General features: G+C 40.8%; 6 protein-coding genes, 1 long non-coding RNA gene and 1 other non-coding gene across 12 annotated transcripts; 3 read left to right on the top strand and 5 right to left on the bottom strand.

Annotated features, from left to right (window-relative positions):
* Positions 1-17,364: 17,364 nt before the first annotated feature.
* Positions 17,365-34,141, bottom strand: SAMD7 (sterile alpha motif domain containing 7). The gene is made up of 7 exons (XM_060149224.1): positions 34,041-34,141; positions 31,922-32,046; positions 28,085-28,163; positions 26,352-26,980; positions 25,207-25,328; positions 21,096-21,206; positions 17,365-17,902 (listed from the first exon to the last, which is right to left on the bottom strand). The coding sequence occupies exons 1-7, from the start codon at positions 34,139-34,141 to the stop codon at positions 17,708-17,710; spliced, it is 1,362 nt and encodes a 453-aa protein (XP_060005207.1). The 3' UTR covers positions 17,365-17,707.
* Positions 34,142-92,040: 57,899 nt separating this feature from the next.
* LRRC31 (leucine rich repeat containing 31) lies at positions 92,041-117,935 on the top strand. Its single transcript, XM_060149222.1, is given in 10 exon segments — positions 92,041-92,224; positions 98,194-98,298; positions 102,886-103,050; positions 103,270-103,437; positions 104,221-104,385; positions 105,009-105,014; positions 107,279-107,438; positions 112,378-112,442; positions 112,445-112,534; positions 117,527-117,935. Coding segments are annotated over 10 exon segments (1,464 nt in total). The 3' UTR covers positions 117,883-117,935.
* Positions 117,936-119,965: 2,030 nt separating this feature from the next.
* Positions 119,966-132,354, bottom strand: LRRIQ4 (leucine rich repeats and IQ motif containing 4). The gene is made up of 5 exons (XM_060149016.1): positions 131,335-132,354; positions 126,574-126,747; positions 124,985-125,123; positions 123,770-123,966; positions 119,966-120,118 (listed from the first exon to the last, which is right to left on the bottom strand). Exons 1-5 carry the CDS (start codon positions 132,352-132,354, stop codon positions 119,966-119,968), a joined length of 1,683 nt encoding a protein of 560 aa, XP_060004999.1.
* Positions 132,355-135,658: 3,304 nt separating this feature from the next.
* On the top strand, positions 135,659-154,988 carry LRRC34 (leucine rich repeat containing 34). The gene is made up of 12 exons (XM_060149968.1): positions 135,659-135,758; positions 139,521-139,583; positions 139,862-139,985; positions 140,705-140,823; positions 140,922-140,986; positions 141,994-142,077; positions 145,919-146,047; positions 148,282-148,377; positions 151,544-151,698; positions 152,082-152,237; positions 152,868-152,994; positions 154,782-154,988. The coding sequence occupies exons 1-12, from the start codon at positions 135,659-135,661 to the stop codon at positions 154,983-154,985; spliced, it is 1,422 nt and encodes a 473-aa protein (XP_060005951.1). The 3' UTR covers positions 154,986-154,988.
* Positions 154,989-158,989: 4,001 nt separating this feature from the next.
* Positions 158,990-177,605, bottom strand: MYNN (myoneurin). 5 transcript variants are annotated; one of them, XR_009540673.1, is made up of 9 exons: positions 177,252-177,604; positions 176,064-176,360; positions 170,251-171,041; positions 169,358-169,517; positions 167,352-167,530; positions 166,381-166,464; positions 165,240-165,326; positions 163,165-163,485; positions 158,990-161,532 (listed from the first exon to the last, which is right to left on the bottom strand). XR_009540673.1 is itself a non-coding variant. In XM_060149966.1 (8 exons), the coding sequence occupies exons 2-8, from the start codon at positions 176,327-176,329 to the stop codon at positions 163,223-163,225; spliced, it is 1,830 nt and encodes a 609-aa protein (XP_060005949.1). In that variant the 5' UTR covers positions 176,330-176,360; positions 177,252-177,604; the 3' UTR covers positions 163,124-163,222. The 5 variants fall into 5 exon arrangements, 1 of the variants encoding a protein (XP_060005949.1); XR_009540674.1 differs by lacking the exon at positions 166,381-166,464 and having other exon boundaries at positions 177,252-177,605; XR_009540676.1 differs by lacking the exon at positions 176,064-176,360 and having other exon boundaries at positions 177,252-177,603.
* A 2,880-nt stretch (positions 177,606-180,485) lies between these two features.
* Positions 180,486-180,558, bottom strand: TRNAV-AAC (transfer RNA valine (anticodon AAC)). The gene has a single exon. It is a non-coding gene; the product is annotated as a tRNA-Val (tRNA).
* A 1,496-nt stretch (positions 180,559-182,054) lies between these two features.
* ACTRT3 (actin related protein T3) lies at positions 182,055-183,754 on the top strand. Its single transcript, XM_060149221.1, has 2 exons — positions 182,055-182,254; positions 182,836-183,754. The coding sequence occupies exons 1-2, from the start codon at positions 182,055-182,057 to the stop codon at positions 183,752-183,754; spliced, it is 1,119 nt and encodes a 372-aa protein (XP_060005204.1).
* Positions 183,755-186,139: 2,385 nt separating this feature from the next.
* LOC132520472 (uncharacterized) lies at positions 186,140-188,401 on the bottom strand. Its single transcript, XR_009540552.1, has 2 exons — positions 188,152-188,401; positions 186,140-187,105 (listed from the first exon to the last, which is right to left on the bottom strand). It is a non-coding gene; the product is annotated as an uncharacterized LOC132520472 (long non-coding RNA).
* Positions 188,402-245,158: the final 56,757 nt, after the last annotated feature.

Raw genomic sequence — 245,158 nt, 5'->3', positions numbered from 1 at the left:
GTGAGACCACACTTCTACTCCCCCATCCTGCCAAATGCCTTTTCATACCCACGTGTTTCCATTTTTTTCTTCCCCTTCTCACTTGGCAGATCCTTCAAGGGTCAAGAAACCTAACACTTCCACAGTGAAACCTTTCCTGATTTCTTTCTTCAGCAGAATTAGCTGTTCCTTTTTCTGGGTTTCTGCAACATTTCATACAATCAGTGCTATAGTATATATAATTTAATATAGTTTTAATATATTTATATGTAAAATTATATATATATATAAAATACAATTTAAACAACAAATAGTATAATTTGTTGTTTTCATTTCTACCAGACTGTGAACCTTTTAAGGGCAGGTACTATGTCTTATTCTGCTGTTCTCAATATCTAGTCCAGTGCCTGGCTTAGTGTGAATGGGTGTCAATGGAGTAAATAACGAATGATGACAATGACATAGTCCTTATCCTCTGCAGCTTTCGTAAATGGAGAGAAATATACTTACAAGATGGACAAAATTATGTTAAGTCTTCATTATATCCATGGCCTCTATAGTCCTCTATGAAATTAGAAGAAACCGGTTTAATAAGCTTCCCTAGATTTGATGGAGGAAGCACTTCCTTGTGCAAGATGAGAGACTCTAGCTTTCAGTCATTGTGCTTGGTTTCCTGTATAATAGTAGTCTTACCTGAGAACAGAGACATGTAAGGATTCACCTTCTCAACCTACCTCCAACCCAGCAATTTGAGAGAAAATACAGGGTTTGACAAAGCAAAAAATCCCCCACATTAAAACCTTTTGGACAAGGAAAGAAAGCTAAACCTCATAGGTTATTAATATATCTAGAGCTTGTTTTCTGTCCAAACCCAACATCTATGAAGATGGGAAGAGAGGAGAGGGATGGCAAGGGTGAGAACAGAAGTTCAATTGGCACAGAATTCATGGAACCTGAAGTCAGGAGGGCCAAGAAAACCAGGGCATCTAGACCTGGACCTCACATGCAGATTGGGAGAAAAATCCTAACGTTTCTTCTTCTTGTTGATAAAATAAAATTCATGTTTTATGTCAAGACAGGAAAAATTTAAACATAAAAATTTTTCTTTGCCGGTTTGGGCCTCCTACCTTCCCTTTAGTGTGTATTGTGGATCTGCATTAACCAGCCCTCCTTAGGAAATAATATTCCTTCTTAACCTTGTAACAAGCATGGGACTTACCTGGTGGCGCAGTGGTTAAGAATCTGCCTGCCAATGCAGGGGACACGGGTTCGAGCCCTGGTCTGGGAAGATCCACATGCCGCGGAGCAACTAAGCCCATGCACCACAACTACTGAGCCCACGTGCCACAACTACTGAAGCCTGTGCGCCTAGAGCCTGTGCCCCGCAACAACAGAAGCCACCACAATGAGAAGCCCACACACCACAACGAAGAGTACCTCCCCGCTCACCACAACTAGAGAAAGCCCGTGTGCAGTAGCGAAGACCCAATGCAGCCAAAAATAAATTTAAAAAAAACAAAAAAACAAAAAACTAGTTAGCATGACCCACTACTTGCTTTGTATGTGTAGATCTGGATTATGTAAATTGTCAATAGTCATTTGACATATAACCCTTTGTCTCAAAAACTTATATAACTGTGTTTTGATCTCTAATGGGCAGAACAGTCTTCAGAGCTTTCTGAAAGACTGTCTCCTTGGTTATAATCCTCAGTTTGGCTGGAATAAAATTTTCCATTTCTTTTTTAGATCAACTATTAATTTTTTGTTCACATTATATTGGCCTCAGAAAATTTTCAGACAGCACTTGTGGTCAAGAACTGGTCCAGTAATGCTGATTTCTCCGAAATGAAAAGAACAAAAGGCCAGTAAATCTTACGGAGTAGATATGTTAACTTTTAGGTAATTATCTAAATAATCTGGTGGAGGCTGTGGTAATTATGGGTCTACCTCCCCCCCCCGTAGTTATTCAATTTTTTTGTATATCTATATAAGAAACTACTAAATATAACATTTTATATTCCTACGTGACATGTAAAATCTTCTGCTTCCCATGACTGTACTTGCCTTTTTTTTTCCCCTACAGGTTGCTTCTGAGTTATGCAGGGTCACCCCTAACCCCACTGGAAATGAACTCAGTTCATTTAAAGTGCTACATTGCAGAGCAAACAGCAAAAAAGTACTAGGCTCTTTTCCTAAGCTCTACTTCCTAAGGAGAGGGATTTGGGGGTCTTGATTTTTCATCTGCCAAATGGAAAACTTTCTTCTTCTATACACCCAGGAATTGCTGACCTGAAGATTAGAGAATTTAGTGCTCGGTTGTCATAATAAAACAGTTCCCAGCAGAGGTCTATTGATATTGTGACAAGGACAGACCAAGATTATCTAAGTACTTTTACGTACAGTTGCTATACTGAACTTCAACTTTTGGTAATAAAGTATATGCTGAGAGTTTAGAGTGATTTTAAGAAATGCCTGAATAATTCTACACATGACTAATCAAAGAAAAAGCTTGCTTGTCTAGTCTTAAATTCAAGAGTGAAGATATTTCTTTTAATTAATATGTATTTTTTACTCTGTCCACAAACCAATATTATAATAAATGAATTTTTCTCAACCATGTTTTTTAGAATTTATTTTTAATTTTTTCAACTATTCATTTTGAAATATTTTCATACTTAAGAGAAAGTTGAGAAAAAATAGAAGAATTCACATGTGCTCTTCACCCAGCTTCTACAAATGTTAACATCTTGTGTAACCACAGTACCATTTTCTTTTTTTTTTTTTCTTTTGTGGTACGCGGGCCTCTCACTGTTGTGGCCTCTCCCGTTGTGGAGCACAGGCTCCGGACGCGCAGGCTCAGCGGCCACGGCTCACGGGCCCAGCCGCTCCGCGGCATGTGGGATCTTCCCGGACCGGGGCACGAACCCGCGTCCCCTGCTCGGCAGGCGGACTCTCAACCACTGTGCCACCAGGGAAGCCCCACAGTACCATTTTCAAAACAGGAAATTAACTTGACATAGTACTACTAAGTAATCTGCAGACCTTATTCAAATTTTGTCCTGTCCTACTACTTTTTTTGCTCAGGATTCAATCCTAGATCTTAGACTGCATTTAGTTTTCATGCTTTGTTAGTCTTTAATCTGGGCCAGTCCTCAGTTTTTCTTTGTCTTTCATGACAATGAAACAGTAGTTTTTCTTTGCCTTTCTTTGACTCTTTGAAGAGTATTGGCCAGTTATTTTGTAAAATGTTGCTCATTTAGGTTTGTCTGATGTTTCCTCATGATTATATTCAGGCTATGAATTTTTGGCAAGAATGTCACAAAAGTGACATCGTGCCCTGCTCAGTACATTCTATCAGGAGGAATATAGTTGACGTGTTCCATCACTGGTGATGCTAACCTTGATCACTTAGTTAAGATGGCATTTTGCCAGGTTTCACTGCTGTCAAGTTACAGTTCTTCCCTTTGAAATTAATTAGCATCTGAGAGGATACTTTATGTAAATATTCTGCTTTTCATACTTTTGCCCACTCATTTTAGCACTCATTAATTATCTTTGCCTGAAATAATTATTTCTGTTGCTAAATGCTGATTTTCTATTGTCAACATTCCTTCTACATATATTAATTGGGATAATATTGTAAGAAATAGTTTATTCATTCAATTATTTATTTACTATTTATTTTAACATCTTTATTGGAGCATAATTGCTTTACAATGTTGTGTTAGTTTCTGCTGTATAACAAAGTGAATCAGCTATATGTATACACGTATCCCCATATCCCCTCCCTTTTGCGTCTCCCTCCCACCCTCCCTACCCCAACCCTCTAGGTGGTCACAAAGCACTGAGCTGATCTCTCTGTGCTATGCAGCTGCTTCCCACTAGCTATCTGTTTTACATTTGATAGTGTATGTATGTCCATGCCACTCTCTCACTTAATCCCAGCTTACCCTTCCCCCTCCCCGTATCCTCAAGTCCATTCTCTATGTCTGCGTCTTTATTCCTGTCCTACCCCTAGGTTCTTCAGAACCTTTTTTTTTAGATTCCATATATATGTGTTAGCAAACGGTATTTGTTTGTCTCCTTTTGACTTGCTTCACTCCGTATGACAGACTCTAGGTCCATCCACCTTACTACAAATAACTCAGTTTTGTTTCTTTTTATGGCCGAGTAATATTCCATTGTATATATGTGCCACATCTTCTTTATCCATTCATCTGTTGATGGACACTTAGGTTGCTTCCATATCCTGGCTATTGTAAACAGTGCTGCAATGAACATTGTGGTACATGTCTCTCTTTGAATTATGGTTTTCTCGGGGTATATGCCCAGGAGTGGAACTGCTGGATCATCTGGTAGTTCTGTTTTTAGTTTTTTAAGGAACCTCCATATTGTTCTGCATAGTGGCTGTATCAAAAAAAATCTACAAACAATAAATGCTGGAGAGGGTGTGGAGAAAAAGGAACCCTCTTGCACCATTGGTGGGAATGTAAATTGATACAGCCACTATTTATTTACTTTTAAAATGATCAGTTTGGCTTGACTCTCTAGAGACCATCAGTTAGGAATGGTTTGTGAATGAGAATTAATATGACAACCTTTGGGTACTGTAATCTCCATTCCCCCTCCCCACCCCCCCAAGAACTGCTTCCTTTTGTGATATCTGAGGAGCTGATTTTTTTTTTTAATTGTCGCTGATCTGGAAAAGAACTTGTATGGTTTTGTAGAGAGGATCATTGAGAAGATTCATCTCTCACTATGAATCTGTTTGCATCCATGGATCTGCACTGTGGCTGAACATCTTTCCAAGAAAAAGACCTTGAACTCTGTGAAGGCATATACAACATGTGTGATGGATGTGGTCCTCATGGGGACCAGAGTTTCAGAAGGAACAATGTGGGGCATGAGAGCAATGGGAGCTCCTGATAAGAGAAAAAGGAGCCTGATCTGGTAAGTCAGACCCAAACAGAGTGCTAGCTTCAGAGGAGGTATAGATTTTAGATCGCTGATGTAGCACTTACCTCTGATGTAGAACACAGACCTCTGGCTTTAGTGTGACTCTTGGTAAAAGTTGCTTAATGAAAAGAACTGTGTGTGTGGGAGGGATAAATTAGGACTCTGGGATTAAAATATACATGCTATTATATATTAAATGGATTACCAACAAGGACTTACTATATAGCACAAGGAACTACACTCATTATCTTATAATAACCTATAATGGAAAAGAATCTAAAAAAGAATATATATCTATAAAAGAATATATATATGAAACCGAATCACTTTGCTATACACCTGAAACTAACACAACATTGTAAATCAGTTGTATTTCAACTTAAAAAAAAAAAAAGTTGTTGAGAGCTGGAATAACAGGCACTCACTCATTGCTGGCAACAGTGTAATATTTTGTTACATGAAAAAAAACCCTCTCAAATGTAGTATGTTAATATTTACGTAAAAAGAGGGTGAAAAAATAGATGTACATTTTTGCTTGTTACAGGAGGGCAATTAGTGGCTGGAGGACAGGGATGGAACAGGTTTTTCATGGTTTACCCTCTTGAGCCATGTGACCCTATGCACTACTTTTCTTAAACTAAAAAATTTAAGTTTAAAAAGCAAAAGAAGGGCTTCCCTGGTGGCGCAGTGGTTAAGAGTCCGCCTGCCGATGCAGGGGACACGGGTTCGTGCCCCGGTCCGGGAGGATCCCACATGTCGCGGAGCGGTTGGGCCCGTGAGCCATGGCCGCTGAGCCTGTGCGTCCGGAGCCTGTGCTCCGCAACGGGAGAGGCCACAACAGTGAGAGGCCCGCGTACCGCAAAAAAAAACCCCAAAGACAAACAAACAAACAAAAAAAAGCAAAAGAAGGGGGAAGAGGAGCAGCATTTATTAGCCAAGGTGGAAGCAGCAGTGGCTCCCCACCACTGCAGGGATAGGAGGGCCCAGGTATTAAGCACACCTCCCATTTGGGGGCCACAGCAGTGATAGCTGGGTCAGCAAGGCCTGGCCTAGACCCTAGGAATCAAAGACAACATTTCCAGCCAGGCTTAGCATGGTGGTGCTACAAGCATAGGGGCAGAATGTCCCAAGTTAGAGGAAGTAAGAATTGGGTGCATTTCACCTGTATTAGGAATGAACAAACCTGTTCCGATTGATCATTTGGAAAAAGCAAACACTCTGGAGGTGGTGAGTTCCGAAAGCCTCGGTGCGCTTGCATGGACAAACTTCTAGCAGCAGGGTTTTCTAAGTATGGTTCCCTCTGGTCCCCTCCACCATGCTTAACATCCCCTCTGCTTAGGCAGGGTGAAGAGGCACATGTGGGAAGGAGCCCTCAGCATCAGCCAGAACATGTTGGAAACACATCATTTCTTCAATGCTCTCAGGAATCGGTATGGGGTTTTAAAATGGCTCAAAGCTTGACGGGAAGGAATGGGTAGGAGGTGATAGTTCATACTCCTTTTCCACCCAGACACTTGAGTTATTATTCATTTTCCTGTCTCAACCTGTTTTGATATTAGGATTTCTTCTGCTTCAGTTGTCAAGTTCTCTTACCAAACAGAGCTCATTGTTCACAGATCAGTGAAGAGCTATTCTCTGCTTGTAACCTTGGAAATGGGGGGAGGGAGTATTTTGAAAATGACACAACAGAGTGTAAAGCTATGAAACAAGAAAGGGAGCCTCAGACAGAATACAAAAATCATCTGAGAATTAATAAAAGCCACATGTAGAGAGATACTTTCATTATTTTCTATTTTTCTTTTTGGTTTTCATGCTTTTGATTTTCCCAGTTTAGCCACAGAGAGTGTTTGTGGGCATGGAAAAGCATGTTGGCTGGGTTTCCTATAAGACTTTCAGTTTTTACAAAACAGGCAAACAAAACCAGATTTTGTCATACTAGCATCTCAAGGCCTAGCACCTGGGTCCTTTCTTCACTAAAAAAATTTTAAAAATATATACACACATACATGTATGTATGTTTGGTTGGATGGATGGATAGACAGACAGACATATACAGATAACATAGAACATTAACTGCTAGGGATCCTATACATCATAGGATCATCATGCCTTCATTTCACAGATTAGAAGATGGAGTCTTAAAGAAGTAAAATGAGAAGTAAAATGACCAATTGTAATTCAAACTTATATCTTCTAGCTCCAAGTTAAGGGCTCTGTCACTTGTGAAGCATTCCTTTTAAGGAGGGGTTTTCTAGTGGAGTTAGCAAATACTGTGATTCCTTGATGGTTTCAGGTAAGTCCCAATACCTGGTACTCCTTTGGCAGGCACATGGGAACAGAGTGGTGCAGCAGTTGCTATATTAACCTCCAGCAGCATAGGAATAAAAGGAGCTGATTCGGACATTCAGCCATTCATCCTTTTATTGAATACCTCCTCATGCAGGACTGTGTTAGGTTCTGTGAGGAATAAAAGATGAATAAAATTAATGGTGTATAAAGATATTCAAAAGGATATTTATAGTAAAATCCCAGAGAGAGAGGGAGACAAGGAGTGAGCGAGCTTTGCGTATACACCAAAATGTTAGCCATGGTCATTCCTAAGAGAGGTAATTAAAGGCTACTCTCTCCTACCTTCTTCTTTCTTTCTTTTTTTGTTAATCTTAAATGTTTACATTCTGCATAATAAACATGCACTGCTTTTGGAATAGGGAAAAAAGTTATTTTTAATTTAAAAAATTGACTAAGACATGCTGTGTGGGTTCTCCAGAGAGCCAAGTGGGCTATGGTTGAAGTGTCCTTGGTGGTCTCTCACCTCCCCCAAAGGTCTGGCTTCTGGGAAGCCCTGGCTGGGTGGGAGCATGGACGAGGAGGGCATTGTTCTTGTATTCCCATGGCCCTATCTTACCCCAGCTACTGCCTCTTGGGCAGCAAGTGCTTTGCATTAATTCTCATGGTCACATTACTCTCTTGATTGTTATACTTGTCCATGCTAAATAAGGGACAAACTGCTGTCACTGGCATAGCATGGAACAACAGAGACACACTCACTGGTTACCCAAAAAAGAAATAAATGAAAGAATCAAAAACATTTAAATAATCTTTTCCTAACTTAGAAAGTAAAAGATGAATTTTTTTTTTTTGAGAGAATGTCAGCTGTGTTAAATCTCATACAAGTATTTCAGTTTAAAGGCACAATTGTCCATTGTTCACAGGGAAAAACAAAGTGCTTGAAACAACGAGAAACTTTTAAGCATACTTTATGTTATCTTGTTCTTTAACTTTGACATTATAGTGTTATTGGAAATACTGTGTACAGAGTGAAAGTCTTTTTATTTGAAAAAATTAAAACTAGTGCATGTTTCACTGTCCTTGGTTACTATAAATCATTTACTAGTAGTGCCCTTGGTCTTCCGCAGTCTCTCCACTATATGAAATCGGCAGGAATGGCCAGCAAGCGTTTGGGAACAGAGAGGTACATCAGTTGCTATACCATCTCCAGCATCACGTGAGAGAAAAGAGCTAGTCACTACTTTCCATCATCCATCAGTTTACTGAACCTACCCTGTAAGGACTGTGTCAGGTACTGTGAATAAAAGAGTTAATGATGTGCAAAAATAAAAATGATGAAACAATTATTTTTCCTTTAGGTTCCATATAGTTCTGTGGAGTTAGTTTTGCTTTTGGCCTCTGAAAGTTCTCATTTATTTATCTCAAATGTTTACAGAGTGCTAACATAGGATTCAGAAATAACTGGGCCAGTAAACTATTTTCCTTATTCTTTAGTGCAAAACGCAGCAAAAAACCCCAAAAAACAAAACAAAAAAACCCTTTCATCCCTCCTGCACACAAATTTAATTATATTATAATCAAGATAACAATCTGATTAATAAAGTTTCTTCCAGTTCTAATTGCCTTGATGCCGTCATTTGAGCCACTGCACCGACTTGAAGCAAGACATCTTTTTTGTGTAGCTGCATGATTCAATAAATTCCATTGATGATTTAAGGCAGTTTGAGTTTGATTTTCTAATAGTGTATGTGTGTGTAAGTCAGGATGCTGGCAGGACACAAATGGCACACTTAAACCAGATAATTGAGGAGAGTTTAATGAAGGACCAATTACACAGGTGTGAGTGGGGTTAAGGGAAACCAACAAGAACTAGCAATAGCAGGAAACCTTTTCATCCCCCAGCCTGAAATGACAAGAGGAGGGGCTGGTTTCCCACAATCCGGAATTTAGGAAGGGCCATAGCTGTTGTTTCTAGAGAGGGCTGCCTGACAGGAGCTGTGGGCTTTATGAGGAAAGCAGACTTGCAGGAAAGTAACCCAAGGAATAAATAAACACTCTAACTTATCTTTCCTCCCACTCCCAACGGAGAACATTCGTCATCCTGTGACTCTAACGTATTTTTTACAAAGTACTTTGGGATGTTAGAGACAGTGCATAAATAAAAGAATGATCATTATGATCATTGCTACATATAATTCACTTCCATTTGTTGAGCATTCATTGTTGTGGGTACTTTGAAATGGTGCAAGAAATTTAGATTCCATAGTTGCTTTCAAGGGGCTAATACCCAAAAGAGTGAGATGAGATATTATAAATGAAAAACAAAATTAAGGAGCTAAAATATATGTACAAATTCAGGCTTTAGGGATGAACCAATCTGTATCCAGCTCATAGGTATTGGGCACAGGAGCCAAAGGAATCAATGAAACTGAGTGACTCCCAGGAGTTTGAATCTATTAGAAGAGACATGCTCTTCCTTTCTATCCTGTGATTTGAGAATATTAGGTCTTGACTGCTAGAGGCATTTCACTATCAGGAGAAGAGGCCCTGGAACTGCTCAGAAGCCACTTCTACAGAACTTAACATTGGAGTCAAAGGAAGGCAGCACAAAGAGAAACTGGATCCTCGCTGACATCATTTGAACCGCTGGATAAGCCTCGCCTGAAGCCGAACATTTAGACTTTTTAGTTACAAGATCCAACAAGCTCCTTTTTATAGTTTAAGCCAGTATGAATTGGGTTTTCTGTCATTTGCATCATAGAATATCCTAATTGATACACCACCCTAAAATAATTGAAAAATTATTTCAAATTAAAGATTTCAAACATGAAAAGTGAGTCTTCACAAGAATACTTGCATTTTATTGTTATTCTTCATCCTAAATTTTAAAAGAAAGCCCTGATTTATGAATTAACAAGTGTTTTAGGGATAGTAATTATAAGAAGTAACCTAAACAGACCATTCACTTTGGAAAGTTCTCTATGAGGGAAGCAATGCTTAGAATCTATTCCGTACACAATTTACCTAAAGAGTTGGTGAGTGTAGACAAAGGCTGGTGAGTAATGATTTTTTTATGCCTCTAGCATGGCAGCAGTCATCAGTCCTGGAATAAAGACTTTTTTTCATATTCTCCCAGGACTAAAAATGTTGCCTCTTATAGATTTATTCTTTGGAATTGTTGATATCTTTCTTATATACAGCCTATACAACCAGATTTGGGATGGTTCATTCTGATTCCTGGGCTGTGAATATTTATTTGCTTACTCAATTAAATGAGTGGTTTTAGTGGTAGCCACTGGTGTTAAAGCACGAAGAGCCAAGATGATAATTTAGGAAAAGCTGAGTGTTAAAGGATTCTAAACCAACTATTAGACTACAATAATAACTCCAATCTCATTAACACAATGAACCACCTGATCATCATCTAATTCATAAAAAAAAACCTAACATGGACCAAATTTCTTTCTGCAGCTTGGAATGAAGCTGTTTCTATTTATTCAGTGTCTGGGGACCTAGATGTATGAAAAAGGTGTTGCCCTAGTAGAGGTCTGCAACTGAAGTTTTGAAAATATCAGGGAACTGTTTCCCACTATTTATTAAATTATACAAATGCTTTTCATAAACACTTATCATACCTGTTTTGAAAGTAAAAAAAAAATAACTGCAGCAGAGTTCTGTTATCAAGGCAAAACACAGCACTGCATTTGACATAACTCCAACAAATATTGTGCTTCCTTCACAAAACTGGTTGGGTTAGTCTCACAAATGTCAAGAAACAAGTTGAGCGTTCAACAAATTATCTACCTGTCCCATATAGAAAGCACTGAAATTTCTAGCTTCCACAGGACATTATGCAGTGTTCAAAGAGCAGTTGAAAGGCATTTCTAGTCTGTGATTCAAGGCAGTTCGTGGCCCAGCCTATTAGGAGAGAAACATCCTTTTTGAAGTGAAATTAGCTCTTCTCTATATAGGAGTGGAACTGTGAAAAAAAAGTTTGGAAATTTGGCTATTTCCCCTACCCCAAAAAGACACAGAGGGGCATCTGAGATTGCTGACTAATGTTTTAGACATCAAAGAACCCAAGAATGTTGAGAGAAGACTAACAGAAAATGGGCCTATGAAGGTGGTATAGACTGTGTTCCTCCAAAATTACGTTGAAATCCTAACCCCCAATGTGATGGTATGAGGAGGTGGGGCCTTTGAGAGGTCATGAGGTCATGAAGGTAGAGCCCTCAAGAATGGGATTAATGCCCTTCTAAGAAGGGTCATAAGAGTTTGCTCCAGCTTTCTGAGTTCTACCATGTGAGGATACAATGAGAAGTCAGCAGTCTGCAACCTGGAAGAGGACTCTCTCCAGAACCTGACCGTGCTGGCACCCTGATCTTGGATTTCCAGCTTCCAGAACTGTGAGCAATACACTTCTGTTGCTTATAAGCCACCCAGTCTATAGTATTTTATTATAGCAGCCTGAACTAGGAAAAAAGGTGATAAATTTGTTTACAGTAACAAGGTATTTGAGATCCTTGCTTTTGGTTTTGTTTCTCGTTTTTTTTAAACTTATGTATGTATTTATTTACTTTGGCTGCATTGGGTCTTTGCTGCTGCATGCGGGCTTTCTCTAGTTGCAGCGAGCGGAGGCTACTCTTGGTTGTGGTGCACGGTCTTCTCATTGCGGTGGCTTTTTTTTTTTTAACATCTTTATTGGAGCATAATTGCTTTACAATGTTGTGTTTCTGCTGTATAACAAACTGAATCAGCTTTATGTATACATATACCCCCATATCCCCTCTCTCTTGCGTCTCCCTCCCACCCTCCTTATCCCAGCCCTCTAGGTGGTCACAAAGCACCCAGCTGATCTCCCTGTGCTATGCGGCTGCTTCCCACTAGCTATCTATTTTACATTTGGTAGTGTATGTATGTCAGTGCTACTCTCTCAATTTGTCCCAGCTTACCCTTCCCCATGTTCTCAAGTCCATTCTCTACGTCTGCGTCTTTATTCCTGTCCTGCCCCTAGGTTCATGAGAACCATTTTTTCTTTTTCTTTTTTTTTTTAGATTCCATATATATGTGTTAGCATACGGTATTTTTCTCTTTCTGACTTCACTCTATATGACAGACTTTAGGTCCATGCAGTGGACCTTCGCTTGTTGCAGAGCATGGGCTCTAGGCGTGCGGGCTTCAGCTGTGGTACACAGGCTCAGTAGTTGTGGCTCACGGGCTCTAGAGCACAGGCTCAGTAGTTGTGGTGCTCAGGCTTAGTTGTTCTGCAACATGTGGGATCTTCCCGGACCAGGGCTCGAACCCGTGTCCCCTGCATTGGCAGGCAGATTCTTAACCACTGTGCCACCAGGGAAGTCCCTGCTTTTGTTTTATTTGATGAGAATAACTTCTTAGCAAAATGAAAGAGATAATAATCTAATTCAATTAAACAATCAGTAAACTTTTTGTCACTCTAACTAGCAAAATAAAATCCACCCCTTAGGGAATGAGCCATTCCTTAGGGAATGAGGGTGGTAGTGGTGAAATACATTAGAAGTTTAGTTTAAAAAATATATATGCACAACCTAAAAGCATTCTGATTTTTTTCAAAATGGCACCCAATGGTGTTCAAGTGAACTCTTACCTTTCCTGGGGAGATTAACTTTTCACAGCTGTACAATGACATCTCAGGATTCTTAGCAGATACATCGAAGACCTTGGACCTCATGTTGTTGGCTTATGTGAAGACACATTCACTTGGCAGAGGACAGGCTGGAAAAGTACAGTAAATTGACTACAACTCTCTATAAAACAGACCTTTCATATATTTGTAATGAGATGACAATGTATATATTTACCATAATGAGGAATAGCATTTGCTTGAAGTATATTCTTAGTATTGGGCAGAACAAAATATTCCATAAATTAAAAATAACAAATATGTATTTTTGCATATTCTATTTTATTAAAAAATATTGGAATCCATACATATTGTATAAGATAACTCTTTAGTAAACAGATTTTTAAAAAATTTTATTGTGGAAAAGTTCAAACATATACAAAAAAAACGGTGAAGAGTACTGTGGACCTTATATACTCATATATACTCACAACGCAGCTTCAACAAGTATCGACTCATGGCCAAACTTGTTTCACTATACTCCCACTGACTTACCAAACCCTCATTTCTCAATGGATTTTTTGAAGCAAATTCATGTCATGATATTGTTGGGAGAGAGACTCTTCTTTGGGCCTCTGAAGTTCCTACAGATCTTGCTGGATGGACCAAGATGCCAAGGCCCTGACTGCTTTCACCAGGCCCATTGCTCAAGGTTGATTGTGTACTCAGTAACTTTAAGAAATGAGGTAACATCTCCTCCCCACCCCTCCACCCTCCACTCCCACCCCTGGACAAACAGTAGGTCTTTCTTGCTCTTACTGTTTGCTGTAAGACTAGTGAGTTCCCCAAACTCAGTGTTCCACAGCTGTGAAGCAACCCACTGCACATGCAGCCATCCATCTGTGTTACCCCGGTGGCTCCGAGAGCAAGGGGACCCAAAACAAATATGCTAATGTTTGTGCTGCTTATTGTGTCATGTGTAATAAAGTTCTTTGTCTCTGACCCAAGGGTCTTGAGTATTCTGCCAGGCTCCATAAAATAGTAAGTGGATAATTTATTAGATTGTAGGTCAAGTAAAATCGAATCCCAGATCCAATATATATCATTTTATCTGTACATATTTCAGCATACATCTCTAAGAGATAAGAACTCAAAAAAAAAAAAAACAACTTAGGTAAGATGACTAAGTTCTAGAGATCTGCTACACGACATTGTGCCTTAACAATATTGTATTGTGCACATAAATATTTGTTAAGAGGAAAGATTTTGTGTTAAATGTTCTTACCACAATAAAAATGTCACTATTATTGCATCTAAAAAACAGACAATAATTCTTTAATAGAAGTGAATATCATCAATCATGTTCAAATTTCCCCAATTATTTCTCTCTTTTTTAAACAATATATTCAATAGGCATCCAAATAATTGTATTGGTGATATGAACCTTTAAAAAATTTATTGTGGTAAAATATATATAACATAAAAGTTGTGATTTTAACCAATTTAAAGTGTACGGTTCACTGGCAATAGTAACATTCACAATGTAGCACCACCATCATCACTACCTGTTCCTAAAACTTTTAAATCTGGGTGATTTAAATCTTTAGTATCTTTTAATCTATTGGTTTCCCTTTTCCCTTTCTGTTTCTCCTTGCAATTTATTTGTTGAAGAAAATCAAGTCATTTCTGCTATACAGTTTCCCCCAGTTTGGATTTTGCTATACTCATAACAGTTTCATAAGCTTCCATGAGGAGGCATATAATGTCTGGTTGTTTCTCTTTTTGTGGTGTTAATAGTCATTTATGATCACTGTTTAGGTCCATTAGTTTTTAGGGGTGCAAAGTGGTGATATCTGAATTCTATTATTGCTTTTTAATAGCTGTTTAATACTTCCATAGAGGAACAGTTACATAGTACTCCATCATATGGATGTTTATTTCCCTTGTCTAAACAGAATGTTTCATAAGTCAGAAGAGCCTATTTAGCAAACACATTTTTATTGTGATTGTTTTTCAAACATGAGAATTTTGTTGTTGTTTTTGCTGTTCTTTATTTTATTCTCCCAAAGGGTACACAGTACAATCAAGACTAAAGCTGAATTTGCAGAAGAGTTAAAAACTATTTCTATATGATAATATGAGTAAAGTTTTCACCCTTCAAAATAATTTTGATTACTAAAGTGGGTCTTTTGTTAAAAGGTACACTAGAGTCATGAATCTGGAAAGAATAATCTTAGTGTGGACAAGCAACTTCAGTCTCCTTTTCTTCCAAAGAAGAGTGCTGAGAGCTGGGGAGAGCCTCCTTTACGTGGTTCTCTTTTTATGCATGGTTCTAAAATTAAGCACAGTGCTTTTTTTGGTGATGGTACATGCCAGGATGACATAAGGACATTTTCCTTAGAGTAACATTGAGACACATCTGTTCAAGTGAATCAGTTACCAACTCAATTGACTCATTTAGCAGGGAAAAGAAATTCAAAAGCCATCATATGGATGGAATCCCATGATCCCTTTGCCACTAAAAGTATTAATTAAGCTTTCTTTTTATCCCACACCATAACACCTGTTAATTCACGTTTGGCACCTTGTGAAACTTTTATATGCTGGGAATAACAGCAGGTGAAAGGTTATGTGACAAAATAGTTTTTAAAATTTTGAAATTTGAAAGCCTTTCTCTCTCTCTCTCTCTCTCTCTCTCCCCTCAAAGTTACCAATACTCCCTCTTTGGTCCACAAGCATGTTTGATAGTATAATATAATTTTATGTCAGGAAAAAACCCTGTTGTTTTCACATTAAAAATGAAAGACAGCAAAGATCAACTAAATTAACATGGCTTGTGGGGAAATGACTTCAAAAGCCCATCTTCCAAATCAAAAAGTGAACACGGGAAGCAAGCTATCTATGTTTATCAATGCAATTTGTTTGTTTGTTTTAGGAATCTATTGCTACAAAACAAATTATTCCATTAGTGGCTGGAAACAACACATACTTATTATCACAGTTTCTGTGGGTCAGGAACCCAGGAGCGGCTTAGCTAGGGGCCTCTGGCTCAGGGTCAGCCATAAGGCTGCCGTCAAGCTGTGGGCAGGAGCTGGATAGTCATCTCAAGGCTTGACCTGGGGAAGAGTCACGTAGCTATTGGCAGGCCTCAGAAGATCTATTGCCGAGTTCAGTCACACCGTCCTCTCCACAGGTCCGCCTGGAGACAGAAAAGCTGGCTTCCTCCAGAGCGAGCAATCCAAAGAGAATGAGAGAGAGGACCTGTGGCAGAAGCCACAGAAATGACACGCCGTCATGTCTTCCATCTTCTATCCCTTAGAAAGAGTCATAACTGCAGCTCACCCCAAAGGGGAGGGGAATCACACAAGGTATGAACATCAGGAAGCAGGGGTAACTGGCATCCATCTTAGAAGCTGCCTACCACAGTTTATATTTTTATTTTTTCTATTTTTTGGCCGCGCCCCCATGGCGTGGGGGATCTTAGTTCCCTGACCAGGGATTGAACCCGTGCCCCCTGCAGTGGAAGCTCAGAGTCTTAACCACTGAACCACCAGGGAAGTCCCAGTTTGTTTATTTTAAATATAAATTTTAAAAACAGAAAATACGTTCTCATAGTTAAAAATTTAAAATGTACCAGAGGATATATAGTAAGAAGTCTCCCTCACACCACTGTCACCCAATACCCTCCTTGAGCAAACGCTTATCAGCTCCCTGCGGATCCTTTCACAGTCCTTCTGTTCAATGTGAAGTTGAAAGAGTGGGATTCCACAGGGCATGCGCAGAAGCTGCCGTCACCGTCTCCCCTCGATCTTGCCAGTTCAGTACTGCTTTGAGGAGGTAACTCTTCCCCACCTCTTGGGTGAAATAGGAGGTGGTCACTATGCCCTTTCCTCTCCGTCTCAGGTCATAAGGAGTCCTCCAGTTGTTTTTAGTCATAACATGGTTTCATATCAGAAGGAAAAAGCTGAGTAACAGTCGAACTCTGAACTTTAAGGTTCGAGCTTCTGCCCGTTCCTTTCTCCAGCTTCCTTCAGGCTGAAAGCCTACCATGAGAAAAGCTGGGGCCTTGTGCTCAGCTCCTCTATTTCTCTATTTTGTACTTCACTTTCTCTTCTTCCTCCTCCTGGCTCCACTGGGTTGCCTCTGTCTCTCTCTGGGCTGGGGGATGGGAAGCCAGTGAAGACAGTTAGGAGCTCTGTTTTTCAGTGTCTGTTTTTCTGGCTTCTGCACAGATATCCTCGTGGAAACATCCAACTATAGCTTTCTTTTTTTTTTTTTTTTTTGAAAATCAGAAATAGACCTCTTTAATGAAGGTCGTCAAAGGGTACAAACTTCCAGCTGTAAGTACTAGGGATGCAATGTACCACATGATAAATAGAATGAACATGCTGTACGTTATCTATGAAAGCTGTTAAGTAAGTAAATCCTAAGAGTTCTCATCACAAGGAAAAACTTTATTTCTTTCATTTTGTATCTATAAGAGATGACGGATATTCACTAAACTTATTGTGATAGCTGTTTCATGATGTATTTAAGTCATATCATTATGTGGTACACCTGAAACTTATGCAGTGCTGTTATGTCAACAGTATCTCAATAAAACTGGAAGGAAAAAAAAAGAAATACACCTCTTTATATATACAAATTTGATGTTTGCAAATTCTATCCTTCATTTAGTATTTGCTTCCAAGGATACGCCTCCAGCCACTCTGTGATGTGGTCACCTCAGGAAGCCTGGGCAAGGCCTCCTCCCAGAGAGCTCAGGAGGGTGGGCTTTCTCTCCCTCTGATCCGCCATCTGGTCCTGGGAAACCCCCGCACACCCTTCAGAATATGCCAGACTTTTCAGAAAACCGATTAAGACTGTTCTTGCTCTGTGAGGGTTTTAATTTCTCATAGTATCTCGCTCATTTCTTTTAGGAATGATCATATCCTGGGAACAAGGAACGTCCAGTGTATCACTCCAGGAATTAAAATCCAAAAGAGGGTTTGTATCTGTTGGTTGATTGAATGCTTGTTTCGTGTGGGTAGGAAGTGAAAGACTTTTCTTGTAGAATATACTTTCCATATGCTGAGATACCTTAGAAGACAAAATATAGTAATTACATCTATGAATTCTTTCAATAACACAGCATATTCTGCTAAGCCACAGGTGGCAGGGAGGCTGAGGTAATTTCAGGCATGGGACATCTAGAAGGACACAATTCTAGGATGTGGTGGGCTTCTTCTTTCAGAATCATAGTGTTTACATTGTGAAACTGGATATCAAGGTGGTAGGAGCTTACCACTTCCTGTTCTTGGTTCTGCTGTGGCTGATCTGCACACACAATTATTTTACTCTGAGTTCACTCTAGCTCTTCCTTTCCCAATGGTCCCACAAGGGTTCCCACAGACACCCTACTTCACCTTCACCAACACCCAGCCCGTCCTCCTCCAGGTGAGGCTGGAATTCTTTAGAACCTTAGCACACAACAGGCCTTCAGTGGGCTTAGTGTTGAGACATAAATAAGGCTGCGCTGGGACCTGGTGCCCTAGTACTAACCAGCGGGCTCCTACACAAACCTGATGCCGAGTGGGACCCGGGAGATTTCTATATTGTTCACATTGTTACAGCTCAAACCCCCAGCTCCCTCCATTCTAATAATATCTTTCTCAAATTCCAGTAACTTTTTCTTCTCCTACCCCTTTCCTTGTGTGCTCAGTCCCGGTCTACCTTCTACGTTTCTGTTCTGGAGGGTAGGCTTCCTTCTTCTTAGCAGTTCTTGCTGTAATGGAATTTTCCCCTTGATTCCCATTTTGGAGACTGAGATTTTGTTATCCACTGATTCCTGCCTGCTCACCTTCTGGGACGTTCAGATGTTACTCCGAACCTTCCAATTTTCCCGCTTCAATGGGACCCCTGGAAATTCCCAATCCCAAGGACTCTACAACTGTTCTGCTTGGTTGAACATCTGGCATCAGCTGGACCTTCCCCCTCCACCTCCCCCCCACCCCCAGCTTCTGTGGGAGTCCTGTCCTGTTATGCTGGTAGATGGGGCCTGGGATATAACAGCTCAGCTGGGCTGCATGGAAGCACTTATATATATCAGATAGGAGCATAAGAATGCTAGCAGCAAGTGAGGAGAAGATTAAGAATGACTTGGGGTTGGCCACATTGTAAGGACAAAGCAGAACAAAAAGTGCAATGAAAGTGATAGACCAAAGCCAAAGAAAATCAGATTTGAGGAAACACTGCAGTGGTATTGTAAGTACTCCAAGAGGTACAGTTTCCTCACGAAAGAAAAATCAGTCATTTAAAAGTGAATATTACATTGTACCAATGTTAATTTCTTAGTTTTGACAAATGTGCCCCGTCATGTATCATGTTAACATTAGGAAAAGCAGGTGAATTCTCTGTACTATCTTGGCAACTTTTCTGTATCTAAAGTTATTCCAAAATCAGAAGTTGAAAAAAAGAACATCAATGGAAACACTGAAGTATTTGCATTAGAAATAAAGAACTTCTTTACTCTGAAAAGTTTAGGAAAAATAAAAAGGTTTTTGAAGAACATTCTGGAAACTCAGCTCCTGGTCTAAGCATGTATTGTGAATAAGTAAAGTACTGTATAAATTCTGAAAGAATTAGTTGAGGCTTCTTGGTTTGACTTTTAGGAAACTCACTCTTTCAACAAATAACTATTGACCTATTATGGGTTTTTGCACGTTCTAAGGTTGTATCTGTCAACAAAACAGATAAAGATCTCTGCTCTAATGAAGCTTACATTCTAGTGCGGGCAGAGGGAAATCAAAAATAAATATAACAAATAAATAAATTATATTGTGTGACTGAACGTGATGGGTGCTACGGGGAAAAAGAGAAGACCAGAAAAAGGGATAGCAGTAGTATGTATGGGGGCTGGGCCGTGTGCAATTTTAAGTAAGGTGAACCAATCAAACCTCACTGAGATGGTTTGGTGGAGCAAAGATGAAGGAGATGAGGGAACAAAGCATGAGGATGTTGGGGGAAGAGCATCACAGGCAGAGGGGGGAACAGTGTGAAGGTGGAAGCTGTCTAGATGTTCGAACAGCATCCAGAGGTGAGTTGACAAAAGCAGTAACTGGCAGGGAGAGACTTAGAAGATGAGGTCAGGAAGGCAAGGGTGGTGATGGGTGGAGAGGACTGCAAATAATATAGGACTTTGACTTGGACTTTGAAAGAAATGGGGAGCTGTTGCAGACATTCGAGCAGAAGAGTGACATGATCTGTCTCATGTATTAGAAGAATCATTCTTTACTGCTGTGTGAATACGCTCTGGGTGGGCAAGGGCAGAGCAGGGAGAAGAGTTAGCAGGCTAACGCAGTAATCCAACGAGAGAAGACAGTGCCTTAGACCAGAATGAAGCAGTGGAGGTAGTGATGAGAAGTGGTGCTCTGGAGCTGGCTTGTTCCAGCTCTTGAGACCAATTGTTATAATTTTAGGAAATTTGCAAGCTAATTGCTAAAAATGCCATTATTTAAAAATTAAATTATATAAAGTTACAATTAGATATATTATATTGTAAACTAAAGTATTAAATACCCCAAACCTATCACTTAATTATTTTTACATACTTATTTTACTATAATTGTTTATTATTATCTCTGCTCTTGAGGTTGTTTACCCTTGTGCTATCCACATGGTGAAGATAGTCTGAAATGGGGAGCTGCTGTGCATCTCTTCCCAATTCTGTATTCAGTGACGCTGCATGTGGAGTTTGTCAGCCATGGTGGGAGGACTGACACCACAGAAATTGACAAATGCTACGAATTGGGGTTCATTTTTAAAGACAGCAGGTTGTTAAACATTGGCCAGCACACCACTGCTTTGTGCCTTCCCAACCAAAACTAGGAACGTGTACCAATACCCCGTCCAAAGTTTTCAGGTTCCCCCCTTTTTTTTTTTTTTTTTTTTTGCGGTACGCGGGCCTCTCACTGTTGTGGCCTCTCCCGTTGCGGAGCCCAGGCTCCGGACGCGCAGGCTCAGCGGCCATGGCTCACGGGCCTAGCCGCTCCGCGGCATGTGGGATCTTCCCGGACCGGGGCACGAACCCGTGTCCCCTGCATCGGCAGGCAGACTCTCAACCACTGCGCCACCAGGGAAGCCCTCAGGTTCCCTCACTTTTATCATGTCCCCAACCACAGAGAGAAAAAGCTTAATAAAGAGGTATTGTTAATGTTACAACAAGATAAAGGTAACATATTTCTCTTAAGCTTCATACCATTAACACATGTTTAGTTACGAAAAATCACACTACCTGCGATTGGATCTTTAGTGCCGGCCCCAGCTTTAAGCCCATAGTGCTTCGAAGATGCCCCTCTGTGAGTAATGGCAAAGTTTCTCCATCAATTGCATGATCTTTAAACACCTTATTAAACACAAAAGATGTCAGCTTTGTTTAAATGTCTTTTTTTTAAAACCTATTTTCATGAAAGCAACTTGAGCAACCTTTCTGAAACACAAAGCTAAGCACGCCACTCCTCCTTAAAACCTAGACTGTTTCCGGGATGAAGTCACAATCCTTCAAGTCTCTGTGGCCTGATTCCTTCTCCCTCTTCAGTCCCCTATCCTGCCATCCTCACCTTTCCCACCTTGGCCCTGGCCTCTGGCCACTAAAAATTATTCTCAAATCCCAACCATGTTAAGTTCTCTCTGGCTTCTGGTCCTCACCTGGAAATTCCTCCTTTGCCTCCCTCTCACCTTGCTGCCCCTCAGGTGGTAAACTCCTCACTGTCAGGTCTCACTTTCGATGCCTCTTCCTCTAGGAAACCGTAAGGCCCTCCTGTGTGTTCCTACCATGCCCCGTAGCTGCCCTCTCCAGCATGGTCACGCTGACGTGGAATCCCTTGCGGTGCCCCTCTTCTGGACTACAAGCTCCGTGAGAAGAGGAACCATATTTGTCCCATTTCCACTGGGTGTTCCGTGCCTCGGAGGGCATGCCTCAGGACCAGCAGAAAATTAGATTCTTCTTGGGAAACTTCTGTACCAGGGACTTTGTGTTCTAACAGATTTTAGTTATTTACAAACTATATTTATTAAGTAATTATTTCTTTTCCTATTTTAACTGATCAAATGGTAGAATGGCTAATATAAGTAACTTAATTTGGGCCAAAGCAAAAAAGTGGACAGTTTGGGTTAGTCTATGTAGCCTTATTTTGGGGAAATGTATGATATTTCTTAGGTTGTCTGTTGTTTTGAAATATTTTGAATAACTTAAGCATACCTTCTACCACCTTTGAGAATTCCTAGGGCCCCAGGTACCCTTGGCCGAAAATCGTATGGCCCAATAGCCTCAATGTAGAGTAATTATGATGGAAAGAGCTAGATTTGGAGTCACACACACGTTTTTTTAAGCAGTCCTCTAGCCACCTTGAAGTTCAGCTTTACTCAGCTGCAAAATAGAGCTAATATCTCCTTTGCAGAAGTATGGTGTCGATTACATTTAAAAGACAATCTAAATAATTTACTTAGTACTGTGCCTGGCACATAGTCTGTTGCCAATAAAGAGTAGGCGCTATTATTATGATTTTTTGTAAATGAGAGAACCAGCACAGAAAAGGTTAAGTGAGTTGCCCAAAAACCATAGCTTGCCTGTTAGAGAACTTGTAAAATAATGTATAGTTCATGATTCTGATCCAGAATTTTCCCTGCTTAACCCCACTGCCAATCAGCAAACGGAGTGCTGATAAAAACAGTTACCTATATTTATGGTAGAAAATTTACCTAATTTCTCCTTCCTTTGTAGGGATTCCATTGAGCAGTGAAGGGACCATGAGAGATCATCCAAAGAAGGAGAAATCAGAGAGATAAATTTTCACACAGAGGTAGGCTGGCACCCAGGGCCTGAAATGCATGAGAGCCTAACCTTCAGTCATGGTGGATGGACCCTGGGCCTGAGGCAAGGATGCAGAACGTGCCTCTGTCATTCAGAAGATATCCTCACTTCATTCTCATGAGAGCAGTTTGGGCCAAGTGCATGATATAAATATGCATGTATTTTTAATAATTTCATTTATTTTTAGAGAGAATACTTTCACTGCTGACTTATTTGAACTAGACATTGACTTTGAACCAAAAAAATGTGTTACAGGGTATCCTGGATGTCCCTAAATGGCTGAACCACCCATCCTCTCTTCACAGCAATTCAAAAGATTTCATTTGCAAGGGGCTTTGGATTTTCACTGCGGTTATTTTTTCCTGAATTTCCTTTTTCTACCTGCAGAAGGTGGGTGGTTGGAGGTTGCTGCACCTAAGGCAGAGGTGAGGAAGAAGAGGACAGAGAAGGGGACAGGGGGTGTGGCTCTGAGTAGTCCCAGGGGCTGTGAGTAAAAGCGGATGGCACATTGCAGACAAGGGTTCCTGTGAGAGTTGTGCACAAGCAGTGCTACTTCAGAGCCTGTTGCGCTCAGACGGCACCCAGCTGCATCCAGGGGGGTGCTCCCCATTTCTGTACAGAACACCGTCACTGAACACAGCCTGGTCATGCCCAGCAGAGTGTGGCATCCTTGCTGTTGAGGTCACCAGCAACTGCTAAGAGGGGAACTGACTTTAGTGAGGAAACAAGAGCAGGACTTGATCCTAAACACATTTGAGAAACACCTAGAAATAACTGTACCACTTCTTGGGGTGGGGAAGGAAGCACCAACATCCTGTTGGTAAGAGGTAATGAGTCAGCAAAGTTTGGGGTCTTCGTGTTTATGTGACTTCTTTATACCCATAAGGGGACACCTGGGATTATAAAGTATGAAACACATGTAACATTATTTATTACAAGAGTGGTTATTATAAACTGCATTTTTATGATTGTGAATCACTGACTGATTAAAAGTAGTGAGTTCAAACAGATTCAATCCATCAGAAGTCAGTAATCAAATGTTCGTTATACATGGGGTTGCTTCTTTCTGGTTATCAGAATTTGGTAACTTCATTGTACCACTTGAAAAGCGGCATAGATACATTTAAAAAGTGACTTACCCACGGTTAATGACTAATAATAAAATAATAAGGTTATACTCATTGAATAGGCAAAAATAGAACAAATTTTTTTTAGCAGGTATGCAAAAAGACAAAGTAGGTGACTTGAAGAATACAACCTGCCTCATAAGTAACTTGAGATTCTGCTTTCTCTAGAAGCCTCTGAGGTAATGATGAAATTAGAATCTACTGAGTGCCAGGCACTCATTTATGCTTACAACAATCCTTTGAAAATGTATTATACTATTATCCTCATTTTACAGATGAAAAAACCGAGACACCGAGGAGGGAGGCAATTTGTTTTAGGTCACATGTCCAGAAAGTGGAAAAGCCAGGATTTGAACTCGTACTTTCTGGTTTCATAGCCATACTCTTAATCACTACTCTATATGACTTTTCCATTGGTCCAATAAAAAGAAGAAAGGAAGAAAAAGAGAAAGGGAAAGGAAGGAAGGAAGGGAGGGAGGGAGGGAGGGAGGGAGGAAGGAAGGAAGGAAAATTAAAAAAAAATTAACAGCATTACACTGAAGAAAATATCACAAAATGAGATCTGAAAAAAGTTATCTCTAACATCAGTTACTTATGATGTAGTTAAATCATGTCCTTTTCTTGCTTTCTTTTACTTTAAAATATAAACCAAAGATAGTTATACCAGATTTAGTAGGCACATTGTTGCTTGGAATTGTGTTATTAAATCACTTGAAAAAGTAAATTATATGCATGAAAATGTAGCACTGACATAAACTTCAAAAACTTGGCAACCCACCATTTTTATCTCCAATTTTCCCATATAAGTGAGGCTAGTTTTACTTTTCAAGTGTCCTGATAGTTCATTATAATTTAAAAAATAGTATTTATCTACCAGATTAAATTATGTGTGTAGGCGTTTTTATATATTGCCCCAGAATAAAAATGGAATTTTAAAATAGCTAATTTCCAACTTTTCAGATGTATTTCCTTCTTGTCCTTTTTAGAATAAAGTATATATTTCTGTTATGTATGATGAGTAGCCTAAAACTTCTGATACAGAAGTACATGCCTCCAAATGTTTGCTAAATGGATGAGCAGGGAATATAGAAGATACCTCTCATTCTTCTTGGATGTTTGGCCTCTGAACCTCCTAATTCTGAGAGAATTCCACATCTCAGGAGCCTTGATGGGACAGAAACTAAAGCCAGACACTGGCTTTCCCAGCCTCCCCTGAGGCTGGGGTGGGCACATGACCCAAGCTCCACCAATCAGAGGCTTCTGTTCCAGGGGAGCCAATGACATACAAAGGGAGAGATTATTAGGAATGCTCTCTGGGGTCAAAATCAAGTTCAACAGAACTCATTATGAAGGAAGTATATTTCAAAGTGTCTAACTTTTAAGAAAATACTTAAATGTTGTGTCACCTGAGCATAGTCTGAACAACCTGGAAGGCCACTAATGAAGTTGTACACATCATTCACGGTCCATTTCTGAATATCTTCATCCAAAGACAGATTTTCCTTGATTGTAAGAAGCACATGTGTTCCTTTAAAACAGAAAGAAAATTATTTTGTGGGAAAAGGGAAAAGGGGGAAGCTAAGAGTACAGTTTCATGTATAGTTACATTCATTTCCTCATGTTCTATTACCACAGAGCAGTCCCTTTACATAGATCTACACGTAACCCCCTTAAAAGATAGAGTTACTGAGAGATGATTTCTAAAAAAGCTTAGCTACCTCCTTTCTTTTCTTCCTCTAAAGGATCTTTAATGACAACCTTATCATAAATAAAAACAAAGTTCCAGCTTCTCTCAGATTCCAACAGAAATACCCTGTGGATTTCATTCTCCAGATTAATACTACCAGGTTCTATGATGTTACATGATTTATCATGCTCTCTAAGCCATGTGAGAATATAGCTACATCTTCATCAAAATGGCAAATTAATATTTTGTCAGGGAAGCAGTCGGTATGGTGGCTAGATTACACATATCCAAATCCCTGTGTTTTAAAATATTTTTATCTAAAGAAGTTCCAGTTTTAAACTATTTTTTATCTAAAGAAGTTCTTGAAAACTATTCAGTGTGTCTTTCTGGGGCAGGGGGTAGTGTGTTAATACTCTTAGGTTAGAGAGCATCATAGCAGTAGTGAGCACTGAAAGAGCTTCTGTTTAACTGTTTATTTTTTCTACACTTAAATATTTAACAGGGGAGATTGAATTCATACTTTTAAGCAAGAAGCCCCTCTGTTTTGTGTTGAAGAGATTAGATTAAATCAAAAATTAAATTAAAATGTTAATTAAAAATTCTGGTAGGCTTTCCCATCCTTCCTCATATTTACCTTCCTAGCCTTTGCTGAAAATTCTCCATGTAGCAAATACATAAACACAGATACATTGCACTGTTATGGCTGACTGGAACTAATGTGATAAATTTTTCAAGAGGAGGTAATTCTAAGTAGGATCAAGAAAAAGGAGGATAAAAAGAAACACAGTGGTTACAGCTCACCATGTAATAACTCCAGGGACTTGATGACCTGCGGTTCCTGAGGACTAGCCCCTGGACACCTACCTGGCAGAGATGGTCGAGGAACTGGCGGGTAAACCTCATTCTTTTCACCACAGGCTGCCAAAACCTGCTCTGAAGCCTTCTCCTTCCCATCGTCCCAGGCCTTTTCTTCCAGGGGAGTGCCATGAGCTCCCCAGGGTTTTCCATGGCCGCGCTCCAGCTCTCCAAAGGTGTGGGCAAGAGCTGTAGATGGCTTTTCTTCGGTTTCACCCAACTTATGATTGTTGAGAGTGTCTGTTTCTGGGTCTTTTGCATACTCATTCTCTTCACAGGGAATTGCACGGGTTTGGCTTAGGGGCTTTTCTTCTACTCCACTTTTAGAACCCTCGGTGTCACTGTCTAGAACTTTCTGATTCCCTGTACCTCTCCTGAGACGACGACATTTCTGCCCCCAGCTCTCTAGAAAGTGCGGACCGGTTGCCACTAGCATGGGGTTTCCCTGAAAGTTTCTCAGGGCGCTTCTGTGAGCATGCAGGTCACTGGCAGGGAGCATGCTCCTGCCATGGTCGGTGGCTGGGCCAGCTGGGATACTGAAGCCATAAAGGAATGGTATCCCTAGGCCTGCCAGTCCCTTGGAATTAACTTTTTCTATTCTCCTTTGTTGGTAAATGGCATGCATTTCCATTTCCATCCTAAAAACAGAACAATATATTTTATAAACCCAACAAAACCATTAGAAATATCATTTTAATGGCCCTCTGCCTTCCCTATTGTAGCACCTCTGCTTTTCTTTTGAGTCCTTATGCTACTTATCTGAAGTCTGTTAGGTGTAAACACGAATCTCCCAGAGAGCCACTGGGAAGGAGAGTTTGGAGTAAGATCAGAGGTGAAGGGTTTGGCTGAATCTCACAATGGAAGTCTAAGGCCAGTCTTTACAGCATTGTCTCTAATGGATGTGACAATCTTAGCAGGGATGGGGACAATGCAGCACAGCATTAGTTTCTTGCCAGAGATTCATTCTCAAAGAAATTAAAGTTTTGGGAAGAAGTGTTTAAACCTTACAGTACAATTTCAGTGAGACTCAAGAAACACAGAAGTCTCAACTGTTAAAGTTAATGCCAGTGGTAAGGGTTGGGGAAGGGAGAAGGGGGGAAGACTTGCTGGTATTTTTGCTTACTTTACTTTGCTTATTGGTCATCACCTGGACCCCTTAATGTTCAGCAATGAAAAAGTTGACTGAGGCTTTCTCTTACCCACAGCAATAACCTAGTCATCACTGCTGTGTGTTTCTCCTGGCTGTTGAAGGCCACTTTTAGATTGACAGGGGGCTGTCTGGGCTCTAATGGCATAGTTTGAAGTGGGATTGGCAAGCTTGGCTCCTGTCTTTGAGCAGAACTGAAGTCATTTAAGACAGAAATGCCAGTATGAATTTCAAAGGAATCACAGCTAGGCATTTTAATTATGAGACATTGACAAGCTACTGTGATCTGCAGACTTAGCTTCACTGTGTAATTTCTAATCTTGTTTTTATCCTTAAACAACCTGTGTACATGTTTGTATATGTTTCTTTTTGTAATATTCCTGGAATACCTTTTGAAAGTAATCAGTGTGTGTGTGTGTGTGTGTGTGTGTGTGTGTATATATAATCAGTGAATACATATACACAAATATAACAATATATACAAAAACAATACACAAATACAATAAATGAATGAATATATAGAAAAGTATATATATAACAAATGAATAAACAAACAAGTGAATGAATAGAAAATAAAACAACATTGTTACATTACCTGGCAGTATGCTGCCTTTGAATCATTTCATTCCTTCTAGCCATTGCCTTTATGGATTCAGGTGGCAAAATGCCCCAACCTTAAACAAGAAAACCACCATCCCACCCCACAAACAAATTAACAACATCCACTTGAAAATAATGAAAGAAAATATAATGATTTAAAACAGTATCTGCAAAAAACCACCAACTGAGCACAGTGTTGGAAATGGTATCAGTTCATGGCTGTTCAGAATCTTGAGTCACTTTGGTGATGGCATGATAACACCAGATCATTTTTTTCTTTTTTATGGCTGTGCCTTGAGGCTTGCGGGATCTTATTTCCCTGACCAGGGATTGACCCCAGGGCCCTGGCAGTGAAAGCACCGAGTTCAAACCACTGGACTGCCAGGGAATTCCCCAGATACTTTTTTTCTTTAAGTATGGGTCTCATGACTGGCAATGTTTCCCTACCATACTTCAAAAGGAAAAAGATGAAATTAACTGTGGATCTCTTGATCGCTTGCTTTTTCAGTAAATATTGATAATTTTTTTTTGGAAGAAAAGAATTAGCTGATCTTAAAAAAAAAGTAACTAAGTGCTTCTTTATGCACTGAAATCCCTGGAAATAATACAGTGGGTTTTTTTTGTTTTTGTTTTTTTTGCGGTATGTGGGCCTCTCACTGTTGTGGCCTCTCCCGTTGCGGAGCACAGGCTCCGGACACGCAGGCTCAACGGCCATGGCTCACGGGCCCAGCCACTCCGCGGCATGTGGGATCCTCCCGGACCGGGGCACGAACCCGTGTCCCCTGCATCGGCAGGTGGACTCTCAACCACTGCGCCACCAGGGAAGCCCCAAATACAGTGTTTTAAGTGGATAAAATATGAAGCTCTCTACGTGGACTTTTGGGTGTAGCTGAGGAAAATACTTTTTACAAAACAATTTCAATGGAGTTGAACAGCAATTACATTCTGTGTCAACCTTCCAATATGTCTTAGGGTAATGACAGCATCGTCAGAATTCAAGGCTCTATTCTTGCCTGGTAACTTCATGCTTATATTGATTTTTTCTTTCTCTGGACTCCTAATGCACTTAGAGTCTATGCTGGTGCTTCTCAAACCATCCCTCGGTGGACTATTTTTTTCTTTTAAAATTTCCAACCCATCATGGACCAATACTTTCAAAAAATACATAAAATGACATTTTAGAAAATTGAAATGAAAGCAAGAACAAGTACAAGCACAATTTAAAACGATTAGATTAACAGACATAAAATTACCCTGTCAGGTTGCTGTGAAAGTTTCTAAGCCTTACTGTTTATGCATTTATTTGTACAAACACTTCTCAGACCAGCATAGGTCTACAGACCACACTGTAACAATAACAGATGCACAAATTATACTTATTACAGAGTTTTGTTCAATGATAGTTTTACTTGTGTAAATCTGTTCTCCCCAACAAGAGGGCAAGTATCATGAAGGCTAGAACTGTTTTTATACTTGCCTTGTACCAAGCTAGCAGAGCTCGTTAAACTCCTATTAATAATAACCTATCTTGAAATACACCATACTGTATCTATTTTTAAGAGATTCTCTCTCAGTTGTAAAATTCAGAGGTTAGATGACGTGGCCTCTAAAAATCCTTCTGACTCTAAACCTCTATATTTGTATAGTTCAGGGCCTTTGAGATATTCTCCTTGAGACAGGTGGCATGCATAAGACTGCCAACCCATGGGGTAATGCCCAAGGATGCAGAGAATGTCCATGTGAGAAGATCAGTGTAGAGGGTACAATTCTCATTACCTGGATTTTAGCACCCTATGAAATGTGGACTCATCAAACCTATTTCAAGTTTCTTTCCCAAATAGTTGACATCAAACTTAGTGCTAGTCCTGTTGTAATAATCCACTCCCTACCTAACATCCCAAATTTTGAAACAGATCCCCGTCTTAATCCCTATTTTGCTAACTTACTTAGTGGCTCGGTTTCTATAGGACTGAGGCCCTACCTTGCCCTTGCTTACTCTCTTACACGTCAACCTTGAGGTGGGAGACTGACCTCTGTTCCTGGGACAGGTTGTCAACCTGCCTGTTTGTATCCAACTATTGGCAATTTCTGGATTCTTCATCAGTAAGCAGCTCTTTCTGAGTCAGCAATGCAGCTATTTCACTGGCCTGCTTAATTGCTGCCTGTAACTTCGGGCTATAGATTTAACCTGGTTCTTGCTGCCAGATGGGGCTACCATCCAGGTTCAGCTGATGGGCGTGTCACACTCCAGTGGGTGTGTCTAGTTTCAGACCTGGCCCCTGCTCAGTCTCATCGAAGTGGAGCCACATGCACTGTGGCAGACAACATGCTTAAGTCCAGGCAGGCCAGTGTCTTCACTGGCCCTGGCACCAATCTTATTTCTTTCTGTCTCAGGCTTTTCACTCACATTGTTCATATCTAGTGGGTTCGTCAAAAAGTTCATTTGGGTTTTCCTGTAACATGGAAAACTCGAATGAACTTTTCGGCTAACTCAGTATTAAGAGTTGTTGGAATTGGAGAGCAGGGACGAACAGAAACTCACTGAATATAGTTTGGGGGAGATAAGATGCATCAATCTGATCTTCAATCTTATTTCCTCTTGAGCCCCTACACTCATGTTTTTACTGACACCACTCTGCTGAAATTGCTCTTATCAAGATCATCAATGACCTCCACAAAGCTATATCTAATCATGTATTCTTGGTCCTCATCTTACTTGGCCTTTGAGTGGCACACTTGACACAGTTGCTCACTCTTTCCTTAAACCACTTTCTTCCCTTGGTTTCCAGGCCTCCGTCCTCTCCTGGGTTTCCTCCCACCTCAGTGGTTGCTTTTTCTATATCTCCGTTTATCTTCTAGACCCTGCTGGTATATCCCAGGGATCATCCTTTTAACTTGTAACTCATCCTTTTAACCCACTCTATGGATGATCTCATCTAGTCTCATATATCCCGATGACTTCCAAAATTATATCTCCAGGTTGTCTCCAGAAGTCCTCCCTGGACTTCAGCTGCCTTCCAGACATCCCCCCATTGATTGTCTATTAGGCATCTCAAATGCCTATGATATCCCTCCCGCCCCAAGAACTCTTGCTTTCATGGTCTTCCTCAACTCAGTGAAGAGCAACTCCACCTTTCCCATTTCTCAGCCAAAATTTCTGATGTCATCCTTAACACCTCTCCTCTTTTTACATCTCATATCTAAACTCTGAGAAAATCTTGTTGTTTCTACCTTCGAAGTATTTACAGAATCCAGCCACTTCTTACCATTCCTACTGTCAACACGCAGGGCCAATCCATCATAATCTTTTGACTATTCTAATAGCCCATTAACTCCCATCAGTTTAACTCCAAAACTTTAATCCTATCAAGTTTGTCCCCAACACAGCAGCCAGAGTGATCCTGGTAAAATGTAAGTCAGACTATGTCATTCCTTTGCTCAAACTCCTCAAAAGCTTTCCCTCTTCCCCAGAATAAAAGGCAGGTCCTCACTATGGCCTATCAGGCCATATGTAAACTGCCCCAGGGCCTTTAACTCTCAGACCTCATCTCCTCATGACCTCATCAGTTCCTGCCTGTAAGATAAGACAGATAGTAATTGTAGATTTTCATGTTATTCATCAGTAAATTGATGGTTGGAGGAGTTAAGCGACTTACACTTGGTTACACAGTGGTGGAACCATGATTTAAACCTAGGTAGTAATTATAGAAACTACAAGTATAATCACCATACAGTTTTGCCTCTAAAATTTGGCAGTAAATTTGATGGCAAGCTTAATGCAGCAATCCAGTTCACAGTGGCTCCACAGACAAGAGCCATCTGTTGCTCATACCTGAGTAGACATGACTGGACAGCACGTTCGGCATATTTGCATTTGGTAGAGCAGAGAATCCAAATTGGGAAGGAACACAAAACTGTCTTGGGTCAGTTGGAGCTACAGTGGGAGGCAGTAAATCTCTAGGGAAAAAGATACAAATTAGGATATTACTCAGCCATAAAAAGAAACGAAATTGAGCTATTTGTAATGAGGTGGATAGACCTAGAGTCTGTCATACAAAGTGAAGTAAGTCAGAAAGAGAAAAACAAATACTGTATGCTAACACATATATATGGAATTTAAGGGAAAAAAATGTCATGAAGAACCTAGGGGTAAGACAGGAATAAAGACACAGACCTACTGGAGAACGGACTTGAGGATATGGGGAGGGGGAAGGGTGAGCTGTGACAAAGCGAGAGAGAGGCATGGACATATATACACTAGATAGATAGCTAGTGGGAAGCAGCCGCATAGCACAGGAAGATCAGCTCGGTGCTTTGTGACCACCTGGAGGGGTGGGATAGGGAGGGTGGGAGGGAGGGAGACGTAAGAGGGAAGAGATATGGGAACCTTATATATATGTATAACTGATTCACTTTGTTATAAAGCAGAAACTAACACACCATTGTAAAGCAATTATACCCCAATAAAGATGTTAAAAAAAAAAGATACAAATTAGGTAAAATGAAAATGGAATTGTACAAAATTTCCATTGCATAGACAGTGAGGTTTTTTTAATTGCCATATGGGATTCTATCATCTCTTCCCAAAATGAAGTACAAAAGTCCTGCAGTCTCTATTGGCTTAAGTAGAAATATGATGAGAAAGCTTAGGAGGAAGGGCTCTACTAAGGAAGGACTAACTCAGCTGCCAACACAACAGAGAAAGCAGGAAAGGGAAGTTTTAGGGATGTCAGTGGGAAAAAAAGATCCAATCAAATCAGTACCAATGTCTGATTTTCCATTCTTGACCACAACATTCTTTCCTCATTTGATAAACATACTGTGGCTTGAGTTTTGCCATCTGGGATCAGTGACTACCTGGGTGGACAATTTTCTCCAAACTTCAGTGGTCTCTAGAAGTCCAACTCTTTTGTTCATGCTCCATGAACAAGCATAAATACTGAATTTTTCTTTCTCCTCGGAATGTCAGACTATATCAATATATTCAAAAGAAGGGAAGTCAGGAAACTGCCAGAGTGTACAACCAAAATACTGATAACTTCACTTTTATTGCCAAGAAAGAATTGCTCTATCACAGGAAATCCAGGATACCCAATTGTTATGGACTGAATTGTGTTCCTAACCCCTGCCCCACCATGCCACTGTCTTTGATGTGGACCATTTTTTTTTTTTTTTTTTTTTTTTTTTTTTTTTTAGGTACCGGGGCCTCTCACTGCCGTGGCCTCTCCCGTCGCAGAGCACAGGCTCCAGACGCGCAGGCCCGGCGGCCACGGCCCACGGGCCCGGCCGCTCTGCGGCACGCGGGATCCTCCCGGACCGGGGCACGAACCCGCGTCCCCTGCATCGGCAGGCGGACCCCCAACCACTGCGCCACCAGGGAAGCCCCATGCCACTGTCTTTGGAGCCAGGGCCTTTAAGGGGGTAATTAAAGTTAAATGAAGTCCTAAGGGTGGCGCCCCAGTAGGACTGGTGTTCTTATAAGAAGAGGAAGAGACACCAGAAGTGCTTGCACACAGAGAAAAAAGCACGTGAAGACACAGAGAAAAAGGCAGCCAAGTCTGCAAGCCAAGGAGAGAAGCCTCAGGAGAAACAAAACCTGCCAGTACCTTGATCTAGGACTTTCAGCCTCCAGAACTGTGAGAAATAAAATTAAGCCACCCAGTCTGTGGTATTTTGCTACCACAGCCCTAGCAGACTACATCCACGTTTGCACCTATGCGATGCCTGTCACATAGAAAGTGCTCCTTAGCTATTTGCTGAGTGAGGACGTCAAGCAGGCCTCAAAGGGGAAGTGATGAGAAGTTTGTTGAAGATGTGGCCGGCAGATTTATTGCACCACAGTTCCCTGAAATAACATTAGACAATAAAACAACACTGGGATTAACAGCATTTGAAACCTTAATAATATCCATTTTCTCCTTTGACTGGAATATCGTACTGAAGAGAAATACCTGTCCACACTTGGAGGTTCAAATGGTGAGGGAACCAGTGGAATCCTCTGATGCCCTGATGCTGTCAATAAAGGGTTCACGGCCATCATTGGATTTATCATCAATATCTCTCGCCACTGATGGAGTTCTAAAAAAAACCAGATAGATATGTCAACAAATACCTCTACTTTTTGTGAACTATTTGAATTCTTCTTGAACACGATGAACACCTTTTGTATTTTCCCAACACTTGGGAAGACTAACTACAGCAAGATTTCAGTTACACAAAAACCCCTCCATTGTTAAGTACCCAGATACAACTGTAGAACTCCGTGTGCCTTTGGAATTTGTTGGAGAGTCCACAGGTAATACCATACCACACTACAAGCAACACTAATAAAATTAAACCAGTTTTGCAAGATTCCAGAAATACCATCTTCTTTTATTACAACTTATTTTGATGTTTATATTTCCAGAAGTACAAATGCACGTATGCTCCCATATGTTAAATTTTTGGAAAAATATTCCTATTTAGTTGATAAGATTAAAACAGAAAAGAGGAGGAAAATCTTCCTAATGGCCCAAAATACATCTAATTAAAGTGAATACAGGCTGACTGCATGTGTCTAACTAGAACAAGTGACCAAGTTATATCCAAACATACATAAACACAAGCATTCATAACTTTATCTAGAACCTAGTGATCAGAAAAAGGGACCATTATAAAAGGGGTAAAATTTTGTCTTATATTTTCTTATTAATTATTAACATCTTTTGAATAATTTTAAATATTAAATGAGTGTTAGTCAAACAGGTCACTTTAGCTTCTTCATCCTCAATAGTTACTTAAAAAAAAACTGAGATAACTACAACTATGTTTGAAAAAAAAAGGAAATCAGGAAGAAAATGTTCTGCTTTTCAAAGTAGTGATGTTTTTTTCTTTCTCGTGTGCATATTTGATTTAATTTTTAAAAGAGTTAATACATTCATATGGTTCCAAAACTAGAAATACAATGGTGTTTAAATAAGCAGTCACTTCTTTAGCTTCTTTTCCACGCCTAAACCTACGGATCAACTTCGAAATTCAAGTCCACAGGTCACCTAGCATTGGCTTTCACCATTCATATACATTTTTTTCAAGTTTTGAATGTGGATTTCTTTTCATTATTTCTGTGAGGTCGATATAATTTCTTCCCTGATAGTGGCCTCAGAGTAGTGACCAGTCAGAATCAGGATAAAATTATTTGCCAGATGCCTGCCAGCCAGGGTGAGATGCCAAGAAAGAACTCAGGCCAGGTGTGTCAGCTGTGGGCTTGCATCTCTGGTGAGGACACTGCTCCTTGGCTTAGAACCTCAGGTCCTCCGCATCTGAGATTTAGTGCACAGCCACCTTTTTTCACCTCGTCCATTACACAACAGAACAGTGTGGGACACAACGTGGGGTTTCCTTTTGAAATACTGTTGAACTTTGATTTGTGTCATGAATTGACAGTCTCTGGTAGAAGTTTGAACTTACCTATGAGAGAGATAGAAACTTTGAAGCTGTGACATATAGTGCTCATCTTGCATTTTATGTGATGCCTGAAACAAATCTGGAGGAAGGAGAAGGAAGAAAAGGAGTGCAGAATCTCTCCAGAGCAAGCATTGCCTAGAGGCTGACCACCCCGCTACTTCACATGTCACCATAGGGAAGTACCATGGAGATTACTCACCAAGAGTGGATGAGACTATCTTACTTTGGGATTCCTCCAAAGCAGGCCTGAGACAAGGACTTGAATGAAGGTAATTTATTTGGGAGGTAATCCCAGGAAGCCCACATGAGGGAGTGGGTGAGACCAGGAAGGGAAAAAAAGCCAATAAGGGGTGAGCTAATCTGTGAGTTACCACTATTGGACAACCTTCTGAGGACCCTCTAAGAAAACTTGTAGTACACATCTCATAACTGTCCCAGTGGAAGACACAGAGCTGGCCATGTACCCACTGATTTCTGTCAGCCACTGGTGGAGGGCAACGTTCTCCCTTGCGTCTGGGTTATGCCGGAGCTAGATCCAACAAGCTCCTACAGTGCCGGAGAAAGCCTTCAGTCGGAAGCAGAGAAATGCACGTGCTTGAGATGGGAAATGACCTCTATGGTTGCAGGTGAACTCAGAAAGGGGGTATGGGTAAGGCAGCAAGAACTGTTGAGGCCACGTGATTACTTTCTAATGTCATTCCACTGATCGACACAAATGCCTTTCTTCTGGACTACCAGGTTTGCCAGGCATAGGCATATTTCTACGAGGCTCTGTAGGGTCCACTGTCTGCAACAACACAGCTGGATTTTTTTCGCTGTTTTTCATGTGTTCAGTGAAATGAGTGGGGGACTTAAGGCTATTGAGCCAATGGAGTTGAAGAAATGAGGCATCGGAGACAAGCCTCATCTAATTGACCATTAAAGCCCTCCTTGGTACCATACCTGTCCTGGATTCCATGGTGCCTGCATCTGACTTTCTTTCTTTTTGCAATGCCAGGGAAATTGAATGTAATCTATGAAATTCTGTTACACTTCTGACATGGTAATTTATTATTTTTAATCAGTCTACCAATTTTTTTCCTAAAATGTAAATTATTCCCAAGTCTACAGAAATGTCCCTATGTCATGAAGGTCCCTGGGAAGGACAATGAGTCATTGGCACCTACCACACCTGAATGTTACAGTTCTGGGCTCCACCTGGCTTCCCTAGTTTCTTTTCATCTTTACACCTGTGAGAAAGTGCTTATTTACTTACCACGACATCTATTAGTGCCCAAATTTTCTTAAAAAAAATTATAGCCCTGTGCTATAGACTGTCTCCCCTCAAAATTCGTATGTTGAAACCTAATCCCCAAAGCGATGGTATTTGGAGGTGGGGCGTTTTGGAGGTGATTTAGGTCATGAGTGTGGAGCCCTCATGTATGGAATTAGTACTCTTAGAATAGAGACAGCAGAGAGCTCCCTCAGCCTTTCCTCCACATAGGACACAGTGAGACGAAGGCCATCTATGAACCAGGAAGCCAGTCCTCACCAGACACTGAATCTGCTAGTGCCTTGACCTTGAACTTCCCTGCCTCCAGAATTGTGAGAAATTAATTTCTGTTTATAAGCCACCCAGATTATAGTATTCTGTTAATAGCAGCCTGAATGGAGGAAGGCAATTTTTAATGTTGTGCCTGTTATCTTTTGACTGTCCCAAATTTTATATATGTATATTTTATAATTATATATATACATATATATATATTTTAACATCTTTATTGGAGTATAATTGCTTTACAATGGTGTGTTAGTTTCTGCTTTATAACAAAGTGAATCAGCTATACATATACATATGTCCCCATATCCCCTCCCTAACCCATCCCTCTAGGTGGTCGGTCACAAAGCACTGAGCTGATCTCCCTGTGCTATGCGGTTGCTTCCCACTAGCTATCTATTTTACATTTGGTAGTGTATATAAGTCCATGCCACTCTCTCACTTCATTCCCAGCTTACCCTTCCCCCCTCCCCATGTCCTCAAGTCCAGTCTCTACATCTGTGTCTTTATTCCTGTCCTGCCCCTAGGTTCTTCAGAACATTTTTTTTTTTTTTAGATTCCATATATATGTGTTAGCATACGGTATTTGTTTTTCTCTTTCTGACTTACTTCACTCTGTATGACAGACTCTAGGTCCATCCACCTCACTACAAATAACTCAATTTCATTTCTTTTTATGGCTGAGTAATATTCCATTGTATATATGTGCCACATCTTCTTTATCCAGTCATCTGTCGATGGACACTTAGGTTGCTTCCATGTCCTGGCTATTGTAAATAGTGCTGCAGTGAACACTGTGGTCCATGTCTCTTTTTGAATTATGGTTTTCTCAGGGTATATGCCCAGTAGTGGGATTGCTGGGCCATATGGTAGTTCTACTTTTAGTTTTTTAAGGAACCTCCATACTGTTCTTCTCTTTTTTTTTAATAGACTATTTTTAAGAGCAATTTTATGTTCACAGCAAAACTGAGTAGACAGTACAAAGAATTCACATATACCTCTCCCACACACACGCATAGCCTCCCCACTATCAACATCCTGCACCAGAGTCTTACATTTGTTACAATGATGAACCTACACTGACACCTCACTATTACTGAAAGGCCACGGGTTCCCTTAGGGTTGGTTCACTCTTTCTGTTGTACATTCTTTGGGTTTTGACAAATGTATAATGACATGTACCCACCATTACAGCCTCATACAGAATAGTTTCACTGCCCTAAACCAAATTATATTTTAAAGCAAATATCATCAGACACTTCCAAGGAAGTACTCTGGGGTTGACCAGACCTTTCACTTTACCAGCTAGGTAGATAAATACTTGAAGCTCCAAATGCGTGTTTCTACAAACTCACCGTTTTGGAGTTCCTCAGTCATGGATCAACCCGTGAGTCTTTAAACATTAACATTCACATTTTCAGGGTATCCTCTTCTACATGTTTAGAAACATGTAGACAATTTTTGAACCAAGGTCACTTTGCTGTGGCACATGAAATGCTCCTGAGTCAAAGCGTAGACTGCGATATCCGTTCTGAATGCAGAGCGTGTCTGGTGATCCCCAATGCAGGAATGCACTGGTGCTTAGGTTTGCATTCAGGCTGGATTTCTTTGACCTAGGGCTCTGATCCTGGATGTCCAGCACTTTAGGAGGATGAAGACTCCTTAATCTCTGTCTTCAGACTCTTACCCTCAACAAACCCTTCCAGGCAGCACATAGAAGATTTAGCTAGTGCTAATTCTGTCTCAACTGATTAGGGCAATAGTAGTAAGACATGAACTCCATGAACTTGCCGAACCATGAAACAAAGCCCTTGCCGAATCAGCAGATACTTACTGAGTACTGACTGCTACTATGGAGAACGCTTACCTGTCTTATGCATCGCAGCCAGGTGCCAATTCCATTACATTTCTTTACATGGCTTTACTATGACCATTCATTAAAGTCAATACAATTTGAGTTTGGCCAACCCTGAATTTAAGCAATTATATATAGAATACTTATTGCACGTATGCTGCATGAATTCTGGGATTATATTCATTAAGATAAATTAATTTTTAAGTAACTGCTGTATTCGGTAAGTTTTTACATTTGAAAGGTAGATCAATAGAATTAAATTATTTCTATAATTCTGAGAAAAATAAATTCTTAAAACTAGAGGGAGATATTCTTAAAGGTTTTTCAGTTATAAAACAATCCTTAGTAGCTTCACGTATTCACTGTTCTAAGTATCCTGTATTAATGTGAGTGCTGCAAAGCATGTTAATGCTAAAGTGTAATTCACTTGTCCTTAAGTATATTTTCAGTGTTTTAAAATAATAAATGGGAAATCTTTTTTTAAATTAGGAAGGCCAAGAGAGCTGCCCCAAAGCATTTCATGATCAAATACTTTTAGCAGAAAAACTAGCTGTGAGAAGAGACATCACGGCAGTTTTTCATTGCTATAGTTAGAAGTGTGAGAAAAAGTCTATTTTTATATCCTATAAGAAAAAAGTTTTTAAAAATTATATAAATGTTAATTGTATAAAATAAAAATAATTGTATTGATATTCAAAATACATTTGTTAATTGAAATAAAGTTTAAGGTAAGACTAGATGCATAACTGGCATAAAATATTTGACTGTTTCTAATTGTAGATACATGTATTTCCTGAGAAGATTACGCAGGAATTCTAAAATTATCTGAGCACTTATCTCAAGTGGAAGAAATAGTTACATTTAAAATATCTTCAACCCAAATGTGCAGCATGGTCATTTATAACAGGACAAATGACATTACTCCTTAAAATCTGAGCAGCTGATCTCACCTTCAGCCCCTATCCCACATCTTCTACAAGGCTCTGCCCAATCCTGGGGATTTCATCTTCGTGGGTGCTCGGGTTCTGAGTTTACGCCACTGTGGGCCTCCCAGTCTACTCCCTTAAGCTTTTCCCTCCTCTCTGCTCTACACTGACGCAGAATGCAGTCCACTTCCCTCGATATCCATATAAAACCACTAACCCAAGGTAACACGTGTGTGTAGCTGACTTTACCAAGGTCTTGGCCAATTGGGGAGCGTGTGTGTCAAATACATCTTAAAACTGAACATCAGACTTTTCCACTGTGAAACAGTCCTTTGGGCAATTTTGACAATGCAGGCTCTGGCTTCTTGCTCTTTTCTTTTCTTTTTTTTTTTTTAAAAAACCTTCTCTCAGCTGCTACCCCAATAACTCTAAAGCAATTCTTCCCACTTTATTTTGCAGAGACCACTCTAGCCCCTCTCCCTGAGTCCACTCTTAGCCTTTCCTCAGTGGGCCTTTGACTCTGGTCTCTTCATATCTTCCTCCCCAACTCCATCTTTGCTGAGGGTAGGGGAGTTTAGAGATTTCTACTTGTTTGAATTATACCACTAACATCTCACTTTAGAAGGTAGCTAGACTTAATTTTGGTTTTAAATAACAATAAGCACTTTCCCTATTATACAAGCACATTATAAATGAGTTAGCACTATAGTGGCAAGTAGTATTGACAACGAAGACAGTTAATACTGAAGCACTTGGTAGTGGCCCTAAAATATATTTCACTTTTACTGAAGGCACATGCTTCAGCACTCTTCTAAATGCATCTAAATGCACATTCCCTAGAAAGTGTTGTTGATGACAGATGGCTTGCATGTGCTTCCCTCACCTCCTATTTCTTTTCACTGTGGAAGCTCATTGTCGTCAGATCCACCCATGTCTTCTTGAAATGAAAAGTTCTAGGTCTATTTGCAAGTATTATAATGAAAAGGGATGTCATCAATAAGCAAGTAGAAAGTAGAAATTATGTAATTTCTTTTCTTCTTGAAATCAACATAATTTAAGTGCTACCACAGTTTGTATACATTGTGTTCGCTTTCTTCCAAAGATTGTGAAGCAGAACCCATTATATATAAATCTGTACATAGACTAAAGTGAAATTCTAGCAGTGCTCAATTGAACCGAATTTTAGATATTTCACTTAGATCTTTTTAAAGAAAGAGTGAAGAAATATTAAAATGAGATGTTTTTCATGATTATCATTGATTGTTCCTCAATTTTTTTCCCCCAAATTTTCTACTCTGTCATTTCATGGTCCATACCTCGTGACAATTTTTTTGCATACAGTTATCTGCAGTAATGGGAGGCCATTAAAGTAAGAATGGAGAGTAAATGTATAGCTGTAACACAGAGAAGCAGGTACTTAATCTATTTAAAGATAATGAAACACTTAATAAATTTATATAACAACTTTGAAATGACTATTTCAAATAAACTTCCTTTTACCTAAAAATACTAAAGCAAGGCAGTATTTACTTATTTATTTGGCAAATAAATCTTTACTTTACTGTCAAATAAATCTTTACTGTTTAGTAACTTCAGCCAAATAAGAATTTATTAGCTAACATACTGTTAGTAATGAAGCCAATAAAATTTATAGATAAATCTAAGTATTTCTTTATACATATTTATTTTTCCCAAGTGTATCATGTTTGTTTGTTTGTTTGTTTTCTTTGCGGTACGCAGGCATCTCACTGCTGTGGCCTCTCCCATTGCGGAGCACAGGCTCCGGACGCGCAGGCTCAGCGGCCATGGCTCACGGGCCCAGCCGCTCCGCGGCATGTGGGATCTTCCCGGACTGGGGCCCAGCTGCTCCGCGGCATGTGGGATCTTCCCGGACCAGGGCACGAACCCGTGTCCCCTGCATCGGCAGGCGGACTCTCAACCACTGCGCCACCAGGGAAGCCCAGTATCATGTTTTATAGTATACCCAGTAGTAGGGAGGAATGCTGTTGATGCTATTTACACAAGAATAATACAAGAATATTTCCTTACGTCTTCATTTTTCATTAGACCCATACAGAACCGTATTCCTTTTAAGATAAAATTTTCCCTTTATTTTTATGTGCAAACATGTTTTCTGAAAGTAACTAGCCTCAGTTTGGACTAATCAACGTGTAGATTTGTGTACTTACATCCACTGTGAAGACCTCTTGATTTAGACATTGCTCAAAGAAGAACCATCCAAAGACTTTCTGTCTTTCAATTGCAGAAGCTTCTCTGAATGCAGGCTGAAAAACACATCGGACAACTGTGTCAGACTGTCTTAATTAATTCACCTTGCCTTAAATATGAACTCAACTAAGTTGATTAGTCCTATTTCATGACAGAAACGCTGCCCTCTATATCCTCTACAGATAGGAGAAAAGACGTTAAGCCCCAGGAAAGTGCACCACAGTGTACATAAACCTGTCTCAGAGTTTAGCCTTTACTTTAATCCTTCCTTAGCCTTTAAGATGCTTTGTGGGCATTCAGTTAATGCCACTCTTCAATTTAACACAAAAGTAAAATACTCTGCGTATAAGTAATAAGGTTTTCTTTGATAGAAATAGAACTATTTTATATTTCCAACAGATTTTGAGTGGAAAAGTTCCTTTTGCAAGTAGGAAAAAAAAAGTTATTTTCCACAGAGCTGCAAAATTAAACAAAAGATGGCAGTATATTTAAGGAAGAAGCTTCTAGAATTGACAACTGTACTTTAATTCCTATAGACAGTGAAAGAAACTTTTCATAATCTGTGCGAGAGCTATGATCCATATAAAAGAGAAAATATGGAATTTTGAAATAGACCTGTTCTATTTACTAAAGAAACAGTTGAAACCTTGAAAAAGAATATCCATATTTTTCTATTTCTAACAATTTTACTGGTGGAAAGTACGAAATAAGAATACAGTATGAAAGGGCTTCCCTGGTGGTACAGTGGTTGAGAATCTGCCTGCTAATGCAGGGGACATGGGTTCGAGCCCTGGTCTGGGAGGATCCCACATGCCACGGAGCAACTAGGCCCGTGAGCCACAACTACTGAGCCTGCGCATCTGGAGCCTGTGCTCCGCAACAAGAGAGCCCGTGATAGTGAGAGGCCCGTGCACCGCGATGAAGAGTGGCCCCTGCTTGCTGCAACTAGAGAAAGCCCTCACACAGAAACAAAGACCCAACACAGCAAAAATAAATTAATTAATAAACTCCTACCCCCAACATCTTCTTTAAAAAAAAAATACTGTATGAAAAAATTACAGTTGAGTTACAAGTAATGCTTTCGGCTTCTAGTGTGACAATAACTTGCTGCTTTGTTGACACACATTTTTAGCATTGGATATTGAGGTCATTATAAAAAATACCACATGGGACGTATTGATTGCATTTTAGGGTGATTGTTCATGAAGCAGTCATCAACAACAGGGACTTAAAATGACTAACAGACCCAGTCAAGTCCCAGACCCACCGTGTATGAACTGTACGACCTGGCCAAGGTATTAAACTTCTCTGAGCTTCAGTTTCCTTATCTCGGAAGGGCCTCATAGCGTTTTTCTGAGATGTGAAGGTGACAAAATAGAAAAATTACCTGGATAGCTCCCGCTGAGCATTAGCCATTGTATTAGAAAACTACATGACATGAAGTCCTCTGTTGAGGATCCACGGGAGACAATTTTCTCAGCCCACAGTACTAGGAATAATTGAGTTTTTCCCTGAGAAATCCGGCCAAAACAAAATCTCAAGAATCATGTAACGTGATTTATTTTTTTGCATTAACTGCTAGGAAGCTCAGGGCCAAATTTGTGGCCTGCTTTTAAGCATGCATTTTAAAACTAGAAATTATCTACGGCTTCATCTTGTTTTTCCTAACATTATTTTCCTTTTGCCTTGATTTCTTTACTAAAGTGTTTTCTTATTGTATTATATGCATATTTTGAAGTTTCTGCCAACAATAGATTTTCATCACTCTGGTAGTCTTAAAATTAGAAGAGGGACTTCCCTGGTGGCGCAACGGTTAAGAATCTGCCTGCCAGTGCAGGGGACACGGGTTCAAGCCCTGGTCCGGGAAGATCCCTCATGCCATGTAGCAACTAAGCCCGTGCTCCACAACTACTGAGCCTGCGCTCTAGAGCCCTCAAGCCACAACTACTGAGCCCGTGTGCCACAACTACTGAAGCCCCCGAGCCTAGAGCCCGTGCTCCACAACAAGAAAAGCCACCGCAATGAGAAGCCCTCGCACCACAACGAAGAGTAGCCCCTGCTCGCCGCAACAAGAGAAAGCCCGCATGCAGCAACAAAGACCCAACGCAGCCTAAAACAAATAAATATTTTCAAAAAATTAGAAGAGCTTGTCCCTGAAAGGCTTGTTTATACTTTGTTCAGTGGGAACTTATAAATGCTTTGCTTCTATTCATGCAACTTCCTAAAGGGTAATTAGGTTCCCAGCCAAGGTATAAGCACCTGTCTAACAGTGTAATAGCAGTGCTTGTTTCAATATGGAGTTACCGGAGACTTCCGGGAAGACGGCGGAAGAGTAAGACGCGGAGATCACCTTCCTCCCCACAGATACACCAGAAATACATCTACACGTGGAACAACTCCTACGGAGCACCTACTGAACGCTGGCAGAAGACCTCAGACCTCCCAAAAGGCAAGGAACCCCCCACGTACCTGGTTAGGGCAAAAGAAAAAAATAAACAGAGACAAAAGGATAGGGACAGGTCCTGCACCAGCGGGAGGGAGCTGTGAAGGAGGAAAAGTGTCCACACACTAGGAAGCCCCTTCGCGGGCGGAGACTGCGGGTGGCGGAGTCGGGAGCTTCGGAGCCGCGGAGGAGAGCACAGCAACAGGGCTGCGGAGGGCATAGCAGAGAGATTCCAGCGCAGAGGATCGGGGCCGACCGGCACTCACCAGCCGAGAGGCTTGTCTGCTCGCCCGCCGGCTTCGGTCGGAGCGCCGCGAGAGGACTGGGGTTGGCGGCGTGAACACAGCCTGCAGAGCATTAGTGCACCGCGGCTAGCCGGGAGGGAGTGGGGGGGGGGTCTGGACCTGACGAAGAGGCAAGAGACTTTTTCTTCCCTCTTTGTTTCCTGGTGCGCGAGGAGAGGGGATTAGGAACGCTGCTTGGGGGAGCTCCAGAGATGGGCGCGGGCCGCGGCTGGAAGTGCGGACCCCAGAGACGGGCGTGAGACACTAGGGCCCGATGCTGCCGCCACTGGGAGGCCTGTGTGCGAGCACAAGTCACTGTCCACGCCCCAGCCCGCCACTGCCGGGGTCCCAGGATACAGGGACGGCTCCCCTGGGGGAGCGTGCGGCGCGCCTCAGGCTGGCGACGTCACGCCGGCCTCTGCCGCCGCAGGCCCGCCCCGCACTCCGTGACCCTCCCTCCCGCCGGCCTGAGTGAGCCAGAGCCTCCGAATCAGCGGCTCCTTTAACCCCGTCCTGTCTGAGCAAAGAACAGACGCCCTCCGGCGACCTACACGCACAGGAGGGGCCCAATCCAAAGCTGAGCCCCTGGGAGCTGTGAGAACAAAGAAGAGAAAGGGAAATCTCTCCCAGCAGCCTCAGAAGCAGCGGATTAAAGCTCCACAATCAACTTGATGTACCCTGCATCTGCGGAATACATGAATAGACACCGAATCATCCCAAATTAAGGAGCCGTGGGGATGAAAGGCTCTTGGTGCTGCAGCCAGGAGTTAGTGCTGTGCCTCTGAGGTGGGAGAGCCAACTTCAGGACACTGGTCCACAAGAGGCCTCCCAGCTGCATATAATATCAAACGGCGAAAATCTCCCAGATATCTCCATCTCAACGCCAACACCCAGCTTCACACAACGACCAGCAAGCTACAGTGCTGGACATCCTATGCCAAACAACTAGCAAGACAGGAACACAACCCCACCCATTAGCAGAGAGGCTGCCCAAAATCATAATGTCTACAGACACCCCAAAACACACCACCAGACATGGACCTGCCCACCAGAAAGACAAGATCCAGCCTCATCCACCAGAACACAGGCACTAGTCCCCTCCACCAGGAAGCCTACACAACCCACTGAACCAACCTTAGCCACTGGGGACAGACACAAAAAACAACAGGAACTACGAACCTTCAGCCTGCAAAAAGGAGACCCCAAACACAGTAAGATAAGCAAAATGAAAAGACAGAAAAACACACAGCAGATGAAGGAGCAAGATAAAAACCCACTAGACCTAACAAATGAAGAGGAAATAGGCAGTCTGCCTGAAAAAGAATTCAGAATAATGATAGTAAAGATGATCCAAAATCTTGGAAATAGAATAGACAAAATGCAAGAAACAGTTAACAAGGACCTAGAAGAACTAAAGATGAAACAAACAATGATAAACAACACAGTAAATGAAATGAAAAATACTCTAGATGGGATCAATAGCAGAATAACTGAGGCAGAAGAACGGATAAGTGACCTGGAAGATAAAATAGTGGAAATAACTAATGCAGAGCAGAATAAAGAAAAAAGAATGAAAAGAACTGGTGCAGTGAACTTGTGGATGGGGAAGATGGTGGGTTTGGGATCCGCGTGGCGGCAGCTGTGCAACCTTCCGAGAGGAAGGCGACCGCCTGCGCCGTCTTTGCACAGCTGCCGGCGTACAGGTACCTCAGTACCTCAGGGCCGTGTTGGACACTGAGGGGACCGAAGTCTCGGGCTGAGCAGGATGAACTATCATTACAGACTAGAATTTCTGATGTCTCCGTGACTCCACTGCTTGGAACTGACGCAGCCCAGGGAGACTCGTCTGGTAGTCGCCCTGGCTTCTGCTAACTCACTGGTTTCTTCCCAGGCCCCTGATTCTCGAAGGAGGGTCCGCGGCGCCTCGAAGGGGTTTAAGACGTTCACCGGTGTGTTATTTTTGAATAAAGCTTGAGAGCTTTGGAAGCCTAGCAGGGGCAGTGCCCCTTCACAGAGATTCAGGGATAGCCTGGTGGCTGAAGGCCTAAAGTTTGGAATTTTCCTCTTGGAGAAGTGCTGTTGGGATAGCTGGGATGCCCAGGTAATGGTTCCTGCCACTTCATCAACAAGCTGTGACAAGAAGTGGAGAGTAGCGTGCCTCTACCTGGGTACTGTGAATTTTGCTGACACAAAGGATATTCTTTACCTGGTGTCGGACAGATCCTTGGAACTTCACGTCTTTCGTGCATTAACCCGTGTAAGCAGCTGTCAATCTCCTGGGGTGGAGGAGACTGCCTAGAAATTTGGGGACCAAAATCAATTAGGTGGCCTTTACTTCGTCTTACCCAAAAGACTCCAATAAAATATTTTAAAGCAAATAAAAAATAGATTGGTCTTAGTGAAAACAAGACGGTACAGAAAGGTTTAGGGACATGAAAGGTTAACCACCAGTGAATGAGCATCACAGTTGACATCTAGCTGTACCTCTTTGCAGCCACATACAAAAAGTAGATTTGCCACATATAGACACCAATGTTAAGGATTTCTAGATTGATTGTGGTAGTATTCTTATATTTGAGGTTTTTATTACGCCATTGACACAGACATCCAATTTGCCTTTTGATCAATTGGTGAAAACATAGGTTGTCCAGATATATTTTAAAAGAATATACTGGTGGTTGCCAGGGGCAGGGAATGAGGAAATGAAGAGTTGCTGTTCAATGGGTATAGAGTTTCCATTTTAGAAGATGAAAAGAGTTTACGGGGATGGATGGTGGTGATGGTTGCTCAATGTGATGAATGTGTTTGTTACTACTGAACTTTATGCTTAAAAGTGGTAAAGATGGGGGAGGGGATAAATTGGAAGATTAGGATTGACACATACATGCTACTACATATAAAAAAGGTAACTAATAAAGAGCTATTGTATAGCACAGGGGACTCTACTGAATACTCTGTAATGGCCTATATGGGAAAAGAATTTAACAAAAAAGTGGATATATGTATAGCTGATTCACTTTGCTGTATACCTGAAACTAACATGACATTGTAAATCAACGATACCCCAATAAAAAATTTTTAAAAAATGAAAAAAAAAAAAAAAAAAAGAATGAAAAGAACTGAAGACAGTCTCAGAGACCTCTGGGACAACATTAAACGCACCAACATTCGAATTATAGGGGTTCCAGAAGAAGAAGAGAAAAAGGAAGGGACTGAGAAAATATTTGAAGAGATTATAGTTGAAAACTTCCCTAATATGGGAAAGGAAATAGTTAATCAAGTCCAGGAAGCACAGAGAGCCCCATACAGGATAAATCCAAGGAGAAATACGCCAAGACACATATTAATCAAACTGTCAAAAATTAAATACAAAGAAAGCATATTAAAAGCAGCAAGGGAAAAACAACAAATAACACACAAGGGAATCCCCATAAGGTTAACAGCTGATCTTTCAGCAGAAACTCTGCAAGCCAGAAGGGAGTGGCAGGACATATTGAAAGTGTTGAAGGAGAAAAACCTGCAACCAAGATTACTCTACCCAGCAAGGATCTCATTCAGATTTGATGGAGAAATTAAAACCTTTGCAGACAAGCAAAAGCTGAGAGAGTTCAGCACCACCAAACCAGCTCTACAACAACTGCTAAAGGAACTTCTCTAGGCAAGAAACACAAAAGAAGGAAAAGACCTACAATAACGAACCCAAAACAATTAAGAAAATGGGAATGGGAACATACATATCGATAATTACCTTAAATGTAAATGGACTAAATGCTCCCACCAAAAGACACAGATTGGCTGAATGCATACAAAAACAAGACGCATATATTTGCTGTCTACAAGAGACCCACTTCAGACCTAGAGACACATACAGACTGAAAGTAAGGGGATGGAAAAAGGTATTTCATGAAAATGGAAACCAAAAGAAAGCTGGAATAGCAATTCTCATATCAGACAAAATAGACTTTAAAATAAAGACTATTAGAAGAGACAGGGCTTCCCTGGTGGCGCAGTGGTTGAGAGTCCGCCTGCCGATGCAGGGGACACGGGTTCGTGCCCCGGTCCGGGAAGAGCCCACATGCCGCGGACTGGCTGGGCCCGTGAGCCATGGCCGCTGAGCCTGCGCATCCGGAGCCTGTGCTCCGCAACGGGAGAGGCCACAACAGTGAGAGGCCCGCGTACCACAGAAGAAAAAAAAAAAAAAAGAAGAGACAAAGAAGGACACTACATAATGATCAAGGGATCGATCCAAGAAGAAGATATAACAATTGTAAATATTTATGCACCCACCATAGGAGCACCTCAATACATAAGGCAAATACTAACAGCCATAAAAGGGGAAATCGACAGTAAAACATTCATAGTAGGGGACTTTAACACCCCACTTTCACCAATGGACAGATCATCCAAAATGAAAATAAATAAGGAAACACAAGCTTTAAATGATACATTAAACAAGATGGACTTAATTGATATTTATAGGACATTCCATCCAAAAACAACAGAATACACATTTTTCTCAAGTGCTCATGGAACATTCTCCAGGATAGATCATATCTTGGGTCACAAGTCAAGCCTTGGTAAATTTAAGAAAATTGAAATTGTATCAAGTATCTTTTCCGACCACAACGCTATGAGACTAGATATCAATTACAGGAAAAGATCTGTAAAAAATACAAACACATGGAGGCTAAACAATACATTACTTAATAACGAAGTGATCACTGAAGAAATCAAAGAGGAAATCAAAAAATACCTAGAAACAAATGACAATGGAGACACGACGACTCAAAATCTATGGGATGCAGCAAAAGCAGTTCTAAGAGGGAAGTTTATAGCAATACAATCCTACCTTAAGAAACAGGAAACCTCCCAAATAAACAACCTAACCTTGCACCTAAAGCAATTAGAGAAAGAAGAACAAAAAAAACCCGAAGTTAGCAGAAGGAAAGAAATCTTAAAAATCAGATCAGAAATAAATGAAAAAGAAATGAAGGAAACGATAGCAAAGATCAATAAAACTAAAAGCTGGTTCTTTGAAAGGATAAACAAAATTGATAAACCATTAGCCAGACTCATCAAGAAAAAAAGGGAGAAGACTCAAATCAATAGAATTAGAAATGAAAAAGGAGAAGTAAAAACTGACATTGCAGAAATACAAAAGATCATGAGAGATTACTACAAGCAACTCTATGCCAATAAAATGGACAACCTGGAAGAAATGGACAAATTCTTAGAAAGGCACAACCTGCCAAGACTGAATCAGGAAGAAATAGAAAATATGAACAGACCAATCACAAGCACTGAAATTGAAACGGTGATTAAAAATCTTCCAACAAGCAAAAGCCCAGGACCAGATGGCTTCACAGGCGAATTCTATCAAACATTTAGAGAAGAGCTATCACCTATCCTTCTCAAAGTCTTCCAAAATATAGCAGAGGGAGAAACACTCCCCAACTCATTCTACGAAGCCACCATCACCCTGATACCAAAACCAGACAAGGATGTCACAAAGAAAGAAAACTACAGGCCAATATCACTGATGAACATAGATGCAAAAATCCTCAACAAAATACTAGCAAACAGAATCCAACAGCACATTAAACAGATCATACACCATGATCAAGTGGGGTTTATTCCAGGAATGCAAGGAATCTTCAATATACGCAAATCAATCAACGTGATACACCATATTAACAAATTGAAGGAGAAAAACCATATGATCATCTCAATAGATGCAGAGAAAGCTTTTAACAAAATTCAATACCCATTTATGATAAAAACCCTACAGAAAGTAAGCATAGAGGAAACTTTCCTCAACATAATAAAGGCCATATATGACAAACCCACAGCCAACATCGTCCTCAATGGTGAAAAACTGAAAGCATTTCCACTAAGATCAGGAACAAGACAAGGTTGCCCACTCTCACCACTCTTATTCAACATAGTTTTGGAAGTTTTAGCCACAGCAATCAGAGAAGAAAAGGAAATAAAAGGAATCCAAATCGGAAAAGAAGAAGTAAAGCTGTCACTCTTTGCAGATGACATGATACTATACATAGAGAATCATAAAGATGCTACCAGAAAACTACTAGAGCTAATCAATGAATTTGGTAAAGTAGCAGGATACAAAATTAATGCACAGAAACCTCTGGCATTCCTATACACTAAGGATGAAAAATCTGAAAGTGAAATCAAGAAAACACTCCCATTTACCATTGCAACAAAAAGAATAAAATATCTAGGAATAAACCTACCTAAGGAGACAAAAGACCTGTATGCAGAAAATTATAAGACACTGATGAAAGAAATTAAAGATGATACAAATAGATGGAGAGATATACCATGTTCTTGGATTGGAAGAATCAACATTGTGAAAATGACTCTACTGCCCAAAGCAATCTACAGATTCAGTGCAATCCCTATCAAACTACCACTGTAATTTTTCACAGAACTAGAACAAAAAATTTCACAATTTGTATGGAAACACAAAAGACCCCGAATAGCTAAAGCAATCTTGAGAACGAAAAACGGAGCTGGAGGAATCAGGCTTCCTGACTTCAGACTATACTACAAAGCTACAGTAATCAAGACAGTATGGTACTGGCACAAAAACAGAAATATAGATCAATGGAACAGGACAGAAAGCCCAGAGATAAACCCAAGCACATATGGTCACCTTATCTTTGATAAAGGAGGCAGGAATGTACAGTGGAGAAAGGACAGCCTCTTCAATAAGTGGTGCTAGGGAAACTGGACAGCTACATGTAAAAGTACGAGATTAGATCACTCCCTAACACCATACACAAAAATAAGCTCAAAATGGATTAAAGACCTAAATGTAAGGCCAGAAACTATCAAACTCTTAGAGGAAAACATAGGCAGGACACTCTATGACATAAATCACAGCAAGGTCCTTTTTGACCCACCTCCTAGAGAAATGGAAATAAAAACAAAAATAAACAAATGGGACCTAATGAAACTTAAAAGCTTTTGTGCAGCAAAGGAAACCATAAAGAAGACCAAAAGACAACCCTCAGAATGGGAGAAAATATTTGCAAATGTAGCAACTGACAAAGGATTAATCTCCAAAATTTATAAGCAGCTCATGCAGCTTAATAACAAAAAAACAAACAACCCAATCCAAAAATGGGCAGAAGACCTACATAGACATTTCTCCAAAGAAGATATACAGACTGCCAACAAACACATGAAAGAATGCTCAACATCACTAATCATTAGAGAAATGCAAATCAAAACTACAATGAGATACCATCTCACACCAGTCAGAATGGCCATCATCAAAAAATCTAGAAGGAATAAATGCTGGAGAGGGTGTGGAGAAAAGGGAACCCTCCTACACTGTTGGTGGGAATGTAAATTGATACAGCCACTGTGGAGAACAGTATGGAGGTTCCTTAAAAAACTACAAATAGAACTACCATATGACCCAGCAATCCCACTACTGGGCATATACCCTGAGAAAACCATAATTCAAAAAGAGTCATGTACCAAAATGTTCATTGCAGCTCTATTTACAATAGCCCGGAGATGGAAACAACCTAAGTGTCCATCATCGGATGAATGGATAAAGAAGATGTGGCATATATATACAATGGAATATTACTCAGCCATAAAAAGAAACGAAATTGAGCTATTTGTAATGAGGTGGGTAGACCTAGAGTCTGTCATACAGAGTGAAGTAAGTCAGAAGAGAGAGACAAATACCGTATGCTAACACATATATATGGAATTTAAGAAAAAAAATGTTATGAAAAACCTAGGGGTGAAACAGGAATAAAGACACAGACTTACTAGAAAATGGACTTGAGGCTATGGGGAGGGGGAAGGGTGTGACAAAGCGAGAGAGAGGCATGGACATATATACACTACCAAACGTAAGGTAGATAGCTAGTGGGAAGCAGCCGCATAGCACAGGGAGATCAGCTCGGTGCTTTGTGACCGCCTGGAGGGGTGGGATAGGGAGGGTGGGAGGGAGGAAGACGCAAGCGGGAAGAGATATAGGAACATATGTATATATATAACTGATTCATTTTGTTGTGAAGCTGAAACTAACATACCATTGTAAAGCAATTATACTCCAATAAAGATGTTAAAATGAAAAAAAAAAACAATATCGAGTTACCTTTTATAATTCTTTTTTTCCGGTAGCTTAGTTTCTTCCAAGTTCAATGGTCTCCTTCTGATTTTTTCTTTTTTTCTTCTTTGAGATGGCATGGGAGTCCGGGAGTGGACAGCTTGCAGTGTCCTTGTGGTGGAGGAGTTGGGGGAGGGATCTTGGAGAGTACTGAGGGGCCACATACTGCCCTTTGGTTCTCCTGATGCCTCTTCAGGCTGGAGGCTCTGTTGGCTTCCCATGTGGACACCATCCTATGGTCTGCTCACCCAGAGTCCCCACCTGCTGACTCAACATCTGACACAGCAGAGCCCCTGAGGTTTGGCTGTCCCTTCCCTGGCTTAGGTGGCCCTCGCTATAGCCCTTGACCACAGAGTTATTTTTGCCCTGGCATTGGTGACCCACCCTAACAAGCTTCTCAGGCAGAGTCTCTGCTACTCTAATGTTGCCTAAGGGGAGGCAGGCACCTCCTTCCACACCACGCTGGGTTCCTCAGGAAAGCTAACTCAGGCTCTCTCTCTGCCTGGCCTCTTGGCACTCCGAGGTTGTTCGAGGGCACCCTGCTGGAAAGTCTTCTTCCAGGAAACCACACGAGATGTGCGGCAAGCGTGCTTCTGTGCTTAGCTTCCCCTCTACTCATCTAACACTGTTCTCCTCTCCTGGACCCTAGAGTACTCTGGGCGCTCCCAGAATCAAAAGCTAGGCCACTCTCTTCCTGCCTTGCTGGGACTTTCCTGATATACAACCGTGAGCAGGTCCTCCAGTCCTGGCTCTTGTTATGCTAACCAACAGAGATGATCTGCAATTAAGTTATCCATTCTCTCTCCACAAAGTCTAGTTTTAAGGATAAAAGTCTCAACTAAGTAGATGAAAAAAGGAAGTGTGGGACTCAAAGCCAGACCACCCTAGTCTCTTTGGTGATGGGAGTTCTCACACACGTTCCATTCCTGTGGCCATGAGCCTAATGACTCTGCTGCTGAGAGGTCATAAGTGGCTGCTGGCTTTATAGCTTCACATTTTTGTATCACCTCCATCTATTTAAAAAAATATAAAGTTAGCTTTCAGGTTTTATTTATTACTAAAGTTCTTACTGACTTACTGTCAGTGACTTATCTAATTGTGGTGAGGATACACTGAAAAATAAAGATTGCTTTAGAACTATTTCATAACCTCACTTGTTTTGATACTGACACACTTCTGATCCACCATGCACTTGAAATTATTTCCTCCTGTAGTGCTGAGAGATCTTTTTCTGTAAGATAAGCATCTAAGTATAGAAACAGAATGTAATACGATTAATTTCAAGGACACTTTTTCCATGTAAACAAAAGACTTATAAAGAAAGAATAGGAAATATTCCTTCTTCATCTGTTCTTCCCTTTCTTTGCCCAGAACTTCTATAGTGATTATTTCATGATCTAAGGAAATTGTGAAAACTTCAAATCTACTGAGTTTGTAAAAAACTGGAACCTCTAGCTTAATAAGATTGTGATTCTTTGTTAAAAATATGGAGACTTGGGACTTCCCTGGTGGTCCAGTGGGTAGACTCCACGCTCCCAATGCAGGGGGCCTGGGTTCGATCAATCCCTGGTCGGGAAACTGGATACCACACACATGCCGCAACTAAGATCCCACATGCCACAACTAAAGATCCCATGTGCCAAAACGAAGACCTGGCACAGCCAAATTTAAAAAAAGAAAAAGATAGCATTAGATATGTTCTTCTGAAATTGTTATGTGCTACTTTATAATGCTTCTAACAATTAACAGAATACTGTATTTGGTATAAGCTTTGAATAAATGAAAGTATTTGCTTCTGGAAATAACTGAGTTGGAAATAACAAACATTTTCCATCAATTTGCATATACTCATATCAATAAAGTATATTATTTTTATAATGGCAATTTCAGTCAGTCAGTGAGCTTTGGTTCACCTCTTGCTCGTGTATATCATACAAGTGGATAACAGTTTGGAAACAGTAAGATAAGAAAGACAATCAGCAGAGGTTTTTGCTTCTTTCAATACTAGTTTTAATTGTTATTTTCCTTAATTTCCCTAATTTTATTTTATTTTTTTAAAGATTTTTTTTGATGTGGACAATTTTTAAAGTCTTTATGGAATTTGTTACAATATGGCTTCTGTTTTATGTTTTGGTTTTTTGGCCGCAAGGCATGTGGGATCTTAGCCCCCCGACCAGGGATCAAACCTGTACCCCCTGCATTGGAAGGCGAAGTCTTAACCACTGGACCACCAGGGAAGTCCCAATTACCCTAATTTTAGAAAGTCTCACTTTCCTTAATATTCCCATTCAAAAATAAGATTACTTATTATCTTTTTTTTTTTTTTTTTTTTGCGGTACGTGGGCCTCTCACTGTTGTGGCCTCTCCCGTTGCGGAGCACAGGCTCCAGACGCGCAGGCTCAGCGGCCATGGCTCACGGGCCTAGCCGCTCTGCGGCATGTGAGATATTCCCGGACCGGGGCACGAACCCACGTCCCCTGCATCGGCAGGCGGACTCTCAACCACTGCGCCACCAGGGAAGCCCCTACTTATTATCTTATTACATAAAATCTTACTAAGATTTAGAAAGCCATGAACCCTGAAAATAAAAATACTAAAATATTATCTCCTGCATTGCAAAGTACCTTAAAAATATCATTTGATCTTAAATAGTGATTTTTAATGGCCATAAAATGCCAAACACGATGAGAATTGTACGCTGGAAACATGGTTCTTGCTTCTGGCTTATAATCTATGACTTTTTTTTTTTTAATCAAAAGACCCTTGTTTTTTGCTACATGAGTCCCCTGTTCCTCCCTCTTCACTACTGATATAGCATAAGAACAAGCATGAAAAATAACTGCCAAGGTATAGGAAAGAAAGTAGTCTAGGAAACAGAAAGAAATGGCATTTCATCTTCAAACAGGAAAATTAACTTAAAAGGATCATTAAAACAATTGCACTTGTTTGTTGATGGTGATACTTTCTTTGGTACCAAGAACACAGGATAAAAACTCCTCCAGGGAATTTGAATCTAGATTACTTGACCATACCACAAACACTTCTGGAATTGAACACATTTTTGTTATGTGGATATTAATTGTAATGGAATTTGATCCCCCCAAATTATTTGCATTTCTCTAAATAAAGTATTTCCAACAAAAAATGACCATGAAAAATGAGAACTACAGTTACTGTGCTCTTATAACTTCATAAAATGTTGAGCTCTTGTGCTGAGTGTCACCATGATTCACGGGTAATATATTTTTACTGCCATTAGAACACTTGCAAAATTAAGGTAGAATTACCTCAGTTGACTGCTATTAGCCAAAGCTCCAGGATCCAGTGCCAAAAATAAATCCTCGTAATGATAGACTTCAACAGTTGTACAAAGCAGGCTTTTAAAGACTGGTTTCTGGAAACTAAATATTACTTGCTGTGACAAAGGGCCTATCATTAATAGATATCTAGCACAGACCATTAAATAGACAGATTCCTTTTAACAATGTAACAATGTTTATAGAATTAGCATAATAACACTAGTGATACTTTTTTTTTCTTAAAGTCTTCTTTTTGGTAAAGAGTCTCTGTAGTTTTACAAATATTACCCCATTCATACTTAAAACATCTAGTTTTTTTTTAGAAGGCAGTAAGAGCATTTGATCAAATCCTCCAAGGGTGCAGTAACTGTACTTCACACATGGCGTATCGTTGATGAAACCAGAAGTGGTCTTGGGTTCCCTGACTCCCCTCCAGTTTACTGCTCTGACTCCTGGCTTGAGCAGTACCCTGTTTCAAAGTAATCTCAGATGTCAATATTTTATCCTGTTTCAAAGCAATATCAGATGTCAATAATGAATCAGTTTTATGAGTGCCACATGGCATGAAATATCTTTTTTTGAATTGTGGTTTAATACACATAACATAAAATCTACCATCTTAACCATCTTTAAGTATACAGTTCAGTAGCAACTTTATTCACACTGTTGTGCAACCAAGTCTCCAGAACTCCTTTCATCTTGCAAAACTGAAACTCTATACACATTAAACAACAACTCTCCATTCCCCTTCCCCCAACTCCTGGCAATCACCATTCTACTTTCTGTTTCTAGGATTTTGACTATTCTGGGTACCTCATATAAGTAGAATCATATTGTATTTGTTCTTTTGTGATTGGCTTATTTCACTTAGCATAATGTCCTCTAGGTTCATCTGTGTTGTGGCATGTATCAGAATTTCCTTCCTTTTTAAGGCTGAATAAAATTCCATTGTATGTATATATGATCTTTTGTTTATTCATTCATCCACTGAGGGACACTTGGGTTACTTCTATCTTTTGGCTATTTCGAATAATGCAACTGGGAAAATGGGTGTGCAAATATCTCCTTAAGACTCTGCTTTCAATTCTTTTGGGTATATACCCAGGAGTGGGATATCTGGATCATAAGGTAATTCTATTTTTACTTTTTTTGAGGAAATTTTATACCTCAATAAAGCTGAAAAACATTTATAAATACTGAAAGAATATTCCCTCAATTTTTTATGCTATTCGCTAAGCAATGGCTTAGAGACATGATGTGCACTTTTAAAGTTTTCGTCTGGATTATTAACATTTTCTCCATCATCTTATTAAGTCTACAATCAACAAAACATATCGAGCACTGATACAAAGCATTTTCTGATTTCCATGGCATTCATACTCTCACCACCACTGATTTCAAGCCACCTCCATCTCTGAAGGGACACACAGCAGCATTATACATTGCTTCCACCATTCTAATAAGTAGACGTAAACAACCTCAAAAGCATACAAAATAGTAAAATGTGGTAAAATAATTAGCAAGTGATAAGTTTTGAGCATGTATTACCTTATTTTTAATATAATTGATTCAATAGTGTGTGTACATAACTTGATTTTTAATAATAGCTATGTTTAACAGCAAACCTGGAAAATTCCTACAAATTCAATAATCACTATTGTGAGTTGGTACAAGCTGGCTCCAGCACATCTCTATTTAGACCACTTCTGCTCTCAGCCATGAACAGAGTCCTTCCCTCCTCCAATAATGTAAGCATTTTGTTTGGGTTTCTAAAACAGTGTATAACTTTAGCCTTTCCTTAAAATCTTTCAAGTTAAGTCTCAACTAATTGATATTCCAAGTCCTTCTAAATCTGGGCCCTGTACACCTAACCACGATGTTCCCACACCTTGTTAACGTGAACCTTGCTGCACTTCCAGTGGAGCCGGGTGCCTCCCAGCCCTGTCTTCACACAGCCCTTGCACATTCTTGACTCTGGGCCCTGCATCCTCTCAGTTTCTCTGGAAAGCCTTCCCCTATCCTCATACAAGTTCAATCCTCCATTAGGGCCCAGCTCCAATTCTACTGACTCTATGAATTCTCTGGCTACCTCAGTAACTTCTCTTACCACTTTATTATACTTATAGCTTCTACCATAAGATGCACCTCTTAGTGAAGTATTATTTTGTACTGATCTTTTATTGTTGTCACATGTTGTTCTTAATTTCCCAATCAGAATGTATTAGAAATGTATAACATCTTCGATTAGAATGTAAGGAAAAGACTCATGTTTTATACCTCCTGAGTATCCTTCCTATATGTATGCATATACTCAAAAATATTCATTGAGCATCTACCATATATCAGGGGCTATGCTAGGCATTAGGGATAAATTTGTAAAAGTCCTTGTAAAGGATCAAGACACAAGTTTATCTTTGCCTACCTCGTTGACAAGGCACACACTAGGAAATAAAAATAATTAATTAGATTAAGTCTGGGGGTAAAGTATATAAATAGAACCACTGAATTTCAGAGCTAGCAGGGATCTTAGACCAGGGATTCTCAATGGCGACAGTGGTACCTCCTCAGGGGTTCTGTGGAACCCAATGGAGGGTTTTGGGTTGTTAGGTTGTTTAGAGAATGCTATGGCATTTCTGGGTGGTTCCAGGGATAGGCAACATCCTGCAATGTGTGGACAGTCATGCTCAACAAAGAATCACATTGTTTCATACACAATTTTAAAGTGTTTTGCTGGGAATTTATGAAGATGAATTATAATTAGCAGAACTTAGAACTTAACTCCACTTTACATGAAGAACTTTCTCTTATATGGTTTTTGGCATACACTGAATTTTCCAGATATTCAACTAGGATGTAAGTTGAGGGAAAATTGCTTTCTTCCATTCCAAATTTTTTTGAGTTGTTCATCATTCCAAAAATAATCATATCATAAACAGCAACGTCCTTCATGCTATTTGAGTCACTAAATCAACACATCATATCATTCTGCATTCTTAGTCATTATATGTCTACATCTCTCTCTATAAAATCTTACAACATGCTAATCTGTACAATATACTAATTTAGTCCTGATTTCAAAAAGTCGAGTACTTTAAAAACTCAAAAATATTACATTGACTATGAATAACATTAGATATAAATATGTTGATATAATAAAGTATTAAATAATGTAAGCATACATAAAAATTAAATAAAACATTTTCAATATAACTGGGTATAAGCAGCTGACTTTTCATGTATCTTACAGTGTAGTTGTGCTGGAGTATTTGCATGTTAAAATACCTATGACTTTTTTAATGTTATTTTCCTTGCTTTTCTCCTTCCTATTACACTTAGGACATTACCTTGGTTTTCTGGAAGTGTGTAAGCAGGTTATATAATCTAGGAATTCCACGTCAGGATGTTAAGGGGTGTTCCAAAATGTTTGTTATGAGAAGGGGGCTTCGGGTCTGATGAGGGTGAGCACAGCAGCTGCAGGACCACACAGACATGAGATCGCTCCAATCACTCCAAGTGTTTTTATCTCTGCTGTGACCCTTGTTTCATTGCTGTGGGGTTTTGCTTGCCCTCTTGCCCTCCTTGAGAGCACCTGCACCCCTGGGATAGGGTCTGTGTTCTCTTGAATCTGAGGGCATTAGGCACACTGAAGTCAGGTAGCAACATGCATGATGAAATGGATGTCGAAATCATGGTAACTATAAAGCACAACAGAAATTTTGGCAAATAAAGCGAGAGCTTGCCTGACATGTCACCTACAATGTAATTTTAAAGATAGTCATAAGGACAGTATCTTGGAAGGATAAAAATGACTAAAGGAAATAATGTCATTGGTGTTGGGTGTAGTTCTAAGAACTGGGGCTCAGACCCCAGGGGAATCAAGCTAAATTTTAGTGCTTCCTGTCCTTGCTTGGCTCGTGTCAGAACCGTGTCTCCTACAACAGAAGGGAGGTTTTAAAATTCATCACCTAAGGGAAGGTTCTAAATACTTTGTAGCTTTGAGTAGGTTTGGAAAATGATTAGAGACGAAATGCTTGAAAGCATGTGTAGGAAGCGTTGAGGGAAAAACAGCCTGGCCCTTATTATTATTCAGCTGACACACACCACTGCAGCTTCCCCAGGCACCACCCCCTGCCCCCATCACCAACACACACAAACACTTAAACACCTTAGTCACCATTTTGCACAAGCGCTGTTCTGTTTTCATTTCTTTGCAGTGTCCCCCTCTCAGGTTTCCAGTCAAAAATGCAGCAGAAAAAAAAAAAAATGCAGCAGAGGTTCACCAAAAAATTAATAATCAAATGTACCCAATTTTTATCTAAACAAAATCACCCTTGACACAACAGGGACAACCCCTGACCAAAGATAGGTGCTTCGTGCTATATCCTGGGGTCATAAACCCAGGTGCTCTCAAATGAAAAAAGAAATATGCTTCAGAGGGAAAACAAGCTGCAGCTGGTCTCCGTGTGGATTAACCAGGGACCGTGATTTCGTCCAGCTTCCCCACATGGGGAGGGCCCAGAGGAGACTCTGGGGCAATCAGGGACCAGCCAGAGAGCCAAGACCAGTCAGTCAAGAAGAGGAGAAGTGAATTGCGAATACAAGCAACTGCTGGCATGTCAAGTGATTTTTTCTGGGATGACATATATAATAGAAAAATAAGTAATTTTGCCTTTTTGTCCCTAGGGTTAATGCATCAGTTTTTCTTGTTACTAGTTTTTCCTACTTTCTATTCAACTGCTGTTGCCCTTCTAAAGACACACTGTGAGAAACAAGGGTGAGATATGATCGTTTCCATCTATTAGTGCAAAATGGTATTGCTTCTCTAGGCCTGCCTCAGCAACCATGGCAACAGCCCTTCTAGCTGGGCATCTGCAGCTAGTGTTTCACCCTATCACTCAGGAGTAAAAGGCTGCCTGTGTCCCTGTTCTCAATTAGAGAAAGCTCCTTCAGATCCAAGTCTTTCCAGCCGTGCATTTTGGGACACAACTCCAATTCTGTGGACGTTCTGTCTTATGTGGTGAGACGGATGAGCTAGCCATACTCGTCAAACTGTGGGAGGTGTGAAGAGAGGGTGACTATGAAATGTAACATTGGAGAAAGCACCCCCATCTTACAAAATGCCAAAGAAATCTGGCAGTTCTGCCCTGGACTTTGGGAGAAACATGCCAGCGTGTTTTTCAATGGAAAACACTGACCTCAAGGTGCCAATCTGAGTTTAGAGAGAGGAAATTCTTTGTCCATAAATGCAGGCAGCTAGGGCCAAAAGGGTTATCAATGTTCCTTCAGCAGAACAGAGCCTTAGGACACAAGGATGCCTCGGACTTAATACAAGAATGATGGTGACAGCTAACATTTACTGAGTGCTTACTCTGTTTGAAGCCCTATGCTTTATATTTCTTACACATTATCTCATGTATTCATCACAACAGACCTGTGAGGCAGGTACTACTATTAATTTCAATTTATAGATGAGGATGCTGAGGCAAGGATACAGTTAGGCTCCCACTGCCAGTAAGAGAACGGGGATTTGAACCCAAGTCTGCCTGGCTTCACAAGCTTCTCACCTTCACACACAGCCTTAGGTGGGAGTTGAGTGGATTGGAGCAGAACTCCCTCTTCCACTCCCCATCTCCACCCCCAGGTCTGAGCCATTGGAATTTCTGGGCCTTTTCCTGGTTATCCAGCCCCTGGTCCTGTCTCCCCAGGTTACTCATCTTTTTCTTGCAATTGAGGTCTCAGTATGCAATTATTAATATTGTGTGGTGACCTGGAGCATAACCGTCTACTCTTTGAAAACACAAGGTGAGCATAAGTTCCTTGAAGTTCTCTGCTAATGATGCTTGACACTCTTTGGCCAAAGGAACATGAGTCCATAGCTGTCATCTTTCTAGCTCTAGTTTTGGAAGCACTGTGATTTAAGAATGCAGCCAATCTAGCTGGAACTCTACATATCTGAAAGGGTGAGGCTTTCCTTTGCCTGTTTGCTCTGAGCACAGATTCCAAACAGCAGGAATGATGGTTATGTGAAGATGTTGTTCACACACTGAAAGCTGAATGGACACCTGGTTTGCACATTGGCCATGGGAAATCTTGAATATCCTGGCCGGTTACTAGGACTCCCGTTTGCATGAGGCCCCCTTGGGGTCTTGGGAAGTGGGATAGTGAATTTTGGGAAGTTACAAACTCCTAGAACATCAAGATGAGTCTTAAACAAAGATGTGATGAAGGCTGCCTTTGATTTAGGGGGACTGCGGTACCCTGAAATGCAGAGGATGTATCATGTCTTGAATGAAGGAAGGAAAACTGATCCCTGGAGAAGAGTTCAAGGGCAATAGAGGAGAGGTGCATTATTACTGGCCCACATTTCTCTAGATCTGGGAGATATATCCCAAGTCCCTCAAACAAGTAGGCTACCTTTTGAAGGAGGGCTTAAAGAATGTAATAGCCAGTATAAGACCAGGCCACTGGAAGTTAGGCCAAAAAAACTGTGTTTGCTGGCAGGGGAGAAACTCTTCTATAGCTTTAAGGATTATTGCAGTGAAAGGAGAGAGATGAGAATCATATTCCAGGGACAGGGAAGTAGTAGCCACAAACCCAGGCCACCAAAAGCTGGAACAGGCAACATGAACCACAGCTTCATCTGTTGAGAAAGCTTCAGGAGCAAGACCAGGAAGCCTGCCTTATAGCTAATAGGAAAAGAAAGGAAAGCCTGGGGCCTTGGAGTCCAGTGGCTTCCTTGGAAAACTCAAGAGTTTTCATCCCCAAGGACAGGGAGCCTGGGAAAATAAGAGTCACCCCATGTTATGGGTTGAATTACATCCCTCCGAAATTTGTATGTTGAAGTCTTAACCCCCAGTACCTAAGAACGTGGCCTTCCAGGAGATAGGGCCTAGTAATCAAGTTAAAAGGAGGTCATTAGGATGGGCCCTAATCCAATGACTGGTGTCCTCATAAAAAGGGAATTTGGGACACTGACATGTACACAGGGAGAACAGCATGTGAACATGAAGGCAGAAATCAGAGTGATGCTCCTACCAGCCAAGGTACAGTAAAGATTGTCAGCGCACCACTGCAGGCTAGGGGAGAGACATGGAACCAATTCTTCCTCACAGCCCTCAGAAGGAACCAAGCCTGCCCAAACCTTGATCTTGGACTTTTAGCCTCCAGAACTGACAATAAATTTCTATTGTTTAAGCCACCCAGTTTGTGAATCTGTTACGGCAGCTGTAGGAAACTAATGCATCCAGTTAAGCCCTCAGAGCACCAGGTACTGGAACATTAATATCAAGGAATGAAAGGGACAGCAGTTCTCACTATCATGATGAGGTTATGCCCCATAAATTGTGTTCTCGGTCCAGGCCGTGTTTTGGTGAATGACTAGAATGTCTTCTCCCCTGAAGTATAAGTGTAAATCCTGTAAAATACTATATACACAAATATTCATTCAATGAACACTTACAGGCACTATTATATGCTCAGCAACCATTATCAGTTTAAAAACATGACTAATAAAATTGGGTTAAACACTCAGTTGTCTCCTTTTTAAAATATTCTGATGAATGGATCCATTGAAGCCTGTCTCCAGCATTGCTGCTCTGGCCAGGCCTCCAGAGGTCAGATAGGGATGGAGAGGGGCACTGACTCAGCACATCTGGATGAACAGCAAGGTTTCATTTATTTCAACAACACTTTATGGTTCCTGTATGGAATACTTAACTGAGAGCACTGAGTGCTACAGGATTTCCCTTTCTAGAGTGGAAATCCTGCATAGAACAATAATCAAGATAATCAAGGCCTCTTTTTCTTGGCTTTTCCTTAGAGGTGAGATTGGTCCATTTCATGTAATTTTGTTGGATTCCACTAGAGCCTTTGAAATTCTTGTTTCTGAAGAACATTTTCTTTGGTATGTGGTTTAGAAATACAAGGGGGGATGGTGGTTGGACATAAGCCCTAAACAAATATTTTTATTGTGGATAACTTCAAACATATACTAAAGGAGACAGACTAGAAGGATGATCCTGAGTATACCAATTATGTTGCTACAACAATTACAAACTCGTGCCTACTCGTTTCAGTGATGCCGTCCACTTCTCCTTCCCCACACTGTTTTATACTGAAGTAAATGCTAGCTATGATATGATTCCATCCCCAAATATTTCTCTAAAAGAGAAAGACCTTCCAAAAATTACAATGACCCCATTACCACACCTAAAATAGTAAGTCTAAGTGGCATCTATTGCCCAGTCAGTGTTAAGTTTCCCTGATGGTCTCATCACTTTTTTTTTTAAAGTGTTTTTGCTTTTATTTAATTAATTAATTTATTTTGGCTGCGTTGGGTCTTTGTTGCTGCACACGGGCTTTCTCTAGTTGTGGTGAGCGGGGGCTGCTCTTTGTTGCGGTGCGCAGGCTTCTCATTGCAGTGGCTTCTCTTGTTGTGGAGCACGGCCTCTAGGCACGTGGGCTTCAGTAGTTGTGGTGCTCGGGCTCAGTAGTTGTGGCACAGGGGCTTAGTTGCTCTGAGGCATGTGGGATCTTCCCGGACCTGGGATCAAACCTGTGTCCCCTGCATTGGCAGGCGGATTCTTAATCACTGTGCCACCAGGGAAGTCCCTCTCATCACTTTTTGAAAAGTTGATTTGTTTGAATGAGAATCCAAAAAATGTCCACTTGTTGCATTTAGTTTATGTGCCTTGAGTTTCTATTAAGCTGTAGGTTCTCCTCTCCCTTCTTTTTCTTCGAAATGTATTTGTTTAAGAAAACAGGTTATCTCTGTCGAGTCTCCCACAGTCTGGTTTTGCTTACTGCATTCCTGTGGTGTTAATATGTTTCACAGGCCTCTGTATTTCCTGAAACCTTGTTATGAGATTTAGATCCTTGATCTGATTCAGATTCGATATTTCGTCAAAGCTGGTGTTGGATCTCCTACCAGGAGGCACATCATGTTCAGTTCTCGCTCTTCTTGTGATGTTAGTGCTATTGACAGTCAGAGCCTAGATCTTATTTCATTTGAGGTTTGCCAGATGATGATACTTTAAGTCTACTATTCCTTGAGTGTAAGGATACAGCTCATACAGGAAAGGCAGGTTCAAGCTTTATTCTTTTCCAAATATTTAGTTGGTTCACTAACATTCTCCAAAGATGACCAATGAGATTATTTTTAAAATGTCATTATGACTTTTATAATAAATTTATTTAATGTTTGTCTTCATGCTCAAATTGTTCCATCTTTGGCCAGTGGGTGCTGTTTCAAGCTGGTGTTTGAGTCTTGCACATAAGATTTTTAACTACTTTTGGGAAAAGGGCATAGACACTCTTTCCAGAACTTTCACTCATAGAGCAGTGGTGTCCAAACTTTTTTATTGTTAACTCCCATTATAAAATATTTTCAAGTGTGAATCACCACTGTATGTTTATTTATAAATTATACACATGTACTATTATTTTATATATTATGTACATAATAACACCCCAAAAAGAAAATTTAAAGGATGAGATAAAGCTGAAATAAATAATGTTTTAAAAATGATGGCCACCTACGAGATCACTGGATATGGCTCTCTTAGCCAGTATCTTGGCAATGGCAGAGTGCTCCACCTTTGTCTGGTGAAAGCCAGCCATCATAAGAGAGACCAGGCTGCTGGCCTCCAATACTGGGGCCTGGAAAGCTCAGCCCAGTTTCCTGCCAAGAGTCTGGCCTTGAGCACAGCTGAGATTCCTAAAGTGTCCTGGCACCCCACCAGGCTCTTTCAATGTCCAACAATCTGGTGAGCAGGCCTGAGTTGGGTAAATGTTCAGAAGAGGAGACACACAGGCTGGCTTCACAGATATGGAAACAGAATCATATTCAACTCTCCGAGAAGGAAAAATTTTAAGTTAGAAAGTATGACTTCTTTTGAGAAAGGAATCAGCTGATTAAAAAGAATTGATAAAGCAAATTACTGAAAAGTACTTTTTCACTGCCTTCCTATGCTGATAAACAAAGCCAAAGGATAAACAAACATTTATGACTCAGGCTGCTAAACAGAGGACTTTTTTAAGTAATCTGGTTGAGACAAACTCTCAAAGACTCAAAGATTTTGCTCCATCACGAGTAACAGATTTCCTCAGTTGTGCTTTTACGATATTCAGTTTATGAGGGCTCTCTTACTGCCAAATTGTTTTGATATTCCACTAAATTGCAAACCTTCATGCTTGTCAATAACTCTGAAACATGTTTAGAAATTGTTAAACATTAATAAGTAAGGCTGGTGTTGGAAGTAATGGTGGTTTATGCAAGGAGCCTATTGTTATGTCTTCAAGGTGTCTGAATACAAAATCAACTCTGATATTTACAAAAACAATCTTTTGTTCTCCAAAACAATTTTAAAAAGTCAGAACAGCATCTGGCTTTTGAAATGGTACCCACATTCCCTGCCTCTCTTGTGTAAAAGTTTAAAAGCAAACCTGGATAAAAGAAAAATTTCTCCTTTGACAGTTTCTAAATTTGAACATGGAATTTTACTCATAATTTGCAATTGTGGCAAAGAAAGTTAAGAGCTGAAAGGACCTGAGAGAGCAAGATCATCTTTAAGAAGAAGCAGAAACTTCTAAATGGTTCATCACCTGAAATTTTACTCTAAGTTATTCATTTCTATGAGTTAAGGGTTGCTAACCCTAGAAGAATGCAAATATGTCTAGGAAGCAGAATATAGTACTGCTAACATTTTGGGTGAATCAGTCAGTTTTCCTACTGATTGAAGGGACCAGGCAGAGAGAGTTTGCAAATTTTTTGTGACAATCTCTTCAAGAGATGGGAAATTTTTTCACCTACTGACTTTTTTCTGTACAAACACTTAAGCCCTGTTTTTGTAATGCCAACCACTCTTACTGAAAAATAAAATTTGACCAATTTTAGCATCTATACTAGAGATCTATCCCAAAAGTTCAGTTCTCAAAGTTGGAAACAAAAGGCCTGAGCTTTTTATTTCGTCACAATCACCTTCACCTTCACCTTCAGGAGGGCTGGCTAGCTCTTCAATTACGTGATGATAACCCACCACCCTTACTGCCTCATTTATAAAATACCTCTAAAAATGCTCACCATCACTAATTTATCCAAAAAGGACACAAGTAAACTACATCATCATGGAAAAATCTATTCTGTGTGATTTCCCAGCTGGATTAAGTACTTAGAGGCCCTGGGCGGGCGGGCAGACAGACGTTGAAAAGACAACTGTGCTCTATTATGTAAACAAGTAAAAACAATTTCAAACTATAAAATACTTGTATGGAATCCAGCAAAGCATTTGTATTTCCCATGATGACCACTTCAATTTATTTTTCAAATATAAAATATCAAATTTTTTTTAAAAAAGGTTTTTTGTTGCTTCTCTTTTTGCTGATCAGCATGTGCCTCTTCTTCTTCCCCTCGGCTGACCCAGTCCCATGTGTTTTCGTCACAGAAGACAACTTGCTACATAAAGCTGGATTCGTGTCAGGATTTCAGTTTCTTGGGAATGGGTTTACCAGTTAATAAACAAGTTTGTATTAAGCATTTGCTAATGTCCAGTACTGTGCTGAGTACTGCAGGGAACTCCAAGACTTATAAGTATGAAGGTGGTATTTCATTCAAAGTGTTTATAACCTGGGAAAGAAAGGTGAGTACGTGAAAAATGTCAGTTGTTACACAACATGGATCTGGAATTGAGTATCTGGGAGACACTCTGGAAAAACGCTGGACTTGTGGGGTTTTTTTTTTAATTACTTAAATTTTATTTTCTGTTTTGAGTAAAAATATTCAAAATTCCAAATTCAAAGTTTCAAAGATCTTCCTCTCTCCCCTATCGTTCAACTCCAAGTTTCCTCCTCAAAGGCAATTGACATTACTGCCTTTTTGTATATTTTTTCAGCGATATCTCATGCATATATAAATAAATGTGAGTAGATATTTTCTCTCCCTTTGGAGTTACAAATTGTAGCTAGTCTGTGCCTTGAAACACAGAGGTAGTATGGTGCAGCAAGCTATCAAAAGCTGAGGCTCTGGGTAGGGGGCTGAGAGCAATAGATGAGGGAGATTAAGAGGTACAAACTTCCAGTTACAAAATAAATGTCATGGGGATGAAATGCACAGCCCGGGGAATAGAGTCAATAATCATGTAATATCTTTGCATGGTGACAGATGGTGACTAGATTTATTGTGGTGATCATTTTATAATGTACAGAAATACTGAATCACTATGTTGTGCACCAGGAACTAACATAGTGTTGTAGGTCAATTATTCTTCAAGAAACAAACAAACTCACTCACAGAAAAAGAGATTAGATTTGTGGTTACCAGAGGTGGGAGATGAGGGGAGGAGGAATTGGAGGAAGGTTGTCAAAAGGTACAAACTTCCAGGTATGAGATAAATAAGTCCTAGGGATGTAATGTACAACATGATTAACATAATTGACACCACTGCATGTTATATATGAAAGTTGTTCAGAGAGTATATCCTAAAAGTTCTCATCAAAAGGGAAAAACATTTTTTTTCTTTTTCTTTTTTTTGTATCCTTATGAGATGATGGATGTTCACGGAATATACTGTGGTGATCATTTCACGATGGACCTAAGTCAAATGATCATGCTGTACGCCTGAAACTTATACAGTGCTGCATGCCAACTGCACCTTAATAAACTGGGAGAAAAAAAAGAAGCTGAGATTCTGGAGCCTGTGTTCCAGTCTTGGCTCTGTCGTTTTTTACCAGTGTGACCTTGGGCAAAAGTCACTGAGACAGTTCACCGATCTCTAAAATGGAGGAAAGTATGAGTATCTGCCTCTTAAGGTTGTTAAGGATTAAATGAGCTAAGGTATATTAAATGCTGAGAACACTGCCTAGCATGTAGAAAGCACTGTAACATGTTAGACGTTACTATTTTCACATAATATGTCTTGGAGTTTGTTCCTTATCAGCATAAACAGAGGACTCTTATTTACGATTGCTTAATGTTTCACTGAAGGACACACTATATTGTGCTTGGCCTCGAATGATGAATAATATTTAGAAAATTAGGAAAATAGTGGTGTTACAGGGCATAAGGAGATAGAGAAAAAGTAACAGGTTATCACTGTGCACCTTCAATTGGCTAAATTTTATTTATTTATTTATTTGTCGTGCCTTGCAGCTTGCGGGATCTTAGTTCCTGGATCGGGGTCAAACCCAGGCCCCCTGCAGTGGAAGCTCGTAATCCTAACCACGAGACTGCCAGGGAATTCCCTAAAATTTAAAAGACTGACCATACAGTGTTGGCAAGGATGTAGGAACAAGCGGAACTCTCTCACACACTGCTGGTCAGTAGGTAACATGGTGTGATCATTTTGGAAAACAGTTTGGCAGTCTGGCAATTTCTTATGAAGTTAAACACACATCTGTCATATGAGTCAACCATTGCACTGCCAAGTATTCACTTGAGAGAAATAAAAATATATATGTTACTGGCAAAGCCCAGTGGGTCCCTGGAGAAAAATAAGATGGTATCTACGGGATAAGGTCTAACCTCTTCTTTTGTGCTTAGTCTAGTTTCACTTGCTTTTGGGGGCCGTGTGTAGTGGCCTTGCGCCTCACACATCGGATAAGGGTTCCCAGCACAGAACTGCTGCTCCTGACACCCCAACTTGGCAAGCTGTGTACAGAAGTGCTGCACACAGCACCTCAATCCAAGACAGTGACTGTGGACCGTGCGCAGACATGCTGCCCCTGCACTTCAGTGTGAGGTGCGGTGAGCCACAGAACCTCGCCCGACCTGCAAGCACTCCAGCCCTCCCTCTGCTCATGAGAACCCCAGAAAGCAACCCAGCCAAAGGCCTTTCAGAGAGAACATGGACTTTAGAGCTTGAGCTCACACCTCTCCATTCTTTGAGCAAAGAATAAAGCCTTCCTTTGCTTCTGAACCAAGCTCAGTCTCATTCTACTGGCATGAAGTACACCAGGCACGAGGATCCTTTTGGAGACCTAACCGAAAAGGGTTGGAAACAAATTCTGGCGATCACGAAGGATGGACTGTGGCCTTTTCAGCTGCACCTATCCACCAGGCTCCATGCTCACCCCGGCTCCAGAGGGAGGATGGCAGAGGTTTTGGGAGGTTTGCATAAGGATGACAGACTCTGATCTTTGAGTTCACCCTGATGGGGTAGAATGGCGGCAGCCTTTGGCCAAATTCAGAGCAACTCTGTCCAGCAACCCAATACCCAGGTGTGGTAAGCACACAGCTGGCCCCCAGAGTCATCTGGACTGCACCTCGTTGAGGGGATCATACTGTGGCAGTGTTGGGGATTGGAGACTGAAACTCACACGTGTCTGCCCACTGCCTCTGGCTGGCTTCCCACGTTACCAGACAAGACGGAGCCAGGCAGTCTTGCTCACTGTCTCGCCAGCAGTGCCGGTAGCAGCTGCAGCAGGGCTTCTTGCCCTCCTTGCCAACCTCCAGGGGTCAACAATGCATTCTCGATCATCACAGTTTGGTAAAGCAAAGTGGCCTGCCGCATGAGTCAAGAGGCTAGATGGGGAAAACGCCCAGGTAATAAAGACTGCCTGACAAAACGGAATGAGGGCACAGCATGTGAGTTCAAGAAAAGGCACCAGGGACGCCTGAGTATGAAAGGACCCTGGGTACAAGACCGGTGACTTGACCGTTTCTGGTTAGTGACAGTCTCCCTGAAGTGGGCTGGGAAGCCCCATGAGCTGCTCACAAGACCAGGAGCCCCCATTATCAGGAAGCCCTGTGAGCTGCTGGCAAGAACAGGAAACACCCACCGTCTGACCTCTCCCTGATCTCTTTTCCTTCTAATCTTCCAAGCTCCTTCCCCCTACTCCTTCCCCCTACATCCCTACTGGATGAGTCTTTATCAACTGAGGCTCCACGGACACTGCTCCTGGTATCAACCCTTGTGATCTGGTGAGTACCCTGATTGGGGGGGAGTCCCTCATGCGTTTAGCTCTCACTTGGCAGGAAGTCTAAAACTCCTTTCCAGCTGAAAGAAGGAAAGACACCCGCCTCAGCTAAGCTGCTCTGGCCTGGAGGCAGTCCCGTCTTCAAGCACCAACTGAAAGTCAAGGGGAACCCCCACGTAAGAGCTCACTCCTATTTGGGTCTCTTGAGGAATCCATTAACAGTTTGCTGCTGGTTCCAAATTTCCCAAATTGGAAATCTTATTTGGGTCAAATCTTGTGGCATTTGCGTGCCAATCACTCCAAGAGCCCCGATGGTAGTTGGAAAAAAGTCATAGTAAGGGGTTGAGGGAAGATCCAGAGGGGTTCCTGAATTTGATTAGTGGAATCTTTTAGACCCATGACCCACATGGGCTGACATCTAGAGCCTCCTCAATGTACTCCTAATGGGGGAAGGAAAGGCCATGGTCTTTTAAAAAGCCTGAGAGGAAGCAGACAAAGAATAGAAACAATGTAGGTCATGTTATTTTCAGACCAGGAAGTCAAGGGGTCCCAGATAACAAACACAACTGGGACCACTGAGACAATGGATAAGGGGGTAGAAGGCAAAGGCTAACCAATTATAAAAATATGATCCTAAAGGGAATCCAAGCAGCAGGAAAGACGCCTGTCAATTAGAATAAGATAAAGGAAATCAATCAAGAGCCATCGGAAAACCCTTTGACATTCCTAGACTGCCTCAGGGAATGCCTTTGAACATATACTACAACTGACCCTGGGTCATTGGAAGGGAATGCAGACCTGACTTTGTGTTTCATTTCCCAAAATACCCCGACATTAGGTGCAAACCTCAGAAACTGGAAATAGAACCAGATACCTCTACCCCTTGCCTGGTTGAGGTTGACTACCAGGTGTTTAATAACTGAGATATAGAGGAAGAAAAGTCAGAAGATAAAAAGGTGTGGAGGCAAGCCCATGTCCTGGCTGTTGCCCTTCAATGTCAACTGGTCACATGGGAATCTGGACTAACTGCCCAGACTCCACTGAGTGACCCCAAGTCCCCACCGAGGGATAACAGGCCAAGGAGACTAGGACCTAATCAGTGCCCGTGTGCCACGTGTAAACAAGAGGGACACTGGAAGAAGAATGCCCTTGCCACTCCCAAAGGGAGACAGAAATGGCAGATCCTGGCCACTACCCTTGAAGGCAGATGGTCCAAACAGACGAAGAATGATGGGGCCATGGGGCTCCTAAGCTGGTGCTCCAACTGGCCCCCGAGGAGCCCTGGCTAACACTGGACATAAGGGGAAAGCCTGTCAAATTCTTAGTCGACACCAGTGTCACTTACTTGGTTCTGAAGACCAGATCAGGCAAACTCGATTACAAGAGTTGTAAATTTCTAAGTGAAATAAGTCAAACAGAGATAGACAAATATCATATGATATCACTTATATATGGAATCTTAAAAAATGATACAAATGAACTTATTTACAAAACAGAAATAGACTCACTGACAAAGCAGACTCACTGACAGAAAACAAACTCACTGACTCACTACCAAAGGGGAAGGGGGAAGGATAAATTAGGGCTTTGGGATTAATATATACACACTACTATATATAAAACAGACAAACAACAAGGACCGACTATATGGCCTTGTATATACTATATATACTTGAATATATACTATATTCAATATCTTGTAATAACCTATAATGGAAAAGAATCTGAACGAGAATACGTATACATATGCATAACTGAATAACTTTTCCGTACACAAGGTTTACATGAAACATTGTAAATCAACTATACTTTTTAAAAAATTGCTGGGCTTCCCTGGTGGCGCAGTGGTTGAGAGTCCGCCTGCCGGTGCAGGGGACGCGGATTCGTGCCCCGGTCCGGGAAGATCCCACATGCCGCGGAGCGGCTGGGCTCGTGAGCCATGGCCGCTGAGCCTGCGCGTCCGGAGCCTGTGCTCCGCAATGGGAGAGGCCACAACAGTGAGACGCCCACGTACCGCAAAAAAAAAAAAAAAAAAAAAAAAATTGTTCACCTGGATGTAGAATTCTAGGCCAACAGTTATTTTCCCTCAAAATTAATAAAATATAATAAAATTAGTTTTAAAAAGAGTTGTAAAATTATAGGGGTAACAGGGAAGGCCCAAGAACAGGCATTCATAGAGCCATTAGACAACCCAGTGGTTACTATAAAAACCTGCCACACACTAAATCCTGCCACTTTACTACCTACAGAAACAGAGTCCTTGGAACGTGATTGTGTAGAAACAATAGATACAGTCCATGCCAGTTCCCCCAACCTACGAAGCGAGCCTCCCCAAACCCTAAAGAGGAATGGTTCATGGACAGGAGTAGTTTTATGAGGGAGGGAAAAAGGCTGGCAGGATACGCTGTAACCTCCCAGACTCCAGTAATAAAAAGGGTTACAGAAGATAGACAAGCGTCCCTCAAAAATGAGGGGCAGGACAAAAGACACAGGAGGGCTTCGTCACTGCCAAAGCCCATTAACAATTCCCAGAAAATAAAAACAGAAGCTGGGTAATAAAAAAAAGTCTCACCTTTTTCTTTTCCTTTGTGTTTAGTCTAGTTCCAAGCCGCGAGCAGAAACCTCACACCCAGCACTTCAGCAAAGTCCCCACTGCAAAACGGCAGCACCCGACACCTCAGCTCCAGCCGTGTGCAGACACGCTGCGCACGACACCTTAATCCAAGATGGCGGTGGTGGGCTGGGTGCAGAGGAGCTGCACCTGGCACTGATACGAATGAATGCCACGAGCAGCACATCTGCGCCTGCCCAGTGAGGACTCCCCCCACCCCACCCCGCCCACCCCACCCCCTCCACTGGATCCCGATAAAGCAGCCACGCCCAGGGCCTGTCGGCCTGTTGGGGAGAGTAAGTGCTGCGGGCCGAGCTCTGATCTCTGCATTCTCTAATCAAAGAATAAAGCTTCCATTTGCTTCTAAACCGAACTCAGTCTCGTTCTACTGGCACTGGTGACACTGGGCAGGAGGACCCTTGTTGGGGCTTGACTGGGGAGGGTTGGTAACATAAGGACTTGTACGCAAGTGGACATAGCAGCTTTGTTTTCAATTGCCAAAACCTGGAAACAACCCAGTGTCCATCAATGACTGAGTAGAATAAACAGGTTTTGGTGAATCTGTACAGTAGAATACTACTCAGCAATAAAAATGGACAAACTAATGATAAATACAACGTGATTAAGTCTCAAAATAATATTGCAAAAGAGTATATACTGCAGTGAGTTCATTTATATAAAATGCTAGAAAATGCCAACTAATCTATACTAAACAGAAAACAGATTAGTGTTTGATGAGTGGAGGAGTGGGGGTGAATTATAAAAGGAGACTGGAGGGGATGATGAATATGTTTATTAACTTGTGATGATAGTTTCACAGGTATGTACGTGGGTCAAAACCCATTAAATTATGTACTCTAAATATGTGCAGTTTATTGTGATAAAATGTACCTCAATAAAATTGGGGAAGGAAAAAGAAAATAAAATTGTATGTATTCAAAACAAAAGGGTTAGAGCACCCATAACAAGCTAATAGAAAAACTAAAATTTTTTGAATATCCAAATACAGTTCATTTGAGTATGCATACAAAAATAGCATAATACCAAATAACCCCCAAATCACTTGCATTTAGTTCTATTTCACACTTTCCCTTCCTTGCTCCCATACCCAAACTGAGTATGTTCGTAGGAGAGGAAAAAATCTTTCCTTCTACCCTTCCATGGTCTCAGCTGGGTCCCTACAAAGACAGATTAATAGCAGAAAAACAAACAAGTTTGTTAACATCTCACATATGCATGGGAAAAACTTGGGGAAAGAGAAGAGTAACTAGAAGAGGTGGCTTAGAACTCCTGCTTTTATAGCATTTTCAACAAAAAGCAATAAATTTGTAGAGAAATGACAAGACAAAGGAAAGCAGTTTTAGGTTTCCAAGGGTGGCAAACTGTGGGAAGGTAAACATATAGGAGGAAAATAATGGAGTAAGGTTTGTTTGCAGATTGCTTGGGTTGTCTCTGGACTCGTAGTTATGAGTCCAGAATCATCTCTAGTAAAGGAGAATTTATATCCTGCCTTTAGGCAGAAAAGGTGGACAGTACAGACAGGTTTTCCTCTGTTTGCTTCTTCTTAATTGCCTTCAGCTCAAAATAAATTTATGTCAAAGAGGGGTATTTAGGGGTGACATATTCTGTTTTCCTCTACCTTCATTACTCAGTTGGGGAATTTTTTTCTTTTAATTGCTTTGTTGAGTCACTTAATATTTACTTATTGAATTAAACTGTTTTTTTTTTTTCCTTCAGTAGGCGATGGGAAAGAGCTTGATTGGGATGTGTGTGTGTGTGTGTGTGTGTGTGTGTGTGCGCGTGCTCTTCGAGGTGGGATGTGTGGAGAGGTGGCTAGTAAGTGGCAGGGATATCTCTATTCAAAGCTTACACCAGTGATTCTCAAAGTTTTTTGGCCTCAGGATCAATTTTGCTCTTAAAATGTATTGGGTGCCTTAAAAAACTTTCGTTCAGGGCTTCCCTGGTGGCGCAGCGGTTGAGAGTCCGCCTGCCGATGCAGGGGACACGGATTCGTGCCCCGGTCCGGGAAGATCCCACATGCCGCAGAGCGGCTGGCCCATGAGCCATGGCCGCTGAGCCTGCGCGTCCGGAGCCTGTGCTCCGCAACGGGAGAGGCCGCAACAGTGAGAGGCCCGCGTACCGCAAAAAAAAAAAAAACAAAAAAAACTTTTGTTCAAATGGAATGTATGTCAATATTTACTGTGCTAGAAATTAAAGCAGAATTTCAAAAGCATTTATCAATTCATTTAAAAATAACAATGAACCCATTGCATGTTAATATAAATAAAATATTTTTATAAAAAATATATTTTCAAAAAAAGTTAGTGAGAAGAATGGCACTGTTTTGCATTTTTGCCAATCTCTGTAATGTCTGGCTTAGAAAAAGACAGGTGGATTCTCTTCCTTGATCATTCAATCTATTGTGACATCACATATCATGTAGCCTCTGGAAAACTCCACATGTCATGTACAGTCATGAGAGCACAGGAGTGAACAAGGCAAATAACATCTTAGCATTGTTAAAGTGAGAATTGTTTTCGCTCTAAGGACCTCAGTGAGAGGGTTCTTTTTTTTTTTTTTTAATTTATTTTATTTATTTACTTTTGGCTGTGTTGGGTCTTCGTTGCTGCGTGCTGTCTTTCTATAGTTGCGGCGAGTGGGCTTCTTATTGCGGTGGCTTCTCTTGTTGCAGAGCATGTGCTGTAGGCGCATGGGCTCAGTAGTTGTGGCTTGCGGGCTCTAGAGCGCAGGCTCAGTAGTTGTGGCACACAGGCTTAGCTGCTCCGCTGCATGTGGGATCTTCCCGGACCAGGGCTCAAACCCATGTCCCCTGCACTGACAGGCGGATTCTTAACCACTGTGCTACCAGGGAAGCTCAGTGAGAGGGTTTTTACCAGCCCCAAAGCTCTTCTCTGGGAGAGACCTTGAGGCCATGTCACTAGGACCACCCTTGTCACAGCATCCAGCTGACACTCTATCCTGTTTTACAAGAGTCACCATTGAAGGAGGGTCAACAATGTTCCCAGTTTTACAAAATATTTACCAGATAAAACAGCTGGAGCCTCAGTAGTGTAGGGGAAAGTGGATGTGAGGCCAAAAATTACAAGGAATGCTTATGTATCTGATTAATGTTTGTCCTCAGAGCCTTAAAGATGTATCTAAAACTGGATTTTAAAAAGTCTTTATTATGGCCAAATTCCTCTGAAAACTGGCCCACTAAATGAAACGCCTGGAGTTGCATAAGCCATCAAGGGAACAGTCCCCTGACCGTATTTTTCTTGAATGGCACAGAGTTTCACTGTTTTCGTAGACAACAATGGTTAGTCATTAAGGGCTCTTTTAGGGCAGAACATGGTCTTCCAGTCAGTCATGCCTGAACCAGTGGGTTAATTTAATGTGATGTGCAGAAACCCGGTATTGTGTGTTAATGATACTGTTCCTCACCACAGAATTTGAGAACTAGTGGTAATTGCGCCTCCAGGAAAGGTCTAACTTCATTTAATGTATAAATTACATAAAGCCTGTTTAAGGAACAAAAAAGTCAGCAGGTTTTTGTTGTGCAGTCGTTCTTGAGGTTAATTGCTTACTTTCTCAGCAAGAAAAAAAAATTAAAAACCATAGTAAAATTCCAATGGCAAAATCCCTCCTTTCCTACACTCAGATTGCTTCTTTTTGCATTCGATCATGTTTACTTTCATCTTTTCAGCATAGTGCAGAAGATATGTGATAAATAGATATAGAACGCTATTCTTGAGGGCTTTACTGGAACTCGTGGTACAGTACTTTGTAACTAAAGAATGAGGACAGGAGGGTAAAGGAGCTTGTTTTTAAAATTTAGAACAAATAAATATATGCAAAAGAACTTGCAAAAATATAAATTGTTTTATTGTCAACAAATGTTTATTGAACCCCACTACATGCTCTGTCTTCAGTATCATCAAAGGGTGCTGTGCTGGGCAATGTGCAGTGTATGCACAGGTATGAGGTGTCCTCCTACTCTGGAGTAGAGATAACACTTTGGTTGTAGAGATAATCACTCAAGGTAATATTAGATCAGAACAGAGATGCAACATTGTATTATTGTTATTATATTGCATTATCATTATCATATTAGATCAGAGCAGAGATGTGGCAAAACAGTCAAAAGGCTGCGAGATCCCTTCTGCTATAGATTGCATGTTTGTGTCCTCCCAGAATTCATGTGTTGAACCTAATCTCCAATGTCATGGTGTTTGGAGGTAGGAACTGTGGGAGGTCATTAGGTCGTGAGGGTGGAACTCTCATGAATAAGATTCGTGTCCTATGAGAGACCCCAGAGAGCTCCCTAGCCCCTTTTGCCGTGTACCAACACAGATCAAGATGGCTGTCTATGAACCAGGAAGCAGGTCCTCAACAGGCACTGAATCTGCTGGTACCTTGATCTTGGACTTCCCAGCCTCTAGAACTGTGAGAAATAAATTTGTGTTTATAAGCCCTACAGTCTGTTAAAGCAGCCCAAAGGGACTAAGAAAACTCCTGTCTGGGAGAAGGCTTTGTTGATCTGGTGTGATCTGAGCACTCAAGTTCTAGAAGAATAGAGTCATGTGGTATCACTAACACCAGCAATATTCTTCATGATTTCCTGGCCTGAAACTAAGTTTGCAGTATGTTGAATGTTTGAAATACCTGCTAGTATAAACTTCTTTGTTTCCTACAACCCCACTCCCCAAGATCTAAAGAAGGAGAGAACCAAAGAATTTCCATTGTGAAATTTTTTAATGAGTTAAGTGTAAATGATTCAGAAACATAAGGATTTTATTTCCCTTAAAATAAACAGAGATCCCAGCCCAAGGGGAAACTATGTGGCCAGTGCAGCTTGCCATGTCGGGCAGGGTGTGAGGTTGGGAGAACCATTTGACCAGGGCTTCTTTGCGACATGTTGAGCTGACTGCTGTCAAGGACACTTTTTGCTATTGAGCAAACTGATGGTCATTCCCATTTTGCTTGATTAAATAACTTTCTTGGGGAAAAAAATTAGACATTGTTAATTAGATATTTCCCTAGAAAAATCTAATGGAGTCAATTCTGTTTTGGTGTTGTGTACTATAGAGTCTATCTTTTACTGCAAAGAGAGGTCTGGCCTTTGTCCTCAGCTGCTGCTTTTTTTAAAAAAATTTTTATTTTATATTGGAGTATAGTTGATTAACAATGTTGTATTAGTTTCAGGTGTACAGCCAAGTGATTCACTTATACATACATATGTAACTATTCTTTTTGAAATTCTTTTCTCATTTAGGTTGTTACATAATATTGAGCAGAGTTCCCTGTGCTATACAGTAGATCCTTGTTGGTTATCCATTTTAAATATAGCAGTGTATACCTGTCAATCCCAAACTCCCTGACTATCCACCCCCCGTCCCCCCTGGTAATCGTAAGTTCATTCTCAAAGTCTCTGTGGCTGTTTCTGTTTTGTAAATAAGTTCATTTGTATCATTTTTTTTTAGATTCCGCATAGAAGCGTGATCATACGATATTTCTCTGTCTGACTTACTTCACTCAGTATGACAATCTCTAGGTCCATCCATGTTGCTGCAAATGGCATTATTTTATTCTTTTGAATGGTTGAGTAATATTCCATTGTGTGTGTGTGTGTGTGTGTGTGTGTGTGTGTGTGTGTGTATATATATATATATATATATACACACACACACACATACCACATCTTCTTTATCCATTCCTCTGTCGATGGAAATTTAGGTTGCTTCCATTTCTTGGCTATAGTAAACAGTGCTCCAATGAACATTGGGGTGCATGTATCCTTTTAGACCACGTTTTTCTCCAGATACTTGCCCAGGAGTGGGATTGATTGTAGGATCATATGGTAGCTCTATTTTGAGCTTCTTAAGGAAACTCCATACTGTTTTCCATAGTGGTTGCACTAATTTACATTCCCACCAACACTGTAGGAGGGTTCGAAAGAAGGCATACAGATGGCCAACAGGCACGTGAAAAGATGTTCAACATCGCTATTAGAGAAATGCAAATCAAAACTATAATGAGATATCACCTCCCACCAGTCAGAATGGCTGTCACAAAAAAATCCACAAACAATAAATGCTAGAGAGGGTGTGGAGAGAAGGGAACCCACCTACACTGTCCTCAGCTTCTTGACAGGAGAGTCTTTGATAGCCTGGGGGCCAGGCAATTAGTCACAAAGTGAGATAGGGTGGATGTTTTGAGGTGGTATCAGTGGACCTCTTGAGGGGCTGGAACTTGAGGTTACCCACTGGATAAAGACTGGACACCGAGGCTCGGGTAAACTTTCTTGCTTGGTGATATTCAATGCGTATTGTCACACATCAATGTCAAGAAAGTGACGGTGTCATGACTCCATGGGAAGAGGAAACAGAAACAGCATTTCGTACTCTCTTGGACTCTGTCCTGTGTACGTCTTCCCTTGCCTGATTCTAACCTGTAGTGTTCAGCTGTATTAAAGGATAACCATAACAGCTTTCAGTGAGTTCTGTGAATTCTTCCAGCAAATTATCAAACCTAAGAGTGGTCTTGGGAACCCCTGAACTTGCAACTTGTGTTAGTAGTGAGGTTGGTCTCTCCTGTGGACTGTTTTCTTCTCACTTCTCAGTTGGCTAAACTCTCACAAGTTTAAAGGCACATCTGTATGGCCTGCAAAAATCCCTACCAGCTCGGCTTTGCTGCCTGAAACCCATCAATCCTGACCTATCCTAATAGAGCGCAGGCCAGGATATTTCTCCCAGTATTTTGGTCGGGAGAAATGATATTAAAATAAAGATAAAGGGCAGTTTGGGAAAAGAGGACATATACACAGATAAAGCTGTCCATCAAAGTATTTATCAGAAGAGTGAATAGAGAACTGATTATATAAATTATGATATTCCATAGAGTGAATATTATTTTTAAAATCAGATAGATACTTTTGTCCTAACATGAAAAGATCTCCCAAACAGTTTATTAAAGTATAAGAGCAAGATGCAAAGAATTAGCCTTTTTTAATTTTAATTTTTTAATTAATAACTCTGAAGCAAAGGGATAAATGCTTTACTGAAGAAGTAAAGAAGTTTAAACAGTTTTCTTTGGGGGGGGTGTGTCCTAACTTGGGCATAGGATTTGCTCATTGGGGGACGTGGAATTGTGAAACAGAAGGAAGAAAAATCAGTACAGTGTGTGTTAAACAGGAGGTTACTCCTCACAGTTTACTCCCCTCTGGGGAACTCCTGAGAAAATGTGTAAAACGCCTTCACAGTTGTCAGCTCAAGGGACAGAAGAGGGGAGCATGTACCTGCTGCACGGCCCCCAAGTTCCCCTTGGCCAAGGTTTGTCCAAGGAGGGTGTGAACTTCCTGGCACTTCCCAGGCTTGCACCTGCAGTAGAACTCTGGGCAGCTCCCTTCAGCCTCCCTCAAGGTGGCGGCAGAGAAGCTCCAGGGCCAAGAAGCAGAGCTCCTGGGTTCGCCAAGGCAGCGCTGTCCTGTGAGGCCTGCACACACCCGGCTGTCCCAGCAACGCCTGCAGCAAGCCGTGGGCTCGGAGGATGTCAGTCGGGACACAAAGATCTCTGACGTGGAGTAGCATTCTCAGATTAATCCAAATGCTGGACTCCCAGAAGATGTAGAATTTCTGGAATCCCAGGTGCAGTCATGACCTGGGAAGACTCAAGGTCAGAACTGAGACGACTGGGCCAAGGGGAGGCCTTCGGGATTTCTCCCCACCACTTCAGCAACATGCCCCCCACACCCGTTGACGGCGGGGGCTCTCTCCTCTGCAACTGTGGTTGATCGTCTTCCTCCCTTTCCCCCCCTCTTTCTCCTGCCTCTGAAATTCTTTCATTGCCCGACAACCCATTCTGTATTTAAACATACACGGCCATGAATTTAGGTAGTAGTGGGGGAATTTACATCTCGTTTCCTCAAGGGTTAGCTCCTTGAGGACAAGAGTCATGAACTGCGTTTCTCTGCACCTGTCAACACCTGGTAAAGGAACTATGGGTAACAGATGGTCAATCCATACGCGGTTGATTGTGGATGCTGGCCCCATGCTGCCAAGCTCCCAGAGCAGCTAATTTCAAGGCAAATGAATGAGAACAGCAGCACAGCCAGGGGTCACGTGTAACAAAGAGACTAAATGTGCTTGTCCTCATTGAGGCAATGAATAGATGATGAGCCAGCTTGGGTAAGCACATTCTGCTATTGGCCTAAAGTTCATTTTCACAGGGACATTTCTGGTAAAGCCCTGAGCTTAGGACTGCCTAGATAAGAATGCACATTAGCCAGTAGAGAACATGACAATAAAAGTGAAATGGGGAAAATATGCCTCAGAACAAAGAATATGATGTGCTTGCTTTAGGAAGTAAGACTCAAGTCACGAGTTATAGAATAATCAATACTTTCCCCCTTCTAACCTTAATGTTTAGGTCAGCTTCTAGGGTAGGGGGCTGCAGCAGACCAGTATTCATAGCTCTCCTTCCCTTCCTGGATTGCCCTTTTGAAGCTAGGTGGCCTTGTGACTTGCTTTGGCCAACGAAGTATTCATGGAGGTGATGCATGTCATTCCCTCGCAGAAGCATTTAGGAACCGGTGGCCAAGTCTCCAATCTATCTTCCTTTGCTGCAACAGTCATGGGACAGATATTCAGATAGAGTTGCAACAAAACTGGAGCAGGAAGATGGAATGCGTACACATAACCTATACTTACTGAGCCCCAGCTGTGTGCAAATCACTTTTAGATACTGAGGATATGACAGCCTCTACTCTCATGGACTTTCCTGTCTGCAGGGCAGACATCTATTAATATTTTTGACTTATATAAATCAGTATTTAACTCTGGCTGGGACTTATGAAGGGAGGTAAAACGTGTCAAGAGAGCACATCACATGGACGTCCTGAGGTCTAATGAGAGAGTTCATTTAACAAGTAAGAGTTACCAGTTAAAGAGTATCCGCAGCTGGGGTCCTGAGGCAGAGAAGGGAGTAGTGAATCTGAAGAAGAAAAGGCCAGCATGGCTGGACAAGAGAAAGTGAGGACACAGTCCACCAGGTTCATGAAACACGTAGAAATCACATTGTACGGCCTGGTGGGCTTTGTTAAAGATTTCAATCTCTTTTTCTAAAACTTATTTGGGTATTCCTGAAACAATTAATGGTCATGTATCACCCTCCTATCATACTTTTCTCCACCCTGGAAGCCCTTGTGGAATGGCACGGAGTTCCTTCTTGCTGAGAGAGATTTAAGCAACTTGAGAGATTGAGCACGTACTCCCGTCCTATGAGGTTCCTGACTGGTGTCTCCCACTCCTCTGTAGCTCCCACCATCCCATCCACCCAGTATCGGGCAGCATTCTTCAGAAGAGACCAGGATCTGCTCTGATTAGATTGGCAAAGAGGGATTTGTTACAGGTACTATATCAGTTATGGAATCATGGGGAAATGGATTCTGAGTTGTGTTTCCAGGAAGACCCTAAAGCCACCCCATATTACTGGGCCACCAAGAAAACTGCTGCCCTGTCACAATGAGGCCACTGCCTGTTGAAACTGGAAGCAGCTGCTACGGCTGCTGACCCAAAACCACACACATCAGGAAATTGGACGTCACGTAACCCGTCCCTCTCCCCATGTACCTCAGCTGCAAATTCAAGGCTTGCACAAATGCAGCAGATCAGCAGAACCTAATCACATCCAGAGCCTAGCTCTGGGGGAGGCTGGGAAAAGGCATTTTAAGTTTGTAGTCTCTGCAGTAGGGAAAACCTGCTGGACGGGGTTGAAAGAGATTTTGAGCGTGTAATTCATGGTGTTCATCACACCACATATCGAAAGAATCGAAGTGAGATCCCCCTTTTGAAAATCTTCCAATTCTCACATTAGCTCTTTAAAATCCTATACGTATCTAGTGCCACTCTCCTTGTCTTTCTATTATCTTTTCCCCTATCAAGAATAAAGCCACTGTAAAAGTGTGTATTACTCCACTTCTTTTGTATTTGGCTAAAGCATGTGCCTTTCTCTCCATCTGTTCCTTGTTTTAGGAACATTAGAAGCTGTAAGAGGGCAGGTTCCTTATCACAGATGAGCTTTGTCAGAACCCAGCACTGCATAAGGTACACATACATGCTTATTATACAAATGTTATTTGTCTCATTAAGTTCCTCTGTAAGGAAGCTGCTCCTGTTTAGAGAACATTTAAAAGGGAGCATAAGTAATGCAGTTGGGATGAGCTGCATTGAGCCTCCAGCTTAAGGACCAGAGGAAGGTAGATCCTTCAAACCTCTCCAGGCCTATATTATTTTCTGTGACTAATTGGACAGTGCTTTTACAACTCTCTAATTTTCTTTGCATTTCCTTTATCTTGGGCTGCTTTTGTGATCAGGATATGTCTAGGTGGAACTTTGATTCTCAGAATTCTGTGAGTCTTGATGTTCTCCTGGTGCTGGGCGCAGGGAAGGTGATATCTAGGTAAGGAGAATGTTGGGAGCATCTAAACCCATCTGGTGACTTTTTGAGCTCAAATGGATACATTCCTTATGCTACAACAGTGGTCCCCAACCTTTTTGGCACCAGGGACTGGTTTCCTGGAAGACAATTTTTCCACAGACGTTGGCGGGGGATGGGGGAGGAGATAGTTGAGGCAGTGATGCGAGCGAGGGCTGGGGAGCGGCAGATGAAGCTTCACTCACTGGCAAGCCGCTCACCTCCTGCTGTGCGGCCCGGTTCCTAACAGGCCGTGGACCGGTACCGGGGGTACCAGGGACTGGGGGTTGGGGGACCTCTGTGTCACAATTTGCCAATAAGGAGACGGGTTCACTGCAGGAAACAACTAATGACCAACAGCCCTAAAACGGGAGAGAAGATCCCATGGGCAGGCTTGTCACTACATCCTTCATGAAAACTCACTGCATAATAAGGGACGCATGGGTGGATGATGATATAAGGGACTAAGTATTAGGGGCTGTGGAGAGGCCCGGAAGGTATTGGCTGCACCTAAGATCCTACACTCAAGACTGGTCTCTGTCCTGTGTTATCCTGGGACCCCAGAGGGGCCTTGGGTACAAGTGGAGGGCCTCACAGCAAAGACAAACCATCATTCCTACTTCCTGGTGGTTATTTCTAGATCTTCCCATGAGCATCCGATTAGCCCTAATGGTTGGAATAAATGCCAGCTACCTCATAGTCCTGGTGGTGATAATGATTATGATCATGATGACATCAGAATCTAACATTTATTGAGTTCTTGCGATGTCACAGGCACTACAATAAGCATCTGACATGGATCATCTCATCTAATCATCACAAAATACTCTGTATTATATGTTATTATAATTTCTATTTTACAGAAGACAGTATTGAGTCTTAGAGGGTACAGATGTCCAGGATCACACAAAAAAAGAAGTAGTTGAGAAAAACTAAATGTAATAAGATTTTATTCAGGCAACATATTCCAACTCTTTTATTCTTTTGTCTACTATTTACATCTGTATTTCTAAATAATAGACTTACACTGTCATTTCAACATTGGTACTATCTATTGTCTTCCTGGTAGGGCTGATGAGAATTTATTTCTGTAAACTTCTACAAATGTCCCCTTTCCACAGTCCTTCAATATGGTTATTCCAGTTTTGTAATATAACATTTACTGTTATATTATTACAGCTATGTAAAAACTGTTCACATCTTAACCATAAAGTATGTCAGAAATGTATATACATTTTTTCCTGTAGTTAATAATAGCTTCATTTTTTAGTAACAGCTTTATCGAGATAAAATTCACAAAATATAATTCACTCATTTAATGTGTACAATTCACTGGTTTTTAGTAGATCCACAGAGTTGTACAACCTTCACTACAAACAATTTTAGGCCATTTTAATCTCATCGAAAAGAAACCACTTACCCTTTAACTATCACCTTCTCCTACCCCACTTTCCCTTACCCCTCTCAGCTTTAAGCAATCATTAGTCTACTTTCTGTCTCTATATATTTGCTTATTCCGGATATTTAATATAAATGGAATCTTATATGTGGTCTTTTGTGTCTGACTTCTTTTACCTAACATAATGTTTTCAAGGTTCATCAATGTTCTAGCATATATCAGTACTTCGTTACTTTTTTTAGGACCAAATAATATTCCATTGCATGAAATCACATTTTATTTATCCATTCATCAGTTGATGGACACTTGGCTTGCATTTACTTTTTGGCAGTCTGACAGTTCCTCAAAACTGTTGACAAACAAATGTTGGTTTGTCTTTGCCTATCTTCTATTCACAGCTCTCGCTTTCTCTCTGGTCCTTTTGTATCTCAGAGCAGTTTTTAAATGCCTATCATTCTTTGATACTCCTTCCTTCAAAGAGTGGATCTCTTTCTTCACCTTGAGTATGGGCTGGACTTAGGAACTCACTTCTAACGAATGGAATACGGTGGGAGGGATGGTGTGTGACCAGCTCATCACAGGCATCACAGCTTCCTCCTTGCTTTTACCCACGAATCATGTGCTCTGGCATGTCAGCTGCCAGCTTGTGAGAATATATCAGGCAGCCCTATGAAGAGGCCCACATGGTGTGCCTTAGGAGAGGAGGGTACACCGGAACTGCTTTCCTAGCTCGATGGCTTTGCTGTTCTTATGCTAAAGAGTCAAACAGTATTGCCTTATACTTTTTTTTTAAGGAATTTTGCCTTTTTTATTTTAAAATTTTATTTATTTATTTATTTATGGCCGTGTTGGTTCTTCGTTTCTGTGCGAGGGCTTTCTCTAGTTGCAGCAAGCGGGGGCCACTCTTCATCGCGGTGCGCCGACCTCTCACTATCGCGGCCTCTCTTGTTGCGGAGCACAGGCTCCAGACGCGCAGGCTCAGTAGTTGTGGCTCACGGGGCTAGTTGCTCCGCGGCATGTGGGATCCTCCACAGACCAGGGCTCGAACCCGTGTCCCCTGCATTGGCAGGCAGATTCTCAACCACTGCGCCACCAGGGAAGCCCGCCTCATGCTTTTTTGGAATTACCTTTTCCTCCCCTTCTCCCACTTCATCTGGATCTTCTCTTGCCTTTGCTCATAGTATCTCTGTGCTGCTCAATTTAGATTCTACTGCCAGCAGATCCTTCTCCGTGAGGGACTCTGTCCCGGAAAGGAGAGTCAATTGGTTAGTTCTGAGATTTAATAGGGCCCAGACTGTCACGCACCATCTAATCTTTCCTTTGCCTTCACCCTTAGAACCTAGCTCTGGCACTGTTCCCCAAAAACCCAATTAGCTTTCTATGCTGAGTGAGCACATTTAGATTTTAGGGTAAGTACCTTTGGCAGTTTGATTACAAGTCTGATGCCGTTCAGTGCCACCAGAAGACCCTTTGCCTGCTTTCGACGTCCTCCTGCCCACTTGCTGATACCCTGTGGGTCTTTCTGCTGTCAGTTAATCCGCCCTTTCCTTGTATTCGAAGTTCACAGGATACCTTACTATTTTTATAGTAGATAATTGTTGTGCGTTTGTTGTGGTGGTGGTTACTGTTAGAGGAATAGGTAGATTCAAAACTACACGATTGCCACTTTAATCTTGCACAGAAATGATCACATTTTTAATCTCTAGAAGTTCCTTTATTCCCTAGATTTCCCCCTTTTTACATCTTCTGATTCTTGGTTTATGGGCCCAAGAACTAAGTATAATAGTGATTTAAAAACTTTTTTTTCTTCTCCTTACTTTGTCCTTATTTTCTCCAAGTTCCCTCTTTCTTACGGTTTCTACATCTCATTTTCATATCAGAGTCTTTCCTCAACCATCTTGAGGTCTTTGGTCCTCCGAGCACTTGTAGAATGAGGGGCTCTGTGTATATAGGTAGGACTTGTCAATCAGTGGGCTTCTCTGTAATTGCTTGGGCAGCAACAGATTCATTTAGTTGAGGGACTCTACACAGTCAATATCTGCAGGTTTTTTCTCTTGGGGTGGTCAGTTTCCCAGGTAGGTGTCCCCGCACCTGCCTCTATTGGGCGGGGAAGAGGGTGATTAAGCTTGGTTGCCAGGGTGTTCTTAGAGGAACTAAAGGGGGCTTAGGGAGAGATCTCATGCTTCCGTGCACAGACTTTACTTCACCCGCTATCCAATACGGTACTTGAACCATGACCAGTGTCTCTGAATCCAGAACCTCTGTGTTTTAACAGTTTCTGAAAATAAACTTTCTATCTTTTCCAGGGTGGGGACGAGGATGGTCTCCTGTCTGCCCCGGAGTGAGAAATGGAATTTAATAGTTTAACTTCTTATACTTTTATACTAATCATCCTGTTTTCAGCCCTGCCCATTCCTACCTCTTCCTTCAGAGTTACCTGGTATAATTACTGGTTCACTTACTGAACCTCTGGGGATTCTGAAATTTGAAAAATCTGTTACCCCAAACTTTGCAGGTAATTAACTGTAAAGTCAGGTAAACATACCCTCCTCATGCTCTCTAGATTCCAAAATTTTGTTGGAATCTGTCCAGTTCTCTTTATCCTTACAGATTCATGAAGTGATTGTGTTTTTTTTAATTCCTTAATTGTTTAAATGGGGTTCAAAAGGAGTGGAGGTAAACACATGTTTACCTTTGTCATCTTTTTAATAGATCCCTTTTCTGCTTAAATTAATTGAGAATAGTAATACTAACTAATGCTAGAAATATATCTACAATAATATGTTTTCAAGGCAAGAGGTCTGAATAGGGCTGAAGTAAGCCCATCAGACATGTAACTCAAGACACTGCATGCCGCCAGAATGCTTTAGAGCTGAGTGACTGAAGTAAGTTTTTAAAAATTACCTAGGATTTTACTTTATACTTATTAAAACTTATTTAGACATTCAGGTATGGATTTTTAAAAATCATGTCGTACTTGTACATACATAAGAAGAAAAATAAAAGCAGAAATTGATTAAGGTACTCTTAAAACTTCTTTACATTTAGAGTCCTAGCCTTCTGAATCATGTTTTTTAAATATATTTTTTAAAAAATGTTTAATTGTAGTAAAAAAGCCCCACATAATATAAAAGTTACCATCTTAACCATTTTTAAGTGTGCAGTTCAGTAGTGTTAAATATATTCATATCGCTGTGCAACAGATCACCAGAACTTTTTCATCTCACAAAAGTGAAACTCTGTACAGATTAGACAACTCCCCATTTCCTCCTCCCCCAAGCCCCTGGCAACCACCGTTCTACTATCTATTTCTATGAATTTGACTGCTTTATATACCTCATGTAAGAGGAATCATACAGTATTTGCCTTTTTTATGACTGGCTTTCTTCTCTTATGTCCTCAAGTGTCATTCATGTTGTAGCATGTGTTATGCTTTTTAATAAAGTAAGTTTTGTGGAGAAAGAAAATGCATTTCCCTTTAAGAAGCAACACTGAAAATATGATTCACTCTGAAAACACTGGATCAAAAATTTTAAGGCCTTTGAAAGCATTCCTCAAAAATGCTTTAAAATATACATTAAGCCTGAAGTGAGAGAGTGGCATGGACATATATACACTACCAAACGTAAAATAGATAGCTAGTGGGAAGCAGCCGCATAGCACAGGGAGATCAGCTCGGTGCTTTGTGACCACCTACAGGGGTGGGATAGGGAGGGTGGGAAGGAGGGAGACACAAGAGGGAAGAGATATGGGGACATATGTATATGTATAGCTGATTCACTTTGTTATAAAGCAGAAACTAACACACCATTGTAAAGCAATTATACTCCAACAAAGATGTTAAAAAAATTAAAATAAAATAAAATATACGTTAAGCCTAAACCTAAGGATGGAAAAGAAAAAAAAGTATACCTCACTTTTACAAAAACAAAAATCGCTTCAGTGTAAGAGAAATTACATGCCAAATATGTATTATCCTTGGGGTTTCATGGCAAGTAACCTTACCTACTGATAATACAGTAAATATGATACAGTAACTACTCTGTTAAATGCCAGCCATTAGTTTTCCCAGAGGGCTCTTAAGTGAATGCCTCTGATCCTGGGAGGAGAGGCAAAACCCTAGTTTTTAGCTGCTGTAGTCTGGTTATGTTGTGATCTGAAAATTTCCCCAAATTCGGTTTCCAGGATTTACCTTCACAGAGTAAAACCCAGTGCAGAGACAAGGGGGAAGCCATTCTTAAAGCTCGAGTTGGTGTGGGAAGCCTGAGTACTTGCACAAGTTTGTATATAAAGAGAAATACATTTTGAAAACAATTCTTTTCTAAGCACGAGCGTGGTAACCTACTGCTTAACCCACTGTATATTAAGAAACATGCAGGTGCTCTCCCCCTTGTTCTCACAAACCTGCCTTTCTCGCACTTGTTCCTTTTCTGGTTCCCTGTTAGCTCTCAGTTGCTTCCTTCTCTTGCCTTCCTCTCCTTTCTGCCTTCCTTGTTCCCTATGGTATTTTGTTTCCTCTCCCGATCACTCAAGTCCTGTGTACTTTCTGACCTTCCCTGGCTCCCTGGTCTTTCCCATCCTGCTCTGTGGTGTACTCATCTGCACATAGAACCCAGCGGGGCCTCACCAGCTGGGTGGGGTTTCACTTGGGGAAATTACCACATCCTGGAGCGCCATCCAGCAGTGTTTTCTTAAGACGTGGGAGATGGAGTCACAGCAACTGGGTGGGGGGGGGAAAGTAAAAGCATTTACTGTGATGGCTCTCCAAAGAATAGCAGTGTATAAACCTCCCAAAGGTGAAAATGAGTGAAACTGACCATAGAGGTAAGTCTTGGGTGGGAGCCAGGGGACCAGTGAAAGGAAAAGCGCCCCCCCCGGCGTGACGGTGGGATCAGGATGGGGCAGTCAGGGCAGCAGGTTGTGGCTGGATTCACAAGCTGAAGGTCTCTCTTTCCCACCCACCCTACTGAGGCTCGGTCAGCTACGGGGCTGTGGCTGGGACACCTGTCTGGTTCCATTGCTGTCTGTTCCTGCGTGAACCTGGTGGGCCGGATCCTGCTTCTAGGTTGGAGAAAAAAAAAAAACGATACCCAGTTGTGACTTCTAAAATAGTACTCCGCGTATATGGAACATTCCATCCCCCAAGCAGGGAGGTGTGCTCTGCAAAGTCATTTTGAGGATCCCCTTGTGCAAAATGTTTCTTGAACCATTCTGGAACATTGTAAGACCTATTTTATAGGGAGGAAGCCATGAACATTGTAACTTTAAGAATACCTATTAGGCCCTAGCCTAAGGACAGAATCTAAATTTTATTAACAGAATCTAAATTCCATTTATAGTTTCATCCCTTTAAGTCTTGAACCCTCCCTTAAAATGTAAGCAAATCCCCGGAGGGATTCATAGATTGACCCTTATGAATCTTTAGCCTCAAATCATACCAGAACTACCCCTAACCTCCATCCGCCATTCTTGCTCCAGGCAAACCAGAATTCACTCCTAGAGGCAACCCCAGGCTCCTTTAGATCTTCATACCTGGAAGTTTCTGAGCCTGATTTTTCTTCCTGGGACACTTCCCTCTCTCTCCTCTTTTTAGCTACCTCAGTTCTTCAAAACCCAGGCGATGCCACTCATTGTTCAAAGGCTGTGCTCCAAGACAGGCTTGGTCCAACTGTGGGTTCCCTGACTACGTGGGTCTCTCCTCCCTGACAGCCCTTGCTCCAGTGTAACCATCTTTCCACTAGGTTAAGACTTCAGTGACATGAGCTGTGTCTTGTTTATCATTGAATCTCTTAGCATCGAGAAAAGTGAGTTCTGTTTATGGAGTGAATTAATTCTTTACTGCCAATGTGTTTTTATGGGGTGTGGGTGAAGGGCTGCAGCAGAGAAGGTGAGAATGCCACGAGAAAAAGAAACGGTAAGCCAAGAGATGCGACTGGGGTCCCTGGAAGCAGACTCCTCTGGCCCTTTGCAAAACTGTCGCCCAGACAGCTCAGAGTCATGCCAAGTGCTCTGACACTCTCTCTCCCGGAAGGTAACTTTAACTGACTGTTGAAATTTTAAAAGTATTGACACATTTAATGCACTTGCCAAAGTGGTGTTTAAAGAATTGTATCTCACAATAAAATAGGGCAAAGTTTAAAACTCAAATTTGCTTTGGATTTCTATCTGCTATCATCTGTTAGTTCCAGGATCCTGGGTTGCAGCATTCTTATTTTTATGTAAAACACTACCAGTAAGAAAAACAGAAAGTAAGGGGGAAATAAAGACAGGTGTAGGGAAGTTAGGATTTCACACAGGCTTGACAGACTCTTGTTTTCTTCTGAAATCCTAGAAAACAGAAAGCCACAGGAAGATGGCTTATTGAGAAAGACCCCCTTCAACTTGTCCATGAGTCAAACAGGGAACAAGAGTTCCTCAGATGGAGAAACTAAACCCCAGACTTTATTTGTCAACAAATGCATCAGGGGGTCAAAATTCAGGTCCCCCAAAGCTGAAAACAGAAAAGAGAGCAATGACCTTAAAACAACTGCTTTTCGACCCAGCGACGAGACACCAAAACCTAACATGATGAGTCTGTTCTAAACATTTATTTTGTTAAATGTTTTAAATAATTTGCTCATTTTACTTTTTAGGTTTGGCCATGCCACACGGCTTGCGGGACCCCAACCAGGGATTGAACCCAGGGTCCCAGCAGCGGAAGCGTGGAGTCCTAACCACTGGACCGCCAGGGAATTCCCCTCACTTTCCTTTTAAATTATCAAAAGTAATATGTTGCAGAAAGGTTTAGAGAAAAATACCCTCTTTCCTTTCATTCTAACACAAATGGTCATTTCTTCAAGATTCTTTTCAGCCTTTTATTCCTATACATGCATTTATGGTCAACCAACAAGTCAAACACTGAGCATCTGTGCCAATCACTTTTATTAGAAGGACAGCCATGAAAACGAGAACATTTGCGTACATAAAGAACCAAAAGCAGATATAATTTCAGTGTGATAAGTCATATGAAGACAAAGTAGGCTGAGGAGACAGAGAATGATGGGCTGGGGGTGCTATTTTAGATGTGGTTGGAAGGAAGGAGTCTCTGATTTGGTGGCATTTGAGCTGAGATCTGAAAGTCAGCCACGTAGAATGAATGAAGCCAGCTACACAGGTGTTTGTGGGAGTAGTTTTCCAGGCAAAGGGATGCGTAAATGCAAAGGCCCAAGATGGGAGTGAGCCTGGAGTGCTTGAGAGCAAGCCAGGAGGTTAGGCATGCTGAAGCAGGATGAGAGATGGAGAGAGGATGAGTAGTAGACCAGTCAGAGAGGTAGCTGGGGCCAAACGGACGTACTTTGTACGGTTATAAGAGCTTATAAAGCCCGCTTGATCTGACACGGAGCTGTGATCCTACTGAGACATATTATTATACTGCTCAGTTCTCATACTGTTACGTGATGTTCATATGCTAATTTTGACAGTGGCATAATATTCCATTACATGCCTATGCCATAATTACTTAAGTTCCTTTTCTGCCCTTTAGTGAATATCTTTGGCTTCCCCTCTCCCCTATTTTCTGCTTTAGTCTGTTTCAGCTAATTAGCACACATTCCCAGAACAGAGGTGACAAATACAAGGGTTATGAAAATATTGCTAAATCTCTCTCTAAAATTATGTCATATACAATGCCGTCACTATATTATTAGATTAAATGTATTTTTAAAACACTTTAAACTTTTTATGCAAACATATACAAAAGAAGAGAGAACAGTATGAGTCCCCAAGACCACCTCCCTCTAACAATTACCAATCCATGGCCAATCTTGTTTCATTTAAACTTACCCTCATGTCCGTCAGATTATTTGCACCAAATACCAAAAATATCATTTTACCTGTAAGCAGATTGAATGCATTTTTGGAAGTAGAAAATTAAGAAGTCTACCTTTAAAAGAGGGCAGTCAGAAAGTTGTTGATATTTGTTCTAAAGTATGATTTGGAGCTTCAGGAACATGGTTCATGGATACCCACAACCATGATTAAATTAACTGCGCAAGACCAGTCAGCTGGTTACCCCAGCTGGGCAACACCATGCATGGCTTCTCCATTTCCATTTCTCCCCAAGTCCAGTGGCCCCTGGAGTCATGTGAATTCTGTCCTCCGAACAGCTCTGGGACCTCGTTCCTTCTCTCCGCTGCTGTCCTGGCTTTCATCGTCTCTTGCCTGGACCACTGCCACAGCTTTCTCCCTGGTTTCTCTGCTCCTGGTCTTGCTCTGTGGCCAGCCTGTCCTCCACACTGCTACCGGGTGCTCTTTCTAAACCACAGATACTGTGGTGTCTCTCACCGGTTTAAAATCCTTCACTGAGTCTTTCCTGCCTTGAAGAGAAAGTCTATACTCGCAAGCATGGTCTTCAAGGTGTTTGTGATCAGTTGAATATCTCTTCACAACCTTTGCCTTCCCCCCAATCTTATGTTCATCCTCTACTCCTGACATTCTGACTGACTCTCTCCTGAACTGGCCACATTCCCCTGAAATGGGTACCTGTGCCTAGAAAGACCTACCCTTGTGGCATCCTCCCTCTGCACCCCTCCCCCATTTATTCCTCTCTCATGTCCACCCACCTGGCTGACTTTCACTCACCCTTTAAGGTGCAATTTATCTACCACGTTCACCTGGAAGCTTCCCAAGACGCACCCACTGGACTTTGGACCCTCTGTGGCTTTCTTGTCTGCTCCATCAGACAGGTAGCTCCTTGGCAACAGGAACTTGTTACCTTGGTTCCCTGTACAGCATCACCCATGTTACAAACATGTAAAGATGTTTTATGAAAGCATCGGGATTCTTGGTTGTAAACAACGGAAACAAGCCCCTACAGGTTTAGCTTGGAAAGGAACCTAATGAGAAGATACTGCTTGGCTCACAGAATCACCTGGAGAAGCAAGAGCTCGGTTCAGCAGTAAAGCCGCCAGAAAAGGCCCCGAGTCACTCCATGGAGCTGCTTACGTGTGGTCACTTTGCACCCTCCATGGAGTGCCAGCCCTCCCTCCTCAGCCAACCTGTAGCAGCTCTGACTCGTCTGTTTTATATAATGAGGTATGACATAAGATATTTTTTGAAGGAAGGGGTTTATAGATTAAAAAAAAGAAATATATGGCCTGTAAGGAGATGTCCAGGGGCCTCATAAATTGGTACTCATATTTATACTTAGGTGGTTTGATAAAGATTTGTCATCTTGATTTATTTTGGTTATTGAGGAACTGTAAAACTAAAATTCATTCATTCATTCAGTTATTTGCTCGTTCAACAAATGTTTACAAAGTGCCTCTGATGTAAAAGGCATTGCAGAGTCCCATCTTCCTGGGAGGCCTCCGTAACTTTAAGTCACTATGCTCCTGAGAAATGAACCGGGCAGGAATTATAATTTCCATTTTATAGATGAGTAAACCAAGGCTCAGAGAAGTTAAGTGACTTGCTTACCTGATGGACCCACGAGTTGAACCAGGTTTTCCAGTTGTGCTGCCTTGGACTTGCCAATCATATAAATATTACAGAGCGCCCAAGTAGGCTGTGGTCTGAGAAGCGATTTCTGAATCTGTCAACTGGTTGGTTGGTGGACCGCACCCCACCAGCCTGCAAATCTTGTAGCTGCTCAGCCTTGAGACCAAAGAAAAAGCCTGGAGACAACAACAGAGACATCAAAGCTCATTGGTTAAGGGGCATCTTACACAAAGGTCCTGGAGCAACACTCCTTCCATGGATGGCCGGCAGCAGACAGGACATGGCAACAACCTCCACTACTTGGTGGAGAAGGAGGCTACCATTTATAGGGGGACTGATGTCAGGTGGGCTCATCAGTTACCACGGAAACCAGCAGCAGGGGCAGGGGGCAAGCGCGGCAGGCAGTTACTGATTAAGCCCTATAATTAAGAGGATTGGAGAGTCATGTGAGTGAAGCAGGGCCTGGTGGAACAGGGGATGGACGGAGAGCAAGAGAACAGCCATCTTGAATGGCCTGACCATACGTAGGTCATTGGTGGTGACCCCTGAGAAACAATTTATTTGGCTAGGCCAGTGTGGCAACCAGAATGTAGAGGGCTAATTGGTAACTGTGGTGAAGAAGTGGGGTCAGCAAATACAAACCATTCTTTCCAAACATTTGACAGTAAAGGAAATGATTGACAGAACAGTGGTTTGAGGAGAAAACAAAGAAAAAGAAGGTTTGGTGAGGCTGGAACTTGAGCATGATTGTAGGTTGAGCCTATGGAGACAAAAAGCTAAAAAACAAAAGAGAGAGCAATAAGATACAATGCAGAGAAAATTTTTTTAAGAACAAAAGTTTTAAAAAGCACCTGCACATAATGGGCTTTGGAGTCGATTGCTCTGGGTTCAAATTCTGCCTCTGCTGCTTACTACTTAACAGTCTCTCTGAGTCTCAGTTTCCAAATCTATGAAATAGTGTAATTGTGACTCTTTGCATTAAGTTTACACAAAATGCCCTGTACTCACATCCTCCATCCACAACTCTCCTCACCCCAAATTAGGGTTGCCAGAAAAAATACACACAATATTTGGGACATACTTTTACTAAACAATGATTCCTTGTTTACCTGAAGTTTAAGTTTAATCGGACGTGCTATTTTTATTTTTCCTAAATCTGGCAACCCTACCCAAAACAAAATACCTTGTATCCAATGTACCATAATAAAAATTGAAGGCCAAAATGAAGAGGTAAATGGTAGGTGGATGATGCTGCCTCCTACTGGTAGAATGTGACAACACCAACTATTCCCGCAAAGATGTACAGCCTGTAGGTGGTTTTCTTAAAAATAGCAAGCCACCAAGAAAACAAAACAAAACAAAGCAACAAAACAAAACAAAACAAAAATAGCAAGCCACCAGACACACTGTGGAGGAGAGGGGGAATTTTTATTATCCTGCTAATATTTTAGTCTAAATTTACTACTACTGTCATGCCATCATCTTTTCATTTCCACTGGTACTAATATATTTCTTTTTTGCTATGTGGTTGTATACATTTTGTCAGGGGTAGTAGAGTATTACTGCACATTCAGAATTTATGCTTTCCTATTGGATTCCAGTATACTCTTTGCATGTGTTTTTAACTGTACATTTTCACTTGCAAAACCTCTTTAAAGTCACTGTCAATACATGCCTATTCATTTTTCCTTACAAAAGTATGATGTGTTTCACATGTGTCTTAAATGTTGACACATTCAGTAGGTAAAGCCCTGGTACATAGTAGGCACTCTATAAAATCATAGCTTTTTATTTTTATTTATTTAACTTTTAAAAATTGTAGTGATGGGCTTCCCTGGTGGCGCAGTGGTTGAGAATCTGCCTGCTAATGCAGGGGACACGGGTTCGAGCCCTGGTCTGGGAAGATCCCACATGCCGTGGAGCAACTAGGCCCGTGAGCCACAACTACTGAGCCTGCGCGTCTGGAGCCTGTGCTCCGCAACAAGAGAGGCCGCAATAGTGAGAGGTGCGCGCACCGCGATGAAGAGTGGCCCCCGCTTGCCACAACTAGAGAAAGCCCTCGCACAGAAATGAAGACCCAACACAGCCCAAAATTAATTAATTAATTAATTAATTATTAAAAAAAAAGTAAATCCTATTTAAAAAAAGTTGTAGTTATATCATGTAGTGTGGTATTACAGTGGAACTTGGTAAGGGTGCCACTTAAAAAGTCCCTAATAACGAGGACACATGAGGCTTTCTGAGTGTATTCTCTGGCAGGAGTTGAGAAAATACAAAAGCTCTCCCAGGGACTACTCTCTCCGGATGCGTCAATTGAGGGGTCTAGGAAATGAGCAGCGAGGGTTTCACTCGCTCTCTTTAGCCATCTGAGGCTCATCAGTGGTGACTGCAGTGCTTCCCCTTCCTCACCTGTCTGGTTAGGAGGCCAGTGCCTGGGCATACCCCCAGCGTTACATTCACCAAAGATGTTTGTGCATCCTTCCAGCAGCGCTGTCTTAAACGCTGTAATAACAAGTTTACCTCTTTTTTTTTTTTGCGGTACGCGGGCCTCTCCCTGTTGTGGCCTCTCCCGTTGCGGAGCACAGGCTCCGGACGCGCAGGCTCAGCGGCCATGGCTCACGGGCCCAGCTGCTCCGCGGCATGTGGGATCCTCCCGGACCGGGGCACGAACCTGTGTCCCCTGCATCGGCAGGCGGACTCTCAACCACTGCGCCACCAGGGAAGCCCAAGTTTACCTCTGTCCAGGAGCAAAGCTCCATCTACATGCAAGAAGCCCAGGTCAGGCCAGGAAAGAAAAGCCACTGAGTTCCTCAGGCTCCTTTGTAGGAAACGGGTCACTGGAGCGGCCAGTGTTGAGCACCGACCGCAGGAACAGAGGTCAGGTTTTGTCCCCTTCTGAGGTGAGGTTTCACAAGGGACCAGTTCAGGGTTGTTGTCCGTCTTCTCACTTGTCTTATGGTGATCATTATGCATCTTTAATACACTCTGTCATTCACAGCAAATTTTTCTTTATTTTTATAATACAGCTAAGACTATCACTTCAGAAATGGAATTAAGACCCAGGATGGAGGAAAAAACCGTTCCCGCCGAAGTTGGGCAAAAACCCTGTCGACAAGTGTCTAGATTTGAACAACTGTAGACTAACAACAGCGGATGTGAGGGAGCCAGGTCTGTATGGAGTTGACCTTGCGCAGAGGCACAGAGGGCCTTCAGGCTGGGATGAGCAGGGAAAGTGCTCGGTCCTCACTTGGTAGTGCTAGGTCTGCAGGGTGGCCCAGACAACTCAGGAAGCGCAGATGCAACGCTATCTTTTTTTTTTAAACAAGTTAATTGATTCTTCCTCAAGCTTCAAAGATTTGAGCCGAGTTTAAGAGGGAGGTTTGTTTGTTTTTCCTGAGCAATTTTACTTCTTATTGATTACCTCTAGCTCCCTGAAACACACCTGTTCCTGCATCGGATGTATACTCATCCATAAAACTGAGCCCTGCTCGGAATTTAAAGGGGCATCTTGTTGTTATCTGTGGAATGAAAACTATCACTACCAGCAATTATTGCTCACACCGTTTTACACAAAAGTGCAACTACTGTTTGTGACACTGTAGCAGGAGTTTGGTTGTGAAGAACCATCTTCCCAACACCACTCTCACCACCTTTTTTAAAAACTCTCTTTTTTCAGATACCTTAAATCAAATCTTGAATCAAATTAGGTGTGTCTGCCAACAGAGGTATCAAAAGAACTGCGTTTTGAGTGAGGGGTCCTTGAGTATTTTAATTAAAATCCATGCCGTTATATTTGAGACAGATCTCTTACGAGGGAGCTCTAACCATGCCTGTGATTCTCAAATGTCTATGTACATGTCAGAATCTCTTGCAGAACTTGTGGAAATGCAGGCACTTGAGTCCAACCCAAACCCACCGAATTGAAATCTTTGAGGGTGGGCCCCGGGAATCCTGTTTTTTTCCTTCTTAATGTGTTCAATAGTCTTTCATACTTTATCAAGTTAGGATCGTGGTGAACAAGATGAAGTTGCTAAAGTGCTTTGAATGCTAGTAGAAAGAAAACATATTTTTTTGCCCCCTAAGCATGTTTTTAGAATTTCTTTGGAATGGTGGAAGGTCAGGAATTGCTATGTCTGTAACTCTAGAAGCTCACCATGCAGCATCTGACTGCTGACACTATTTTAACATTCAAGACAGATGTTTAAAAGCAAGCAAGCAAAGACACTTTCACCCCCTGAATTTGGCCTTTCCACTCTTAAGTCTTGTTGCTGCGGGAGATAAAGATGACCTTTGAGAATCTTGTTCACAGAGAGTAGCTTCAATATTCGTAAGCAATGGAGGAGACTCAGAGAAGATTCTGGTCAGGGTTTGTGTGTCTAAACCTGCACATGTTGGCCCATGTAGGTATAACAGGAACTTTATAAAGTGGTGACACCCAGGTGATCAAGATAAGAAAGAAAAGGTAACGGGCACCCTCAGTCTCAGCGGTCCTGCCAACGGAGTATTCCCCAGACCTTCAGCCTGAGGGTCCAATAGGACAACAGGGTGACGGGCGTCAGGGGGGTTTGCGAAATAAAAGGACCCGTATACACTTTACAGTGACAGTGGTAGTAACAGTCCTAGCAGTAGAATTACAATTTCCACTACAATAAAGGAGTTCTTATGAAATCTTATGGAAACACCACCGCATTTTCAGAGTGCAGTTATTTGGCAGAAATAGAAAACGTCCCAAGAAATAGGTAAAGTAAATGTCACAATGTCTCCAGTTGTGCGGCTGAGAGATCCCTGCTTTGTGGAAAGTCAGCAAGTCCACCCTCCTTCTATCCGCTTACCAGAGCAACAGGCAGTGGATCCTATTGACTACAAATCACAAATTACACGTGCAAATCTGTTTTTTCTTGTGTTCACTGCTACTTGCTTTGCTGCCTTCTCTCCCAGACTTGGAAGAACTGGATATTTCCTGGAATGATTTCATAGGCAGAACCCTGCATTTACTCATGCAGCAAATGCATCTTGTCAGCAAGTTAAAAATCCTGAGGCTGGGTAGATGCAGACTTACTGCTGATGATGTTTGAGCACTGGGTATGATGAATGCTTCCCTTAAGAGATGGCTCCCCTGGAAGGATCTTTGCAACCCAAACCCTCAGGGGCGAATTATCTGGGTCACCACCCCCTCAAGTGCCCATGGACGAGGATGAGAGTGCTGCCTGTACATGATGTGATGCTGTGTTGAGCTCTTGTATACCTTCTAAGGAGCTGTGTAACCTGCACCTAGCATCGTGCTAAGCCCTGGGACAGAGAAGGGAACAGGCTGACCAAGCCTCTGTTCTCATGGAGTTTAAGTGGAGATAGTAACTGTAAAATTTGCTCACTTTGGGTCTGTTACCTCATCTGTAAATTAGAGGAGTTGGGATAGATAATAATTAAGTTCTTTTCCAATTCCAAAATAGTATTTCTCTCTTCTATTTTCCCATTCCCATTTTTAAAAAAACGATCAAAACAAGATTTTCCAATTAAAAGCAATGATTTAAATAGGACTAGAACCTCAATTAAGTTAGTTTATAGTATATCAAACATTGGATAACATAGAACATAAGATAAAATTTGTCATGCTATTAACCCAGCTGCTTTACTGGGTTATGAATGCTGGGTTATCTAGAATGCTTGCTGGTTTTAGATGCAATGAATACTTTTTCTGTCTTCTTTTTGTCTGAAGTTTCTTATTTCGATCATGTATTTTGATCATTTAAAATCTCTGCAAAGATTTCTGTAAAAGCAACAAAATTTATGCCAATGTCTTCTCTCTAATCCTTCCCTAGAAAATAGGGGCCAGCTGATGTTTCCTGGTTCACCCTTCCTATAGCTAAGGAAAAACGTTATACATCTCAGAGCTGGCCAGATCCTTTCAAATCCTAGTCCCACTTCGAATTCTCTTTGTGACCATGGACAAAATACTTAACTTTCTGAGCCTCAGTTTTATTATCTCTGAAAAGGGGTGATATCCACCTCAAAAAAAATTATTGTGAGCATTAAATCATTTCTGTAAAGTACCTACTATGTGCTTGACACATAGTAGGCGCTCAATAATTCTTTCTTTCCCTATTCCCTCATCCAAAATTACCTTTCTGTGGTTTTTCATGATCAATTTAGCCCCACTGGTTAGCAGCTGGTTATTGTGTACCAGGGTCTCAAATTTAACATACTGTTACTCAGGCATGAAAAGAAGTATAGATTATTTTCTATGACTAATCTAATCTTTTTCATGATCCACCATCCTTAAGAAACCAGGAAGTGGAATTTCTGCCCTGGGACCCACTCTAAACTCATCTGGTCCAGGAGAGAGTCTGCACCCTTGTCACTAATGTTTTGTGTCCTTTCCCCTCTCCCCGAGATTTTATCGTCTCTGGAAGGACTTCTGCATCCTCTCCACCAGGAGGGGCTATCTTATCATCCATACTCTGCTTAGCCTTAATGGCAGATGGAGTATAAGGAGAATGAATGGTTTACTGATAAGAAAACAGAAATCAGAGGCATTTCAACATTATTGCACCTGTTACAATTGCTTAGTGCAAGATTGCAAATGCCTAGGCCCTCTAGTACCATATACACTGCAGACAATCATGTACTCTTTCTCCCTGATCCTGGGGAATGCCTCAGGGCAATACATATCCACGCCCCTTTGATTGGCCATGGCATACAAAATGACACCTTTTTATCCCTGGCTTATGATATTATAACTCCTGGAGAATTTGCATTTTAACCTGAGGCTCCTGGACTCCAAAAACCTGAAACCATGGAATAAATAACCAGTGGCAGAAGTTCCAGCCCAGTAGTGGACGGTGGAAGAGAGGCTTCTGGACACAGTGGACCTTCCAACACTCTTAACTGGTGCTAAAATTGACTCCAGACATTGAGAAAGCACATTTGTCATGTGTGTGGCTCACCATTCTGTTCTGCCCCCAAAGCAGTGGAAAGTGTGAGGATCTCCTCACACTTCCCCTGTTCTCTCCCAGCTTCCACTCTGTAGCCCTCAGATGTTTCCTGTGTGAAATGGTATCAGAAATGTCAAGTTTCACCCCCCCTCACTGTATCCTCCTCCACCCCAAGGTTGCATCACTGTTATGAGCTGCTAGTGCCTGATGCTCTCTTACTGGTTCCTCCCTGCAGTGGTTGGATCAGTTGTATGTGATATTCTTGATGTCAAAGTGAGCTTTTCCTCTGTGGTGGCCAGTGCCCTGCTTTGCTTCTACCAGTCTTCCTCTGGCCAAAATATAAACAGTGGTTATGCTGGGGGATAGTATTATGGGTGATTTAAATCTTCTTCATGTTTTATTTTCTAAGTCTTTCACACTTCTACCTCTGGCCGAACTTCTCAGCAATGCTGATCCCCGGAGAAGGTGGATGAGAGAAAGTAGATGGATTGGTAGAAATATTTACTACCATAAAAACAATTCGGTAAAACCACCCCTACTAACAGGTGGATTTTTTTTTTTTTTTTTTATACAATGTTTGCTTACGAGCATGGCTTCAGAACTCTGGAGGGACTAGACTTGCTGTGCCTGTACCTGTATGTAGAAGCTCACCGTGCTGGGAGTGGGCAAGAACTGAGTCCTTTTCTCCTCCCTGTTCCCTGGCATCTAACCAGTAGCTGGCCCGGCTTCAATACTCCGTAAACAATGGCTGTATTGATTTTGAAATGAATTCCCTGCTTTGCGGATTAGCGATCAACCTGATCTTTGGGCCATTTTGTAACAGGAAAAGCACTTAAAGCGCTGCCTGAACTTGAGTTGAATTTGTCCTGGAACAGTAAAGTGGGAGGAAACTTGCCTCTGATCCTCCGGACATTCCGAGAAGGGAGCAAGATACAAATGCCTGAGCTTGTGGACTACGCCCTCACGTCAGAAGATGGGGCGTTTGTGGGTCAGTGGAATTTGGAAGAGTCCTTCCCAGGAAAACATGTGAAGGCACCCATGATTGGATAGCTTGGAAATCAACGTTGGCTGTGTTTTCTCTCACCCTGAATTGAAAGAGTGGTTCACGATACCCCAGGTCACATGAAGATGTACCTCCCTCCTGCCTGCCCCAACTTTCACACCCTGCATCTTTACTGAGTTGTCTTTTGGATTTCCTTCCTTCCAGGTCAGTTGCTACTTAGGCTGCAAAACCTTGAAGTACTTGATCTTTCTATTAACAGAAACATCGATGGCAGTCTCAACAGTATTGCTCAGGGATTAAAAAGTACCTTAAATCTGAAAGTCTTGAAGTTACATTCATGTGGGTTATCACAAAAGAGTGTCAAACTACTGGGTGAGTTAGGAATGGCTAAAGTTTGTATATAACTTTATATTATACGGAATTTTTACGCTGTTAGGAAATACAACAAAACATAAACAGTGGTTATGTTGGGGAATAAGATTATGGGTGATTTAAATCTTCTTCATGTTTTATTGATTTTCTAAGTCTTTTACAGTGAGCATGTACTTTCATGATTACAAAAATAATCTTTTAAAACGGCTGACTCTGAAAAGGCCAGGATATTTTAGGTCTGAGACAGACACTGTGCAAAATAAGTGTGCTACTAAAGCTGTCCATTTTTCTCTTACTTTTGAAAACGCCAGCGTTATCTTATGCTTAGTAGTAGGAAGGAATTGGTATTGATAAAAAGAACAGCTTCAGTGACATCTGTAGTTAAAATTTACTCTGTTATAGAGTATCCACATTAAAGAATAGGAAATGAAATGTGTATCTATCCCTTCAACTTCTAGAGCCTGTAAAATCCTTCTCCCTGGCAGTTTGAATAAGTCTAGAATGCTATGACAGCACCAGTGCTCAAGGATAGCAGGGGAAGATTCATTAGTTGGAAGATTTTGATCAAAACCATTGATGATCAATGCAGATCACAGGGAGTGTGTATTTGAAGCCATTGTCAGGTCCGAAGGGGTAGATGGTACAAAGTGGACAGTTATCCCACTGTCTGGGCTTTTGTCAACATAGTGTACATATTGTCTCAGTCTCCCTTCTCCACACCTGCCCCCTCTCCTGCCGACCGCCTTGTAATATGTCAGAACGGGGTTCTGACCTTCTTTGTAGATGCTGCTTTTAGATACTTGTGTGAGCTGAGGACGCTAGACCTTTCCTGCAACAAGGAGATGAGTGGAGGGTTTGAAGACTCCCCGGGGCTGGCCGTGCTCGAGCATCTGGAGGGGCTGGATCTTCACCAGTGTTCGCTGATGGCCGACGACACGATGTGGCTGAGTAGGTACTGCAGAGCCGAGGGAGGACGCTTGGAGCCTTGCCATGTGTTTGCAAACCTGGCAAATTTGAGATGTGCTGTTTATGAAGTTACCAGAAGGACCACATCATAAAAGTTTTGTGAAGGCCCCAATATAGTATTTGGCAAATATTAAGTGCCCAGTAATTGTTAGTGCATCTAAACTCCTCCTAGACACATCTGTAAAGGACAGATGTGGCACTTGAGGGAGAAAATTTTTGAATTTATGTGGCTGTTTAGAAACGGATCTGTTACTGTTACAAAGTGGATTACACATAGGGATGTAGAAGGAAAGCCAAAACGAAGGGTGTTGAGTCTTTCTCGCTAACCAAGTGAAGCCGAGGCACTTAGAAACAAATGAAGTTACAGAAAGTCGGTGGGACGGTGCATAACGGGTGTACGTTACAACTTTAGGTCACTATGCTTACTTTCCTACCACAGACATAGTCCTGTGACCTGTCATGTATAAGTGCAGTTTCCCCTAACAAACAGCAAGCGTACGCTTGAGATGAAGGGTTTTATTCCACCTACAGCCAAAATAAACCTTCAGAATGCATCAAGACTCTGACCATGGCTTACCATCTAGACCTCTACTACCCTGGTCCAGCCCGCTGTCACCTCATGCCTAGATTATTACAAGAGTCCAGATGGTTTTCCTGCTCCTCTGTCACTCTGACTGCATTCTCTCTTCCTTCCCCGCATTGGCTACTCCAGCCACAGCATGTGTGCTGACGCTCGTGCACACCAGCCGTGCTCTGCTCTCCCTCCGCACTATGGGCTCCTCCCGCGTAGGGATGGTTTTTGTTTTTTTTTCAGTATCTCTCTGTTGCTCATGCACAGGGTCTGGCACATAGTTGGCAGCCAGTAAATGCTTGTTGAGAATGTGATTGATTGAATGAATCAATCAATAAAGGACGAGAAAAAGAATTTTTTGTTGTCGTTTTTAGTACAACGGGGGGAGAAAAACAGTAAAATAGGTCTTAAGGTCTCATATTGATTTTTAGCCCTGCTAAGTTATTTCTTAGACTCTTATCCCTCAATTGGGGAAAATGAGAAGAGTTCAAGGCTTTCATGAAGATTTTAAAGTGGTAAACCATCCCTTTTTGGGCTCCAGGTGGAGACTGTGAAGTGTCACCATCCTCTTTTCTTATGAATGTCCTACCCGTGGAGACACTCCTGAATTACCAATCCACCCGATTCCAAATAATGAATTTCCCACGCTACAACTGAATAACACGAACGTCCTGTCTCATCTTATTGCTCAGAGGAGGATTAAAGTGCTAGAGGATCTGAATTGTTAACGCTAGTACAACAGAGGGATTAGCCTCTCTTATCTAGATCTGCCACCAACACGGGTAAATGGACCCAGAAAGGTAATGGTTATTTAATAACTGTAGTGAATTGCATTGTTCTCCTGCTTAAGTTTGAAAAGATGGAATTGAAAATACATCCTGTTTATACCTTATGATGTTAAAGAATTGAACATTCTTTTATCTGATCATGCTCGATAGCTCCAAAGGAATGGAATTACAGGTCATTTAGCCAACAACGTTTGATTGATCATCTAATTGTTCGAGGCACTGTTCTGTGGGCTGAGGGAAATTCACAGGCAGAAGCTTCAATCTGGTGGGGGCAGCAATAAACCAAATACGTGGCGAAGTACAAGGTGCTGGGGGCGTTAGAAGAGGGAGCCACCGCAGCAAGTACCTGCCCTTTTTTCCTTCCCTTCCCCTTCCTTTCTCCTGTCCTTTCGTCTTTCCACTAACATTTGTGCCTCTGGTTTCCAGGCTCTGAGGCACACTCCGGGCACGAAGCAGCCCCTACACACAGAGCTCACCTTTCGGGAAGGAGGGCAGAAGACAAACACATACACAAACAAATCACGTAACGGGGGTGCTGGGAGGAAAAGAAAATAGGGAGATGTAGTAGTGACCAAAGGATTACTGTGGGTTTGGTGGCCCTGGAAGATTCTGAGGAGGTGAGCCAGCCCCACAGAGATCCCAGGATACTGCATTTCCCACATTGGAAATAACTATGGCAAAGGTCTAGAAGCAGGAAAAGCAGCAGAAAGATAGCGAAGCAGGGCTAACACCTGGCACAGCAAGGGCCTTCAGGGCCCCACTCCAGTGCTGCTAGCCACGGATATCTGTTCTGACTTCTTGATTTCATTGCCTTTCTAGTACTTCTGACTTATATTCTGAGAAAAGAATGATCGTATCAAACATTAATTGAGCAGTTAGTGTGTGCCAGGCACTGTACCAGGCACTTTACATATACCAAGTCGTTTTATCTTCCCATTGCCTCTGTGAAGTAGTAGTGTTATTCTTATTGAGAAAGCTGAGGTTCAGAGAAGTTAAGTAACTTGTCTGAAACCACACAGTTCTTTAGTAGCAAGTCCAGGATTAGAATCACCAGTTCTGTCTCCAAAGTCTTTGCTCTTAACTTCTAGCCTTGAGAGAGGCTTGGAGAAGAGCCCAAGCTGCATACTGGGAAGAATGGCTGGTGTGTATGTGGTGTGTAATTGTGCGTAAGGCAGGGCAGGGGTCAGAGAGGGAAGAGCTGTGCTTGCTGATCAAGAAGACTGTGGGGGCTTCCCTGGTGGCACAGTGGTTGAGAGTCCGCCTGCTGATGCAGGGGACACAGGTTCATGCCCCGGTCCGGGAAGATCCCACATGCCGCGGAGCGGCTGGGCCCGTGAGCCATGGCCGCTGAGCCTGTGCGTCCGGAGCCTGTGCTCCACAATGGGAGAGGCCACAACAATGAGGCCCGCGTACAGCAAAAAAAAAAAAAAAAAAAGACTGTGGGACCCAAACACCCAGAAGACCCTTTGTGAGATGCTGCCTAAAACATGTCACTGTTGATGTTTTAGTAGCCCAGGTATCCCTTTTCTCCTGAGTTTTCAAGAATTGGACTTATCTGCCAACAGAAAGATGGGCAGCTCTTCTGAAAACCTACTCAGCAGGCTCTGATTTTTACCAGCACTGAAGCCATTGTTAATCAACAACTGTGCTTTGGAAAGTGAGACTTTTACTGCCCTGCATAAGAGCTTTCCCCAAATCCCTGCAGGCACTGGTACCATAACATCTGCGAGGGGAGGCCTCTCTTTGCCTACAAATGAATGCTCAGCTGTAGGCAACATAAAGTATTAATTTGTCCTTCTTTCAGGAAATATGCTCTCTTGAAACTGACTTTCAAAGCCACATGAATGATTTCTAGCATTGTAAATTTAAAATTTAAAGTGTACACAGTTGGCCCTTTGTAACCATGGGTTCCAAATCCGTGGATTCAACTGACAGCAAATCAAAAATATTTGGAAAAAAATTTCCGGAAAGTTCCAAAAAGCAAAACTTGAATTTGTCTCATTCAGGCAACAATTTACGCAGATAGCATTTACATTGTAATAGGTATTATAAGTAATCTAGAGTTGATTTAAAGTATATGGGAGGATGTGCATAGGTTATACGCAAATACTGTGCCATTTTATATAAGGGACCTGAGCTTCCATGGATTTTGGTGTCTGCAGGGTGTCCTGGAAACAATGCCCCTGTGGATACGGAGGGACGGCTGTATAACCAACTCTGAAGGCTCACATTCCTGGTAACTTGTACAGTATAATTTGGAATTGCTGGAAAGGGAGGCGTTTACTAGTGTGTGAGCCTAGCTGGCTGCCTAGCACCTAGTCCCAACAGGGTTTGTTGTCCTCTGTCAGGAATCTTGGCATGCCTGAAGACCATGGATACAGCCTGGCCTACATCAGGGATTTACTAAATCTGACATTTCTGCCTATGCTGGGGCGAGGGCACTGTCAGCGAGCAGAGGGAGACATTTTGAGGCAAAGGGACTTTGCCCAATTTTCCCAAATATACCACCCAGGCATCCAACACTTTAAGCACATGGTGCCAGGGGTCCTCAACCACATCCAGCTTCAGTGGTTCACTGGAGGGACTCACAGATCTCACCGCTGAGATTTATTACAACAAAGGGATACAAAGCAAAATCAGCAAAGGGAAACATGCATGGGGCAGAGACCAGAGGAAACCAGGCCCAAGCTTGCAAGATTCCTTTCCCAGCAGAGTAACAAGGATGCGCTCCGTTCCTGCAGCACGTTGTGACGTCATGGTCTGAAATGTTTCCTGGGAAGGCTCGCCTGAACCTTCAAGTCCAGGGTTTTTAGTGGGGCTTGGTCATGCAGGCACCCTCTACGAAGCACATACCAAAATTCCAGACTCACAGAAGGAAAGCTAGTGTTAAGCATAAATCATCTTATTTGTACGCAAACACTGTAGGCACGACGAACCACCCTTATAAGTTAGGGAATGGTGACGACACTTCCAAGTTCCCAGATGTCAGCCAAGGGCCAACCTTGCCAGCAGGACTTTGTACGGATAGTGGTCTCAGGCCTGCTAGGTTAACTCTGTTTTGTACACATGCACAAGGCTAGTGTGGTTAGATTCTGGTGCTTCCTGGGTAACAGTGAAAACAGAGCCCTTCTCTCTGGCCTTCCCTCAAGGGTTATGTTTGTTGACACTCCCTTAAAAATGAATTGTCCTATGGACCCAAGAGGGCTATTATTAATGAAAAAGAGGCATTCTATTAATAAAAAATAACAAGTAGTTATTTATTAATATCTGTTAATAAAAATAAGTACATATAATTTATCCCAAATTCTAAGAACTCTCTATTTAAGGTATTCTTGCTCTCCTTTTCATCCCAAGTATTCTGTTCGACCCACAGGGTCTTGGTCCTTGCCATGTACTGCTCCCAGCCCTCCCCCAGCACTGCTCATCTCATTGGCCACGTGTCTGGATGGGGAAAAGTAGCAGGATATGTACGTCTCTTAACCTGAGGTCCACGGCTCCTCCCTTAAGAGAGTCAGTCTATAGTTATGCCTGGGCAGGGGGCTGTGAACTCCCTAAAACTGATTCCAATTCTTTTGTCAGTGGGGAATGTATGGTACATTTTTCTGGCTCCAAAGCACCTGGGATCAGACATCTGAAAGCAAATCCTGGCTCTGGCTCTCATGACCTGAGGTACTTAACAACTCTGTGCTTCAGTTTCCTTGTCTGTAAATGGAATGATAGGATCATATCTCATAGGGTTGTAAGAATTAAACAGGTTATTACATGTGAAATTCTTGGAAATGTGCCTGGCTCATAGTAAATGCTCAATATATGCCAGTTGTGAATATTATTATGGGGAGAGAGTCTATAAATTTTACTTAAAAAGTAAATTTTGGGACTTCCCTGGAGGTCCAGTGGTTAAGACTCCACACTTCCACTGCAGGGGTGCAGGTTCCATCCCTGGTCAGGGAACTGAGATCCCACATACCACACGGTGTGGAAAAAAAAAAAAAAGTAAATTTTATTGTAAAAGCCAGCGGTTGCCTGGAGAACCTCTGGTAAAATCCCGATTCCTTCATGTGATCTAACAGGCCCCCTGGCCGCTCTCCCCCTTGCTCCCTGAACCCAGCCTCAGTTGGCTTCCTTCTGTTCCTTCATATCACCGAGCTCTCTCCTGCATTTGACCTTCCTGTCCTCTAGAATTCCCTACCCCCCAGTCTTTCCTGGGGAGCTCTGATTGCAGGTCTCAGTGTAAATGTCCCCTTTTAAGACAGCCTCTCTCTGAATTAGAAGTCCCTGTATCTTCCTTATAGCCTTTATCAGTATTTATAATTATGTATTTACTTGTGTGGTTTTTTGATGTTGATACTTCTTCCAGATTGTTGCCCTCTTGAGGGCAGGGATTGTGTTTATTCTTCACTGCATCCTTCAAAGCACGTTTTCGGTATTAGTTAAGTCAGTCAGTAAGTAGATAGGCAGGTTAGTAGATAGATAGACAGACAGACAGACAAATTTCTCAAAGGGGGCTATAATCCCCAAAATGGCTAGGTAAACACACACACACACACATACCCCACATTCCACTGCTCAGACTAATGTTGTTAGGAAAATTCCACAAAAAATAAATTTGGGGACAACATGAGATTTCATAAATATACTTTCTAGATGGAAAATGTTGAATATTTTTAAATAAAATTTTGTTTTTAACTTTGTGTCTTCTGCCATCAGAAGGCACAACTCTTTTCAATTATAGCTACACAATCAATGGATCATAATCAAGTAGATATTACACAAAATTACATCATCTGACATAAATCTTTAGACAGTCCCTGACTTACAGCTGTTTGACTTCACACTTTTCGACTTCAAGGTGGTGTAAAAGCAATACACCAGTAGAAACCATACTTAGAATTTTGAATTTTGATCTTCTCCCGGCCTAGTAATATATACGTGGTGCAATACTCATGCCATCACGAGGGTAAACTTAACAATCACTCTGTACCCAGACAACCACTCTGTTTTTCACTTTCAGTATGGTATTCAATAAATTACATGAGATATTCAACATTTTAGTATAAAATAGGCTTTGTGTTAGATGACTTTGCCCAACCATGGGCTAATATAAATGTTCTGAGCATGTTTAAGTAGGCTAGGCAAAGTTATGATGATCAGAAGGTTAGGTGCATTAAATTCATTTCTTACTTAAGATATTTTCAACTTATTGGGACGTAACCCCACTATAAGTCGAGGGAGACCTGTTTAATTCAATTTGAATTAAGAAGTAAATCAACAATAAAAAAAAGAAGTAAATCAAGTAAATACATATTTCTCTGCATCACTTTGAGAAAATAAAGTTCAATTTCTTATTGATACATCTCTGTACCATAGGAGTGGGAGGGTGCTCTTGTTAGATATTATAAAAAGAATATATATCTACCCTTCAAACGGATATTATTTTTTAGAAAGAAGGAAGAATAGTTTCAAATGTAATTAGTGGCTATACCTCGTGGATAAGTTGCTCTGGTTAATTTTTATTTTTTTTTATTTTTTTTTTTGCGGTACGCGGGCCTCTCACCGTTGTGGCCTCTCCCATTGCAGAGCACAGGCTCCGGACGCACAGGCTCAACGGCCACAGCTCACGGGCCCAGCTGCTCCGCAGCACGCGGGATCTTCCCGGACCGGGGCACAAACCCGTGTCCCCTGCATTGGCAGGCGGACTCTCAACCACTGCGCCACCAGGGAAGCCCTCTGGTTAATTTTAACGTTAGGGGAAACCGAGAACTAAGCAGAAAATCTTTGAATTTCCTTTAAAAATCTTTCCAATATACACTATTTCCCTTCTTTGTCTCTGTTAACTGCAGTTAAGTAAACACAAATACATTTTGGTGTTTCAGAGTTCTAGGGAGGTTTGGCCTTGTCTCTGAATTTCAACAGCAACCAGGACATGTAAAACCAGGACACACTCTGGAAATCGTGACTAACTGTGAAAACTGTTCGTCTCTTTCTCCCTCTTAAATGTGAAGTGAAGGAAAGAAATCCCAGTCAATAGTGAATTCCATTTAATCAAGTTTTTTAAATTTTTATTTATTTATTGGCTGCGTTGGGTCTTCATTGCTGCATGTGGGCTTTCTCTAGTTGCAGTAAGCTGGGGCTACTCTTAGTTGCAGTACGCGGGCTTCTCATTGCGGTGGTTTCTCTTGTTGCAGAACATGGGCTCTAGTCGCACAGGCTTCAGTAGTTGTGGCACGGGGGCTCAGTAGTTGTGGCTCACGGGCTCTGGAGCACAGGCTCAGTAGTTGTGGCGCACGGGCTTAGTTGCTCTGCGGCATGTGGGATCTTCCTTGACCAGGGCTTGAACCCATGTCCCCTGCATTGGCAGACAGATTCTTAACCACTGCGCCACCAGGGAAGTCCCCATTTAGTCAAGTTTTACTTTTCTAAAGTTTCCAATATTTCTCTCCAATAAAAATAGACAACATAAATTGAGGCCATGAATTTCAGGCAGGAGAAACGGTCTCTACAACTGTCTTAACCTCACTGATAGAAATATGTTGCCCTAGCCTAGGTTCCTCAAATTCAAGGCTTATGGCCTCTAAGGAAACCTAAATTATTGCTATTCTTATCACTGTCAATTTCAGCTGAAGCATCCGTTCACCTCCCTGCTCTGGAAATAGTCAACCTTTCTTGGAATAAGTGTGTTGGCTGCTCCTGGAAACGCTAAAGCTTTCAACGTCCCTTCAGGTGCTGAGACTGAGCAGCTGTTCCCTGGTGACAGAGGACGTGGCTCTTCTGGGTTTTACCTACTGGTTCCATCCAAAGCAGTCCTGGCACTCAGAGCCCAGCGTGCCTGCTCTGGCGGTCCAGGACAAGGGAGGTGGAGAAGGCAGCGAGGCCTGGAGCTAAGCCCTCTGCGCATCTTCCCTGCTCCCTGACATCTGCTTAGGAGAGAGCTTGTTAAAACAGATAAGGGCAATTCTGAAACCAAAAAGACAGTGGAGAGTGTTTCATAAAAGGAGATGGAGGAATTTCCCTGGCGGTTCAGTGGTTAGGACTCCACGCTTTCACTCCCGGGGGCGAGGGTTCGACCCCTGGTTGGGGAACTAAAATCCCACAAGCCATGAGGTGCGGCCAAACATTAAAAAAAAAAGAAGAAGAAAAAAAGAAGATAGACATAGATATGGTGGTGGAAGAAGGAGGATTACCTGATGTAGAATAGAAGGTTGGAACACTGGATGTGGATGGGTGGGGCTCCTTGTCCTTGAGAGGTGTGTGCATGTGTGGATTTTGTTTACGCCTGTACCCACCTTGGCTCAGCTGGGTGCAGTTTTCTGTGTTCACCTACTGTTTCCTGTGGATAAATTATGCATAAGCAAACAAGAAATTTGTGTAATGTTCACACTGTTCTCTGATATTTCAATCTAGTTGGAACAAATATGTGTTTTCAAAGCAAGTGTTATGGCCAAACACTGTAATTAGAAGATGTGGACAAATCATTGTGATTTTATTTTGCATTTCCCTAATGACGGTGAGCATATTTTTATGTGTTTATGTGTTTATCTGTGTTTATCTGTAAACTGCATATATGCCTTGGTGAAGTGTCTGTTCTAATCTTTTACCTAATTTAAAACACTGGATAGTTTGTTTTCTTCTTAATGAGAGGTCTTTAGATTTTCTGGATACAAGTCTTTTATCAGATCTATAGCTTGCAAATATTTTCTCTCAGTCTGTAACTTGTCTTCTCAACCCCTTAACAGTATCTTTTGCACAGCACGACTTTCAGTGTTTTGTTTTTTTTTTAATATTTATTTATTTGGCTGTGCCGGGTTTTAGTTGCAGCATGGGGGACCTTTGTTGCAGCGTGAGGGAGCTTTTAGTGTGGCATGCGGGATCTAGTTCCCTGACCAGGGATCAAACCTGGCCCGCTGCATTGGGAGTGCAGAGTCTTAACCACTGGACCACCAGGGAAGTCCCAAGACTTTCAGTTTTGATAAAGATCTATTTATCTATTTGCTAATTTGATGGATAGAGCTTTCTGTGTTGCATCTTAGAACTTTTTGCAAAACCCAAGTTCTCAGGGATTTTTCCTAGATCTTCTTCTAAAAGGTTTACATTTATATTTTACATTTTGACTTATTATCCATTTTGAGTATTCTTGTACAAGGCATGAGATATGGGCTGAAAAGATTTTTGCATACGACAGCTCAATTATTCAAGCACCATTAATTGAAAAGACTCATTGAATTGCCTTCGCATTTTTGTCAGAAATCAATTGGCCAGTTTGTGAGGGTCTATTTTTGGTCTGTTCTGTTCCATTGGTCTATGCATCTATTCTTTTACTGATACCATACTGTCTTGATTACTAAAGCTTTATAGTAAGCCTTGAAATCAGGTAGCATGGGCATTCTGACTTTGTTCTTCTTTTTCAAAATCATTTTGGTTATTCTAGTTTCTTGACATTTCTATATAAATTTTAGGGTCAGCTAGTCAATATCTACAAAAAATCCCTCTGGAATTTTGATTGGGATTGCATTGAATCTATAGGTAAATTCAGGGAGAAATGACATTTAACTATATTGAGCACTCCTATCCATGAACACAGTATATCTCTCTTTTTATTTAGGTCCTCTTTGATTTACTGCATTGGTGTTTTGTAGTTTCTACCATGCAGATCCTGCATATACTTTGTTAAATTTATATCTAAGTATTTAATTTTTTGGTGCTATTATAAATGGTACTGGTTTCTAAATTTTGATTCCCAATTGGTCATTGCTAGTATGTAGAAATACAATTGATTTTCATATATTGACATTTTATACTGAGACCTTGTTAAACTCATCTATTAGTTCTATGAGATTTTTGGTAGATGCTGTAGGATTTTCTACGTAGGCAATCATGTCATCTATAATTAGAGTCAGCTTTATTTCATCCTGTCCAGTCTCTATACCTTTTATTCCTTTTTCTTGGTTATTTAACTGGTTAGGATTTCCAGTAGGTGTTGAATGAGGTGAGAGCAGACATCCCTGCCTTGTTCTTGATACTGGGGGGAAAGCACTCAGTCTTTCCCATTAAGTATAATGTTAGCTATAGGTTTTTGTTTGTGTTTTGTAGATGTGCCCTTTATCAGGTAAAGGAATCCTAACCTGGCTAGATTTCTTATAATGAATTGAAGATGTTTTGTTGAGGATGTTTGTGGCTATGTTCACGAGAGGTAATTGCCTACTAGTTTTTTTGTAATATCTTTGTCTGGCTTTGGTATCAGGGTAATAATGACCTCAGAAAATGAGTTGGCAAGTGTTCCTGCCTCTTCTATTTCCTGGAAAGATTTTGTAGACTTGGTATTATTTTTTCATTAACTTGAAACTTTATAGAATTGACCACTGAACCTGTCTAAACTTGGAGTTTTCTTTGTGAGGAGGTTTAAATTACAAATTCAGTTTAAAAAATAGATATAGCACCATTCAGGTTATCTTTTTCTTCTTGAGTTTTGGTACTTTGTGTCTTCCAAGGAATTGGCCCATTTTACTTAGGTTGAATTTATGGAAATAAAGTTGTTTTCTTATAATCCCGTTAATGTCTCCTAATCATTTTGACTACTTCTTCTGTGACCTCCTTCCTCTTCAACCACCTGCTGGAGAAAATTCTCTGCTTTTAAAGGGCTCCTGTGAGTAGGTTAACCTCGCTTGGGTCTGCGTTTCTTAAACTCAGGTATGCCATGTAATATAACCCAATCATGGGAACCCATCATATACACAGTCCTAGGAATTAGGGTGGAAATCTTGGGGTCACCTTAGAATTCTGATTACCACAAGAGGTTTATCAATATTACCAATCTTCTCAAAGAATAAGCCTTTGGTTTGTTTTGTTTTCCTGACCTGGACACCATTAAACATATTTAAATTATTTCATTTAAAGTTATTAAAATTTGCTTCTTCAATTTTTTATTTTTTTGGTCTGCATAATATTTTATTAATCATAGCTCCAGCCATTATATATTGTTTCTTAATTTTTACTACCAGGTTTTCTTCCTCAGGTCAAATTTATACTTTTACATTTTGTCAAGGGTATTTTTTGTTCTTTCAAGTTTTAGTCAATGATAAGTATTGCTGTGTGTGGCTTTAAGCATTGCCACTTAACTGTTTTGATTATTTCTAATAGAAACTTTAAGAATTTGTTAATCCCTAGTAGTTTGTGTTTTATTCTTTTGTAAATAACAGCATTGGTTTTTTTCATATAGTAAGCTACAAAAAGAGTATTTTCATGACCTATGATACTATTATCCAGATTTTAAAAAATATAACGCATATAAAATACTAAAATATAATAAATAGAGTACTCACATCATTGGAAAATTCAGATAGTATAGGAAAGGTAAAACAATGTCTAAGATTTGCTTTAAAATACTAAAAACCAAACAAACAAAAATTAGGGGAAGGGGACTGGATGAGCCAAGATCAGTGTAATGAAAATAGCGTTGAAGCTGATTGATGGGAACATGGGAGTTCTCACTCCTATTCCATCTACTTTTTATATGTTTGAAAATGTCTGTAATAGAAAATTTTCTAAAGGGAAAAAGCATGCACATTATCTTTAACACTTAGCTAGGTCTTGAGAACATGGTGAGTAATGTTCTGAGACAGAGAGAGAGGAAGGGACACGATCAACATGAATACCTAGGGACCAAATGCAGCTGTTGAGTGTCCTGACTGGGATGATGAAAATGATGGGGATGGAGCATCCCACTTGGTGTGGAAGCCATGATGTGTGAGGAATGACTGAAGGACCAGGGCGTGTTGAAGCCTATAGGGGGGACATTTGAGGGGACCTGACTGTTGTCCAACACTGCATGGTTGGCACGAGGAAGGAGCTGAGGTTCCCAGCAGGCTGAGGTGGGCAGTGGGGAAAGTCAGATAGGGCCTAGAGGCATGGCTTCCTCCTGCTGAGGGTTGCTTCCCTCTGTTGGGGCAACCTGAAGAGGGACTTCAGGCCCTCTGTTGGGCTGGTCCCCAGTAGAGAAGCTGTGAGAGAGATTTCTCTCTGATCATTGATCAGGTTGAATGAGGAGCCCTCCAAGGTCCCTTCCAACTCTGAGATTCTACACATCTCATCTCTGTAATCCATTCCTGGTTTTGGCTGAAAAGGGAAGCATGTCCTGTCTGCTTTGGCTGTCTCTCCTAGCTCCTTTTCTTAGCTTCATCATTAACTGTTATTTATTGAGAGCCATTATGGGTAGTACTGTGATATGTGCTATTCAAAGGAAAACTTGATCCATGTATTAAAGTCTTTAATTGACCCATGAATTAGAAATTATCCAAGCATATTTTGCCCATGGAAAGTGCTCAATTAAATAACTGTTGAATGAAGAATGAATAAGCAATGAATAGTTAAACAGCATTAAACAGCAAGAAAACTATTCAGAAATGGTCCTGAGTTAAAGCCAGTGAGCCATCACCCTTCCCCTTTAATTAGAGAAAGTCTGCAGTAAGAGTTGGGACTCCAGTGGAGCAGAGAGCAGGAACTCGACAAAAAAGACACTCTTTGGAATGGGATTTGGAAAGAGAAAGAAAAATCCATTTTCAAGCTGTACATGAAATGCAGAGAGGAAATTTGTTACTAGAGTAATTTCAGATGCCCTGAATAAAACTGCTAGCTAATAACATTTCATTACTAAGTATCAGTCTTGTCATTACGAATCCTGGAGCTACTGTGTTGTGTTTTTGGAAGTGGGAAATGGTCACACTAGAAAGTATCCTTGGCTTTTAGCATTTAGAGTGATTTTGTTTTTCAGCATCGGTAATCCAGACAGGTCGCCTGGCCAGGCTGCGGAAGCTGGACCTGAGCTATAATGACAGCATCTGTGATGCAGAATGGACCATCTTCTGTCAAAACCTGTGGCTCCTCAAAGAGTTAACCGAGCTGGATATTAGCCTTCAGCCATCAGCTTTTCAGGAGCGTGGACAATGGTTTAGACACTTGTTATGTGCCGTGACCAAACTTCCTGAGATCACCGAGATAGGAATGAAGAGGTGGGTCCTCCCAGCCTCACAAGAGGAAGAACTAGAAGGCTTTGACCAAGATCACAAAAGCAGCATTCACTTTGACCATGGTGGGTTTCAGGAAGCTGACTTCTCAAGGCTCAACTAAGCTACACACCATCCTAAGGGGGAGGAAAAGAACAAGAGAGAATCCCGGTGAAATCAAGGAGTACCAGCTTCTGGGCTGTTTGGTGGGATTTACAGTACAAGAGCTTTGTAAATATATATTGTCTATAATAATCTAATGTGAGCATGTCTTTATTCTCTATTTTATAAAACAAGAATGATACTTTTCAATGGATTTTCATTTGTTTTGATATATAGTTAGTTCACTTGCTGTTTAGAAGCCCTGACAAAAACGCTTAGATTCTGGTACTGCATCTCCCTTTGTCTTGCCCTGGAATTTTCTGCCTCTCTTTTCCTAAATATTTTAAACATAAGGGTGTGTGTTTATGTGTATGTGCGTGTGTGTGTGAAATTCTAATGTGAAAGGCACAAACTGTGGAACATTTTCATATTCTTTACCATTATATGTATCTTAATGTGGTCCACTCACATTTTTATCAGAAAGTATTCCTTTCAGTGGTATATTATTTTTTGTTCTCTTGACTTTTATCTCAGATATAAACCATGAACACTAATAATGGCCACTGACATACAAATCTTGATTAAAAGTGGTCAAAAATTCAAAACCCAGTATCAAAAAATACCTTGTGAAAATAACGTAAAATATTTTATTGCTAAAATAAACAAATTAACATATTACCTCTGAGCATTTCTTTGGCATGGAATTTGCCACATAAAACCTACTTAACTCATTAAAGTTTCTGTGCTGCTCTAAGTGATTTTTGGGATTTTTTATTTTTCTCTTACTAGAGCATGAAATTCATTGCATGGCAGAGGGGTCTGTTCACACATTTCTATTCTGATATGCTCCAGTCAAGTTATGTTTTGCTTTCTTCTTGCTACACTAATAATTCATACTGCAATCATTGCTTGAAAGACATGTAGAATTTGAAATCAATACCACTCTAAAAGAAAAAGTCATCATGGGAATTCCCTGGCAGTCCAGTGGTTAGGACTCACTGCTTTCACTGCTGTTGGCCTGGGTCCAATCCCTGGTCAGGAAACTAAGATCCCACAAGCCATACAGTGTGGCCAAAAAAAAAAAAAAAAAAAAAGGGTGAGGAGGTCTTGAGTGGTATAAATGGGGATGTTTTAGGTGATGATTCTTCACTTCTTTCAGCATTCCCATGAATTCCATGAACACCTGTGCTCATGCAAAACCCTATGAACAAATGTTCATAGCAGCTTTATTCATACTAGCCAACAACTGGAAACAGAGCAACACCCTTCAAAGGGTGAATGGTGAAACAAACTATGCAATACTACTCAGCAACCAGAAAGGAATGAACTATTTACACCTGCACTACTTGGATGGACTGGAAGTGAATTATACAGTATAAAAAGGCCAGTCCCCAAATGTTACATACTATGTGATTCCATTTACATGATCTTCTTGAAATAACAAAATTACAGGTTAGGGATTGGAAGAGGGGTAGGTGGTAGGTGTGACTAAAAGCAATAGCACAAGGGAGATTGGTGGTGATTGATAGAACAATTCTGTATCTTGACCGTGGTGGTGGCTTCACAAAAGCTACATGTAAGAAAATTGCATTAGACTACACACACTCACACACACAGACACACACATGCACACACACAAAAGTGCATGTATAAGTGATGGAATCTGAATAAGCTCTGTGGCTGGTAGTGAGGTCCATGTTCTGGTTTTGTTACTATACTATAGTTATGTAGGATGTCAACACTGAGGGAGGGTGAAGGGTGCATGGACCTCCCTGTACATTTCTTTGGAACCTCCTGTGAATTATTTCATAATTAAAAGTTTTAAAAGTAGACATGATAGTACAGTGAACCTCCATGTACCTATCACATGCTTCTTTTTGGCCAATCTTGTTTCAGTTGGATTCTTCACATTTACCTCTCCCTGATATTATTCTGAAGCAATTCCCAGGCATCATAGCATTTTTATCCATCAACATTTCAGTAAAAGAACCTTTATTTTTATATATAACCATAACTCTGTGAATAATTTTTGTGTGGTAGGCATCTAATTCCTAGAGATTCTTAATCCATCAGGGTTCATTACCTCAATTCATACATTTATAGAATTATTTCTTATTTTTCTTGACAGATTTTCCTTTTACATCCTGCTTTCCTTTCTTATCTTTTGGAGAATTCCTCCCCTTCTTTTGCAATTTTAGCAGGTCTTCAAATTTCCCAAATCCTTTGCGTACCATTATTCCACGCCACCATGCCTGAATCTGAAAACAAGAACAGCATCAGCTCGTACCACAGTGGACTGGGGATGGTTACAGCTCTTTGTTCTGGTATGTAGTTTTCAAGATGTGGAGAATGAATGTCACTAGAACTCTGAACCTTATTTTCTCTCTTTCTCACTTGGCCAGTCATCCAGGCAAAGCATTTTTCAAGTATTTGGTGCTTTATGTGCCAAGCACTGTTCTAGACATTTGGGAAACAGCAGTTAAATACCAATGTCACTGACTCTGTGGAACTCACATCCCAGTGAGGGGAATAGACGATAAACAATAAACACATGACTGTATAATTTGCCAGATGGCGGAGGTGACAGTCTACAGCAAGGGGAATGGGTATGCCTGTACCCTGCCTTCCTCTTGTTCCTGGACTACCTGCGCTCCTACCTACAGGCGGCCCTTACCTGTTCTTGAGATCCTATTCCTTCGCACCTGCTCAGGAAATCTCTTCTCTAGTAGACTCTTCAAACCTGCCAGTGGCTCCCTGTTTCTCTCAGAATAAAAACTCAAGTCCTGGCCTCTCACCTTCTGAGATGGCCCACACTCTGTCTGTGGAGTGTGTTTCTACCAAGGTCATTTTCACCTTTTGAGATGGATGGCATTCTGTCTATGGAATGTGTATCTCTCTAAATAAATCCACGTCTTAAACAAAAACAAACAAACAAACAACCACCACCCCCCAAAACTCAGGGCCTTGCAATGGCTTACAAAGCCCTATCCAATCTGCCCCTCCCTCCTGATCTCTTAACTGTCTCCCCCTTGCTCACTTGCTCCAGCAATGCAGACACACGCAGGCACTGCTCCAGCTCAGGGCCTTTGCCTTTACTGCTTCCTCTGCCTGGAACACTCTTCCTAATATTCAGATGGTTCACCCCTCCACTTCTTCAAGAATTTGCTCAATTGTCATTGCTATGGACTGAATTGTGTCCCCTGCTCCCGCAATTCGTATGTTGAAAAGCCTTAATGCTCAATGTGGTGGTATTTGGAGATTGGGCCTTAGAAGGTAATGAGGTTAGATAAGGTCATGAGGGTGAGGCTCTCATGATGGAATCAGTGCTCTTATAAGAAGAGACATCAGAAAGCTTGCTCTTTCTCTGTCATGTGAGGACACGGTGAGAAGGCAGCTGTCTGCAAGGCAGGAAGGGAGCTCTCACCAGAAACTGACCATGCTGACACCATGGACCATCCCGGACTTCTAGCCTCCAGAACTGTGAGAAAATAAGTTTCTGTTGTTCAAGCCACCCAAGCTATGATACATTGTAATGGCTGCCTGAGCTAAGACAGTCATTCTCCCAATGAGGCCTACCCTGACCATCTCATTAAATTGAAACCCTTATAAATCTAAAAAAAAAAAAGATGCAAATGAACTTATTTACAAAACAGAAAGAGACTCACAGACTTAGAAAACAAATTTATGGGGCTTCCCTGGTGGCGCAGTGGTTGAGAATCTGCCTGCCAATGCAGGGGACACGCGTTCGAGCCCTGGTCTGGGAGGATCCCACATGCCGCAGAGCAACTGGGCTCGTGAGCCACAACTACTGAACCTGTGCTCTAAGCCCGCGAGCCACAACAGCTGAGCCCATGTGCTGGAACTACTGAAGCCTGTGCACCTAGAGCCTGTGCTCCTCAACAGGAGAAGTCACCGCAATGAGAAGCCCACCTACCATGACGAAGAGTAGCCCCTGCTCGCTGCAACTAGAGAAAAGCCTGCACGTAGCAACGAAGACCCAACACAGCCAAAAATAAATAAATGTATTAAAATAATAATAATATTGATGTTGGCTCTAAAGACTGGGTAACCAATGCTTTTATAAGTCAGGTGGTTTCCGGCTCTTTGCCTTCCAGAAAAGTGACGTTAATTTGTCAGCTTAGAGCCTGCTATCTATTTTTGGGGATATATCTGGAAGAAGTTCAGAGATATGTGAGGCCCTGTCACTTAAAACAAAACAATATAGGCAAAAAAAACACCTTTTTCCATTCTTGTCAACTTAAGAATTTAAACGAGGTTTCTCATCTGTAAAATAAAAAATAGGAATGGAACTGATGCCAAACTTTATCTCATTCTAGCAATAATTAATAGTTATGCAAGGATGTATAAACTATGTGAAAAAGTCTTTCCAAAACTCCTGTAAGTCAAATAATTAAATATCAAAATTTATAATAGATGTTATATTGTTTTGGTCAATTTTATACTACTACTAATTTCACTAAGACTCAATCCAGAACATTACAACACTGTGATCATAGAAAAAAATTTTAATTTAAAATTTTAATTTATATAAATATTTTTGTAGCCTAGAAGTATGAGGTGATCCGTAAATGACACACACACACACACACACACACACACACACACACACACACACTAAGGTTAATTCTGAGGGGAAAGTGGAATGGAAATACACGTTCAAGAAGAAAAAGAAATGACATAAAATTTTTGCATGTAAGATAAGAACTTGTTTACTGACATACCAAATCATAATGGTACTTAGATTCCATTGGATACATTTAAAATACTGATATAACAACTCTATTTTAAGATGTCAGTATGTAAAATTCACTGGAAAGTAAATCCTTTGCAATGATTTAAACTTAGTGACGAAAAAGGTTAAATATCAATTTTAAAATGTGCAAGAGGGTGCATGACTTTTCAAAATGCTTTTAAGAAGTATCCCCCAAATATTATTTTCATTCCTGAGTATATACATATTAAAATTAATATTTTAACATAAACTTTTTTCCTTTATGTTGCAGCTCGGGCATTATTTTGATTTATTAAAATTATGTTTGTGGTAGCTTAAATTATCTATGAGTTTAATTTCAGAAGCCTAAAGGAGGTATCACACAATATTTACCAGGAAAGGGAGGATGTTAGGTCTGATATGATTGAGGGCCATTGATAAAGGGTCTTACAGACCAAAGACTAACTCTTATTTCAGGTAACATGGAGAGTTGTCCACTTCAGCAGAGGCATGGCAAGATCTGACCTAGGTTTTAACAGCGTAGGTCTGACTGCTGAGTGGAAGATGTATCACAGGGGAAGCAGGTGAGGAAGTAGGGACACTAGTTGGAGGGCTAATGCAGTCATCTGGGTTTGAGATGGTGGGGGTTTGGATCAGTTGAATGAAGAATACTGAATACTGACTGAAGTGGACACGTTCCTGGGCTGTCTGGGATATCCTTATGTTTCCATGGGCTTGGTGGGCAAGGAGGAGAGTGACAAGGCTCTTAGCCCTTTGATGCTAAGTTAGGGGCAGAGCTGAACTCTGGTCTCTAGACCTCTGATCCATAAATGCTTTCATTTCTAGTTTTTCAGTCTCATCTTACTGACGTTAACATCAGCTTTTCACTCCAGTGAATAGTCCAACAGTTTTAGATAGTTTGGGAATTTGAAGTTTTGGTTTCTTTTGCCTATTTGTCGGCTTCTCATCTGACACAGAGAAAAGGAATAGAAGAGACAAAAAATGCTAGGATGATGTTAAAAACTCTCTCGCTTAGCCCTGGGGATATAAAAGTAAATAAGAATCTCTATTCTCAAGGTATAGATGTGTAAAGAGCAGCCTCATATATCTATAGTTTAACACTAATCCCACTCCAAGCAACTGTGAATACGTTATACAAAATTTTTGCTGATTTTACCTTTGTTGCCATTGTCTTCATATTTCTTCTTTCTTTAAGGTACGCCCGTACAGCCTCAGCGCCTTCGGCACACACTGTCATTGGGGGTTCTTCCATGGGATTGCCCATCAGTGTCAGAACTTTTAGATTCACTAGACTATCCAGATTCTCTGGAAGATGGGTGATCAAGTTGTCCTCGAGCCGTAATTCTTTCAAAGCTGAAATGATTTTTTTTTAAATAATGAATTTGTCTTAAAAACAAGCAAAATTAAAGCATGCATTCTTTAGTCCAATCACTTTGAAATGTTTCCTCCTATGCCATGTAACAAAAGACGGCACATTTAATGAGGCAAACCAAGTTCTCTTTTTCATAACAACTCAAAGTTGTTGGAGCCAGTGTAAATCAGTGTTAGAGACAGGAAAATAGTAAATACTAAAAAATGTTGAGAACGTTCCATTCCTCCAGGGATCAAAGAGAGGATAAAAATGCACGGTCTGGAGCATGACTAAGGAGTACCTCATACCCACCCCTGCCGCTAATCTTTGAATTATGTCCTATGGGTATAGGTAGGCAACAGCTTCCACTCATATTCCTTCATCCTCCTTTCATTAAAGAATAAGTCATAGCTTGAAAACACATCTATAAACCTGAAGATTCAGCACATTATGGCAAAGAAAAAGTTTTTATTTGGTTCCTGTAGGATCTCAGCAAAAGCCTGTTCAGTGAATGGATGGATTTACAAATAGTGGTTTAGCCTAGTGGAAAATGTTTGCATGTTCAAATACGAATCATGTATGATTTTTCATGTCAATCATGTAGCTCCAAAAGTCCCCCCTTGCTAATTTCATTACTCTGGGTCAATCCTTTTCCTTTTATTCAAGTGACTTATGGACCTAAAGCACATTTAATACAGGACCCCCAACTCCAAATTCTGGCAAATAGCAGGTATTCAGTAAATTCTTGTTCATGGCATAATGACTATATGGATGAGTGCTTACTTTCTTAGCAGTTGCTATTTTCTTTTCAATTCTTAATAAACAATCGAATTGCCTTTGTGAGGCTCTTAGCTGTGCTAACCTGGCACCTGGCCTTCCCCACACTACTAGGAAGCTCTGCAAGGAGATGATGGGGTAGGTCTAAGCTCTCATCACCGAGATTGATCTTTAGTAGGGCAAGGAAGCCTTCAATGCTGGTCTCAAACTCCACTGGGCTGTGGATCTACAGAGATTCCTCACCTTGTGCTTGGCAAATGGCATCTGGAAGTTGCTTAATCAGATTGCAGCGGCAATCAAGAATTTCCAGGTTGGGCATTGATCCCAAGGATACAGGCAGGTACTCGAGATGATTGTTCTCTACATACAGCTCTTTAAGACTCTGAAATAACATGAGAGTATACCGTAATGACCCTTACATTGATAAAAGAATTATGGTAACCAGAATCACCTGTGAGTTCCCATGTTCTTTCTTTTTTTTTCTTTTAATATTTATTTACTTAGGCTGTTCTGGGTCTTAGTTGCTGCATGTGGACTCCTAGTTTCAGCATGCATGCAGGATCTAGTTCCCCGACCAGGGATCAAACCTGGGCTCCCTGCATTGGGAGTGCAGAGTCTTACCCGCTGGACCACCAGGGAATTCCCTCCATGTTCTTTCAATGGGGATATTATGCATTGGGGTAAAGGGAAACACACATTTAAAGAATCATCATCAAAAACTACAATTATTTTTGAGTTAAGCCATCAGTTGCGGTTCTCACGTATGCAGGGAAAAGAGAACATGGGAATCTAGTGTTTATTTGTTTCACGAGAACTTTATGGAAAAACAGTTTGGATCATTTAACTACAAATATCATTTGCTCCCTTTCTACAGCTAATTCTCTGTGGCAGTTGCTACAGAATTGCAATTGCCACAGACATCAATCCAACATTGCCCAAGTGGATGTAACCACAATGTACAGAGAATAGGTTAACTATTTTCAGATTCACTGGGCAAGATTTTAATGTTTGCATTTCACCCTAAGATTTTGGAGAGTGTGCCGTGACATGTACCAGGAGCAAGTTGATGAAAGCAGTTCTGTGAACACAGGGCAAAGGAATAGAGAATTAGGACTAGGTGAGACGTACCTGTTCTGTACATGCCATTGCTCAGTTCCAGGACTGGGAGTTATGTAGTTACACCTACTTTATCATTATTAAAGTTACACCTAGTTTATCATTATTAAAGTGTAGCACCAGGAACATGAAAAAAAATCTTTAAAGTACGCATACATAAAGACACACTGGTATGGCTACTTTGAATGATGTCATCTTGTTGCTTTGCTAGGATTTAGCATAGTGCTGTGGACCCATCTTCAGCATGAATCTGGTGCAATAGTTAAGTACACCATGATACGCCTTCCACCATGCAGGGAGGGAAATCAGACTGTCCCATCCAAAATGCAGACTCCCAGCCATGTCATCTGTATGATACCTTAACTTCAAAATAGTATCATTTTCAGGGAATAGTTTTTAAAAGTGGAAATTAATTGCAAAGTGGTATGGCTCAGTTTCTGCAAATAAAACATGCCAAAGCACACAGTAGAAACAAGCATGGCTTGACATATCCAAGAGCAATTACAATACAATGTTCTTGGAGCATGGATCCCGGGGCTGTTTAGGAAGACAGTGGAAGCCTCAAAGTGTAACAGTGACTGCTTGCTGGGAGCTAGGAATCTTGTATGGATGATTCCACATGCAACCTGTGAGAACAACACCATGTCTTCTCAGTATCAGCCAATTTAAGGAATCAGGGCGTATAATTTTTTGCCGGCTCATTTGGGGAGGCTTACCTGGAGTTTCCTAATGCATTCTGGCATATGGGTAAGCTTGGCTCCCTGATCTTGGCCAATGTATAATTTCTCTAAAGACTCTAAAGAAAGGATTTCTTCTGGAAAGGAAGGAAACTGGTTTCCGGTTAGTCCAAGAATCTTCAGTTTTGAAAGTAAACCAAAGTTTGACGGTAACTGGAAGTATTCCAAAAAGATAAGTTTCAGGTCAAGATTATTTTTAACAGTAAGAAAATAAATTGGGCTTTTAGTTTTGAGGCAGAATGTTCAAAAAATAAGTAGAGCAATTTAGCATCTCCTACTGATGAAAAGTTAGCCCATATATTTGCATATATAGTATTTATACTCATAGATATATAAAGTCTGGAGTTCTACCTTTCCCCCAGCCTCTCTGCTCTTTACTTTTATGCACTGGATAAAATTAGAGCAATTTTTAACCTACTTTATTGCAAATTTTTAAGCTGTAGTGTATCAAATGCTTGACACTACTGAAAGAAAAAGTACTAAGCTTATTAGTGTAATATTGCAACTATAATATTCATAATTAATTCTGTTATTGGAACTGATCAATTTAGTGACATGACCTCTCACCCTTAAAGGCTTTAGCTCAGCAATTCTGAAACTTTAGTTAAAATCTCAGTTGGAAGGAAACAATGAATTACAATTATATCTTCTGCCCTCCAGTGAATCCCAAGGCTATCTGTCCTGGTATTAGGCAGGCATTTCACAGACTCCCACTCCCAGACTTTCAGAGTTGGAAGGCCTTAAAAAGGTCTCTCTATTCTAACCCTCTAATATGGTGGTGGAATATGTTCCATCGCTAGCCATCCAGCCCATATTTAAACACCACCTCCTGGGATGAAAAGCTCATTGGCTGAAGACCACTACTTATCAAATTTCCTTCTCCTGTCAAGCCAAAAATCTGTGTCACTAATACATCCACCTATTGGCCTCTTTCTGGCCTTCTGGAACCACATGGAAAAATCTCACTCTTAAAATATGTGACACAGTCACCCTATTGATTATGTTACAGAAATACCTATTTTCTTGTAGGAAAAAAGGCCCAACTCTGTGTCTTAATAGCTTCTTAACTCATTTTGAAATATAGTTCCCTGGCAAATCCTTCCTCACGGGTCCCTGCTTCAGCCTTTGGGCTTTCCTCCCACCCATTCCCTAATCTGCCACTCTACTTTTCATGACAATGGTTAATAGGGTTTGGCTCAACCCAATCTCTCTCTAGATGGGTGGAATAGGTAAATAATTAGTGAATAGATTATCTCTATAGTGGGCTTTCTTTTGACTTACAGGCCATACACTTGGAATCTGCCATAAGCCATTTTTCTCTTTATTGTGTAGTGTGAGGGTTCATTTTCTTAAAAAGTTATAAACTGCTTACAGTTTTACTTATTTATTAACATTAAAAAAAGAAAACTCAGAACAAGTCAACCTCCAGGGAAACTGATGTTTAAGCTTTCCTTCTTGGCTATTTCAAAATTCTTCATCAGGCCCTTAGATCCCTTCAATGGGAAGCATCTGCATGCAATGCAGTCCAAAATAATGGGGAAAGAGTTTTCAATCTAACCACTTCATTATAACCTAGTCATTTCACTCTTATTGCTGTTTACTTCGTTCATAGGTTTAGCTTTTCTTTTTCAAAAGCCCACTGAATTTTAAAGATTTTTTCCCCAGGATATTTAAGATCTAATAATTAATCCCATCATAGTCATATCAAAGTATAGTGTAAGTAAACTTGGATGTACAGAAAACCTGCCGAGCATCAAATGAGAACAATTATTGCTGACACTATAATTGAGCTGTAGCCATTCTGAGGTTGAATTTTCCCCCTTAATAGTGTGAATGAAAAATGTTACCAGCCAAATCAGTAAAACAAAAGATGTTGCAGCCACCTGACAGTGAGCCCTGAGGGAACTCAGGATGGAGACAAATGGGCTGCCCACTCCCAAGCCCTCAGCCACTGCAGTCACCCTCCACGGTGCACCCTGAGGAGACTCAGGATGGCCCTAGATAGCTGAGGTGCATATCAAAGGAATGATTTCAGTGAGCCCAGACTCTTGCATCTTCCCACACACAGAAATGCGCTAAATTCCTTGACTTGAGAATTTGGTTTTCTTTAATTAACAGTAATCTTTTGAAGTTCCGACTACCTGGTCTTTGTTGCAAAAAGTCCTATATATCCCGGCTCCTCCCTTCCCTCTGTGGAGCAGACCCTCTGAGCTATCTGAGAGGCAGCATCCCCCGCTTAAGTCCTCAGTTTTGTCCACCAAATAAAACATAATTCTCAACTTTTAGGTTGTCTGTCTTTTTTCAGTCAACAATAGAAATGTACCATACAAATAAAATCCATCTAGATACACATTGAAAGTTAGCTATTTTTGCCTCCATCCAGGAAAGAAAAAGCAACTGGCCAGGCTTCTAGCGCCAGAAGCCCATGAGGCAAATTTTGGGGTGTGATAAGGCGTTGGCTTAAAGGCAACGTGTCATTATGGAGAGAAATGCATTGGGAGGTTGCTGGAGGCATAATAGGAAATTGAAAAAGGAAGACAAAAGCCGCAGAAATACCATCATAAGAACTGAAGAATAATAAGCACTGGTACATGGAGATTTTCATGTTCAACATAATAACATTGAACGTGTTCACATTTAGGTGCAGTTTGACTTGCAGTAAAACTTGGTGTTGGGTGAGGCTAATCTTTGTTAAGGATCCATCTGTGTGTGATTCCCTCCTCCACCCTGATTTCTTAAAATGTCTCACAGGGAAGGGTTAGGTATCACTCATGACTCAATAGGATTTAAGTGAACTTCCCAAGGGTGCTTTATATTTTGAGCCTTTCACTCCCAACTGTGGAATGACAGACTTTGTTCACTATAAAAGGAATTTCTTACATGAGCTGCAGAAGAATTGGGAGCCGGGCAGAGGGCTTCTCATAGAACCTCTAAAATCCTCCAAGGTGGGCTGCTACCTAAGTAGAGATTGAGTCCTAATTCTCTTCCTAAATCTTAAAGTCATCATCAAAATATTTACTTCCTGAAAGGCAGTTTTGAAACTCTCTAGCAATGAGGAAAACCAAAAAAAAAAAAAAAACAAAACCCAAAGTTCTAGAAATTGAAAGTCAAGTAAAAGATTAAAAAAGAACAAAAAACAACTTTAAGGCTAGGTCTTTTATAATGTATGAAGTACATGAGAGTGGTGTTCACGGCTAGGAAAAACAGACCTAATATTTGGTTACTGTTGTTGATTTCCAAACCTCCCTTTCTCTCTCTCTACAGTTGTCTTTTGCTTTTAACAGAACTCTGTTCTCTTAAATTTTCAAATATGAAAAAAAAAAGATATATTCAATATCTTGTAATAACCTATAATGGAAAAGAATCTGAAAAAGAAACATATATATACACAACTGAATCACTTTGCTGTACACCTGAAACTAACACAACATTGTAAATCAACTATATTTCAATAAAAATATAAAATTAAAAAAAGCATCTGTACCTGCCGTCCAAACCTTTCGTTAATGAACAAAATGAACTACTGCAATTAAAATTGAGTTCTTGGGGCTTCCCTGGTGGCGCAGTGGTTGAGAGTCCACCTGCCGATGCAGGGGACACGGGTTCATGCCCCGGTCCGGGAAGATCCCACATGCCGTGGAGCGGCTGGGCCCGTGAGCCATGGCCGCTGAGCGTGCGCGTCCAGAGCCTATGCTCCGCAACGGGAGAGGCCACAACAGTGAGAGGCCCGCGTACCGCAAAAAAAAAAAAAAAAAAATTGAGTTATGATCCCATCCTCATTTCCTTGACTTCCTCCCTCTTCCAAGAGGCAGCCATTATTAGGAATTTTGTGAGTTTTTTTTCCAGTACATATTTTTATACTTTTATTACATATAAAAATATCCATAAAATGTGTTGTGTGTTGTGTGTATGTAGTTTTGTGTGATTAAAGATTTATATGTGATATAATATTCTGCCATTAGGTGTTTTACTTTTTAATAAACATCACACTTTTGAGATCTACCCACATTGGCACGTATAACTCCAGTTCACTTAAATTATTGTGTAATTCCATTTTACAAATATACCGCAATTTACTTGCGAATTCCTCTACCAACTGACATTTAGATTATCTCCCGTACATCATGATTATCAACAATGTTACCATGAACGTTTTTGAACACACCTCCCTGCACACATGTGGAAGAGTTTCTCTAGGGACAAACTGATTTTGCAGTTTCCCGTGAATGGAACATTAGAGCCTAAGGCTGTATGTGTCAGAGAACTCTGCTGTTTCAGGAAACCCCGTTAGGAGGTAGTCTTGTTAAGAACATGAACCCTGCAACCCAGTGCTGTGGGTTGGCATCCTGACTCTCTCATGTACAGGTGTGTGGCCTTGACAAGTTAGTTAAGCTCCCCATGCCTCATGTTCCTCATAGATCATTGAGGACAATATCACCCACATCAAAAAGTTATTGTGAGGATTAAATGGGATAATATCAATACATGTAAAACATTTAGCCCAGTGACCGGCACGTACATATTGTAAGTAAACATCAGCTACCATTTATGATCACTATTGCTATTCAGAGCGGGAAAAGTAACATAAATGGTGACCCTATTGGATATATCTGTTAACCCCGGATTTTCACTCGTAAACTCAGTTCGAATTTCCTGATGTTTAGACACAGAACTACACCAGCTTAGGGCTGGAAGGGCCCTTGGTGGGAGCATAGCGACAGCCAGGAAGGGGATCGGTACCTTGCATATTTTATTATCATCCAGCGCCAGGATTTCCAGGTTCTGCAGCTCACAGATCTGCAATGGACAGCGTTCCAGATAGTTTTGGCTGAGATCGAGGAAGCGCAGGTTAACCAGGCGTCGGAAGGGGCGGCGCAGCACCCGCAGGCCGGTGTTGTGCAGGTAGAGCAGGTGCAGCGAGGTCCACCTGCAAAGGACGTGCGGCACCTTCTCTAGGTGGTTCCCGCTCAGCCCAATCTCCGTCACCTGCGAGAGCTCGGCCAGGGTGTGCGGGACGGAGTGGAGGCGATTGTGGGATAAATCCAGCACCGACAGCTTGGAGCACTGGCACAGCGACTCCGGGAGAGCAGGCAGGCTGTTGTAGGCCACGTAGAGCTTCTTCAGCTTCGTCAGGTTCCCAATCTCTTCTGGGATGGCACTTAGCTTGTTCTCATCCAGGTCGATGATCTCCAGGTTGAAGAGACCACACAGCTCCAGAGGGAAAACTTCAAATTGGTTTTGCTTCAGGTGGATCTCCCTCAGTTTGGTCTGGTTCACTATTTCCTTGGGCAGAGATTTCAGGTGGTTTCCCGCCAGTCCGAGCAGCTCGAGGTGGTGAAGGCGTTTACAGACGAGGGTGGGGATCTCCGCCAGGTCCGTGCGGTAGAGGCGGAGCTCACGCAACTTGCGGATGCCGCCGAGGACCCGAAGGGACGAGGCCAGGAGCGGGTTGTCGCTCAGGTCCAGGCCCTCCAGGTTGCTCAGCTTCCCCAGCTCGGGGCACAGATTCTTCAGCTTGTTCTTGTTCAGGTAGAGGATCCTGACATCCCTTAAATGCTGAATATCCTTGGGGATTTCTGCAATCTGGTTGTTTTCCAGATGCACTTCCTCTAATTCTCGTAAGCCTAAAATCTCCGCTGGAATGGTAAGCAAGCTCTGATTAGAAGCGTCAATGAAAAATGTTCTATCAGAGACCTGTTGTGGATCATTTTTCTGATGAATTCTAGATGAATGTTCTGATTTTGTGCTGTCATTTGACATTATTCTGATGGAAAGTTCAAATATTCAAAATCTGAAATATTGTGAAAAGAAACAAAAAAAAATCAGTTTACTTGCCACCAGATTTGGTATCCTTAAGAGAAATAAAGTTTAGTTGATTAAATTGAGTGCTCACTACGACACAACATAAAATGTAGGCTTTTGTGTTTCATGTTGGGAGAATACCCCTCTTTCTCCTAACAGGTTGACTTATATTTTAAAAGAAGGATTGTCTAATTTCAATTTTTAGAAATGCCTCTTTTGATTCTATTTTCAGGTTGGATGTGGAAGGTTGCAAAAGATCATTGATCTTACCATAAACACCGAGAAAACATTAGGAAAAAAATAGTACTTTAAAATACTGCATTTTGGGGAGTTCCCTGGTGGCTTAGTGGTTAGTATTCTGGGCTTTTACTGCCATGACCTGGGTTCAGTCCCTGGTCAGGGAACTGAGATCCCGCAAGCTGCGTGGCCAAAAAACGAAACAAAAATTGCATTTTTCCTTAAATCCCCCAGAGAGTTGTGGATGTAAAGAAGGCCAGTAGAGGGCTTCCCTGGTGGCGCAGTGGTTGACAGTCCACCTGCCGATGCAGGGAACACGGGTTCGTGCCCCGGTCCAGGAAGATCCCACATGCCGCGGAGCAGCTGGGTCCGTGAGCCATGGCCGCTGAGCCTGCGCGTCCGGAGCCTGTGCTCCGCAATGGGAGAGGCCACGACAGTGAGAGGCCCGCGTACCCCCCCCCCCAAAAAAATCCAGAAAGTTTCACAAAGCAAAACTTGAATTTTCCGTGCCCTGGCAACTATTTCATAGCTTTTACATGGTATTTACAGCTGTTTATATAGCATTTACATTGTATTAGGTATTATACGTGGTCTAGGGGTGATTTAAAGGATGCAAGGAGGACGTGCATTGGTTATATGCAAATACTATGTTGTTTTATATAAGGGCCTTGAGCATCCACGGATATTGGGATCCGAGTGGGTCCTGGAACTAATCCCTTAGGACACCGAGGGACGACAAGGAACAATGACATCCTCACATATTTTCTTTGGTTCTGACTTTTAGAAATCTCAGATTCGAGTTAGACCTCTACTCCGAGTTCTTGACACATAAGCACCCAGTGAATCCACTCAGCATCCCTCTCCCCTGCTCCCCTACCCTCCAATCAGGGAGGGTTTTTTTTTTTCCCAAACTACATCCCTCCTCCATACCTGGAAATCACTGGGGGTGATGAGAAAGGTACTAATGGAAATGAGCTGTACATGTGGTGTCTTTTTGACCATCCTATTTGATATGCATTTTGACATTGCAGGCTGTCGTTCTGTGTAAATACTGTTTTGTTTTGCTAAGGCAGACGGGGAGAACAGTGCTGTAGTGCCGTTTGCCTGGTTAAAGCAGCTCTTTCCTGTTTATTCTGTTCTGACCCTGTTTGTTAGTCACTCTCTAGAACAAAAGTCTAATTCTGCCCTTCTTGCTCCTTTGGAAGAGTATTCTTCCCTTCCCCTGGAGCAGCAATTAATTAATCCTCAACCTCTCTTTCCCCTATTTTCTTAACTCAAAATACTTTAAGGGAGGAATAGGGAAGGGCGGGTGCTGAATTGCACCTACACTCACACTTGAGTATTTCAGGCTACCTCTCAACTTTGTTGGTAGCACGTGGGATAAATGAAAATATAATTGTCTTTTCTATCATCATCATGTGTAATCTGAAGAAATACAAGTGAATTTTCTATCATCTTCATCATCTATCATCTTTTCTATCATCATCATGTGTAATCTGAAGAAATACAAGTGATGCTTAAAATCTGTGGGTGATGCTTAAAGATCTCTTGAGGCACAGGGTTTCAAGAGACCTCTGCCTTGCCTGGCACAATTTCTTGGCAGTGGAGCGGTGGTCTGGAATTGGCTGGTGGGGTAGTGGGAAGGAGAGAGGACTCAGACATTTTGTTTTTCACCTTTGAACTGTCTTCCTAACTGGCCAGTTTTTACCTTGAGGATCTTCCTTACACCTTTGCTCAGGCCAAGGAGTCTCTGACTGGTTCCAGAGTCCTCTACAGCAGGGGTCCCCAACCCCCGGGGCCATGGACCGGTACCGGTCCGCAGCCTGTTAGGAACCGGGCCGCACAGCAGGAGATGAGTGGCGGTGAGTGAGCGAAGCTTCATCTGCCCTCCCCATCGCTCACGTTACCGCCTGAACCATCCCCCGCCCCTTTCACCCCCCATACCTCCCCCCCCAACCCCCGTCTGTGGAAAAATTGTCTTCCACGAAACCGGTCCCTGGTGCCAAAAAGGTTGGGGACCGCTGCTCTACAGGGGCCTTCCACTTCTCTTCGATCTATGGTAACCCCAAATAGAGGGCCTTCCTTCCCTCCTTCCTTTTTTTCTCTCCCCCAGGCCCAAGTACCAAATCCTGAACATGTTACCCTGTAACTATCGCTGGGTTCTGTCTCCTTCTCATTCCCCAAAGTCCAGTCTTAGCTGATGCTTTATGATCTCTCCTGAGCTGCTTCATACTGCATCTCCCCTAGGTCGTGTCAAATCCATCCTCCATCAGCTGTTCCCCAATTGAGAGCTCCCAGCGCCCTGCCCCATAACAGCTCTGCTTCTCAGAGGATGCACAGGACTCCACGTGGATCTGGCCTCGCTTGCCACACAGCTCCCCCTTCGCCCCCAATACACAGTCTGGGCTCATCTGGGCAGCCCCAAGAACCTGCACATCTCCAGAAACGCACAAAGCAGTTTTGCCCTCTGGCAGGTTCACCCCGGCCAGTCAGAATGATACCTCTTCCAAGAAGCCCTCCCTGATGCCCCCACCCCTCCACAAGACTGATCGACAAGCCTCTTTATGCTCCCTTACCTTCGCGCCCTATCTGTGCTAGTGCCACTCTGTGCTTTTGCGCCTGGCCTCCGCAGGTATGTGCACACTTTGGGGAAAGGACTGTGTCATAATCGTCTTTGTATCCCCGGGCCCTAGCCCATCAGCTGGGCCCCCTAAACCTCGAGAACTTCTTCCTGCAAAGGAGCCAGGGTGCCCTCCCTCAGTGTGTCTTTAACCCAGGGCAGGTGACCTGGACCCAGACGGGGTGACCTAGGAGCCTACATAGCATCGGCGGTCACTGCCCGCCCAATCAGGCCTCAGGGACCAAGGGAGTAATGGCGAAGGTCGCCACAGCCGGCTGGTTCCGGCGCTCAGGGTCGCGCGGTGGATCCGCTCCCGGCGCAGATCGTTGGCTGCCTGGGGCGGCTGGCGCACGCGCGCGGTCGTCATGACAACGCCGCTGCTGCGGCCCGCGGGATGCAGAGAGCATGCAGCGTAGCCCGCAGGAGGCCAGGCCTGAGTCCCGGACCCCACCTTCCGCCCCATCTACGACCCCTACTCCGGCGTGGGCGGCGGCCGACGGTAGCGGTAAGAAATAGAGGGTCCTCTGGCGCCGGCCTGGCCCGGACAAAACGCGCGAGGGCCGTCGGGGCCAGGCCCATTCCTTCGAGCAGACTTCGGGCCAGAGGTGGTCCGGCGGGAGGGTGCCCCTGGGAACCCCAGCTGTGGCCGGAACTTCGGGGCGCCCCCAAACGCAGGCGGGAGCGGAACCCCAAGTTCCCGCAGCGGGTACGCTGTTCGCGCGGTGGGTTGTCCTGAAGTACTAAATTGTGTGTGTCGCTTTGCTCTTACGGTCTTTGAGAAGGTTGTCTGGATATACTTCTTGGGCCCCTTTTTGTGCAGTCTCCAGAGAGCAGGGCCCACGTGGGCGAGAGGGTCTGGAAACCGCTCTTTGCACCTCGACGCCAGCTCGGTTTTAAGTATTTCTGCACCCATGAATTATCCGGTAGCAAGTTGGGTATCGTGTGAACGCCCTCTCCCTCCACCATTTCCATTTTGGACACTTGTTGTAGATATGGAATTGTGCCAGAAGCCTTCGTATTCCTCAAAGCACCATGAGATGAGCATTGATATACTCTGCTTTTAGCATAAGAGGAAATTTAAGATCGAAGAATTTAAGTAACTTGTTCAGCGTCACACAGACGTTCTGGATAGGCACCCAAGTATGACACCCTCAACCCTTGGATTTCCCAGTACTTGGCTGTTCCAGTATAGGAGGGCATTGGGAACCACCTCCAAAACGAGCCCTTAACTAGAATTTTTTAAACAGGCTGTTAAGTAAAAATTATTTGGAATTCAAGACTCCGGTGTGGATTAAAAATGAAATCTAGGTTAGAGTCTTGACATTTTCTTGTGTAATTGGTTATTCCTAGGCTTTGCTTTACACTTTGCAGACTGGTTTATTATTTTCTCCTAATATGAATACACTATAGGAAATAAATTATTGGTGTCGTAGAATCCTGACATACAATACTTAGGTGAATTTTAAATAAAAGAGAGAGTAGCAGAAAGATATAGCTGAAGCTTTAAAATAATCGACATCCATGGCCAGGTAATTAAATACAAATATTCTTGTAAATTTCTTTAGCTATATTTAGCTTGTAATCTAAGATTCCTTCATGTCTTCACAAAAACATGACCTGTAAGTCTGTCTGTCTGCATGTCCTGGATACGGTCATGCCAGCTGAGGGCAGGCAGAATGAACGTCAGAGAAATTCTCAGGGCAATCCTCTCTTCCTTGATGACATACTTAAGATCGTTTAGAAATCAAAATGGAGTAACTGTGGTACAGGCATGCAACATGGAGCCAAGTGGCCATTGTGGATATGATTTCAGATGCATTCCTTCATCACTGAGAACTTGAATTTTCTCTAAACTGTATCAGACTCAAGGACACTACCGGCTGTTTTCAAAACAGAATCTGCTAGCAGCTGCTAGTTGCAACCTTGTAGTTTCAAATTACCCCCACCTTCGCAATTTTGTAATTGTTTCAGACTCCTAACCAGTCCTTGCTTACCAAGCACCCTTACTTCTTGCCAGCTCCAATCCTAATTCTTGACAAACAATTTATGTAACCTTGTGGGTTTTTTGCATTTATAAGCCCCCACCATTTTGCAGTCTGGTGGAACACAGTTCAAGTGCTTCTTGGATCTGTGTCTCCTGGGTTGCAGTCCTAACAAACCCCAAATAAACACGTCTTTATTTCAATCAGGTGTCTATTTCTGAAATTTTGTTTAACATTTTTAATACCGAGGAAAGTAGTAGCCAGAAGAGAGGAAAGAAACCCAGTGGGAGCCCAGCTCCAGGAAGTAAATCCATTTGAGATCTACTTGCTTTGTTTTCTGTTGAGGACGCTAAACTAGCATTTTTTGGATTGCATTCCATGTTAACCATGGTCACGAAAGTCCTAAGTCTGGGAGCACTTTTAACCTCCCTCCCCGCCAGGCTCAACAATCTGAGGAATCTTTGAGCACCTGAGAGTTTTAAATGTCCTGAGAAGTGTTGTAGATAGGAATCTGTTTAGCATTGTTCAATTCATCATTTCCCAAACTTATTTGACAGTAAAACCTATTCTATTTGGAGCATCTTGTAGATTAGTATTCCACAAAACACAATTTGGGAAATATTGCGCTAAAGTATTATTTAAATACATGAAAATTTCCTAAAGTAAGTGAAAGATTTCTTTAAAAAAATTTTTTAAATTGTAGGTGATTTACAATGTTGTGTTAGTTTCAGGTGTATAGCACAGTGATTCAGTTATACATATGTATATATAAGTATATTCTTCTTCACATTCTTCTCCATTATAGGCTATTACAAGATACTGAATATAGTTCCCTGTGCTATATAGTAGGTCCTTGTTGTTTATCTATTTTATATCTGGTAAGTGAAAGATTTCTTATATACATCTATCCACAAGACAGAAATTATGCTGATATTAAAAATTTTCAGAGAATATCTAATGATATGGGAAAGCTGCTCACAATGTTAACTTAAGAAAAAAAGGATATAGAAAAAGAAAAATTATAGGGAAGAAATAGCCCCAGACCTCAGTTGTGGTGGTTCTTTGGTAGTGGGATTGCTGATGAATGTTTCTTTTCTTTTCTTTTTTCTTTTTGATATTGAAATTTCCAAGTTATCTGAAATAGTGTGGGTTAAATTTATTTATTTATTTATTTGGGCTGCATTGCAGTGCAGTGAAAGCACAGAGTCCCAACTACTGGACCACCAGGGAAGTCCCCTAAATTTATTTTTTTAAAGTTTATTTTAAAAAACTATAAGAAAAGTTTATTTGCTTGCACTTGTAATATGATGTTCCTCATCTTAAATCTTGTTTTGCATATTTGTTTAGCAAACTCTTTAGTTCATATAGTGCAGAAATCCACTCAGCAAATAAGATCTTTGAGATGTAGAGACTTAGAGAAGCTGGATCCTAAAGACCTCAGGCTGATTGAGTAGTGATATCTGAGCATGGACTCTTAAAGAGACATACCGAAAAGGTAGGACAGAAAATACAGACAGTGGTGTGTGCTTCTAAGAAAAGTGTCAGCATACCTTCTACCCAAGAAGGCCTGGGCCTCAAAAAGGATGCTTTTAAAGTAATAGCGAAGGGGAGGGGGGAGGGATAAATTGGAAGACTGGGATTCATATATACACATTACTGTATATAAAATGGATAACTAATAAGGAGCTACTGTACAGCACAGGGAACTCTACTCAATACTCTGTAATGACCTATATGGGAAAAGAATCTTAAAAAGAGTGGATATATGTATATGTATAACTGATTCACTATGCTGTACACCTGAAACCAACACAACATTGTAAATCAACTATACTCCAATAAAAATTTTTTAAAAAGTAATATCGAAAATAATAAGACCATTAAGGAAAAGTGCAGGTATAACAGAGGAACAAGTTAACTCCTGTTTTGTTTCTGTCTTCCTTACTAAGGACTGGACAGGGAAAATCACCTTTAGAAAGAGGAAATGGAAGGCCTGGGTAGGTGAAGTGCTTCTGTGAGCTAGGCCTCAACTTGGTGTTGGGAAGCACAGACAGAGCTGTATTCAAATGCCATCAACGTGCATTGTATAGAGGGTCTCCAAGAAGCCTGTTGGACTTGGTGATTTTTCAGATCCCTTTTGAGTTTAGACTCTGTGATAAAATTGTCTTTGTTTGAAGCCATGATAAACAACCTTGAGTCACCCTAACCCATTATAGCAGAGTAGGAAGAGACTTTGGAGTCAGTATGATTCTGTACTCTGCCCTTATTTATCTGTATGATTTTAGGCAAAATACGTAATTTCTCTGGACATCATTTTCCTCAGCTGCCAGGCCTGTTACATAACAGAGGTTAGTTCTCCCTTTGTGTCACTTCGAAGTTAGTGTCTGCCCACCCTCAGTGGGTACTTCTATGGCCCTAGTTCTCCAAACAGCATTTTTCTTCTCTCCCATTCCTTCTTATTTTTCTTCCCTTTCTGTATTCTTAACGTCATCTCCTATTCTTCACCCTGCCCTCAACTCTATACGCACACATTTGTATCTTTGAAAGAAGTTTGATTTTCTTTTGGCGGGGGGGAAGCTCCTGGGATAATGTATATGTGATGAAGGGTAACGCATTTATTTTTCAGAAGCTGCAGAACCTATTGGCGGTCTACAGGAATATTATTATGAGCTATGTGTGGAAAAGTCCCAGGAAATTAAACCTTTTATGTTGCATATACTCCAAAAAGTGGATGAAGAAATTGAAAAGGGGTAAGGAAGACAAATACTTGATCACATCAGTAACATTCACTGATATTCATCTGTGTGAAAATACTGGAACACTGAGTGATTTGAAAGCCATTTGCAAATACTTGATAAAGTGGACATACTTTTTGATTCAGCACAGATGATTGACATAGTTAGGTCTTGGAGGTAGTGGAGTTTACTGAGTTCCAGATTTGTCCTTAACTCCTGTGAGCTGGGTTTACTTATGCAAATCATTGAAGTCTTCAATGTCATTATCTGTCAAGTGGGAATACTTTGGTTTTCTTGTGGTTGAGAAATTAAACTATGCATATATATATATATATATATATACACACATATGTGTGTGTGTGTGTGTGTGTATATATATATATATATATATATATATATATATATATATATATATATATGCAGGCTCAGCGGCCATGGCTTACGGGCCCAGCCGCTCCACGGCATGTGGGATCTTCCCGGACCAGGGCACGAACCCGCGTCCCCTCCATCGGCAGGCGGACGGTCAACCACCGTGCCACCAGGGAAGCCCTAAACTATGCATATATTAAGGTGCTTTGCAAAAGCTGTAGCATATTCAGTAGTTTTAAGTTACTTGATATAAACCTGTACTGTGGTACATACTTGGTTCCAGTAAATTCTATCCATGATGTTACTAAACATGAAGGAAAAATACTTTTATTTCTTTACTGGATTTCTTTTTTATATTTTAACAGATTGGCAGGAATCACATTAAATGTTGCTGGTAACTGTCGCTTAATGCCAGTAGAAAGAGTAACAGGTGAAGATTTTTGGATTCTTTGCAGAATTTTAAAGAATAATCCATACATTAATGGTATGTCTCCTTAAGAATCATTCCTTCCAGCTTTCATTTTCCTGATTTTAAGTGTTCACTAGAAGGAATATCAGCTTCTATTCATCTGTGTTCTTCAGGTTTGGATGTTAGATATAACCTCATAAGTGATGTTGGTGCATCCTATGCTGCAGAACTGCTTCAGGTATTATTTTACTACAAAATGTTCTTGGTTAATTTTTTTTTTCTCCCATGACCCAGTTAAGAACCAGCCCTTTCTTTGGAACGTGCAGGGTTTCAGCACCCCTAGCCTGCTAAGCTAACCCTTTATTGCAGACTTCACTTTGGAGATACCCAAGCTGAAATGCTGTTTTATGGTTGCATTTTATTTGCGAAAGACAGTGTGGCCCACCAATCAGAATAGGTGTCGTTAAAGAAAAGGCTTTGTTTCAACCTCAGAAGATTGGCACATACGTATGTATGTCTGTATTTTCAGTTAAAATAAAATGTTTAAAGCAGCATATATCATTTTTTATCCTTCCCTTAAATTGGCTTTTTAATTTCCTATTTGTTCCATTCTCATCTGCTACAAGTGCTTCTAATGAGCTTAAAATGAACTTAAAATTCTCATGTCCATGAAATGGCACACAATGTAAGGACAGAGTGAGGATTAAAAAAAAAAAAGTGAAGTAACCAAGTTATTTTCATCAACCACAAATAAAAATGCTGCAAAAGCATCGTCATCAAAATATTCTTAGTTCTGTTTACGGTGAAATCACCTAGTCTAATGACACACACACAAAACATTAGTTTTGCAAAATGTCAAGTGTCCTGACTCTGTGCCATATTTATAACACTTGAAATATACTAAAAACCCACTTGTGTATTTGGTCTCAGTAGAGCTGGTACCTAGAGCCTCCTGAGTCATCTTTTGCAAACTCATACACTATGGTTAAGTACATAAAGCACATCCATACTTTGAATCATTGATCAAAAATGAATATAGTTCTTTTCTTTATATTGCCATTATATTTGTTTAAATGATCATGTTGATTTTTTCCCTTAATGGTCCTTTCTTTTGCTGGACCTTGAAATTTCCTGGTTATAAAGATTTTTCTTGGAGGTAAACACTTTTACTTAAAAAGCAGCTCTTACATATTATTGATTTCTAATAATATATATGTAATAGCTTCTTTTCTCTCCTTATTTTAGAAACAACATAATCTCATTTACTTAAACCTTATGTTTAATGACATCGGGCCTGAAGGTGGAGAACTGATTGCTAAAGCACTACATGTAAGCATTCGTATACCTCAAACTAACATTTTATTTGGGAATTTTAACTTCTTTAGTTTTAGCTTGGAACCAACAGAAACAAATGTTAATGTCAACTTATTTTAATATTGTGCGAATGTATATTTTTTATTTCACTTCAATTTATTAAAATCTGGACATTACATGAGCACTTTTGAACTCATTTTTAAAAATAAACAGCTTTATGGATAAACCATAATGGAAAATATAAAAAAAGAATGTATATATGTGTATAACTGAGTCACTTTGCTGTACAGCAGAAATTAGCACAACATTGTAAATCAACTATACTTCAGTTAAAAAAATAGAGAATAAAAACATAAAGAGCTTTATTAAGATATAATTCACATATACAAAATTTACCCTTTGTAAGTGTTCAATTCGGTGTTTTTTTAGTATATTGAATACAGTGGACCCTTGAACAGCACAGATTTGAACTGTATGGGTCCACTCATATGTAGATTTCTTTCACTAAATACATGCTGCAGTACCACACAATCTACTGTCAGTTGAATCTGAGGATGCAGGACCTCGGATACAGAGGGCCAAATGTAAAGTTAAACTCATTTTCAACTGCACAGAGGGTCGTCGCCCCTAACCCCTGTGTTGTTCAACAGTCAGTTATATTCACAGTTATGTGACCATCAGCACCATCACTGTTTTTAGAGCATTTTCCCCCCAAAAAGAAGCCCTGTACCTGTTAGTAATCCCTCTCTGTGCTTCTCTCTCTCACTCTCCAGCACCTGGCAGTCACATCTACTTTCTACCTGTAGATTGCCGATTCTGGCCACTTATAAATGGAATCGTACAGTTTGTGGCCTTTAGTGACTGGCCTAATGCTTTCAGATTTTATCCATGTTATAACATGCTTCATTTCTTTTTATTGCCAAGTAATATTCCATTGTTTGGAAATATCACATTTGTTCACCCATTAGTTAATGGACATTTGGGTTTCCACTTTTGCACACATTTTTCTGTGCATGTATGTTTTCAGTTTTCTAGGGTACATACCTAGGAGTGAAATGGTTCATTTGGAAACTCTGTTTAACATTTTGAGTGACTGCCAAACTGTTTTCCAAAGTGGCTGTCCCTTTTTACAATTCCACCAACAATGTATGGGTGTTCTGATTTCTCCATATCCTCACCAGTACTTGTTATTGTCTTTTTTTTTTTTTGCGGTACACGGGCCTCTCACTGTTGTGGCCTCTCCCGTTGCGGAGCACAGGCTCCGGACGTGCAGGCTCAGCGGCCAAGGCTCACGGGCCCAGCGGGTCCGCGGCGTGTGGGATCCTCTCGGACCGGGGCACGAACCCGTGTCCCCTGAATCAGCAGGGGGACTCCCAACCACTGCGCCACCAGGGAAGCCGTATTGTCTCTTTGATTTGAGCTATCCTAGTGGGTATGAAGAGGTTTTGTGGTTTTGATTTGCATTTCCCTAATGAATAAAGATGTTGAGTATCTTTTTATATGCTAATTAGTCATTTGTATATCTTCTTTGGAGAACTATCTGTTCAAATCTTTTGCCCTTTCTGGAGCCCCTTATTAGATACGTGATTTGCAAATATTTTCGCACATTCTGTAGGTTGCCTTTAACTTCCTTAGTGGTGTCTTTTGAAGCACAAAATTTTTTAATTTTGATAAAATTCATTTGATCTATTTTTTCTTTTGTTGTTTGGGCTTTTGGTGATGTACCTAAGAAGGCTACAACTTCATGACTTTGCCTAATCCAAAGTCATGAAGATTTACACTTACGTTTTCTTTTAACAGCTTTTTGATTTGGCTCTTTTAGTTGTCTGATACATTTTGAGTTAATTTTTATATATGATGTGAAGTAGGAGTCTAATTTCATTCTTTTTCATGTGGATATCCATTTGACCCAACACCTTTTGTTAAGACTGTTCTTTCCCCATTAATTTTGACATCCTTGTTGAAAGTCAGTTGATTATAAATGTGAGGGTTTATTTCTGTACTCTCCATTCTATTCTTTTAATCTATATGTCTATCCTTAGGCCAGTCTCACAATATCTCGACTACTGTAGTTTTGTAGTAAGTTTTAAAGTCAAGAAGTGAGTCCTCTTTGTTTTATTCAAGATTGTGTTGGTTCTTCTGGGTCCCTTGCATTTCCACATGAATTTTAAGATCAGTTTATCAATTTCTGCAAAAAATGCAACTGGGATTTTGAGAGGCATTGCTTTAAATATTTAGATCAATTTGGGGAATATTGCCATCTTAATATTAAGTCTTCCAATCCAGGAACATGGGATGTGTTTCCATTTACTTAGGTTGTTTTTATTTTAGTTTTTTACTTTTTTAATATTTATTTATTTTTGGCCACATTGCACAACATGTGGGATCTTAGTTCCCCGACCAGGGATTGAACCCATGCATCTTGCAGTGGAAGTTCGGAGTCTTAACCACTGGACTGCCAGGGAAGTCCCTGTTTAGGTTGTTTTTAATTTCTTTCAACCATGCTTTGATGCTTTGTAGTTTTCAATGTGCAAGTCTTGCCCTTTTGTTAAATTTATTCCTAATGTTTTATTCTTTTTGATGTTATTATAAATGGAATTTTCTTAATTTCATTTTTGAATTGTTCATTGCTAGTGTATGGAAATACAGTTATTTCTGTATATTGATCTTGTGTCCTGCAGTCTTGCTGAACTCATTTATTAGTTCTTCTTTTTTTTTTTTTTGGCCGGCTTGTGGGATTTTAGTTCCCTGACCAGGGATTGAACCTGGGCCCTCAGCAGTGAGAACACAGAGCCCTAACCACTGGACTGCCAAGGAATTCCCCATTTATTAGTTCTAACAGCTTTTGTTTTGGTTTGGTTTGGTTTTTTTTGGTGGATTCCTTAGAATTTTCCACATATAAGATCATGTCATATGCAAACAAGAGTTTTACTTCTTTTCCAACCTGGATGCCTTTTTTGTTTCTTTTTCTTGCCTAATTGTCCTATCTAGACCCTCCAGTACAATGTCAAATAGAAGTGGTGAGAGTGGACATCCTTGCCTTCTTCCCACTCTTAAAGGGGTTTGACTTAATTTTAAAGTTAATTATTTACACTTGTATGTCCAGATATTTATTCACTAGGACAATGAAATGTCTGTAATTTTGTGAAAGATTTATCAAAGGAAATGAAATAAGAGAAGGAATTAAACTTTGCAAATGTCTGAGAAATTGTATCACTTTCAAAACGATACGGGGGAATGTGAAGTGATTGCTTAATGGGTACAGGGTCTCCTTTAGGGGTGATAAAAATGTTTTGGAATTAGCTAGAGGTGATGGCTACACAGCACTGCGAATGTAGTAAAATCCAGTGAATTGTACATTTTCTTGCTTATTTTTTTTTTCTGCACCGTGCTGCTTGCGGGATCTTAGCTCCCCAACCAGGGATTGATCCCAGGCCCTCAGCAGCGAGAGCATGGAGTCCTAACCACTGGACCGCCAGGGAAGTCCCAAATTGTACATTTCAAAATGGTTAATTTTGTGTTATGTGAATTTCATCTCAATTTTAAAAGGTGGTATAATTTTCTTAGAAGATAAATTTATAGATTTTCTAATGAAAGGAAAGTTATTAAAATCTGCTTCATTCACTGGTCATTATTTTTGGTATCTATTTCCTGGGCATTCTTTCTACTAAACTATTAAACTAGATTTTTATCTGTTATGGGAAATTGAATGTTACCTTTAAGGAATATATCCTGTTCTATCTCCATGAAAAACTGATGAGTCTGCAAATAGTAATATAGTCTCCTAACTCATGTAATCTAAAGAGAATTCGATGGGTTAAAATTTTAACCAAGTTTTGCCTCTTTTCCTTTTCAGAAGAATACAACTCTGAAACACCTAAGAATGACTGGAAACAAGATTGAAAATAAGGGTGGAATGTTTTTTGCTGCAATGCTACAAATTAATTCATCCTTAGAGAAATTAGATCTGGGTGACTGTGATCTGGTGAGTAAAATTGGGTATGAGATAGTCACTCAGATATTGGATCATTCTCCCTGGAAACTAGCACAGAGAAGTGTCAGAGACCAGCTAAATGACAGTCTTATGAATGATTAAGCTTGTCTCTAAGGTCTAATATCAGAGAAAATATTTTTTTAAATAAGAATCAGATTATAATAATATTATGGAAGAATATCCAGTGTAATAAAAATCTTCCTAAACTTCCATCTGTTACCCTTCTTAACTTGTATGGGATTTTCTAAAGAAGATGATTATGTTCCTTTTAATTAAACAAATACTACTTCATTTGTATAATATAAATTTTTTACTTATGGAAACATTTTGCAGTGAGTAGTTATGTTATAGCATAAAACCTAAGGTGATGCTAAGAGCTGCTCTGAGCCTTCATCTGGACTGATAATGAGAAGTTTGTCTGTTTTGCACGTCTTCAAATTCTAGGCTTCATTTTCTCAAACATGCCTTCAAACCTTCAGGCCTACTGTTAGGAACCTATTTTTAATAGGTTAATGCAAAATTACTGGGACAGGAAAACAGTAAGATGGGCCAAGGAGGCTCTTTGGGGTAATAGGCTCTAAAGCTTAAGAAGCGGGTAGATGCAGCCAGTATGGTCTTGGGAAAGCATTAATCCAATACACAGTTGACTCTTGATAACACGGGTTGAACTGCTGGGGTCCAGTTATATGCAGATTTTTTTCAATAGTAAATACTACAGTTGCTACAGGATTCAAGGTTGTTTGAATCCATGGCTACCAAGGTACACAGTTGATCCTTGACCCTTTAAGGGTCAACTGTGTATTGTCTACACATACCAGTCACAATTCTAGATTCTAAGGATACAGGAGTGCATCAGATATGATCTCTGCCCATATAAAGGTTATATTTTAGTTAGGAAAACATCAGTAAATTAGAGAAAAGTGCTACAAAGTTGGCGAAGTACTCTGATAATGGGCAGAAGGTAATATGCATGATAGGATGGTTCCCTGAAGACCTGAGGAGGTCATACTTAGGAGTCGTGAAGGATGAGAAAGAGCTCCCTTGAAGAGGGTCCATGGCAGAACATTCCAGGCAGGGGGTCCAGAAACCACAGACTCTAGGTTAGTGCTTCCCCAGGTGTGGTATGGGTAGCATACTGACTGACATAATTTGAGGTAATTTTAATACATATTTATTTTTACAAATGCTTTCTATTTATTTCAAGGGATTGTGGCTTTCCATTTATGGTAGTGAAACAGTTTTAAAATAAATATAAGTGAAAAGTGAGTTGATTTAATGGAAAAGTATTAGGTAAAGAGTAAAACTGATACTCAGATATGGCAAAAATCATGAGGGGAGTACATGAATGATGAAATACTGAGTCTGAGAACTAAAAAGCCAGAGTAGCTACACAAAGGGAGTTAAATGCAAATTATGGAAAGGCTTTAAGTTGAGGGGTGACATGATATGATTGGTGCTTGTAAAAGATCACTCTTGTCTCTCTGTGGGGAATTAGAGGGTGGTGAGAGGAAGCCCAGTGACCACTTAGGCAGTTTCTGCGGTAATTCAGGTGGGTGATGAGGACTGGCGTTGGGGTGGTAGCTACAGAGATGGACTAATTTGAAACATCTTTTGGAGGCAGAATCTGTAAGACTTGCTGATCAACTGATAGGAGAGTAAGAGGACTGACTGGTGAAGTGGAAGAAAGCCCAGGTTTTCTGGCATAACAACTAGATGTGTGTGCATCACAGAGATGGCGGAGGACTAGGCCCTTCCAATAGGTAGACGAGGCCTGTAGCAGCAGTGAAAAATGTGATTAGTAACCCTTTCCTGCCACAAACACACACTTAAAGTACTAGTATGAATGTAAAAGAAAGCCTGCATTAAGGATATACACTATAAGTAGTATAGAGCCCTAGCTGGGATCCACGTGTATGTCTGTATTTCTGTGCATCACATAGAACCTTGAGGGGTTAGGAGCAAACCTAGAGGTAAACACCGGAGGAAATGGATACGAAACCTTAAGAAACTCCCCATGTATGTTACAGATTTCAGGGCAGAGAGAAAATAACACAGTAACAATTCATTTCTGAATTTGATCAACCTACAATTGAAGGATCAGGAAATTACTTAAACTTTTTAAAAACACGATTTTGATTTGTCAGAATCCAGATTACTGATCTTGAAATATTAGGGGTTAATTTATATACTTTGTCAGTTTCCTTAATGAATTTACCTGTTTTTAGGGAATGCAGAGTGTGATAGCATTCGCTACAGTCCTAACTCAAAACCAAACAATTAAGGGATTAAACCTAAACCGACCTATACTTTATGGTGAACAGGTATGTATTCAAAGTGAGCAGTTAATAAGGCTACATGTGAATAAAATGAAGGTACTACTTACTGAAGGTTATGTCAAGATTCATGAATGCATTGTATTTTTAGAACCGTAAAGTACTGTTTACAAAGAAAAACTTGAAAATTTTAAAATCTTGGTAAAAGTTTTATAAATATGGTTTTAGATGTTGCTTATTTAAACAGAAGACATGTCGTCTATTTTTCTTATAAACTCATTCTCAGTGAGTAAACCTGTGAGGGGCAGAGGGCTTAAGATGAAAGCATAAATGATGAAAGTTTTAAAGGCTGGAGGATTATAAGAGCCCAGTGTGAACTGTTTTGTGATTTGTTTGTTCTTGTTACACTGATGTGATGAACCATTACATTTGAAATCCTGAGCTATAATGGCAAATTGCATATGAATAGCAGTCTGGGAGGTCTGGACTTGGTGCTTCAGGTAAGCTGCAGGCTAGAGACAGAAAGACGGTAAAAACACGGTTCCAACTCTCAAGGCTTCTCCTTGCCCCTTAACACTCTTAGGTGGCTCTCCTCTCTTATCAGCAAAATGCTAGGGAATAAGAACTCGTTTTACTATTGGTCTAAACAAAAACAGAATATCTACTAAAAGAAAAGTTCAAGGACTTTGGTCTTTAAATCAGCTACTTCACTGTTCCCCATTAGTATGAGTAACTGAGAATTAACCATATTTTTAAAATATTTTTCATATTTGTAAGTATATTTTGCATTCGTTGTCTACATAGATCTCTCCCTTTGAATTATCTCTGTACTTTCCTGTACAAAAAATTTTGGAATTTTACATCATGTTAATTGCTTCATGTTTACAAATTTAATCTCAAAAAGACAACCAGAATCCTCAAATAGAAGAACCTACTTTAAAGACCAGCAAAATACCTGGCTCTAAGTAAGCATTCAGTAAATTGCTTCATTTCTCATTCTTCACTCAGTAAATATTTGAATGCAACCCTAAACAAGAAACAATGCTGGTGCCAGGGATAATCTCAAAGCACATAGCCCTCATTTTCAAAGAGCTTTTTTTCAGTCCACATGGAGGGAGATCCACAAGTCTGGAGAGTGATATGCTCAGGGTGCCTTGGGAGCAGGAGAAAAGACATAGAAATCAATGCAGGGGGATGAGAGGTGGCAGGGAAGCTTCTCAGATTGAGGACATGTTAAGAGATATGAAGGCTGAGTCAAACTTTTCCGGATTAAAGCCCTGAGGAAGTATGTTAAACTATATGAAATTATATTAGAAGCACAATCCCTCTTTTAAATGTTGAGCAGTGTCATTACTCCTAAATCCATCTGAGAATAGTTATTGAAAGCCCAGGGCCCACCCCCCCACCCCACTACTAGAGAAAGCCCGTGCGCAGCAACAAAGACCCAACACAGCCCGAAATAAATTATTAAATAAAAATTTAAAAAGCCCAGGGCTCTTTCTCAGGCCCCAGACCTTGCTCTTAGCCTGGTGCTTCTGGGCAGTCAGCTAAACTAGCCTGCTTTCTATTCCTCTCCAAGGTAACCACCATCTTCTATCCCTGACAGTACTATTCTCTTAAATGGTTGTGGAGTAGAATCCTCTTGTGCTTCCTCATACCTGCTGTTCCCAAATACAAGCCAGCAAACCTATTTCATTTAAGGGTTTTACTGTTCATTATCCGGGGAGCTTAGAAAAACACTGATGCTAGGTGCCACCCTAGGCCAAACTAAGCCACAAACTGAGTGGAGCTAAAAAAAAACACACCAAAAACCAAAAACCCTTTACTATTTGTGATACTAGTTCCCTTTCTTAATAAGGATGGTCCCTCTTTCAAATTTCTTGACCTAAAAATGCAGTCAAGACATACATCATATCTGTATTGAGTATATCCTCTGCTCCAGCACTATGCAGAGCAATACTGGACCTCGTAAGTGGTCAGTTTTCATTTAAGATTTCAGACTACAGCTTCCCTCTGCATATGTATTTTCAGTGTCAAAGCAATAACTTAAATCAGATACCGTATTATAGAATATTGAACAATAATAAATGCTTTGTGGTTTTCTATGGAACACCAATTTTGTGCCAGGTACTTCTGTTAATTTATTTACTTCTGTGAGGGAAGTAAAATTTTACCTATTTTATATAGAAAAGGGAACTGGGACTCAGCTAGATGAAATAATTAGCCCAAAGTGATAAAGTTAGTACAAGGTAAAGCTAGCATTTGGACAGTTTTATTTTAAAGCTCATATACAATCTGCTATTGCTATATGATTTTATTTAACTTTTATTTTTTCTCAAAGTACTTTTAGATAATTCGAGCATATATGGCTATCCATGATCAGCATTTCCAGTGACTATAAAACTTATAAAAACAGCAATAATGCATCAGGACTTCTTATCATAAAATACTTTGGCCCATTCATTTTAAGACATGCTCTGATTCTGTTAAAAATTTAAAGTGCTTGATGTTCAGATTCTCACTGAGGTTATATACCTTTTGCCTGGAAGCAGCAGAGGAAGGGAAGAAGGAAGGAAGGGAGGAAGGGAGGGAGGGAGTCTAAAAACTACAAAGAGTGGAGATCAAGAGCAAAGTTTAGAAACATCTGTAAGGGGCAAGAACACCTTGTCTTGAGAGGACAGCAGTAAAGGAGCTTTCATGCTCAATTTTTTTTTTTTTTTTTGGCCACACCGTGCAGCTTGTGGGATCTCAGTTCCCTGACCAGGGATTGAACCTGAGTTCCAGCAGTGAAAGCTCCAAGTCCTAACCACTGGACCACCAGGGAATTCCCTCATGCTCAATCATGGGACCAATTATTTTGATTTATTTTTCCTGCTGAGATGATTGTTGCTTTTTTAGTAATGATTTTTTTTAACCAGCATCTCTTAAATCACTTAGTCACTGCACTTTACTAGTGCCTGCTGCCTGTTTCTAAGACAGTAAAGATATTTGTGGCAAAATGATTTTTTTAAAAAGCCATGCCAAACAAATTGCTTGTAGACTAATTGTAGACTAATAATAGTCTTAACTGATAAAAAAACTGATAAAACTGATAAAACTGATAAAAAAACTGATAAAATCTTTTAAAAAAGCTAATTTAAATAACTTTGCATGTTTGGAATAAACATGTACTGCTTCAAAATTATATTCTAGAAAAAAGACTATCTATTTTTAGGAAGAGTCCACAGTTCATCTAGGCCACATGTTGAAAGAAAATCAGTGCCTTGTTGAACTACACCTGTGTAAGCATGACATAAAAAACTGTGGTATGAAACAGTTATGTGATGCACTGTATCTGAACAGAAGCCTGCGCTACCTTGATGTAAGCTGGTAAGTGATAACATATATTAATTCAGGAGTTAAATCATGGGAATAATCTCTGTAAATATTCACTGTAGATAAGATTCTTTGTTAGAAACTAATTCCAAAAATTAGAAAATGCAGCCATTGTTGTCAACTTTTTATCTTGAGCCTTAGTATTTATTCGGCTTATACCGATATAATAACTCGAGAGCAATTTAAATATGTAAACCAGAATAGAAGCAACATTTTATGGCAACTTTTTATTAACTTTTTGGAAATTGAGTGATTAAAATAAATCTTAACTAAAATAGAAAGTACTTATTACTATATAAGTTTTCAAGCATGCTATCTCTATGAATAAAAGAATACTTCATATTTCCAAATATAACTACATATTTTTCCTTTCCCAGCAATAAAATAACTCAGGATGGAATGGTGTGTTTGGCCGATGTACTGAAAAAGAATACTACCCTGGAAGTAATAGATCTTTCTTTTAACAGAATAGAAAATGCAGGAGCAAACTATCTCAGTGACACTCTTGCTTCACACAACAGGACTCTTAAAGCGTTAGTATGGTTTTATACTTAACCAAAATAACAAAGAAAACCTTAAATTTTTTAGAATATTAACCTTAAACCTCTTACCTCTTAAGATTCATGGTGAAATATGAAAACTCAGTATCTAAATTGACATATTAAGTTACAGGAAACATTTCAATTTCTTCTATTTTTCAAAAGTAATCTTAAAAATTAGATTGATTCGGTTATGACTGCTTAAAATTAATGAGAAAACTCTTATTATTTTATCCTGAATTCTAACAGAAAAATTATAATCATTCAATATGATCAAGACTCTAAAATAAGAATGAATCAAAGAAAATATTACTTGGATGACCTTATCTTGAAAAATATATCTGTAATCCACCCCAAACCTTTACTGAATAATAAATAGAAAACAATAGGCTGTTTATTTCCAAAATGTAGGTAGCTCTACTTAGGTACATGAAGTATCCAATTAGAAAACTAAGTTTCTTGGATTTTAGGAATTATTAGGTCAATATTTTGATTATACATTAAATGTATTTAATGCTAAGACTTAACACAAAAAAATGTGTGTAATAAATGCTGTTGCTAGCTTACGCATTCTCTTTGTAGAACTGTTGGTTTCCAGGGTTATTACTTTTTGGTTTTCCAAAGGTTGTCAGTGGTAAGCAACAACATAAAGGGAGAAGGACTTGTTGCACTTTCACAATCAATGAAAACAAATCCCACACTCTCTAATATCTACCTTTGGGGAAACAAATTTGATGAAGCTACATGTGTGGTAAGTTTTTTTCTTCACTGAGGCTTTTTCTGGGGTTTTCCCTATAACGTCAGATGTTATATACAGATGCCTTAGACGTGATTACAAAGTATAACGAGACACTGCAGTTTTGATAAATTTTATGTTAAGTCCTAAAAATTAGCTATTGGAAAGTTTTGTGGTTGAAATAGGAAAAGATATCAAATACTACATATTAGTATAAAGGTCACTGAATTACACAGTCCCAATTTCTCCAAAGTTTTTTTAAATCACAATTGTTGATTTATTTTAAATTTGCTGTGGCACAATCTCCAATCTGCTACCCAATAATTAAACCAAGACACAGAATTTAGAGAGATATAGTAAAAGCTGTCAAAATATTTGGTGTGTTGCTTATGTAAATACAGAGAACCCTTGATACTGCTTTCAACACACACAAAAGGCATAGTAACAAATAGTTTTCATTTGGAAAGAAGAGAAAGAAAAACAAGATGTTAGGGGACTTCCCTGGTCGCACAGTGGTTAAGGGTCCACCTGCCACTGCAGAGGACATGGGTTCAAGCCCTGGTCCGGGAAGATCCCACATGTCGCGGAGTAGCTAAGCCCGTGTGTCACAGATACTGAGCCCGTGCGCTCTAGAGCCGGTGAGCCACAACTACTGAGCCCACGCGCAGCAACAAAGACCCAAGACAGCCAAAAAAAAAAAATTATATATATATGTTAGAATTCTCAAAAATTGCCAAAAGACTAACCAGAATTCTATCACTAAAAAGGCTAATAAAATGTACACTATTAAAAAAAAAAATCCTTGGGCTTCCCTGGTGGCACAGTGGTTGAGAGTCCACCTGCCAATGCAGGGGACACGGGTTCGTGCCCCGGTCCGGGAAGACCCCACAGGCCGCAGAGCAGCTGGGCCCGTGAGCCATGGCCACTGAGCCTGTGCATCCGGAGCCTGTGCTCCGCAACGGGAGAGGCCACAACAGTGAGAGGCCTGTGTACCGCAAAAAAAAAAAGAAAAAGAAAAAAAAACCCCTTGATTTCAGAAAAACATCATATCCACATTCTATACACTAGAGGCTGAGCTGAGTTGGAACTACTAATGACAAGCTACAGCAGAAAGCAACTAGACTTTTGAATCTTTTACTGTCTAATTTCTGCCTTTCTCTATAATCGCAACCTTACTGACAAACTAGTTTAACGTGTTTGTACGACACTTTTATGTAGATATCAATGATCCATAAGAGATATACAAAGAAAATTCTACAATGAAGAAATAATTAGTGGCCAGCCAGGCCAGCATCTCATACTATGGTTATGGTCTCTAGTCTAAGCCTAAATCTATAGATTATCTTCAGAGGGTCCATGAACTCCATACAGTTGTATGCCAAAATCTGTGATTGTTTATTTTGCTGAAAAATGGATCCCTGGCTGTCATCGGATCTTCAAGGGCATATACAACAGCACTCCATCCTTATTTATGAGTCAGTCACCTTAGGACTTGAAAATTTTGACCATGAGACCTTTGGTCCACAAAATTGGTAATACATAGAATTGTTATCTCTGGGAGTCATGAAACAACAAAACATGCCTAATAACGTTAAAATGTAGAAATAAGTTTTGCAATATTGTAATTACATTGTGTGGAATTAATAAAAACTACAATGCCTGGAAAATAAAATTCAGCAGTGTTATACAGAATATTTTAAACTATAAATTATCACATTTAATTTGAATGTTGATATTTGTTTAAGCACTGTAAAATGAATAAACTGTTTTCTTAATGATACAGTTTTTCTTAAAAATCCTAGGCATATTCAGATTTAATTCACATGGGCCGTCTAAAATCAGACAATACAGATGTGGAGCCATATGTGGTGGATGGACACGTGTACCTTGCAGAAGTCTCCAATGGCCTTAAAAGGCATTATTACTGGACACCAGGTTATGGAGAAGCTTGCAGCCTATCATCTAATGCAGGTCTTACTCTTGTACCAGTAGGTCAATATCTATGAAAAACAAGCTTTAATTTTCATATATTTGTCTTATTACTCTTCACGGAGATTACATTTTATTGTCTATTAAATTTTCTTTCGTAAATTAGAACAATGAAAAGAGATACTAAACTGTGAGTAACTGTCCATTGTGAAAAACTGAGTAGTGTAATTTTTTCAAAGAAATTTAGCAAAAGAGGGACTAAAATTTGAACACCTGGAGAAGGAAATCAAGGAACTAATTTCTTTTTATAAAGAAAATATACCCAAAGAGTAAAGTAGCATACAAGGAAAGGTCATTATAGGTATCCTAACTGAAAGTTGTCATGAAGTGGTAAAAAGGTTTCAGGTGGCAGATTCCAGGGACTGTCAAGGGGTTTAGAGGTTGAAAAAGTATTTTAGGTATTTTACAAATGGGTATTGATACAATTTCACAAATACAGGCAAATATATATATACATATACAAATACATATAAATGTATACTTTCCAAACAAGTCAGTGCTGCCAGTGAACTTTTAAAAAAGATAATTCTCTCTTTTGGAGGATGCCAATAACATTTTCATGATTTGATGGCAAACAATTACTGTTGTCTGTGGTCAATCCTGTTTTCAAATTAAAATTTCTATGAAGAGGCAACAGACACCACGATCCTTTGATTACACACCCATGTTCACAAATTAATTCATACATACCACTTAACTGTTTAATCTGAATGATTTATTACTGCTAAAGCTGGCAAAGTGTGAGAAAAAAAATTTTATGTGAACAATTTAAAGAGGTTACTTGAAGTTCTGCAGTCTAAATGGAAAAACCATCTGTCTCTAAATGTTGAGAGGAATAAAGGTGATAGCTTTACAGTTGTCAAAGTATTGGCCTTCACTTAAAGTACTGGGAATTCCTCAAATCACAGCTGTATTTATTCAAAAAATTTAACATTACAGAAAACCCCCACATCTGTCATTGTCCATTCCTTTAATAGATTAAAGAATTAAATATGCCCTACTCACTACTTAATGATTCTTAAAGTTTAACAGGTTTTTCCTTATATTCAGCACCTCATACCACACTTCCATACTCCCTGGGGAAACTGGGGTGGTGGTGATGAAGGGGTGGCACAGATGGTGGTGGTGGTTATGAAATGGGAAGAACATCTGAATAAATTATATGAGCCATGATTTACATTTAATGTTCTAGAGCTACTGAGCCAGAAAAGACCTAAATGCCTTACCAAATCCATTCTCATGCTTTCAGAGAGATGAATCTTATTTTACTTAGTTATTAGCTTTTATCAAACTTTAGTTTCCAGTGTTCTCTACATGTTTCAGATCTTACTTTCTTTCCACTTTAAGATCTCTCCTCTGCAGATATAAAGACTAGCTGTTTTTTACCAAGTTCTTTTACATTATTACATGCTGAATATAGCTAGAAATAATTAACTATCTAAAAAAAAGTTGTGTGTCCGAGGAAAGTCATGTCTATAGTGTTAAAAATGCAATAGGAAATTTAAAAAAATTTTGTCTTTTGATCAAATTTGAAAAACTGCAGAATTCAGTGAGTGCAAGAAAACCATGGTGTAGGAAAAAATACAAACATTTCTAACAACTGTCATTACATTTGGAAAACATTAAGCTGGTGAGGAAATGCTACTCCTAGCAATTAGATAGCCAATAAACTCAGACTTGAGAAACACTATGACAGACTTCTGTCACAGACACTTGAACATCTGTCCAAAGAGTAAAGACAGTTCAAACTGAAGATACTAAATCAGCATTTTTTAAAGTATGGAGCATCAGAATCACCTGGGGCAAATGTTAAAAATACAGATTCTTAGAGTGAGAGCTACTGAATCAGAATTTCTGAGGACAGTCTGGGGAATCCGCAGTTTTTCAATCCAGGTCATCTTTAATCTCACTGAAGTTTGAAAACCAATGCTCTGGTTTTCTTTCTTCAAATTAGTTTCTTTAATATATACTTCTTTTAAATGGAAGTATCTAAGTGAATAGCGAGATGAATTATCACAAAGTTAACCCATCTGTGTTAACCAGGACCCAGATAAAGATAGTAAATGCCATAAGCTTCCCCAGAACCACCTCCAACCATCTTCCAATAGACAACCACTATCATGATGTCTAACATCACAGAGTAGTTCTGCATGTTTTGGAATTTTATATAAATGGAATCATACAGTATATATACGCTTTGTGTCAGACTTTTTTGTACATTATATTAGTACAAGTCGTTCATGTTGTTTAATGTAGCAGTGTCTATTCAGCTTTCATTGTTTTGAAGTATTCCATAATATGCTGGGTAGTAGAGGAGTCCACAGGATTCTGGAAGAGATACTCCCAGGCTAGGACACAGCCATATCAAAGTAAACCTTCCTAATGCAGTTTGCTTTCCCAAGCTACTCTCTGTTCCTCTGTACTACAGAGGGGACCCACAAGTTCCTCTATTCTCCCAAGGGGAGACTGACAAGGTAGCTGAGTGGGAAGCAAATAGGTAAATGGGAAGTAGGCTTATCTGGAGCCTGCAGTGGAGTGGCATGTGCTAAACCTGCAACCTGACTTACATGGGACTGCTTGAGACATTTTTGCAGAAGTCTCAGAGCTCTCTTCTCCACATCCAAGAGAACTAAGGTGAAGCCAGGTCAGCCAAGAATTACTGGGCTCTGACCAGGCTAAGGAAAACCTGATGACATATTTTACAAGCTGTTGCCTATTGCATGAGAGGCCAGCAGGATGCTCAGAGAATAGGGTGAAGACAGTGTCTTCCCTGATGCCATTTTGTCATGCAAGCCTCCTCTCCTCCCCATATATGTGGACAGCATTTTAGAGAGAAGACAAAGGGTAGAAATAAGACAGCAATTTTCAAAATGTTTAAGCACTACCTTAAGATATTATAAATTCTAGCTGCTTTGTATCAGATTAGGTTTTAAAGTGCCTAGGACTAAAAGTTAATTTTTTTCTAGACTTCCCACTGGGTGCAAGAGTTCTGTAGGAAAATTCCCCTTCTTCTGCACATCTGAATTGTAACGAGCAAATCTGCAATCATATACATGTTATACATTTCCTTCCATTTTCCTCTTAGCAATCATCCTTTAAGATCCAGCTCAAATTACAGTGTTACAGACTCTATTATGCTCATCATTTAACAAAGTTTCAAGTTTGAAGCAAAAAAGCAAGAAATAAAGTGGTTTGTACCTTTTAGATATTTGATAAAATGATCTTGTTTGCTGTATGCACTCTGCTTTTCAAACTAAATGGTAGTATTCATTATGTCTTATCTACTACTCAAACCATATCAACCTGGGTTCTACTCCCACTATTATTACTGCAGCTGCCTTTCTCAGGGGATCATCATGCTCCAATTACCCAACCCAATTACTCAACCCAATGTTGTCTTTGATTTGCATCCTATCTAATTTCTCTGTACCACGTGATCAGTACAAAGCCACTTTTGTCTTCGTGAAACTTGCATCACCCTGGTTTTCTTCCTATTATCACTTTCCATCTCCTTTTCTGTCTTTTGCTCATTCTTAAAATGCATTTCCCCCAAGATTTTGTCCTCATCTTTTGTTCTTCTTTACCATCTCCCAGGGTTGCCTAAATCATTTCTATCACAATAATTATTAGCCTTATGCTGCAAGATCTGTTTCTCTAGCTTTAAACTCTGCTGGGTTTCAGTCCCCATTTCCAACTTCTGCTAGACATTTTCACATAGGTATCTCACCACTGATCAAATTCAGCACATACAAAATAAAGTCTTCTCTTCCATAAACCTCCCCCTTATCTTGCCTAGCAGTTAATGGCACCTCCATATACTCAATCGCTGAGGATCAGAACTTAGGATTCTAAATTGAAACTGCCTAACTACATGCAACAGAAACTGACTCAAGCCTGCTTAAGAAAAGGTGGATTTAGGGAATTTGCGGGTTCAGTCCCTGGCTGGGGAAGTAAGATGCTGCAGGCCGCGCGGCACGGCAAAAAAAAAAAAAAAAGAGAGAGAAGAAAAAGGAAAGGGGGCTTTACTGTAAGAATTTAATAGGCAAAAATCACTGGCATGCAGAACAAGGAAATGAAGCATAGCTGTGTGACCTCAAGAAAGGTCTGCAAAGCCAGAAACCAAGCCACTTCTCTCACAGGGCCTCAGTCGCTTGGTTCTGCAAACCTACTTCATCCCCTTGCTTCGCTCTACAGGTCAGCTTTCTCTGCTTCTTCACTATTTCTTTTAGACTTTGGCTTGCTTCAGTGACTCTGGACCAGATCTAAATGATCTTTTCCATGTACACCAATACCTAGGAAGTCTCTGAATTTCATAGCTCAAATTCTGAAGAAAGTCGCTCCGTTTGGCCTAAGGATTGTTTCTCCCTGGTAAGCTGTTCGTCAGCTGTGGTCACAAGTATAGAATCATATGTTACAAGTGTGGCTGTCTAATCCCTGCCCTTCAGCAGTCAACTGTAGTTGAGTGTGTGAGATCCTGGATTATAAACATGGCTATCTAATCCCACTCTTTCAGCACAGGCTAAAGGTAGAGGACTATTTCAAGGTGGTATAGATAGTGCTAGATGTGTCTTTGATTCCTATCTCTGCCACCACCTTTCAGACTTTCTCTCCATTCTCCCTACCTCAGTCAGCTGTGTACAAATTCCTCCCATTAGCAATCTCCTCTTGTTTGCCTATCCAGGGGAGTAACAGCCCTTTCTCTGTCCACTCAACTTCCATTGACTGCTCAGCATTTCCTTTCTTTCCTTCCTCCACTATAACACTTGGCATTCAGGCTTGTCTTTCCCACTTGACTGTAAACTTAAAAGAGGAGATCATTTTATTCATCTTTACAGCTGTATGTATTCTGATTTCAATAATTTTCCAGCATTTGAAATAATGGCCAGATATTTTAATCCAAATATCTGATTCACATCCATGGTGTTTATTTCAGTATATTCTTGAAATTAAATACCCTATTTCTGAATGATTACTGTGTTTACATGATAATTATCTAAATTCCTTAAGCAAATACACCAAATCTCTGTTCAGTGAAAGGAGGGGCAGGGGTTGTAGAGGACAGGCGAGTAGACCATATCACTGTCTCAAGAAATGCTCCAATAACTAAATATCGGTATTGTTCATACATAATGAGTAAAAATGTAGAATTTACAGAAATTGCATTAAAGTACAATTTCTTTTTATTTGGTGGTATTTCTAGCCAAGTTCTAAAGACTCAAAATCTCTGAGTAAAAAGTGAAAAGTTATATCAAGAGCTTCATTTATCAAGAGCCCACAGAGAGACTTCCCTGGCAGTGCAGTGGTTAGGACTCTGCACTTTCACTGCCGAGGGCCCGGGTTCAATCCCTGGTCGGGGAACTAAGATCCCTGCAAGCCGCGTGGTGCGGCCAAAAGAAAAAAAAATAGAGCCTACATATCACATATCAAGAGCCCAAAGGAAGAACACCAAGAAATGTTTAGGATGATAGTTCTCAGTGTTTGGTATGCATTAAGATTACCTATGGAGCTTTTCAGCATGTTCTGGAGATCTTCTGATTCAGAGAGCCTAAGGTGGGGTGGCGCTTGGACACCACTATTTTTAAGCTATGTTTCTGATATGCATCAAATGTCAGTTACTGTTCTAGGATATTTAAAAAAATGAGTACATGTAGATTGTCTTTATATAAGCACATTTCAACTACTCTCATTTGTACAATTGCTGTAGAAATGAAACATACAGAAAAGTGACACACTATTGTTGCAAGAGAAATGACAGAACCTTTTCTTTTGTAAAAAATAAAACAATTTTCTAAAATCTGTCTATCAAAATCATTCTATGAAATTAAACATAAAACAAATACCAGCAAAAAATCATTTATATATAATCTATGGTTTTTTAAAAAGCCTAAAACCTAACGATACAGAAAGAATAATCTAATACAAATACAAAACAAAATTAACTTAGAAAATAATTTCTCAATAAGATGTTCAGCATCCTAAAAAGACTTTCAAAAAACTTAGTAATACTTACATAATTAAGAATAGAACTTTCCCAAAACACTGCATTGTAGCAAATATATTTAAAGATGAACTTAACTGATAATTGTGAGTGTTACAATGATAGCAGATACAACTAAAATACATGCATGTTATGATAAAGAATAATACAGCATTATGAGAAGAATGACAAGACAAAGATACTCAGTCTTCAAGCTTTCTTTACATGTCATTCTGGAAGAGCGTCAAGCCATGTCAATTTAAAATAAAATTATTTTAGCTAAGAAGCAGATAATGTGATGAAGAGAATAGATCAACTTCAGTCACTCCAATAATCCTAAATATAATAAATTTAAAGACTAATTTATGTAAAGGCAAATGCTAATTATCATCATGTTAGAGGAAATTTGGTAACTACTACCCTTACAGAATTATGACATCACTACAGCAGCTTTTAAAAAGAAATTTTGTTCATTAGATGCTTGGATTAATGAAGATGTGAATTAAATATAGCCTCTCCATTTCAGCAGACTTCTTAAAAAGGCTGAGTCTTAATTTTCTTTAATTTCTTCACATTCCAATAAATTCCTATTGAATTTAAGCCAGAATAGATTAGTTGAACATTTTTATAACTTTATAAATTGTATTTAAACCCAGTATATTAAATTAATACATATGCATAATTAGATTTCTTAGATAAATTAAATACTAAGTTTGATGTCTGTTATACAAAGGCAGTATTTCAAACTCTATTTAATTAAGTCAATCCCACTGGTGGCAATTTATTGTAAAAATACTGCATGTGCTGTAAAATGGTGATGATCTCTACAGTTTAGAAGAATTTAGTTTTACTAAGTCTTCTACTTGGTTCCTATGACAAGGAACCCCAGAGAAAATACAACTAAAGAAAGCAATACCAATAGAAAATACATTAATTTTGTTACAGGTATAGTTTAAAAGCAGAAAACAAATGATGCACGGCAGAAATAAGAAATAATGTCACCATGGTGTTTGATCAGCAGTATAGGAACTGACTTTGAGGAACTGATAATTTACTGTCCAAAGATTAGGCAGTGAAATAAATCAATATGTGGGAAAAATGGGAGGGGGAAGAGTGGTAGTAAATATCAGAATAAATCTGAATTTTCTAAGTTCATTAGGAAGGAAAAGGACTACTGTGAAACTACGACCACCATGAACTGTTGTGGTTTAATCTATAAAAATGTAAAACTCGAAACTTACATAAAACTCAAGTATAAAATGTTTAATAAACTGGCTTTCTGATAACTCAAATGTTCACTTATAACTGAAATTAATTTCTTAACTATTTATGAATATAATTACAAATTCAGAAAACAAGTGTTTTATACTATGCATTAAGTTTCTATTTAGAAAATTCTTTTTAGGATTTTATATTTTAAAAAGTGCATAAGAATATGAGAGGCTTATCAAAAATTATCAAAACTCAGTATATTTTCCTCATCTCCAGTAATCTAGAAACCTATTAAAACAATCTGCATCAAATCTGAAACTGTCTTTAATAAGATAAAAACACCAAATATCTATTTAAAATTCACTTTGAAAATGTAGTCTCAGATAATTCAAATCAAAAGTACTGACCATTGGTTTTATCCAGAATACTGAGTTCTAAATGAACAAAATTTATACATAGTTTTCTAGTTTTTAAGAGAAGCACTTTTTGTTTCATTAGAAAAGTTACCTCCAATGGACTATATTAATAGAGAAATAGCACGATTCTTACTCAGTACCTAAATTTTCTTAGGCAGAGATACGAATTTTTTTCCCCATAGTTTATGTACTGGTCTGTGGCGCTTAGTAACAGCACCACTCTTGGGCTGATACTATTATGGATTTTGTTTAAATTTTGAGGGGAAGAAAATAAACACATCCCACAGGTCATAAGTGAATCATAAACTGATAGATTCCACTTGAGTAAATGAAAGGCAATTCTAAAATGAAAATAAATATGGAATTAAGGCAGCTCTAAAAGATAGTAAAACTTATCCACCCCAAATAGTGCTACTGTAGTATAATTCATTCCTTTAAAAGCTGTGTGTATAATGTAGACATAAAAGCCAAATATCAAAATAAGCATTGCACAGTTATGATGCAGCATCAGGTGCTTTTACTTCAGTGAATGAAAAATAATGGCCACAACTCAAATGAAGGGTTAATTTAATATGAATATATGCACCTTACCAGAGATGTTTATGTTTACTACCAGAGACGATTTAGCAATTCCATATTCCTCACAAAGTCAGTATAATTGTTGTAAAAAAATCAATTGTGGTTCTGAATACCCGTTCACAGTTGACCTCAACAATGTATCTGATGTAGGAGACTGATTATCTGTAACAGGCAGAAGCATGTGGTGGTCCTCAGTCCCAAGTGGAAGAGTTAGTGGTAAAGTCATATCAGAAGGCTTCACATCCAAAGTTTCTGATAAAGGACTTTTTTGTATGGAATCTTGTTCACTCAAGGGATGATCCTCTATACTGGAATCTAGAATTTTATCTGTACCTGAAATGGAAGATAAAAAAATTCACCATCTTTAAAAACAAAACAAAAACCATGAGGAAGACTCAATCTATTTACCACCCCCAGAACTTGCATTTCAGCCCCACACCTTTAGTCACACTGTTTCCTTTTTGCTGATTTGCCCTTAGCATTATCTATACAAATCCATTACGGGGCCTCAAGATTAGGTTTAAGCACCATTATAAAAATGGACTTAACTGTGCTAGACCAGGGTAAGCTGTTTCCTATCTACTTTATCACTCATTTGTCAGTTTTTCATATACCACCTTGTGACATCTGTCTATCTTACTGGTATGTAACATTCTACTTAGGTGTGCATTGTATGCTCAACAGACTATAAATTCCTTCAAAGTAAATGTCTAATTATACTTCTCTAATTCCTTCAAAGTACCTTATAGTGCTACACACATAGTAAGTACCCAGTTTATTCAGTGAATGTATTAATGAATAGTTCATATTATTCTGTGAGTTCAAGTTCAGAGGTATGGTACTTTCATTTATTTTCAGAAGTAAGAAATTCTGTGTTACTCAAGGGAGTAATTACCCCACTGACTAAAGACACATTTTTCCCTTCAAATTTTCCACTAGCTTTACCACGCACGCTCTTCTCACTTCCAAGTACTGACATGATTTCAATCTCACTAACCTTGTTAGACAAAATTGCATATTTGCTTTTTTAAAGTTATGATTCTGTTTTTGCCAGACTATTCTTCAGTTCAGCCAGCCAAGAATACAACCTGCGCTCTCTTGTTGCGATGACTCTCTTCACAATATTCTCTCTGCCTGGGATGAACATTCCCTTTCCCATCTCCACCCTTTGAACTCTTCTCCACCTTTCAGTTTCCCTAGAATTAAGCCTTTCCAATACTCACCTCAGAAGGACTTAATCTCTTCTTCAGTATTCTTGCATCTCTATTATATCCTGTATTTTGTGTTGTAATCAGTTATTTATGTAGATTTCTGGTCTCCCACACCAGATGGTAAGCTAGGACTATGCCTTGCTCAACTTCATGTACCCTGCATAGTTATGTGTACTTTAGAGGTATTTAATAAATGCCTGAATTAATGACTCACTGAAGTTTTCAGACATCACTACCTCAATCCTTACGATGTTTATATTTACTATCAAAGACTATCATCTCTACACAGTGAAGAAGACTAGTGTTTTGTTTCTAATCATGACAGAATGGTAAGCACAGTGAAACTTTCTCAAGGATTCATTTTAAATAACAGACTAAAAATTGTGTAGTCTGGCTTTCCATTTCATGCATCATAACAATTTGGGGATACCTGTTTCCCTATTTCCTCTTATACATTTTTGGACTAGCGTTCATGATGCTCCTTTCTTCGCATAACTACAGTAAACCCCAGTTAACCTAGATTCTAGTATGGGAAAGAGTGATATATAGTTGTTTATGTATTCTCTCATTCTTGCAATCGTTCACATATCAGGTTATTTATTTATTAACATCTTTATTGGAGTTTAATTGCTTTATATATATATATATCAGGTTTTTAAAGGAGGAAGTATTTCAAGCAATGTTTATTACAAGGTCAATATGGAAAGAAATTCAGAGTGAACTCATCTGCACATTATAAAGCTACCTTCCTCATATGTGTGCACCTAGTTTTTAAAAATATATATCTAATATAAACTGTTACAATGTGTATCTTAACATTTTAAGGAATAGTACAAATATGAGAGCACCAAATTTTTAAAAAACAGAAGCATTTACCAGAATGGACTTTTGTTTTGTGCTTCTTTAAATTTTTAATATCTGTGTAAGAATTTCCACATAATTCACAGATAAATGGTCTTTCTCCTGAAAAACAAGTTAAAAAATTAAAATCTCAGTATTTCAGAAGCTACTAAGGCAAAATTATCAATGTTCACGAACACAATGCAAACATTATATTGTTTAAATTTAGTTTCAAGTTACCATTTTAATCTCTTGGTTCTAATATAGTGAAATGAAAACTTCTATATGCATAGGCACTCCTTTCCTTTATAACAAAGTGTACCTATTTCAAGGAAAAATCGAGCATTTTCACTAACAGAACCTTCAAACTAAAAAAAACTTACTTTTTTATTTCTATCAGACATTTAGTGAGTGCCAATTATATGCCAGACTCTGGCTAAGAGATAGCTGGAGGAAAAATGCGTAATTATGGTTTCTGCTCTCAGGTAGCGTATAAATTAGAAAATCCTTTAAAAATACTCACAGACTAAAAATACTACAAAATTATAATTCTTTTGAAATGAGAACTGTTCATTGCTTTATAATGCAAAGTAAGGAACTGAGAATATAGAAGTTGCCAGTAAACTTATTAACTGTTTACTACTAGGTGCTCACACAATACTAGATAGGGATTACAAGAAATAACTTTTAGAAATAAAAAGTACAGTACATTTTCAAAGTGGTGTTCTCCTTTGTTTTAAAAATTTTTTTGTGTATTTCATATTTTCTTCATACTACTTATATACTACCTTTTACAATAACCATGTCAATATTAAAATATATTCCTAAAACGTGCATACTGAACATTGTTTAATAAGAAAATCTGATATTATCTTGGCATTATCTATTCCTTTTCATTTTTTGGTATTATCTGTGTAATTTTATCCAAATCATTTAAAAACCATTGATTATCTGGCACAGTTCTTAGAAAATCTACACAATTCTTGACCAAATTTAATCCATAATCCAAACAACTAAAAAAACAAAAATAAACAAAAAGTTGATATTCATACATTAAAATATAGCTACAGTTAGAGTATGATTAGATACCATCTAGTCCATAATGGTTTAAAGTCAAGGTTTACATAAAAAGAAATTAGAGAGAACAAAAAATAATACGTTCTCCCTAAACACAGACCTGTATGGGATCGAAAGTGTTTGTTGAGCTCTCCTGAGGAAATAAAACTTTTCCCACAAATACCACATATGTATGGTTTTTCACCTAGATGGAAAATAAAAGATAGCGAAGTGGTGTACTATACCAATATAATATTTATCAATTACAATAATCTAAAGTAAGCTGTTCTAAAATATTATTTAAATTAAAACCTCTTTGTATTGTATTTCAGAGGTATTTTCAGTGTGATCCAACTTAAATGAACATTAGTAATTACTTTACACTGTGCATGTAACCTGATGCTTTTCATATAATAAAACTTTCTCCAAATATCCTTCTAGTAGACTAGAGGTGGGCAAAAAGTCTGATTTTTATATAATTAAAAACATGAAAATTCATCAATCCATATTTCAATTTGTGCTATCTATAAGATTATTAAAGGGGAATAAAATCATTTAGGAAAGATCTATTAAAAAATTACCCTACAAAAAATGAAAATTTTTGAACAACAGGTTTTGCTTCAAAATTGATACTTTGGGTTTGAAGTATCTATTTAATTTGCAAATCTTACAATGTCTGTAGAAAAAGTCCTAAGAAGTTATTAAATCAATGTTCTACCCAAATTCACCCCAACCCCTTAACTTTACAGTTTTATCCAAGGGAAATGAAGCTTCAAGACCCTAAGGAGTTCTTCTAAGGTCATAAAAAATGTCTTACTAACTCAAGTTTATATATTGTCAAAATTATCTGATTTTAATGTATATAAGTTACATGATAAAAAATTTCACCCACTGTGTATTATTCTAGAAAATAAGTCTGCTTTTATATCTAATATTTATGTGAAAATCAGAAACACAAAAAGCTTCAAGAAGCACAGACACAACAGATATATAACTACAAAGCCTATAACCTACTTTTTGTAAAGGCTCAATTTCCCTTTTTCTTTTATTTACAACTTTCCTTGTTTTAAGCCACCTGTGTCAAATCCTTACCGGTATGTTTTCGAGAATGAGTAATAAGAGAACTAGAGACAGCAAATGCCTTCCCACAGGTGTCACACACATAAGGCTTTTCTCCCGTATGCCTTCGAACATGATAGGTCAATGTGCTGGCTTGGGCAAATCGCTGTCCGCACCTATCACATACATATGGCTTCTCTCCACTATGCTTCCTGTTAGTAAATAAATATAAAGATACATGTTGGCAAGTAAAACAATCTAAGGATCATGCCACACAGCAAACATTTTTCATACAAATTCTTCATGCGGTATCTTATTTCATTTCATCTTAACAGATCAACAATATGTATTTAAAATCAACAGTTTTCAATGTATACTGTCAAGAATAAATGTTTTGATTTTCAAAACATTAGTTCTGAGACTAGTTCAAAGTTTTGCCATCAGCCTTATGTGGTAGTCAAGTGTGCCCATAATACTGCAGGCAATTATTTTTGTCTGTCCACTCACTCTTCAAAACTCTTTCCTCAAACCTTCAGCACCTCCTCACCCATCCTCACTCTCAGCTGATGTCCTTGCTTCCTGTTTCACTGAGAAAAATTTAAGGAATCAGAAGTAAATTTCTACCACACAAATCTCCACCTATAGGCATCTGTATCTATAGGGTTTGCTTTTCTTAACTCTAATATGAGAATGACAGTTCTTCTGAATCCAAGTACTCCAGTTTATATACTTAAGCTACTATCCTCCTTGCCTACTCAGTGATCACTCTTGCAATTTCCTCCATCCTATATCATCTAGTTTCACCTCCTCTTTGGATCGTAGCGTACAGATATACTGAAATATCTCCCATCTTAAAAAAAAAAAAAGACCCCTGACCTTACCTGCTCCTCTATTTTCTGTTCCCCTTTAGTAAAATCTTGAGTCTCCAATGGTTCTACTTTCATTTCTTCTCTACTAGCCTCTGCTAACACTGCTTTTGTCAAAACCACTGCTAACCTCTCACTTTGCCAAATCCAATAGTCAATTCTCACTCTTAATCTCCCTATCAGAATTTGACACAATGATTACTCCCTCTGAAATCATTTCCTCCACCTGGATTCCAAGACAGCCCAATCTTCTGGTTTGCCCCTATATTGGTTGGTCCTTCCTAGTCACTTATAGTGACTTGCCCATCTCCCAGAACTCTTAGTTAGTGTGCCTTATGACTCCATCCTTTGATCTCTTTTTTATCCATCTTCATTCTCTTGGTGACCTCATCTAATGTTATGACTTTAAATACTATCTACTCAAACCAGTCCCCTGACTTCCAGACTTAGATAACCAAATATCTAATGCACGTTTCCATTCAGATGTCTAATAGTCATCTCAAATTTAACATGATCAGAACTCTACTCAACTCCTGTACTCCTACTTCAACTGCTTTGTCCACAAATCTTCACTTCAGTTAATGGTAATTCTATCTTTTCAGATGCTCAGGCTCAAAATCTGAGAATCATTTTTAATTCTACTCTTCCTTTTTTTCTTTCATACCCCACATCCAATGTGCAGCAAATTCTGTTTGTTGTACCTTTAAAATACATCCAGAATCTGACTACCACTTATCTCTTCCACTGCTATCTCTCGGACCTGAACCACTGTCACTCTCACTTGGGTTTTAGCTATAGCTTCCTAACTGGTAACTTTGCTTCCACTCTTGCAATCCTACAATCTTTTGCTTAACATAGCATCCATAGTGATCCTCTTACAATGCAAGCAAGATTACATCACTTACTTCTCATTCTCAAGAGTAAAAGCTTTACAATGACCTACAAAACCTTCACCTTCTGGACACCCTAACACCATTCTGATCTTATTTCCCTCCCTCACTATTCCCCTCCAGGCACCATGGCTCCCTTGCGGTTCCTTCACTGTACTAAGAATACTGTGTGGTGGTACCACAATTAGAACTCTGCTGTCCTGAATTCTCATACAATAGTCTATTTAAGGCTATAGTGAATGACAGACTCAAAGATCAAACATCTGTTTGTTTTTATTTTTACCTTGCATGAATCTTGAGATTGCTAGAAGTTGCAAATTGTAAATTGCATACATCACATTTATAGGGTTTTTCCTCACCATGATGCATGCGACTATGGAAGACTAGCTGGCATTTCTGAGCAAATCCTTTATCACACAATTCACATTTGTATGGCTTCTCACCTAAAAGAAAAGTAAATAAAATTTATATTTAGAAGGAAATATTGTTTTAGTTGCTTAAATTAAGCCATACAAGCTTTCAGAAGAGTTCATCAACCAGTACTAGTTTCACTATTCAGAAAATATTAACTCTAGAAGTAAAAAAGCAAATAGGATATTTTTCCAGATTGATTACTGAAACCACCAGTAGAGTTAAAAGAAATTAGTGTTTCTTAGTCCATAATAGTGAAAAGTTATCAATCAGAGAAATACATAATGCATCTTAAAAAGCACAAATCTAACTGTACCAATAAAGGTAAATATAGAAGCTGAGGAAGGAATGTATATATAATTTATGTTCAGAAGTTCGACAAAGAAACAGGTGGTGAGATGTGTTGGTAAAATCTGAGAATCAGCCTGAGTTGTAATTACTTTTTATCAGTTTTAATATATTGTCTGTTAAATATTTAGCAAGGTAGAACTAAATTTATGCTTATTTTAATTGTGAGGGAAAATGGTTTAAAGAGTTCACACACTGGGACTTCAGAGTATCAGTTACAACAAAACAAATAGCCATTAAACACTTGGTCACAATTACAAAGACATTTTCACGTCTAACATGCTCAATACTTTTATGAATACAAGTATATACCAAATTTTGGTCACAAATAGTCAACACTGTATGTTAATATGTTTATAAAAATATTATTTCGGTCACAATATAAAAACAATTATACTTTCCACAAACCAGTCTTACCTGTATGAGTTCTTACATGCGTTTTCAGCTGGTTACATTGGGTAAATGCCTTTCCACACAAGTGGCAGACATAAGGTTTGACTCCTTTATGTATTCTCATGTGCCTTCGCAAGCTGCTGGCTTCTGAAAACACTTTCCCACACGTGTTACACATTGGTTTGGCCTTGGAATACCTCTGATCCAGCTCTTCCCCGGAGCTCTCCAGCTCATAAGAGTTCTTGACACTGGCTATATTAGACATAGAGTGTTCTTTCAGAGCACAGTTTGGCTGTGATTTTCCACGTTTCCGTTTCACTGTGACAGTTTGCACAATATCTTGTGCTGGAAAAGTATTTTCCACAACTGATGTCAACTCAAGTTCTGAATTATTTCTTTGTGCAACTTGTTCTATTACAGGTGTGGACAATTTATTTGCATCTAGATATACTTCAACTGATGCATTCTCTAAAATGTCACTGGGATATTGCACTGTTTTATTCTGCCCTGTTTTCTGGGAGTTGAAGGCCTTCTTCTTCTTTTTAGTTTGAGATGACTTCTTTGCTAAAGCCCCTTGTTTAGGATTTGCCTGAACTAAATCTGTAGACCCTTCTGATTTCTCCCGACTGTTATAATCTCGTAGAGTAAGGAGACAAGTCTGTTGATTCAATTCAATGTTTCCGGTAATACTAGATATCTCTGTAGAAGAGGGATTAGCAATAAAAGCAAAATCTTCCATCTTTATTTTACATTTAGTGACCACCTCTTCCACTTTGAGATAGTCAGCAGCCTGATGGATTTCTTTAACATTCCAACTGTAAGGAAACAAGGCTAAATGACAATGTTCTGATCAAAGAAAAAACGTTTTTGAAACAGAGCTACACAAATATTTCTGTCTTTTAAAGACCTAATGAAGTAGAATGATACGAAAGGCCTAAGAGAACAAATTTATAAAAAATTTATTCACTCAGAATGTTTAGGCAAAAATCTCCAGTTTTACAGAACTTGAAAAGATGAAAAGTAATGGATTATTCATATGTACAACCATGGAAAAACAAAATGTTAAAATTTCTACTTGTTAAGAAAACAGCTGGAACACGAAAGTGGCTGTTAGCAACTTACTGCCTCCTCCCATTTTTCCTGAGGCCTCTTCAGATACCAACCAACTTTTCTGGACTGGCAACAAGAAGAGTCTAAAGAAATTATTATCTTCCTCTGCTCCCCTGTGAAGAACTTCAACTGCACTTCTCAAACTTCCCTGTGCATGTGAGTCACCCAGGGATTTGTTAAATGTGGATTCTGATTCAGCAGGTCTGCTTTGGGCCTGAGCATCTGCATTTCTAACATACGCCCTGGTGATGCCAGTGCTGCTGGTCCACGGATCACGTTTGGAAGAACAAGGTTTTAGAATGCACTAAGCTCTCTCTAGCAACCTTCCCAGCTTTTTTTTTTTTTTTTCCAGCTTTTTTTGTGTATGCTCCACAACCCAAATTAGTTAGAGAGTTTGTCATATTAGAGTTATATAGAAAAAATTAATGTTCAACATTCCAATCAATATTTACTGAGCATTTCACTTTATAAAATGCTTAATCTGCCAACTCAGGAGCCTGCAGTGCGGGGTGGGGTAGGGTGGGCAGCTGCCCATTAGACCAGCAGAGCAGGACTGCAGGGGTGCGGCCCTCCCTCCCCTGCCCTTCTGTTCAGATACCCAAGGGGCCCATGTGCACCCCTGGGATCACATGGCCGAACACAGGACCCCAGAAGTTTCCAGAGTCTTTGCCTACCAGAGGGGCTGGGGCGGCCCTGCTGGCCCATCTCTGAGCAGAGCATCCCTGGATGAGGCAGAGCTGCATGTGGCTGGGCTAGACAGGGAGGGGTGGGGCAGTGGGCTCTGGAAGGGGCTGATGGTAGCAGATAGGGTGTTGCTGCCTGCCTGCAGGTGGGGAGCACCCTGACTGAGTGGGTGGCAAAGGGTTGGTCACCAGGCCCAGACACCCAGCTCCTTTGGCTATAGGCTGACATCAGAGTAGTGGCTCATGGGAAGTGGTTAGCTGGAAGGTCTGAGGCCTGGCTCACAGAGTCAGGGAGGAACTGGGAGAAGGGGACAGTACTGTGAAGGCAGATAAGGGGCAGCAGCCTCAGGTTTATGCCTCCCACTCCCCTGGTATTTTCCAAGCCAAAGCCAAAGCCTGCAGCTTACTTTTTAAAAAAATTTTTTAAAAAGAAAAGCAATTTATAAAAGCAAAAAATTAAAAATCTCCTTACTGTTAAATCTTTTAATATGTATTGTTATATGTATTGAATAAAATATGAAAAAAAAGAAAAGAAAAAGCAAAAAAAAAATTTACTGAGCATTTACCATGTGTGGTACTGAGAGCGATATTAAGAAATATCAAATAGTCTCTGCCCTCCAGAAGTTTACAATGTAGTGAAAGGCTGGCTGTTCAGTTACACTAGCAATGGCTCTGGATCACTAGCTGAATTAATTAGAATAAATCAGCATCTTTGGGTGCTTCAATTTTCTTAGCTGTAAAGTCAGAGAGCTGAGTTGGTATTAACACTAAAAATATGCCCTTTTAATTATCTGACAATGGATACATACATAAACATACACATACATACATACATACATACATACACACACACACCCTCAAGTAACCTTCCTACTTGTCATTTTCCCCAGATATTATTTAATTCTTCAGAAAAATTAAGTAGATTTATAGGCTAGTTTGGAAACCTAATCACCACTTTTAGTGAACATTTTATTCTCTGGGAAAATCCATCCCAAGTTCCTAAACATACTACAAATAAACTTTTGGAAAACAATCTGTTTGTAAACTGACTCCCTTAGCTAAGAAAACATTACTTACAATAGTCTTTTCTTATGGCCTTTGGCTATAATTCTGGAGCAAACAACGAATGATCTTTGTAATCAAGTTTTTTGCAAACTCCGTTTGCAAAGATATAGCATGAATGCCCCAAACATAAATACAATCTTATTCATCTTCCATACAAAATGTTTTTTGCATGTATATAGCACTGTCACTCTCTAAAAACATTACGTTTCTTAAGCATTTTTATTGATTCTGTTACACAGTCTATTATTAAGTTACAATAAATGAGAGAAACTATTAGAATGAAAACCAAATTTACTCCATCACTTATTATACTTAGGTCTCAAATTATAATTGTGCTTAGTGCTTCATAAAATGAATCACCAACAAGGTGAGATAGCCTTTAAGACCAATACAAACTAGTATTGAGTCACACACTAACTGTTCAGTACTGAAACAGTAATTCATACAAATTATTTATCTATTTCACAGATAGCCTATAATCTCAGTTACAGTTAAGAGAATCAGCATTTGTTTATGTCAATAACTGATCTGCTTTTGTTTATAAGCATGAAGTTAAAGTGCCTGCAAACTTGCTTTCACTTTTTGAATAGTCACTGAAAGTCATTTAATTACATATTGCCAGGTATATGGCTAACTGCTTTATATGAGCAATTATAATCCCCATTTTACATACAAATGAAGGATCAGAGGTCCAAAGAAGTAACTTGTCCAAGATCACAGAGTGTTAGAACTAAGATTTGACCAAGGTAATCTAGCTCCTGAGTCCACTTAATTCTTTATTATTCTGTTTTCTTAACCACCAAATTGTACAGACTTTCTATTTTTGGTATATGTCTTCTCTTGCATTTGTGTCTGAGCTCAAACAATTGGCTCCCCAGCTCCCCAGGAAAGACATGTATCAAAAAAGACTGAGCCCGCGACTTCCCTGGCAGTCCAGTGGTTAAGACTTCACCTTCTTATGCAGGGTGTGCGGGTTTATTTCCTGGTCAGGGAGCTAAGATCCCACGTGCCTTGGGGCCAAAAAAACAAAACATAAAAAGAAGCAATGTTGTAACAAATTCAATAAAGACATTAAAAATGGTCCACATCAAAAAAAAAAAGATTGAGCCAAACATCTGGCTCTTCTTCACATTGGTTTTTTGCATGAAGGCTCAAAGTAAGGCGCTCTTCATTGTGTTCCAATTAGTTCAAGATTTTTGGGGCATCCCTGGTGGCGCAGTGGTTGAGAGTCCGCCTGCCGATGCAGGGGACACGGGTTTGTGCCCCGGTCTGGGAAGATCCCACATGCTGCAGAGCGGCTGGGCCCGTGAGCCATGGCCGCTGAGCCTGCGCGTCCGGAGCCTTGTGCTCCGCAACGGGAGAGGCCACAGCAGTGAGAGGCCCACGTACCGCGAAAAAAAAAAAAAAAAAAAAAGATTTTTGGCAAAGTTATTTGAAAAAGGGAAACCACTAAATTGAAGATCAACCAAAATTCACTGGTTTTGTGATTATTTTATATTATGTATTCTAAATTTTTAGATCAGAGGCACCTGTATAGCCAAATATTCAGTAAATTTAAATAACATCATATGACATTTATCTATGACACTGTTTTATTCCTTTAATCAACTTACACGGAACTGACTCAAAAATTTCATTACATCAAAATTTAAAAGCAATTCCAAACAGCATGAATGGTTCCTTTTCAATAGGATTAAGGAACATCCTAATTCCAGCTTTTCAATATTTCCACGATAAGCTGCAGTGTAAAGAGAGGGAAGAACTTTGCTTAATGTGTACATGCATATATCTATAGAGATCATCTGGAAAACAATGAAAGAATATTTACGGAAGTGTTAAGAGTGGTTATCAGTGGGTGGCAGAATTTCAGGTGTTTCCTTTTTTGTTTTTTCCCTAATTTTTCTCCAATAAATGCAGAATTAATGGGCTTGTAGAGTAGGATAGAGAAGAGGAAATAAAGGAAGGAAAGTAATGTTCATTGGGAGGTAGTGAATCCTAAATCTTCACAGTAACAACCAATGTAGTTATCATCTCATTTTTACAAATGGAGAAACTGAGGCCCAGAGAGGCTATAGCTTGCTCAGAGACATGGTGACTTGACAGACAAGATCTAATTCTGAAGCCCATAATCTTTCTATGTCAGATGATGATCTATTCATGTTTACACTTTCATAAAAGATGGAGAAAAGAAGACAGGAGTAAGTTGATTGGTTTCTCTTTCCTTTTATCCCCACCACCTTTCCCTCAACAACGAGTAAACATATTAGTATTAATCTAATTATACAGTTCATCACGTATGAAAGACACAAAATGCCTGCATTATCAGATTCCTCAGAACCTACTTCTTGTCAGTGCAGTGACAGCATTAAGCATCTCAGAGAAGCATCCTAGCATCTTAGACCAGACTTAAGCATTAGCACTGATAGCTCTACCAGGCAACAGGAGTCATGGCCATTAACACGCCAATGAAGTTATTTTCCTGAATCAAGATCAGGAAGAGGTCCTGCAGGTTGCTATTTACAGCTGGAAATGGGAGCACTATTAAATGAACAGAGATTCTTCCTTCTTTCTCCACCTATACCTCCCCACCCCTAACACCTTAAGAGGTAGGGGATAGAGAGTGAGAGAGAAGACCAGAGGAACATAAAGACCAAAAAGCAAGGGGAAATTGGAATTCAATTAAAATTCATCATATTTTGATCTTTAACTTTACATAACTGAAATCACAAGCTTTGTTTCAGTAGATAAATGTGTCAAAAACCATACTTTAATCGTATTAACATCTGTACTTTTTGTGCTTATGAAATGTGGTCTGTTTATCTCAAATCAGAGACACTGACTTCTTTATTAAAAACAATACTGTGCACATCAATGTTTGAAGACTCAGAGTTCAGGGACTAAATGGAAAAAAACTAATCTGCTTTAGCTCTAAAGACTATTGACCAGCTTTTATAAGTGGAAATAAAATGTGTATCTTACCTGTCAAGATTTAAAGTTCCTGTGTATATAAATTCCAACAGTTTCTGAAATCCATCAGCCTTCACCTGACTCTGATCAAGAAAGACATTGTTCTCTGAAGTGCTTCTGTAGATCGCACCAAAATACTCACTAAACGAGGCAAGCACATTCCTATGAGCTTTAAACTGGAATTCCCCAATTACTATGGTGCAGTCACAAAGAAAACCTGCTTCCCGTTGTTTGTTCAGTCTCTCTAAAAGGTGCTCACAGTGGTGCGAATACTGCATTTTGATATCAGAATCGAATTTTACCCTTGCTCTAAAAAACAAAAAGAAATAGTAAATCAGTAACCCTAAGTTTTCATCAAACTTTTCACCCAAGCAATTGGTGAGTGAAGAGACACAGAACATGAACTAGAATAAAGTCTGTTCTCATTTTATATCCCCAGAAAATTCTTATCAAACAGATATGGATAAAACTGCCGAAGGGATAAATGCCTTTCTAGCTTTTATTTCAGCTTCGTAAACTAACACAATCCTTTGGACACGTCAATAAATGGCGATGTGCGAAAACATTTTCCACAAAGTGGAAAAAAAAAAGCACCGCAAAACTTCACGCTTTTGCATCAGTTGAACCTTCAGACTTTCAAGCTCAGCAGGCACACGTATATTACGAAAAAAATTGATAAACCACTAAGAAATGATTTCTTGGGACAAAGGGGGAAAGGACACGGTATGAGTTCTTTAAAATTGCTCTCAATCGCTTCTCGGCCTTTTGGCTAAGATCAAATGTAAAACTCTCAAATCACTGAAACCTGTTAGCTTCCTCGGAGCATAGTGGCTTCAAACGCAAGGTGGGCGCCCAGGGGGCGGAGAACCAGCAGGGCCAAGAGTTGTCAAAGGTTAGGTCACTCGCCCCAGGAGGCCACACCCCTCCCTACCCCGCCTCCACTCGAGGTGGCATCGGAGAGTGACTGCGAAAGCCGGTCTCTCCTGGCTTCCGCCTCTCTGCCCTTCGCCGAGCTCCCACTCCCGCGAATTCCCACAGCAGAGGTTGTGGCCAAGGCCAACACAGGGGCTGCCTCGCCCAAGCTTTCCACACTAACACCTTCACTCCGACCTGAGCGCGAACTCCAAGGAGCCTGCCCTCCAATGCCCCTGGGTCTGGAAAGAGCGGGGACAGCAGGCTGAGGGCGAAGACAGAACTCACCTATAGTAACCCAAAGGGGAACACAGTTTCTTCACTCTCTCTCCGCCATGTTGGAAGGACGTCACCGCGCCACGCTCCACCTCTCCCTTCTTCCTCCACGGCGACGTCACATCCGGCTCCGGGCGTTCCGTGGCAACACCGTACGCAACATCGGAGGGCCGATGCCGGCCTGTGGGGAATAGTCTGGCGTACAGAGACACCGCTACCTAGCATGCCAGGAGCTAGGGAGAAACAGGGAGAGTCTTGGATACGAGATCTAAGGGCTCGCTCACAGCGCCACACCTGTCTTCCTCATTCTGAGCATTCTGGTTGGAGGACAGTCGGCATGTTGCGCTCCGCCCGCGTTCTGGGCCGAGGCTGAACCGCGCTGCACCGCGGGCCTCTTTCCAGGAGCCAAATAGCGCATTGCATGCTGGGGCTTGTAGTTAGTTGCTCGTCTTCTCCCATCATCCTCCCCTTCCTTGTGGCCCCACGAGTAGGAACAGCTGCTGCGTGTACTCGGGCTCTGGGCCATGGGAATTTTTGAGCTGAAACTGATCACCCCTTTTTAGTTTACGTACCCGAAAGCTCTTGGGAATCCACGAGTCTTGTTTGCATCAGCCAACTGGAGCCCAGTTTCCAGGATACCCTTACGTGGTGATTGAAGTCTGAGCTGCATGAAAGCGGAGCAAAGCAGTAGGGTACACTGGGCATGCGCATGGGGAAAGGTGGGCTTTGTACCGGAAAGGGTACTTTTGCGTCTGGACTAGAAAATTTTTAATACAATTATTTACAGATTTTGTACAGTGAGGGAAAGGGGTGCCAGTTATCTGCGTAATATAAAAAGACGCAGAAACGGTAAGATAAGTCGTGCTGATATGTTAGGGTGAATTCTTTCGTACTACCGGCGGACAACATAATCTAAGAAAACCAAAACGTCAACATTTTTTCTTGTTAAAAGTTGTAGCACAAAATAGATAGCTGGTGGGAGGCAGCTGCATGGCACAGGGACATCAGCTCGGTGCTTTGTGACCGCCTGGGGGGGTGGGATAGGGAGGGTGGGAGGGAGGGAGACGCAAGAGGAAGGAGATGTGGGAACGTGTGTATGTGTATAGCTGATTCACTTTGTCATGGAGCGGAAACTAACACACCATTGTAAAGCAATTATACTCCAATAAAGATGTAAAAAAAAAAAGTTGTAGCACAGGGAGCTCAGCTCGGTGCTCTGTGATGACCTAGATGGGTGGGATTGGGGGGTGGGGTGGGAGGGAGGTCCAAGGGAGGGGGGAATATATGTATATATCCTGATTCATGTAGCTGATTCACTTCGCTGTACTGCAGAAACTAACAAAGCATTGTAAAGCAACTATACTCCAACTGAAAAAAAAAGTTGTGTCAGGACCACAGGAAATTTACTCGTGATTTTATATTAAAGGACAGTCTCAACTTGAATTTATTCTTTTCTTCTCTCTTGAGATTTTTTACAACTAGATTCTGTTTGCTCTCTTTGTAAATTCTTTCTTCCCGGTAAGAATCATGTTTGTGAAAAAACCCACAACCATTAGGTTTATAAGAAAAAAAAAATGAGGCTGGTTCTTTCTTGATTTCATTTTTATGAATATAATTTTTTTCTGATTCCACTTTATTTTTGTCAGAATCCTTTTCAGTAATTTATTAATTCAGAAATATTTGTCTCTACTAGGTGTCAGATACTAAGAATATGGAAAAAGCATAAAACATGGTCTCTGGCGTTTAGAGAAATCAGCAATCTCAGGGGGAAAACTAATGGAAAACCAAATGACTTGTAATACAAAGAGTGCTGGGGGCAACAGAGCTTATTTTTTACGCGGTGTTTGATTACTCTTATTAGGATGTACATTATATTATTTTTTCAGTATCAGGTTGTGAGTTTTAAAAACTTTTTTAAAGTCTGAAACACTTCTTCCATGTGCAAGCCGTTAATAAAAAAACATTTGGTGAACAAGCAAAATAACATCCAAGTTGAAAGTTCAAATTCCCAAGGTAGTGCAAATTACTATCAGGATTATGTTTTTTAAAAAGCCAACATAACCCAATCCAAAAATGGGCAGAAGACCTAAACAGACATTTCTCCAAAGAAGATATACAGATTGCCAACAAACACATGAAAGGATGCTCATCAACATCACTAATCATTAGAGAAATGCAAATCAAAACTACAATTAGGTATCACCTCACACAAGTGAGAATGGCCATCATCAAAAAATCTACAAATGCTGTAGAGGGTATGGACAAAAGGGAACCCTCTTTCACTGTTGGTGGGAATGTAAATTGATACAGCCACTATAGAGAACAATATGGAGGTTCCTTAAAAAACTAAAAATAGAACTACCATATGACCGAGCAATCCCACTACTGGGCATATACCCTGAGAAAACCGTAATTCAAAAAGAGTCATGTACCACAATGTTCATTGCAGCACTCCTTACAATAGCCAGGACATGGAAGCAACCTAGGTGTTCATTGACAGATGAATGGATAAAGAAGATGTGGCACATATATACAATGGAATATTATTCGGCCATAAAAAGAAACAAAATTGAGTTGTTTGCAGTGAGGTGGATGGACCTAGAGTCTGTCATACAGAGTGAAGTAAGTCAGAAAGAAAAACAAATACCGTATGCTAACACATACGGTATACATAATCTAAAAAAAAAAAAAAAAGGTCTGATGAACCTAGGGGCAGCACAGAAATAAACACGCAGACATAGAGAATGGACTTGAGGACACGGGATGGGGGAAGGGTAAGCTGGGACGAATTGAGAGACATATACATATGACATATACACACTCCCAAAAGTAAAGTAGATAGCAAGTGGGAAGCAGCTGCATAGCACAGGGAGATCAGCTCAGTGCTTTGTGACCACCTAGAGGGGTGGGATAGGGAGGGTGGGAGGGAGACGCAAGAGGGAGGGGATGTGGGGATGTACGTATGCATATAGTTGATTCACTTTATTATACAGCAGAAGCTAACACAACATTGTAAAGCACTTATAGTCCAATAAAGATGTTAAAAAAAATAAAAAGCAAACATAAGGAATATCACAAGACCCTGTTTAAGTGGACGTAAACAGGGGGAAAAGGAGTAAACAAAAATAAAATAAAAAGCAAACGTAAGGATCATCACAAGACCCTGTTAAGTAAGTGGGCAAACATAAGGAGCATCATAAGACTCTGTGAGGTAAGTGGACGTAAACAGGGGAAAAATGAGAACACTGTTTCCGCCCGGTTTCGAACCGGGGACCTTTCGCGTGTTAGGCGAACGTGATAACCACTACACTACGGAAACCCGCCTGTCAGCAGTGGCTGAGAAAGTCCTTGATATCGCTGTTGTAACGTGCAATTCACGAGCGCTTAAAGGTAGGGTTAGCGTAACTTTTAATAGAAAGAACAATGAAACCAAAAAAAAAGGAAAAATAACCGTATGTCCAGTTGAACAGTATTACCATTTCAAAAGTTGGAATTTGCATACACTTTTTGCAAAGCCCCTAGTTAGAAATCGGGCACCCGTTGGTTGCACTTTTTTGCGGTTTACTTTCTTCTACGGAAAAGAAGTGTTATATTTTGCGTTACTCTGTTGAGAGTACAGGATGAGTTTCAGGGCTTTGGCGGGCTAGGAAGGGCTGGCCGCACGCGAATCCCGGAGTCCCGGCTCCCGCAGCGGGGCGCAGCTCCGCGCAGCACCAAACTCCCTAGCTGTTACTTAGCTAGCGAGAAAGCGATCCTTTCAGCCTCTGGTGGAGGGACTTTTGAATTTCCTCTGCTCTGTACTTGTTTTAGACGGCACTTGTTTTAAAATCTTCTACAGGGTGTGCAAAATTGAAGAGGTTAAAAAAGAAAATCAGACATCGAGATGCACCTTTTTGGCACGCAACATGAATAAATTTTTCTAAGCCTGAGCTTCATATGACCTAAGGAATATCGTTTTTCCTGCAAAGAGACAGACACATCCTTATGCCTAAAAATCAATAATTTTTAGGGAATGAGAATGAGCTTCCATATTACACCGGGGGCGGGGGCGTGGGGTGGGTAACCTGATGGGATTGCTTAAAAAATTTTAAAGTGAGATTATACTTTTTTGGTTTTGAGTACATTTTGCTTAGAAAACACGGGGAAAGAAACACAACATAGTACTGCCCAGAATATATAGAAATAATAATAAAAGTATTTAAAACCCACTTTAAGTCCTAGCACTTTTTCCCTTTCTCTTTTTACAAGTTGACGAAATTCTCTTTTTAGAAGTTCAGAAGCATGAACCGTACCTCCCCCGCTACGACACTTTACCCTGTCAAATCTCTCCACCTTTTTCCAGTTTCGAGGGCGCATTTCAGAGCTTCCCGCAGGCCCTTGGACAGACATCTATTAACCAGAATGTAATGACGTTGAGAAATAAAACTGTTTTTATGGCTCATCGAGGTATTAGAGAAAGCCTCTTGTGAAGGGTTAGATTTGTATCTAGCTTTCTGGGAAGAAAGTCAGGTTTTCCTGATATTGGTATTCCCGGATTCCAAGGGGGTGAGGAGTGGCCCAACCCGGGTGAGACGCAATCGTGGGTGGCACTTTAGAGTGCACCTTGCATCCATCGAGTCCCCGGCCTGGGACTCCCCCCCGCCTCCCCGCCAGCCCCCGGCTCCCTCCAGCCCGGCTCAGGCCCCGCGGGGCCGTGCCGGGGTCTCTATGACGCGGCGTTCCAGGTCGTCTGACCGGCACATCACTTTCCGCGCTCCCCGCCTAGCCCGCAGCCAGGGCAGCCCGAGCGGCCGGGCGACAGGAGGCGGCGGCGTCATGAGCTACTACCAGCTACCGGTGGTGATCGACAACGGCTCAGGAGTGATCAAGGCGGGCCTGGCTGGGTCCCGGGAGCCCCAGTTTGTCTACCCGAACTTTATAGGCCGCGCCAAAGGCCAGACCTGGGGGGCAGAGGGCGCGCAGGAAGTGTGCGTGGGAGACCAAGCACAGCAGCGGAGAAGCGCACTTTCCATCAGGTACCGCCTTCTCCCGGCGGGCAGGACCCGCGTGGAGGCAAAGTAGGGGGATCCCAGAGGAGAGGCCCAACACTGAGAGAAAGGATAAGAAGTGAGGAACAGGAAAGTCTCTGCCAGCTATCATTATTGCAAACGCTCGAGCCGCAAATCTCTGAGGGTACCACATACCTAAAGAAGTGAACATTGCTTGCTCGCTGTATCTATTCAAATGTATTCAAACGTACAAACACAGTTATCGTTCATAAAATACAAGTTCATTTAGGAATGTTAATTCAAGGTACCTTTGTCTTCCGGGCTATTTGTTTTCAACTAACTGATATTAAAACTGTGACGATTTCCCTATATATATATTTAAAGTCAAAAGGGGTATTCCAAAGAGGCAGGGAAGATGGAAAGCAACAAAAATTGCAGAGGAAGGTAGCTGGGCTATCTTTTGCTGGCAGTTACCATCTCTGAGAGGCTCTGGCGGGCACTGCCCATAAAGTGCTACTGGTAATAAATACGGGGATTAACCCATGTTTGAAGAGAGTAGACACTGGAAAAATTTAAAGCTGCCATTTATCTTATTGCTTTTCCTACAGCTACCCAGTGGAGCGTGGTCTCATTACTTGCTGGGGGGACATGGAGATCATGTGGAAGCATATCTACGACGATAACCTGAAGCTAAAGCCCTGTGATGGCCCAGTCTTGATTACAGAGTCAGCACTGAACTCACTGGCCAACCGGCAACGGGTCACTGAAGTGTTTTTTGAGCATCTGGAGGTTCCTGCCTTCTATATGTCCATCCAGGGGGTGCTAGCTCTCTTTGCTACTGGCCTCACAACTGGCTTTGTGCTGAATTCAGGTGCTGGGGTTACCCAGTGTGTACCCATCTTTGAGGGTTACTGTCTGCCTCATAGTGTCCAGCAGCTAGATCTGGCAGGTCTTGACCTTACCAACTACCTCATGATGCTGTTGAAGGAGCACGGCATCATGCTGCTTAGTGCTTCAGACAGGAAGATTGTCACAGACATTAAGGAAACCTACTGTTATGTGGCAATGAACTTTGAAGAGGAAAAGGCCAAGAAAGCTGATTGTATAGAGAAGGTTTACCAGCTACCTGATGGGAAGACAATCAAACTCCATGACCAGCTCTTTCATTGTCCAGAGGCCCTCTTCTCTCCAAGTCTCCTGCATCTTGAGACCCCTGGCATTGATAAGATGTGCTTCAGCAGCATAATGAAATGTGATACAGATCTGAGGAATTCCTTTTTCTCCAATATTATCCTTGCTGGGGGATCAACCTCTTTCCCTGGTTTAGATAAGCGGCTAGTTAAAGATATAGCAAAGGTGGTGCCTGCCAACACCCCTGTGCAGGTTATTGCTCCCCCAGAAAGGAAAATATCAGTGTGGGTGGGAGGCTCTATTCTTGCATCCCTCTCTGCCTTCCAGCACATGTGGATCACCGCTGCAGAATTTAAAGAAGTCGGACCCAACATAGTACACCAAAGATGCTTCTGAATACAGATAAAATGGTTAGAAGAAAATGTTTTGAGTACATGTGACAGAAAACTTTGGATATTATATGTTTCTGGGAGAACAAAATATTTCAGTTATTGGAAGGTCCATGTCTCTGTTGCATTTCTATAATGGGGGAAAATAATGATGAAGCAGTCAAATAACATATTTATTGAGTAGAACCAAATTAAATGCTAGAGGAGACATTACTCTTTTAATTTTATTTCTTTGGCTGTGCCGGGTCTTAGTTGTAGCAGGTGGGCTCCTTAGTTGCAGCATGCATCTGGGATCTAGCTCCCTGACCAGGGATGGAAGCCGGGCCACCTAACATGGGAGCATGGAGTCTTAACAACTGCACCACCAGAGAAGTCCTGAGAAGATGTTATTCTTTACCTTGGAGATCTTACACTTCCTTTGGAGGGAGAGAGCAATTTGTGGTACAACATGATATGTGCCAAATGAGTGATACAGATTGAAGGTTGTTGAAGTTTATGGAAGGAAGTTTGCTATAAGGGAAGATTTCATAGCAGAGGTATGCCATCATGAATAGGGTGGTATTAGGATGGGTGTGGGAGCATAATAAAAGAGGGTAGATATTCAGAAGAGCATAGTGGAAATGAGCAAGAAGCTAGATAGGATGAACAAAGCATACTCAAGGCATGTTTAATACACTGGTTTTGTTAAAAATGAAGAGCTCATATCGAGCAGACTAAGAGCAATGACTAGGAAGGTAAATTAAGGCCAGAGACTGGAAGGCTTTGTTTTAAATGTCCTATAGGCAAAAAGGAGCCTTTAAAGATTTGAAAAGAGGAGACATAAGGAAATTAAGATGAATGTGGTAGTAGTTTAGAGGCTAAATTGGACTGGGAAAGGCCCTGGAGATTCAGTGATCAATTAGAAAGTTGTTAGTGTAGATATAAAGTAGTCAAGTCTTATACTCAAGATTATAAGCAATAGGAATTAAAAAGAAGAAATTATGAAAAACTGACAAGTCTTGGTGCCTAATTAGTTATGAAGGGGAAAGAAGGGTCTGAAATGACGAAGGTAGCTGAGAGAATGATGGCAATGTTGACATAACTCAAAGTATGTAGTATCTGCTCTATGAAAAGCACTGTGCTAAGTGCAGTAAGTGCTAAATCAGGAGTCAGATTGTGTCCTTAAGAAGCCAGCAGTCCAGTGTGAGAGGTGAAATTCATACTTTAATTGCAATAATATAAGGTGGAAAGTGATTTAGTGTTCTAAGAGAAATATAAAATGGGACTTACAGGACTTCCCTGGTGGCGCAGTGGTTGAGAGTCCGCCTGCCGATGCAGGGAACACGGGTTCGTGACCCGGTCCAGGAGGATCCCACATGCCGCGGAGCGGCTGGGCCTGTGAGCCATGGCCGCGGAGCCTGTGCTCCGCAATGGGAGAGACCACAACAGTGAGTAAGCCCGTGCAAAAAAAAAAAAAAAAAAGGGGACTTACAGGAGGGAAAACAACTTGAAGCCTCAGGGAAGGCTTTTGGGGACTGGGCTTGAAGCTGAAATTTAAACCTAATAGAGTGCCCGTCCTTCTGAATTTAGGGGCAGTATATGTGGGTTCAGGTCCAGGCCCTGCCACCTACCCGCTGCATGATTTAAACAAATTGTTTAAATATTTTGAAGATCAATTTCCTCATTGATAAGTGGGGTTGCTAATCCTAATCCCTATCTGTCTCACAGGGTCCTTATGAAATAAAAATGAGATAATGTCTCTATGGGAACTTTCACAATGTTATTTTTTGCTTATAGAATTAGACTATTTATAGGTCCAGCTCATGCTACTTCGTCCATAGTCAAAATCGATTATTTGTATCCTTCAGCACATTATATTACTTGTACTTTTATTGACCATTTAATTTATGCAGCCTTATCTTTTGGTTTGCTTGTCTTTCTCCCTTACTAGATATGTTCTTAGAGGACAGGGATTGTGGGCTTTCTCTTTTCATCTCTGTCCCCTTCCCTGATGACTTCTGTGGTGCACTCCCAGTAGATATGCAGTTACATAGAATTGACCAGAAGCACACTGATGGCAGAGGGAACATGAGGGCAAAGCCTCCAAGGTGTAAAAATCATGGGCATGTACAAGCAGCAGGAAGTAATTCAGTTTGGCCTGAAGCATTTGTGAAGAGGTGCATTTCATTTTTTGACATGTGTTTATCATTTTAGTGATTGTAAGCAAAACTACTAGATTGGATAAGGTGTAGAAAATGATTATCTGAGAGCAGTTTGAATAGTCGATGCCGTACTCACTAGAGTCACAAGCACTGTAGAGAGAATTGTTGCAGGAAGGGGGACCCCTTCTTCCAGGGCCCGAGAGTGGGCTCTTGTCTAACACTCGGAAATGAATAGTCCGAGGAGACACACATGCTGACAAAGCAAGAGGCTTTATTGGGAAGGGGCGGCGGGGCAGAGAGCAGCAGGGTAAGGGAACACAGGAGAACTGCGCTGCCACGTGGCTCGCAGTCTCGGGTTTTATGGTAATTGGGTTGATTTCTGTGTTGTCTCTGGCCACTCACTCTGACTCAGGATCCTTCCTGGTGGCACACGCATCACTCAGCCAAGATGGATTCTAGCGAGAAGGATTCTGGGAAGTTGGTACAACACATGGACTGGAGTCTCCTCTCTCCTTTTTTTGGGGGGGCGGGTGGTTCGCGGGCCTCTCACTGTTGTGGCCTCTCCCGTTGCGGAGCACAGGCTCCGGACGCGCAGGCTCAGCGGCCATAGCTCACGGGCCCAGTCGCTCCGCGGCATGTTGGATCTTCGCGGACCGGGACACGAACCCGCGTCCCCTGCATCGGCAGGCGGACTCTCAGCCACTGCGCCACCAAGGAAGCCCTCCTCTCTCCTTTTGATCTTCCCCAAATTCTTCCGGTTGGTGGTAGCTTATTAGTTCCGCATTCCTTACCAGGACCTCCTGCTTAAGATAGCTCTTGCAAGTGGTTACTATGGTACCTGGCCAGGGCAGGCGGTTTCAGTCAGTGGTTCCCCTAACAAAATGATCCCAACCCCCTCACTTTAGAATTCTTAAAGTGCTTTTTTCCTAAAAGAAGTTTCGGCTAACCTGTTTAGATACATTTATCTAATTTAAACTTCAACATCCCAGAGAGATGGGCAAGACAAATAGTATTTCCATTTACAAATTAAGAAGTTGAGATGTAAAGAGGTTAAGAGATGTAAATTTAAAGTGTTCTCCAAAGTAGCTTGCTAGATTAGGCAGGGGCATGGTCCTTAACTGTGGTTTCTTAGGCAGTTAACCCAACAACTAGCCTGGAATATTCTGTACAGACTCTAGCCTCTTCATTGGGGTCATGGATGATCCTTTTCAGGTAATCTAGGGAAAGGAAATAAAATGTGAAATTTGCGTTTAGTTATATTTTCCCCTATCTTAAACCATATCGAACCAATCCCCTTAACATTTTACTTTTCTTTCAGATCGCGGTGCCGCTAGCGACAGCTCCATGAAGTTCACCCAATTGAAGAGTTCAACTTTTAAGATTAGCCAGTTATATGAAAAACAGCATGTACCGGCCAATATAAAAACCTGCTACAATTTATGGTGCATTGTTCTTTTTTAACACTATCACGACACAACATTAAAGCAAAGTCAATGACTGAAAAGCCTTTATTTCCTAATAAAAGGGAGATTCAGTCCTCAATGTTGAGATCGAGAAGAGAGTAGTTATACGTAATAAAACAACCTCTGCTCAGGAAGGGAACAGGTCAGGATCGCGGAGGCAGCCCAATGAGCCAAGCCAAGATTCTGTTCGGGAATCTATTTTGGTAAAGTTCTCTAACAAACGTGATGATCCGAACTGAGAATTTGGCCCTACAATTTTTGTATGAACTCCATTTCTTTAAGATAGTAACGTGCACCTCGCCTGGTCTGTAAGAGATGGAAAACAGCGCTAAAAAGCATTCAAGTTAGTTTTCAAATTACAAGTTAATACGTCTGATCTTCCCGTAAGGAAGATATATAATACGTCTGATCTTCCCGTAAGGAACATGTGGGTAAGGAACATGTGGGTGGGGCGGCGATTGTCCTCATGGCGGGAAACAGAACTTTTGAAAAAAAAAATTTTGCGAGACCGGTTCTCGCGAGAGCCGCGGCGGGCTGGCCCCAGCCAATCCGCGCAGGCGGCGGCCACTCCCTTTATAAGGAGACGCTGGAGGAGGCGCTGTGGGTTGCGGAGGGTGGGCCCGGGAGTGGTGGCTGCCATTTCGTGTCTAACCCTAACTGAGACTGGCGTAGGCGCTGCGCTTTTGCTCCCCGCGCGCTGTTTTTCTCGCTGACTTTCAGCGGGCGGAAAAGCCTCGGCCTACCGCTATCCACAATCCAGACCGAAGCAAACAAAAAATGTCAGCCGCTGGCTCGCTCACCTCTCCCGGGAACCTGCGTGGCTCATCCGCCCAGGCCCCGCGCCCCGCCTGAGGCCGCGGTCGGCCGGGGCTTCTCCGGAGGCGCCCACTGCCGCCGCGAAGAGTTGGGCTCTGTCAGCCGCGGGTCGCTTGGGGGGCCGAGGCGAGGCTCTTACCGCAGGGAAAGGAACGGAGCCGGTCCCCGCGCGCGGTGCGCTTCCCTGAGCTGTGGGACGTGCACCCGGGACTCGGCTCAGACACTTGCAGCCGGAGGAGCTGCGGGGGTGGGGCGCGGGCAGTCTGTTTTCTCCCTGGGAGGGACTCCGTTGGTGCGCGTACGTCTTCCCTCGCCGCCAGTGGTGGGCCTGTGGGCCTCCAAACTTGCAGATTGGACCACAGTGCGTGCAAATCAACTGTCAGAAGGACACGTGGAGGCACCTCCAAAATTGGTCCCAGTGAATGGGCAGTGAGACGAACAGCCAGCTGGCCGTTCCTGTGTAGGGCTTTTTCGTCCTCCCTCTCCTCTGGTTTTGTTGCCCTTTATCATAGTATCACAACGCAGTTCCTGCTCTGCGGATTTTGTCGAGGTTTTTGCCTCTTCCAAAGTATATCCCGATCAGTCCCGACAATCGGGTATGGAAGAGAAGTGTTTTTTTGTGAGATTATTAAACACTTAATATTTGTTAACTGGAAGATCTAGTCTGTTCTTAAAACAATGGAAGTTCTGTTCCTTAATGGTCGTTGCTTTTCATCTTTGTCTCCGTCTTTGGGTGCAAAGTATTAAGTGGTGACGGAAAAGTGTACGAAGAAATATATATCCCACCCCCACCCCCCCAAGAATTGGGTGAAGTTTCTTTGCCAAGGGGGGGAAAAAAAAAGAAAAAGGCCCATTAGGAAACAATCAACAGGTCATTCTGCCCATTCGTCTCCGAAATCTAACTTCCAGGTTTATGTAGGAATTGAAGTCAGTGCCTTCACTTCCTTGAGACAGCTCTTCTGGCGGCAGTTGCTGGGACAGAGAGTACCCTGCAGCCTGAATTGTAAAGGCAAATTATCAGTGTGATATCCAGCCTGGAGCTGGACCCGACAATGGAAAAGAAAAATCAGGACCATGTCAGTATCTACATGAACATGTCTAGCATTTCATCCTGTTGCCTGAAGTAGGTCCCTCAGTGTCGTCTAATACAATTCTTAGCTTTCAGTTAAGAAATGTGAAAAACCTGGACTGCACTGTTTCTGGTAATGTTCTCTAAGAAGGAAAAAGTTTTCCCATCAGCATGGTTTTGTGGAAAGAACATGGGGTAAGTTAGTGAATGACGTTCTCGTTCTGATTTTGCCAAAGATTTTTCTTGGTTTTTCAGGTAACTCAGCTAGCTTCACTAAGCTTCCATTTACTCAGAAAGTGACCTTTTAAGATCGCTTTTGAAGACTGCCAGGGTTCCTTGAACTAGAAATAAATAGATGTCTTTTGTTCCTGCTCCATCTAGTGGTACTTTTGCTTCTCCACATGTACAAAATTTGTGATGGAGTCTGCCCTGAGGCAAGGATGGCCACCTACTGGGGACAAGGCTCTTTTTTTTTATTCTTTTTTTCTTTCGGCCTCCTGAGGCCTGCAGGGTTTCCCAAACACATGCTCCCTGCAGTGGAAGCCCAGAGTCTTAACCACTGGACTGCTGGGGAAGTCCCTCTCTCTCTCATTTTTAAAAAAGAAAGTAGTGATTTAATAAATACAATTTAAAAGACCACAGCCGTTTTCTAGTTCTTATACTTGAAATCCTCTCCTTGACAAATGTCTTATAAACATTCCAAAGGAAAATTCTCAGTATTATGAACATCTGATATATTTTTTTCTGTTTTGGCAGAATGATTCTCTTCCTTAAATTATATAATTTTGGAGCAAGAAGGGGCCATAGAGTTCAACCAATGAGATAATTTACATGATAACATTTTGGAAATAATAATTATGGCAAATGTGACTTCTTATTGCTACAAGATTTGAGTCCCTCTACCAGATGAAGAAACTCCCTTGGCTAAGTTAATTTTTTGCGGAGTTGGAACCAGCAATTAGCCCCCTGAACTTTAAAGTCCAGTGTTCTATTTACTATGTGGCACCTTAATGCTGCATTGGCTTGTCTGGGAAAGATGATTAGTGTTAGCTCCACCACCATTTTCTGGTTTAAAATAAAATAACATCTTTAAAGGTTACTTGCCTGTGAGCTTAGTTTTCATCCCCTGCTCTCTTCCCTCCACAACCTTCTTTGATAGGATTTTGTGCTGGAAAGTCCATTGTGTGTTTCACTAGTTTACAAGTACAGTTTATTCTTGTTATTTGTGGTAGTTCGTTCTATAAAGTCACCGTAACACTGAATTAGTGAATACGAAACCATTTCTCCTAGGGGAAATACAAGATTAGGTTCCTGAGAGCCTCTAGTCACATCATTTTCATCAACTGATCAATGAATAATCTTGTTTTATGTGTTTCTATTTAAAGACACCTTATTTAATATATACTATTGATTCATTATCATTGAACTCATACTCAACGACTCTATATATAGCTCTTGCCTGTATATGAGCTTATCTACACATATATTTTCTGTAGGCATATCACAGCCTTCTTTCACTTAGGAACACCAGACAGCACTTCAGCACTATACCTGGGGTCATTTTAAACAGCAAAATCATCAATAAGCACAAAAATGAAAAAAAAAAAGTTCCACTAAATAGATCACAAAAAGGGCACTTGTTTACAGTGTTCTTTTTGGAATAAGTAGGCAGCATGTCACCTTGTTGGACCTCAGTAGGGAAACTTTGTGTCAAGTGACTCAAATTTTTCACTGCTCAGCATGTGTCCATAAATGACTGTAAAAACGCTTTAGCTATTGATTTTGGGGTTACAAATAAATTTTAGTAGGTGGATTTACAAATATGGAATCTGCAAATATTTAGGATTGCCTATACTTCAAGGTCTGTGCAACCCCTGTACCTGAGAGAGACTGCATGTATCCACATGGCCCCTGAAGTACTTGGGGCTTATTTCATGCCTTTAAGATTATTTAAACAGTGATTTGCAAAGGGTTTTAATGGGGGAAGGGGTAAATGAAATTTGAAAATAACTATTTGTCTCATTTATTTTTAGTTACTTATGATGAATTTCAAATAATAAAGGAGAATGTGAGAATTTAATGCTTGTGAAGGAAATTACAGCTTTAAAAATATTGAGAAACATGGGTTTTGTTTTGTCTTTAGAAAGAGAGGCTTCTTTTCCAAGGTCCTGGGTTGGCTGTAGTTTTTGATTCTGAGGATGATGTGAGTTTTAATTTAGTTTGTCCTGGTTCTGCGGTCAAAAATTCCATGTTGGCCTGGCTCAAGACATAAGAGACAAATAGAAGACACCTGCACCCTCACTCACACAAAGTGTAGAGGAAAAGTAGTTTTAAATTAAACTAAGGTGAGAATGAAATGACAAAAGGTAATTGTCATTCCTTCCCCATTTATTCTTTTAAGGTAATAATGTGTGATGGAAGTAAAAACAGCAAAAACACCCAAGGCTTAGGCCAAGGTTTGCAAATTTAAATGTCTGCAGTGCACCAGAAGGAAACAAAAGGAGTGAATCACACCAAGAATAAGACTGTGGAGATGGTGGGGAAATATCCTTTTTAAAGGGGAAGCAGCCTTGTGGAAACGGAGGCCTAAAATTGGAAATATTTCAGGGGGAGACAAAAAGTTTAGTTTACGTGAAGACTGATTTTAAAATGTTGATAGTAAATTTAAAATAAAATTACATATTGTGTGTGTGTATAATAAAGAACTTGGATGGCTTTTATTCCTGAGTCCTGAGAAGTAGCTTCCATATCCTTGGAATTTCCTGATTGGTAGGAGTGCCTTTCTTATTCCTGGTGGGCCCCTCAGACAACACCTAATAGCTTATGGGATGACCTAGATGGGACTGGTCACATCAACAAGACCAAACATGTCCTTATCAGCCAGACCTCCTAGGAGAGGAGTGGGGCTAGAGACTGCCTAATGACTCAACAAATCATGCTGATGTAATGAAGTCCCAGTCAAAACTCTGGACACTTTGAAGCTTGGGTGAGAAAGCTTCACATTGGGGGCCCTCCCAGACCTCACCCTATACATCTCTCTCTTTGGCTGGTTTGGATTTGAATCCTTTTTCTATAATAAAACTGTAATCATAAGTATAGCACTTTTCTGAGTTCTGCAAGTCATTCCAGTGAATTATCTAACCTGAGGGTTAGCCAGCTGAATTGTAGCCAGCTGGTCAGAAGTGGGGATGGATTGGGGAACCCCAGACTTTAAGCTGGTGTCTGAAGTAAGGGCAGTCTTGTGGAGAACTGTGCCCTTAACCTGTGAAGTTTGGCCTAACTTGGGTGTTGGTGTCAGAAGTCATTGCAATGGGCCACTCAAAAAACCTTTTGAGGAAAAATCTGGCCCATCATAGCTACTAATCTGTGACCTTTGGCCTACGCAAATTCAATGATACTAGAAGTCAGGAATGATTTTCCCAGAAGTATGGGAGTTTGGGCCATCCCACCAGTTAAAGGCCTATGCAAGGTAATTGTATGTGAAAGGAGGCTATGCTCTTAGCATCTTTTATAGGCCCCTGGGAATATCACTAAAGACAGAAATTTCAAAATAAAACTTTAATAATATTCTGAAAATAGAACTGGAACTCCTCCCCCACATTTAGGACACCTACGATATTTGCTCTATGAATCAGCCTGAGGCATAGGCCTGTCCTTCAGTGTCTATTCTGTCAGATCCTGGTGGGGCTGTGAGTGTAACATGGGAGAGCGAAATCTGACTACAAGCTGGATCTGTTTCTTTTACTTTAACCTTTGCTTCCCGTTGCTTTTGTTCACTAAAAGGATACTGTCTATACACAATGGCCTGCCTCAGGGAACACTGCCCCTCTGCCTGAATGTTTAACAAAAGTGCCTTTGTTCAGGGAAACATCCTGACCCTGTCCACCTGTAGATAGCTGAAGAAAGAAGAAATTAACATATCCCCTCTTCGAGGCTGGCCATTCCAGGGGACATATGTGAATCTTATGGCCTTCTTACTTTACTTCCTCCCCCTCTCTGTTCTACAAAAGAAACTGGCATCCAAACCCCAGTAAGATGGTTTTTCAGAGACACTAGTCTGCCATCTTCTTGGTCTGCCAACTTTCCAAATAAAGTCGTATTCCTTATCTCAACACCTCATCTCCCGACTCATTGGCCTGTCATGCAGCAAGCAGAGCGAGCTTGGACTTGGTAACATGAGGAGGCTTATACCATCACCTGGTGGAATTGAGGACATTTCTCCCATACCCTTCCTCCACCTTGGTTTAGATCTCCCTTCTTAGAAAGTCATCACAGTGTGCAGTATTGAAACCAAGCAGGACCCTGTGGGGCTCCTGGGTACAAATCCTTTCTGTGTCGCCCATTTCTATTAGGTTGGCCAAAAAGTTCATTCAGGTATTTCCATAACATTTTTTTTTTTTTGGCTGCATTGGGTCTTCGTTGATGAGCATGGGCTTTCTCTAGTTGTGGCGAGTAGGGACTACTCTTCGTTGTGGGCTTCTCATTGCAGTGGGTTCTATTGTTGTGGAACACAGGCTCTAGGCACACAGGCTTCAGTAGTTGCAGCATGTGGGCTCAGTAGTTGTGGCTCGTGGGCTCTAGAGCGCAGGCTCATTAGTTGCACAGGCTCAGTTGCTCAGCGGCATGTGAGATCTTCCCGGACCAGGGATGGAACCCATGTCCCCTGCACTGGCAGGCAGATTCTTAACCACTGTGCCTTCCATAACATCTTATGGAAAAACCCCAACACATTTTTTGGCCAACCCAATAGTTTGTAGGAAATAGGCTTCACTCAGCCTCCATGAACTTCCCTGAGCTTCAAAGGGCAGGTTCAAACAGTTGCTAATCAGGGAGGAGAGAGAATGCAGAAACAAGGGAGGAGCAGTCAAGAAGCAATAGTGTCGCCTTGGGGCAGGGTCCCAGTCCCTCCTCAAGGAATATTTATAACAATATCTTTGAGTTCTTCAGCAGAACTAAGGTCCCCACCCAGATGGAGGATGGCAAGTTCAGGCTGAGCACAAGATTCCTGGAGCACCACCCTGGGTTACCTCACCACCAGCCTATCAGAAGAAAGTCATACACCCTGCAGCCCTCGCCCCAAATTTTGCCTATAAAAACTCTTCCCCAAAAACCAATGGGGAGTTCAGGTTTTCTGAGCACAAGCCACCAGTTCTCCTGGCCCTGCAATAAACCTTTCTCTGCTCCAAACTCTGATGTTTTGGTTTATTTGTCCTCACTCTGCATCATGCACACAAACTTTGTTTGATAACAGTATCTTCAAATTCTCATTTCTTCCTTGAGAGAAAAAGGAAACAGGAAGAAATGGTCAAACGATTTTAACCTGGGTTCTGACCTGGACAAAAGAATCTAGTATAAGTCTCCCAACTTCAGATTCCACATTTATTAAATGGATATGCTAAGACTTACCTTTAATGGTTTTTTTTACATCTTTATTGGAGTATAATTGCTTTACAATGGTATGTTAGTTTCTGCTTTATAACAAAGTGAATCAGTTATACATATACATATGTTCCCATATCTCTTCCCTCTTGTGTCTCCCTCCCTCCCACCCTCCCTATCCCACCCCTCCAGGCGGTCACAAAGCACCAAGCTGATCTCCCTGTGCTATGCGGCTGCTTCCCACTAGCTATCTACCTTACGTTTGGTAGTGTATATATGTCCATGCCTCTCTCTCGCTTTGTCACAGCTTACTCTACCCTTATTTTTTTATTTCCTCTTTGATTTCTTCAGTGATCACTTCGTTATTAAGTACTGTATTGTTTAGCCTCCATGTGTTTGTATTTTTTACAGATCTTTTCCTGTAATTGATATCTAGTCTCATAGCATTGTGGTCGGAAAAGATACTTGATACGATTTCAATTTTCTTAAATTTACCAAGGCTTGACTTGTGACCCAAGATATGATCTATCCTGGAGAATGTTCCATGAGCACTTGAGAAAAATGTGTATTCTGTTGTTTTTGGATGGAATGTCCTATAAATATCAATTAAGTCCATCTTGTTTAATGTATCATTTAAAGCTTGTGTTTCCTTATTTATTTTCATTTTGCATGATCAGTCCATTGGTGAAAGTGGGGTGTTAAAGTCCCCTACTATGAATGTGTTACTGTCGATTTCCCCTTTTACGGCTGTTAGTATTTGCCTTATGTATTGAGGTGCTCTTATGTTGGGTGTATAAATATTTACAATTGTTATATCTTCTTCTTGGATCGATCCCTTGATCATTATGTAGTGTCCTTCTTTGTCTCTTCTAATAGTCTTTATTTTAAAGTCTATTTTGTCTGATATGAGAATTGCTACTCCCGCTTTCTTTTGGTTTCCATTTGCATGAAATATCTTTTTCCATCCCCTTACTTTCAGTCTGTATGTGTCTCTAGGTCTGAAGTGGGTCTCTTGTAGACAGCAAATATATGGGTCTTGTTTTTGCATCCATTCAGCCAATCTGTGTCTTTTGGTGGGAGCATTTAGTCCATTTACATTTAAGGTAATTATCGATGTGTATGTTCCTATTCCCATTTTCTTAATTGTTTTGGGTTCGTTGTTATAGGTCTTTTCCTTCTCTTGTGTTTCTTGCCTAGAGAAGTTTCTTTAGCAGCTGTTGTAAAGCTGGTTTGGTGGTGCTGAACTCTCTCAGCTTTCGCTTGTCTGTAAAGGTTTTAATTTCTCCATCAAATCTGAATGAGATCCTTGCTAGGTAGAGTAATCTTGGTTGCAGGTTTTTCTCCTTCAACACTTTCAATATGTCCTGCCACTCCCTTCTGGCTTGCAGAGTTTCTGCTGAAAGATCAGCTGTTAACCTTATGGGGATTCCCTTGTGTGTTATTTGTTGTTTTTCCCTTGCTGCTTTTAATATGTTTTCTTTGTATTTAATTTTTGACAGTTTGATTAATATGTGTCTTGCCATATTTCTCCTTGGATTTATCCTGTATGGGACTCTCTGTGCTTCCTGGACTTGGTTAACTATTTCCTTTCCCATATTAGGGAAGTTTTCAACTATAATCTCTTCAAATATTTTCTCAGTCCGTTTCTTTTTCTCTTCTTCTTCTGGAACCCCTATAATTCGAATGTTGGTGCGTTTAATGTTGTCCCAGAGGTCTCTGAGACTGTCTTCAGTTCTTTTCATTCTTTTTTCTTTATTCTGCTCTGCAGTAGTTATTTCCACTATTTTATCTTCCAGGTCACTTATCCGTTCTTCTGCCTCAGTTATTCTGCTATTGATCCCATCTAGAGTATTTTTAATTTCATTTATTGTGTTGTTCATCTTTGTTTGCTTCATCTTTAATTCTTCTAGGTCCTTGTTAACTGTTTCTTGCATTTTATCCATTCTATTTCCAAGATTTTGGATCATCTTTACTATCATTATTCTGAATCCTTTTTCAGGTAGACTGCCTATTTCCTCTTCATTTGTTAGGTCTGGTGGGGTTTTATCTTGCTCCTTCATCTGCTGTGCGTTTTCCTGTCTTCTCATTTTGCTTATCTTACTGTATTTGGGGTCTCCTTTTTGCAGGCTGCAGGTTCGTAGTTCCCGTTGATTTTGGTGTTTGTCCCCAGTGGCTAAGGTTCAGTGGGTTGTGTAGGCTTCCTGCTGGAGGGTACTAGTGCCTGTGTTCTGGTGGATGAGGCTGGATCTTGTGTTTCTGGTGGGCAGGTCCACGTCTGGTGGTGTGTTTTGGGGTGTCTGTGGACTTATTATGATTTTAGGCAGCCTCTCTGCTAATGTGTGGGGTTGTGTTCCTGTCTTGCTAGTTGTTTGGCATAGGATGTCCAGCACTGTAGCTTGCTGGTCGTTGAGTGAAGCTGGGTGCTGGTGTTGAGATGGAGATCTCTGGGAGATTTTCGCCATTTGATATTATGTGGAGCTGGGACATCTTTTGTGGACCAGTGTCCTGAAGTTGGCTCTCCCACCTCAGAGGCACAGCACTGACTCCTGACTGCACCACCAAGAGCCTTTCATCCACACGGCTCAGAATAAAAGGCAGAAAAAGTAGAAAGAAAGAATTAGGAGAAGTAGAAGGAAAGAAGGAAAGCAAGAAAGAATGGAGGGAGGGAGGGAGGGAGGGAGGAAGGAAGGAAGGAAGGAGGGAAGAAAGGAAAAAAAGAAAGAAAGAAGATAAAGTAAAATAAAATAAAGTAAGATAAAATATAATAAAGTTATTAAAATAAAAAAATTATTAAGAAAAACAAAACAAAAAAACCCGGACGGATAGAACCCTAGGACAAATGGTGGAAGCAAAGCTATACAGACAAAATCTCACACAGAAGCATACACATACACACTCACAAAAAGAGGAAAGGGGAAAAAATCATAAATCTTGCTCTCAAAGTCCACCTCCTCAATTCAGGATGATTCCCTGTCTATTCATGGATTCCACAGACGCAGGGTACATCAAGTTGATTGTGGAGCTTTAACCCGCTGTTTCTGAGGCTGCTAGGAGAGATTTCCCTTTCTCTTCTTTGTTCTCACAGCTCCCAGGGGCTCAGCTTTGGATTTGGCCCCGCCTCTGCGTGGGCGTCTGTTCTTCGCTCAGACAGGACGGGGTTAAAGGAGCCGCTGATTCGGGGTCTCTGGCTCACTCAGGCCGCGGGGGAGGGAGGGGCACGGAGTGCGGGGCAAGCCTGCGGCGGCAGAGGCCGGCGTGACGTTGCACCAGCCTAAGGCGCGCCGTGCGTTCTCCCGGGGGGAGTTGTCCCTGGATCCCGGGACCCTGGCAGTGGCGGGCTGCACAGGCTCCCCGGAAGGGAGGTGTGGATAGTGACCTGTGCTCGCACACAGGCTTCTTGGTGGCGGCAGCAACAGCCTTAGGGTCTTATGCCCGTCGCTGGGGTCCGCGCTGTTAGCCGTGGCTCGCGCCCGTCTTTGGAGCTCCTTTAAGCAGCGCTCTTAATTCCCTCTCCTCGCGCACCAGGAAACAAAGAGGGAAGAAAAAGTCTCTTGCCTCTTCGTCAGGTCCAGACTTTTCCCCGGACTCCCTCCTGGCTAGCCGTGGTGCACCAACCGCCTGCAGGCTGTGTTCCCGCCGCCAACCCCAGTCCTCGCCCGGCGCTCCGACAGACCGAAGCCCAAGCCTCAACTCCCTGCCCCGCCCGCCCCAGCGGGTGAGCAGAGAAGCCTCTCGGCTGGTGAGTGCCGGTCGGCCCTGATCCTCTGTGCGGGAATCTGTCCGCTTTGCCCTCCGCACCCCTGTTGCTGCGCTCTCCTCCGCGGCCCCGAAGCTTTCCCCCTCCGCCACCCGCAGTCTCCGCCCGCGAAGGGGCTTCTAGTGTGTGGGAACCTTTCCTCCTTCACAGCTCCCTCCCACTGGTGCAGGTACCGTCCCTATTCTTTTGTCTCTGTTTATTCTTTTTTCTTTTGCCCTACCCAGGTACGTGGGGGGTTTCTTGCCTTTTGGGAGGTCTGAGGTCTTCTGCCAGCGTTCAGTAGGTGTTCTGTAGGAGTTGTTCCACGTGTAGATGTATTTCTGGTGTATCTGTGGGGAGGAAGGTGATCTCCGCGTCTCACTCTTCCGCCATCTTCCCAGAAGCTCCTCTAATGGTTTTATTAAAGAGGAGAGGTAGGTCTTATTCTCATAGTTTGCAAGGAATGACTTTACAGCAATCTGATAAGAGCATTGTGGCTACTCCAACAGAAAGTGGTTTTGATTTGTGTTGGGTATACAGGTAAAGGATGTGTGGATAAGGGTGGAAGTGCTAATGTCAAGTTTTTTATATAACACTGGTTGTGAACTTGATGCACATCTGCAATAAGACATGTTGTTCTAGGGACTTCCATGGTGATCCAGTGGTTAAAATTCCATGCTTCCACTTCAGGGGGCACGGGTTCAATCCCTGATTAAGGAACTGAGATCCAGCATGCTTCACGGCTGGCCAAAAAAAATAATAAAGTTGTTCTAGATGATGTTCACTATCCTATATTTTGTCTTGAGAGTTGTAGGTGTTTACTTTGGTGATATTTATGTGTGTACTATGGCTGTCTATGTTAGAAATGTTAAAATGAATAAATATAGATATTTAAAGCAATTCTAGGAAAACCCATCAGAAAAAAAATACAGCAATGAAGAAATAAAAATACTGAAGTTTTATGTCAATTTTTGAATGAGGATATTATAGCTAAAACGAAAAGCATTATTTATACATATCATTTGCAGAAAATAGTTGAATTCATCTCACCATTATTTAGAAAGTAAGTAGCTTACTAAAGTGAACCAAGTGACTTATTTTCAACCTTGGGAGAAAAACTCAATTAAAGCTGCAATTGAACTGTAATGGCACCAAGGAGTTCAAGTCGACCTCATACGCCAGATGATAATCATCTTTCAAGTGTACAAACAAGGAAGCACAGTTATCAAAGAATGAGAAATACATTTGTTCAAAGACCATTTACTGCTTTAACAAGAGGTGAAAGCTTGCCAGAAATGTATAAACACCTAACACGGTGCTATTCATAGGCTTAACATGTTCAAAGACTTGGGGGGCAATTTAAAAATATCTTTGAAGTTGTGGGTATTCATCATCATATCTAATAAGGCTTACTTTCTAGAGCCCCTCTCTAAGGAGGGCAAAGCAATTTATCTGACTTATTTTCATGACATCCTTGTGAGATAAGGCAACTACCATTATCTCCATCTTGTAAATGGAGAAACTAAGACACTGGGAGGTAAAATCACTTGAAGAAGGTCAGTAGCAGGCCCAAGAATTTAAACATACACATTAAAGCTTTGAACTCGCATTTTAGTTTAACTACAGAAAACTAAACAAAGCATTTAAAAAATAAGCATCTCATACTTTTTCTTTCTCCTTTTCAGTTAGAGAATAATTAATGGTCAATCATTTTGTCCTTGTTTGCCTTGGTAAGGAAAACTGTCTAAAATCAGGCTTTGCACAATAAGTAGACTCTTATTACACTGGAAGGAATGAAATATTTGCAAAGCTGTGACATTCATTTAACAAACACTTACTAAATGCCTAGTCTGTAACATGTTGCATTGTTGAGACTTCAAAGGTGAAAAACATATTCCCCATCCTTAAAGGTCTTCCTGGAGAGTAAGATTATATAAGCAGATTGTAAATTGCAGTTCAGTGTTCTTTAAGTAAATTCTTCATTTTATTCCCCAAATTCTTCCTCACTTTTCCCATCTCGGTAAGCACCGTTGCCATACACTCAATTGCTCAAACCAGTAATCTGGGCATCACCCTTGCCTCATTCTCCCCTCACCTCATCATATCCTCTGGTCTTTCTCTAATTCATTCCATTGCCACCACCTTACTCCAGTTCACTATCATGTCCTTCATAGACCTTCTGACTAGTTCTCTGCTTCTTATCATGTCCTCTACTCACCACCAAGTCATTCTTCACAAAGTAGCCTGAGTGAGCTTATTAAAATACTAACTGAACCGTATTTTTTCTCTTCAGTAGTTTCACATTGCACTGGGAATAAAATCCAAAATTCTGATCAAGGTTTTGCATGATCTGCTCCCTCCTTACGTCTCCAACCTCATTTTAACTCCTCTTCTCCTCTTGCACTGTGCTCCAGCCACCCGGGGCCTCCTCCTTTCGGTTCCCAGGACTTGCTACGATCTTTCTCACCTTAGCTCCCCTGCTTAAACTGCTCTGCCCTGGCACTTGCAGTTTTGGGCACCTTCTCGTCGTCATCTCAATTTCGATACCATTTCCTTGGAAGCCTCTCTGGCCCCCTTTGAAAGCAGCTTCCCCTTCCTAGTATGACATTATGTTGGTTACCTTCATACCATGTTCTCCTGATTTGTAATAAATGATTTGCTTATTGTCTGTCTTCCTCACTGGGCTGTAAGGATAGAGGCAGGGACCAAGTCATTTACCTCAGTGAAATATCCCTGGTGCCTAGTACATAATAGGTACTGAATAATGATTTGTCAAGTAAATGAATGAGTGCTATTGGGACAGAGGACAGACCACCTAATCGTAACTGCTATTTTAGCAGCACAGAGGCAAAGTGCTACATAGAGATCTGCCAAGTAATAATGCTTTCTAATTTTTTTTCAGTTATAAAATGAATGTAACAGTACCACAAAAACGTTGAGAAGTAGAAAACAATCACATTTCAGTAAAACTCAAGTACCATTGGTATATTTCTATTTCCTTTTTGTATGTATATTTTATATAATTATAGCTGATATGTACATTTAATGTAATTAATTTTCAAATTCTGCTTTTTACCCTTGGTAGTAAATCATAGGCATTACTTTTTGATATTACAGATCCTTCAGAACCATTATTTAATACTATTACTTAATGTTCCATTGAATGATTGTACAATAATCTAGATAACACTTTGCCTACTGATGGTTATTTAAGTTAATTTCAATTATTTTCCTGCTACTGTGGATAATTATTATGCACAACATTTGCCATATTTTAATTTATTTTTATTTTTGCCCACGTTGAGTGGCCTGCGGGATCTCAGTTCCCCCACCAGGGATTGAACCCTGGCCACAGGAGTGAAAGCCCAGAATCCTAACCACTAGGCCACCAGGGAACTCCCTGCCATATTTTTAGATTATTCATTTATTTAATTACTCAGAGTGCATAACTAACACAAGGGATAGTATTGGTTTGAAGGAGAATTGTCCAGACTTGTATAGTACGTCTGGGTAATCTACCTATTTTGCTTTCTCTTCTAAAATTTCCCAAAATAAAATTTTTTTCTGGATTACCACATACATCTGCTAATCTAGAGCACTAGTTCTGGCCACAGCTTCAGACTTTGGGTAACTGTGTAGATTTAATCATTGATTTCTAGAGTCTAGAAGTTTTCTAGCATCTAGAAGTTTTCTAGAGTCTAGAAGTTTTCTAGAGTCTAGAGTTTTCTAGAGTTCTTCTACTAAAATGAAGGACACATTATATCTTTCCTGTCTTATTCCTCATCCTCTTTCCTACCTTGCTTTCACAGCCAGTCAGTTTTAACAAAGCAGAAGTTAAAGATGACAGGGGGAATGAGAGAGAGAGAAAGAGAGAAGAAAAAGGGGAGAGAGAGAGAGAATGGCTAAAAACGGAGTGAGTCTATTTCTTGGGCAGCTTTGTGGTTCTGAGTTACAGGGACAAAGCATATCGGTGCAGAGGCTGAACATGGACATAATGGTGCCTCTCCTACATCACACCCTCCTCGTGCATTCAGTTGCAGCCAGGCATTGCAGGTGGGATGGATTGACCCTTGCCTATTTCCGGAATGGTTCTAATCCCATCTCCCTTGCCATTGTGATTGTTTTGGGATGGTCCAGGTGAAACAAGTCCAGCACTTCAGTTTAATGGTTGAGTGAAGTAAGGGTCTCTCTCTTCAGATGGGAATGAAGAAACTAGAAACGAGTGTTGCTGCTATTAGCAACTAAGAGGGAAACTATTCTGAGGACAGAGTCAACACATAAAGAAAGGCTGAATCCAGAGAAACACACAGAGAGAGGTGGAATCCTTAATGTACTGTACTGAAAATCTTGCTCTACTTCTGGACTTTTCAAATACATGAACTGATAGATCACCTTGATTATTTAATCCAGTTGGAGTCGAGGTTCTTGTTGCTTCTACTAAAATTATGTTAACGATGCAGAAGGACTGGCATGACTGCCAGTTTTACTGCTACCTTGCCAAGGAATGGTACAGTGGTCCTGTCCTAAAAGAGGGGTTAAGATGGCTTCTGTCCTAGAAGGAAATGTTCTCCATAAGATAGGAAGCCTGCCTCAGAGACCTCTGGGATCTGCTCTTCTGCCGCTTTAAACTCCCATACCCTGGACCCCCAATAAGTGGCTTTGCCTTTTTTTTTTTACGGCACCAGGTGGCATGTGGGATCTTAGTTCCCAAGAACAAGGGATCGAACCCACACCCCCTGCATTGGAAGTACAGCGTCTTAACCACTGGGCCACCAGGGAAGTCCCAGCATTGCCCTTTCTAAAGACAGGACTTGCAACTTTCAGATACTATATTTGCAAGTAAATTTTATCCTCTTAGAGATGCTTTGTAGCTATCAAATGCCATGGATGTGGCTTGTGATTATTTATAATATCAAACAGCAGAGGCACAGGGGCTGTAATGTTGAGGCAGAACCAATCTTGACAATAGACCTATGCTATTCAGGATATAGGCCCAAAGGCTAGGAAGTTGAAACCAGAGTGTGCTTGGAATGCTTATCCTAAGACAAGAAAGAATCTTTTCTTCTGTGTGTGTGTGTGTGTGTGTGTGTCTGTGGGCTGGGGGGGTATTGATGTGTAGCTTTTCAATAATGAGATATACAATAATGAAAACTTGAAGTTCTGCCCTTCTCCATCTCCCACTCCCATACTTTCCTTTCCCTAGAACAGGCCCTCACCTTATTTGGTTGGTTGTTTATTACAGGGAAATTCATATGAATAATGTTATAACTGAAGTGAGACTATCCATCTACTTTAATTTTTGTCTTAAAGTTAACATTTAAAAAGAGTTAATACATGTTATTGGATGACTGTCTAATGTGTTATTCCTGTTACAGAACAAATCTTCCTTTGGTATTCATTGCAACAAGCTGACTCTAGCAAAGAATAGCACTGCTGATGATAATGCTTCTGAAGGGTTGACTTCCATATCAACAGGTCTCCCCTTCTCTGTCTGACAGAATGCTGTTCCAGAAAGATTGTTCTTACATGTTCAATAATGTAATTTTCTCTGCTAGTGCAAGATATGGAATTAAAACAGAGTTACTGTATATAGAGGGCAAAGGAGAGGACTACAGAAAATTTTTTTTAAACTTAAAAAACAAAAAATACATATGATCCTGCAATTCCACTCGCAGGCATATATCTGGAGAAAACACTAATTCGAAAAGTTACATGTACCCCAGTGTTCATTGCAGCACTATTTACAGTAGCCAAGACATGGAAGCAACCTAAGTGTCCACTGACAGATGAATGGATAAAGAAGATGTGGTATATATATGGTGGAATATTACTCAGCCATAAAAAAGAAAGAAAAAATGCCATTTGCAGAAACATGGATGGACCTAGAGATTATCATATTAAGTAGAGGGAATGGTTTGAATTCACCAGTTCTTTCTACTTTTCTCCTCGCTTGTCTTCATTTTTGTCTTTCCCCACTTACTTGGTTGTTTAGTCTTTGTCTCAGAGATTCAGATGCTGATTTTTTAATAGGGCACAAGGACTCAGCTATATTATTCTCAATTTCACACTGTTTATGCTAGTATTTCTTGAGAGTGTTTCACAGCTATTTGCTTATATTTTTCCATCTTTTATTCACGTATTCATTCACCCAATAAACATTTATTGAGTACCTGCTATGTGTCAGCATTATGCTAGGTGCTAGGAATGCCAGGCACTGGGTGACCAAGGCTCAGGGTCCTTGGCAGTAAACTAGAGAAGACAGACAGTGACAAATAAACTAATAAATATATAATTACAGAGTGTAAAGGAAATGAACAGAGTGTTGTGCTGGAATACAATGGATGGGAGAGGAGGACTTAGGTGGTAGATGGAGGAGGAGGGAGGTGTATATATTCGAATTATACTTTGTAGATAGATCTATGATAGAGATTTATGAAATGCATGTGAGAGAGGGGAAGGGGGAATCGGTCATAATTCCTAGGTTTCTGGCTCGAGCAAATGGGATGGATACAGGGACTTAATAATATGAGGAAAAATAGATTTTGTAGGAAGGTCAATGATTCAGCGTTTTTATGTTGAGTGAGATGTGAAACATCCAAATGGAAATATTATACAGTTGCCATTAGTTCTAGTTTGTGTGTAGGACAGTCCCTGTTTATGCCTATCATCCCAGTGTAGTTATTAAAAATGTCCCTTTCATTCTCAAAAATTTTGGTTTATACAATGTGTTACACAGTCATCTTATGTATTGGTAATATTAGTTTTAGTGGATTAGGGAGGCGTGATATTATAAAAAGAAATGTCTATTTGGTCTTCCTCCCCTTTTCTGGCACAGAACTCTTAAAACCCTTGGAATTACGGGCTTCCCTAGTGGCGCAGTGGTTGAGAGTCCGCATGCCGATGCAGGGGACACGGGTTCATGCCCCGGTCCGGGAAGATCCCACATGCCGCGGAGCGGCTGGGCCCGTGAGCCATGGCCGCTGAGCCTGCGCGTCCGGAGCCTGTGCTCCGCAACGGGAGAGGCCACAACAGTGAGAGGCCCGCGTACCGCAAAATAAAATAAGATAAAATTTAAAAACCCTTGGAATTCCCTAAGTGGTAAGAGTGATAAAGATGTCTTGATATTCATAACAAACTCCTTTCAGCTACACCTGAGTTTATGTTAATAAGGTGACTTTTGGAAAGTACCTAAGGTTGGGGGGCTGGTTGCTAGGGGAATCAACCAGGTGATTAGGGGTTGAAACTTTCAGTCCCACCCCTCCACATGAAGTTAGAGCCTAGGTCACCTGCAAGGATTCCTTCATTCTTCAAATACTCAAATAACCCTTCACTGAATACTTTAAAATACTTATTTTATTAGTACAAAACTGTATTGTAGGTACTATTGTTTGAATTTTCTTAATGATTTTTAAAAATTATTTTTATTTTTGTTGTTGGCTGCAGTGGGTCTTCGCTGCTGCGTGCGGGCTTTCTGTAGTTGCGGTGAGCCAGGGCTACTCTTTGTTGTGGCGCACGGGCTTGGTTGCTCCGCGGCATGTGGGGTCTTCCAGGACCAGGGATCGAACCTGTGTCCCCTGCATTGGCAGGTGGATTCTTAACCACTGTACCACCAGGGAAGTCCCTAAAAAGGAACCATTGATACTTGCAACAACGTGGATACATCTCAGGAATTACACTGAGAGAAGTCAGTCACACAAGGTCATATAAATATGATTCCACTTACGTGACATTCTAAAAATGAAAAAATTATAGAGAGGGAGATCGTGGTTGCCAGAAATAGGGATGATGGAGGGAAGTAGGCGAGGAAGTATCTGTAAGTGGGTAGCATGAGGAACATCTTCGTGAAATAGTTCAGAATTGTATTGGTGGCTACACAAATCATATTTGATAAAATGACAAAGAACTATACACATATATTGTACCAGTGTCATTTTCCTGGTTTCGATATTGTGCTATAGCTGTGTAAGATGGTCTCATTAGGGGAAACTGGGTGAAGGGTGTATGGGACTTCTCCATACTATGTTTGCAAATTCTTGTGCATCTATAATTATAATGAGAGTTCAAGGGATTACAGACACTCCGCCACTTCTCTGCTCATAAGCTTCTCCTATAACCGTTTTATCTTCCCTGCATATACGACACTAGGCATATATACCTGGGACTTGTTTGCATGACATTTCCTCCCTAGACTCACCTGCCGATACCTGCTGAGCATGTGGCATCCAGTAATGACCTGTGGTTCTCAAAAAGTGTCCTCTCTGCTGGTTCGTGTACTATACAGGTTTCTATCACCTGCACTTTCCCGATTCCTGCCGTACTCCCCAAGCAGAAACAGATCTGTTATTTTTCATTTTACCTGGTGCTCCTTCATTCCTCTGTCAGGGAACTTCTAACAGTGTTCTGTAAACCCAGTTGCGAGGTTGCTTCTTTCTCACCTCCCTTAGACTTCGAGACTCTCTGAAGGATAGGCTGGTCCGTCTTCCAGCTTGGTATTTCTGATGCTTGTGAGAGCCATGCACATGGCTGGTGTTCAGTACACATTTGTTAAATGAGCAAATAAACTGACTTGAGTGAGGGCCCCTTGAAAACAGTAAATGCTCTACCAGTGTTAGATATGATGAAAATCCCTTAAAGCATCCAGCGTAATAAGCCATAATAGTTGGAACCAGAGATGCTGATATAACAAAGTCAATTACCAGTTTTTAAAAACTTTAAGTCCTTTACAGACACGCATACACACACACATATACGTACGTACACACCATACACGGTGCATGGTGGGTAGTCAGCTGTTATACTTGGATTAACACCCTACAAAGATGAAAGGTTTCTTTCCTTTCTTTACTTAGACATTCACATTGGGGCTTGCATGGTACCATCCACACATCACGCTTCACATCCACTTCTCTCCAGCATGAGATAGTTGACACAGGACGTCGCAGGGTGCTCGACTGTTGATAGAGTTAAATAAATACTCTTTAAAGGGAAAAATACTTTCTTATGCGTAAAAACAACTAAATTTCAGCCACCAAATCATTTCCTCCAGCTCATCACCAGCCATCAGAAAAATGACAGGTCATTCTTCACGTTGATTTTTACTAGTAGGAGAGTTTTAATGTGCCTGGATTTTCTGACTCAGATGCACTGCTTTCGTGGTAGCCTTTTGCCCTAAAGGGGCTTTCTCTATATTTGAGCTTAACTATGTACTATTAGAGGCCCCAAAGAAGGCTGTGTTAACTACCCTATTTTTCTAAAGAAAATTTATTTCTAGCTAAATCTAAAGTTAAAAACTGATAAGCACTTCTAGTGGCTTTATGAGAAAACGAAGAAAATAAGTTAATGTATACCTTAAGTTAAATTTTGAAATGAAGTAAGATAATTAAAAAGGGATGATTTATTTATATTTCTTCTTCACTGTAGTATCTAAAATGGTGAGCCAAATAGAAACCGATAAAGCAATGATTTGCTTTCAACTTTTAATCAAAAGTAGGAATAATTGCACATAACAATTTTTCTGATTTTAGGAAAGAAAGTTTTGTTTGTTATATTTTCTATCCTCTTTAGTTTTCAAACTACTTATGAATACTAAATCCTACTTTCATAAAACCATTTTTTTAAAAAATAAATTTATTTATTTATTTTTGGCTGCGTTGGGTCTTCATTGCTACACGCGAGCTTTCTCTAGTTGCGGCGAGCGGGAGCTACTCTTCATTGCGGTGCGCAGGCTTATTGCGGTGGCTTCTCTTGTTGCAGAGCACGGGCTCTAGGCATGCAGGCTTTAGTAGTTGTGGCTCACGGGCTCTAGAGCACAGGCTCAGCAGTTTTGGCGCACGGGCTTAGTTGCTCCGCAACATGTGGGATCTTCCTGGACCAGGGCTCGAATCCGGGTTCCCTGTATTGGCAGGCGGATTCTTAACCACTGCGCCACCAGGGAAGTCCCGAAACCATTTTTTTTTTTTCTGTCTTAAATTTATGATCTGTCAAAACCTTAAGGCTGAAAGCTTTTGGCTTAACCATTTTATTTTTTCTCAACAGTAGATGGCAATATCTGTTCACCTGTAGCAAAAACCTCAATCACAGTAATGACTACAGACTTAGATTTTTTTCCCTCCCACCCTGTAGAGTGAAATCAGTCTATTTAAAATTGTAAAACTGAAGACAGAAACAGTTTGCCTGTCAGTATAATCTTACTTTTAAAATTTTGGTTGAAGGGGTACAAAAGTATATGAGTAGATGAAAACTATGCCTTCTTTGACTCCAGGGTAGAAAGACGGGCGGCTCCAAGAAAAGGCTGCTGGATGCAGTGAACAAAGAGAACGGACAGGTAGACAGTCTGAGGCGAGAATTAGAGAGGTTAAGCTAACAGTTTTTAGCTAGTTCTGTTAAAATTTATGCTCAGATCTTGTTACATACCCATGAAGGTTTTTTGCTTATTTTTTAAAATTTCAACGTGTGGTTTGCCTAGAAAATTTTAAACTTCATACATTTATATTTTTGAGGAATAAAGTAAGAAATAAAGAAATTAAAAAATGCTAGTTTTGTACCCAAGGCCCACACTTACATGTTCCTTCTCCAGGAAGAAAGCGGGTTGGGGGATTGAGACCAAGATTTTGGAGAGGTTTCCTTTAGATCTGACCCTCCTCTGATCCTCTCAACCAACGCATTTCTTGTAAAGTGGATTTCTAACATTGATTTGAAGAAATGGCCCCACAGCTTCAAAAATTTCAAAAATGACAACTGATGGCCTAACAGAATAGCTGTTTTATAGGTTCCACAGTTTTACCTCTGTGACAAGCAGTAGACAAGCTTGCTTTCTTTTTTGTGTAATATCTGTTTATTCATCTGGTTGCGCCAGGTCTTAGTTGCAGCATGCGGGATCTGTCACACGTGGGATCTGCTGCAGTCGGGATATGCCGCACTCTGGATCTTGCGGCATGCAGGATCTAGTTCCCTGACCAGGGATCGAACCCGGGGTCCCCTGCACTGGGAGCGCAGAGTGTTAACCACTGGGCCACCAGAGAAGACCCTAGACAAGCTTTCTTAAAGACAGAGATAATATGCAGTTGTATCCTCCCTAGAATCTAACATCATCTATGCCTTTGGAAATGCTAATGTTATAGTGCTGTGCACTGTGATGAGAGAAACACGTTGGCATACTCTCTAGCTTTTACTTTAGGAATTTCCATAATGAGTGTTATCTGCATTAAAGTCTATCTTTGATAAGTAACATTTGGTACTAATTTGATTGCTTATTGGTTATAACTTTATGGATTTTTTTTTTTTTTTTTTTGGCCGTGCCATGTGGCATATGGGATCTTAGTTCCTCAGCCAGGGATTGAACCTGTGCCCCCTGCAGTGGAAGTGCGGGGTCCTAACCACTGGACCGCCAGGGAATTCCCTATAACTTTTTGTTTTGTAGTTTAAAATAAGTTGGCCTTTTGTCAAAATAGTTCCATTGAGAATTTGCTCTTTGGAGGACTGTGGTTGGGAAGACAGCTGTTTTCAGACAGGACTGTTGGGAAGCATGGCAAGGGTCTACCACCAACAACCATCAAGCCGTATACAACATACAAAGAAAACAAAAGTTGGTGCATACCTGGTGTCAAATAGGCCTAGCTTCCATGACATCATACTGATCAAGGCTTCAAATGTTTTTATGGTCCACATTAATATTGGGCCAATTTTCATTAAAAAAAATGACTTCCTTGTTCCTATGATTGACGATCAGCCTCTCAGAAGCAATATAGCTGATTATAGTACTTTTAGATTCTTTTTTTAAAATGGTTCGCTTTAAGTAGCTAGATTTTAGGAATAAATGTTTTAAGGAGGCAAGGAAGCATAAGATATAATCTATTTCTAAGTCAGTCTGTGTTGGCGACTGTTGATTTCAGTAGAAAATTCCTTAGGATTCTGGAGATTTACATTGATACTTGAATTCCTATTAGAGAACAGGTCCCATGGTTGTCTGTCTCTCTCATTATTTAAGAAAGTTATGGCATGTGTGGTTAACTGAACACAGTTCCTGCATAAATAAAGTGACCACATTCCATGAAGTTTTGATGGGTTTATGGTCAAATGAAGGAAATCATCTTGGCTATTTCTTGGTGGATCTTTTCCATAGAGTGCCGCTGTGCTTCTCACTTTATTTCCTGTGAAGTGATGGGTTTCACAGCAGAAGCCTACTTATTTTTAGGATCACAGGACATCTGGCCAGTTTTGTTATTTATGACAAGTCTTCCTTCAGGCAAAAACCTAAATTTCATCATTTCTTTTATCATATTAATATGCCTGTAAACTAATGCATTATAGGATCTACTATATTTAGCTGAGGACTGTCTATACTGTATATGTGTATCTGTGTTGTTTTCATCACAGGAAGCAGCTTGAATTTCCTTATAACACAAAGAACTCTCATCTATCTTATTTCACAATAGCCTTTTGCTGTTCACTTGGTTTTATGGCCCCTACTATGTACAAAGAAAAGTGTGAACCTAAGAACAGGCCTTAGGATTGTAAGCTCCCCCACGTCAGAATACATTAAAGGTTTGATTTAATATGCGTTTGTAGGCAGCTTTGAACAAACAAAGCATGATGGTTATGAGTGTGAACTGGGAAAGCCTGTTAATTTCACTTCTTTTCCATTCACTCTTATCTCAAATTCTCCAAGGTGGGACTTTTATCTGCATATTTCCAAGAAGGTGTTCAATTAATAACAGAAAGAATTAAGGCTGATATGATCGTTTCATGGCTTAATTTAACTCTTTTAAATAGACAGCTGGGAAGAAAAAGTACCATTTTCATATTTGTTTGTTTGTTTGATCCAGGTTTTTTCCCATTGTATTTGCCATGTTACAGATTTAGTAGTTTCCTCTCAGTAATTTATCACAGTAATCTCGTATTTGGTCACTTACCCACATAGCACACACCAAATTTAACTTTAGGTGAATAATATTTGAAACGTTAATTTGTAATCTGTGCAGGGCTTACTCAAGCCACAGGAGCCCTCTCTATTCAGAGCAACTATCTCCTGTTGAGGTGTCCCCATTTGATGCCCTTTACTTATTATCCCTCCCAAGCTTTCTCCTCTAACCTCGAATTGTGCTACCCTTCTCCTGTCAGTCCTGGTTTCTAGGCCCTCTGGGTTCTGCTTTTAGCTTTTCCCCAGCTGTTAGAGAGCAGGAAGGAAAAAGAGCTAGTGCAACCGACATGCAGCTGGGTCACTCCATCCTTCAAGACTTAATGAAATGGACTCAGCCCCTAACCCCACATGTGGAGGGAAAGGAGGCATCCCTGAGCCCCACCCCCATTCCCACCATGTCTGAGGATTCTTGGGGCAGTGAGGGGTGCGGGGGAGCTATGTTCCAGACCAAGGCCCTTTGATTTTTGCTTTCCACTTCCGGAAATCTTCTCCACAGTACATTTATCCTACTCTTTGTATTTTCTGCCTGCTTTTCCATATGTCTTCTTCCTGGATAGCACTCAAATCCTTCTGCTGAAAGTCCTGACAACTCAGGGTTGTGCCTGAGATGTTATGAAAGGTTTGGGGCCATGAAGCCATGCAAAACAATTAAATTTCAGATATTTCTGTTCTCAAAAGCCTTTGACCATGCTGCCTCTGGGCAGTCGCAGTCTTCTGGGCTAGGAGGAGGACCCAGAGTTCCCTTTCTCCCTACTTCAAAGTCTGCTCTTTTTCTTTGACTTATGCGTGCTTCCAAACCCCACAAATTCCTGTCTGTTCTTATGCAGAACGGTTTTGCTCCTTGGTCTTATTCCTGCCTCATTCAAGCTGTGCCCCAAAGACTCATTCCACAGCCGAAATGACACATCAGGACTCTGTATTTCGTCAGAGACTATTCTCTAAGATGTCTTCTGATATTAGCTATTAAAGTAATATTTGTTTAATGTGCTATGCTAAATATTAATAGTTATAGGATTATTCCCCTTCTAGAGATATTTGCATGTTCGCAAGGGATTAACTTGAGGAATTGACTGACTTCTCAGACTACTTGTGGGCCCCTTCGGTGAGATGTGTCTGAATAGGAGAACCATTTTAAACCCCACAAATTGGATTAGAGAGGCCACTGATTTCTCCATTTTTCTACCTGTCTTGTGTTCTTTTTTCTCTGCAAGCATAGGAAGGAATGTGGAGACATTTAAAGAACAGAGTTCATGATGAAGATAGAGTTTAAGTAGGTGTCTATGCTAACCTATTTATATGCATTATTTTATTTAATAAAAACCCTATGAGGAACCTGTGTGATAGGAAACAGTCCCCTTTGAAGTAACTCACCCAAGGTCACATAGGCAGTGGATTCAATCTAGATGGGTCTTACTCCAAAATCCTGTGCCCTTCACCACTAGGCACCATGGAACTTTTCTCTATACACAAGTTCATTACATTTCTTCAAGGTCAGAAGTCCATTGACTTCAATGTGCTGTTTTTTTTTTTCCCCTAGTCAGTAAATACAGCGTTATTTAAACGCACACTACTTCTTTGTATGTGAACAAGAATCAATTTGTTGTGGCATATGTTGGCCGTGTGACGAATTTAAACCAATGATAAGGGATTGAGATAGTGCAATACTGTCTAAAAATTAACCTCCATTTCTTTATAAATATGTGTTGTGTATGTATACACAATATAATATAAAATCTATTTTCCCCTTTATCTTCCTGTACCTGCCTCAATATCAAGAGGGATTGGTATATTCAAGATATTGGGGAATTTTTTGTTTGCCAAATTACAGTAATGTGATAAACTTTATGTTAAAATTAAGTATGAGAAAGCAATTACCATTTTTAAATGAAATATAATTGCCTTTAATATGGTTCTCCTAAAAAAATAGGGATTGTCATAAATACATTTACAAAGTCACTTCATGGTATAAAAAGGTTTATTTCCAAATAATTCATAAAGAAAAAGTGTTCAATTAAAATTTAGTTTAAATTTTCTCAGTAGGTAATGCATTCGTATTGTTCAAAAATCTAAAGTTAAGAAAAGGTATATAGCGAAAATTCTTCTCACCTCTGGTCTTCCCTTGTATTTCCTGCAACCAATGCCTTATTTTCCAAGTAACCATTGTTATATTCTTATGCGTTTGAATATATATTCATATTTCTCCCTCTTACACATAAATATTTGCATATTTAAACACTCTCATGTACTTTGCTTTCTTTACTTAATAATATGTCATGGAACTTTTTCCATCTCAGCATGTACATAAAGATTTTTTTCCTTTTCTTTTCAGTTGAATAATATTCAGTTGTATAGATCCACCATACATTATTTACTCAGTCCCCAATCAAAGAATATTTGGCTGTTTTCAATCTTTTACCCTTTTAAACAGTGTTTCGGCTATTAACTTCGTGTCATTTTGCATGTATGTGAGTATATCTGTAGAAAGTGGCATTGTTGGATCAAAGAATACATGCATTTATAATTTTAATAGATATTATGCAATTGCCCTCCATAGAAATGTAACTAATTTATAATATACAAGCAATGTCATAATATTCAACTAATGTACAAGAGTTTCTATTTCCCTACAGCCATGCCAAAAGGGTGCTAGCAAACTTTGTTTTTTGCCAATTTGGTAATTTAAAAATGGTATCTTAGATGTGTATTATTTTATATTTTCTTACTGTGAATGAGGCTAAGCTTCTTTTTATATATTTAAGACCAACTTGTATTTCCTCCTCTATGACCTATCTATCACATATTTTGTCCATATTTTCCTATGGGGTTATTATTATCTTTTTCTTATCAATACTATTCAGGAGATTTGTCTATCATACGTATTGCAAATATTTTCCCCAGCCTCACTCCTTGGAGGTAACCACAATTAACAGTTTTGAGTTCTGAATGAACATATAGATTAGTTTATCACTTGAAAAATTTTCAGAATTGCTTTTTCCTATCTAGGAATAAGGTCTGTCTTAGGTTTTAAAACTTAATTTATTGTTTTTGTTTGTTAGCTTTATTGTTGTGTTTACAGGGGTCTTGAACATTTCTTGTTATGCTTATTTCTAGGTGTTCTGGGTGTTTTATGGATTTTTGCTGTGACTTTTTTTTTTTTGGTCCAGAAATATCTTTTCATCTCTCTCAAGTTCAGTGTCCGAGTGTTCTGTTATGTGGGTCCATCACTCTTTAACTGTTCTGAACTTTTGGGGGGAAGGACTACCCTGCCCCGTATAGCCATTGGTGGCTGAAGAAGAATAAAAGGGAAAGGCCAACATGGCTCTTATTTATCAAGTTGAGGAGTTTCATTCCCTTGTAACAGTCTGTGATTTGGAGGGAAATTTCCAATTCTAACAGTATCCTTCCCTAATATGGAAGGACTAATCCATGCCTAAAATTGATTGTAAATGCAGTACAGGCATTCCAGTTTACTCCAGGTGGGTTAAAATGTGTTAAGTTAGTGGTTCTCAAGTTTTTCTTTGGATTAATATAGACTGTAAAACTAGAATAATTTTAATGAAATCAAGATTTTCTCCAATTACCACATTTCTAAGAAATCTACCCCTTATTCAAAGAAATGCAAGCCCTGCTTTCACTCTAAATACCAGCTGTTTGGGGCAGCACTGTGCACTGGGACATTCCCCATTCTCAGGGCTAGTGAAAAACCCATGACATTATGATTTTTAATTGGTCAGATGATCACAGTTAAAGCAATTTCTTAGTCCTTGGAAATTCCTATTCATTAAAAACAAATAAAAACAACAACACACTTTTGGATATGGCAAACTCTTATGTTTGTCAATAGCTCTTCGCCCTAATGTCTCAATTCATACTATACAACAATGTTTATATAAGCAGCTATAGATTTTTAAGGATTATGCCATACCTTTCGGTTTATATTAAGCAGTAGTTGCCAAAGAACTTTTATTTGTTATCAAAAAAATCACTTGTGATAGTATGAGTTACAAATAAGTTGTCTTTTATTGCTGCCTCTTCCTCCTTCTTTTGAAATTCTTTGTACTGGGGATTTGTGATCAACCCCAGCTTTCCTCATGGTCTGTTGGGCATGTCCCTTGGCTCACCATGTCGAGAATGTGTTTATCTGCAAGTGAATGAATAGGGTGCAAGGATGTGGCTTCTATGCATCAAAACATGGTGGCTAAAACAAAACAAAAAAACCTGGTAACTGGTTTAGTGCTTTATCTGATGAGAAATTTTCTCTGGAGGAGCAGTGTTGATGATGTCTTTCTAATTCGGCTACCTCTGCTTCATTGAACACAGTTAAACCATATTTGAAAGCAAATGGAGACAATGTGGTAAACCACAGGCAGAAAGACAGAGCTCTTGAGTATTCCTGACCAAATAAAGGCCTGACAAAGAAGAATATGTGTTGACAGCCTTTCTTAGGACATGCTTCAAGGATCACATTAAAACATTTCCACAGGGTACAGGCTTCAATCAGCAGAAGATGTTCTTGTATCCCAAGTACTATAGGGTCGAGTTCTCCAATGACCCCAGCACAGCAGCCAATATAGGGGCTGCTAGAGTAATTAAACAGATTTCATTAAGTGTCAGCAAAAGCTCATGGCCAGCTATTAGACAAAATTTTATGCATTATTGTAGTCAGGTCCCTTCCAAATACATCCAGGCTAATCTAATTGAATTGGATATCGAAGTAAGGATACATTTATTAAAAGGGAAGATTTGTTCTTCTGCCCTAGATGATAATGTTTAAGAAATTCTTCTACTTTATTCAATTTATAAGATATATAAGTTGTTGGGATAAATTCTCCCAAGGACACTTTTCAGAGAAATGCATATGTTTTCTTCCAGAAGTTTTACTGACTTCGGATTCATAAGCACCTAATGTTAATTATCTACTGTGTTAGGCATTGAATTCCAACAAACCATAACAGCTATTGTTTTCTGAATTTTATAGTTGAGAAAAGAGGGACTTGGAGAGGTTAAATAATTTACCCAAGATCACATAAAGAGTAAGTGGGAATAAATCCATGCTGAATCATGCAAGCTAATTATATTCCCTCCTTACATCCCTTTTATTATGTATTTATAAAAAGCAGTTGGTATTTTATCAGATGTGTATTATGCTCATCTCATTAGTGAAGCATCATTCTACTTGATGTGAAAAATGTTTATGCTAATCACACTTACTGGGGATTAGTCCATAGAACAATAAAATTCTTTTCCTACCCAGTTAGCTCACTATATATTTTTCCCATTGTCTTTACCAGTGTGGGAAAGATGGGAGCAATCTGAATATGAAGCATTTCCCCCAAAGACAACAAGGTGGGATATTTGGACTGTGGCCATTAGCTTGTAGTACTTCTCAGAGTTCATAGCTTTTATTCTCCCTTCAAAACTTGTGGGGCCCTGGGGAGAAGTATGAGAAGTAGGAACATGTATAATTATAACGGTAGGTAAGCACTAAAATTTGAGAGACACTAGCTTATAAACAATTCGGTTTCTCTTAGAGATGCTTTAGGTTTGTTTGATGGTGTCTCCCTCTTATTTCAGTCTTGAGAGTTCACTGAACTCAGAACACTGAGAAGAAACGTCCATTCCCCACCTTAAGCCATCCTCTAGTTAACAATCTTGAATAGATAAATCGATTATCTTAAAAATTCCAGAGGAATAATTTCTCTGGTAACGTATTCACTCCAGTGTCAGTAGTTATTTTTTTAATTGAACAGTGTCTAGAATAGTATCTAGCACATGACAGGCACTTGATAAATGCTTGGTGAATGAAAGACTCAAACATAGATCCATCTGCTGTCCTCAGAGGAGATGGAATGGCAAGAAGACTCTTTGCAAAAGTGAGATAAATTGAGGCTGAGAGGGAAAATTGGCTTGAAATCAGACTAAAATGGGGAAGAATGCCCTTCATCTGTATTGGCTTCTGGTATTAAGAAAAACAAACAAAATTTTAAAACAAAATTATTTTAACAACAGTGAGCAGAAAATTAATTTTAGTAGTTTAAGTTGATCTGGTATGGCATAAGGTACAGTAATGGAAAAAAATATATACTTTATGACTGTATGATAACACCCATATAGTTCTTAGACTTGATGGAAGGAAATACCGTATTGGAATCTCATGTGTCAAGCCTAAGATTTGTATGCACAAAAAAAGTCCAAAGCTGCATAACAAAGGTATTGAAAAGTGATCTATGACATAAATTACTAAACAATTCAGAGACTAATCCCTGAGAAGCTCATGTGTGGTAGAGAACAAAGCAGCGCAGTGAAAGATTTGAGAATAGAATTCACATTGAAACTAATTGACTGAAGGAGAGACAGAACTCATAGTCTGAATCTAACCATGTTATTTGACTGTCAAAATTTTAAAAAGTCAACATTCTACACAGGGTTTTAATAGGATCTGGAGTTTCCAAATATAATACATATTCAGAATGTCCAGAATACCATCCAAAATTACTCAAATACAAACGAGCAGGAAAACATGACCAATTCCCCAGTGAAAATACAATCAACAGATTCCAACCAAGAGATGACCCAGAAGTTGGGATTATTAGACTTTAAAGCAGTGATTATATATAATCCTTCTCCATGAAGTGAAATTGAACACATATGAAATGAATGAAAGGTAGAAAATTCGAGGAGAGAAGTAGAAACTATAAACAAAAGTGCCACACTGAGATTTCAGAGCTGAAAAATACGAATGAAAAAACAAAAATTCACTGGATGGGCTCCATGGCAGAACTGAGATGATGGAGAAAGGAGTCAGTGAATCTGAAGACTGACCAATAGAAATCACCCAATGTAAAAAACTAAGAGAGAAAAGATTTAAAAAAAATGAGATCATCAGTACCTATGGGAAAATATTTTAAGATATAATATGTATGTCATTGCAGTCCCAGAGCGAGAAGGAAGGAGACTGGTGCAGAAAAAATATTTGAGAAATAATGGCTGAAAACTTTCCAATTTAGTGAAACACATAAGGTTACAAAATAAACTCGAAGAAAACCACACCAGACACATTATAATCAAACTGCTGAAAACCAAAGGTAAAGAAAAAAAACCTTGAAAGCAGCCAGAAAAAATAACACATTACACAGAGCCTAGAAGGCAGTGGAAAAACATCTTTAAAGTGCTTAAAGAAAAGAGTTTGTTAACCGAGAATTGTACATCTAGTGAAAATATCCTTCAGGAGTGATGGGGAAATAAAGATATTCTCAGAGGAAGAAAACTAAGAAAATTCATTGCCAGCAGACCTTCTCTAAAAGAAATGATAAAGGAAGTTCTTCAAGCTAAAGGGAAATGATTCAAGAGGGAAAATTGAAACACTGGGAATGAAGGAAGACCAAACACGTTTGGGTAAATGTAATAGCATAGTTTTCCCTCATAAACTCTTTAAAATATATATGACTATTGACAGCAAAAATATAAGATTAGTGGAGGTTTCAATGTATGTAGATATCATAAATGGTGACTACAACACAAAAAGGGGGAAAGCTAAAGAGACTTAGGTAATTGTAAGGCGTCTTCTACATTTTACTTAAAGTGCTAATATTAACTCTAAATGGATGATTAAAGGGTAGGTAGGTAGGCATACTCTATTCCCTATAGACTGTACACCAAAAACAGTGAATTTTACTGTATGTAAATTTGAAACCCAGAGTACTTTAAGGACTTTTATAAATAATTGAATTTAAAAGGAAAAAAATGACTAGATTAAGACTTTGAAGTTTTGTAGCATTTGTTGAGAAGGGGATGCTTCATCAACTCAAGCATAAGAAGTACACAAGTTATTACTCTGAGATCAATGATTTATCCTCATACTCTCACCACAGTCTACATAGTTTCAATGTTCTTCAAGTTCAGCTCATTAAAGGTGTCTGGCAGTTGGCATTGCATACCTGGCCAGATAATTAAGTTGTGTTACTTCCCATTATCACAGCCTCGAGAAAACCTGCAATTAAGCATTTTAGGATAGCTTTTTTCTCTTTGACCTTGGTTTCTGGTGACTTTTACTCCTCAGTTTTCCTGATGATTGAACAATTATTGATCTGGAAGACACTTGAAAAAGATGATGCTGGATTAATACCTTAAACATATAATAGGGTAAACTCTAAGTGGATCAATGACTTAAATGTAAAAAATTATGCTAGTACAAGGAAAAACATGATGGGTTCCTTTATAAACACTGAATGGGGAAAGCCTTTCTATGATTCAAAATTCAGAGACCATAAAAGGAAAGATGTGACAAATTCAACTACTTATATAAACTACATATGTAAAACATGACTTTGTAGCACAAACAACATAAGAAGTCAAAAGACAGTGAAAGTAAAAAAAAAAAAAGACAGTGAAAGTATTTCCCGCTCAGAACACAGAAAAAAGCTAAATTCTGGAAGAACTTATAGAAATTGAGAGAAGTCCAACAACTTAGCAGAAAAATAGGTAAAGAACAAGAATAGACAGTTCATAGAAAAAGAAATATAAATTTCCCTTCAACTTAAGTTGCTTAACCTCACTCACAAAAAGAAAATCACAGATTAAATCTGTAGTACTGGGATATCTTTGCGGTATGCAGGCCTCTCACTGTTGTGGCCTCTCCCGTTGCGGAGCACAGGCTCCGGATGCGGATGCGCAGGCTCAGCGGCCATGGCTCACGGGCCCAGCCGCTCCGCGGCATGTGGGATCTTCCTGGAACCAGGGCACGAACCCGTGTTCCCTGCATCGGCAGGTGGATTCTCAACCACTGCGCCACCAGAGAACGCCTCTCCCTCCCTCCTTTGAAATGACCCTCCCCTGCCTACTCCAGAACAGGTCAATCTCAAAGAGCCATTCTTATACTTTCAGAAATTCTTTCTGCCCTCATCAAAGACTATACTTTTGAAATAGTTTGATAATATTTATTTAGCCAATACCAGTTATGGATATGGGCAATGGAGGAGAAGTCAATGGAGAAGAGAAACAGATTAAAAAAGGTCCCAACGTAAAATAAGGCATAGCAAGAAAACCATACCAGCGAGAATGGTACCTCTGTCAGAAATAGATAAAGGCAGAACAGGCAAAGATATAAATAAATCTGAAGATTGAGAGCATGCTAAAGGTCAAGATCCTTGATGGCGAGTACAGAAATGTGATTCAAACTGGCTTAAATAAAAAAGAGAATTTATTGGCTCATATAATTGAAACATCCTGTGGTATGATGACTTCAAGATAGGTGGATTGAGGAGCTCTAGGTTGCCATCAGGACCAGATCTTCTTTCCTCTGGCTTTTTCTTTGGTAGGCTCTTCCCTTCTGGGGAAAGACGGGGGTTTACAGTACTGGGCTTGTTTCTTTACAGATTAGCAATTCCCAAAGCAGAAGAAAGTTATTTCCCCTAAATAAATCCGGCAAGGGTTTCATTGTGGTTCCCATGCCCATCCTTGATTTGTTTACTATGTCCTGGGCAGCCAGGCCTGAGTCACGTTGCCAACTTTGGAGGAGATGGGAGCCGGCCACTAGAGCTGCAAGGACTGGGGATGGGAGAGGGGCTGTTTCTTCAAGGAAGATTTGGGTGTACTGGATCTTGGGGGCAGGTAAAAGCAATGGGTACCCACTGTAAGGGGAAGTTTGGGGACTACAAACCGGATTAACATGAAAAGAAAAGGGTTAACAATTCATCCTCAGGGTGCAAGGAGAAATTAGGAGGAAAGGACATTAGGAAGTAAATGGAGAGGAAAACATTTGGCATCAATGCAGTGGGAGTCTGTAGAGATTAGTAAAATAATCATTGAGCAGCACTGAGGGCCGTTTAAAGTTAGATAGTGTGGATTTGTCATTAAGTCATTAAACCCAGTTTCAGTAGACTCATAGCAGAAGGGAAGAAAGGACATTTTAGTGTAGCTTTCCCAGGGTTGGGGATTGGCCTAAGGGTGGGGAGAAGTCAGGTGCTAGCAAAGTCATGGTTAAGATGGGGTCCAGGCCGAGGTGTGAGGAAAGGGAAACTAGATGGCGGCTGGTGGACTAAGAATAGGGGAGGCTCAAAGGACTGAAGGTCATAGGCGGATAAAAAGCAGTCTCAGCAGGAGCAGTGGAGTGTAGATGATGAAGGACAAGTTTCCTAGAGGTGCAAGATATGTGGGTAAAGTCGATACAGAAGATGTAGACAGAGTCACAGCTAGCTATCAGGGTACCTTTGCAGGGAGGGTTCTCTGGAGAGCAGGTGCTGAGATGGAGTGAGGAGTACAAAAGGCTTATTGAGGAGTTAACACCAGTGAATGGAGAAAGAGGAGAGAAGGAATGGCCAGAGAGAGCCATCAGATCATGACACAGACCTGACGAACCCTTTGTCTTCCTGACCCGGAGCTCCAGGACAAGGGGTGCCCATTAGAGAAGCCCTGTGTTTTTTTATTTTATTTTATTTTATTTTATTTTATTTTATTTATTTATTTATTTTTGCGGTATGCGTGCCTCTCACTGTTGTGGCCTCTCCCGTTGCAGAGCACAGGCTCCGGACGCGCAGGCTCAGCGGCCATGGCTCACGGGCCCAGTCGCTCCGCGGGATGTGGGATCTTCCCGGACCGGAGCACGAACCCGTGTCCCCTGCATCGGCAGGCGGACTCTCAACCACTATGCCACCAGGGAAGCCCCGAGAAGCCCTGTGTTTAATGGGAATGGCTGGGCCCTTGAACGACCATCTTACTTAGTCATTGGCTTTGGGCCAAGTGGAAAAGAGCATGAACTCCCCTAGAAAGCTGAGGCAGACTCTGAAAGATCTGACAGCTGGAGGATTGGCTCAGGGATCCTCTTTGTTAGGGATTGGCTCAGGAATCTGGGTTTCAACCAGTTACTTTGTGTGTTCCCCTGTTATTGGTCCAGGGTGGGAATATGATCTAAATTTATCCAATCAGATATGATTGGAGGAGAGTTCCCACCCTCACTGGCCCTGGGACAACAGCAAGACTATGGTGGCAGTTACTCCTGGCAGCCTCCCTAAACTCTTGAGGGGAGCCTTTGGATGGGGTTTACAGAGTGAGGAGATAGAAAGAACCTTGGTCCTTGGATCCCTGATGGCATTGTTGCACTGCTCAATCATGCAGCCCCAGTCTCGTCCACCCTTAAAAATTCCTATTATAGGGCTTCCCTGGCGGCTTCCCTTCCTTTATTGGCTGCTCAGAAGCCAATAAAGAGGCCAGGTTGGTGGAAAGGAAACTTTGCTTTATTCTGGATGCTGCAACGGGGAAGGGGGAAGGGGGAGGGCGAACTTCTGTCTAAAGGCCGCCTCCACCCCCCACCCCCCACTGATGATCAGGGGGCAAGAGCTTTTATAGGCAGACGGAGGGGGCTACATACAGAAACAGCACAGTCAGCTCTGACAGTCATCTTGAAATTGGTCATCAGTGGTCTGACCAGCGTCATCTTGATTGTTTTAAGTAGAGTTAGTCTTCACTTCCAGGGTCAGTTTGTTCCCATTTCCTTGAGGCCAGTTCTCAGAATTGTGGCAGCTTATGTCATGGCTATGGTCTGGTCACCATGTAGTTGACTTCTTCCACCTGCTGGGGGTTTCAGTATCTATAAGACGGCTCAAAGGCCGTGGCTCAGAATATTATCTACAGCCCTTGAGAAGGAACTAAAGGTCCTTGACCTTGCTTACTGACTAGACTATTATTGTTTTGTCCTGTTTGACTGCTTTTCTTTGCTTCTGCATTTTCTCACTTCTCTGATTAAACTTATTCTTTGGCTAAAGTTTTTCCACAGAAAAAGGCAGACTGAGGACATGGTGGGGAAGGACCATAAGGTCCTGCTCCATTTCAGGGTGGCAAACTTTCCTTGAAGTAGTAGACCATGGTGATCTGGGCCAGGGGTACTGTAAAGAGAGAACAAGAAATTTTAAAAGAGGCGTGCTTCTGGGGGCTGAGAAACAATATACAGTGTTATTAAAAGCATGGGCTCTGGGCTTACAATGCTGAAGTTCAAACTCTGGCTCTACCATTTGAGAGTTATATCACTTTTGGCAACTGAATCTCTCTGGACCACAATTTCTTCATCTGCAAAATGGTGGTTATAAGGACTGAATCAGATAGTATTTATCAGGTACTTAGTACATAGTAAAACTCAATAATTATTATTGTTTTTTAAAAAATAAATTTGTTTATTTTATTTATTTATTTTTGGCTGTGTTGGGGCTTCATTGCTGCACACGGGCTTTCTCTAGTTGTGGCGAGCGGGGGCTGCTCTTCCTTGCGGCACGTGGGCTTCTCATTGTGGTGGCTTCCCTTGTTGCGGAGCACATGCTCTAGGTACATGGGTTTCAGTAGTTGTGGCGCACGGGCTTAGTTGCTCCGCAGCATGTGGGATCTTCCTGGACCAGCACTTGTACCCGTGTCCCCTGCATTGGCAGGTGGATTCTTAACCACTGCACCACCAGGGAAGCCCCTAAACTCAATAACTATTACTTTAAAAGATTAAATCAGATGAATGGAGCCTGTTTCTCAACTAAAATCACTCTGTTGACCCCAAACTGTAACCTATCTGTTTTGTATCCAGGAAAAAGGCTAAGGGATTGGGATAAAAGAGCTGAAAATGCTGTTCCTGTGGAGGTGAGAACAGGGAGAGAGAATGAATATATGGGGCTTGATTTTGTCTCTCCTGTCTATGGATTGTCAAGAAACACCAGCTCAGAGCCTCTGGAGAGGCAGGAGGAGTGGACCACTGCCTTTGAATATGGGAGAGGATGGTGCATGGGTGTGAGAGCATGGGAAGGGCTCCTGCAGTGTGGGGCAGAGAGGTAACACTTCAGGAAGTGGGCCGGAGGGTCGTGCAAGTGGGAGGCAGAGGCTGGGGTGATAAACGGGGAGCCTGAGTGTTGGAAGACTTTATAGACTGACCACATCCAGAGTTTCAAAGGGATCACAATGACAGCCGGGGCTCTGGCTCAGGCACTGATAGAGAACACCACCCTCATGTTACTGACCAGGAATAGCCTACAGAAGGGGATCCCATCTCTCATACAAAGGGAGTGTATTTTGTTTTTCTAACTTTGCTGAGGCTGTGCTAATCTACATGGCAGAAACATTCAGTGTCTGAAGTAAGCATCCACCTTGGGGGTCTGCAGGGTCTTGAGGCAGCTACCAGGGAAGGACAGCTCACTCTGCTTTCTCCTCTCGGGACCTGTGGTTAATGCGCTGCCATGTCACTAGCAGTTTGTAAGCGTGTTTGTGTCCACTGTGGTGAGCTCCCCAGGGAGATACAGGAATTCCAGAGACGGCGGGGCTGCCAAGCTGTGTGGACACACACATAAGTGGTGTGTGTCCAGAGGTCACTCCGCTGCTCTGCTGGGGTCAGAGAAGTAGGGAGAAGAGTCGGGTGGACATGGAGTGCTGGCATGAGAGCATTTGCCAAGATCAAAATGTTCCCCATCTCTGCGAGCAGATGAGATCTTGGAACCTGGAATCACACAGTCTTAGCTCCAGCAGGGCTTCTGGCAACAGCCCTAGTGTCTTCAGCTACAGACACCACCTCTGTGAATGCCAAGAAAAGCAAACATAGGCCCCAGATCTCCTGTTGCACCAACTGGAAAGCAGCCCGCAGTGGAGGAGCTGAGCTGTGAGGACCGTCGTCTTCCCATAGTGCTTGATTTTCCACCATCCTTCCCCCATCTGAATCAAACAAACAACATACTCGTAATAAAATTTGCAGGTGAGGCTGGTTTATATTCTGAGATTCTCTTTTGATCAAACTCCCTTTAGGACACCAGGATAAAACGGTGAATAAAGCTGGAAATGCATTATGTCCCAGACGTTTGAGACTCCATAGGAGGGGAGGAATCCTGGAAAAGCAGAGATTTCATTTCACCCCTGGGAGCTGGTTCTTTTTTAGTGGCCCAGGATGGTGTCACTCAAATACCCTCCAGACAGCCCTTAGAAAACGCATTCCAAGTTTCTCTTCTTAGGGATAGTGGTGGTGGGCATGGCTCTGTACAGCGTAAAGAGCAAGAAAACAAGTGGCATCTCAAAGCCCTGGCGGTCCAGGGTTGGCAAATAAGATCAGAAGTCCATTTGAGGAAAACAGTTTTTCTCAGCTTTGGGTGAAGAAAAGTAGAGTTAATAATATCCAGAGTGACACCAGCTACCGAGGAGGGGGGAAATAGCTGTAGTTTACCAAAGAAAACTGTGAGTCACCGGGGGCACACAGGTGAGTGGGGAATTTGAGATCTGGGGAGTCTGAATTTCTAGGAAATGAACTGGGGGCGGTTGGTGACTCAAGTCTTCAGACATTCTGAAGACTTTAGCTTTCTGATTCAGCAAAGTTTCGTCAGTTGCCAGGTTTCAAGATTGCGATCAATCCACACATGAGTGTTGGTCATTTTTAATGTGTGAGGCATTGGGTTTTCCCCGGATTATTCCTGAGGGTTGTTCCTCCTCCGTGAAGGAGGAGTTGTTATTCCTGAGCGTTGTTCCTCCTCCGCTTCTGTGGGCCCTGGGTACCGTTCTGTCTCATCTCTCCCCTCTTCTCATGTGTCTTCCAGACCCCATCATACTGTCCAAAATACTTCCATTTCATAATTAGGCAGATTTTTAAGCATATAAAAATATAAAGAGAATGTTCCAAAGACCACCATACCCATCTCTCAGCTTCAACAATTATCAATATTTTGTGAATCAACGATTATTAACATTTTGTGAATCTTCATTTTTCTTCCTTATTTCAAAGCAAATCCCAGACATTATATCCTTTTCACCCTTTAACATAATTTCTACATTGCCACTTCTGTTCAAAAACCATGTTTCTCTGTTTGTTTGAAACATTTATTGTGAAATATATATACAAAGGCGTGTTTAAAATACTTAGGAATGCTTAAAATAAAACAACCAAAAAAATAAAACAAGCATTCGTGTACCTTCCTCCCATCTTAAGAAAAAAAATGGATCTTTTTTCAAAAAACAAAGAATGGAATTTGACTTGCAGTTCCTACCATGATGGTAAACTAACACACATTTTTCGCTGCCTCCCATAAAGTCACCTGGCAGAAACTTTAGAAGTGAGGACCTCATTGTGGCTGCCATCCCTTCCAGAAACATTGGACTCTCAATTCTGCCCCATCCACCTGAACAGTCAGACTGCCCTTGGCTCTGTGCATCATGCCCTCAATGGGTAAAAATCCTGGGTCAGGGCATTTGATTGGCCAAGCCTAGGTCACATGACTGTGCCCTGGCTGGGAGAGGAAATCTGCTCCCTTGCTGATTACTCTGATGGGGGTGGGGGCGGGGGGGCTCCCTCCATTGATTTTATATTTTCCCCAAATTGGAAGGAGATTTAGATACTGAGCACAAAAACGGTAAAAGTTCACCATTTTTATATATATCAAGTATCTACCTCTATAGCAAGCCAGTCTTCTGAGCTCCAACCGGTACGTCCAACATCCTACTTCTCACCTCCACTAGGCTGTTCCTCAGGTGCTTCAGACTTGGCATATTCAACTCTGAGCCTATCATCTTTCATCAATCCTCTCTCTTCGCCTCTATTCCTTTACTTAGTGAATGGCATTGCCATCCCCCAGGAGCTCAAATCAGAAACCTGGAGGCCATCCTGGAATTCCCTGGTATCTTCCATATTTAGTTTTAACATCTTTTGAATGCACCTCTAATCCACTTCCTTTGTCTCTGTGTTCCCTGCCTGATTCAGATGCTTGTCATCCTTCACCTACAGTGGCCTTGTCTTAGTCTGGGTTTCCCCAGAAGCAGATACCAAAATAAAGATTTGAGTACAAGTAATTTATCTGAGAGGTGAAGTACACAGGATAGGGGAACAGGATGTGAAACAAGGAAGAGAAAGCAGCCAAAAGGTCTGTTATCAAGCCAGCTCCCACTGCGGGTAACTGGGGCTTAATCCCACTGGGGTGGAACACATGCACCAGATTTGGGGGCCAGCCCACCTCAACCCTCGGTTGAGGGTGTGACAGGAGCATGAATTCTCTGACCCTCGAAGCCTGCCATGGGCAACAAAGCGAGCTCCAGCAGCAAGAGAAAGCTCTCAGGTGTAGAAATGCAAGTGCTGGCAGTTGGAGGACTGACGGTGTGCAGCGAAGTCCCAAGGGTGAGGCGCTGGTGGCATGTGATACAGGCCTCTAACTATCTTCCTGGCATATATTGTGCCCCTCCCACTAACCCAATTATCTGTTTCTCAACCAGAGTGATATTTCACAATTGCAATCTGATCATGGCATGGCCCCGCTGAAAATCCTTTTAAGGTTTTCCATAGCTTTCTATATAAGATCTAATAATTTAGCAAGGCGTGCAAGCCTTTTCCTTCGTTTGTCTCTTGCTTATTTCTTCAGCCTGATCCCTTACTAATTCCTCTTTCTTTCCTCTCACAGATACTATATTCCATTCTTTTTTTTTTTTTTTTTTTTTTTTTTGCGGGACGCGGGCCTCTCACTGCTGTGGCCTCTCCCGTTGCGGAGCACAGGCTCCGGACGCGCAGGCTCAGCGGCCATGGCTCATGGGCCTAGCCGCTCCGCGGTACGTGGGATCCTCCCGGACCGGGGCACGAACCCGCGCCCCCTGCATCGACAGGCGGACTCTCAACCATTGCGCCACCAGGGAAGCCCCTATATTCCATTCTTATTGAACCACTTGCACTTCACAGAATGTGCCACATTCTTTCATGATTCTGCATCTCTGCAAATGCTGGCTCCCTCATCGGAATGCTTCTCCCAGGTCCTCTTCTGGCTCCTTCCAGACTATGGAGTAGCTGAGTACGTGGGGCTCTGAGTAGACTACCAGAATTTCAATCAGAGCAGAGAGAGAGAGGGGCAGAGGTATCTATATACCTGCATATCTATGTATGTGTTCCTTGTAAGACTTTATCCTGAAAATGCATCCTCCTACTAATAACATAAAAATAGAAATTGACAGAATTAGACTATCAAAATACAGGGCCATCAGATATTTGAATCATACAAAAAGCTCTCTTAGTTCAAATTCCTCACTGCTCACCAAGCAACTTTCTGGTTATCATATGATTTAAATATTATCTGCCTGCAGGGAAAGTACAGGCCATGCCAAAATGAGCATTCTTTTGTGTGTCATGGTCATATTTCTTATTTAAATGAACAAATTGCATATGATTTACATATCAGTCCCCTGTGTGTTTGATTGTCATGAAGTAGTCTCCCTGAGTCTGATAACTCTGGTGCACTGTGGAGGTCAAATTTTTGAATCTGTAAAGCCAAGGACCATACATACCTTTGAGTACTGTGGTAATGCCCACCTGTTAGGTAACCAGCCAGCTGGTTTTCTTATGGCAACACCTTCTATTTTCCTTCTTTTTAAGGTACAATGATTCTGGCCCACCTAACTGTTGTTGATCACTTTTTTGATCCCCCTCCCCCAAGAGAAAATTAAATGGATAATTGTTTTAGGGTAGTAATATGTGCTTCTTTTCACTTAACTCTGTGCAAACTGAAGAATGTCCAAATAAAATCCGCGGTTTAAGTTCACAATTATGTTATTGGCCTTAAATATCTATCCTGAGAAGTTTGTGCTCTTAAACATGTAAAATAAGTCCTTAGGAGGCAGTTCTAGACAGATTATTACTTCCCTTGATTAGATGTGATGTGGAACAGAAAACACATTGATGTGAACACTTGATTTGCAACAATGAATTTGATGTTTTATATCTTTGTTTACCAAACAAGAGGTTGATCCAGAATTTGATCTGTGGAGTGTAAGCCACCTTTCTGAAGAGATGACATTGAGCAGAGAAAACACTCCCACCCAAGTTCCTCTTTGCTCTTTCCTTTTCCTCAGGCCGGATGCAGGTAATGGTAATGCCCTAAAGAATGACAGAGCCACAGTATGGAAGAAGCTTGGGTCCCTGAATTACCATGTGTAGGAGAGCCAAGGCACTAGCCTGAATTCCCTACCAGGACTGTTTTAGATGCAAGAATAAATATTCTATTGTTGGAGCCAGTACATGCTTTGGTCTATTTGTCATGTCAATTAGTCTACCCTAACTGATATATTATGAGAAATATAATGTGTGAAGTTAGTGAAATCAAGGGGACATGTGATGTTACCAGGATGCTGTGTTGAAATAGGAAACAAGGAGAAGGGAACTTCAAAATATTTACAAAAGCAAGAGTTTGACCAAAGAGAGTTAAGGTTTTGGTAAACGCAAACTATATATGCGTCATTCCTGGTTCAGTGCTGGTAATTTGTACCCATCTCTATTATAATAAGAACAACCACATAAGAATGAAGTAAAAATACATTAGAGGTCTATCATGCCCTGTTCTAGCCAGCTTTATCTGGAGAAAAAATCTAGGGTGGAGCTGGGTAGTGGTGGTTTTGCTGAGACAAAAATGGAGTGAAACAGGAAAGAAATTGAAGGATGTATAAAAGGGTCAAATTGACCCTACATGTTTGCAATATTCTTAGGAGGACTGGTTTAGGATCTTAGGAGGATTTGCTTAGCAACAGACTTTGGTCGAAGTCAGTGAAGATATTAAGCCATGTCCACCTGGTCATCATGATGGACATTGCAGTCAGGGATGGGCCTTGCGCTAGAAAGTGGTGGCTCTCTTGGTGATCTGTGTAAACTGGCTCAGGATTGTGGCATTTGAGGCAACTACTGCTTGGATAGCCATCTGTTCTTCCAGGAGGATTGGGCCCACTGAGGGGTAGTAGAAGTGGAACAGTGAGGCAACAGTATGTTATACTATAAAAAATTTAACCATTTATTTACATTATTTATTGTGGGGGATACTGCCTTTTTATTTATTTATGGTAAATATCTTATATCTATTTTGCCTTTTTAAAAATTGAAGTATATATTGGGAATTGTCTGGTGGTCCAGTGGTTAGGACTTGGCACTTTCACTGACATGGGCCTGGGTTCAATCCTTGGTCAGTGAACTAAGATCCCGCAAGTCACGTGGTGTGGCCCATCCCCCCACCAAAAAAATAAATATATATAAATTGAAGTATAGTTGATTTACAATGTTGTGTTAGTTTCAGGTGTATAGCAAAGTGATTCAGAGATATATAAGATTTATATAAGTTTGTTTTCTATGTCTGTGAGTCTATCTCTGTTTTGTAAATAAATTCATTTGTATCATTTTTTTTTAGATTCCATGTATAAGTGATGTCATATAATATTTGTCTTTCTGTGTCTGACTTACTTCACTTAGTACGATAATCTCTAGGTCCATTCATGTTGTTGCAAATGACATTATTTCATTCTTTTTTATTTAGCCACTTTTTCTTTTGGCCATGCCACGGGATCTTAGTTCTGCGACCAGGGATTGAACCTGGGCCCACGGCAGTGAAAGTGCTGAGTCCTAACCACTGGACAGTCAGGGAATTCCCTAGACACTTTCTTATTTAAGGACATTTACATTTTCGCTCTTTTGCTAGTACAAACAACGCTTCAGTGAACAACCCTGAACCTTAATATATCTCTCTGCATGGGACATGAGTGTTTCTGAAGGTCAATTCCTAGAAGTGAAATGTATTTTGCTTTTTTTAAATCATGTAACGTTTTGCTATTATTTTTCTTAACGTCTCAATATTTTATTAGTTAAAAAAACAATAAAATTATATAACAGGATCCTTTGGCAGGAAGTAACAGAAAACCCAGCTCCCAATTATTAAGAAAAAAAAAGAGAGAAGTTATTTTACGTAAAATCTCCCAGTATGGTGGCTTCAAGATTGACTTCTTCAGTGGCTCAACAGTGTCTCAGACTGAGGCTCTCTCCATCTTTCCACTCTGCTGGTCTCAGCATGTTGGCTGGCTTAGGGCTGTCTTACCTCCTGGTAGCAAGGTGGTTACAGGAGGGAGTAAATGGTCTCTCCCTTGTGCCTCTTTGTAAAAGTGAGGAAACTCTTGCCAGTTGCTTCCCAGCGGACTTCCCCTCAAATCACACAAGCACATGTCTGAATCAATCATTGTGAGGGGAACGGGACCATCATCATGGTTTTAGACCAATCAAGATTCATCTTCTGGGGCTGAGGCAGGACCAACCTCCCCCAGTGCAGAAGGCCTGGGAAGGAAAGCACATACCTGTAAGCAACCCAGGTTCTATAAGAAAAGAGAAAACGGAAGAATGGTCATTGGCTAGACATCTCACAATGTCTATTACAGACCTTGTTCATTATGTCTACTTTCAGAATAATCTGTTATTAACATATATAAAAATTGGATTTCTTATCCATTTTGAGTAATATTTCTATCAATATGTAACGGTGGTTTTATTGAACTGCTGACAACCACATTTACCTCCAGAGGTATCTTCAAAATAAAGTTACTTCCAGTTTAAGGGATTAATACAACTAATGTAGATTTAAAAGATATTTTTAAAAACGTTTCTTGTTCTTTTGAAACCGGGTCACTAAATCTCTGTTATAATGGTTGCAGTTGGAAGAAAGACCAAATCTGTGTGCTAGAAATGTTGTTTAAAGTTTGTAAATCTTTATGTTGATTCAGAATGGAAATATTTCTGCTTATATGCTGACTCGTATTGGCCAACTCGTATTTTAAAATACTAATTTGGCTTTGAAGATTTATTCATACAGTGTTGGAGTAGACAAATGCTACACATTAATTAAACTTGACTTATAGACAGCTTATTGGCTTCTTGTAGGTTCAAAAATTTAAATGTTATTTTTCATTACGGCTGCAGGTTCCAATCTCTACTCATCTCAAAGTGTGGCTCATTTAACTCTTTGTTTTGGTGTTTTGAAGGCATTAATTATCTCAGAGGAAGAGGAAAGGAAACACTGTAGAACTGAAAGTGTAATAGAGACAACTGAGGTAGGATGTGGTTTGGAAAATTTCAAAACCAGAGTGCTTTGCATATTAAAGTAAATATATTTTTCAATGCTCATGTAAACAAAAATGAGCCTGAAGATGTAAAAACTCAGTGTCTCCAGTCCAGCGGTCTGTTCTAAATGTTAGATCCGTATTTCCTGCTCCTTAATGCTCCTTTTCCTTGGCTTGCCAGGAAATATAGTTGTTTATTATTATTATTACTTCTAAACTTCTCAGCCCCCCTCCCATCTCCAACCTGGTCATGCATGTATAGTCACCAGCTTGCTTAGCGCTAACATCATACCCAGCCACTCAAGCATGAATTAGAGTGTTATTTCAGAGTCTTTCCTGCCCCTCACCAAAATAAGCCAATTGTTCTCTCATGTCTTGTGCCTTACACCTTGTAAATATCACTAACATAATTTGCTCTCTGTAAGAGATATTTGTTACTTTGGCCTGCTTCATTTACTCCCAGTTTTCCCTTTTTTTTTTTTTTTTGCGGTATGCGGGCCTCTCACTGCTGTGGCCTCTCCCGTTGTGGAGCACAGGCTCCGGACGCGGGCTCAGCGGCCATGGCTCACAGGCCCAGACGCTCCGCGGCATGTGGGATCTTCCCGGACCGGGGCACGAACCCGTGTCCCCTGCATCGGCAGGCGGACTCTCAACCACCTCGCCACCAGGGAAGCCCCCAGTTTTCCTTTTGAGAAGCTTCTTTCCCACTCTTAGTTCAAGTGGTTCAGGTAGGGCTCCAGAGGTGGACATGGAACCCAGCCTTGTCCAATCAGCATGTCTTATTTTCCTGTCCACAGCATGTCTTATTTTCCTTATTTTCCTTGTCCAATCAGCATGTCTTATTTTCTTGTCCAATCAGCATGTCCTATTTTCCTGAACACAGTGATAGGTCAGAGTGATGGACACATGTCCCAAGTTCTTCCAATGAGATGCATATTCATAACTTCATTGGAACTTCTGGGGCTGCTCATAGGATGGGACATAAACCTGGAGCTGCTTATTGACCTGCAGAGTCAAAGAGAAGAAAAAAAGAGATATTGAATCTTGGTGACATCATCTGGGCTACTGGAGCCAGCCATACCTGAGACTTTACCTATGCACTTTTTGGTTCAAGTTGCCTTTCTGTCAGTGGCAACTGAAAATGTTCTGATAAATAATCACTTTTCCACGCCCACATAACCCTTAGTCCCTCTCTTGAAGCAGTCTTTGCTTTTGTCTACTCTAACAATTTCATTTTTTCTTTGAAACTCAGCATAAATGTTACTTCCTCAGAGAAGCCCTGCACAACATCTTCCCTAACAAGAGGGTAGATAGTCCTGTGTTCCGCAAAACTTTATTGTGTACAAACCACACTATAGTGTAATTGTCAACATATTCGTTAAGTCTATGGCAGGCACTACTTATCACCAACCAACCCCCATTCTCTCTTTTTCCTTACAACAGAATCCCTGTTTTATTTGGAATGGCAATATGCCTAGCTTAAATACTTGTCTTTCCAGACCACTTTGCAGGTAGGGTGGCCTTGCTGAACAATTCTGGCCAGGAGACATAAACAAATGTCAACCTGAGATTTCCGGGAGAAGCTTTTTTTTTTCTTGATTTAAGCAGCTTTATTTCCCTCCTCTTCATTCTTCTTCCTTCGTCCTGGCAGGAGGCATGAGGCTGGAGGTAAAGCTGCTACCTGGCAGCCTTGAATGACCAGCCCTATGTTAGTGACGGTAGGGATATTTGGAGCTAGAGCCTGGATGACTCTGAATTGCCCATCTCGGGATCTAACTTTGGAGGAATACAACCCTCTTTAGTTTAGCCACTGTGAATAGATTTTTTATTTGGATGTAGCTAAATGCCATCCTGATAGAATTGCATCCTCAAAGATAGAGCCTAGGCCCTTACTTCTGAACCCTGAATGTACCTAGTGCTTAGTACATAGTAAGGTTCACTCTAATGCTTAAAAATGGCATTCAGGTCTCAGGTCCATTTCAATCCTGAGATTTTATGGTTTTATTCTGTAAACCACTTATGGTGTCTGCTCTCACTCCAGCATTTACCTTTCTCCCCAGCCATTCTATTGCATGTTATTTTAAAGGGAACCCCCAAACCGAGAAGCAGAGGTTGGTCTCCACTTCTCTGTAATATGGGTTACTGCTGAAATTACCTTCCTTGCTTAATGTTGCTTCTAACATTTTTTCCCCCACATTTTTCTTGTTTCCATTTCATATACAGGACCTGCAAAGACTTTTCAACATGAGATTGAAATTTCAGATTCCTTTGAATACGGTTTCACTCAGAAAATACTTAAAACAATAATTCTGACTTAGGAATTCAGTATATTAACAGCTGCCAGTGTCAGTCATCAAATCTGGCTCCTTGAGAGGCCGCCCTGGGCCTCAGGTAAAATTCATCATCCTCCTAGATAAAAATGCATTTCCTCAGTCCCTGACTTGTGCCCCAGGGGACCGATCAGGCTGATGGTGATGATTATTGTAATGAGCAGTAATTACTGTTGGCCGAACACTGATTCCAAAATTTCTGAAGTCAAAAGGAAAAAAAAAAAAAAAAAAAACAACCCTCTGAAACCCAGCTATTATTATAGCAAGGAAGAGAACGTTATTCCATAAGACATGTGTTAACTCCCATCAACAGTAAAGGAGAATTATACATGTATATTTCTCATTCGTCAAGAGTATCAAAGAATTCAAAATGGGTATCTATCTCCCAGTTAGTTTCTGAAAGCACAGGTGGTGTTATCACTCAGAATGAGGCAACATTAATGTCCTTTTCTTAAAAAGTTTAGTGGAAAAATAGTCCCCTCTTAAGTTAACCATAGAAGGGCTTTTACACTTTGAGAAGTAAGGACCAGAGTACTTAGAGCATCACTAAAATCACTCCAAGTCATAGATGATGACAGATTGAACATTTGCAAAAGGAAGAAAGAAGTCCCCTGAGTTGGTGGCTTTTTGTTGAGTTAGAGGAACATAGAATATATTATCCAACATTCTTTGGGCCATGTGATTTAGTCAAAGAGCCCAGATGTTAGAGCTAGAGCTGAATTAGTGATTATACTCACAAAATTCCTAACTTCTCCAAAAGCCATTTGAGAAAGCCAATAATACTTACCTGTGCAACCTAGGTACTACCCTTAAAGGTGAGGTATTGTTTTTAGATGTCCTCAGAATTTATCTTACCCAAAGGCTTTTCCTTATTGAACTAATCCCTGGAGATTATCTTTAAAAGCAGCTCTACCTACTCTTGAGATGTCAACTGTTGACTATTGAAGAATGAAATAACTTCATTTGTTGAAGAAAGAAAACCTAGTAATGTAATAAAAAGTGATGGGTTGGATGGTGGCTGCTTTGGAACGAATGTTCAGGGAGAGGAAGTGACTTTTGAGCTGAGCTAAGAAGGAGCTGGACAACAGAAGTTCTAGGAGGTAAACCTTTGAGGCAGACCCAGAAGAAGTGAAGACTTTGAAATTATTCTGGAGTACAGAGTGATGAGGGAATGTACAGGAGTCCCCAGTGCTGGAGCAAAGGTAGGAGTGCGTGAGAGGAGTGATCTGAGATGAGGTTTGATGAGGAGGGAAGGACTGGATCAGACAGGCCTTAGGAACAAGAATTTATTCTAAGCAGGAAGCTGTTGGACCTGACCTGATCTCATCTGTGTTTTTAAAAGACAAATATGTTGTATAGAAAATGGATGTTGTGAGGTAAGAGTGGAAATGGGGGACCGTCCGGAGGCTGTTGGCCAAGTCCCAGTGAAGAGTAATGGTGATTGGCCTGGAGTGGTAGGAAATGGAGAGAAGTGAATGGATTCAGGTGTATTTTGGAAGAACAACCAACAAAACGTTGATGACTTATGCATAGGGTTGAGAGAAAGAGAAGAATCAAGGCTTGAACTGAGTGGATGATGTTGCCATTGAATGAAAGGGGAAGACTGGAGAAAGACCAGATTATTTTGTGGAGTTGGGGAAAAAAATTGTGGATGTATTAAGTTTGAGATTCCTTTTAGATACCTCAGAAAGTTTTGGAAAGTGAAGCTGGATTTGATAATCAGGTTTTCACTGGAGTATTGAGGAAGTGGGGAGAGACACTAAAGAGAACTCTTTTAAAGAAGTTTTAAAGTGAAGAGAAGCAGAGATGTGGTGTGATAGCCAAGATCAATGTGGAGTTAAGGAAGATTTGTTTTAAGATGCAAGATACTGAAGCATATTTGTAAACTGTGGGAAGAAGCTGGCAATGCATTTCTCTGAAGGAAAGAATGAAGTCCCTCAAAAGGCAGGAGGAGGAGAGATCAAGAGCAAACAGGGAGGCCTGAACTTTGATAGGAGCAGGGACACTTCATCCATAGCCAGTAGAGGGAGGGCAAAGAGTGTGAATATAGATGTGGATGGTTTTATAGATTTGGTGGTGGGAAAATGAAGAATTCCCTCTGATACCTGTATTTTCCCAATGAATTATGAGGCAATGTCATCAGTCAAGAATGGTGGGAAGGGGAAGGGAAAACAGGAGATTTGGGGGAAAGAATAGGTGTAGGTGAGGTAAACTGAAAATCTGAAAGCATAATGGTTTTTGAGCTGTGCAGTGTGCCCAAATCAGATTTGTGATCATGGAGTTAAAGACAACCAATGTGGTTGGTGACGTGTTTTTCCCTAGGAATCTTCTGGAGGTCTGGCCCAGATGTGGAGTAGCTGTGGCAGTGAGTTTAATGGTGTTAGGTGACATCACCGGGGGAATATAACCATGGGGAGAGACTGAGTGTTGGCACAGAATTAAAATTATGGACTATGGGAACCTGGGTACCAGGACATGACCAAATGATGAATTGTGGAAAAGCAATCTGGCCAATGGATCAAAGATCTCTATGAGGTCAAAGACTTACTGTGAAGAGGGTACTTGAGTAAGTAAGGGGAGATCATCTGGGGAGCTATTAACACATAAGGTTGTTCATGCCCCACTTCTAAATGTTCTCATTTAGTTGTTCGGGATTGGAACTTCAGCAACAGTTCTAAAAGAGCTTCATAGGTGATTTACTTGTTTTGTTTGTTTGTTTGTTTGTTGTTTGGTCGTGCCTCTTGGCTTGCAGGATCTTAGTTCCCCGATCAGGGATCGAACCCAGGCCCCTGTAGTGGAACCTCGGAGTCCTAACCCCTGGACTGCCCTGGAATTCCCAAAGAACTTCATAGGTGATTTAGGTGCAATTCTGGTTAAGAACCACCGTGTCACAGGAAGATGGACTGTCAGTTCACGCTTGAGGACCAAGTGGTTAGTGGAAGGAGTGGGCCACTGAACAATTGGTGGTTATATGGTGGCCTTGGAGCGACCTGGGAAGGAACAAGGGTTTCCTCCTCTCCTGAACAAACAGTGTCCAAAAGGGTAAATTTGAATGTAAGTACAGGAAATATTAACTGGGACAATAATCCCAACTGTTAACGTGAGGGCATTGCCATTGTTGCAAACATTTGTCACGGGGCTCTCCAAGCTCACTGTGGTATGGTGGCCTGAGAGAGTGAAGGTCGCGCCCACCAGCATGGCACAGCTCTGGGAGGGCCTCTCAAAGCATCCGGATCACAGGTGTTCTCAGGTGGTTCATGTGGCCTCTCTCCTCTCTTTCAAGGTGGAGGAATAAATGCCACCCTGTGTGTATATGATCAAAAGTGACGAAAGAAAATAACAGCAAAGCCACTCAAAGTGCAAATTCCCTATCACCCTCCTCCACCCATTTTACCGATTAAAAACATAGGAAGGTGTCACTTATGGCCTAATGAGATAGAAAGAATTTAAAAAATACTAATCAACAGGGCTTTCCTGGTGGCGCAGTGGTTGAGAGTCCGCCTGCCGATGCAGGGGACACGGGTTCGTGCCCCAGTCCGGGAAGATCCCACATGCCGCGGAGCGGCTGGGCCCGTGAGCCATGGCCGCTGAGCCTGCGCGTCCGGAGCCTGTGCTCTGCAACGGGAGAGGCCACAGCAGTGAGAGGCCCGCGTACCGCAAAAAATAAATAAATAAAATACTAATCAACAAAAATATTATGACAGAACGATTTCAGAAAACAGTCCTATAAATAACAAAGTGCTTTTGTGATACACACCTTTAGTTCCTCGTCTTGTTGAATTCTGCACCCAGGAGTTGCCCAGGGTCACATCAGGAGACAGCAGAAGGCTAGCTTCCTGTGAGGTCATGTATGGATGGACCTTTCTTCAGAGGCTCCCTCTAAGCACAGGAACCAGAGAGATAAGCGCCTAGGTTACAGAGTCAACACTGGGCCTCTTACCTGTGCGGCCATGAAGTAACCAAGTGGCAGGAAACAGATGTGAAAATCAAAGGGAAATCAGGAAAGGTGCACGTAGTGTTTACCTATTGCTCGGCCTGAAAGTTATGAGCACCAAGTAAAGTCAAATGTGGCCAAAGTACTCACATCAGGGCTTTCACTGCTTAACCCCATCACTGTGCAGGTGGCAGGGTGAGCAGCAGCTCAAAGGAAAAAAAAAGCATAAACATTTTAAAAGAAAATAAATGGCAAGGCTTTTAAAATGTGAAAGGATGCTTTCTGTTGGTTTTAATCTAAAATGGAATTTATCAGAAAGAGATGAGAGTGATCAGTGTCCAGAGAGATAAAGAGTAAATCTGAAGGTAACTGCAGTAAATATTCACCAAGATGATAATCTTAACTGTTAACATGACTACATTTTCATTGTTACAAACATTTGGTTTAACTTAATCCCCCAGAATATATTACTGCCAAAAGGAATCTCATTGACAAGAGCTAATGCATTGGTTACTGTTACAACTATCCCTTTTTAACAGTTGACTTACTGGTAGTGTTCGTCATGGAAAAGACTAATTTTATTACCATTGTTATCAATCTCAGTGAAGTTCAGAGATATTTGCTTGTAGTTGCTACAGCTTATTCCTCTGCTAGTTAGAATCCACATGTGTGAACAAGAGACCCAGAGGTTTGGGTGATGCTGTGTTTCTATCTGATGACAGTGTGACTGTGATCAGATCCTTTGAAAGTGTTTGGCTGAGTTTCCAATCCAGATTCTTTTGACTAAAGCCAACAGGCAAAAAGAAGCAGAACCAAAATGCACCGTGAACTTATTAAAACTGTTTTTTATATGATAAGCCTTGCCAGGAAGTGCAAGTGAGGGTTGTGTGGTGGGTGACGCTCTTCAGCACTTCCCTCTAGCTTCTCAGATACTCCCAGGACTCTGGCAAACATCTCAACATTTCAGAACCATAAAAGAAACACAAATTAGAAAGTGTCATGAAACTCTCTCAAATCTAGCATTTCAATGAAATAATGTAATGTGGTGGAAAGACTTTTGGCCAAAAAGAGATTCAGGAAATGTAGGTTGAGCTCCAGTTCAGTCATCAAATAGAAAAGTCATCTTGGCCAAGACATTTCCTTTCTGGACCTCGGTTTCCGAATCTGTAAAAAGAGAGAGGTCTAGCATATCATGGTCTGCAAATAGTGCTTTTCTGACCCCTTTAGGAAAGGAGCAGATGGGGAACCCTATCAAGAATAATGTGTTTTTTTTTGTTTTTGTTTTTTCTTTTTGCGGTACGTGGGCCTCTCACTGTTGTGGCCTCTCCCGTTGCGGAGCACAGGCTCCGGACGCTCAGGCTCAGCGGCTATGGCTCACGGGCCCAGCTGCTCCGCGGCATGTGGGATCTTCTCGGACCGGGGCACGAACCCGCATCCCCTGTATCGGCAGGCGGACTCTCAACCACTGCGCCACCAGGGAAGCCCAAGAATATTGTTTGTTTTAGGTATTGGGGCTTTCTTCAGTGAAAGATTTCTGCCACCAAAACATTTCATAAACTACTAGATTCGATATTTTTTAAGGTCTCTTTAAGAATGAATACGTTGAGGTGGGGGGGGAGGGATAAATTAGGAGTTTGTGATGAACATATATACACTACTATATATAAAATAAACAACAGGACCTACTGTATAGCACAGGGAACTATATTCACCTAAAATGAAAAAGAATCTGAATCACTTTGCTGTACACCTGAAACTAACACGACATTGTAAATCAGCTATACTTCAATTAAAAAAAATGAAAACAAATTTTATCAAAAACAAAAGGCAAAAGCAAAAAAAAAAAGACAAAAGAATGAATACGTTAAATTCACTGCAACGGTTTGCAAATTTTTTTATCATGCATACTAATCAGTAAAAATATCTTGCCATGTACTTCCAAAATAAGTATTAAAAAATTGGGAATTCCCTGGCTGTCCAATGGTTAGGGCTCTGTGCTTTCACTGCCGAGGGTGCAACCCTGGTGGGAGAACTAAGATCCCTGAAAACTGCATGGTGCAGCCCCAAACAAAAGAAAACAAAACAACCCCCCCCAAACAAAAATTACATATGTGTATTACTGTAAAATATATCCCTTATAAAACATTTCTCCCCAAATGTAAACGTCAGAAGGGAAACAAAGATGAAATTTTAAAGTAAATCATAAATTTGTTTTTTAACAGTTAAAGCCTTTCATCATCAATAATGATACTTTTATTATTTAACTATCAATATTAACACTAAAGCTTTTAGTGAAAGTAAATATGAGTATGTCATATCTGATTGGTTGGTCACCGTTTTTAACATTATTGCATGGTACTTGCTAATTTTTTACTACTACAGTAGAGCTCATGGTAGATCTTTAATACTAATAGTACTCTCTGTCAGGATCTACAAACAAAAATTAAATAAACAATCTATGGCTCTAGGATTTTCTTTTATAAATTTATTTATTTATTTGTGGCTGTGTTGGGTCTTCGGTGCTCTGTGCGGACTTTCTCTAGTTGCAGTGAGCGGGGGCTATTCTTCTTTGGGGTGCGCAGGCTTCTCATCGCGGTGGCTTCTCTTGTTGCGGACACGGGCTCTAGGTGTGCAGGCTTCAGTAGTTGTGGCCCATGGGCTTAGTTACTCTGCAGCATGTGGGATCTTCCTGGACCAGGAAGATTGAACCTGTGTCCCCTGCATTGGCAGGCGGATTCTTAACTACTGTGCCACCAGGGAAGTCTCTCTAGGATTTTCTGAATGATTCAAAGATCACAAGAAGTTGGAAGATGGTGAATTCGATGTTCTTAATTCCAGACAAAATAATCCACTCTGGCTTATTTAAGCAAAAAATGTTTTATAGAAAGATAGTATTAAATCTATAGATTGGTTTGGGTAGTATGAACAGATTAACAATACTAATTCTTCCAATCCATGAATGTGGGATATCTTTCCATTTATTTGTATTATCTTCAATTTCCTTCATCAACGTCTTACAGTTTTCAGAGTACAGGGCTTTCACTTCCTTGGTTAAATTTATTCCTAGGTATTTTACTCTTTTTGATTCGATTGTGAATGGGATTGTTTTCTTGTTTTCTCTTTTTGATTGTTCATTATTAGTATATAGGATTGCAACAGATTTCTGAATATTAATCACAACCTAAGTGTCTATCAAAAGATGAATGGATAAAGAAGATGTAGGTATTACTCAGCCATAAAAAAGAACGAAATTTTGCCATTTGCGAACACATGGATGGACCTGGAGGGTATTAGGCTAAATGAAATGTCAGACAGAGAAAGACAAATATCATGTTTTCACTTAATGTGGAATCTAAAAAATAAAACAAATGAACAAATATAACAAAACAGAAAGAGACTCACAGATACAGAGAACAAACTAGTGGCTACCAGAGGGGAGAGAGGTAGGGGTAAGTGAAAGATAGGGGAAGAGGGTTAAGAGGTACAAATTACTAGGTAAAAAATAAGTTACAAGGATGTAATGTACAACACAGATAATATAGTCAATATTTTATAATAAGTATGTGTAAAGTATATTCCATAAAAATATCAAATTACTATGCTGTATACCTGAAACTAACATAAATCAACTACACTTCAATTAAAAAAAGAAAAGAAAGATACTAGGCAGTTCATCTCTGGGAGGAGCAGGGAAGCAGGCTTGGATGCTTTACATAACAACTAGAAGAAATGTCCTCTCACAGCACAGGACTAACCTAGCAAAGCATGTGGCTGTCCCTCCTTGCTTCTCAGCTTGATGCAGGGGACCAGATGCCAGAACTGCCCCAGGAGTTCTCGATGCCTCTCCCTCTGGGATTGCCTGGAGAGCCAACTGCCCCCTAGTGACCACTGCCTGACATTGCTCACTCTGCCTGCGTGTCTCTGTAGGCAAAGATCTGAGCGATACTAATTGCAATGAACAGGGTGGGTCTAGCCTTGATGTTCCCTAAGAACTGGTAAGGAGAAGAGGCATATTGGGTAAAATGGCTGGGCTTGAGGAAAGAGCTATCCCCTTCTAAGAAGGGGCCAGAATCCAAATTACCAAGTCCACGAAGGCAAAGCTTGGCTGGTGGCCTGGACTGGAATCTGTCCTTGAGCGGTCCTGAACCAGAAGGTAGAATGGGCACCAGGGCTTCCAGGCAGCAACAGGGCTCAGCTTCTGGTGAGTGGCTTGGCTGGCGTAGGTTAGGTAAGCCTATCAGAGTCAATAGGAGGGATGGCAGAGGCAAGGTCCAGCCCCAAGAAAGGGGAGTGGCACCGATGAGTTGGGAGGTCACTGCTCTCAGCCAGCCAGGTTGGGTTCAGGCCTGGGCCAGACAGAAGGTCAGTAAGACAGACTCAAGACACAGGGTGAGAGCCAAATGCCCAAAACATGTCCGAAAGCCAAAATCCAGTTGAAGGACACTTTCTGTTTCCCAGTTAAAAAATTTTTTTTAATTTATTTTTTATTATGGTAACATAGGTTTATAACAATACATAAGTTTCTTGTGTACATTATACTTCTACTTCTGTATACACTACAGTGTGTTCACCACCAAAAATTTAGTTTCCATCCCTCACTATAAAGTTGATCCCCTTTACCCATTTTGCCCTCTTCCTGCCCCATCCCTTCTGGTAACCACTGCCCTGTTCTCTGTATCTAAGTGTTTGCTTTTGTTTGGTTTAGTTTGTTCATTTATTTTGTTTGTTTTTTTATATTTTAAATTTGAGTGAAATCATGTGGTATTTGTCTTTCTCCATCTGATTTATTTCAGTAAGCATAATACTCTCTAGGTCTATCCATGGTGTCGCAGATGGTAAGATTTCAACTTTTCACTTTATGGCTGAGTAGTATTCCACTATATATACCACATCTTCTTTATCCATTCACCTGTTGATGGGCACTTAAGTTGTTTCCATATTTTGGCTATTGTAAATAAAGTAGCAATGAGAAGTGCTGATATCTTAAAAGTTCTGATTGATGTTTTATTCTGATTGATGTTTTATTCTGTATATATATGAATATACAGACACAAAGTACACTTTTGATTCTGGACATGGGAGCAGCCGCCCACCACCAGACCCTGCTTATTGGGGGAAAGGAACTCCCTTACTACAGCCCAACTGCTGGAGGGTTCAGAACTGACCAGGCTATAGCTATTCTTAGCTGACAAGCCAGATGAAGGCAATGCTCTAATTATTTACTGCTGTATAACAAACCACCCCAAATGTAGTGGTGTGGAGTAATAATTATTTTATTATGTTCACTGAGTGTGTGGGTCAGGAATTCAGGTGGGACGGAGAGGGATGGCTTGTCTCTGCTTCACAGTATCTGGACCTCAGCTGGTAAGACCCAAATGCCTGGAGGCGACCCAAACAGCTGGGGGCTGGAATCATCTGGGGACTTACTCACTTGCCCGGCACCTGGGCTGGGGTAAGTCAAAGGCTTATCTCAGCTGGGACTGTTGGGCGGAGAACCTATGTGGATTGTGTTTCTCACAGTGTGGCCACTGGATTCTGAGGTAGAGCACCCACCTGAGAGCTTTCAGAGAGCAAATGTTCCAAGACACCTGGGCAGATGCTGTATGGGCTGTTACAGTTCAGCCTTGGAATGCACTTCTGTTCTCCTCTGTTGGTTGAAGCAGTCACAGGCCTGCCTAGGTTCATGGAAAGGAGACACAGACACCACCTCTTGATGGAAAGAGTGTCAAAAAATCGGGGACAATATTTAAAACTTCCACTAAGAGAAAATGAGAGAAAGGGAAAAGCTCAGAAGCAAATCAACTGCACACAAATACGGACCAATGCTTGAATACCCGTTTAGTTTATTTAAATAAAAAAAATATTGAAGACTTGTAATATACCAAGTACTGTGCTAAGCACTGGGATAGAAAGCGAAGGCACAGCCCTTAAGGAGTTTACATTCACTGGAGAAGACAGATGAAAGTACATTATTGTAACTGAAGGTCAAGTAAGGAAAGTGAATCAAGACAGATGGTATGAGAGCTGCAGTAGCCTAGAGGAAGGAGTTAGTATAGTAGAGACGCTGTGCTGTCCAGGGGGAATAAAATGAAATTAGAAATTAGTCAGACCTGAATTTGAATCCTACCTTCCCCCTTTCTTAGATTGAACCATGTAAAAATGCTTTTTGGCGGAGGGGGCACTGTGGGCTAAAAAACAGTTGAGTATCAGCAATTTCATGTGGTTCAACCTAATTCTAGCTAGGTCACCTTGAACAAGTCACTTAACTTTTAGGAACATCAGTGTCTTCACTTGAACAACGAGGTTAAAAATGTCATAGGGTTTTTTAGAAAAGTAAGATGACATATGCAGAGTCAGTGTACTGCTTAACACAGAGTAATAGCTTAAGAAATGGTTGTTACTGTTTTGTAATTATTATTACTATAATTATGAAAGCATTAGAAAGAAGGCTGAATCTGAGATGACATTTGAAGGGTGAACATGATTTCGATGGCCAGATAAAGAAGGTGGTAAGAGAGATTTTAGACTGATCAAAAACATGTGTAAAGGCTGTTTTTGTGATTCTAATTATTCTAATTATAAGTGATGTTTTGGCTCTACATTTGTTTGGGGACCCAGAAATTTCTTTTGAAAAGGAGAATTCGAGAAAAGATATTAAAACTAAAATTCACTAACAGCAAACCACCACAAGTATATTCAAGTCTAGACATTCCAGTATTTTTATGGACTAAATAATCTGCAATTCCTCCCTTCCTAAATCACTGAAGCTTTTGGCTTAATAACTAATAA

Source organism: Lagenorhynchus albirostris, chromosome 5 (assembly GCF_949774975.1).
Source record: "Lagenorhynchus albirostris chromosome 5, mLagAlb1.1, whole genome shotgun sequence".
Taxonomy (NCBI): domain Eukaryota; kingdom Metazoa; phylum Chordata; class Mammalia; order Artiodactyla; family Delphinidae; genus Lagenorhynchus; species Lagenorhynchus albirostris.
Note: the sequence above shows the minus strand (reverse complement) of the source record. Positions and strands in the feature narration are given on the sequence as shown.

Coding starts and splice junctions, on each gene's coding strand:
- SAMD7 (XM_060149224.1), bottom strand. CDS start 34,141: ATGATAAATCCAATGATGGCCGTGAACCCTTTATTGACAGCATCAGGG. Junction 28,164..31,921: donor GTCCAGTCATGTCTACTCAG/GTATGAGCAACA, acceptor TTCTTGTTTAAG/GTTGGGGCATTTTGCCACCT. Junction 17,903..21,095: donor CACTAAAGATCCAATCGCAG/GTAGTGTGATTT, acceptor TTGTCTTCTAAG/GTATCTCAGCATATGGAAAG.
- LRRIQ4 (XM_060149016.1), bottom strand. CDS start 132,354: ATGTCAAATGACAGCACAAAATCAGAACATTCATCTAGAATTCATCAG. Junction 125,124..126,573: donor AATGCATTAGGAAACTCCAG/GTAAGCCTCCCC, acceptor ATGTTATTTCAG/AGTCTTAAAGAGCTGTATGT. Junction 120,119..123,769: donor TGAAGACAATGGCAACAAAG/GTAAAATCAGCA, acceptor TCTTGTTTTCAG/ATTCAGGCATGGTGGCGTGG.
- LRRC34 (XM_060149968.1), top strand. CDS start 135,659: ATGCAGCGTAGCCCGCAGGAGGCCAGGCCTGAGTCCCGGACCCCACCT. Junction 139,584..139,861: donor AGGCCTGTTACATAACAGAG/GTTAGTTCTCCC, acceptor TTTATTTTTCAG/AAGCTGCAGAACCTATTGGC. Junction 148,378..151,543: donor CTATACTTTATGGTGAACAG/GTATGTATTCAA, acceptor ATCTATTTTTAG/GAAGAGTCCACAGTTCATCT.
- MYNN (XM_060149966.1), bottom strand. CDS start 176,329: ATGCAGTATTCGCACCACTGTGAGCACCTTTTAGAGAGACTGAACAAA. Junction 167,531..169,357: donor AATCTCAAGATTCATGCAAG/GTAAAAATAAAA, acceptor ATTTACTAACAG/GAAGCATAGTGGAGAGAAGC. Junction 166,465..167,351: donor TCATTCTCGAAAACATACCG/GTAAGGATTTGA, acceptor TTTTCCATCTAG/GTGAAAAACCATACATATGT.
- ACTRT3 (XM_060149221.1), top strand. CDS start 182,055: ATGAGCTACTACCAGCTACCGGTGGTGATCGACAACGGCTCAGGAGTG. Junction 182,255..182,835: donor AGAAGCGCACTTTCCATCAG/GTACCGCCTTCT, acceptor CTTTTCCTACAG/CTACCCAGTGGAGCGTGGTC.